We start from the raw sequence: 219055 nt of genomic DNA, 5'->3' as shown, positions 1-219055 counted from the left end.
GTGACTTTTGACATGGCTGCCGCCGCCGATAAGTAGGCAAGTCTTCGTTTCGTCAGCATTCCTGCTCGGAATTCCACCCTGGATGTCGGTGCCGAAGGGAAAACAATTTTGAGAAGATGGTGCTGGCGGTGGAGCTGGAGATCCTTTATGGCAACACATGTGGATGAAACACTTACATAACTTTCGCCCGAGGTAGTCGAGTCGTCACCTGTCGATGGCGTGACATGTGCAAATCTGTGAGCGGTGTTTGACAACTTGTGAAAACAAATACAATTTGTTGAAATGAAGCGGGCGAGGAGTAAACAACTTTTATGAACAGCTCTTTAAGGCTCCGGATGCGCGTTCAAGTCCGCAGGAATGCTCTTTGATAAACGAGTTTGTCCTTTAACGATGGGGATGGATGGGATGCGTTAACAGAGTTGATAAAAAAAAAACATACCATTTGGATGAGATAAATATGTATAATATGTATAGAATATTAAAGTAACTAAATTGCCTAGATTTTAATATTTATGAAATTTATAAACAAACAAAAAGTATTTTTTCAATAAATAAAATATGTTTGAAACACTTGAAGCTTAAAGCTTAAAACTTTATATTGGTGAATTAATAATATATATTTTTTGGGGGTTCTGTTATATTATTAAGATAAATATAAATAGGCCAACCTGATTCAAGATAGCTAGATTTATCTCCAAGGAGCTGAGTGAACAACTCCGACCGACTGATTGCAGATAGAAAGTGGGCAGTGTCTGAAGTCGACGACTTCGTTGACCAAAGAATGCGGCCGACATTAATAAGCATAAATTCTGTCTGCGGCAATCTCTGTGAGTAGATGCCTAACTGGCCGCGAAAAATTACATTAGCAGCACAAAGGAAGGGGACAAAAGAATTCCGGGAAACGGGGAATCGGGGAAGCAGATGCGGCACATTTGAAGCATATTAATTTAATATGGCGCGTCGTCTGCGCCCGGGGCCAAAATAGAACTCACAACTCTATGCTCATTTGCCTCCGATTGTGTGAACATTTGCACAATGTGCCACGTCTAAGGATTCTGGCCAAGAGCCTGTACTCTAGGCCGAGATAAGGTCTCTTACCAATTTCAGACTGGAGTGATTCGGGAGCAGCTTACAGACGGGTTAAGAGCTTCTCAGGGGCCAATGGTGTTAATTAGACAACGGTCTACACCTTTATCTATGGAATTAAATTAAAGAGCCCTGGCATTAAGTACTTTGCAACAAATATAAACACTTTAATAAAATATGAGCGAACGAATATTGCGAAATTTTTACGACACAAATTTTGTGAAAGTAAAAGTCATAAAGGTTAAGTGAATTAGTTTCTTCACTTTCAAAGCGAATAAAAACACAACATTTTTTTGTGTTAACCACATAGCCCATTATCTGGCGAAGAGTATGATAACTTCATCTAAAGTTTGCTTATGTTTTTTCTAGGCTGTCGCCCTTGCCTGTGCGGCAATTATGTTAAATTATTCCGAGTTGAATTACCATATTGTCGGGATTGAGCTCGACTGCCGTGGAAGCCCTGTAGCTCCGGCTTGGTAGGCATCCCCAAGCAGGATCGTTACAAAATGGGAGCATTTCGAGCCGGGGAAAATATGCTCAAGGACTGCCATGCCCTCAGATGGCAGACTTCATCGTTTTTTTCGCCATCTACGCTTCTGTGAGATGTGGCGTAATTTGTTCAATATTATCCCTTTAAATTCCTGGCCTCTCTCCCTTTTTTTTTCCTCCCAGAGAATTTCGCTTGACAGGCAAATTGCTCGGCTCACTTGTTATTAAGGAGGAGGCACATACCCCGATACTTTTTTCCATCCTTTTTTCCGAGGTTATGGCCGGGGCTATATGAAATCCGGTTGGCCCACATTCACGCTCAACTTAATTTGGCCATTCCGGGATGGTTGCTTCATTACGGGACCCAGTAAATAAATACAAACTCTTAATTTTTCTGTACTTCGATGGCGATGCCGAGAAGTTTGTCCACAAGTTGCTGGATATTCTTTCAAGCAAGGATGCGAACAAACAAAGGCAGCAAAATTATGTGGCTTTCCAAGGAGAAAAGCGCCGTCGTCAACAATTTCCATCTGGCTCCGGCGAATTAAACTGTAATAAATCTGTCTGTCCGCACGTTGAAGGCGATGATGTCGCTTTAAAGGACATTTTGTAGGTTTAGGAAAATGTGTCACTAGCGGAAGGAAGTCCTTTTCCCCGGTAGCGTACGCCCCGCCAAGTTTTACTTATTTTTCCTGGCATCTCGAAGCCCTTGGGCATCCTCGTCGGTGGGGCTTCTAAGCCACGGACAAGGACAAAGTTTTTATTGCCGGCCAATTGGATCTTGTCTTTGCTCCAGGACTTCGAACAGGACTCCCAGTCCCAGTCCGACTAGAAACGCTCACATCCCCAGAGTATTGTCACCATTGTGGTTACAAGTTGTATTTTTATTGAAAAGCTGATTTTCATGGGGCACAAATATTTGTCTGAGCATTCCAAAACTACCCTCAGTTTAAACCCGGCCACGAGCGATTTAAAGTCCCAAAATACTTACTCGTTCTTCTGCTGGCACTCCATGGAAATAAAATATAAAATGGGTCAAGTGGTGAGTTAAGTGCGCCCAGCAGTTAAATTAAATTATAGTCTAAACAAGGACTAATAAAAAAGAAAGCCAAAAGGGTACATTTCAGCTTAACTGTTGTGGTAAACAAACTTTAGTTGGTTTTGGGATTACCTTTGAGCACGAATCTCTTTACCAGATTACATGCACCGTAGTGAGGGACTTTCACACAAGTCGGAGGCACAAATGGTTCCTCCTTCTCGGCACACAATCTAAACTCAAATCAAAGTTTTTCGCAACAATAAGTCTATTGCTGGCGCTATTTTGCATGTACAGAGAGCCTTGAGTAACAGCAACTATGCGTGACTAAGGTAAGTAGCAATCTTTACATAGGATATTTATAGTTAACACCTTTTAAAACATACCGAAGATAGCAATGAAAAGATTGCATCATCAACAGAATTGTAAAACATTCCTAAGATAACTTGCACATTTTGGATCTTCCCTTTCACCAATCTGCTGATAAATGTAAAGTGAATATCAATATTTCAGTAAATCTGGCGATTTTAGAAAATCCGCTTATTGAAGCTCAACTGTTGTATTGTTAGCCTTCTGTCTCTCAAATTCCCATTCCAATTGGACTCTTGACGAACTGTTGTTTCGCATTCCGAAACTTTGCACTTCAATTTGTGAACATGCATGCAAATAACGAGCGCCAGTCTGGAGGTGTCCTTCCCCCCGGGATTACACTTGGAAAACTTTGTTTCTGGCGAACATGAAGTTGACATAAACTTTGACTACAGGTGTTGCCTGGCACACAACAAAAAAAGTACTCATGATTTAATCTCATTAAAAGTGTGCCTAACTTTACCAAAGCAATATGACTTCCTGTTCCTGAAATAAAGTTCTTTCAGTTTTGTTTGCAACGTTATATTTGTATTTAAATTAAACTTATTGGATATATGTAATAATATCAAGAAAAACTTTTTGCAGTGCAGTCCCAGTTGCCAACCATTCGGGCTGAAGCCAATTCGCATTGATTCGGCGGGCTCGCACATGGGCCTTGGGATGTTGATTAGATGCTTAGCTGGCGGGGTCCTTGATAAATGGCGGCAGTTTAAAGTCGACTGCGTCTGGCACTTGTATGATTTAAGAGTTCAAAGTTCAATTGCCAAGGACTGGGAGCGAACGTCCAGCGGAGCAACAAGTAAAAGCGCTTTTCCACCGGATGACAGTCCCAACACAGCCAGACGCATAATTAACATTGATTCCAGGAATCGAATTTGCGAAGGAAAATTCATCGGTTCGTGTCCTACACTAGATAAAACTTCTAAGTAACATGTTAAAAATTTAAGTGCTAAAAACATATTTCTATAATTTATTGTACATTTTTACAGGAAATAGATTTTGAATGCCTATACTCACCCACAAATAATATGAAATAACAAAAAAAAAGCTTTAAACAATTTCATCCACTTTTCTTGGCTTCTATTCAATTTTGTTTTTGAGTGTGATTACCAACAAACTTCTGAGTGCCGATTCGAAGGACTCGTTTGTGCAGAGAGATTCTGAAAAATGGACTACCTAGATGGCGATACCTTCATATTTCATCGGATCCCGCGCACACATGCAAGTGAAAAAGTTTGGGCCCAATCTGCTCCGGATTTTCCACGTTTCGTTCTTGATTTGCTGCTCTTTCGTGGGTTTTCCTCCTTTTCGGGCAGCTGTCTAATGTAGCCGAAGAAAAACAAAGAAGGCGGCTCTCTGTGCTTTATGGAGATTTAACTTGCCCTAATGAAGCAGTGTCAGAAAAAAGCCAACGAAAAAGAAAACGGGTCCCTGCGAGTCGCATATTTTAATAAAGTTTTGGCTTTATGAAACTTATGTTTGCATTTTGTTGCCCATAAATTTTGAGCGGGCCCTCATCCTCCCGCCTTGAAACCTGTTCGGTGACTTCGCCAAGTGACACCTGAGCCCAATGAAATTTTATGGCACGACCTTGGTTGGCGAAGGCACTTTTTCAGGTTTCGCAACTGAAAGTATGCAAAGCATTTTGCGAATTCTTTTCCCTTTTCCACGGACTTGTGGCTGGCTTTTTTTCGCAATGGCAAAGGGTAATTGGGAAAATGTGGCAGCCTAAGTGGGAATTAAAACAAACCGAATGTTTCACATAGCCCGGGCGAAATTAAATTTCAAAGCCGCTCTCGTCGTCCGACAGACTCCTGTGTGCTGACCATTTTGATGGTCATTCGCGGCATTCACTAATTGCCGGGAAATACTCATGCATGAATTGGCACCACAGAGGTGGCGGGGCAGCATGGGGCGTGGATATTAGAACGCATATTTCATGGGGCAGTCACCGAACCGATCGAAAATTACACAAACTGTGGGTAGCCTGAAATTGCGAAACGTAATTATGTTCCACGCAGATAGAATAATAACCATGTTAAAAGTCAATCTAAAGGGTTGGATGAGAAAACTTGATAAAAAACTTAGAAAAACTAGTAAAAGATGTTAAACCAGATGATGCGCCAAATTTTTTTTTTCATTTTATTTAGTTTTTGACAAACTAGTTGGTTTTCATAATATTTTTGCACGAGTGCTCTGAAAGCCACTTAAATGCGGTTCTGCTTTTGGTAAGTATCCTTTTTTTTACGGGTTTCTTTTTAATCTTTGATATGGTAAGTTTATGTAAAGCTACGAAAATCATGGTAAAACTTTGCAAAGTTTTTCCTCTTGGTATGCAAACAGATTTTAGTCGCTGGTTTAATGTTACTTTCTACGAAGCGGTCTTCGTATAATGTTCATTTTAGTTTGCCCTGCAAAGTCCGGTGGTTTTCAATTTATCCATCACATTTACAATGACAGCTTCATAGCCAAATGACACGCACTTAAAAACAGCAGGATACGCAACAAGATATCCTGGGGAAAATTAAATTTTCAGCGGCCGTGCAGCCTTGACAGCCGTGGTCATCAATCAAACCACTTGTCACATGCTGTCGGCAGGCTGGTATTTAGCCAAATATACATTTTGCCAGCATAATGTTGACAAACAAATTATCATTTTTTCAGCTGCGATAGGGAGCGGCGAGGTGCAGGTCGAGACGGGCTTAGCGTTGATTAAATAGGGTCATCAGCAGGGCAAAGTACTGGTAACGAGCGAGCCTTGCAGATAGTTAATGATGCCCAGCTGCTCAGGATATTGGGCATTGCAAACTGCGTACACGGTGGCCAGTCTTGCTCCCCCACCCAAAGTAAGTCCATCATAATCATTATGGATGTGTTCAATGGACTGCATGGAGAGAAAAGATAAAGCGAGTTAAATGATGTTTGTGGTCAGTTTAATACTTTTCCGCACAAAATTAAGATCGATTTCTGTCATTTAAATTCAAGCTTAAAGCAGATGAAATCTCTAAAATTTCAACTTAAAGTAAAACGAACAAAACCTGTATCAAAAATATGTTCGTTCGATCACAATGATTGTCAAAATATGTAATGCATAATTTTCAAAGGGATTGCATTACGTGCAACTAATGCAAGTTGGTTGAAGCTAAATGGAGTGATCGATTGGACATTGATGCATTCGAAGCAAATGAAGTTGCTGAAATCCATCTCCGCTAGCAAATCAAGACGTCAAAATGTGTTCCCGGGCAAAGCCACTGAGATTCATTGCTTACTTAAGGCATATTTGGCTGGATCAGCTACCAACACCTGCGGCTGACGGGTGTGAAAGAGCTAAGTCATTTGGCCAAAACCAACAAACAGAAGAAATGCACTGAAAAGTATTAATACTTTTCTAATTCTACTTTTTGGTTTTGAAAATTCCATTATTTATTCTTTTATTATTATTATCTTTGAGAAGAAATACTGATTTTACCAAAAAACACATTATCTTAGTTTTGTTTTATGCTGTAACTTGGCCAAAATTAACCATACAGCTAAAAGGCGCATTGTTTTAGAAAAGTGTAAACCACAGCTAACGATCCATGTCACTTTCGGGCGGATTTCAAAAAAATTATTTTTTCGTAATTTTTCAATTTTTTGTAAGGGGTACCATCATCATTTTTTGAGAAAATTGAGCCAAAAATTTTGTTTTTAGGTGTGTACACCAATCGATAGGAAATTTTCTCACGAATTCAACGATGTATGACATTTTATGTTCTGACGAATATTTTATTAAGAAAAACTAATATTTTTGTGTGCTGTATAATATTTTTCTGAGTGTTTTCGGGAATCCTGGGATGATTATGATCCAAATATATAAAATAAAATTTTGTGTGTGGACTTTTAAAATAACTTCTGTTCTCCACAATTCCGATGCGTGCACGTGCACGGAATCTTTGGAATCCAGATTGTTTACGAATGAACGTATGACAACAGAGAGCGAGTGAAAAGAAAACTAATGAGAAAAAGGCAAGGCGCAGGCGTGGAAACCAAAACTCGGCAACACTGGTGAATTTGGGCGGGTTATAATTTGATTTTCCGTAGATTTCAACGGTTTTTAAATGGAATGTTTCCCTAATTTAAAAGAGGAAACAAAATTGAGGATGAACCCCTTCCTTAGAGTGAAGGGTTATGTGGGCCCAGTCCCGGGGGTGACATAGCAACATATGCAACAAGCGGCTAGAGACCCCAAAAGGTTCAAAAGTCCTACCCCAGACCTCCGAAAAATCCACCCGTTTGGTGGCCCTTATAACCCTGCTGATATGGCGCGCACAGCCTCAGAAAATTCCGGCTGGCATTCAGTTTTCCGTTCAGTTCAACGGCAGACTCGCGCGCGTACGGTTCGAATAAAAAAGCGACGGGTCTCCGGATCGGGAACGACTTCTTCGGCTCGTAGCGCTGTCGGAAAAGTGTTGAAAAAATGCTGGAAAATCAGCTTAGAGCAGGCGAAAATGCCGCCGGCACTCGATCCGTATCGTAATTGAATTCGGGGCAGTGGATTGAAAATAAAATTGAATTTCGTAGCAAACAAACACGGGGCATCGAATAGCAAAGCGATAAACTAGTCGTTAAATTGAATATACAAATTGGTGTTTTGATTAAAACTAATAAACATAAACACTGAAACCGCAGAGCACGAGGAAAAGTGAAAAGAGGAATTTATTTTTAAATACAATTTCTTTGTTTTTCGCTGCTTGCAATTGGCTGACATTGCTCATACGCCTCGTTGCCTCAGCGAAAAAGGGGAATTTAGCATAGTTCCTGGTAAGCGGTCTCCCAACGCCTCAAGAATTTTGTGATTTTTTTTTTCCGTTTTGGTGGTCTTTTCATTGCTTTTCCATATTACACAAACATTGTTTTCGAGGGGGGTTTGATTGTGAACTTTGCTTATTGCCAAAACTGAAATTGTTTTGGGTTACGGCTGTATTAAAAGTTAATGCAAATTTGAGTTGGCAAAGTAATCATAAAACTGCTATTTGTACACCATTTTGAACTTTATCCAAAATGTAATTACTTCAATCGGTTAATCAAGCGATGAAGCCGAATTCGAAAGATCAAACTCAAGGGCGTCCCTCTTCATCCCGATTTTCCACTCAATTTGAGCATCGAGTTCCACGATTCCAGTCAAGCGAGAAATAGTTAACGGATAACCAAAAATCAGCACGCTCAATTGGGTTTGTCGATTAAAAGGACCTCCGATGATCTCAGACTCGGGAAATGCGTCGGGAAAACCAAATTCCTCTGGGTAACAATTAATTTGATTCCGTTCCCAATATGTTAACTGGCAAAGCCCCCAAAGGAAAATCATTTATTTTTTAGTATGTACCTTTGCATTTACATCCTGTGTGATAAAATAAAAACTGCTCGCATCGGATTATCCCTTGGGTGTTCTCAGATGCGCACATTACTGATGTTTATAATGCAAATAAACAAAGTGCTTAAAATGTATTTACTTTAGGACTTAACTTACTTTAACCTTGTGGGGATTTCAAACCATTTTATTAGTAGGAACATCCGTTTGTTGTGAATTAAATATGCTAAGTATCCTCCTTAACAAAAATGAAGTGGTTGAAAATAAAAAGTTGAAGCCGAATCATAATATGAATAAAAACGTTTAACCGAATTGGTAGCTTAACTGAAAGTGTTTTGGGTAATTACAAAGATTTTTTTAATCATTTTCGATCGAAAAAATAAATTAAATAGATATATATTCAATTGGTATTAATCGTGTGTAACAAAAACTATAAGTCGACAAGTCGAACAACAATTCGATTGCTTAAAATAATTCCAATTAAATGAATTAATTAATTAAACTGTTGTGAATTATGTTAGCATACAAATTCAAATGCTACAAATCAATGTAAGACGACAACAAATGTATTCCATTTGTAGAATAATAGCTTGATTGCTCCTTTAATTAGGATCCTAGTAATTGGTCATTGCCAACTGATTCACTTAATGTGTCCATTTCATCATTGGATTTAAATTTAGAAGACAGCCATCGAACTAAAGGCAATCCGTTTGCCAAATAGCCCGTTTAATTGGCCCTGTGAGCCCGGAGCCATCTGACTCAATCACTGGCTGCCAAAAGTTTTGCCGCTCCTAAATATTTAATGTCAACTATGATTAGTGAAGGCCGCAAGATGTTGTGGCCTGCCGGCTGTGGTCGAGGGTCTTTGGCCGAGTGGAGTGGTTGGCCGGATAAATGGCTGCTTGCCGGGCAAATGGACGCATCCGCACTCGGATTCGGATTCGGATTCGCATTCGCATTCCCATCTTCACAAAAGCCCAGTCAACGGTCAGCTGAGCAAACCGAAATCCTTTCAACGCGAATTGCTTTCAGCGGTGCGGAGGATCCCCCTCTCCCCCTTCCGCATTAGTCCTGTAAGCCGGAATGGGCCGATGGCCATTAGTTGGCCTACCAAAAAAAGGCGGTCTTTAAAGATCCAGGCAGGCGTGAACGAGCGGGGATCTTTAAGCGAATTCGAATGTGAATGCGAATGCGAATAAGTAATAAGCGAATGCCGTATCCTTCGTATGCTCAGTATGTCCAGTTCTGGTCGAGCTCCACAGTGCTGTCATGCATCAAAACATTTAATTAAATTGAAACCGATGCGGCATCCGCCCCACTGCTGACGTCTTTTCCCGGACGTTGTAGGATGTGGGGCCCAAAGGACACCGGCGGGGAGATGGAGGGCAGGGCTGCAGGTCCTGTGGCGCCGGAGACGTGTGTAACTTCGGCTTTCAGCTCTCAGCACTCAGCTTTCAGCTGGTCACCAGCTCACTATATCAGCTCTGTGTGAATTTAAATGAGGCAGTCCTAAACAAGTCGGTGAATCATGTACATATTTTAGCGGTACTCAGATGAGTTGGTCCTTCCTTTGTGCAGCTCCATTGAACTATGCACTGTCCTTGTCGGTGGACAAAGGAGAAAAGGACATACTTTCGCAGGGGTTTGCCTTTAAATAAATGGGTTAATTTGTAGGCATTGTTCGGGCACAAGAGCAGAAAATAACATGTGTAGTCGAAACATAAATGCATAAATTATAGGCTTTGCCAACTTTGTATATCTAATCTAAAATATTGTTCCCTAATTTTGGCAAAAGTTATTTGCAACTATTGTCAGATTGTTATTTATGATTTAATACAAACGAAGTAAGCGTACAATTTATGGCATACAATTTCATTTGATCATTTTATTATTCGCAATCATTGTCAGACAATATAATTCTGACTACAAGGACCGAAAATGTAATGCTTTTAAACCTAAAATATTTCACAAATTGAATCACCAACGTGCATTTAGTTAAATGGTCATAAAAAGCATAAATTGCAAAGTATTCAAATCAATTTTGAAATAAGTGAAAAGTGGAAAGCTTCTGTTCAGTAGACATTCAACGGGCGAAAAAAAAGACCAATCAAAAGTGAAATATACTCAAATTCCCCCTTGGCTTCGCCACTGGTCGTCATCTTTCCACACCAAACAGATCTGATGGAAAATCCAGCGAATGGGATGTGGGTGAAGTGGGTGGTGGTGGGGACCACTGGTCTTTGAGAATGGGAGCCAAGTGGGCAATATACATACTATAGCTCGCCTTTCTGCACTTGCTCCACCAAAGAGCCATCGCCTGTCTCCGCTTTGTTCCTCAATTTACACATAATTGCAATAAATTGACTAAGTGGGTGCTGGGGTGCAAAATTTATAGCTCCAGACATTTGGGCGGAACTGCAGTCGGTTATTTGGTTCGTTCTCCGCTCAGCTCTCGGATTGCTATGCAGGGCACTCCGATAGACTCCGGTTGATAAGATAAGACATCGGAATACCCCGGACTCCCCCACTCCGTTCACCTGTTTGCTTTGGTTTATGTCCACTGCTGGTAATTGGTAACTGGCGGCACAGGGGCGATTGGCCGTACAACGGGGCGTATGAGTGGCGTTTTTTGTGGCGTGAGTGGCGTAAGTCGCATGAGGGCTGAATGTATTCCTTGCAATCACTGCCATGGCTTTTGTGGCTTCTTTATGAGCCAGGGAAATGGCCTTAAATGGTACATAATGCTTAGGATGTAAGCACACGCACACACATGCTGGTCACCTTAAATTCCCTTAAACTCTGTACACACATCGAAATCCGTCCGAGCGGGCAGAAAAATTTAATTTCAACATACCTGAGCCGAGCTGATTCATTTGTAAATAATTCTAATGCCTGTTATCTGTTATTGGCCATCCAACTTTAAAGGCAAATAAACCCGAATCGCTTGAACAATTAAATTCGCAGAAACAACTTGTCCTGCCTCAACACCGCCATATATTATATATCTCCAAGTTCGCCCAAGTACGCATTTATCCGATGTTTATATAGTATTTTAGCGCTTTTATCACCCACGTTTATTTATATATATTAAGGGGGATTGTTTAATTTTCGTGGATGTTATTGTTTCGTCTGTTTTTCGGTAAGGTGCGAAAGATAAATCCAGCTCGCAAATGAATTTCTTGCTCCGAGCATTGTGCGGAGCTCATTAAACAATCATTTTGATGAATTTAGCCCGACTGCCGAGATTCGGAAACGTGGAGGAGCTGGTGGCGCATGTGGCCAATTTGCAGCACCATACATTTAATGCTCATTTTGTGCCTAATTGTTTTGCCGGTGCGGGTGTGTTAGTGTGTGCTTGTTTGTGCTTGTGGGTAAATTAAAAACGCTCGTTTAAGCCGGCAAAAGGCGTTGGTAATTACAATTCAAGTTCACTTCCACTACCCCGAAAAAATGTGCTTATTACGTTTCGGTTTGGCTGCCTATGTTGCTTGCTCTGCTCGTATTTTTGTTTTTTAATAAATTGTTTTAGAAATATACAGGCCGGGCGGCAGGAAGTGAAAGTACACTGAATGTGGACCGACATGTCAGGATGGGGGCGTGGCAAGGGAGGGAGGGAGGTAGGGGGAGGTGGCATGGCTGTAGGACAGCGCCCCAACTCGTATTGACATACATATGTAGTGGCACATACAAAAGCGTTTGCAGAGAAATAAAAAACACAATGGCTGTCTCTTTTGTCTACAAATCATAAATAATCCGATTTTGTAATTATAATATGTAATGCTTTTTGCTTCCTTTATAATTCATTTGTAATTTACTGAATGTTGGGTGATACAGTTAATTTCTAATTAACTTTAATGCTGGCTTCAGCTGAAATATATGTAAAGCAATTATTGGCTTCAAATTAAACTGTGTAGGAATAAGCGGGTTAGTTAATAAGAAGCGGTTTTGTGTAGTAATGTCTAGACAAGAGATTTGAAAGAGATTTTTCTCCCAGTATACACCCAAGGGACTGGGCTGTCCGTGTCCATATAGACCCGCACTGTTGCTGCAGCCACACACTCCCACTTGCCCGCCAACACATCAACCCACCGAACGACCAACTTACAAAGACCCACCGACTAAACTCGTCTTTATTTCTCGGCGCTGTGTGCCTGTGACTATGCCACCCTGTACTTGACTTGTCAAATACAAAAAGAGAAACTGCCGAGGGACCGGGAAAAAACTAGACCTTTTATTCTCGGTCGTAATGAACGCTGCATGTGCTTTCCACGCTCCTAAAAAATATGTGGAATGCTGTAAGCAGTTGTGGCGAGTCGAAGGTCCAAAGGGAATTGTTTAACTTTCACAGAAAAACCCTACATTTTCGCATAATCAATATTAAACAGGCAAGAGTTTTTTGCTTGAAATGATTTATTAAATAGAGTTAAATTTTAATATTTTGTAAACTCTTGTGGTTCAGTAACTCCATTGTATGAACAATCTGAAAAATGAAACTTTTTAAACAGTTAAACTCTTTGTTAAAGTTTGCCAAACTATACACTTAATTATTTGCATTTCCTACTCTTTTTCAAGTGTTTACCCTGACGTTTTAAAAACCCGACGGTGTCTGAAACACTTGGCTGAACTACTAAGCATCCAGCTCGCAGTGCTGCTGTTGCAGTGTCTATCTAGATTTGATTTGATAAACAAAGACCTAGGAAAAATAGGAAAAACAACAACAACAACAAAATCCACCGCGAGTCAGCGAGATAAACTCATTTTAAAGTTTACGCTCTGCGTGCTGGCACAACACGGCGTATACGCAACGCCACACGACTTTCCACTGCATCAGCGTTTTACATCGCTTTCGGTGGCTGGCCATGGCACGTGACAGCTTGGCCATTTTTCAAGTTCACCGAAATTCCGAGCACAAAAATGCGAATCTAATTTTTTGCGATTATTGCCGAAAACGCAATTTGAGCGGACATCAGTCAAAAAGGACCTTCCCGCACACAAACTCATTCGCCGAGGGGCGACCAACTTTTAGTTGGTTGAGCACTTTGCTATTCTGGCAAATATTTGCTTTCATCGTGCGTTTTTTTTCGGGGGCGTGAAACGATCTGCCAATTATGGTGAACATTCCGTTTGAAGATTGTTTGCCTTTCATTAAGACTGCATCGCCGACGCGTCATCACCCGGTGCACTTCAGTTGCCAATTTCTGGACCGAACCAGAACCACAACCAACTTATTAATTTGTCTGTGGCATGTGCTTTGTTTTGTCTATTTGTAGTCATTATTTGTAATCATTCCCCAGCAGACGAGCTGCCGGCAATTGATTTCTGTACGCCTCGCTGTTTGTTTAATAGCTTTCGATGGCGTCGCTTTTGGAGAGGGGGTTGCATCTTTGTCGGCCGGAGTATTGGTGCACTCTATTGACTTGGCAGATAAACTGTTATTCCAATACATAAAGTAGAACACGGGGAGAAAAAAAATATGATTTTCTATTAGAGAACAATAGGCAATGTAATACGCAATCTTATTTTTCATAATATTCTTGCATTAAGCAGGTAAAGAAAGAGAAGTTACCTCTATATATATAAAGGCCTACTTACTTGACCTACACCTTATTTTTTGGCTTATACCTTATACTCTAGTCGTTGAATTCTTTCCATTACTGCTGGGCAGTAACAAAGTCCGAAAGCAAACAAAGTAATAAAAGCGCCTTGAAGGAATATAAAGCAGCTACTCGGACTATCGTTTTTGTTGAACTTCAAGAGACGCGACTGGCCGTTGCAATTATCTCGAGCTGCCAAGGACAGATCCCAGTCATAATTGAAGGACAACCAGGTCGCTCCCGTGGAAGGACCTCCATTCACTATGGGCAAAAAGTAGGCAAAGAGAAGCTTTCCTGTCGTTCTGAAACAATTGTTCCCCGGCCATCAGACACTCGAAAGGCAGGTAAATCTAGCTCAAGGGACGCATTAAAGAAAATAGCCCTACTGCGTTCTTTTCAATTGGATTTGAGCTATTTTTATCCAAGTAATGACGCTACAGATAATAATATTTCTATTTAAACGGTGTAGCTTAAGGGCCATTCATCAAAATTTGTGACCATTATATTACAATTTATATTACAATTTATGGAAATAGGAAAATGAAATAATTTCTGTTATATTAAAAGCTGGTCCTTCAAATGCAAAGCAATAAGCCCGGTAGTTAGGTATTGATTATTCAGAAACATTGATAAATTAGTTTATGTCCCTATAATTTACACGCCCACTTATTAGGTTTTTGATTGGGCAGCTAATGTTCCTATTTTGATTGTTGCTCGTTCACGTTTAGAGTCAGAAATTAGGTGAGGCTTTACACGGAAAATCAACTTTTGTGTTCTACAAATTACGGACGTTTTACGCTCAAAAAGTTTCCAAGGCTTCCGAATCACTAATGGCCACCACTTTTCGGTCTCATCAAGAGCTGCCCAAGCACACTTAAGTAACTTTTATTTCGGGAGAACTCCTAAGTCAGATTATTCAAAGAACTAGAAACAAACCACAGAAAACTTGTGCAAAAGAGCAGGAGACAGGGCGACAATGAGTCACGTAGCGAAAAATAAAGAAGGCGAAATCATGGAGAAATCAAAATCGATATGAATACCTTCATAAGCACGTAGAGGGAATGTGAAAAGTTTTTACTGAAAATGAGCATCAAAAGCTTTGTTTCGAACAACAAACACGAGGGCAACAAAGATCACAAAATAAAATAAAACATGCCAGAAATTAAATTAGATGGTCTCGTTACTGTTTCCTCTGCATTTTTCAGGTTGAAAAGTTGGCAAATGGAAAGCAAATAGGAGAAACGAAAAGGGATACGCAACATTAACTCGGGAATCCCTTTTGCCAGGATAAAGACAAAGAGAAAGTACTCGGGGGCGTTGAAAAAGGACATCAGCCATGGAGAACCGCAGTGACTTCGAGGCGGATGATTACTCCGACATCAGCGGGAACAACTGGAGCAACTGGAGCACCCCCGCAGCCGTTCTCTACTTGGCCATGAGCAGTGTCCTGGCGACCACGAACCACACTCCCCTTCCCGACTTTGGCCAGGACCTCGGCCAGTCCACCAGCTCCTTCAATCACAGCCAAACGTGAGTTAAGCTCGGATCCGTCTAATGCCTAATTATGACTAAACTCAATTAATGCCCAAACTCACGAACAAACAGAGCAATCATGGCAGTCGTGGGAAATTAATTTGAGGGGCTTTTCAACTAGTAAATCCATTTTTAATTCCAAGAAGAAACTTTGCTTAGATTGAAATTTATTGATTACAATTCGGTGGCTTTTTTAATTTCTAATCAAGACCTCATTTTGTATTGCCACTTTTTTTCATTTTTATTATAATGTGAGTCTGCAGACTGTGTAGGCCATATTGTAATTAAAATTCATCATATCCAGATGCCCAAGGGGGTCCTAAGCACCCATAGAACCCTGTCTACTCCACTGCACTCGGAAAGTAGAATGGGATCGCAGATTTCGTGGCTTTTTGATGAGTCCTGATGAGTCCGCCTTCGCGTCTGTTTTATGCGCGATATGCCACTGATTGTGCCCACACTAACATGCATCTCTAATGACGCCTCCGTTCAGTCATTCCGGCATTCCGGCATTCAGTCATTCATTCAGGCATTTCCGTGCAGTCCGTTCGACGCTGGTGCTTCGCTTCCGTTTCAAATACATAAAACGTCGGAGGGCCCGCGAAAGGCAAACACATTTAATGCCGGGATACTTAGTATACATATCGTATATAGACAAAAAAAAACTGCGGGTGCTCAAACTGCCGGCATTTATGCTCTTCAATGGCATTCAACTCTATTCTTGCAGACATGTCCCAAATTTACTGCCGCAACAGCGGCAACAAATGGGTTACTACGTCAGTCGAACTCGGATAATTATTGGGATATGGCTGCGACTGACGCATCGAAAATACATTTTGCCCATGACTCTTCGCTTTTTTTGCGGCCCAAAACTGCTATATATCCTTCAGGCAGTGCTCAGCACTCAATCCTGTGACAACAGTCAGTAGTATCGTATCATTGGCTGCTGCTACTGCTTTTTCTACTGCTCTCTTTTTTTCCTGAGTTGTCTATTTGTTTGCGCAGGCACTACGTCCGATTTATGTGCAAATAAAAGGCAACCAAGATGGCTAAAATCGGGAGGACGAAGCACACACACCCTGGCATATTTTTCGACACAAAAGAATCCCAGCATCAAAGCAAAACATATTTGTACACATTTCACAGAAGTGGCACAATAACAATTTTATTTGCTGAAACTGTGCAGATTCCCATAACAACTAATAAAAGGCATAGGTTAAATGCTAGTTTATTTTCGGCTGAGATCATTTTTATTTACAAATAAAGAATATATTTTAAGAGTGGGTTGGAATTAATAGAGCATTAAAGAATGGTAAAGTTGTTAAATATATTTTCAAATCGATTGGATTCAATTCATAGAACAAAACCGAACAAAAGTGAGAAAACTGCCCCTGGCGACTTTTAAAAATTTTAAACAAGTACCTCAACAACAATAAAATGCTTTTAAAACTCGACTTAGAATTTCGGACTGTACTGTTAACTCTCTAAACTGATATCCCCTTTTTCCTGTCGATTGGCACTGTTTAAACCTCAACACCAATATCAACAAGAGTGTGAGTTCTGGGAGCCGAAGACATCAGAGTAGTAGCAACATCTTTTTTTTCGCTTTTTGCCATGACATTTTCTTTGGCCCGAGGCGTCCTGAATTTGTTTCTCTGACTCTTCTATCCTCACTTTTCCCATCCAGCCATTTCCATTTCCATTTCCCATTCCGTTTTTCACAGGCCTATCTGGCTCCCCACAAAACAAATCAATAATCCTCTTTGCATTAGGCCCTCGAACAAAAGAGATTTTATGTAAATCCCCGTAGTTCGTCAACCGAAAAAGAGTGAGTGTGAGTGCATAGTGAGAATTACTTATGTGGGCATCTTTTTAATTGCTGTGAAGAGCGAGTAAACAAAGCATTAATGACTACCTAGCCAATTTAGTGCCATCCCCAGCACACTGCGTGCATATTAAATGACATGGCTGTTGTCCTGCCCTCCAGTTTTCTAGTTTATGCGACCAATAAAGCCCGATCGGAGGACGGGGTCTAACCCTCCTGTCGCGTCACAAATCCGCTGGAGCGAATCCTCGGGTTCCCTCTATTTGAGCACTCTCCTAGATGCGAACCTAAATAAACAAGACGAGGCTCGGAAAATATTAAAAAGATGACGACAACCGCCGATGAGTGAGTGGAGTCCTCTGCCCTCCGGCTGAACCCGATGTTTTATGCGGCAGACGGCGCTGGAGAAGAACACGGATTTGTCAACGCACGCACAATTACACACGCTTAATAGCGACAACATCCTGGATACGCACATATAGATACACAGAGAGAAACGGGTATTTTTATGAGATTTAGGTTGTATTCTTTAGGGGTTTTTAATTAAAAGGAATTACTATTTAGAAATATTTTTTTTATTTATAATAGTGTTTTTTTTTTTAACTGAGAGGTTTTAAAGCTTATAAATAATCTTTTGCTAGGCACTTTCTTCCAGTGCACACAGGCTTGTAAGCTGGAAGCACCCATTCGCATGCTTACATAGACACATCACCCACTTGGCACTCGTTTATGGCGTAGCAGTGGGACGACGTGAAACATAACACACACTTAATCTCGATGTCACTAATTCCCCATTGTACCTCACATCCCCCTTATCCTCCTTATCCACCTTATCCACCTTCTGCCTTTCTCATTCACAGCCTATCCACAGACCTGCCCTCCACCGTCGACGTGGAGGATGCGGCCAAGGATGCGGCGGCCTCCATGGAGACGAGCCCGTTTGCATTTGTGGTCCCGTGGTGGCGACAGGTGTTGTGGAGCCTGCTCTTTGGCGGCATGGTCATTGTGGCGACCGGCGGTAACCTGATTGTTGTCTGGATTGTGATGACGACCAAGCGGATGCGGACGGTGACCAACTATTTCATAGGTGAGTAGGCTGATTTGCTTGTCATGTGTGCACACCTTGCGTATACGTAATAAAAATCACTCATACGGCATGTTGGGCATGCGAGCTTAGCTTGTAAATCAAATATTTGCTGGTTTAGTGAGCCCTAGATACCGTCTCTTCCCATGTCAAGTTAGTAACGTTTAGTGAAATTTAACCAGACTTTAACTTGTTCTTCGCCCAACTACTTTGTCGGTAATGAAAAATTAAAGACTATAGTTTCCGCCAAAAACTATTTTTCATTTTCCCGCGTTCCTCCAATTAGGATCCTGGTGTTTCCCCTTTAGTTTGTCCAGTTCGGGTCGACGAGCTCTGACAAGAGCCCGTGGGGCTTGTTTAAGTCTCTCCCTGGGAAAACTGGGGTGGATTACCTATTTATGGCTGCTGCTGCACCGAGCGGCACTTAAAGAGCAACTGAATTGGTCGCTGGCCTCCCTCTTCCGCATTTTACATGCACCCTGTTGCATGGCTCTGATATTAACTTTACTGCCCCTCAATCCCCCATCGCTGTCAATTTTGACTGAACGGAGGAGAAAGCCAGCCAGGATGGGATTAATTTTAATTTCCTTGGCCTTCGGGCATCAAATCAAGTTATGAAGTTTGCAGTCTAAAGACTGAACTTGACTCTCATTAATTGAATATGCTTTTAAACACGTTTCGGGATGCATCCAAGTCGCATTCCGACTTTCCTACTTATGCACTCTCTAATCTCAATTCTAAAAACTTTAACGCATGCTTAGAGACGCCGAAGTTTAGGCCAAGCTTATTAAAGTTTTAATAAAGTTTTCCCCATAACGACACTATCGACATTTTGCAGAGAAGTTTTCCTTCTCTCCTCCGGAATGTTTACTTAGATACCTGATTGCCAACTTTATGCATGCGCAATTATTTTAATATAATGCCCGAGCAACCTAAGACTGAAGGCAATAAAATGAACCTGGAATTGATTCCGTTTTGCGAGCTTACCACTAATCCAGCTCTTGTGTTCGACGGATCCCATCCAGATATAGCAAATAACATCGGAGCAGGCAGCAATCTTGGCCCGAACCCTCCTGTTCCACTTGCCTTTTGTCAGAGACTTGGTAATGATTATTATTATTACGTAAACTAAATGCCCGTTGAGCTCAGAGGGCTTTGGCGAAGGCATTTCGAATTTGCATTTATAAATACACATTGGCAATCATTATTAGTAACAAGTTCTGACGTTTTAATCATTTTCGGGCACGAAAATTTCAAATTCACATCACAGACAGCTGGAGCAGCTCCTCGTCCGCCCATCGAGGTGGTTGGGTTTTCGGGGGAAACCAGTCACCGGATGATAATCTTCTTTGGGTTCATTATCAATGCGTATTTGCATCTTTTGTTTGAGTTTCTCGGGTAGGGTATCGTTTGTAATGAGATTCTATCAACTTTGTAGCCATAAGAAAAAGGTTTTTCTAAATATATCTTCGTAGAACAAGCTATTCTTTTGAAAATTTTGTTTAAGACTCTTCAAACATTTGACATTTATTTAAAAATTATGTAATTTGAAAAGTTTTTCTTTCCTCATTTAAGTTTGTGATTTTTATTAAGTTCCATCCAGGTCATAAATAATATTCCTGTTATCTCGGGCAGAGTGTGTGCCCCCTGCAAAGGCGGTGGGCCTAAAAAGTTACATTTTGTTATTAATTAAAATGGGCCAGAATCGATATTCGGGTACGTGGCTGACAGGTCCGTGCCCCCGGGGTAATGGTTATGGGGCCATAGTCAACGGCCCCGGGAGCCAGGTCGATTGTTAGAATGCGACACGTCGCCTCGTGTCGTGTCGTAGGCGTCGCAGGACTCGCAGGACACTCAGGAGTCGCAGGAGCTCGCAGCAGCCGAGAATAACATGAGGACACGGGCTAATGTTCGGCAAAAGGACATTTGTTTTATTGTAGCTGCTGTGGGCTTCGAGATGCTTTTTATTCTTCGCCACTTCGTCGCCTTATCTCCAGTAGATAATGAAAAGTAAACAAAGACGGAGACCGAAGACTTCTCTTTCTCAGTGTTGGCATTTTCCTTTCGCGTGGCCCGTGTTATTGTCTATGGCTGCTGATTCATTGGCATGTAAATCGGTCCATGCAAATGAAATACAATAAAAGCATATCAAGTAATGGATTCCAGACGAGATGCTCTCGTTTCCTGTTGATTTTGGTACAAATATGCGGGTGAAAGTGCACTTTACCCGTCGCTAATTATAAATGTACAGAGCGCAAATAAAAGGTAAGTGGAAGTGACGGGAGTTGTGTTTTCTTTTCGGGCCCTCGAAGGTTGCGTAATTACGAAAATTCTTTGTTGTTTGTTCTGCATAATTTGCCGGCTGTTGCCACTCGAACAGATAAGAATGATTTCCCGTCTCTGCCTTTTCCGGTTGGCCAGTGAACCTCTCCATCGCGGATGCCATGGTGTCCAGCCTGAACGTCACCTTCAACTACTACTACATGCTGGACGGCGACTGGCCCTTCGGCGAGTTCTACTGCAAGTTGTCCCAGTTCATCGCCATGCTGAGCGTTTGCGCCTCCGTGTTCACCCTAATGGCCATCTCCATCGACAGGTGAGTGGATCCGGGGATTGTGGGGATTATGAATGCCCGAAGGAGCAGCCACATATGCATATGCATACGCCGATCCCGTCGACCTATCGCGACCCTTATCAATCACGGTCAGGAGCACGGGCCAAGTAACCCATTCGCTTTAATAGGATTTCATAGGGCCGCAGACATGGGAGCACAATTGGATTGCCTGTCACAAAGCTCAAAACGAGAACCCATCAAAATACGAGCTCCCCGAAATACATAAATAAATAATGTTCCACATACTTAGGCTGAAGCGTTTATTGATGATTCACCTATTTGAAATATTAGGAGGCTAAATCGAATTATTCTGTCTAGTAAACAAAATAGCCGATAAACAACTCGAAAGATTATAAATAATTTTTCCAATGCTTAGTGATAGTGAAGAATAATCCCTTTTATATCGAAGGCGTATTCATCAAATTATACTGTCTAGTAAACAAATCAGTGGGCATACAGATACAAATGCCGAACTGTTTATAAATAATTCTCCATTTACTCAGTCCCAAATATTTATTGAAGATTTATCGGTTCGAAATCGTAAGCATGCATATAAATTTAAATATACTGTCAAGTTAGGGCATGTACCAAAAATAAATTTTAAAAGTTCAAGCTGCTGAGCAAAACATTTAGCAACAGTGAATTGAAAACCGACGAATAAATAAAAAGCCTATAAAACATTGCTACAATGTTTGCATTTATTAATTTTCTTCCCCGTCCATAATAATAAAATCCAGAACCATCAGTAGAAATAAATGTATTGGAAATGTCGAGCATATAAATAAAAGACTTGCGTGCGACACATAAATAATGCTTCTTTCGAGCGATAAATTAAGTTAATGCTTAGTCAAAGAAACTCTTAGGTATACATTTAAAGTCTCAAATCACGGTAAATTAATCCAATTAAAGACCTCAGCGAATAGAACAAATAAATCACACAGGCTGCTCATACGCAACATAACATTATCCTCCTATTGGGTTACTGTTTAAACTCCCTTAATGACTCCAACTTTTAATGGCATGTCGTGATCCGATGAAATAGCACCACGCAGGCCAAAATTCAGCAGATTAAATTACTTTTTGGCTGAAGCGCACTTCTGCAAGGGCCGTTCTCTTAATTTCATTTCATGGCCCTTTTTTTCGGGGTGACCTCGTCCATTCCGATAATCAGCTTACTGTGTGGAGGTTCCCTCTCAGCAAAAACTTTGTTAGCGAGGGCCCTCCACTCGACCGAAATTGTTTTAAAATGGCACCTCTCATTGGTTTTACTTTCGCAGGTACGTGGCCATTATGAGGCCACTGCAGCCGCGGATGAGCAAGCGATGCAATTTGGCCATTGCAGCGGTCATCTGGCTGGCCTCCAGCCTCATCTCCTGCCCCATGATGATCGTCCACCAGACGGAGGAGGTGCCCGTGCAGGGGCAGGGCATCCGCACAGTCTGCTTTCCGGATTGGCCCGATGGCCCAACGGGTCATTCGAGGCTGGAATCACTGTGAGTATCCGTAATCCTTTCGCGAAAAAAATCAAGTGCTCAGCTGAACTCAGCCGAATTTACGTCAGTTGAAGCTGTCAGTGCTTGTTTCCACCATCACATTAGTTGGGGGAAAAAAATAGTTGCCGTCAATGCACAGTGAAAATTTTCCAGTTTTTTTAACCAATTTATTTAGGAGATTAAAATTTATTTTTTAAAAGTTGCTAGATTAATGCATATACTTTCTTTAAAAATGTATTTAAAGTTATAGTAAAACAGTTTCGTTTTCAAAATTGCTTTTTGTGAGTGGATACCCAAAAGGTTTTTCTTGTCAGCGAGCTGGAGGTGTAAATCAAAAAATCAGAGCGTCATTCGAGTTGGAAGTTGCACATGCAGGGACAATCGGAATCCGGATCTTTAGTGAGACTGAGGGATGTGGATTATCGGGGATGTGGTCGTAAAAGCGAACATTTGGAGACAAAACTGAACCAAGACATTCACATAAAAAACGAATGGCCAAATGGGTGGGCAGTCGGTAGGGGGTAGGGGGTTGGTTGCCTGTGGGCAAAATCGGGAAGAGGGGCAGATAAAACGTGTTGCTTTTTACAACCATTTTGTATGGCAATTTGGTAGCAGTGGGTGTCCTGCGTTCTGCTTTCTACGTCCCCCGTATTCCCTGTGTTATGCATTGTGTCCCACATGCAAGGCCATTAATTTTAGATTCATTCCAAATTGCTACTTGCTCAATAAAAAAATAAAACAAAAGCCAGCGGCAGCAACAATGTCCGATGGAGCGATAGGGGTTTTAAAAGCATTGCTCGACTAACTGAAAGGCTTGTAAACACGCTGTTTGATCTACTCTATTTGTGCGCCTTTGTCGTTTAGCTACAACATCCTCATCATCGTTTTAACGTACTTCCTGCCCATCGTCTCGATGACGGTCACCTACTCGCGTGTTGGCTTCGAGCTCTGGGGATCCAAAACGATTGGCGAGTGCACGCCGCGCCAAGTGGAGAATGTGCGCAGTAAACGGAGGGTAAGTCCTGCTGCCCGGCTTCCCGGCTTCCATTTCGACACTATAATTAGCACTTGGTTTCGGAAGTCCCCAGATAGAAATCTTAACAACTTTTCGGAAGCTTTTTTGATTTTGCTTTTAGATGTCCTGCCTCGACAAAATTTAATTGCTTTTAAAGAAGGACTTAGGAACATAACTTTTTAAGCATTTAAGTTGTTTTTGCTCTAAATTTTTCCATAGATTTTATTTATGCGGCTTTTAAGGGTTTTCGCATTTCGTTTGGTTCCAACGAAAATGTTATTGCCTTTTCTGGAACTCCTTTTCCATTTGGCCACCTGTGTTGATGCTAAACATTTTTATTAACTTTACCCATAGTTTCTAAAGTTGAGTTTAGTTCATGGAAAACGAGTTTCCGTAAACAACCTTTTATGTTTTCTATGATTTAAGTCCAGAGCTTTCAAGAAATCCATTTAGGAATTACTTATGTTTAAAAATTAATGTTGTCACAGATACATTTATCCACAAAATAGAGCAAGCATTTTAACAAATTCAAAACAATTTGTACGCGTGTTGTAACCATAAACTGTCGCCTTTCTCTTAGGTGGTGAAAATGATGATAGTAGTTGTCCTGATATTCGCCATCTGCTGGCTGCCGTATCACTGCTACTTCATCATCACATCCTGCTATCCCGTCATCACCGAGGCACCCTTCATCCAGGATCTCTACCTGGCCATTTACTGGCTGGCCATGAGCAACTCCATGTACAATCCCATTATATACTGCTGGATGAATTCGCGGTGAGTAGTTGAATCGCTCGCCACTTCGCTTAGTTAGTTAGTGGAAGGTTCACGTTCATGTGGTTGCTTTAACCCGAAACAAATTGGGTAATTTGCGGTTGAGTTAGCACCATTAGGACCATAAGTGCAGTGGCATTCCGGACTTCGACATCTCGGCAAGAGCCGCGTCGACAGATTAGTTGATTGGTTACCCGACTCCCCGGAAATTAATGTGCTCGTCATCATTACTGCAGGAACCACAGGCACAACGTGCTCCTGGTTGCTAGTCGTTGCTGTCTCGCACTTTGAATATAGTTTGCAAATACATGCCAACATGATTCCGGAAAACTGACACACAGCTGCGGTTGAAATAAAGGCACACTAGTTGACATTCATTTGAAGCCGGCATTCCATGTGTTTAAAACAGTACAAAAAATCATTTTATATAAAAATCAGGAGTAATAACTATAAATCGTAAAATGTGAGGTAATAAAAATAGCCTGAATTAGTTTAATCACAACATTAACAAGAAAGGAAGCTAGCTTCGGCAAGCCGAAGCTTATATACCCTTGCAGTTACTAAATATGCCGAACAAAATACATAAAAGCTAAAGAGCATCGAAGCTATGAGGATTTTTCTATTAATTTTCCATATTGTTCATATGACAGCTATATAATATAGTCGTCCGATTTTAATGAAATTTAATTTGTAACTCAAGACTCATTAGAAAACTCTATATTCCAAAAATCATTATTGTCTGATGAAAAACAACGAGGTTATAATTATATTTCCGTTATTTCTATATAGATTTTTCGATCTTTCCTATGGCAGCTCTATGATATAGTACTCCGATTTTTATGAAATTTTTTTCTCAACTTAAGAGTATTTAAAAAACTTTATGTTCCAAAAATCATGCTCGTGGCATTAAAAACAACGACATTATAATTTTTTTTCCATTATTTATATATATATTTTTTGATCTCTCCTATGGCAGCTATATGATAGAGTTATCCGATTTTGATAAAATTTAATCCGAAATTCAATAGCAGTTAGAAAACGCCATCTGGAAGGAGTCAAGTCGATCTGATCAAAAACAACGGTGTAAACATTTTTTATTTCATTCTCTTGTATGGGAGCTATCCGATATAGTCGCCCGATCCGGCTCGTTCCGACATATATACTGCGTGCAACAACTACACAACTTTTGGGAAAGTTTCAGCGAGATAGCTTTAAAACTGAGAGACTAGTTTACATAGAAACCGACAGGAGGACAGACAGACAGACGGACAGACGGACAGACGGACAGACGGACAGACGGACAGACGTACATACATATTTCGATTCAGATGGTGATGCTGATCAAGAATATATATACTTTATGGGGTCTGAGGTGTCTCCTTCACTGCGTTGCAAACTTCTGACTGAAATTATAATACCCTTTGCTCTGCAAGGGTATAAAAATGGAAAAATTCCACATAAAAACTTAATAGTAAAATAAAATTAATTTTTGAAATTATTATTAAAAATATTTGATAAACTAAAACCAAATCCCACTGCTTTAACCGCAACTGTTGGTGTATAAATATTTGTGTTTTCACACTTAGACAAAAGGCGTTGCTCATAAATATATAGTGTATATGGCCGTACAAATTGGCAGTCGGTGTTCGTGCGTCCGTGTCCGGAAAAACGTAGCGGATTGCAATTAATTTCGCTCAGTCAGCGGATATCTGACTGATGGGGGAACGCTAGCCGGGAACAGAAGAGCAGGATAATGGGGCCTCTACGTGGAACAAAGAAAAAACATCCTGGCCAGCACGTGAGGCCCGTTGCCCAGGACCATGGACAACTCCTGTCAATTGATGGCGCCCCATATGCAAATGATGACGACAACGACAACGACGACGAAGGTCTTCATTTATATTTACTACCCATAGGAAACGAGGAGATATTAAGTTCCCGCGTTGGCCCGTAAAAAACACTCCTGTTCGCTATAGATTACATGAGTAACCGGTGCCTAGGTTACTGTACAGAAAGGACTCGGGAAGGCAGTAAAAAAGCTGCTCATAAATAAAACAATTTGATGTGTTTCAGGGATTGTCCGCATGTAGTCCATAAATCCTCAATTAAAAAAGTAGCTTAGGGTTTGATGTATTGAGGTGCCTTTAGAGAGAGTTTGCTAAAATTACATGTTATTTGTTAAAAGTTTTTTGCTTTCAACTAAATAACCTATTGTTGAGAAGCTACAATCCTTGTTTCATTTTTCTCTGTGTACTTTCTTAGCTTTCGCTACGGTTTCAAGATGGTTTTCCGCTGGTGTTTGTTTGTGCGCGTGGGAACGGAGCCATTCAGCCGGAGGGAGAACCTCACATCCCGGTACTCCTGCTCCGGCTCGCCGGATCACAATCGCATCAAGCGCAATGGTAAGTTCGACCACTCGCAATGGACACAAAAAGGATTGCACGCTAATGAGTTACGCATTGATAGATACCCAGAAATCAATACTTTATACCTGCCCGAGCTCACCCAAATCGCATCGAATTTCGCACAGCGGTAAGTTTCGAACCCTAGACCTTCGATAAGTGGATGAGAACAAGGGTCACAATCTAATTATCTTCGATCTGCAAATCCAAATGCAATCCCCAGGAACACCTCGCAATGCGACGCTGAGAAACAGTCTGCCGGGTGAGTCGCAGTCATCCGGCGGAGGGCACAGGAAGAGGATGTCCTACCAGCAGGAGCTGCAGCAGCGGTGGTCGGGTCCGAATAGTGCAGCCTGTGCGTCCAACTCCAGCAGTACGACCAACACCACCCAGCTGCTCTCCTGACAGCCGGCCATCCAGGTGGCTCAGCCGGAGAGCCTGGAGATGCAGACCCAGATTGTCTGCTCGTCGCCGTACAACAACAACTACAGGCGAGCCAATCCTGGATTGTCCGACAGGGACTCGTCCGATGACAAAACCTGGCTCTAAGCTATTTAAAGGTCTCGAATTTATACTTTATACTTTACAAAGGTCCTTGGATACGTGTTCAGTGGAAGCCCGAAAATCACCTAGTCTAAATTTCAATTCGTTCTTAAAGAAACCAAAGCTAAGTTAGGATACCTTCTTTGCCCTCGACCGCCCCTCGAACATATCAGATATAGCTGGACTAAAAAAAGAGCCCACTAATTGGGTATTTCCCTTCAACGATAGCCAACTGTATATCTGCATTGCTTAAAGGAAACTCGATACTTCGTCGCATTTCAGTGGGAAAGGTTGTTCGGACAAGGAAAGACTAAATCTAGATAAAACACTTGTGAGCCAAGCAGTAGGTTTCCCATATATAGGCCTCATCATGCTACTGATCCATTTGAGTCACTGTAAATATTCGGATTGGTTCCTAAAAACTGTTTTTACTCTTCTTAACGCTTACGGCTGCTTGCTTAAGTTGTAACAAATAAACAAATGACTATGAATGTGAATGTACGTGTAAATATAAATGTCTGAATATAAACGTTATTGCGAATAAAGCGACTTGCTCCATCACCGAGTTGTTCTTAGTTGTATTGGGTTTCCGGGTGCACAAATAGGGACTGTCAACATCCTAGAATGAGAATGAGAACGCCAGCCTCGCTGTTTATTCAGCTTTTCCATCCATATTATATTCGGCGTGTGAATGAGACATGGGGAGCCGACAGGAGTGGCAAACACTCTCGAAAATCTAGCAAACCTCCATCCATTCAGCGAGGGTGTAAGACGAATTTAAATATGAATAATCCAACTGCCTAGGGCGTCTGAATAAAGGTCTGAATGCGAACGTACTCGTATTCGAATGCACATGTGCCTGTGTCTATGCGAGTTGTGCCCGCAAGCCATCTTCCCCGGGTGGCGTATCAATTTTTTATCAGTAACCATTTTAAAGAAAATTGCATTTGATTTTTTTGTCGTACTTTATGAGCTTGATGTAAGCACTTCCCCTAACCAGCAGAGCATGAGCACATCTCAAGTACAGGGGGCAAAGCCCTCAACTCACTTAATTCCACGCCGTTTTGTTCCTATAACTTATGAATAATTCGGCGATTTTGCATACCTATCAAGTGAAAGGTAGTCGCAAGAGTTGGAAGATTAAGTATGGAGAAGGTGTGTTCAGATTTAAAATCTGGTTGGATACGAATTTGATTGATGTTGTGTAGAAGCCTAATTTATTTATAAACTGAATATTGCAGAGCACAGGGTACATTCATTTCGAATACAACCAATCTTATTGTAGGGGGTGTTCCCTGCCTCCCTCAAAAGCGTGTGTTTAAATCATCTGAGAATTGTTTTCACAATATTTGCATTAGCGAAAGTCATACGACTTCCCATTTTGACCAGATATACTTAAATGCTCGCTTTCCGTTTTCATACAAGTTCTCGGAAAAGGTTTTAAGCACAGCCTTTTGAGATGGCAACAGGAACTCGCTAAAGGGTTCCTTGCACATGGGCTTAGTCTTGCAAAAGGGGGCAACAAGTGTTTCATTTAAAAATCGAACAGAAACATCTAAATATATAATAAGCCCTTGCTAATTAAAATGCTTATTCTTTTTCCGTGAAATACATATATTTTGGCATAAACAAAATCCATAAACGTTAAAAAGAGCATAACATACGGTACTGGTTTTTATTAGTCGACTAATGGCAGCTTAGAGCGGTTTACAAACATGGCATTGTTTTATAAGCTGTTTTCGTGGTTCCCCTCGAAATGGTACATTAAAGTCCTTAACTGGTCGCAAAATGGCAAGCATAACAGTTGAAGATTAGTTTTAAGCTCGGTAATGGCGTGTTGAAGCTTGCATTTGATGACCCCTAACTATTGACTTATCTTAATGGCACATGCTAACTCTGATCCCCTCCACAGAGCCCCTGCCCCAAGGCCACGCACAAAACAAAGTGAATGGAGACGCCACCATAATGCATCGGTTGATGGCCTTGTTGCCACAACTGCACATGTGCGTATGCGTAATATTTACAAAAGTTCGTGCGAAAGCCTTTTAAATGCAGGTCGTTAGCAGGGCCTCAATCAAATCCAGATGGGTTATATTGGTCAGGGCTCATTAACGAAGATCATCAGCTTCCGCGGGCGTGTTGCCAAATGGCTGAAACAACTTCCCGAAGAAGTCGTAGCCCACTTTTGAGGGCAAATCACAAGAAACGAGCGCACATAATGCTAATGTGCGTCTGCCGCATAAATATGCGAGCTGAGACAAAAGGCGGAAGCGGACACAATGGGCTCAACTTTAGGGCGAGGCACAGTAGAGTCGTTAAATGCCCACCTTTTATAAACATAAAACAATAGACGTACATACATACGTTCCGCCGACGGAAACGGTGTGCAAATCTGGTCTGTGTGTAGGTAGGGCATTCTGCTCGCCCCCCGAGACATGTCAAACACATAAAGAAGGCCAACGGGGATTCGGGGGCCCCAATAAGCGACTTGCACGGGCAAACCTGCGGATGCGGTGAGCCGACCACCAACCACCCATAATTGAATCTTTGGGTCGCGCTCTGGCGCACACACAAGGCCAAATCCGGGGATCCAACCAGGAAGGATAGTACAATCACACATGGAAAAAATGTTACAAATATGTTGGCCTACATTTGCACGTTGATTCTATCTTTGTCAAACGAATATAATATTTGTACTCCATGTTACATCTTAAATTATGATATAATAACATTAAACAATTTCATTTTTATCAGTCTGCAATGAAATCAATTATTTTATGCCTTTAGTAATTTAATTATCCTCCCTCTATTTTCTTCTCTGTACAACTACTGCCAGGCAAATTATTTTTAACTGGAAAAATAAGAAGCACTTTGGTTCGACGGTTTTGCGGCGACAGGTTAATTTTTCAAGTTTCTTGCAATCACAACGGCTTTGCTTTAGCTGGATTTATCTGGCCCTGATTAAAACGCATCCTGTTTTAGGTTGGCTTGTGGGAGGCTTTAGATAAAACCATTCGTATTGAACGTGAGTTTGCGGAATTGGACAACACAATGTATGGCTGATAAAACAAGGAAACCATTGGGTTGAATCCCCAGGAACATCATATCTTTAAAAAAGTTAAAGTTTGTATTTAAATTTTTAGTGCAAAAATGTAACAAAAAATGTCTTTTGATTTTTGGCATACAATACACAGGATTGTGGAATACTATAGACTACTGCGAAGACGTACGCACGAATGCATATTTAGCATCAATGCTGTATCCGGCTTATTACCTTTAGATAGTGGATCAGATGTTCGCCTATATTGGGTTTAATATAGAATATGCACTGCGATTGCCGCTGGATGCGGTCGTCGACATCCTGTTCATGCAGCTGCAGCAGATCATTTAGAGAGTCGTTGGCTATGCTCTGAAGTCGTGAGGCGTTCAGGAACTTCATGATGCGCTCATTTGTGTAGTTCAGTTGCTAGAAACGCGAGAAATAATTAATTTAATATTCCAATCTAATTCATGACTAATGACTTACCCCTTCAAGATCATCCCTCGTCTCAGTCTTCAAGCTCAAGTACAATTTCGAGACATCTTCGCGATCCGCCACAACATCCACCTTAGAAACAGGGGAAGCGAAGGCCAGGTCTTCGCTATCCGTCTGCATAATGGCCAATACTGACGAGGTTAGGAATAGCAATGCTGGACGCAACTGCGTGTTGACCAGCAGCGTGATCTCACAGAAGAACAGCATCTGATCGTGGCTCAACTCCTCGGGCAGATAACTCCAAATGCGATGTGAGCTTCCGTGCAGAGCGACGTTCCGCGTATAGCTGGGCTCCACCTGTTGCGGCATTGCATTAAAGCCCACCGTGTGGAGGACGCCTTGACCCGTCAGAGCCAACATTTCGGCAGCTCCACTGATGGGTTTCGTCAGAGCTCCAACAATACCTTTGGTTAGGCCAGCGATGACACCAACAGAGCTTCGCGCCTCCAGAGTGTGATGGGCCAATCCTCCAACAGCGCCAAGTAAACTAATGCCCAATCCAGTCAGACCTTGGGTCAGTCCATCGGCGAATCCTTGCGGTCGAGCTCTCCTTCGGGCCTCAGTTAATTCGATGTGCTCTGCGTCCAGCGTCAGCCTGTCCAGGTTACGGGCGACCGAACCAGCCAGTTTGGTCACGGAATTCACGGTTCCCGCGGTCACATTGCGCAGCAGAGAGGCAGAACCCTGAGTCACTCCCACTAGGAAGCCCCACGGTCCACTGAAGAGACCCTGAACGGGCATGGAGACAAAATCTCGAAGACCGGTGCTAAAGGAGCGAGCCAGCCCACTGGGACTTCCCAAAATCTCCAGGGAACCAACCACCCAGCCAGCTCCGAAAATGGCACCGCTGAGATAGTGAAGTCCCAGGGATTGTCCGAAGCGGAGCGGAACTGTAAGGATTTGCTGACGCTCATAGCGGGAGAAGGAAAGGGGAGAGTGATCTAATGCTATGTAGAGCCTCGAAGAAGTATGGACGGATAGCAAGAGACTCAGGGGCTCCACCGTAAAATTATCTAGACGTAGGGGTTCCGATATGTACAAGGACTGGGCCACAACCTGATCGGGCAGCAGAGTTGTTCCGGGAGCCAGACTAATTTGATCCTGTTTCACAGGCGGACTATACACACAGTGGGACGGTTCACACTCCACCAGTGCTTCCAGCAGCTGGTTCAGATATGCATCCTCAATGTAGACCCGAAAAGGGGGAATCTGGCATCGCACATTCTGCAGGTGCATTTCATCTTGGTAGAAAATGAACGTGAATAGAGAGACGGGAGTTCGTTCTGCCTGCTGTTCGTACACGCAGTCCAAATCATAAACTTGCGGCATAACACAATTGCGTTTGTACAGTTTTTCCGCACAAAGCAGCACCGGAAAGTCGTACTTTCCACTGGAGTACAGCTGGTTATCCACTTGAAGATTTGGCAGCTGCAAGTGCAGTTCCCGCTGATCGTCGTCGTCGTCGTAGATAAGCATTGAGTCGTCGGCGTATATATTACACACCTCCGTCTTTAAATAGTCATTTTCTCGACTGTCAGTCTGCAGGCTAAACACAAAACTCTTAATGAAGATTTTGATTTTTGTCAATTGTTTGGTCTCGCACTCTTCGCTAAAGTGGGAACAGGCCACCATATCAGGGAGGGGATCCTTAAAAACGGTCTCATCTTGTGACAATTTTTCATTTGATCCCATAAGTGCCTGCTCCTCTGAAGATATTAAAGCATTATCTGGCTTTTTCAATCGAGATCGTAGGTCCTTCACAGAGAATTCAAGCTGCTGAGCTATATAGTAGATGTTCAGACGAATAGCTCGATGCTTATCACACACTACCACTTTTACATCGCCGTGGTGGGGAACTTGCAGAAATTTTTGCCATGACTTGTCAGTTCGAATGGGTTTCGACCACGCGATCTTATTTTTAGCACAAGGCTTATCTAAAAAAATTTTAATTTGTTGAAAATATTTGTAAAAAATAGATTGTTAAAGCTCTCACCTTTATAAACCGCCAAGGATAGATTGCACATTGTGAATTCCACATCCGGAAAGTTGGCGTACATCTGCGGTGGGGTGTAATAGCATTTGCTGTGGGGCAGGACCAATTGGTTCCACTCGAAGTGCCTGCCAACGAACTCTGAATTAGTGCAGGTCACATTGCTATTTTCCGATGCACTTGTTTGAGCCACAATGAACTTGACATTCGTATTGTTGCTAATCACAATAGCAGGCGCTGTGTCCCGGAAAACGTTCAAGTAGTGAACATTTTCCTTCTCTATCAGAGTGATCATTAAAGGAATAGACTCGTGCCCTGCTTGTAAACTGAAGCAGCGTCTGGTGAAGGGTATGGCCAAAGGAATGGGTATGGAAATCTCCCTATTTCCACCTACGCTAAAGCAAACAAAATAAACGAACGCGGTATCACAGTTGTGCTTGGCCTTATGGGTGTTAAGATCGTAGAAAACATCCATTGCGGTACCAATACTAAAAAAATCATTAAATAAATACAATAATTCTTACAATCTTTAGAGAACGTACCAATTTGTTGTCGAATCTACAGTTAAAAGACTACGGGCCGCTTTGGAAATGGAATATGATTCCACTTCTTCCCTTGTCGAGGTCTCTTTGTGATCCATTGTCAGAGGTAAAGCATTTAGAACCACATCGGTAAAATTCGTCAGTACAAATTTTGACCGAAGTTTTAGCACACGATATCCATCGTCTTCCTTTTTATATTCCAGTATCAGACGCAGCACCTCATCCCTTTCTACTATAACTATATCCACAAAGGAATTACAGCGCAGTGTCATAGTTCTCCCGGTATTGGAAACGGATTTTTGTGAAAAATCTTCCAAGCAAATCGGTGTTGAAGCGATCCAGCCATTATCAGAGTGCAAATCAATTGTGAAAGCTCCACGGAGTTTGGGCGACATCTTCAAACTATTCGCTTTGAGCTCGAAACGTGCCTGCTCATGGATCATAAAAATAGTCACATTTAAGCCGGTTCCGTTGATGAACAACCCCCAGGGAATAACCTCCAGACCCAAAGTACAGGAGAATTCCCGCGTCGCTTTTGTGCGGTATTTAACATCAAAGCCAGTTTGAAAATCAAGGTGCCGGCTGACCCGTAATTCTTCTGGATCATATTGCGGCCATTTGCGCTTCGATGACTTTCCCAGCTTGTGCAGCGCATTTTCAATGGTCCAAATGTTGGAATCGTAATAAAAGAATTTGTGCCAATCCATTGTCCTCAGCATGAGCGTATATTTATCTTTCGAAGAACCACGCAAAACTCCCCTAAAACGTTTCACTGATGAGATAGGATCAATAAAAAATAGATTTATAAACTTACGAAAACGTGAATCCAACGGTATGCTCTGTGGCATGGGTGGTTGCAGTATTTAGAGCCCATCTGCCGCCCTTGGCGTCGATAGTAGAGCTCTCTCCGGTGGTATTTTCAGTCGCCTGAATCTCACAGCTAAGCATATTGCTTATCTCGAATATTGGCCAAATGCAGATCAGTATCTTCTGGGGCTGAAAGTCCTCTGCCGTCTTCTCCACCACTATATCCTCTCGTAAAATTCGAACCCAAATGCTGATAAACTGCTGAGCAGATTGCGTGGGCACTTTGACTAGCCAAGGCAAGTTATTATTGGCTTTCAGAGGAATATCGCCGGTGCGACCCCTTCCAAGTCCTGCGGTTAACTTTAGCCTACAGAAAAATGACAATTTTATAAAATGCTTAAACAATAAATTGAGCTGCTTACCGCATATTAATATCTACATTTCGCTTTACGTTTTGGTAGTAAGATGATCTTTCTTTGGACAACAAAAGATGTTCTGGCGGACTGTTTTCTTCGTAGTTTATGTTCTCCTCTCGAAACTCTGTGATTAGATTAAAAGGTACCATGCTAATCAACTCGATTTGTCCCTTGACCAGGATATAGATCTGAGTGGCGGAAAGTTTGCCTAACTTGAGGGTTATACAGTAATCTCCTACGCGCAAGTGATGCACTTTGAGATCATCCTCGAACTTCAGGGTTATATGAACCGAGTCACTCATTTCCACCAGACCAGTTTCGGGATTTGTGATGAAGAATGTTAGTTTTTGGTCATGAAAACAACTTCGAAAGTGGTAGAGCTGCATTTCTCCAGGAGCTACAGAGATTTTCTCTACTGTACCAGTTTGACCAAAGCTGATTGGTGCCTGTATCCGGTTAACTATAACGCATTTAGGCATTAAAGCGTGCCGTATCTCCTTCTGACGCAAAACTTCCTGCCAGTGGAGTTTAGAACTCAGCAATGTATGCACCACATAGGGGCCACAGTTGAGTCGGAGCTTATCCACCAGAAAATTTGCCTGCAACAGAGAGCGTGGACAGTCGGTTAGTCTCACATAGCTTGTGAATTTCGTTGGCTCCACAACATCCAGCATATTTAGAAATCCGTAATCTAAGCACTTTACTCGAGTGCGAAATTCAGTCTGCAGACTAAAATCTTTCCGAGAATATATGGTCGAGTGCATCTGTAGGTTTTCCACATGCACAGTTAGAAAGGTTTGGCTGATATTATTAATCGGCTTCAGGTTATATTTATTTAACTGTTGTGGGAGCTCTCCTGAGCTGTCTGGCTGGTTTAGAAAATTCAGTTCAATGTCCTGACAGCAAAGTAGCAACTGCAGTTTTGGAACTTTTTCAGCTCTGAAGACTGTATCAATCCGCATGCAACCCACTAGAACTTTGGGATGCAAAATGAAATCGTTATTTTCATCTGCCTTAAAGTCCGAGGGAACGTTCTCGATCTGAAATTGAATTATGAGTTTTATTTTCACTGGAACTTTCGTTGATTTACCGATAGATCTTCATCTTCACTCCCCTCAAAGCAAGTACCGTCCACAGAGATCAGCGACTGCAGAATAACCACTCTCCATATGGTGGCACAAATCGGACGATCTGGAGGCGTCAACTGCTTAGTGGAGGTCTCCGATAGCATAAAATCACAGTAATGTAAGAACGTCTCGTGGGTTTCACTAAAGTACTCCATGCGACACTTGATTTGAATCGGGCTGCTTATCTGTTTTTACAAAACCATAAGTTAGTTCAAGTTCAATCTCTTACTTAAGACCACTTACTGGCATTGGCACTGGATAGATGTGAATGCTTGTCATTTGGCGCGGTTGCGGATAACGCCAGCAGATGATGCCATAGTTTTTCTTGATGATCTGCACTTGGTAGGGCATTGGCAATACGGACTCGGAGTTCAGATAAACAAACTGAAAGGCTCCCGCTCTAAAATATGGAATGCATGGAACAATAAAATAGAGGAAATAACTGAATTAGAAAACGTACCTTAGGTCATCCTGGTAAAATTCCGCGGTTGACTTGGGGGGACGCTTTAAGCGCTCTACTGATTCGTTTGAGGGAGTGCACTTGATGAGGTTGCAGTGCGCTTCTGGAGTTCCTAACACAGGACGACGGTAAAGGAACTGCAGCCACTCGTGATCGGCGTGCAATCGGATTCGATTTATTCCATCCCGTGCTTTTTGCAGTTGCAGTATGCTGAGGACACCCGCATCGATGTGGAGATAATTCATCTTTAGAGTGGCACAAATCAGCAGCTCATCACACCATGGTTCACTGACTAAATCGACCGACATACGCATTAGCAAGGGATGGAGCAGCATTTTTCCGCCAGATTGCACATAGACCGATCCGAGAGTGGATCTCACAACGGCCTTCTGGGGACGAGCACTAAACTTGATGCGGGTACTAAGATCCAGGCACACAAAACTGCACTTGTAGGTTCTTTCCTCGTCGTAGAACTTGGCTGTAATGCGATCACAGGATATGTGCAACCGATCGGCATTGAAGCAGTTCATCTTCATCTGGTGGAGCTGAGATCCTTCGGGTATGGGACGTTGGCTGCGTACCGCAAAACATGGAGTCTCGTGAAGAACCGTGTAGATACGGATGACATCACTCGCCAGTTGCTTGATGGTGTCTTCACACATTCGCAGCAGGATGGGTTTCCGAAGCTCCACATCAACTTCTTTCTGATTAAGGCGATCATACTGGGTCTTTATTGTTAGCAGGGGAGGAGGAATCCCCGAGCTTCCAAGTTGTCCGGGCAATGTATCAAACACCGATTCATTAAATTGCTCCATGTCCTTATTGTCTTCAGCCTCGGGAGTAGCCACACGTACGTTAATATTAAATATCGAAGCTTGCGTTATGGCTGCCTTAAGGTTTTGGCTTGACATAAAACTGGGCTGGGATACAGTCAGCAAAAACAGCGGTTGCATCGCAGGTCTCTCCAGCTCCTCAAACTCCGGCACATCGTAAATCTTTAGCAAGAACACACCAGCCACAAAGGATACGCTTCGAGGATAAGTCAAGACACTTGGTTGCCGCCCAGTTCGATGCATATCCTCCGCAGCACTCGATCTTGGATGCCCTTTCACACGACTGCCCAAGAGAATTCCCGAGTCGCTTTGGCAAGACCCCAGAAAGGTGTCACTACTGCCTCTTGCGTCGACAAAGCTCGAGTTGGCTGTCGCGTAATTTTGCTTGCCGGCTAGCTGCTTCTTAGAAGGTTTTCTACTTAAATCCTTCTGACACTTTTTAGGATCAGAGGGAAAGTAAATGGAATTATCGACGCTGTTGAATTTTGATACGTCTCCCAACGTTTTGTGCGACCTTTCTTTTGGCAACTCAGCATTCTTTACACACACTTGGTTAATTATACAACTTAGTCGCTGTACTCGCACTATGATGCAGCTAATCAAGCTGATTTGATGAGTGTTTAAAGAAGCCACAAAATCGGTTACACAATTATACTCCACACTTTGTCCGCACACCAGGAACCGATCGTAGCTTATAGCCGGCGCATAAATCATAATGAAATCAAAGTCCTTAAATATTTCCATGTGGTCAAGTTCAATGGATTGGCTTTGATTGTTCCACTCAAATGCTGGGTTATCATGTTTGCTGGCTAAACTTTTTTCAATGCGGTATTTTTGTGTTTGCTTCCAATTACCGGTTGATAGAGATACCCTTCTAACACTGAGCTCATACTGACGATCCTCTACAAGGGCACCTGGTGTACTCAGCATATTCAGTTCTGCAGCTTTTTGGTATATATCCGAACGCACGAGCTGTCGGACTAGGGGATTTTCAAGACTAGGCGTCAGTTGAATACTCTCGATCTGCAAAATGTTTAAAATTGATTTATATACCTTCAATGAAATTTAAAAACTTACCCTGAGCAGTAAGACACTGCAGCTCTTTCTGCCTGTGGATAGTGGAAGATAGACATAGATTCCCTTGCTGTTTAAATGCACCATTGGCAGATCCTGAACCGTGGTAATCTGGCTTGACGGTGAAGCACAGTGCGAGTTTACTTGCTGTTCAGATTCAGAACTTCCTATAATTTCAAGCAGCTCACATAAGGGCACCATATACTCTGTTATTTGGTCCAAGTCAAGCACCATTTCAATGGGTTGTACCTCGATTAGCACCTCAGTAATAGTGTGCTGCTTATTATGAGGGTTTCTGGCACCGATCTTCGCGTACAGATCCTGAAGACTTACAGTTGTTATTACCACACTAATCAATGGCAAATTTGTACTGTCTCCCAACATTTTGATGTGAAAATCTTCAATCTTTTCCCACTCTTCGTGCTTCTCCTCGTAGTAATTAAGTCCAAAGTTTTCTACTTTGGTAGTTATCTTGGTAAAATCACTATGCTTATCAATATTTAGCAGTAAGTCTTCCAGAGTTATAACGATTTTACTGTGCTTGTAATCGTTCGAGTTTTCCATTTCAAAACTAATGCGTGGAATGGTCCATTGGCAAAATAACACAACCGAGCTCTTGGGAGCTATCGGAAATAAATAAAATGTTATAGATTAAAAAAAGTTTGGATTATTGTTCTTACCGCTTTTAATTTGTGGTGCTTCAAAGTTGGGATCTAGTTCCAAGAACTCTTTTATTACTGGATACGTTTGTGCACTACCGGTATATACTTCCAGTTTGGGCTTTAGTTTAGCTGCCTGCAATTGAGATGGAGGTTCATCTGGGCAAAGTGAGGAGAACATCTTGGAAATAATCAAGACGTGCTCGTGTAATAATTTAACCTGGAAATGAGTTAATTAATTTAAAATAAAAATCCATATAAGCAGGATTTCTTACCCGCTGGGCAAAACAATTAATAGCTGACATATCCACATGAACATTTACAGAGTACGTGTTTTGTTCGTTATTGGTTTTTTCGGATACTTTATAGGACAGGGCTAGGGTTATTGTCGTTCTAACAGGAGCAACGATAATTTCGGTGACATTGGATCGGCGATAGCACACATTGAAATCACTTAGGTCAAAGACCCAGTTGAATAGCTCCGCTTTGCTGTCCATAAAAATTACTGCCCTGATGTTTCCTCGCTGAATAGCGTCGCAGTTTCCAGACTTTATTTTCACGTCAGGCAGCCGGATTGAGGTATATTCCACATCCGTATCCGCAGGCGTTTTTCGCATCATTACTTCACACACATCAATCTTGGCCTGTGCGATCTCCACCAGCACCACCATATTGGTCAGCCGCTTCACCAGCTCCGTCATATCGAAATTCGATGGCGGAGGCTTACTTGGGACGGGTAAACTTAGAGGTTCAGCCTGTGTGTGCCTCTCATCACGTTCAGAGCTTAGATGCACTGTTTCCTCAGGAACGGAAATTTTACGACTATTGTTTCTGCTAATTCGACGCGGCTGAAGATCATTCAAAGTTATCGCAGAGGCAGAAATCGTCGAATAATTCGAAACTGACTGTGCGAGGGGTGGCTCTGATTGGTTAATAGACTTTGAGTCCATTTCAGTTTCTGTAAATAAAAGATGTATAATTCCGGTAATTTTATTATATATGATTAGGATACAAACCCTTTTCTTTTCCTTTTTGTTTTCCACTTTGTTCCGAAAAGTTTAGAAACTGCAGCAGATAAATATCCGTAGTGATGCGGAATGGTTCCAGCCAAAGGCATATCACTGTGCCAGGTATCTTCTCCTGTTTCGTATCGGCGTCCTCAAGAGGAAGCTGTAACTGCACCTCCAGCCACTTTGTGCTCGCATTCTTTGAAGTAGTTAGCACCACATTCCTTACATTCATCTTTGTGTGGACGGCATCAGTGTGGATACTTTGAAGAGAACCCACGGCGGCCAAGTGTGTATGATACTTGTGGTAACTGACGCCTAGCTTGGTACCCAAGCTTTGGAGCTTGATCACATCCGAATGAGCGTTGATTTGGGCCACACTGTGGGCCAGCTCACAGAGCTGTGCGCCATCGAAAGTCGAGACCAGCGGGATAAGGCGTTTGGCGAGTATCAGCTCCCGTTTTGAGAACTCCAAAGTAATGATCTCGGACTTTACTTCCGCTGTCTCCAGGGCAGCTTCATTTTGACGCCAGAGATGAGGCGCTAGCAGCCGGTTCCAGTTCACCTGCATTCGTGGAATGTTTACAAGTTTGGTTTGTCCATGACTCGGAGTAGTGTTGAGAATCATCAGCGTCAAGTTCTTAACATTAAGGTTACAGCAATTATAGCAGGCGTTGACTACCTCCCGAGGTTTATCCTGCAGATGCGTAATCAGCTGGACCAGACGAACCGGGCTTACTGGTCCACACATTGTGCCCTCGACTAGAGAGATCTTCAGCTGAAGGTATGGCAACAGAGATTGCTTAACTGTGGTCGTCAGCTGGTGTTGGTTATTTGCAGAGGCTTCCTCCGGCTGCTGGCGGGGATACAAATGAAGCACAATGTTCCGCAGCTCGATCTTGTAGTTGCAGACAGGCACGAGACCCATTAAATACTCCAGGTCCGGTATGGTCATATCAGCATTCTTGTTCTCCGGCTCGGGGACACTACGATCTTCGTCTTTCATCGATTCTGAATGATATCCCGGATAATCGTAAGGACGAATTAAATCGCTAATAACATTTTTAACCTGCGCAAAGGACTGCGAAAAGTGGAACGTAATTCCGGCGGACAAAAGGCGATACTGGATCCGAAGTCCCAGGTCTCTGAGCTGGCTCTCCGCCACTGGATGATTACTTGTCTTCGGCACACGGTACTCGATAATGTCGAAGGCAAGAACAGGGCTGCGGTAAAGCATGTACTCATCTGTGTTTCTGGCCACATAGTCATCGTAGTTGTAGCTGCACCAGGAACGATCGGCGTACATGTAGTTCTCGTCGAACAAACTCTTGTCGATGAAGGAGCGCTCATCCAGAAACTGCAGAAAAATATGTTAAATATTTATTACAAAGAAGTTCCAATTCAAACTCACCTCCTGAGTATTAACCAGATTGCGATCTACAGGATCTTCGCTCCGGTAAGCACCCAACGGTTCCATACACATGCTGGAAAGACCCGCCTTGACGTTGCCCCATTCACATTCCTTTAATTGAGTTCGCTCGTAGTACAGACCACCCAAGCTGATCCGCAGAATTGGTGTGTAGCGTATCCGCTTAATCCCTCCCATGCTTTGGTCGGTAAAGTACTCAGAGTTCTTGAGCTGGAAGTTCAGCTCCTCCGCATAGATGCCCATATCGAATGCGTGGCCATTAGGAGAGTCGCAAGAGGAGGAAGGCGCCTGTGCCTCAAAACTGGGCAACAGGCTCCAGGCCCACCAAAAAACGTTTTGGCCAGCGGGTTCGGCACTCTGCTCCTCGTTTCCCTCGGCTACTGCATCTTGGTCGTCCAGATTTCCAGAATCCTCCTCGGAGTCGGCGGGTTTTAGTTCAAGTAGCATTTTCACCAGCCTCATGACCATGGGAAATTGCAAGGACGACACATTGATGTCCAGCGACTTGGTGAAAACTGCAATACGCGTGGTGCTCGAAGTGCTTACCGTATTCGCGTTGTATTTGCGGAGTACCCGGCACTCTAGTGTGCAGCGGTAGAGCACCGGTTCCTGGCACACCTCAATCCTGCCAGCCGTGTTTCGCTTGTCCAGGCAGATGGTCAGATCCGACACCTGCAGCACCTTGCGCATGACCACAGACACCGGATGGATGTCGACCATGGTGGGCTTCCAGTCCTCGCCAGCGGAACTGAAGTTCAGGGTCTGCACATTCATGGAGACCACTATGTCGTCCTCCACATATTTTAAGATGATGTTGTGGCACTGCAGGCTTATATTGTTGATGATCTTGTTAACCACACTAGAAGAGCTGGCAGCTCCGGGACTCTTAGGTTGCTGATCGGACTGCTCGACGGACGCCCGCTTGGAACTCCTCCGCTGTTCCCGCTGAAAAGAAGCCCGGCGCTGCTTGCTTTCGCTGTCCGGCAACTTTGCCACGAACTCAATCGTGTTGATGACGATCTTAACTGGCTCTGACATAAGCTTCGTCCAAGGCACCTGGATGCTAAGTTCGTGGATGTGCCCGGAAACCAGCTCCACCGGCAGGTTGAGCTCCTCCTCGAGGACCTCCAAACGCAGGTCCAGGTTTTGAAAGGTGACTTCACCCTCCCAAAGCGACACCTGGGCATCCTCATCGCGGAAGTTCTTCACGTACTTGGCCACGTAGCTTAGCAAAATGGGAGTGATATAGGACTCCAGTTTGAACATGGTGTGGCCACTCCGCAGGCAAGAAGCCTTGATTCCAGCGCTCTCGACTGCTGACTCAAATGGAACTCTTCATTTACTGCGTTGCCGGTGATTTACTTGAATTTACATGCTGGGGATTTGGTTACTATTTTGGCCGAATATTTTTACAAAACAAACAGCCATGAAATTTTTGATTGTTTACGTTTTCAGCCCCGGCTCGCAAGTGTTGAAAGGCACGCAAAACATTCTTAATTTCAGTGTGCACAAGTGCCGGCAGCTGCGAAAGTGTAGATGGCCCACAAGCAGCTGTTTAGTTTGTTGACGTTTAACGTGCTGCAGTTGTTCCTTTTAATTTCATCAAAATGCCACAAATTACCGAAAATGGGCAGGATTTTGGTGCGCTACATATAAAGTTTTTGGATTGGGCAATGCTTAATATCAGTTTTCACCCACAGATGTGGTCAAATATTTCCTGCAGCTTTTGGAAGAGGATAAGGACCTGTCTTCCGGCATTGCTGCCATTAGGACTCTACTTATGATTCTGGAAAAGAAACAGTGTTAGTTTTCTTAAAAATCCTCCTGGAAAGTTATTTTCAAGCCTTTCAACACATCTTCCAGTTGGGACTATTCATATTCTGCACACAACCATGAGAGAAGCGGTGGCCGCCATGCGCAACACGGATTTGTCCATCGCTGCGATTGTTTCCGCCGGAGAGCTCTTTTGTCGCTTCATCACGCTCAGTCTGGACGACAAGCATATGGAGGAGTGCCGCCAGATTATGCTGAACCGCGGAAAGATCTTCCTTACCAAATTGCTCAATTCTCGGCAGGTAAGTTTAAATCCTTAACTTACAAAGAAGATGTACGAACACCCCAATCCAGGTAATTGCTCAACAAGCCCAGCGGTTTATCACCGATGGCTGCCGAATTTTAACACACTCCCGATCACGAGTGGTCCTTAAAGCCTTGATTACGGCCTCGCAGAACAAAAAGTCCTTTCACGTTTATGTGACGCAAGGAGGCACAGGAAACTCTGGGTGGGTGATTATAGCTCTACCCCTAAAATTACAATTATAAATGCTCCATGTCTTTAGCGAAGAGATGGTGAAGGATCTCCATGCCGCTGGAATTGACTGCACCCTCATTCTGGACTCTGCCACTGGCTATGTGATGGAATCGGTGGACTTTGTAATGGTGGGCGCAGAAGCTGTGGTGGAAAGTGGCGGCATAATCAACAGGATCGGCACCTACACCATGGGATTGTGCGCTCGTGAAATGAAAAAGCCATTCTACGTCCTCGCAGAAAGCTTTAAATTTAGCCGTTTGTATCCCCTTAATCAACGCGATCTGCCCAATGAGTACAAGGTAAGGTTCCGCAAAAAAGTTAATCTGAATATGTATTAAATATTTTTTACTGTTAGTACTCCCGCAAGCATTTAAATGATGTTAGTAAAGTGGATCCACTGGTCGATTATACGCCTCCTGTCTATATAACTCTGCTCTTCACCGATCTGGGAAGATTAACTCCCTCGGCCGTCAGCGATGAGTTAATCAAACTTTACATGTAAATGAACAATAAAGGACTTGCACTTAACTATGTTTGTTTTAATATGACTGCATAAAATGGATAAATAGGGTTTCGATATTGCTGAGTACTATATATACATAAAATAAAGCTAGTTACTCCCGTTTACGCCTAAAATTTAAATTGTGCCTTAGAACTGCATCTCCCGCGAATAGGTAATGTCGACTTCGTCCTCTGACCCCCAAGGATCGTACACGTCCTGGCTAAAGAGGGACAATTCGCTGTTATTGCCGTCGTCATTAGTGTACTCGCTGTTATACTCCTCATCCGTGTAGCTATCACTGCCGCTCTCGTCATCCGTTCCGTGATCATGGGCACCGAACTGATCGTCAAGACCATCATCCGCATCATCCAGATCGCTGGCATTCTGTGTAAAGTAAGATCTGATTTAGTATGGGGTGTCATCAGGTGGGAAAAAAAAACTAGTCTTGATAACCAAACTAATAGCTAGAAACACCCTCTATCTTGGCGAAAGGGAACTACTTAAGGAAAAATTAATTTTTAAGATCTTTTTTTTTTAAATCGTTAAAGAAACCTAGCGCTTTTAATATGCATCTAGGGGTTCTGAATGGACTAATTCCATTAAAACAACAATTTTGTTATAACGAAGTACACAAATGGCATAAGCGAACGCAAGTTCCATGGAATACTCTTCACCCAATTGCGGTTACAACACTCACAAATTGCCCGGATTGAATGTTGATCTCGATCTGCAGGCGGATATCCATGACGAGAAATGCAGTGGTGACCAAAACGGGTATGGTGAGACGGCTCTTCCAGGCGAGATCCGTGAGAAACATGAAGACCTTGCCAAACGTGGAGTCCATTGTGATTTGCTGTTAGTGCTCAACCGGGGGCTGGTGTTCCTCTGCTTCTGCTTCCGCTGACTGTTCGAGTGCGTCGTGATTCACTATGTATACGGTTTCCCCAACGTTGACGGCCTGGACAGGAAGCAGATGTCGATGAAGTCGACCGCTTTCTATGGGAGCGTCTAGTTCCAGGAACTGCTCAAATATGGAAATGGGAACTCCCTCGGAGGAGAGTAATCCCCGCATGCAATCCTGCCGCTTGTCGCGCAGGTTGTCCAACAATTTGTTACCCTTTTGCACCCGTGCCAGCTTCCGTTCTGAAATGAACACGATTTATTGGAAGGTTTCGGGTTTAAAGCACTCAATCCCACCTAGTAACTTCAGATAGTCGCTTGAATCTGGCAGAGGTTCATGTCCTTCACCAGTTTTCGCGTCCTTTTTCTCGCTGCTCTCTTTTACAGTGGGTGGGGGCGTGAAGTTGTCCTCAAAACGTTCACTCTTATCCGTGGACCCTGGGCTTCCTTGCTTAACTAATGTGGTATTTAAGTGCCAAGGATCGGCATTGCCAAGTGACATGTTTTAAAAACTGAACAAATCTAAATAAATCCCAACAACTCCTACGACAAATATTGTATTTTTTGCAGTGTGCCCACAGCACTCTAAATTGGAAATACCCAAACGCCTTGCATTTGAAAAAAACATCCGCGCAACATCCGCAAATAATAAAATTTCTGTCAGTTTTATTTGAAACAGTAAAAGTATGAGTGATTGCAATTGCGGATCTCCCATTATTGACATAGGTTTTTAATTTATCAGTAAGTGGTGATATGCAAAAACTACAAGAAGTTCTTCAGCCCTGTTCAGTCGTCTTTACTTCCATCCTAAGGTCACACTGCAACCAACGTCACCATGGATGTGTCGGCTCTTTCGGGACCAAATTTTAGTCCTGCGGAGTGGATAAACGCGAATTACAAGAAGTTTGTGGAAGAGAATGGACGCGATGACAGCGATGCCGCCTCTTCCTTTATCCGGAGCTACGTGGCCAAGCTACAGCTGTACATATTCAACGTAAGAGAAGCTCGTCATCTATCAGTTGTTGTTTTTCATACAAATAGAGTTAATCTCCAGGTAAACAATGCTGTCGAGGAATCCAGTCGACAGGTGGTGGCTAGCATGCCTAGGATCGCAAAGGAGTCAGCAGCACTCCAAGGGGATGTCCGTCGGTTGCAGGAGAAGATGAGTGCCATGCGTTTGGAGGTGGCTGCGGTGCAAAGTGAAACTGGAGAATGCATGGCCACGTTGGAGCGATTGAATACCAAAAGTCAGCGCCTCCAAGTGGCCAAGGAGTCGTTGCAGGAGTCAGATGGCTGGGGAAACCTCCTGGCCGAACTGGAAGATGGTTTCGAGCGCAATGATCTAAAGGTGTGTAATTTGATATAAGCAATTTAAAGTTACTAAACACGAACTTTCAGGGAGTCTGCGACAAGCTTATAGCTCTGCAAAAGTCCCTGAACGCACAGGAGCAATTGCCAGGACACGCTGAGCGTCAGACCCAAGTGGAGGACTTCAAGAACCGGTTGGAGGCATTGGCTTCGCCCAGTGTGGTTCAGTGTTTTGCCGAGGGTAACACTGAGCAGGCACAGCACTATGTGCAGATCTTCACCAACATTCAGCGATTGCCGCAATTGCAGCAATATTACCGTGCGGTCCAGAAGAACTTTTGGCAGCAACAATGGAAGCAAACTTTGGAGCTGCAGGGCACGGAAACCCAACCGCAGCAGCAGCAGTTTTTAACTTTGTATTACGACCAGTTACTGGAGCATTGCCAACGCCAGGTTAAATGGTGCTCCAATCTTTTCGGCGAGGACTCTTCTCAGCCTTTTCTTGTGATTGCCGAGCTATTACCAGCACTACAACCCACTCGAGATGCCCACATTCTACAGCTTTTAAAAACCTCCAATGAAAGGTTGGAGATGTTGGCCTCGTTTGCCCAGGTTAATCACAGTTTTGTGCTGCATTTGAACTCTTTGCTGGAGCAGTCACACATTACTTTGTCCGAGGAGCTGCACCGCCTTCTAGGCGAGGCCATTTTTGAGTATTTCCACAAGTTCATCCAACAATATCCACGCTTGGAAGAGACCCAACTTTCTACGCAGGTAAGGAAATTAGAACATTATTAAGTTTTGAATCTTATTATTTGGTTTTATTCGAATACAGGTGGATCGTCTCTCGTCCAACCAGGCCACTCCCAGCGATGGTGTGCGTCATCTTGAGGAAAGCACCCGTAAACTTTACGAATGGTTAAAGGAAGCCTGCGGACGTTGTTCCTCTATAACAAGTGATCTGGCCCTCTGCAAACTTATAACTCTTCTAAACGGCATCTTCAAGCGGCAGCTTGAGAACTTTGGACGCATTCAAAGACAGATTGGACTCAGTCTGGGATCCAGCAGCTATGCGGCGCAGAGTGAAAACTGGTCCCTGCTGCAGTACACCATGTCGCAGTTGCAGTGTCTGGCCGACTTTCAGGTCCAGCTACATCAATTTGAACAAGATTTGCATACACGCATGGTGACATTATCCAACAAGCTGGCCAAGCCGACTAACCGGGGTCCCATCACAATTTTCCAGACATGCGATCACGCAGCTCGCACCCAGCTGTTGAACAGCATAGCTGACTATCAGCAAAAGAAGTCGGAGGCCACCGACAGCCTTGGTATCTTTCCACAGATATATGCCACTTTGAAGAGTCATTTTACCGATACACATGACATAACACTCAATATATTACTGCAACCTATTGAGACGCACCTGGCACACATTCGCCCGCCTTTGCAAGATCACGCTGCGGCGGGCATCGATATGCCTTCGTTCAGCTTTGCTCCCCAAGAAAGCATCACGCAAATTGGTCAGTACCTACTCACCTTGCCACAGCACTTGGAACCGCTACTGTTATCGCCTTCGTCGTTGCTAAAGCAAGCTCTTGAGGTGTGCAACATTAAGTATACACAAGCCATTCCGTGTGCCGATGTCCTACTTTCCCTGGTCGTGGAACAGTGCTGCGTTTTGTACCAGGCCCAGATACTGCAAATCAAGTCGTTGCCAGCCTCCTCGGCCACTCAGCTCAGTGTGGACATTGAGTACCTCTCCAACGTCCTGGAGGAGCTTGGTCTGTCCATCAACCTGCAGTTGTCGCAAATACTGACACTACTTAAGGCCGCTCCAGATCAGTATCTAACCCTCAGCAGTGGATGCGAACCACGTCTGGTAACGGCCATTCGACAAATGCGCAATATTATATCCACACAGTAGATATTTGAGCACATATTCAAAATATATTTATATAAACTATTTATACTGCTTAAAATTAACTATTAAATATTACTATAATATAATTGCGAATTTCAAATTGTAACCCCTCGTTAGCTGATATATGTGTTCGAACTAGTATGGAAATACCTTGGGAATTCAAATATTTGAACAAGTGTTTTGAGTAGTGCAGTTTTGTACATATGTCGATCTCACTTTACCCAAAACTCAAGCTAACTCAGTTACAAAATGTATTTCCTTCATTTCGCTATCCGACGAGCGCATTACAATTGGTATACGGCAAATACCACATCCCGAATCCGGATTATTGCAACCGGAGTCTTCACTATCGGTGTAGTAGTTTTTACCTTTGTACAGTGCTATGGATTAGTAAGACAATTCCTTAAAGAAGTTCGGGCGACTGAGTCGGTTACAAATGGTTTCCCCAATCAGGAGAATCCTGCCGTGATGCGACGGAAGATTAAGGAGATGATGCTGCACTCCTGGCGAAGTTATGCCCGTGTCGTGTGGGGCACCAATGAGTTTCGCCCTATTTCGCGTCGTGTTCATATTGGAAGTGATTTTGGGTCCTATAAAGTAGGAGCAACGATAATAGAAAGTTTGGACACTTTGTATTTAATGGGTCTGAAGAAAGAGTTGAATCGTTCGCGTGACTGGCTCGAAAAATCATTCAGCTTGGATCGTGTTGACGAGCCGTTGTCTGTTTTTGAACTAACTTCCAGACTGCTCTGTCCTATGCTCACACTCTACTCCCTCACTGGCGATCTTTTGTACAAGGAGAAAGCTGTACATATTGCCAATAAGATTTTGCCTGCATTCGAAACCGCCACAGGAATACCAAGACGGCTTGTGGTTCCGAAGGAGGGCAGTACCCTAACCAAATACCTCGAGAGCATGTCTCGTATTTCGGAGTTTGGTGCTCTGCACTTGGAGTTCTTTTATCTCAGCGAAATCACCGGATTGTCTATTTACAAGGACCGAGCAGAGGGTATTCGGAAGAAATTAGCCACCATGAACAAACCAAATGGACTTTATCCCAACAGTTTTTGTACAAATTATGGTTTGTGGGAAAACTACAACTGCTCAATGAATCGATTCTATGATTGCCTGCTAAAGTCATGGGTGCAATCTGGGAAAACTGATCTAAAAACTCTTGATTTATTCAAAGATGCTCTGCCGGCTGTAGTGCAAAATTTGGTTGTCATAAAACCCGAGGGCCAAGCCTACGTAACGGAGATGAGAAAAGGTACTCTTTCGCATCGGATGAAACAAACAGATTGCTTTGCTGGAGCTCTTTTTGTGCTGGGAGCAGCAGAAACCTTGATGGAGCACTGGGAGAAATATGCGGAGATTGGCGTTGCCATCGTGGATACTTGCCATGATAAGTTTTGGAGCTCTCCTACTCAATTGGGTCCAGATCTTTTCGCTTTCACCGAACAAGCACAAAAGGATATTGTTGCCCTGCAGAGGGACTTCTATATGTTACGGCCAGAAATCGTCGAGAGCTACTTAGTTCTCTGGCGACTTACTCATAATACTAAATATCGCATTTGGGGCCGTGAGATCTTCCTGGCAATAGAGAAATATTGCCGAACACCATATGGATACTCTGGTATTATGGATGTTTATAACATTTCTGCAGGACAGGATGATGTGCAAAGGACATTCTTTTTAGGCGCAACCCTTAAGTATTTGTTTTTGTTGTTTTCCGATGATAATGTCATTCCGCTGGAAGATTGGGTTTTTAACAGTGCAGGACACTTCCTACCAATTAAAGGTGCAAATTCTATGTATCGGCAGTACAACACAAAGAATTGAGTAACTAAAGATATATATTAATTAGTTTAAACGAAATTATCATGTTTAACTCACTAAAAAAATATAAATAAAAACTGTTTGTTTATGTTTTCAACATCTATTTATAACTTGCGTTAAATGCAGACATGTATAAAAAACCTGTGTAAGTTAATACTTGCACTATGATTTACAAAAGTTATTCTCTAGTTAGCTGGGGAACACACATTGAGCACACCTAAAAGCACATACATAAGTTATAAATTCCAACTTTGGCCCGCTAAACCATCCCTAAATCCTTGGATCCAGCTCAGAGCTGGCTGTTGGCCAGGTGATTGTCGATGACCACCTGGATGATCCTCATGCAGTGGCGCTGCCTGGCCACCGTGTTGTCGATCAGTTGCTCGGTGAACTGGCTGGCCGCTATGTTCGTGTTGGGCGGTATGTCCTGTGTGCAGGATATGTACTTGTTGAAGATCTCCGTGTTCAGAGAGGTGGCCAGGTATCGTTCGCTTTCGTCCTGCTGCTGCAGCTTGTCGAGCACTTGGGCGGAGACCAGCAGCTGGGCCTTGGCCTTCTGATACGTTTGCAGCTCCTGCAGGCTGGCATATTCCGCACTGTCCAGTTTCACGGACCTCTCGCGATCCGAATCCTTAACTACTCCCTTTGTCATCTGGCGTATGTGGTACTTGCGCTCGGCCACGAAATTGCCCAGCAAGTATCCTGTACAGTACGAGAAAACAAGTGGCACTCATTAGCGAATGTCTTTAGATGTTCCACATCCTCTATCACCCACCTGTTATGAGCATGAAGAAGGCAATCGTTAGGACCAGGGACGCACAAGTGCGCTTTGAGACATATTCGCGAAATTCGCGAGAGCTGTTGGCCCGCACCGCCGTCTCGTAGCTAAGTACCTGGTGCATCCTGCCGATCCTTTAAGGGATTACTACTCGGGGTCAGATGATTAAGCCTAGTCACCTCTAGACAACCGAATACTGGTGATGGCTTGGAACATTTTGATTTCCTCTGTTGTACTTTTGGTGTGACTGGTGTTAATTACCTTTAAAACAAAACATCAAAATCAAAATAATATTTTTCTTTTCAAACCATAATAAGTGTAAGGAAGATTGATCAATCTTCTTTATTGTAAGTAAAACCCTCTGTAGAGAAGGTAATGTATTTTTAATAATTTGTTTGCTTTAATATTTCCGCGTTACTCCGCGAGTTCATTACTCCCAATGAAGGAACATCGCATGATGATGCCGAGGATATGGCGAAAGAGTGACTTAATCGCCCCACCTTGAAAGGTAATCGCGCAAACTGTTGTTATGGCCATCGGGCACGGAAAACAACGCAATCCTTTAAAACCGTTCCTCGAACATTCACTCACTTGCTGATGAGTTTATCGTGTATCCGCTTTTGTACTGCCAGAGTATCGTACACATGCATTAAATTAATTAATGACTGCACTTTTGGTTTTGCACTGCCTGTAGGAAACGAGTTTTGAGTGGGGATACTTGTACTGCGGTTCCAGGCGAACGGTGCGCGCTAAAGTTTTAATTGTGTTATTAATTGATTGTTTGTGTGGGGAACTAGCGCGTCGTTATCCTTGCGAATGGGGTCTGAATGCCTGGACGCCGAGTCGGGAACTGACTCATGCTTCGTTGGGGGTCGCCTTTAATAGCTCTCCGACGTGTGGTGAGTTTCCTGCCACGAGATGTTGCACATTTCCCCGTACAAGCGAGAGTTCTGCGGTCAAGTAGAAGCACGGAGAATGCAAACATAAACATTCCCAATAGATTTTTAATGAGCGGAAAAGTCCACCCACTCCGCTCGGGGGCTTCCTTAGAACTCATATTGGATTTCACACCGTTGTCTCACTTTAAGAGGAACTGCTGCACCATAGTTTCGAAACTGGACTTCCCTTTTGATTGCCATAATCGTATTTTCTTTGCCGTTTCACTATTTCCTGCTGTACTTCAAGGATATCACATGACCCCCGATTGCAGTTTCTATGTCGGAGGGTTTAACTGGGTTCTATTGCCTTTTTTTCAACACTCTTGCAAAGTTTCTGTTTCAGTTTTAATTCATTTAAGTTGATGTGACACATATTACAGACTAAAACTTTTAGTTGACGTACAAATTAATTAGATTAAAAAGAATTGTTCTTTCTTATTTAAATTTTCTGTACTTTAATCAACAAATATCAATTTAACAGTCAACGTTCTCGGTATTATAAATTAAAATTATTTATTAGTACGTTGCGATTTGCGCTTGATAAGATTTAACACTTTATATTTGCATGATAATGATTCCATTTAGGCTATATAAAACTATGACTACCTTAGGAGCTTTTTAGTATTCAGAAATGAAAGCATTCGTATTGTTGGCCGCACTTTTGGGGGTTTGCAGTGGGTTCACTGTACCCCACTCAATTATCCACCCGCGAGATTTGAAGGTCGAGCATCGCAGCATCGAGGGTCGCATTACCAACGGAAACCATGCGACTGAGGGGCAGGTTCCCTACATTGTGGGAGTGAGTTTAAATAGCAACGGAAACTGGTGGTGGTGCGGTGGCTCCATCATAGGAAACACTTGGGTTCTCACTGCCGCACACTGTGTCGCCGGGTATGTTAAATAATATAAAACATACTTCATTCATTTTAATTAACAAACTTAAATATTCATAGTGCTGATGAGGCTTCTCTGTACTACGGTGCCATTAACTACAACGAACCAGCCTTCCGTCACACTGTCAGCAGTGAGAACTTCATCAGGTATCCTGGTTACGTTGGACTCGACCACGACTTGGCTCTGATCAGGACTCCCCACGTGGACTTCTACAGCCTGGTCAACAAGATCGAGCTGCCCAGTCTGGATGATCGCTACAATTCCTACGAAAACAACTGGGCTCAGGCTTCCGGATGGGGTGCCATCTACGATGGCAGCAATGTGGTGGAGGAACTGCGAGTTGTGGATGTTCGAGTGATTTCTGTGTCGGATTGCCAGGCGTATTACGGAACTGAAACCGCCACTGATAATGTGATCTGCGTGGACACTCCGGATGGCAAGTCCACCTGCCAGGGAGATTCCGGTGGTCCTCTGGTCACCAAGGAAGGTGACAAGCTCATTGGAGTTACCTCCTTTGGATCCATTTATGGCTGCCAGTCAGGAGCTCCAGCTGGTTTCACCCGAGTGACTAACTACCTGGAATGGATCAAGGAGGAGACCGGCATTTACTATTAAATGTTCTCCAAAACTTCCTCTCACTGAATAAAGTTGAGGGTTTTTTAAGCAGATTATTAAAAGTTGTTTCGTTTCTCTTATGGAATGTGTCTTGAATACATTTTGGATGGCTAAAGAATCTAATACTTACTGGGCAAGGGATATTTTTAATTATATATACACATTTTAAACATTTTTTTTTTAATTCGAACTGGTACTTCTATCAAACCCTTGACCGAGATATCTGACATTATAAATTAAACATATTCACTGATAAAGTCTCCTGCAAGATTAGATTTTGCACTCAAAATTCTAACAAAACATTGATAATGAATTGTTAGAAGCTGAATAATATTGAGACCTCTATCAGAGCTTTTTACTCCAGGGAACTAAAAGGAATCTGAAAATATAAATTAAACGTATTCATTGATAAAAACCTCTAGCGTATCGGCACACGCGAGATTAGATTTCGCACTTAAAATTTACATTGATAATGATTTTCTATAGGCTATATAAAATTGGGACCACCATGGGAGCTTTTTAGTCTACGAAAATGAGGGGACTGATAATCTTGTCGCTTGCGCTCCTTGGGGTCTGTAGTGCCCTTACTGTGCCCCACTCTCTCGTGCATCCAAAGGATCTTCAGATCCATCATGGCAGCATCGAGGGTCGGATCACCAACGGAAATCAGGCAACTGAGGGTCAGGTGCCCTATATCGTTGGCGTTAGCCTGAACAGCAATGGAAATTGGTGGTGGTGCGGAGGATCCATTATCGGAAACACTTGGGTGCTCACCGCTGCCCACTGTACCGCTGGGTAGGTTTATAAAAAACTTAAAAGGGATTACCTCTGCTATAATATTTTATTATTTCTAGTGCCGATGAAGCTTCACTGTACTATGGAGCTATCAACTACAACCAGCCCGCTTTCCGTCACACCGTCGGGAAGGAGAACTTCATCAGATATCCCCACTACGTTGGACTCGACCACGACTTGGCTCTGATCAGGACTCCCCACGTGGACTTCTACAGCCTGGTCAACAAGATCGAGCTGCCCAGCCTGGATGATCGCTACAACTCCTACGAAGACAGTTGGGTTCAGGCCGCTGGTTGGGGAGCCATCTACGATGGCAGCAATGTGGTGGAGGACCTGCGAGTTGTGGACCTGAAGGTGATCTCCGTGGCGGAGTGCCTGGCATATTACGGAACTGAAACCGCCTCCGAGAACACCATCTGTGTGGAAACCCCGAACGGAAAGGCCACCTGCCAGGGAGACTCCGGTGGTCCTCTGGTCACAAAGGAGGGTGATAAGCTGATCGGAATCACTTCTTTTGTCTCCGATTACGGCTGCCAGGTTGGAGGTCCTGCTGGATTCACTCGTGTCACCAAGTACTTGGAGTGGATCAAGGAGGAGACTGGAATTTATTATTAAAGCTAAACTTTATTACTTTACAATGTGATTCTGTAAGGAATAAACTATAATACTTTCCACTTTTTGCTTTGAATAAAGTCCTTTACATATTCTCTTAAGCGGATGTTTATTTAAAATCGTACGAAAATGGGATGTTTTTTTAATATTAATAACACAATTTTTTATGGTCTTTTTCTGTGCTAAATGCTTTTCCAAAAGAGGTGTGCATTGATACTTCATATTGTTGCTTCTCATGAATTTAATTTAAGAGTCCACTTAGGGGAAGATTTTTACTTATATGAGACTTCTGTTAACAAGCAATTATTTTATAAGGAATACGAGTCGTATAAGTAATTTTGCAAACTATTTTCTGGTTTTCTCTCACTATTGTTTATTTGTCGAAAATTTTGTTGACAAACTTAACGATTCCTTTTATAATAGTTAAATTATAATATAATAATCAACAATTATATAATTATCATTCTATAAATCTGATAGCGATATTGGCAGGCGTCATTCCACTTTATATACCGGTCATAATTTTAGCAAGGAAGCAACTTGTTGTGGTCTTATCAGCCGGAGACTCTGGTCAAGAAGATAACATAATTAAAATTTACTGCCCTTCAGTTTTAAATAGAAGTAATGGCCTTTGTCGATGTGTGCGAGCCAAGATTAGATCAAGAGCCCTAGTCCATTTTGTATAAAAAGGCCGTCCAATTCTGGAAAAGCAACGAGTTGCAAGACTTGATCAAGATGAAACTGTTCGTATTCCTGGCCTTGGCCGTGGCCGCAGCTTCGGCTGTGCCCACTCCCCTGAAGCAGCTGACCCCGGTGCCCGTGAAGGACATCCAGGGACGCATCACCAACGGCTACCCGGCCTACGAGGGCAAGGTGCCCTACATCGTCGGCCTGCTCTTCAGCGGCAACGGAAACTGGTGGTGCGGAGGCTCCATCATCGGCAACACCTGGGTCCTCACCGCGGCCCACTGCACCAACGGCGCCAGCGGAGTGACCATCAACTACGGAGCCAGCATCCGCACCCAGCCCCAGTACACCCACTGGGTGGGCAGTGGCGACATCATCCAGCACATGCACTACAACAGCGGCAACCTGCACAACGACATCTCCCTCATCCGCACCCCGCACGTCGACTTCTGGAGCCTGGTCAACAAGGTGGAGCTGCCCAGCTACAACGACCGCTACCAGGACTACGCCAGCTGGTGGGCCGTGGCCTCCGGCTGGGGCGGCACCTACGACGGCAGCCCGCTCCCCGACTGGCTCCAGAGCGTGGACGTCCAGATCATGTCCCAGTCCGACTGCAGCCGCTACTGGTCCCTCCACGACAACATGATCTGCATCAACACCGACGGCGGCAAGTCCACCTGCGGAGGCGACTCCGGCGGTCCCCTGGTCACGCACGAGGGCACCCGCCTGGTCGGAGTGACCTCCTTCGGCTCCGCCGCCGGCTGCCAGTCCGGCGCTCCCGCCGTCTTCAGCCGCGTCACCGGATACCTCGACTGGATCCGCGACAACACCGGCATCTCCTACTAAGTAGGTGATGGCGTTTCCTCAATAAACGATTAAAGCATAAACCAAGTACTAGTTTTCTATTCAATCATTCCGGGTTTGGAACCTTCTTGGCAGAGACCCCTTTTATATGACGCCACTTTATGTTCATCAACTTTTATGATCAACTCGATTTTATTCTTGTGACAAAAATAAGATTCGAAATTGGCAATAGATCTGCCTTTAGAGTTTAATTTTGTATTACATATTTACCAAAAGTATTTAGCAACTAAAGCAAACAGATTCTAATTGCTTATAAGAATATCAATATGAAAATGTATGATTTTTTTTATTTGGGTGTTGTACTACATCAAAATATCTAAAAATTGATTAGTAATTACTTAACAGGAATAAATACAAATTTTTTGCATTCAAATTTGAGACTTCAATATAATATCATATTCTCTTACTCTTTTTGAAGTCTGATTTGAACTGGAGTGAGTATTTTAGTTAACAATGTTAAATTATATTTTGCGGAAAATATGCACAAATTGTTATCTATTCGGTAACCTCCAAGAACCTTACGCCAATGGATAGAATGAGTCCAGAATAGAATAGAATAGAATAAGTCTTATGGTTTTAGATCTGATAATTTTGGCACCTCTCCGTTTCCTTACAGAACTTAGAAGATTATAAATACTAAATAGAAGACCCTAAGCCACTGAGGATAAAATAGGAAACTCATACTTTGTTTTATGCTTTAGTCGTTTATTGAAGAAACCCCACCGAAGTGGGCTCGCCATCAACTGCTTAGTAGGAGATGCCGGTGTTGTCGCGGATCCAGTCGAGGTATCCGGTGACGCGGCTGAAGACGGCGGGAGCGCCGGACTGGCAGCCGGCGGCGGAGCCGAAGGAGGTCACTCCGACCAGGCGGGTGCCCTCGTGCGTGACCAGGGGACCGCCGGAGTCGCCTCCGCAGGTGGACTTGCCGCCGTCGGTGTTGATGCAGATCATGTTGTCGTGGAGGGACCAGTAGCGGCTGCAGTCGGACTGGGACATGATCTGGACGTCCACGCTCTGGAGCCAGTCGGGGAGCGGGCTGCCGTCGTAGGTGCCGCCCCAGCCGGAGGCCACGGCCCACCAGCTGGCGTAGTCCTGGTAGCGGTCGTTGTAGCTGGGCAGCTCCACCTTGTTGACCAGGCTCCAGAAGTCGACGTGCGGGGTGCGGATGAGGGAGATGTCGTTGTGCAGGTTGCCGCTGTTGTAGTGCATGTGCTGGATGATGTCGCCACTGCCCACCCAGTGGGTGTACTGGGGCTGGGTGCGGATGCTGGCTCCGTAGTTGATGGTCACTCCGCTGGCGCCGTTGGTGCAGTGGGCCGCGGTGAGGACCCAGGTGTTGCCGATGATGGAGCCTCCGCACCACCAGTTTCCGTTGCCGCTGAAGAGCAGGCCGACGATGTAGGGCACCTTGCCCTCGTAGGCCGGGTAGCCGTTGGTGATGCGTCCCTGGATGTCCTTCACGGGCACCGGGGTCAGCTGCTTCAGGGGAGTGGGCACAGCCGAAGCTGCGGCCACGGCCAAGGCCAGGAATACGAACAGTTTCATCTTGATCAAGTCTTGCAACTCGTTGCTGTTCCAGAATTGGACGGCCTTTTTATACAAAAGAAGCCACCAATCTTATCTCATTGGGCAGTAAACTCTTTCTTATTAAAGTTAATAAAAAAGAGTGCGCAAAAACAAACCACAAAACTTAAAGTAATCAGTTTTCATTGATTTTGAGTAGCAGTTGATAGTGCAGTAATAAATATTGCTTTAAATATTAGCGGCCACATACGATTCATTAGGAAGTACACTTCTAAAAACAATAAAAAGCAAAAATGTTAAGTACTTAATGGTATGAATCGTAGAATCAGTTGACAATACAATAAATTTAAATTTAAATACTGCTGACCACCTTCAATTCATAAAAGCATTATCTAAGTACATTTAACCTGTTGGGTTTAACCCCAAACCCCACTATCTGAAGTCATAAATCTTATCAGGGCTGAACCTCTTGATTTTTATGGGTTCAAATTATCATTATGTTGTTGGAATTTTATTACAGATCCCTGTACAAAATAGATTTTAGCCTACAATCTTGACATTTCCGTTGTGGAGACAGTGAAAGTGCAACCTGCTACAGAAAGCCAGCGAAAATGAGCTCTTTCCCTTTTTCTCGTAACGTTGAAAATTGTGCACATAACTCAGAAGGGCTCTTAAAAAGCTAAATAAGGCAGGAGTTCTGTTAAAGGCCAATGTATCATTGAGTGCAGCAGTACTGTGCACTGCAAAAAAAACCATATTCCCAGCTGAGTATTTATTGCTTTCAATTAGTTGCCAATAATTGCACGTTGATATTATTACTGAACCGGAATCTCACGTACTTTCAGTTATGGCCACTAATTAATTCGCCCTTAATGAGTTCCCATCTGCAGTTGTGACTTTAATTTCGAAATTCCTTGGCTCTCCATTACCTTTCCTTGGGGAAATGTGAGCGGAGTGCATTGGCCCCGCTGAAAAGCCCGTACAACTTGAACACGTACGATGCCATTCCGCCCGGATCCCCATTGAACCCCACCTTTCGAACACACATCTCAAAGGCCGCTCCTTGGAAATGGGTTTGTTCCTTTGCTTTTTGCCTCGCAAAGGAGCTGGCATTTAATTCCAAGTGCATTGACATACAAAAAGCCCTGCAAGCGCCCTGAAGTAGGCAACAGCATTCAGCATTCAGCATTCAAGGTTCAAGATGTTCGCTTGCCAAGGACGAGTTCGCATTTCGGTGGGTCCTTCGATGTCCCCGCTCGTATTAATCAATATTAATCAATCACCAAAGCCAGAATCTCTGACCCACTGGGGAAAAGGTGCTCGAACCCAATTCCTTTCTGTTAAACCCCACTGTAAAACACGAGCGTGGTGTGTTTTGTGGACTCTGTTGGCTTGTCAAGAGCTTAAAAGCTTGCCTTTTCCCTATTTTTAAGGGCTGTTATGACGATAGCGCCGGTTTTAAAATAGCTTTCGAGCAACAAATGATTGTAATATGAGCGAACAATTGTAGACTGCAATTCAAGGGCTCTAAAAAAAACAATCATAAATGTGTCAAGGCTTTTAAATGCCATTATAATTAAAGAACTGAATAAACAAAAAATACATTTCAGATATGAATCATAAATAGCAAAAATTAGCGATAGCTGTTTCCTTCTTTAAACCGTGTTTAATGATCAGATAATAACATAATAAAATAACCTCACAAACTAGTAACTAAACACTTTCTTTGACATTCTTTAATCGTTTTACCTAACTCTCATGTCAAAGTCTTTTTACCTTTCCATGACCGTTTTGCCCATTCATAACCATTCCACTTTCAGATTTTTTAAAGCCTATTGAACAGTATGGATTTTGAGGCATCAAAGCGGTAAAATCTCGTTGGTAGGGCTTCGAAAATCGAAAAAATTGCGCTGGCCGCCCATCACGTGCCCAGCAGACAGAAATGGACAATAAATTCCTGTGCTAAAATCGCTGAAATCGGTTGCTGCCTCCCGAATGCAGCCCCACAACTACCAAGTGTGGTCAAATGGGCCCATTGACTTGCGCTCCGCCAACACATTGACCGAGTTTTAGCCAGCCACTAATGTAATTAGTGGAATATAGCGACTTGTGGCCGACACTTCTTCGCAGTGCAACGCGGCTAATTGGAGACTAAACATCGTCGACGATGGAACACTAAAGGATACAGTGCGCGAAAGGATTACGGCAAGGAGTGCTCCCCGAGGAGCAGGGATATGCACCCAAAGTTTGTTCGCGGCGCGTGTGATGTGTGTTAACCGATTTACCGAATGATCCCGATTTTCGCGTTCGCATAGAATACAAAAACAAATCAACAAAATGAGTGCCAACACGGAATCGGATGCCGAAAAGGCATTGGGCTCTCGCCTGGACTACGATCTCATGATGGCCGAGGAGTATATCCTTAGTGATGTGGAAAAGAATTTCATATTGGCCTGCGAGCGTGGTGACCTTCCGGGTGTCAAAAAGTGAGCGTTAATGGTCTCGTCCTTTCGACTCGTTTCCGAGTAATTGCTTTCGTCCTTAAAGGATTCTCGATGAGTATCTGGGCACCGACAAATTCAACATTAACTGCACGGATCCCATGAATCGCTCGGCGCTAATTTCGGCCATCGAGAACGAGAACTTCGACCTGATGGTTATCCTGCTGGAGAACAACATCGAGGTGGGCGACGCCCTGCTGCATGCGATTTCCGAGGAGTATGTGGAGGCCGTGGAGGAGCTGCTCCAGTGGGAGGAGACCAACCACAAGGAGGGCCAGCCCTATGTAGGTTACATCCTGTCGATGGTCCAAGCCATTCTGCAGTCTCATTTCTGATCCTTTGGCAGAGCTGGGAGGCGGTGGACCGCTCCAAGTCCACCTTCACCGTGGACATCACGCCCCTTATCCTGGCCGCCCACCGCAATAACTACGAGATACTCAAAATTCTCCTGGATCGCGGTGCCACGCTGCCCATGCCGCACGACGTCAAGTGAGTGCTGATGAACTGTGAGCTTCCTCGTCCTTGACAGGACACGTTCCATTGTTTGCCCAACCTGCAGTCCGCATATGTAGCACCTCGCTTTGAACTTCTATTTTAACCTAACCAATGGGGTAATTGGGGAGATGAATTTATACAGGGTGTAAGGATATTTACTCGGAAGGAATGTATGTAATGTATGGGTTATATTTTTTTTCCGTGATGAAATATTTTTTTACAATGAGTATAATTTCCCTGTGACACAAAAGGGTCTGTATCCTTTTATGAACAATGAATGGGTTGTGCATAGCAGAATGTTTTCTGATATTTGTTTTTTTTTTTTTGTGGTTGCATTTTATCCTTGATCCTGTGTCCAGGTGCGGCTGCGACGAGTGCGTGACCTCCCAGACGACGGACTCCCTGCGCCACTCCCAATCGAGGATCAACGCGTACCGGGCGCTCTCGGCCAGCTCGCTGATTGCGCTCAGCTCCCGGGACCCTATACTGACCGCCTTCCAGCTGTCCTGGGAACTCAAGCGCCTGCAGGCGATGGAATCGGAGTTTCGTGCCGAATACACGGTACGGTAGCAAATGTAAGCACGGGGGCTAGTGCCAATGCGAATGCAAGCTTTGTTTGTGTTTGCCCCACAGGAGATGCGACAGGCGGTGCAGGACTTCGGCACCTCGCTTCTGGACCACGCACGCACATCCATGGAGCTCGAGGTGATGCTCAACTTCAACCACGAGCCCTCCCACGACATCTGGTGTCTCGGCCAACGGCAGACCCTGGAGCGATTGAAGCTAGCCATTCGATATAAGCAGAAAACGGTGGGTTCCCAAAACCATTACCTTACCAATTCTAATCTGATTTCAAAGTGACATCCCTCTTTACGTTTGGAATTATTTTTATGAAAAACTTTCATTTAAATTTTTAATATTGGAAAAGGTCAAATCTTTTGAACTGCATTTCCTGAGCTTATATATTTGCCAATTTTTATCAGATTTCATTTTCTGCTGTTAGTTTGTGGCACATCCGAATGTTCAACAGTTGCTGGCAGCCATTTGGTACGATGGACTGCCAGGTTTCCGGCGCAAACAGGCCTCGCAACAATTAATGGACGTCATAAAGCTCGGCTGCAGTTTTCCCATCTACAGTTTGAAGTACATTTTAGCCCCAGATTCCGAGGGAGCTAAATTCATGCGCAAGCCCTTTGTCAAGTTCATCACACACTCCTGCTCCTACATGTTCTTTTTGAGTGGGTAAAGCCGATTTCTTGCACTTCATAGATACAAATATTATCCTTTATCAGTGCTCTTGGGTGCCGCTTCCTTGAGAGTGGTGCAAATCACCTTCGAACTCCTCGCTTTTCCTTGGATGCTGACCATGCTGGAAGATTGGCGCAAACACGAAAGAGGTTCCCTTCCAGGTCCCATCGAACTGGCAATTATTACCTACATTATGGCTCTGATATTCGAAGAACTTAAAACGCTGTATTCGGATGGCTTGTTTGAGTATATCATGGATCTTTGGAACATAGTCGACTACATATCGAACATGTTCTACGTGACGTGGATTCTTTGTAGAGCCACCGCTTGGGTAATCGTTCATGTAAGTCTTTAGAAACTATAAATCATATTTACCTAATATAAGAATTTAATTATTCGTAGCGTGATCTCTGGTTCCGAGGCATAGATCCTTACTTTCCCCGTGAGCACTGGCATCCCTTCGATCCCATGCTTTTATCGGAAGGCGCTTTTGCTGCCGGAATGGTCTTCTCGTATCTGAAACTCGTTCACATCTTCTCAATCAATCCACATCTTGGTCCCTTGCAAGTTTCTCTGGGTCGCATGATTATCGACATTATAAAGTTCTTCTTTATTTACACATTGGTATTGTTCGCCTTTGGTTGTGGTCTAAATCAGTTATTGTGGTACTATGCCGAACTCGAGAAAAATAAATGCTATCATTTACATCCGGATGTGCCCGACTTTGATGACCAGGAAAAAGCTTGTACTATATGGCGAAGATTTTCCAAGTAAGTAGCACCTTTAAGTATCCATAATTAAGTATAGAAATATCTTATTTCGAAATTATTACTTATTCCATGAAAATGTTCCCTATTTCAGCCTATTTGAGACATCGCAATCACTTTTCTGGGCATCTTTTGGCCTCGTGGACTTGGTCTCTTTCGATCTGGCTGGAATCAAGAGCTTTACTCGATTTTGGTCCCTGCTGATGTTCGGCTCTTATTCGATGATCAACATTATTGTGCTCCTCAACATGCTTATTGCCATGATGTCTAACTCGTATCAAATCATCTCTGAGAGGGCCGATACTGAATGGAAGTTCGCTCGTTCGCAACTTTGGATGAGCTACTTCGAGGATGGCGGCACCATTCCACCGCCCTTCAATCTCTGTCCCAACATGAAAATGCTAAGGAAGACCCTGGGAAGGAAGAGACCATCACGAACCAAGAGTTTTATGGTAAGCGAATGTACTTTAACTCCAGACACAAAAGAACAGAAAAGAGGAACCCACTCAAACTTTAAATAAGAAGTTTTTTCTAAGTTTAACCACCTCACAAACTCAGTGAGAGGCGGGACAATCAATACAAATCTCTGGCTAAATCAGTTTCAATCAAGCCCATGCAGAGCTTGCTGTGCGTCAAAGTCCATGCTAATTCAACCTTTTCCGTGTCCTTCCACCCCCTTGTGTTCCTCCTTATCGATCCTTATTCGAACTGGCAGCGAAAGTCCATGGAACGGGCACAGAGCCTGCATGACAAAGTGATGAAGCTGCTGGTCAGGCGGTACATTACGGCGGAGCAGAGGCGGCGGGACGATTACGGCATTACCGAGGATGATATCATCGAGGTGCGCCAGGACATAAGCTCCTTGCGGTTCGAGCTACTGGAGATTTTCACCAACAACAGTTGGGAGGTACCCGACATTGAGAAGAAGTCGCAGGGTAAGGGAAACCTACCCCAATCTGAATGCCTCGCTTTAAGATTGTAGACTAAATATGAGTAAACCATTAAAATGTATAAGCTGTTGTCTATATTTGCCTTATATTACTAATAATTTTAATCCCCTAAATAGTACATATATAGCAATCCTTTATCTCTTTTTCCAAATTGTAGTTTATTAATTGAAATTATTTATATAATTGAAAGAGTTTTAAAATTATGTGGGAAATTAAAAATTATTTCCCAAGAAAATAATAAAAGAAAGGTAGTAAATATTGTTGCTTAAATAAGTAAGTAATTATAAAAATCATGTGCAGGAGTGGCCCGAACCACCAAGGGCAAAGTGATGGAACGTCGTATCCTGAAGGACTTCCAGATTGGCTTTGTGGAGAATCTGAAGCAGGAAATGAGCGAAACGGAGAGCGGAAAGGACATATTTTCATCTCTTGCCAAGGTCATTGGCAGAAAGAAGACCCAAAAGGGGTAATTCTGATTTATTTTCTATAATTCTCGCAAGGTAATGAAAAAACTTTTATAGAGACAAGGATTGGAATGCCATTGCGAGGAAGAATACCTTTGCTTCCGATCCAATTGGCTCGAAGCGATCCTCTATGCAACGTCATAGCCAACGCAGCTTGAGGAGGAAGATCATCGAGCAGGCCAACGAGGGTCTCCAGATGAACCAGAACCAGTTGATTGGTAAGATCACTTCTTAATGATACCATGATTTTATTCTTAAAACATTTATATAATATAATTTATTATGTGTTTAATAATCTACCTATAATCTCCTCCAGAATTCAATCCCAACTTGGGCGATGTGACCAGGGCAACAAGAGTGGCCTATGTCAAATTCATGCGAAAGAAGATGGCTGCCGATGAGGTTTCCTTGGGCGACGGAGAGGGTCCTCAAAATGGCGAAGCGGAAAAGAAACCATTGGATTCCTCTGGGGTAAAAAGCAAAAATATAAATTTTAATTTATTTCTTTCTAATTTATTTCCTTCAATGACAGTCCAAAAAATCCCTAACTGGTGGCGCAAGTGGAGGAGGAGCTTCTATGATGGCTGCAGCTGCTTTGCGAGCTTCCGTCAAGAATGTGGATGAAAAGTTCGGTGATGCAAAGGCTGGCACTGCCGGTAAGCCAGCGGATGACAAGAAACCAGGGGAAGCCAAGAAACCAGGTGATGACAAGCAGCCTCCCAAGGACTCGAAGCCACCTCCACCAGGAGGAGCCAAGCCAGGGGACCAGAAACCAGCTCCAGGAGCTGGTGCTCCGAAGCCCCAAGCCGCTAGCAATGGCACTAAGCCCACTGACCAACAAAAGAAGGATGCTCCTGCTCCTCCAAGTAAGCCGGCGGATACCAAGCCAACAGCTCCAAAGTCCGGAGAACCTGCAAAGCCAGAAGCAGCCGCCAAGAAAGAGGAGTCTTCTAAGAGCGACGCAACCAAACCCGCAGCCACAACTGGAGCTGCCAAGAGCGCAGCTCCCTCGGCTCCAACGGATGCCAAGCCGGATGCCAAATTAAAAACCGGAGCAGCTGGAGCTCCGGAGGGAACCAAGGCCACCAATGGAGCCTCCAAGCCCGATGACAAGAAGAACGCAACTGATGATAAGGATAAGGATAAGAAGCCAGGCGACGATAAGGATAAGAAACCGGGCGATGACAAGGATAAAAAGCCAGGCGATAGCAAGGATAAAAAACCAGGTGACGACAAAGACAAGAAACCTGGCGACGATAAGGACAAGAAACCGGGTGAGGACAAGGATAAGAAGCCGGGTGACGACAAGGACAAGAAACCAGCGGACGACAAGGACAAGAAGGCAGCGGATGACAAGGATAAGAAACCAGGAGCAGCTCCATTGAAACCAGCGATCAAAGTGGGACAAAGTAGTGCGGCAGCTGGAGGAGAACGAGGAAAATCCACGGTCACGGGTCGCATGATCTCCGGCTGGCTTTAAACCCTCGCCAAAATAGTTTTACCCGATTTAATAGCAGCTATCTATATCTAAGGTCCTTTGTTTGTGTGAACAATAAACGAATCTCAAATACAAGTATCCTGCAACATGTTGCCAAAGGCCACCTGTTGCAAGCAACACCTACTTTGCATCCCACAGCGATGGCAACATTCATCAGCCGCCCCGTTGGTCTGGTGTCAATTTATTCACTTGGTATCATTCCTCCCGTTTTTCTGGCCTATAAAAGAACGGAAACTTTGACCAGAAGCATCAGAAAACCAGTGACCGTTCTACGGAAAACATCAGACAGGAAAACTTATTTTGCCAGCCCAGTGTTTCGCTCTAAAAATCCTTTTAAATATGAAATCCATGCTGCTCAACGCAATTTTAGTGTTAGTGCTTCTCGCAGAATTCAGTTCAGCTGGTGAGTGGATTACAATTAAAACCCTTCTTCATGAAATCTCAACTATTACGAAGGATAGAATGCAGTGAAATTTGGATCTTACCAGAAAAATTTCAAGTGATTTTATTTGACTTGTTAAATTGTAAAGAGCTTTATAATCATCTTTAAAAATATTTTGCAGCACAAATAAACAAAAAAGGTAAACCTGTGCTCTTTCAATATTTTTTTCTTCTTGCTAAGATTGTTTTTCCCATATGGTTACTAATCTAAAATAAACTTTCTTTAATGAAGTTTTTTAAATTCTACTAGAAAAACTTTTTATTATGCATGTAATTTTAACCTCCTACATCGATTCTTTTAATTCAAACACACAAATGAAGTAGTCAAAATACGAGTGTATATAAAAGCTAACTGCCAAAATAATAAGAGCGAGATTATAGATCATGATACTTAAGTTATAAAGTAAATTATGTAGAAAGACTTTCTTACTATTTGAAAAAAGGGAAATTTTCCTCCTCTCACTTTTAAAAGATTAGAGGTAACAAGTTAATTAAGATGATAAGCTCGCTGTTGTTTTGTTGGCGGCTGGCTTTTAAAAATAGCCTATTCCTTGGTGACTTAAACACCAGCTCAGAACTAATCGCAAACAATAACCACTCCATTCAGAGCTGGACCACGACAAGAACCGGCGAGGTGCCAATATGGGACTCTATGCCTTTCCGCGCGTCGGTCGCGGAGATCCCAGTTTGGCCAACAGTCTGCGCGACGGATTAGAAGCTGGGGTCCTCGACGGCCTTTACGGCGATGCCTCCCAGGAGGATTATAATGGTAAGTCGTTGCGGCCGGATAACTAATTGGCCTAAACGCCCTGGGACTCGCCATTTCAGAGGCCGATTTCCAGAAGAGGGCCAGCGGTCTGGTGGCCTTCCCACGCGTCGGTCGCGGCGACGCGGAGCTGAGGAAGTGGGCCCACCTCCTGGCCCTCCAACAGGTGCTGGACAAGCGCACAGGACCCAGTGCCTCCTCGGGATTGTGGTTCGGTCCCCGCCTCGGCAAACGCAGCGTGGACGCCAAATCATTTGCGGATGCCAACAAGGGACAAAAAGAATTCAACTAGACGCACCACAAACGGACTTCCTTTGACACTCTAAATGTAGTAAACACTTTTGTATATCAAAGAGAACGCTTCTGATTGAATATTGTAACGGGTACACAGCAAATATGTTTTTCGGTCAAATATATATGGGTAATTAATGGCTGGTGAGAGCTTGTAATTAATGTCTTTGTGTGTTGTTCTTGACATTCTCAATATGTAAATATAATAAAACCACTAACATAACCTGCATAAGTCTTATGGTTTCAAATTAAGAAAGCTATTGGCTTGGAGTATTAAGAAAAGTTTATTCTAAATGAATTGCAAACACGTTTGGTACATTTATGCGGGTGTGAATGATATTTCAACGTCTTGACCAAGTTAAGATCAATCAATTGTGGGTCTAATCCTGTTGCTGCTTGAACTTTCGCAACTCGCTTTGTATGGCCTCGATTAGAGGAGCTGTTCCCGATGAACTAGCAGCTGGTTCTGGTGCCTCTATCCGGCGTGAGGGACCAGCACTCAGAGGTCGGTTCAGGGTCGAATGGGAGCTGTACATGCTGCCCCCTCCCCAGGCACTATAAGTGGGCGAAGGTGGTTGGGTGGAGTGTGCCGACTTGGAGGTTTTCTCCGGCTGCGCTGTGGCAGGACGCTCAGCTACGATTTTAGCACCTCCCGAAGGATGGAAGCTAAAGGATCCCAGGATTAACTCAAGAAGAACAAATATTGAATATAAAATCCCTACCTTGGCAATCCGGCTGATGAACCCCGGTGCTCGCGCTTCGTAGCCCTCCTGTTGTTCGTGAAATTCTGGGTGGGCAAGGGCATGGGTATGTCGTCCTGGCTGGAGTACATTTGCAGGGCTCCCTCCAGGAGTCCCTCGTAGTGGTTGCGTATGGCCGACGGATTGTGCAGCGGACTGGGATCATAGTCCGCATAGTCGAGGGCCTCTGGGGAAGATCGATTGGAGAAGTTGAGTACGATAAAAGTGGAGTGGCTTTACCAGGTTGAAGTGGAGGTGTCTACGTTGTTAGTTAGCTACGGTTTGGTTATCGGGTAATCAGGATTGGTGCAAGCAATAACAATAACAACTAAATCAACGACTACAGGTTGTCCTTAGTAACGCGACTTGGCCCCGAATCGCACGTCCTCGTCGTCATCGTTATTATTATTGTTAGGACTTTCGGGTTTGGGGGTTTCTTTTTCCGGCTCACCCTGAGTCTGCTTCTTCTTGTGCCGCTCCCAGACCACGGGACCCACAACACCCGGATCCGGATTATCGCTATGCGAGGCGGAACGGACATTCCTCACTGACGGCGGGGCCTTGGGACTGGGAAAGCTGGCGATGGTGGCTATGGTGTTGTCCTTGCTTCCCTGCGATTTGTGTGACCTCAGGGATCTTGTTGAATTGTGCGGCGCCACTGCATTCACGTTGTCGTAGTAGGTGACGAAGACGGGATCCAGCACCCGGTTGAGTGGTTCCGGCAGACTGCTCTTCGGAAAGGCTCGCACCGAGGCCATCGACAGGAAGGATCCCACACTGGCCGTATCGGATTTGTCGGATGGCTGCAGGTTCCGTATCATCTCGTTGTTGATTGCCTCCGCGGAAACCCCTCTTCCGGTTTTCTGGGTCAACAGCTTGTTCCGGTGGTAATTGTTGTGTGGATTGAAAGCCTCGTTGCGCTGAAAGTTCTCGTAACTCCGGCGAAGTGTTTCCGGAGAATCCTCTGCGGATGAGTGACCCGCCAGGGAACCCTGAACAGGACTCGTTTCCAAGGAACCCACTCGATTTTCGTTGAGATAACGCCTTCTTGATTTATGCCTCGATTTGTCGCTCTTTTTCTCGGACACCACGGATGTGTAAACTGTTTCCTCGTGACCCTCGGCTCGATCGTACTGATGGCGCCTCTTGTGAGCATCAAATAACCTTGCTGCCTTATCATCCAATATCCTTTGCACATCCGCACTCGGCGGATTTATGGGACAATAAACTGAAGAGTCGGAGGTGTTGTCCGTCGACGAGGATATGGAATCACGACGGGATCGGGTCTCCTGCGGAGGAGCTGGAAAACTAATGCGTGGCTCCCGTTCGTAGGAGAAGTTACGGACACCCACTTCCCGGGATTGGGAGTGCGCCGGACTTGGTTCTCCTTCGGTCCTTTCACTCGTCGTTGGACGTATAGATTGTCCCTCGGAAAGCAGCTCGTTGCGGGAGGAGTTTCTGCAATTTTCAGCGATTTTCATGAAATTTAATTAATTTATTTTTTTATGTACAAATTGCCACATAGAAATCGGACTAAAATTGGAAAAGTTATGGACTTAGAAATAGGGAAATTTGGCCAAGTGCAAGTGCATAAAAATGAACCTTAACTTGACTTGCGAGTTTTTTAAATGGGCTTATGGTGTTATGCGTTGATAATTGATATTATATGGAACATACCTGTTGACAGCACTGAGTTCTCTTTGCCGAGATCTTGTCCTTCCCAGGAGCAGAACAGCCACGAGAAGTAACATTAACAGCAGGATGGCCAAGGAACTAATCACCACTAAAGCCACATTATTTTTCACTGAGTTAAAGAATCCAGCCTGTCCACTTCGAGGAACAGGTGCTAATGCGGTGGCCGTGGGCTCCCTAATGTAGGCTATCGAAGGATTATATAAATGTTAGTAAGCCTTATTGGAGGTCGCGCATAACTTACGTTCTGATTTCATATAGACAGCCTGTCCAAAGGTCTTGACTGCCTCGGATTCACTGACCAATTCCATGTCTTTGGCTGCTGTCGTGGCCAAAACGGGCCGACCATTTACCAAAACAGTGTAGATAAGCTCCGTTTGGTTCGCTATGGGACGATCGTTGCTACTAAAAATATTTAATGTTTAATAATAGTAATCCTGAAGTTTCAAACTTTCTAAGTATTAAACTGTTTTTATTACAATTCTGACGGTGCATGAATAAATTCTTATACTGAAATTGATAGTTTTTGTTAGTGCACTTTGTGGGTTAATCAAACTCATAATACCTATAATAACAAGTTCGGCAGGCACTTACAATTTGAGGTTGACGTAGTTGTCCTCCTCCATGGTACCGAATCCATTGGTGTTCGTGCTCCACTTTTGCACATCCGCCTCGCTAATTTGCGTTAGGTTGTGTATGACAACTCTGACGTGCTCGTCCCTATAAAGTGGTTGAGGTTGTTGTTGTTGTTGTTCCTGTTTTTGTTGTTGCTCCTGCCGCTGTTGTTGTTGTTGTTGTTGCACCAGCGGTTGCTTAGTCAACAAGCCTTCGTGCACTTCCCTCAACTTTTCCGATTTCCCATTCTGCTGTATGAGCTCCCAGGGGATCAGAGTAACGTATGCGCCATAATCTATCGTTTCAGTGGTGGACGAGGGTGTGACCTCCATTGGAGGGGCCACTTCGGAGTGCTCCCCCTCCTCCTCCTCCTGCTCCGAGTTACTAGCCCATTCGGTATCCTCGCCCAGTCTCCTCACATTCTTTATGTAGTGCTGGTCTTCATCCTGCATGTCCAGTATCTCCACATCGTCTTCCGGCGATCCTGTCGTGGTTTCTGGTTTCGTTGGGGGTGTCAAAGATTTCCGCCGTTCTCGAGGTATTGGAACGTTTACCCCTTCGATTTGCTGGGCTCCATTTATGCCCAAGTGACGCGTTTGCTGCCTATTTATAACATAATAATTATACATTGTATACATCCCTTCATCCCTTTATTGTTTAAAATGGAATTACCTGGTGAAAGCTAGCCGATATAAACGTGCCAGTTTATCCTCTAAAGCGGGACTATCCTTTGCCGAGTAAAAACCCGACATGACTGTAAGCAGCCAATAACGACGATCTGTGGCGGAGTAGTTCAAAGGTGGCATTCCTGGACTTCCCATTCCCCAAGAGCCACCGCCATCATCCGGCTTACAGTCCAGGCAAATGGGTATGTCAATTTCCTAGATATCAATCTCTATTAAAAGTTGCTTCCTAGTTTAACCGCCCTCTTCAACTCACATTATTCCCATCCACATAGACAGTGGCCACCACCGTTTCGGTCTTGACAATCACATCCTTGCCCTTGGTTATACCTGTATGCACTTTCTTCAGAAAATCCGGTGGGCCATCGCCCGAACCCGTCCAAAAGAAGTCTTCCAAGTGAATTTCGTCCTTAACTTCTGGATAGTCATCATCGGAAGCGTCTGGAAATGTCATGATTTTATTTTATGCCTTGAACAGTTTCTTGAACTTTCACCCCGTTTCCATAGAAAGTAAACAATGCTTGCTGGAGAAAATAAAAAGTTTCTTATCGGATAATAAAGTTGCAAATTAATATGGTTACTTATCAAATATATACTCTGTTCTTAAGTTACTAAATCATTCTGTCCCTTCCCTTTATTTGTTATCTATGTAACTTATTGGTTTTTGATTTTGTTACCCTTATTTTGGTAACAGGTTCTCAAGTTTGTTTGATCAATTGCGCTAATGGCAACATATTTCCCGCAATGAATGCAGTTGTACCCCGCCAATTATGCTTCAACTCATTTTATGTGCATTGAATGTGGTTAACACAAAGTCCCTCCTCTTCTGAGACAACAATAACATAACCTTATCGATTAGCACTTTCGTTACCGAAAACCCAAAGACAGGAACCAAACAATTTGCTTGCGTGTCGCTTGAGCAATTAACTATACACCTGCCTTGATTTGGCAGGTCGAATCACCTGGGTCAGTCCTCTTTGCCAGTCGGTTTTGCAATTAACTCATATTGATTGTCCCAAATTTTTGCTTGGGTCAGTGATGAATTTTTGATGTTTTGTGGTAATGCTCTCGGCCAGAAACTCGTAATAATGCGTAAAGCAAGGGAAGCGTTAAAGGTCAAAATACTTGCACCGTACGAATTCTAGTATGGGGACCCCAAAACCCCTAGATAATATATAACACATTTTACTGGCTGGATGCTCAACTTACCGTGACTTAATTGTATAAGCGGCTGACCAAGCTGCGACTTTTGCGTAGCTCTACAGATTTGTTGAATGGCCAAAAATAAAGAAACAAGCAGAATCGTACGATTTGCTTTCATTTTCACTGGATTATTTATGAGCGTTTTGGTCACTTTCGGGTGTTTTCACTTCGTTCCGCATTTCCCCTGCCGCGGGTCCAAGAATTGGTTAACTGAGGGAAAATGTTGTCTGCCGCCGAACTACTTTATGGGAAAAGCTGATTCAGAATCGCGTCACTGGCACCGTCGAACGTCAACCGGGAACTAAACGCTCCATTGTAATCCAAACATCGTTCTCGGAGGTTTCACTTGGTGGTGCGGATGGGTGACATTGTTATAACCCGCTCTCTGTTTGGGCCGCTTTGTGCCTGGTCAGTTACCCGGGGCAACGCCAATTTCAGCGGCAACAGGCGCATATCGGAAAAGCGCGCCAACCCAAAACCCGCTTTCCGTAAACAAAGAAAAGCTTTCGCGAAATGCCGATAAGTCCGACTTTGTCCCATAACTTTTGGGACAACATAAGTTACTAAGAGATACAAAGATACACAGATACTATGTAAAAGCTGTTAACCATGGTTTAGGTTTAGATTTACTAAAAGCTCTGATTAAATGAAAGCAAAAGCTGACTGCTAACAAATTCAAAAACTAAAATAATCTTAAAACATTTTTAAAATAAACTCCTTTACTAATTTTTAATTCCTTACATATTAATAAACTAACAATCCCCTACTTATCAATAAGCCAACAAAACTCTAAGGGTAATCAATTATTCATTACATCAATCAAAAGCTTCTACCAATCTTTTTTAAGACAAAGAATTCTGCAAAAAATCATAAAACGACCTTCATGACATTACATGAATACATATTAGCTTTCGGGTTATTAAGAAGGCTAAAGCTTGATTAATTAGTAATAATTAACAATTAGTTTAAACAAGTTTTTTATATGTCTAAGACACAAAAAACTTTACAGCCCAGATGGATAATTAATTATCAAGCTAACGAGGCACAAGATTTGATAGCAATATATAATTAAATAGCCCTAATTTTACAACAAATAGAATTTGTTTTTCTTCGTGCTGCCAAGGTATTATTGCGTAATTAATATTAATTATTAAGTAGTTAAAAGATTTTCATATACATTTGATTTATTAAATAATTTCTGCGAAGAGCATATATTTAACCACTTCACAAATGATTTGTTAGTAATAATTATTGTGAGATTGAGGTATCTTCCCACCCACATTTTTAAAAACTTGTTTGAGGTAGCCGCAAAATAACCCATTCAATGCGAGACAAGGTAAACTTTTCTTTGTAGGCTTACAAAAAACCCCCGAAGATTTCGTAAAGATAGTCTTCTACATCGATAAGTCATTAATCATAGGAAACAAGCTTTTTGGTCTGAATGTTTCCGGGAACCAGTCTAATTTTTGGTGCTTTATTATGATTATCCGAAGTCACTAAAATTAGAGTTTGATTATACCTATGCTAAGTATCAAACCTGTCAAATGTAGCCATGTTTTGAGCTGTAGGCGCTTATTAACTTTTAAGCTTCACCTGACTTGATAATTTTTAAATCTTTGTCTGTATTTGCCGAAGCGTTGCGAAGAACCCACCAAATGTATTTGTCAATGCCTTTAGAATTTGAAAACTTGTTTCGGGCGTCAAGTCCATCATTACTATAGAATGCGCTAATTTTGTCGGACGTAAAGTCTTTTTAAAGGTCAAAACTATTACGCAACAGAAAACTCGTATATCCAGAGTGCGGTCGAATATAATGATATTGAAAAAACTAAACTTGATCTTGACCAAAGGCAAATGGAAAGTCTTAAAACGCGAGCACAACCAGTTTCAGCAATGGAATACTAAACTTTTTTATTTTTTATTTACAATTTTAATCTAGAAAATGTTTATCCTGCAGCGGACTTCAGGGCTCCGGCGCTCAGTTTGCGGTTCTTGATTTGGTAGCGGGCCTTGTAACCATCCTTATCGGCGGTGTACATAGTCACAGTATCGGTATCAGTCTTTTCATCGTATGTGGAGTAGGTACCCATGACCACCACCTGCTCGTCGGCTGTTCCCGGGTTCATGATGACGGCCATTTCCTCACGCTTGCTGCCATTGGGCTCATCGATGCTGTAATTCGAAAGTAGGTTAACTCCAATCCTTGTCAGTAATGAAGATTTCTTACTTGAAGCGGTATCCCTCCTTTGTGGGCGCCCCATTGTAGAACTCCGTCATGACGGCGGGGAAAAAGAAGCTTTCCAGAAGCCCCGCTGAACAGTTGGCGGCCATAACGGCCACCAGGGCAGTGAAGAGCAGCTAAAAAAGTAATTACAACATAATTATTTAAACTTATTAAAATAAAATTGACTGACTATTAATTGGGTCTCTTTTTTATTATGTGCGATGTGCGTGGCAAAAAAATAAAATAAGGACTTTTTTGCAACACAAAATACAATATTTTTGGTAACTTTGTAATTTCTTATTATTATCCAATACTCTTTAATTTTTTTTTCCAAGTCCAAGTTAGGAATTTTTATCAGCTCGTAAAATCCACAAACTATTTGTAATTTACATGCGAATTAAAATTGCTTGTGTCAATAGAGCAATTTTGCCAGCTGCCCGTGCTATTAGCACAGCTGCATCAGTAGCTTATGTGCATTGATAGCCTCTATTTGGATTGGTCACACACTTCACATGCCCGAGTAATTGAAGCCCCTTGGTTGTTACCAAGTCGTAGGTCTCGGCCACCGTTGAGGGTTCGATACCGGGTTCCGCCCGGAGCAACTGCTTACCAATTTCGCTGAGGCCATGTTGATGCGCGCTGAAGTTGCTGAGCGATACTAAGGCATCCGAAGCGCGCCCCCTAATATATAAAAGTTAGGATCTGCATAGATCTTTGGATCTCGACGCGACGTCGAGCACACACACAGCAGTCAAGTCATATTTTTTTACTTAGTCGCTACCACTATTGAGTAGAACCGGTCGCGTCTTGAATCGCCACTTGAATGCTGAAAGAAACGCCAACGCCTTTCGGTCATTATGTTTTATTTTGGAAGATTGATTCGGTAGAACCTACGGCGCAGGAATCGTCACATCTGGTCAGCACACACAAATCGTTCTCCCAGTTTTGCAAAACACCACAAACCTTGCCATTTTTCGATACGTTATCAAAATGCGGTTATCCTTGGACTTGGAGCCAGAAAAAACCAGTGATTTATAAATTTAAATTTGCATATTTCTGAGATGGCAAATTAGACAAAAATTATTTGGAATGCTCTCAAACTAGTTTGTTTTGGTTTATCGTCTCGAAGTGATTTCACTTTCTATAGGATGCCCTCGCAGGTGAAGCCCAAACTCACCAGCTTATTCTCAGCAATTGTTTTTTCTTCGAGTGAATCAGGTTTTCTTTTGTAAAACGCTTTTCATTGTGTTTTACATGATTGTAAAATGAGTAATTACTTGCAATTAACCACCTAGGAATGTTGGGCTTCTTAGTCATTACTCAAATAAATCCTTTCTGGATGCGGCGTTAAGTTAATTTATGTATTTTGGGCGGTAATTAAATGAAACTTAAACTCAGTCATCAGCTTTGTATCCATTAATCTTATTGCCGACATTCAGTTCAACGGTCTAGAACGAGCCAACATCTTCAAAAAAAAATACGTGTTATAATAAATGAAGTTTTCTAAAGCAGACAAATGTTTAACAACAATTAAAGAATAAGTAAGTATTTTATGCAACTATAAACTATAGGACCGTCAAATTACGGGAGTTCCAAAAAACAAAATTATTTTGTACTTTTTAAAGATTTTTATACCCTTGCAAAGGGTATAATGATTTCATTCAGAAGTTTAAAACGCAGAGAAGGAAACTCCTCAGACCCCGAAAAGTATATATTTCTGATCAGCTTTACGATCTGATTTGACCTAGACGTGTACGTCTGTACAACCCCTTTCCAAAAAATGGGTTGGCTGAAAATTAACCAAAAATTCACTAATTCTAAGTCGATAACTTTTCTAATTTTAATCAGATTTTAAAGTGAAATACCTCTGAAAGTTTGTATTTTAATCTTACTAACTGCTTAATTATTATATATATTTTGACATATCATTTTCGATTTTTAAAAAATTTAAAAAACTTATTCACAATTTAAAATAAAATGGGTTAAAGTTTCTTAAATCCTTTGGATCAAACTTGATTTTTCGCTTTTTATTACTTAAATACATAAAGCTGTTGATTCACACGATTAATATTTTTTTCTTTTAAAATGTCTCCTTCCGCAAGCTTATAGTTGGCTTCGTCACTATGTGGACTGCCATCCGCACAGATTTTACTTTACACTTATTCTACACCTTCTACACATGACATCGATAGGAGGCGCCACTGAGCAAGCAGTTCGTTAAACTGGAATTGAAAATTGGTCTATATAACAAATGCCTTTATGAATTAATATTACCGAGAATTATTAATGAAGTCATTATTTTATTAAAAATACCCATACATTTTGTGACTTCAAACCTGCTGTGAAGCCCCCTAAATGGCACGGTATAACAAATTAAATGACCCTTGAGACCAACTAATTGAACTGTGAAAAATATACAATGGACAGTTAATATTTAAGGTAACTCTGCACAAAGACCGTTGTCATAAAAAAGTTTTTGCACAGTCTGACGGACAGTTTGTTGTCTGTTTCCAGAGACATCAACATGGAGGCATCTTATGCCCTCCTGATTGGATTATTAGCCGTTACAACTCCCTTAAGTTATGTAAAGGCAGCAGCAGCTGGAACTGGATTGGATCTAGGACTAATATCCTTGCCGGCAAACGGCCAGGCCTGTCAATGCTCCTTGACGATGTCCTGCAGTTGTTGCCAGAGTGTAACTGTGAATCTGATGAACGAAACTAGTACTCGTATGTGTTGCAGACATTATTTGATACCTCCTACTTAATGATATCATTTTTAGTTTGCCTCACAGTGAAAATCGGCTTAAGCAGTGGATCAATTGATTTGGGAGCCACAATGGATGGAAATTCAGTGGCCGCCATTGCCATTAGCACCTCCAAGCCACCCCAGTTTTGCATTCCGGTGATATCGATGGCTTCCCTGGACATTTGCCTCAAAGTAAACATCAAGATGGCAGGACTCGCAGCCAAGGCCTGTCCCACCTTCTATACCGACTTCTCCAGCAGTCAAGTGGTAACCTACGATTTCCCCTGCATTCAAGTTGGCTTGGATGGCGTTAGCCTGGTTTAAAAATCGAAACACCACTTCCATTCATAAATTAAACAATGCTTATTTTAAAATTTTTTTATTTATTATGCTCTTCGTTAGGTTTATAAAATGTTCAGCAGCTAGCCAGGAAAATTGCTATGTACAAATGTTACTGGTCAAATGCATGGTGTAACATAACCACAGGATCAAGTGCGATCCAGGACATAATTTGACAGCTAAGCTTATCGAGTAAGGCTATTAAACAAAAACAAAAGTTATCGGTAAACCCATCAAGCCCAAACCACAAGGGGAAAAATGTACAATAAACTTACAACTGAAGATCACAAAGGACTCCTAACCATACAGGTTGGTCTTACGAATTCTACCAATTACATTATGTTGGGTCTTCCTATAATTGAGGTAAGCAGCAGATAATTTAGGCTTCGCATCGGGATTTTTTCAGGGCATTTCGAGAACTGCTGCTAGTTCACCCGCAAATTTAGATCAGTTCGCTCGTAAATCGCTCGTACACCTTATTTATCGGTTATATCAACTAAAACTATGCTTGGAGCAGGCCGCTCTGATTGCCCAAACAGCTCTTCTGGTCCGACAAACTGGCCACGCCCATGCCAAAGGTGGGTCCTTCCGCCTTCCCAAAGGACGAGGACGAGGCTGTGGCGGAGGCTTGCACATCGCTCACGATCGCCTTGCACATGACCATCCTGACTCCGGCGAGGAAGTCCGAGAGGTAACATCATGTGGGCCGTGACGGTGCCGGTGGCTTCCGCTCCATGGATTGGGATTGGGATTGGGACTGAAGTACTGCAGGAGGTGGCGGTGGCGGGGCACTGCGCATCCTGGGCACCGGCTTCTGATCTTTAGTGGCCAGCGAGTCCCGCGGCAACTTCGGCTGCGTCGTTATGACCTTTGGTATGGTGCCCAGATGCTTGGCCCGCGGGTCCGCACCTCCCTCGAATCTCACCGATTCGACGGACGAGGACATCCGACTGTTGCCCTCCTCGTCCACTTCGTTGCCGTTGTCCGCCTCCACCTCCTCGTCCTCATCCTCGTTCTCCTGGTCCTCGATCAGGGCGCGGAACTCTTGGATGGATTCGTTAAGCACCCACAGTTGTGACAGCAACGAGAGATCTAATTGACGCAGTCCGTGCTGAAATAAAAAATTAATAAGAATAAGTTATATATATCAATTAACTATTAAAGTAAAAACATAGAACTAGCATAGCTAAATAAAATAAATAGTGCACTCTTTAGGAATTTGAAAGTTACTGCTTTATATTTATTGCGCATTGAGTTATCTTAGTGAAGCAGTTACTTTTTATTTTATAGATTTAGATTGCCTTATCCGTTATATATATCGTCTGACGGCCATGAATAATCCCAAATATTCATGTCCTCTTAAAGCCTTGGCCTGTATTTTCGCTAGCATGACGCTTGTGGTCAAAATGAAAGTTCCCCTGTCGCTGTCGAGTAGGAAGGAAAAATCTCATTTGTCAATTAATATCGCGGCATAATATCGCGCGAAAAGAAAAGCAAAAAAAAAAAATAACTTTCTGCAACCGCCGCAGCATCGTGGTATTAACCAAATCCGCTCAAGTCTGCGTTTCGCTCCGACCAACTCCCACCTGGCTGCTAATGCATTCAGATTGAAGGCAGCGGCGAATTAAAATAAAATAAAACGAAATAGGCAAAGATGAAAGAATTGCATGCCATAAATTAGCTAAGAGATATTTAACTAATATGAAAGTTTGAGTTTTATTCGAAACCTTGTGAATGTTTAATAAATTAACTCACTACCCTTAGCTCGAAGCGTGTTCAATATTTATGCGTTTCTAAGCCATAAATTAGCAGAAAAAGCTTTCCCTTTGCGGTTGTGGACTTTGGTCCGTAAAAACCACAAAACTCAATTTTCTTTACTTCCGACTAGAATACGGTTAGAAATTTTCCATTTAAGGTTTCTTTTTCAATACCCAATAGGTGTGCATCTGCGATTTTTCCGCTTTTCCTCAACTTTCCCAACAATCAGGAAGTATCTACGCGTTCTCAAGCAAAAAACTGCCTATCTGCGTTTTTCCCCCTCTTTGCCATTTTCTGTGGGCCATGTTAAGTGTGTGCCAGTTTTGCCAGATTAATGCCGGTTGAACAAAACCTTTTTCGCATTTCGCATTTGGCGGGGGCGTCGCCTTGGGTCGACTGTGAATTAGTTGCAAATTAACATACTTGCAGGGTTATCCGTGGGAAGTTGATCCACATAGAATTGTGCTAATACCATTAGATGGCTTGACCAGAAGGTACAAATCAAACGGCCCGCAAATGTAGGTCAACTTATAAATTAAAGCCCACTTTGAACAGATGATTGCAGCTTAAGGAAATGGTAAATCTGTAATTACATATTTCCTTATAATTAAATTCCAAATGGGAGGTATATATTTTCATTCATAAAAAAATGATGAATCAGAAGCGCAAATGTAAAATTTTCAGCGCTTGTCATAAATCAAATCGATATGGTTGAAAATTTAATTAGCCCTAAGCTCTTTGCGCTAAAATTGCTTAGGGCTGTTCGAAGTGCTTAAATTACGTGCCCCGTGGTAATAGGACGCTTTGACACAAGCAGAAGCCCTAAAAGTATTTCTTAAATGCAACAGCGCCAAATGGCAATGAACGCTGCAAATGCCAGACAAGGCTGCCACTGCCCTCTTCGCCTGTATGAATATACATCTATATATACATATATATGTATATATTTGGATCTGCTCAAGATGCAAGATAAATAGTGGCGCGTTCTATCTTTAGCGGGGAAGCCATTCAGTTCACATCAAACATTTCTGCACTGATGCGTGAACTCCGCAGCTGAACGGCGGCACCTTTGCTAAAAATGCGGAAGATCAGGAAACGGGAAGGAGCGAAAGCAAGCGGGAATTTCAGCAATTATCTGGGGATAAAGCGGATCCCAGATGTTCTGCCATTCAGCACAATCGATTTGGCTTTATCCAGATATTTGCATTTTAAAATTAGCATAGGGAAATAAAAGTCAATTTTTATAGCCCTACTCCAGTTTATTGAAGACTTGTCGTGTTATGGAAATTGATTTTAAATGGTTTATCTAATGAAGCTGATTTTGTTTTACCTTATATATATATATATTTAAATTATAATAAAAATTGATTGTAATCAATAAAATATATATAATATAAAAAACCAAATCAATTGCATTGCAATACTTGAAGAAAATGCTTTGAATATCAAACAAATTGTGCAAATAAAAACGAGCAAATGAGGTTTTTCTCCGCCTTTTTACATACCCCACGGATTTAATTAACTCGAGAGGCAGGCAAATGAAGCAATAGGCGGATTGCAGAACGTACTCTTTACGTATATATCTTTTTTAGACCCTCGGCAAGAGGTTGGCGTGTCATGTTCGCGGTCTGATAAACTGAAGCTCGGTTCGCATGTGCCAAATAAAGTGGAACAGGTGAGAAGCGATTAGCCGCAAATGGGGGTCTCTCTTGGCCAAGACTGGCTGACTGCTGGCTAATCGGCAGCCGACGATCTTAAAGGCTGGAGAAAGAATGCCGGGCGTCGTTCAAGGCCATTTTATGTAAGCCGTAAAAATCCATTTCATGCATTGATGCATTTCTTCTCACAAACTGTCCGCTGGCTCTTAAGTTACTTTGGCCAACTGATGTTGCCTGCCTCTTTTTTCTCTCGTTCATAAATTTAATTTGCTGCCATAACCAAGGTATCCATCTGGCAACACAACAACAAACAGCGGGCAACATAAATTAGCTGAAGCGGACCCGCTTTGTTGCTTTGTTGGTTACTTGCCAGCTTGCCAACTTACCAACTTACCAACTTACCAACTTGCTGGATTGCTGGATTGCTTGGCTTAATGGCTGCGCATGCGCTGATTAGTCTTACTCCTGTTTTCTCCCATTGTGGCTCGCTGCTTTTTATTTCTCCCCGATGCGTTGCATTGCATTAACCAGGTTTATTACTTCATTTCATCGTTGTACACATTAGAGATGGTGCTGCTGATGGCGATGGGAATGGCGGCCCTAACAATTGCGCCTAATTCGACTTGACAATCATCTATTAATATGGAGGGTATAAGGTTTGTTTCTGCCTTTATGAGTGCTGCACTCAAGATGGGTAGAAAACTAAGTATGTCAAGAAATAATGTAATTCAATATAAGGTGCAACTATAAATTACTTTTATGAACTACATTTTTTTTTGGATTAAAAGTAATTTCTGCATATAATTTGCACACGGACAATCGCTTTTATGGGTGGCACGTAAGAAATCATTGTGCCCAACTGAAAGCTGATCTAATAACCCAATAATAACCAACTACCGCCGCACTGACCTTCAGCAAATATTTACTTTCAATTCGTGTCTCGAACTGAGTGAGTAAAAGCGGCTTTATATCAAACACAGTGCACATAAATAGACGTGAGTGAACAATGCATATCAATATCCCGGGTTCACCAAGAAGGCTAACCACTCAATCTCCGCTCAGTTCGGCATTCGAAAGCAAAAGCGGCCAACTAACATAATTGCAAAACACATTCACACACCGGACCCATACTTACTGGCTTACACACCCACCGAACTGAGCGATCAGAGCTCGAATCGTTAATCAACCGACCGAAACATTTGCGAAAACCAAGGAAAGATAGTTCAGATAGGTCAAAAATCGGATACCCTAACAAATGGAGCCAGTAATTAGTTTGAAAAATAAACGAACAAACGCTTCCCTATTGATACAAATCTATTTTGCCAAGAAATTTGTGTTTTCCTTTGAGCGGTGCGGTATCTAAACAACCGCGTCTTATCTTCCCTTGATGGCATTTCGACCAGTTTTCGGCTCAGCTCGGCCACAAAGTGACTAAGCCCCGGTAGAGTTAGATAAACAAAGGCCCGCGCTTTTGTGGCAACGAATAAATTTAAATGCCTCGCAGAAATAACACAGCATAATAAGCGGTTGAGCAAATACAATGACCAATTAAAGTGTCATTGGGACTGGGCCGGCGATGGAAACTCTAATGCAGCAAAAAGTAAAAGCCAATAGAACCACACACACACACGATGTGCGTATAATTATAATAATATTACTCAGGAAATGTGCTCGCTAATATTTCCATTCATTTGGGCCCAAGATTCGGAGACTGAAGTCAAGCCATATTGCACAACGGCAGACATGCAAATTGCGCAAAATGCTTTAAATGGTGCACAATTTAGTGTTTATTTCCAATTGTTCACCACCGCCAGAGATCGACGTCTAAATCGGAGCAGCACGAAAAAGTCAGCGTTTTTATTCAGAAGACTTTGCTTTTGATCTGATCCGAGACAATACAGAAAATGGCCGCTCCTAACTCAAGGCTTATTGGAGCATTTACACCTACGCCTAACCGAGTATTAAACAGGTTCTTACGGCCATAATACTATAGGCCATAAGTATCGAATAAATGCTGTTGCCAGCCAGCCAGTCAGCCAGCCAGCTAGCAAAATTAAATGTGAAAGGTTTGGCCAACTTAGACTTTGCCCCAGCCGCAGAAGTTTGGTATTAGGCGGCTGAACTATAGTTTACTAACGCGGGTCAATAAAGTTCAGTTCCAAATGCAGCTTATACCCTTAAGAAGTGTGTTACATTTCAGCGCCAGAGTGACAACATTCGAATAAAAATAACTCTGTTCGTCAGAGAACTGGTTTTGGTTGCTAAACGAGGCGATTAAATTGTTTTGGTCCCAATGCAAATTTTTGAAATATTTTATATCGAAAGTGAGCCATTGAAAGAATGGCATATAAACTTCAGGTTGAAATGTCAGTATCATGAAATAAGATATTTGCATATTAATTTTGATTTTTATAGACAACATTATCAAAGTTTGCAATCTTGATGGCATTTGGATAATCTGCTTAATAAGTTTTTAAATAAGAACTCTTAAAGATTGTCTATATCTAGGTTATAAATTGGGTGATAATATTCTAAAAGAAATCATATCTCGAAGCGTAACTCTACTTATCTCAGCTGATATTGGTTCGGTTTTCATCTGGGATTTAAAAAGCAATAATATATGATTGAGATCTCACCATTTCCTTCCGCAGCGTCGCAATTTGTGCATCCAGAGTGCTGCCTGCTTCGACTGCTTGGGGGTTTCCTTTGGCGGATAAACTGGGGGATTTCGCCTCGGATTTCGCTACTATTGCTGGCATTGTTGTATTTCCGTTCGGCGAGGAGGGCACTGACTTATCGATGGCATTCTCATTGCTATCCTGGATCTCTCCGGTAAAAGTGTCATTTGGTTTTTGGCTGATCTCGCTGTTGCTGTTGTTATTTCCCTCCACATCGCTGAGGAGTCCGGAATCGGAGCACAGTAGCTTATTAAAGCCAATCAGCGATTTTGGCAGCGGTGGCAACTCGCAAACCGAACTTCCACTGCAAAGAAAAGATTAAAGTAAAAGCCAAGAATTAGTCATATGAAATAGTTAACTTGAGGCGTAATACATACAATTTATTTCCAACCCAACTATACCTTTGCTTGCCACCCAAATAGCCATAACCTTGCCAATAACCAATCACATGACCATCTAGACCATCATCACTCTCCTTATCACAGTCGTCTGTATCCTCATCGTTTCGATGGACCATTTCGCTTAGGACCAGGGGTAAAACGGTAGCCTCACCGAAGTCACTCTCGTCCTCGTAATCACTGCAGGTCGTGGGTGTTTCACCACGTCCGCTTCTCAGCTCCTCGTCGTCCTTTTCATCCAAAGTGAAGAACCCGTCCTGGAAACGCTGATACCACTTGGCCACATACTGGGCACTGGGACAAAAGGGCCCGAAAGCATTGCGGCACTCCTCGAAAATCTGGGCGGGATGGAGGCGACGCCGGAACCCAAAGAGGATGCACTGCTGCAGCTCCACGGCCGAGGGAGCCGGGATCGGTGAGAGAAACAGCTCGTCCAGGTCCTCGGACATTTTCGGTGACTTTGTGAGGTGCCGCTTGAAACTTCTTATGACATTAGCTGCAATGTTTCCATTCGGGATAAGATAGAAGGATCTTTTAGATATCAAATTGGGGCGATAAGCTGGTGGATTTCTAAGGCAGCATTATCTCGGCTTCAACGAATCGCCAAAGTTTCAACAGAGAACAGAACACAGGAACAGAATACGGCATACAGAACAGTGGATGAGGAGATGGGTTCTTTCGGCATGGGATATTATCAAATGATGGTTAGGCACAGCAAGTGTTATGGCTTATTTGAATAGTTTTCTATAAAATTATTTGTGACATAAGCTGCAAAGATTTGTACAGATAGGGCAGAGTCCAAGAACTTTTCATTCATTAATGGTAGAAAGATAAACAACACATAAGAGCAGAAACAGCAAAAAGAACAGCAACATTTGGGTATAAATGTGAGTAAATCATAGTATTGTTATATGATGGCTAAGCAAATAAGACGTATGACCTTCTCCTCCCAATATCTATATAGCTGGCTAAGAAATATGTATAAAAGGTGTTCAAAAAGAAACAAAGATATTATAGGTTAACGATTAAACACCAAAGATCAGAATTCTCATTGTAAATTCAGAGTTGCACTCCACAGAATGGCATTTCAATCTCAATCTGTAATATTAGCACAGGCATTATTCACATGTATAGAGATACATGAGAACTTGAACAGGTATGCGAAAAGATAAAGTTATGTACATAATGCAAGCACAACTCCGATCGTAAAAGAAACCAGACACGAAGGCCATCAACTTATGGCTTTTAGAATGCTAGCGAACGAGTTCAAAAATTTGTTAAACCGTCTGTTCAGTCAGTTGCATCAAAGGCCATAATAAAGTCACAAAAAACGTGGTCAATGCAAGCGGCAATTTGGTTTGTGACTTCATTTATTCGTAATTGAGATTACCAAATGAAGATTTAACTTTGTAGTAAAGAAGTAATCGTCATGAAAATGGCCCATTTTTCACTGTAAAGTGATATTTGGCATAGGCATAATCTTAAAATACTCTGCACGTAGTCGCTTGAACGTATTGAGATAATCAATGTCTTATTTTTTTGGCTTTTGGTCAGATATTACAAAACGGCTATAAAGATCTTGAGATATTCAGAGATATTGTGTAATCTACTTGTTTGTCATAAAATTTGTACCTGCCTTTTACAAAAGTCGTTCGGCCAAGTAAAACCCAGCTGATTCTATAATAATACCGCCAATATTCATTCTTAGCCATAATCAACACCTTTCATCTATTTCCGACCCACACGTCAAACTATTTTAAAAATTTTAATTAAGTCCGTCAGCACTTGCTTGAAGCTCTGTGTTCCCACCTTAATGGGGCACAATTATAGTGCACATTTAAATAATAATCAGTTCCTTCTACTTGTACTAAGACAAAGAATCCGACAATGATGATAACAATAAATATTATTAGACTTTCTAGTGAACCGATATTACGTCATTAGATTTTCACAAACACATTGGGAAAAGCGATTTTCTGCGCAGGGCAAGGCTGGAGGTCAAAACGAAAATGATTTATACAAACGTAAGTGATGGCTTTATCTGAAATGTCTCACATGTCGGTTAATGAAAACACATGTATATCATTCGAATCCGCAAGTTGTTACTTTTCAAATAGCCGATGTTGTGAAGTAATAACACATTGGAAAAACACTGCGGCAACATTTTTTTAGACAATACACAAATCAACACGAAAACTTTTATATTTTTTTGTTGTATTTATTTTGCGAAGCAGAGGCAGCGGAGAAGATATTATTTATACTATTCGCAGCATGTCTAATTTGGTTTGCTAATCTGTCATTTTTATCTGAAGAATTCACACAGCTGCGTAAACATTGTCATTAAAAGGGTCTGCGGTTCAGCGCGTACTCACAAATTACGATTTGTACAAACAGTATGGGAAAAATGAACATAAAATCAGTATTTCCTAGTTCCGTTTGAGGTGGAATATTGTTTGTTTCGCTGCGAAATTCGCGTGCAACTAAAAATTAAATGCTGCCACTTTCGGCCACGTTGGAGCACCCAAATCCCATGGAGAGCGCCGCAAGGAACCCCAAAACAGCAAAACAGAGATACGAAAGCCACGCGATCGGCGAGCACGGAAAACGCACGAGAGTGAGTGAGAATTGGGAATCGAGACAAAAATAAAAATATATAAGAAATGAGCAAATTGATTTAATAAAAAAATAAAATGACAAACAGGGTGTATCCGGCGGACTCGCGAATAAAGAAAGTTAATCAGGTAAAATCGTCAGTTATAAGTTTTCGTTATGGCTGCGTTCATCGAACCTACGACCTTCATACACAGATTTTTTGAGTCAATAAAACAATATTTATTTTAGGCGAGTTCAACGACTTTTATATCTATTTATCCGGAGATACATTTAAGAGTTTTTTTTATAATTAAATGAACGACTTGAGAAATGAAGATTGATACACACAAATTTGAAAGAGTTTCTGCAAGATATTCTTGCCTAACCTTCAGTTGTTTTGTTTTAACAATCCCTTCTTGTTATTTTTTCTGAAAATAGTTTTCTAGAAGTTGCTCGTAAAATCGTCATGGATGATCCCCAGCTTGGTGCCACCCTGTAGTGCCCCTGTCACCAGCCGATCCGCAGATATTTTTAGATATAACAAAATAACACGCTCGCGCCGCTGTAGTACATCATGTACGATATAATCGAGGAGCTTCCTCATCGAGACCTTAGGCCGATCCGCATAGCCGGCAATAACAGAGAATAGCTGAGATTCTGGCGCAAAAGAATTGTTCCCATTCCCATTCAGAAATATCCGAGCATGATGGCGAGTGATGCAGCCGTCAAATTTGTCTTACTTCGGACCCCAAACAGCGCCATTTCGTTTTAGCCTTGCTCGGGGCGAGCGACCAAAGCGAATTGGGAGCGTGCGGAATGTGGTGGTCTATATATAAACCGGGCAGAATCAGATCCACGCAGTGCCGACGACATCCACGATGACCCACAGAAGAAGAAGTGCATCGAATGGGGAAATCATGCAGACAATTGCGCAGGTGGCAAATCGGAGCACGCACATTGCAGGATGTCTCACCAGAACAATGCAATGTACGAGTATATATCTATAGAGATACCTACATATATTAGCGCCATGGCGATTTCTCAACAGGCTGGCTCTACCTACGTGATCATAATACCAATAGTTGACCCAAAAATTTCACCAAGCCCGGCGTCAGTCAACATTTATGAGCTTTCCTTGGCCAAACGGCTTGGCAAAACAAATGGCACTCAAGTCTCTCAAGAAGGTGATAAAAGGTGGATTTAAATGGCTGCGTTGAAATCTCTGGGTCAGTTCTTTGGGACTCTTTCTCAGGCCATTTAATGAGGGCACGGTAAAGACTAATAACGCCGCCTCGCGTTGGGAATCAACGCCACCGCCACGCACAGACAATCGGTTCCAGTTTCTCACAGCGACTTTCTCACGCATTCTAATAAGTCATCGTTTTCCATTGTCTGCCGAAGAGTCCGGTGCAAATTAAGTGAGAAGTGTTGCGGAGTTGGACGGTCTTGGACGGTCTTGGGGGAGTTATTATCGCCAGTTACTCACGTATTGTCGCCTTCTACGTGAGCCACTCCCAAAAAACGTAAAAAATAAAACAGAAATAAAAATAAAAGCCAGATACAAAATCGCTCATATCGAACTGTTTTCGCTTTCGTTTCAACTACCCAACGCAGAGCCCATAAATTTCTATTTTCTAGCTTTTATTTTGCCTCTGCCCGAAGAGTTTCTAAACAAATAACCAATAGTATGCAAATGAGACGCCGACTAGAGCGGTTTAGTTACCCAAATAAATTGTGTTGTGCGGCATACGATTAGTCGCGCGTTTCTCTTTCGAATCCAACAAAAAGCGAAATTTTGATTTCGGTTTCCTGATTAGTAGAACGAAGCCGGCCAATAGCCACCACCTTACAAATAGCTCTCCGAATGGCTTAATATATGCAGATTGTTTGTGGGTATATTCAGGCCCCATATACCATACTATAGTATAGCATGATATCGGCATATGGCCACTGCTGAGACTTTGTTCGCCGGAGACTCAAAAGCGAAAGCACCGCAACATCAGCGGGACCTTTTTGAGAATACTAAAAATATGCAAGACACGCTATTGATCCCATTAAAAAACGCCACTTACAATGCAAAAGGAGGGCTTTGATGATTAATTGTCTTATAAATCTGTCTGGGTGTACCAATTTAGACCGGTTGATCAGCTATAAGAAATTAAATAAATATTAAAATGTGTAGCAAAATGGCATTAGTCAGTTTGAACCCTCTAATTGTTTGTATAGCTATGATCGGACTTCAAAAATTATGCACCGAAGAGATAAAAAAAGCTAATACAAAACATAAGTGCTATTAAAATTTCCTTATGTGAAAGTAAAATGTTCAGTGTGCAGCTTGGCAACAACAAGCGAATAAATCCGTCCACTTGACCAGCGAACGGAACAGGAAACTTGGGCAATACTCGCGCACCTGAGATACAAATCTACAAATCTGCGCCAGCTTGGCTCAACTGCTATTTTTGGCCAGACATCTGCGTGAAGTTGTTGGCATTAAAAATTAAAATAAAAAAAATGGAAGCACAAGTGCCGAGTGGGAACAAATTAAACGGGAATTGAGGTTTCAGTGGCGAAAACATATGGAGTTAATTCGCTAGAAAAGGGATTTTATACTACTGAAAACAATTCCGTGAAACGAAATAAATCTAGCTTTGTGTAAGCTATACACCCACACTATATACCCAGTGCATTCTGGTTATTAAATCATTACTAAATCTGGTTATTAAACAGAGAAATAAAATTAATAAAGGTCCATCAATCTTAAGCCAACTTTCCTTAAGCCTGGATTATATCATTAAGGCCAAATTTCTTTATAAACTGTAACCGAGCATAAAAACAAATGTGTGTTCAAAGTTTTCGGTTTATGTAAGCCAAGTCAGGCAGCCGGCCCACACTCGTAGGCGAAGTGGAGTAGAGTCCAAAAACTTCATCCACTTTTGGCTTCCAGGTCCAGGCTGCTTTTCCGCATGTTTTGTTTTCCGTTAAAATCAAGTTTATAGTGTCTTCGAGTATTTTGGCCACTTTTTGGCGAAGTTTGTCTTCAACTGGCGAGTGGTTTGGTCTGTATTCCTCCTCACCTTGTAAACTAGTAACACTCATTTGGGCATTCATTTCTGGTACACGTAGAAAACAGTTCACTAATCATGCACTTAATTGACTTGATCTTTCCCAGAAGTTTCTTTTTTGGAAAGGTTTTTGGAGGGAACGCGCCTAAGATCCATTGACCTGATACTTTTCTTTCGAAGAACAGAGGGGTAGTTGAACTCCGAGTATCTGTCGCATCATCTTAGCCGCTAGCCAAGTGAAACAGAAGCATATTACGCAGAAAACTTGTACGCCTGAAAGTCAGTCGGTTTGGGCCAGGCCAAGAGCTTTGCCGAGTCACCTGTCGTACTTTAACGGTTCTCACACTCGTAACAGCTTCAAAAACCTGACTTGTATATCTTTGGCAAACACAGAAATTACAACTCTGCCACCTGAAACTACTGAGTGGCTGTCAGCCATCAAGACCCCGAACCGGCCATGATTTTAATCGTAGTTGAAGGTGTTTCTGCGCCTAGTTTTGGGTGATTCCAAGTCAATGGTGTTGCTGTTGAAGTTGGCCAACAAATGCCTTATATTCAATGTAATTCAGATGCAGAAAACCCATTCGTTTATAGCCCAAATCCCTTTGTTCAGCAAATAAATGTTTACAAGAGTTGTGTAGACTGTTGACTTATTTACCAGTAATTTTATAAATGTTTATGCTTATACTCGTACACTTTTCGGTGAAAGCTTTTATGTTTGACCAGCTAATCACCTAATACCCCTTGTTCAATATAAATGAATTTTTGGCCGGGAAAAATCTCTCCCAAATCGAACGAAGTTACCAGGTAGTAAAAAGTATCTGACAGTGAAAACTACTGTTTCTATTATAAACTTCAAAGGGGGCTTGCATTTACATTAAATTTCTAAGATATGTAAATCGCCATCTGCATTTTGTGATTGCCTTTCGTTCGCTTTGCAATTCCCAGAAAATTATGTTGGAAAATGATTGGTGCCACCGAGCAATGCGAGGCAATAATCAGGTTACATTCGTTGTTATTCAAGCCATTACCACATGCAAACATTCCATTTCGCTTTTAATAATGGCTCACAAGTGACAATTAGCTCAGTTTTCAAAGAAATTCATATTTCTTTGGTAGGTTCTTTAAACTCCGACAAAGACTGAATGAAATTTGTTCGGCCAATAACACAGAAATAAACTCACGGAAATGGCTTTATAAAAGTTTTACGACTTTTATTCATACCTGTAAAGCAAGTGCCAACATGCTATATATAGAAGAACGAGGAAACGGTAAACCATTCTTGATAACGGCAACCATTATGCAAATTGAAATCGAAGGAGCAATAACTGGGGCCTCATGTTGGGATTGGTGCAACAACGTTGCTTTCGCCGTGTGATTGAATTTATTATATATACCCCTTGCGTCGAAATTGCAACAGTTAGCCACAACCAATGGAAATAGATATATATTTATATATATGAATGGAACTACACTTATCTGTGAATCACCTCATATGCATAAGACCCAATCTACACGTTCAGGCATTTGAAAGATGCAATTTGCCAGTTGCATCTCGCTTTAGGAAATGACTTCTCGGCAATATTCGTTTAAGTATGCATGATTGAGTGAGTAATTGATAAAGTGAAATACTTGATTATCGACACAAAACGCTTGCATGAGAAAATGGAGTTGGACTGAGTTATTTTTATTATTGTATCGTATAAGGTTTTCTCCGCATCTTATCCATATTACAATGTACAAAACAATTTCCTTTATATTAATTTTTAGGAAATAACGTTTGTATGTTTTTCGTATGTGTTTGATTACATCCAACTTTCTAACGAGAAACCCACATGATTAGAAAATATTAGCGCGTGATTTATTGGCGATTTGAAGCCAACTTCTTTCGAACATTCTGATGGCCTGCCAATGAAAGCTAGACTTCGTGTGAATAAACAAATATTGGAATATACATATATGCACGATATATGAAGTATCTTGGTCGTGTGTGCGATGGCGCAAATGCCAAGCACTCTGAGTCACGATAATCACTTTTCGCGGCGACAAACACGTACCGCAAACGGAATACATATAAGTATTTATATGTTAATATAAACACAGGCCCATTGTATATTGTATGTACCCGCTAAAATCCGAGTCGTAAAAGAGCGCCTCAAAACGGGTTTTTGGCCACTTCGATTCTCCGCTGTTCGAAATACTAACGAGAAAACCTAAATTGTTAATATCGCAAGCCTTTGCGGCTACTTGCGGCAATCGGGCCCAAAAGCTCGCGCATGCAATGTGCAACGTACTTACTACGTTCGTACGTACGTACGCCGTACAATGTGCAACATGCAACAAACCACATTCGAAATGATGTCAGCATAGATAAATTAATGTAAGCCAAGCCCGCTGCTGTGAGATCTCACTCTGAAAGTGCCCGACGAGAGCTGCGAACAATAGAGACCCCCGGTGCACGTGAAGATGAAGAGGTGCTCGGGATTCCATGATTCCATGATTCCGTGATTCCGTGGGATGTGCATGGTCGATCAAAACCGTGTCAATGGAGCCCAGCGAAACTCGGTGAAATAATTGCGGTAGCCCGATAACGAGATCGAGATCGGGCCAGCCAAGCACTCACTATCAGTTATGGTGTGCCAAAGTCATATTCGGTTCAAAACTGTTACGACCTCAAACGCGATCTCTCACAAGCGAGACCTTTGAATTTTATAGGTTTTCCATTGGGGGGCTACATGTCTTTTCTTCGCTAAATGCTAATACTAATATTCATTAGCGCTTAAAAAGCAGCAGTAACAATAAATATTTAACTGCGTCTTTCATAAATTTTATCTCATCTTCATTAAATTAAGCAAAAATTATCTTCATTTAAATATATGTATACTTTTTGTAAAACCCCATTTCGGAACTCACCGTTTTCCGTTGCGAGATCTCTTCTCGGTCTCCGCTTCCTTGACGCTATCCCAGCTGTCGCCAACTCCAGAGGACATGTCGTCCAGTCGCTCCTCATCCTCCATGCCAGAATCCTCAAGGCTGATGTGGCAACTGGTTAGGGTTACTGCGGTGCCATTATCGCCCACCTCGATCCAATCGGAGGTGCGGATGCGTTGGGATCTCTCGGTTCCGTAGGGCGAGGAATCCGTGGAGCAGCCCGAGGGGCAGCGCTTCCTCGAGGAAGAGCTCTCCTTGCCATTGTTATCCTTCAAGGACTTGTTAACAGCAAAGGTAAGTGTATCCTCCTCATCGACATCGCCATCTGCATCCTCCACATTATCCGCATCCACATCTTCGGTGTCAGCATCATCGATGGAGTTATACCGCCTACGTGATATAACATTTTTGGGTGTGGATGCGGTTGGAGGCGACAGGGATTTGGTGGGCAGTTGCTCCATGGAACAGGACTTGTTCCTCATGGCAGCCAGTTCCGAGATGAGCATCTCGTGGAAGGCCTGCTTCTTCTGCGGGGTATTGCCCACACTAATCGAACTCTTAATGGTGCTGGTCTGGCCTCCATTAATGTTGATCCGCATGCAATTTCCGGTGGACTGAATCAGGACATCCGACTCCTGTTTCAAGGCCTCATGCTTGGTTATAATGGTGGTGTCGGCGGCGGCCTGTTTCTGGCTCTGATTAATGATGATCTCCGAAAATAAACGCTCGGCTGCGTTCTTCAGGTTGTTCTTGATCTCCACAGTTCTTCCACCCAGAAATCCTCCTCCATTATGCGGGGTTGGTCCCGATTCCTTCTGGCAGCCATCTAGAGTGGTCTTTGACCTTCTAAAGAGTCCAGTGGATGGGTTGGTGGTTGCTACTGGTATATCTTCCACATCCAGAGTGGCCACCGGTAGTTGGACTATTTTCCGGGGTCTGGGAAGAGGCTGACTGGCCGGCTGGAGACCTGCCCGCTCGAAGTCCACCTTTCCCAGGCTCAAACGAGTGTCCTTGCGGGGCGTGGTCTGCGGGGATCCCCCGATCACGCTTATCGAGTTGTGACGATTGACCGTCACCACTGAAGTGACGGCCTCCCGGGGCTTGGCCGTTGGCACATCGGGGGCTTTGCGTAGCTTGAGGGGCTTGACCGGCGGAGTTGGCACCGCCGTGGTGGGTGTCTGGGTCTGGGCCTGTTTCTTGGGCGGACTGACCGTGGGCGACTTGTAGACCAGAGTGCGACCCACCGCGCTCAGCTGGCTGACGAAGGTGGGCTTCTTCTGGATGATCGGCGGCGGGCCTCCGTTGGCCACATGGGCCGCTGCCTTTGGCCTGGGCGGAACCGGTGGTCCGGGCCGCTTCACCACCACGGCTGCTGATCCGGCGGTTGTGGCCATTGGTGGTAGCTGTGCTGCACGTTCTCACGTTCAAAGCCGAACCGCACTCGAAACCAGTATTTTTAGGTCACTTCTCGAACGGCAAACAAGAGACTGCGCTTATTTATTATTATTACTTAGCATAAGCGCGCAAATGGGAAACTAGTTTTGCTCTTCTCACATGGCGATCTCCTCAGCGCCGCCGCATCTCCTCCAGCCTTTTGATGCAGCTGCCGTCGATCTCTGATCTATTTTGAATATAGGCCACCACGTCGCTGCAACGGAGCTAGTTGGATTTAGCCAAGTAACACTTTATTGGTCGGTTATTCGATATGGAATATGGCCGCTTGGCACTGCTCTTCGCGAAACTCGTTTTCGTCGCTTTATTTGCACGCTCGATCTTTTGGGTTCTGTGGATTTTAAAGTGAAAGGGTTCCGTTTATTTTGGTTTTGAGTCTCTACTTCGGCCAATGGAAACTTTGGGGCCCACAATACCGAGTCACTTCAGTTGTTCAGTATTTTAAGAAGAATTTAAAGGCCTGCACCTCAATAACGATCTTATAACTTAATCACAATGGAATATAACTCAAATCTAGGAGTTCTTTGGTTTTAAAGCGAAAGGGGTTCCTTCTCTTCGAATAGCCAACAAAATAGTGCATCAAACTAATTTAATTATCTAAAGCAAGGTCCTCAGGTGAGTTTGTCATTAAAATGGGTAAGAATGTCAAAAATCACCATAAAACTGATAAACTGGCATATGAATAAGCTACAGAAAACGATAAACAAAAGGCTTCCGAAGTATTCGTTTTGTAAAATAAAAGTTATTGGCACTTAAACTATACAAAAACACACACACGAACACAATTTAAAAGTGGGCTTTAAAAAGAATGGCGATGGCAATTAACGGTTTTTTGTTTGTACAAAGAAGTTTCACTTTAGCACTGATTTCGGCACTTGCTGGATCTCCAGTTTACGATCTTTTAACAGCCTTTATTTGTTTAAATTTTACGTATGTAATTTATGCACTGCACCCACACCTACACATAAATAAATCACCGATTTTTAAGGCAGGGCTGTATGACTTTACGCTTTATGGTTTTTTGGATCAGTTCCCTTGGAAATACCCAGTAAATGAAGTCTTTTCGGGGGATTCTATTAACTTGTTCTGCCGAGATGTTATGAATCATCTACGTTTGTCAAATAGTAAATAAATATTGCACTTTTGCGCTTCAAATAGCTGAAACCACACACACTCAGGCACACAAACATACACACGCAGACAAAGACAAAGCCGTTCCGATTTTGAACCGATACGATACTATATGCGATATGCCGCTGAACGTTGCGCTTTGTACGAGAGTCAGAAATAAACTGAAACGGAGAAAAACGAATCGAAAGAGCGGCAGCTAAGCGCACCTTGCTCAATATTGTTGTTGCTACACGGCCGTCTGTGTGTGTGCTTTTCAGTGTGTGCGTGAGAGTGCCGCAGTGTGGGTGCTTTGGATAAACGAGTGACGCGGCAAAACTCGAAAAGTCTGCACTCTAAAGATTCACTGGTAATAAATGCAGACTTGGAGTTGCACTCAAGATACTTTAAACTTAAATAAAAAAATATTAATATCTTTTTATCAAATATTCCAAATTAGATACTGTCTTATTTGCATCTTAAGGCTTTTATTTTTGTCGTAAAGATCGAATATTATCAAAGGAAACCAAAATACATCAGCAACCAATAAGAACAACTTTTGCTGAGTTAAATAAAAAACATTAAAAACATTTAGTTTCTTTTTGGAAAAACGTATGCAAACAACTTATCGTAAGTTTTGTTTAAAGAACTTTCCTAAAAAATCGCTAGAGTTTCAAAAAGTTTTAAACAGAACGGGTTTAACATTAAGTTGAATTTAACTTTTAAGCCCAAACCCCAAAACCAACTTTATACACTTCTGGTTTCTCTCTTTCAACTGGCTCTCCATGTTTTCGGAAGAGAAACTTGGCACATGGCCAGAAGTGCATTGATTGCCTTCTTGAAACGGGTGTATTTCATCGGGTGAATGCTGATGATGAGCTCCCCCGTTTGCCGGCGTCTGGCTGCTGTTCGTATATTTTTTTGTTTTTTGGGGGGTCGTCTGGCGTTGCAACAGCTGTTGTTGCCGCATCGCGACAAAACACCCGCCACCCCAACTCCCCAAAATAAAACTTTATTGATTGCATGTGCAAGTACTCGCTTATGTAGTATAGGGTGAATCCATTTTCTAAAATCAGAATTCATCTCGGAATTTCGTTAATTATTTTTTTTTAATATTACTCATTCGCAAAAAATTACGTATACGCCACGTTCACAATGACAAATTTTTTTACCGCAGCATAAATTATATTTCTTTGGGACCTAAGTTTTAAGGTGAAAGTAAAACGCCAACAAAGACATTTACTATGTTGAATAAAAGGCTTATAAGGGATTTAAGATTCACGAAAACACAGTACTTAAAGAGTCTCCAAAAATAATTCTAGCTGAACAAATTTAACACTTTGTTTGAGAGTCGGATTATTCTATTAAAATGCATAAGAGGGAAACTTGGTTTTAGATCGTTAAAAAAAAAAACTCTAATAAATTTGGCAACACTACGTATGAGTAATAAATTTTCAAATATCTGTGAATAACAACTAAAAACTTTTCTTATTTTTTTGCATACTAATGTCCACCCCTTAGAACAGATTTGCACAGATTTTGCAGTATTACTACTACATTTTACGTTAAAGTAAAAGCTCTTTTACCCCTTTAACGTGACTAGTCTCTTAGAATGTCTGTATGTTATTCGTGGAACCGCAGACCAATGCATATATTTGTCGCAGACCTTCATCGTTTTTTGGGGGTGATGCTATTTAGAAATGGCATTCATTATTAAGTGAGTAGACAGTGAGCCCCAAACTATGTACTTTTCGAAAGAAGCCGGATAACAAGTCAACAGGAGTCAAACCATTTTAACCAATACTTGCTGCATTCGTGTATTCCGTTCTTCAGCCCTTCCTGCAATAATAATGCCTCAGATTTACAAATGTCTGCAGAGTTCTTGCCAATATCAGATTACAACCATTTTTCTTTGCTTTCTATTTTGAAGTTACACGCACCTAGGGAAGCCCCAAATATGAAGGTTAAGCTTTTATTTAACAGTAGACCTCTCTGGTGGAAGGAATGCTTAGGCGTACTCTAATCCCGAAGCACTTAAAAACCGTGCCCCTTTCCATAACAATCCATTTAGCTAGCAAAATTAAAGGAACAGTTTATGTCCTGTTTGCACTTTACTTTTTAATTTACACAAAATATATTTTTTAAAGTTAATTATAATAAGTTGGTTAGGTTAAGTTCGTAGACTTTAAAATAACTTAGTTCTGATTCCGCGTACCGACCCGTTCGCACCCTTGCAGGTTGGCCAGTAGTCAATTTTATACATATCAGTGTGGTGACTTTGGCCATACGGACAGATTTAATTACAATCGAGCATATCTAAATCAAAGCTTCTGTACAGTCAAAATTCACCTAACAAGGGCATAACAATAGAAAATTGACTTTCAAAATAATCAACTTGTTAAACAAATATCTATACATATTCACACACTCAGCGTTAAAAATACATAACATATTTTGCGTAAGATTAAGCAGTTCGCGCCAGCAGCAATTGTTAACAACTTTTACAATGGGAATAAAATATGTGTTGTGGGGGGACAGACAGAAATAAGTAAATACGGATTATGAAAATAAATAAGCGATGGCGCCTGTTACTAACAATACAAAATGTCACAATTACAAAAATAAAATAATATTTTACTTTTTTCTTCTATTTCTTTTAAGTTCTACCTAAGGACTAATCCGCGATTGCCGTGTAGGGTAGACTGCTGTGTTTTGGCTTCGTCTTGTTTATAAAGACCTTAATGGCGCCTTTGAAATCGGCGCTTACCAATACATAACCACATCCTTTTTTGTGCTGCTCGACCAGTGGATCCGGCTGATTGAAAGCCAACTGCAACCAGAACGTAATCATTAGAAATAATCTTTTGAAACGCAGAGAACTCGATTCGATCGGATTATCACCCACCTTTTCATTCGAGATTTCATCCGGTTCGGGCTTAATAATAGCCTCTGGGTGTGGCGCGAATATGGCACAAGTGACCGTTGTATTGTGTGCTTTAATGCCTTCCCAAAAATCGCTGCGATCTCGTCGAACCTGCAGGTACAAAAACAAGCAGTATTATTTATTTATTTTACAAAGCGTTTTGTGTCACTCACCGAGCTGAGTTTCGAGTAGTCGTGGTTTGTTTTCCATATATAGATGCATTGATTTTCCGATCCAGCGATTATATACTTTCCATCGTTGCTGAACGATCCCTTAATTTGGGAGGACACATTTAAATAGCCCTTGTACTTGCATGACAAATTCAAGTCTCTCAAGTCGTAAAGGCGTACTCGGCTGTCGTTGGAGGTTACTAAAATCTTGTCCTCTCCAGGCATCGGTTCAATACCACTGATCTTGCGTCCTATACGATTTTTACCTCTAGTGGAGCGCACATGAATTTGCGTGTGGTATTTCAGCTGATCCGTGTTATAAAATATACAACGACCATCGTAGGTTCCCACAACAGCAAACTGACCGTTTTGGCAGAAGTTGGCAGCCGTTATAAGCTTTGCCTGGCCATCTACCTCATTCCACAAAGCCACCTTTTTGTCAGGTATATTCCACAACCTCAGTTTGCCATCGAGGCTGCCACTCAAAAAGTAGCGATCATCACGTGGATGGAACGCAATAGCGGTGACAAAATCGATGTGCTGAAAACAGCAAAGGCACTCCTTTCTGGAAATGTGCCAGAGCCGCACAGTCTTGTCCATGCTACTTGACAGAATGAAGTAATTCTTTGACCAGCTGACGTCCAAAAGATCGGAGGTGTGTCCATTGTAGGTGCAGAAGGGTTTTGGCATGAAGGGACCCGTGCATTTTTCAGCCGCTGTGGCCATGGCCATGGCTTCTTCGGCTGAGTGCTGCGAGACAAGCGACTCTTGCGAGGGCGTTGGCGAGGATTTTTGGTCAGCATTGTATTTGTTGCGCATGTCCTAAAACAAGATGAATGAGCATTAAAAAATTTTATAAGCAATGAGATAATCTTGTTACCTGGAAAAATGGATAGGCATCTTTTAGGACCCAAATCCTTAGCACCTTGTCTTGACCAGCCGTGGCCAAAAGTCGTCCGCAAGAGCTGAACTTCATGCACCACACAGCACTCGTGTCTTCGCCACTCAAGTCCTGGACGTGCTGCAGTTTGGTGAACTCGTAGGGACCCTTGTTGGAAGATGAAGCCTTGATTTTAATGTTTTGCTCGGGATTCATGGCATCGACAATATCAGCCACATCTTCTTTGTGCCGCGCATGCGACACCTCGGATGCAATTGACTTGGCCTTGTCCACCGTTTTCCGCATAGTCGTGCCAAGGAAGCGCTTGATCCGAGCCGTCTTTCTTTTCAGCCGGCTGCCATCCTCCGCTTCGAGCTCCTCTTCGTCGGGCTGCTGACCCTCGCTACTAGGTGGTATACCAATCACACTCTCCTCGTCGGACTCTTTCTGGATCACCTCCAGATGAGAGGTCAGCTTTAGGATGTGTAGCGACAGCGGATTCCATCCCTCAGGCACTGGTGGTGAACGCATTTCAGAGAGCGGCATATTCTCTCCCGTGTCTAAATTCTTAACAGGAACTTGTTCTAGGATCTCAAAGTCGGTCAGCTGCTTGCCAGAGCTGGTGCGCGTGCGAACATAAATGTTCATCTGCTTGAGTACATCCTCATCGCCCGCGGACTTACGGCGCTCCTTGTCGTTAACGCCGCGATAGAAACCGGGATAACTGTAAAAAATGAAATAATATTCAATAAGAAACGTGTTTTTCTGTGATTGCAAAATGCTCACCGTGTGGAGCTCCCCAAGCTGTTGGATCCTGTCCCCGCCAGTTTGGGTCTGTTTGCATTCTCCATGAGCATTTTCTCAATTCGCTCGATTTCATCCTGGGACGGACCCTGGGCCTTGTTGCTGGCCTCATCGCGTGGTTTAACCACATAACCTCCTTGAGTTGCCTTATATATGTTAAGACCCTGATTTGGATCAATGGAACTGCAAAAGACAACTGATTGTGAGCATCTTTTTAGAAAACGAAGTTTGCCCACTTACCTGACTCTTCCTGGTGCCGAGTTGCTTTTTCCCGAGTTCGATGGACTTGGCTTGGAGTGAACCGACGTTGAACTGCTGCCCAGTGATTGGGGGGGTTTTGGACCAGCAATTGTAACTGAAGCGAGCATGGTAAGCTTATGAATAGTACTTGTCGTCGGTATGGACGAAGATGCCGCCGTAGTTGACGCCGAAGCCGAGACTATCGTATTGGTAGAGGAACAGGTCAATGTGTTGCTGGAGGCTGAAGTAGTTGCATCATTTAGGGAGCTCCCAAACTCGCGTAACTTTTGCTGTAAACCCTGTACACTCTTCACAGATCGGGTATCACTATCGGTATCTTCGTTGTCTCCTGGAGGCAAACTATACTGATCCGAGGAACTAATGGAGCAATTCCGGGACTTCTTTTTTCTTCGTGGTGGCGCCACAGGACCAGACGAGGTAATGGAATCAGTAGTTTTGGACTGGGCAAGCTTTGTGCTTGCTATCACATCCGGTTCCTGCAGAATTATGGCGCCAGAAGACGAGCATTGCAACGAAGCTGCGGTACTAGTAAGCCCTTCCGGGTTTGCTGTCGCATCCTGACCGGTGTGCTGATGCTTGGGCGAAACCCTGGGAGTGCTCATTCCAGAAGAGGTGTTTCCTGTGCTTGGCGGAGTGCTGGAGCTAGTGGAAGAAGCAGGCTGCGCCGATGGTTGTGGCTGTGACTGTTGCTTCTGCTGTTGCGCATTCAGCGAGGCTAGTGACTCGCGATCTATGCTGATGGCTGAAAGCCGATCGAATGAGAATGTCAGTGGTTGCTATGCTTGCTTGCAAATACACACTTCTACTCACCAGATGGATCAATGCTGCCCGCCAAGATTCGGCCCACGCGACCCAGTGATGTCATGCTCTGTATGCTCATCGCATCGGTCTCAATGACCTTAAACGGATGCGTCGGACGGTTTGTGAAAATGCCATCCGTAGAGCTGTTCTGTAATTTGAATTATAATCATAAATAAACCTGGAAGAACAGTGGCAACGAAAAGCTGAGCAAACAGGCTAGATTACAAAAACATGTATACCTGAGAGTCAGGTGTGAGTGTATTTCCTGGATTATCATCTTCATCATTTTGCATGTGCTGACGTAGTTCGTGAAAGCGCTGTCTACCATACTATATGCGATATTTATGTCATTTTTAACGTATGCATATTTAAAATTGGTCGAGATTCGAGTTTAAGTTGTTTCCATTTTTTAAGTTGGGTATTGTTTTTAATTCGTTGATTTTACGAAATGAGGCGGAGAAAATATGAAAGTAAAGAACACAAATATGGACACAAAATTAAGGGGGTGATTTGATAATTATTAATTAGATAGTGCGTTTTGGCATGCTAAACTTCGGGGAAAAAAAATCTAATTCTTTTAATTTTTGCTGAATTAAAATATAAATGCAAAATGGGAAATTAGTGATCGATATAGAAAGACATCGCAATCATAATCGCGAAAAAAGTTAAAACTTAGAATTAAAGACTACTTGATTCCATCTATCTTTATACCCTTAAGTAATGCGGTTTCGCCTAATAATGACTGGGTAAACTCTATAAACCATATCATATCGGCTCTTAATCAATTTCTTCGATGGTGATATAATATATTTTTAAAAGTCGCCAATGAAGCAATTAAAAATTTTATGGCCATTATCTGTGATGGTAACAATGGTTAGTTGCCTAAAAATGGCAGGTAATTGACAATATGTATGTAGAAAGGAAATAACTACCATTAAGGACACGTACACGCAAAGGCTAATTAAATTGTACAAGTAAATTGCCCAATAATGGAACCAGTCCTTACTAAAAAAAACTGGTGTTGACATTTGACATTCAACTAACACCTTAAATGGGTATGTATACTCTACAAAACACAACTGAAAGAGGGATTTCACATATGAGAATGCTTTCCCAAGGCCATAGATGATGGATCGTTGCCCTAGTCGATGACATCATAACTGGGGCTAGCAAAACGGAAAGTAAAAGTAGTGAACTCCGGCCCTATCCACTTACTGATCCGGGCACGAGTTTGGGCTCAACGAACACCCCTGCATCCTGCTGCTTCAACCGGGCACTCAGACTGTTGGTCGGACTTCGGGTGGCAGGCGTTCCAGCGCCAATGGGCGTAGCATCGCTGTCGGAGGAGGCGGCCGCATTTACTCGCACGGCGGGATCGGGAAATATGAACTCCTGGGCCACCTCAGCGGGCGGTTTCCGACTATAAAACGTAAACATTTAAATATATGTATTGAGGTAATCCGCACAAACACCCACCTTAGAGTCGAATGTCGATTGGGCGTAGTGTCTTCTGCATCGAAAAACTCCTCTGAACTGTCCGAATCCGTTTCCAGCATACTCATTTCGTGTATTGTGCGTTTTTGATGGCTATCGCTATTACCTAACCACCCAACCGTATGCAAATTGTCCACGAAATTACGCTTTTTCTTTCTTTCTTTTTGTTATTGATTCCCTTTTGTTGCTGCGGCGCCCCTCTGTTGGTTTTGTTGTTTTCTACTTGTATGACGTCACTCGCTGCCACACTAGCGAAGAAGGCACTGCATTTAACATTGTGGTGTCGCCTGGTGCTTGGTAAACATAATTAAACGGTTAATTTAAGTCCAAATCAATTGTTAATTGAGTTTTACGCTTGATACGCGTAAATACTAGAGGTGTCAAATGGGCAATTTTGTTTTCGATTGCATCCAGTATGATTCATGACCAATCGATTAAAGTAGAGAAGAGCAAACGCCGTGATTGTTCGTTACCGCAAGTCGCGAATTATAGATATTCAAAATTTTTTAGCTCTCTTAAAATTAAAAAAAAGGGCCTATAGTTATTTTGGTAATTGTTTACAAGTGCGGTGCACGGTAAATACGGCTTAAAAAAATAAAGTAAAATATGGAAACGATGTGTTTTTTTCTAAAACTTCGAAATCCGTTGGCGGAGAGTGAAAATTTTGCACCGTTTTTTTGTTATTAACAATTAAAGATTCGATTTGTAGTACAAATTCGGATCTGAGTGACCGTATTTGCAATAATCGGCCACCAGACGACTGCAATAATCGGCACATCACATGTAAATACGGTCACATAGATCCGAATTTGTACTACAAATCGAATCTTTAATTGTTAATAACAAAAAAACGGTGCAAAATTTTCACTCTCCGCCAACGGATTTCGAAGTTTTAGAAAAAAACACATCGTTTCCATATTTTACTTTATTTTTTTAAGCCGTATTTACCGTGCACCGCACTTGTAAACAATTACCGTTATTTTAAATATACAAGAAAAACTGTGTTCTATATTTAATTCTTAAAAATATATGAAACAATATAAACCTTGTCGACTTGGTACAAATGCCCTTATCAAGGGTTTGTGACTATGATAAGCTATCATGCGATAGTTTTTGATAAGATATCGATATAACGACATTTTGATTTCGTGTGCCATCGCAAATGCACCGTTTTGTTGTTATTGTCTTTTCCGCACGGCACTCGAACAACGTAAACAAATGTATAAATGCATGTGATTTTGGCGAGCTTGTAACTTTTCGTAAAGAGACGCGCGGGGTGACGACACTCACATTAAGCGTGAATTCCGCGGGGCCAAGTGTATATATTTAACTTTTTGAGGAGCCCAAGCAAAATAAAAGTGAATCCGAGCAATTACGGCGAAGTAAAACGGGTGCCAATGATTGCTACTACGCAATAGAAAAGTAATTTATCAAACGTTTTGTTTCGCCACAAAACAAAAGCCAATATAAACGAAACCGAAAGTTGTGGTTATTCGCCATCATAAAGTTGATAAGAGCACGTTAACCTATTCCGACTGCAAGCAAAAACGGTAAAAATAACTGCATAACAATGCAAACTAATTTCACAAGAACCAAACTATAAAACAAAGATAATGAACAAACAATAATGCTATATATACTCCACTGCGTTGAAAACAATTTAATTTCGAACACAAAATTTCAATTTCTATCATCAATCTCACTCATCAAAAAAAGGTTAAGTCGTCTCAGCTGATGCTTATCAGTTTTATATACATTCAGATGTGCATACATATGTATATATGTACACATGTTAAAAAAGATTATTATTATTTTCGTTGGTATTTCACATTAAAAATAAAATTTTTAAATGTGGTGTTCCATATCTCTGTATACATCCATATATTATAATCAAATTGCTAACTTCCGATTTCCGCATAGAGTTTTAAACATGCGGCATAACTAACCTAGTGTAAGATTATCATTCACACGTCACTTAAGGGGGGAAATACAATTAGAAATTTTTTTTTTTCGAAAATTTTTTTTTGGATTAATGTACTCTAAATATGTCTGGGAATAAGCCTTTAAAAGCATAAAGCCGTCCGGTACTTATTTTCAAAGTTATACGTAATTTAGTGAGGGTGTGTCATATGGCGGACATGCACAAAAGTAAACTTTAAACGCTTCTCCTGAAAAGTAGTGTTTTCAAAGTCGCCGTGCAATGTACAGGTCAGAGATTTTATTTTAATCGAATGCGGTTTTTTGCATAATGTTTGAAATTAAATTCTCCACACCATGAATATAACGGTTTTTCATATTTGTTTGTTATAACATGTTTTTTTTTACAAACAAAGTCGAAAAAAAAAACGGTTTTTTTGAACATTTTTTTTTAACTTCAAATTTTTTAATGGAAAAATAATTTTTTTCAAATATGGAATAATTCATGGTGTGCGCTGTACCTTTAAGTTTAAAGCCCAGTTGCTGTTTTTTGTTTAAATAGTGATCCTGGACCTGGAGACTGCACGGCGCAAAGTCCTTCCCTAAAAACACGACTCCACATTATTGATCATCAATGGGCTTAATTACAATATTTTTCAAAAACCTTGACTGATTTTTATTGCTCAATAATTACCTAATAACATGCAAAAAGAATCGCTAAGATTCATTTAACACCCTACTTGCAATCCACTCCCAAAGATAGCCCTCATTTCAGGCCTTCTAATTGTATTTCCCCCCTTAATAGCGGCCATATTTGATACATTTTCAACAGTACTCAATCTAATCTGAAATCTGTTCGCTGAGAACTATAATAATATGCGTGTATTGCCTTTATCAGCGCTACATATACAAAAACAAACGGACTAGACTTTGTTAAACAAAAAAACAATGATAACTTGTTTTGCAAACTGGTTTTGTGGCTTGAACCTTGTTTATTAATTTTAATGGAGAATCGAAGGGTTTTGACTTTTTATGCTGGTAACTCAGAAGTATGTATGTACACAATAAATATTTTGCAAGTACATATATATCAACTTTTTAATAAAGGAAAACAAAGAATATGATCAGAAAAAGTGGTTTACAATGGTGACAAATATATGTATATAAGGTCATGTATAAAAATTGATAAATTCTCGGGAAAGTACACATGTTTATTTTCTTGATCTTAACATCGCCCCCCGCAACGTTATTAATGCAGCATGATCTCTTTTATATATTGTTTATATCTTTGTCAGACGCCAACCTTATCTCTGGAGGGACTCAGTTTCTCACTTAAATGCAGTGTTTCGCACGTTTTGATTGATAATCAAAGCTTGTTCACTCCGCCATGTCCATGTTTTTAGTGCAGCGTGCAAAATAATCTCGGCCATTTTGGTGATCCATTAAAAAATGCTATGGCGACATCTATGATTCACTTGTAATGTGGAAGGCAGCAACTTATAGATGTAGCTTATTCTAGTAGTGGGTTTACAAACCCACTATTTTAGTTTTCAATATAATTCTCCTATAAGAACGGTTGCAGAAGACGAATCTCTCCCCATAACGAGCTCAGTTACCGGCGCGATAAGACACGACTTGAGGAGCTCGGATCATAGGTTTCCGCATTAGCAACCGTCATGTGTGTTATAGTTACTGTATTGTGTTAACAGTTGAAAGTATACAAGTACCCACACGCCACAAATCAACTTTAAATCGCAGAAGAATCTATTGTCCCCCGACTTGTATAACAACAAAAATTGTGATACCCTATGTATGTACATTAATACTTATGCGTCTTGTTAGACATAAATAAAATGTTATGCGCCAATTTGCGATTTACACATACAGGATTGCCGGAAACAGTGCTTTTTCACAATTGAGTTTTGCTCTTTTCAAAACCTAGGCTCGCTTTTGATTGAAGGCTTGTCTGGAAATACAATAATTAAGCCCAACAGCTAAATACACATTCCTCATTTATTGTGCCGAAATTGGAGTATTTATTCAAGTGATTACCTGATCTACACAAAAAACTTGAGTGGCTTCCTAGTAACGAATTTTAACTTCTATAAATAAAGCCGCAAAAACCGGCTTTAAGCTCAAACAACAGAATTTTCTTTGTGATCAAAGCTTTTACAATTTTGAAAAGATTTTTATAAATAAAGTAATTTACGATTACACAGTTTAACTTGTGTTAACTGTGCATAGATGATTTCATTATTTACACAGCTTCTTAGATTTAGGCTATTTAGATATTCAGACAGAAGGAAGGCGACATCCCGTATTCATCTAATTACACGACGTCTAAATCTAATCTAATAATTTGCTTTGTGATAGTTCAATGACAATGACTGTGAAAGATAAGAGTCGGCCATAGTTATAGTATTTGCTTCGCTCACAGGCTCGCATCGCTACGGGCGTTCTATCTTCAGGTACACTCACAATTTTCACGGGAAATTTTGGAGACGCTGGCACCAACATATTCTGCCGATTCCCCAATACACATGTGTAGTATTGCCGTTTAACAAAGCCGCTGAAATCGTACCATTCCAGCGCCATCGTAATCTTATCGCGACAAAGTGAACAGTTTAAGCTGCATCGTGCACATCAAATCGGAAATCAAATGGAAACAAAGTATCTTGACGTGGGCGTTCTAGACCAGCGTCTTCTGAATTTTCGTTTAGTCAGTTTGTGCACAGTAAAGGAGACGGTTATCGAGTTTGGAAATTCGCTCTGCTTTTGTTTTGTTTGGTAGGACTGATAAAAGTGTAATTTACGATCTGTATAGTAGAAATTGATCTCACCTTTGCTGGTGATTTACTACTATCTGTAAAATAATGGGTTGCTAACAGTGAATTTTAATTGTGATAATAGATGTTCTAATGTGCTCGTCAAAATGGTATCGAATAACTATATAACTGTTTCTTTACGAAGTAAATAATCGTTTATTAATATGGTGGTGTTGATATGTATGTTTTTGCTAGTTTTATTAGCGAAACAACTTCAATATTAATTATAGGATATTGTGTTGATTATGGTGTGACAGGACAAGCGTAGTCATCCTGACGAATAGTCTATCAGCCAATGGTCTTAATTTGATTGACTGCTGCTCCTTCTAAAGACACATAGTCACACTTAAGCCGCTGTGCTTAAATTTTACAGAGTCTTGCTTATCGAACTTGACAACAGGCCAAGTTGGGAGAGTTTCTGCTGCCCTTATATTGATTTTGGCTGACATTGTCCTATCTTAAGGATTTTCCCATCACCGCATGTCTGATATTGAGAATCCATCTGGGTATTCATTGGGTTTGTTGCCAGGTGGTGGATTTAGGAGAACACTTATGCTTAGCTTTATATTTGTGTCAAAATTTACGTGTATATTGCATATCAAAAGAAAGTAAAATTATATTTCGACTTATAGCTGGCTCAACTCGTCGTACACTGCATAATTCCCATTGAAAGTCACAGGACATGACCAGGCTGTTGTGACTGAAGAATCTTAGTTCCAGCACAAAACCTCAAATAAATACCCAAAGCAAGTCGGTTAAAAATGACCACTAACGGTAGCTTCTTCGATGAACACTTCGCCATGATATACTCAAACATTATGGATCAGTACATGCCAGAGTACTTTAAAAGCTTTCAGTATACGCCATGGGTTTTCTCTTTGTTGGGATCGGTGGTCATCGGTCTAAGTGGCATATTTCCGCTAATCATCATTCCCACGGAGGAAAAGATGGCGAAAGAAGGATACAAAGATCGTAAGTTGTCCACTACTTTTTGTTGCATTTGTCAGTTGTTAACGTACCCCATTTTTTTCACCTAAGCTGCGGAATCAAAACTCCTGCGAGTTCTCCTGAGTTTTGCAGTCGGTGGATTGCTGGGTGATGTTTTCCTCCATTTATTACCAGAAGCGTGGGAAGGTGATCAGCAAGGTATGTTGTAGAGCACCATTAATGTTTCTTTTCGCCCAATGAAACCTTTTCTCTATAGATCCATCTAGCCACCCATCACTGCGCTCGGGCCTTTGGGTTCTTTCCGGAATACTCATCTTTACAATCGTGGAGAAAATCTTCTCCGGATATGCCAGTGCGGACGAAGAGAACCCCCAACCCAAGTGCGTTGAGATTGCCAACTGCCTGTTGCGCAGACATGGAGGACAATTGCCCGAAGGAGAGACCGCTGAGAGTTGCGGAGGCGCCTGCGATATTGAAGATGTGGATAAGGTGTGCTTCCTTCGCGAAAGAGAACTTAAGTCAAAGGAGAAGAAGGAACAGCCTAAAAAAGTGGCTGGATATCTCAACCTTTTGGCCAACTCAATTGATAATTTTACACATGGTCTAGCCGTAGCTGGTTCCTTTTTGGTTTCCTTCAGGCATGGAGTGCTGGCTACATTTGCCATTCTGTGTATGTACACAAACTTTAGTGTTCACTGTTCATCTGTAAAAAAATCTTAAAAACCCCTTTTTACAGTACATGAAATTCCTCACGAAGTGGGAGACTTCGCCATCCTGCTTCGATCCGGATTCAGTCGCTGGGACGCCGCGCGTGCGCAGCTTCTGACGGCAGGTGCTGGCCTTCTGGGTGCTTTAGTGGCCATCGGAGGTTCCGGCGTAACGTCGGCCATGGGTATGCTTAAAGGGCTTTTCGAGTGACGAGCAACTAAACTTATCTTTACATTTACAGAGGCACGTACTTCGTGGATCATGCCGTTCACTGCTGGCGGTTTTCTGCACATTGCTCTGGTCACAGTATTACCTGATCTCTTGAAGGAAGAGGAGCGAAAGGAGTCAATTAAGCAGCTGCTCGCGCTGATCTTCGGCATTGCGTTAATGGCCGTGATGACCATGCTATTCGAACATTAGGAACTATAGATGACAGCAGTATAAGATGAAAATTCAATCCCAAACAGTTTTAGATCGCTATTTTAAAATTGTCATTGGCAGTTCCAAAATTACATGAATTTGTTGTACTTTATGGGATTCATTATCCTGCCTGCGTTATGTAATTATAGCCAATATGAATGATATTTAAACTATTGTTAATGATTACGTATTATTGTATCATACTTATGAAACGAAAATTCAATAGACATTTAAGGGAGAGTCTCTGGCTCTCCGATATCAAAAGTACTGTCTTTTTTTTTAACTTTACTTTTTGGATGCCATAACTTTGTCACCAGGCAAATTGAAAGAAGAATTTGGACAAATGCACTTCCTATAAAAAACAAGTTGTTTTATTCTGTTTTTCTTTGCAAATCCATGTCTTGCAAGCTTATCTAGTGCCTTTATTTCTTAGACTTGATCTTCTTAAGGTAGAATTCCAACTCCTTGCCCTCCAAAATGTAGCCGTCCGAGCGACCGCACTGTCCGGGGCGGGAAGAAATGCAAGCTGTAAGAGAAGACGATATAAAATTAGACATGGGAATAAAAAATTCTCATAACAAGCATGTTAAGTATTGAAATCAGAGTAACTATGACAAGCGAAATCACGCCCAACAGGCTTGCATCTCTCTTAAAACAAGATCGATACAATAAAGTTGCTGGATCGCTAGGGGTTTTACATCACTTTAACAAGCTTATGTAGTTGATCATGTTTAAAATACACACCCAAGATGCGGCCGGAGGTGAACTGATCCTCGAGGGCCTGCTCGACCTTGCCGTACTTCTGGCGCTCCAGGTACTTCTTCATGACCTTTTCGCTGCGCTTCTTGGTCAGCACGTCGTTCTCGTCTTCCTTCTGAGCGTGCTTGGGGTTACGCTTGCGTCCGAGGGGCAGAACGTAGTGAGCCTCATACCACTGGCGGAAAGGCGTGGCATCGATCACCACGATGCTGTTCTTCACCAGGGTCTTGGTGCGCACCAGCTCATTGTTGGAGGCGTTGTAGACCACATCGGCGATACGGGTCTTGCGCGCAACACCCTCGGAGGCCCAGGCAAAGTTGCCGTTCTCCAGACGCAGAGCGCGCAGCTTGGTGTTTCCACCACGGGTTCGCACCTTGTGGACACGGCTGGAGCCAAGCTGAAAGAGAAGAGTTATGGGTTAATCTGAGTTTTCTTTAAGCTATATGGTGTAGAAGTGTATACAATCAGTAGTCCGAACATAAAGCTTTTCAATCATCAAAAAGTGTGCTCGAGAGCGCAATTGCAGTTGACACGCGTTAACATCATTTAACTTTTATAAGTAACACTTTGGGAACGGTTTTCTCATACTTTATGTTGGTTAAAAAAAAAAAAAGTAAAACATTTCGCTTTCAAAGTAAAACGATTTCAGTGAGAACCATTATTCCAATCAAAGTATGAGATTCCGGACCCTAGTATCAGGGTCAGGTTTATCCATGGATTATATCCTTACCTTGGTGTTGGCGGCGGGGCGTCCCAACTCGAACTTGCGCTTCTTGCGGAGCGACTTGCGCTTGCCTCCGGTGGCCCGGCGCTTGTGTGCACTATCGCGGCTAATACCTGGTATTAACACAAAACAACAAATTAGTACAGATCACATTATTATGAACCGAAAACACCAAGAACATGGGCACTTCGTAGAGGCACTAAAAACAGCCAATGCCGCACACGCACCAAGTCAATTTCACTCATATTTCGATTTGTGCACATATTTCCAATCGCTGTTTATTCGATGCCGTTGCAAATGCTATTTCTGCGAATTTTTATGGTGTTTGCAGACCAATTTCAGCCCATTTTCTTGATATTTTGTCGCATTTTACGAGAGCTGACTTACCCATGTTCGAGTAAAAAGCGAGAAAGAAAGGAAAAGACACGCACAGCACCTCGTGTCAAAAAAGTAGGGTTATTTTTTTGACGTTTGCCGCGGACTGGCAACTCCCCGCTGTTAACTATGCGCCTAACAGTACAATAAGTGCTGTTACAAGATATTTATTTAAATTTTTTTATTTAAAGCTTATAAGGTACTTACTTTTATGAGCGCAGAAGCTCTTATTTTTTTCATGTTATTAATAGGTATGACGGAATAGTAAAAAATGTTTAGAACTGAAATATTAATAACAATGTGTGACCTTGCTGTTAGTATTAGTATTTTCTAGTATTTCTCCCACGCAAAATTTTAATTTCGGACTATCCGAGTACGGTCATATTCTATACACTGTACTTTTGCACTAAAAATATATGCAATTTGATAAATAAACGCGATATTTGCAAACAAATTGGCCAGGAGCTGCCTAAACCTCAGCCCCCCGGAGTTGCTGATGCAAGTATGGTTGGGAAAAACTTCAAGGCTCTAGCGCACTTTCACCGCCTGACCGAATACATTGTACAGTGCAAGCACTGCGACAAAACACTGTCCTCCAAACACACCTCCTCGAATCTGACGCGCCACTTGATCCGGAACCACAAGCTATTAGCCCGCACCATATTCGCCGGTGAGGAGGGAAAGATGCTAGCTGAGCTTAAGGACGAGCTTGAGGCCTCCGTTTCCGAGGATCTAAGCATGGAACTCGCCGAGGGTGAGGGCGAAACGAAGTCGGCCGTACGCGGAATCATGGGCGTAAAAAGAGAGCAGGAGCAGATCGAGCGCCACCACCAGGAGACGGAAATGCGTAATAAAGTTATTGGGAAAAACAATAAGTTGTGGGCCCACTTCATTCGCATCTCGGAGTTCATGGCCAAATGCATGCATTGCGGCAAAACCTTGTCCTCGAAGCACTCGTCCTCCAATCTAATGCGACACATAGTCAGGCGCCACAATAACCTGGCCAAGACCCTGAATCACTCGCACCAGCACCTGATGACTCTCAAAAAGGAGGTCTACGGCAGTGCGGAGCGACGGCAGGCCGCCGATCCCCTGGAGAAAGTAAACTTTGACGATGTGGACAGCATAATCGAGAAGGTGACGGAACACCTGGACGAAGAGGTTTGTCTCCGGGCTTCTTAGCGACTCACTCTCTACATAGTTTCGATCTCTGGTTTAAGGTTACTTCGATTTCGCTGCAGGAACCCTTCTACGAGTACGTGGTGGAAAACTCAGACTCCGTGGTGGTTGACAGATGCGAGGAACCAGAGCCAGCCGAGATGCAGAACATGATCCCGCCGGACACCGCGTCGCTGGCGGACACCACCACCCAGATGGATGAGAAGCTTAAGGCAGAGACGATATATTACAACGAGATGGCCGAATTGGCCAGGGCCAAACGCCGTTTAATCGATCTGCAGACCAAGAAGCTGCTTTTGGACATGAACGTGGTGGATAACTAGCCAACCGAGGATTCTTAGGGCTTGTATTTGTAGAAGGACTAGGCGGGCAATATGATAATTTAAACTTAGGTACGATTATACTTTTAACGACATTACGGTTTGTGCATTTACTGTGCGGGGGATTTCGGATTCCCTTAGGGGAGTACAAAGTTAAGGTATGGCCCCCAATGGAAAAGGAAGAAGTCTGCCAAAAACGTGGAAAAGTGTATATCATAAATATACGTTTACATATATTTGATTTTTTTAAAATTTTTATCTGACATTAAGGGCATAATTTAAAGATAAAAGCTTTGCGCCCTTAGGAAGACGTCAAATCCAACTGAAGCATTGTGAAAATTGGTCATGAAAAAGAGCCTTCATAATTTTGGCTCTGTTGTCCAAGCACTGCAATCCCTTGTTTTTGACTTCTTATAAAAATAAATAAAAAATATACTGTCATTTAAAAAGAAAAGATTATGATTAATGAGTATGTTTTAATAAATAAATGTATTTCTTATATAAATAAATGTTAAGTACATATATTTAAAAACAGAAGGCATTTTAATTTATATAACACATGTTTCTACAGGAGAGAGACTTGAGGTCTATGTTATTCTTTTTGTTCACTTTAAGAAGGGGGTACTGTAACCATAAAAACAAGAAATATTTAAATTCTAAAGAAATAAAGAGATATCTTGAATTGTACTTATATGTACCAAATACTGCCAATAAACAGATTTTGGAGAAATCCTTAAATTTGTTTTATAAAAATATCTTTGACTTAGTAGTTTAATTTTTAATTCAACCGCCCAATTTTCTGCTTATCTTGTGGTTCGCTTCGGCGCTAAACGAATATCTAGATAACCACCAAAGAATTTCACATTTGTTGTATGTCTTTTTTAGGCAATTTCTGAGATTTGTTTATATTGTGCTCATCAAAACAAAGACGTAAAACGTGAACGAAATGTCTGGTTATAGGCCAAAGGAAGAGCGTGCTTCCTGCTCCTGGAATAAAGTAAAAGAAGAGCGTTACGATGACACGAATGGCAATAATGGTAAGCCAACTTTTTCTGATGAATCTAGCATTAACTCACATATCATTTTGTGTGTTTCTAGAGAATAACAGCTTCCTTTTTCGTATGAAATACGAAGCATGTGTTGATAATTCCCATTTTTCGCCTGAAACCCCAGATAGGTTTGAGCCAAGGACAAAGATGAGCAACATGAGTAGCAGTCAAAATAACGAAGCTAACCTTCCTCGCTTTAAGCAGGAGGGCACATGGGATACCCGGGATGCTGAGGTTAGGGCAAAATGTGTGGTTGACACCAAACAGGAAAACTACAAAGAAATCAATGCCAAGGCATCCCGGCCTAAAAATCTGAAGCGAAAACGATTTCCGAATAAGAACGGCAAAACGGCTAAAAAGGTCAAAAAAGCAGCAAAAATTGCTAAGGCGTCCAAACAGGCAATTAAATCAAAAAAGTCCGATACGGTTGACAAGTCTACGAAGTCAAATCAAGATATTAACGACAACCTGGTTATGGCCTTGGTTGATGATCTCCACTATGACGGTCGTCGACTATTCGAAAAATGGGACGAAATCGAGAGCAGGCTGGCAGATATGGTGACTGATAGAATCCTCGCCGTTCCAGAGGGTCCCATTCCGTCCTTCGACTCGTCCGATGTGATCCGAGGCCACCGGGTAATCAAATGCGACGACGGGTTCTCAAAAATCTTCTTGTCGGAGTGTGTGGCTAGTATTGGCCACAATTGGGATGGCCTACGTATCAGGCTAGTCCACGTCAGTGAGATTCCTTTAAGGCCCCGAGCTCGCATCTATTTGCCGAAAGGGCAAACGGATCACAAAAGGATCTTGTCTTGTCTGAGAGCTCAAAATGTAGAAGTGGATATGGCGGACTGGGTTGTTCTCAGGGCAGAGGAGACATTGTCGACAAGCCAGCCTTTCTTGCTCCTCATTAACCATCACTGTCTTCCGCAACTGGAAGCCGTCGATTACAAGGTGCGTTACGGCATACGAATGGCCAAGGTTAAGATATTTTTGGCTGAGGGTGACGAAGACAGATAGTCCTGATGACAGAAAAGATTTTCCACCGTTCCAGAAATTTCAATCATTGCCAAACCTTAAACTAGACATTTACTTGACATTTAAAAATACTCCCAGAGCTGATATAATTACAAAAACTAATTTAAATCGTCGATGCACTTTCGTTGCAAGATTTAAAGTGCCAGAGGCTCTAAGGCCAGGACGCGGTTAAAAAGACCATTTATTTGTTTAGAATTACCATTCTCTTTGTGTTATTTGCATTACACAACTCATGTTCAAAATTATCTGTTTATTAAAATAAATAAGTTGTTCATACAAAACCAAAATATTCTTATCTATCTGCTGAATTGAATGGTCTGATCAGAATTCAAAAGATTGGTGCAAAGCCAAGCTTATTTGTTATCAATGTTCACAACCAACTAGCCAATACATTTCCGGTGCAATTTTACGTATTTTTCTCGGTGTGCTATGGTCACACTATTTCCTCAGGAGGCTTCGCATTTTTGTTTCGCACGAAATAGAAAAGAAAATTTCTGAATAAAAGCCGCTTACAAAACCTGATGTCCAGCTTTTCGCCAAACCAACTGCGTCAGTGCGCTCGCTTCACGGGCACACCATGCACGCCGGACAAGGAGCAGCAACTGCGGGAGCAGATCCACAGCGAACTGGCCAAGATCAAATACTGCGCGAATCCCACCTACCAGTGCAGTCTGATGAGGATCGAGGGTCACGACTACTGCATCCGGCACATCTTACGCGATCCACGTGCCAATTACCGACAGTGCTCTCATGTGTATTCGAACGGGCGGAAGTGCATCAACGCGGTGCCCAAGTACGACAATAAGAAAGAACAGATCCTGACTACCTTGTGCTTCGAACACAACCGTCAGACACAGCTACAGAAGACCCACCTTAATGTGGGTCGCATCCGCAGTCGCGTGGAGACCAACGAGACCCTGCTTAACAGCCTCTCATCCCATATCAATGTGGAGGACATTAAGCCAGAGCCACCAAAAACAGAACGCGATGATGATGAAATAGATGTGGTGTCGCCGCACGTAACTCCTTTTGGTAGGTCATGCTAGTAAGTTTATCCAGAGCTGTGAATTAATTTTTGTCCATTTAGTCACCCAAGATCACCGTAATACTATTGGACACGTCGTGGACAGCTCTCGCAAGCGACGCCGTATTTTGGATTATGCTTCTGATAGTTCCAGTAACGATGAGGATCCGCCTTGTCTCAGGAATACCGCTGCGGATATAGAGTTCTTTGAGTCAGACTATGAAAGCATTGATTCAGAAGATGATGATCCCCTTAAGTAAGTCTTGTAGAGATCCTTATCAATTTGCTCCCATTTTTTAACCAAACCCTATTTCGAAGATGAATATTAATTCAACATCTTTTCATGTTCTTGTTTTTCTAATCCAATTTTTTTGTAGACATGCTGGCGTCTACACACGTGCAGAGGCTGTTAAAATTGCCGAGAATAAGCTAATCAAACTGCAAGGCCTTTATCGCGAGCAGATCAGTAATCTGCAACATGTTCTGAAGCAGCGACGTCGCAAATATTTGCATGACATTCGCCGAGAGCGAGAGCTGTATTGTAAGCTTCAAAATAGTTTGAAATTATTATTTAAATTTTAACTAGTACCTAACTTTCAGGCAGCATCCACGATCAGTTAAAGGACACGCCCCACGAGCGAAAGCTTTACGAACAGCTAAAGGCACTGAACACTTACCATCGTCGCCAGGGCGTGGAAGCAGTGCTGTACAAGAAACTGAAGGAAAAGCGCGCAAGGGATACATTATACGCATCGAAGTCGTCCAGCAACCCAAAGTGCGTGTTCACCGAGGGCGGAGTCAAGTGCGGAGAGCGTACACTGCCGTGCTGCAAGCACTGCCGCAAGCATATTCTGGAGGATAAGCGCCAGGTGCTGTTCCGGGCCTGTGGCGTGGAACGGAGTGGGGTGGTCTGCCAGGAACCGGTGGCCAGCATTCTTGAAGACTCCAGTTGCGTACTGCATCTGGCCGTAGCGCCGGCTAAGCGCCAGTATATACAAAAGGTGCGTTAATCAAAACACTAAACCTAACCCACTCCATAACCACCACACGTTACTACTTAAATATTCCAACCGCCTTCTCATTCATTGCCATAAGTTGTGTTGCACATAACTGCCGAAACTACAGTAATCGAACTGTCGAACAGTTTGTAACAAACAATACTGCGTAACTAGTATTTAGACTTGATTTGTAGTAAAGCTAAGTATTTCTACCGAGAACAAACACGAAACACATGTACATAAGTGCTAGTATTGTTTATTAAGACTTTTGTGATCGACCCTGAATAAATAGCCGACCTCTCATCCTCCAGTTTTATGAACTTCCAAGCACTCCGGCGCAAGAAAGTATTTTCGCTGCCGGCCGTGGTGTCAGTAATTGTATCGGAGAAGATCCACGAAATGATTTGCGTTCGGAAAGCGATGGTCTTTTGGATTTAACAAATGGTGTATGCGAGTTTGACCTCGATACAGCTGATGATTTGGCAAACTTCCTTGACGATGAGTGCGCCATGTTTCTAGACATCGACAGTGACCTGGGCCTTTCCATTGACGATTGCAGTGTAGACTTAGGCCTCGAGCAAGATGGCGAAGAAGTGTCCAACGATTCCGTGGACGCTCCTGAAACTCAAGCTCCAGACCGTCTCATCTCAGATCTAGACGAATTATCTATGCAAGACAGTAGCGAACTTAACTTTGAAATGAACGATGCCGATGGCAATGTTAGCGAAGTGTTGAAAATGCTCGAGGGCATCGAGGCAATGCCCTGGTTTGATGCCCTGATGAACTAGATCGATATTATAGTAAATGTATTAACTCACAATCCTAACCATTATCCAAACACTAGCTGAATGTGGAACTGTTTCTCATGGCTGATAAACACTTTATTCCACAGAAATGCGAATCGGAAACCGAAGAAGAAGAAACTCAGTCGACAAGCGTGAGTACCATTATAAAAAAGGAAAAAGAGGACCCTTCCGATAATTTGTATAAGAGCCAAGTTCTTAACGTCACCACAGCCCATGGCGAAGACAGCAAAGACGATGTCAAAAAACTGATAGGGTCCACATAAAAGTTAACCTAAACTAATTAAGCCTTTGTAGCGTAAATGTTTACTGTTGCAATTATAAATCAATATACATTAAAGGAAAAACGTAGATATAAATGTCAGAAAATGTCAATTGGTTTTTGTAAGCATCTATTGTAACTTTTGTTTCTTCGGGAAAAAGATCCCTTAATAAATAGTCACTACAGTAGATTATCAAAGAAACGACTGGGTCTACGTATTTATTTATTTACATTTATTGGCTTTTCATAATTTATACAACTTAATATTTTTATTGTTTATGCTTGAATATATATTTAACAATTCACATTTCTTAAAGAAAACGCATAGCTTTTGCACTTTCCTAAAAATAGAAAATATGCACTCTGTTTGCTTAAAAGTAATGACTGTAATTATTTGATCTTAAAGCACAGTTAAATGTATCAGTTATCAGTTTCTCCATTCAGTATCTACTCAAATATGTACAGATTGCATAGGCTATGATCATACATTAATGGCAACCGCTCTCGTTGTTAAAATGCACTATTAAAAATATAAATTGGCAGCTAAATATATTAACAAAGTCTGTTATATGTTGAAACCCGATTGCTTAACTATTTTCCTACAGTTCCGTTGTTGTCTCTACCTCCGATCGATCCAAATCGTTGAGGTATGAGAAGCCTATTTGGCCATAGTCCCTCTTGCCAAAGGAAACGTTTTCGTTTGTGCTGCTCAAGTGGTTGTGATCGGAATTGGATCTGTGAAGTATAGTCTTATAAACGTACAGGCTTTATTTGATAATTTAAGAGATAAATACCTTTGAAACAGAGGGTTCGTGATGGGTACTTCACTACCAAAAAGTCGATTGTTGAGCTGGCCATTTCGACCCAAAGTGGCGTTCATCAGCTCGCCATTGCCATTGAGCAATCCCACGTCGCAGAATGTGTTGCCCCGCCTTCCCATCGTACTGTAGGCATTATTTTTGGCATTGGCCATATTGTTCGGACCAGTCGGGTCTATATTGTAGGCGCCGTTCTGATAATGGTTGGTGTTCTGGTGCTTGATGCGGCCCAAAGTCAGGGTTCCCGAGAGGGCACCATTCGGCGGAGATCCCAGTGGATTGGCATTGTTGCGGGTGTTCATCTCCAGTGTGCGGTTGAAGGTGTTCTGCCGGTTATTTATGGCCAGATTATTGTTCATGTTGGCATTGTTGAGATTCTTGTGGCGGCGAAGAGTGGCAATGGTGGCCGTCGTGGCATCCGAATGGGATGGACTTGACTGACCACCTCCGTTCGTGTTCTCCTTGTGCGTTATGTAGCTAACGTTGTCCAGCGAGAAGGCGTGGTTCTTGGCACTGAAGTCCAGCTGCAGATCGTCGTCCACATCCGGTGGCACTGCCATTGCGAGCATCTGAGTTTCGTACTCCTTCATGTTGGCTATGGTTTCACTGGCACTCGAGGCCTGCTGGTTGACGATCACAGGATCGTATCGCGTTGGATTCGTCGAGGAATACTGGCGCATGCGTTGCTTAAAGTTTTTATATCTATAAAAAAAAGTGTTTATAAATATTATATATCAGTTAATTAAAGTAAGCTAAGAATAACTTTACATACTTTGACCAAGAAATACATATGTAAATGATTCCGATTGTGCCCAGAATAAGAATAACGAGTGATATGGCAATAAGAGTAAAGGGGAAGACTTCATTATCAATAGTAGCAGCGGCTTTGACCTGGAAATTAAAGGAAAAATATATATATTCAATAGATTTCCAAGAAATATTTATAAATATTATCTAACCTTGTGAACCTGTTCTTTTCTTTCAAGTGGAAAAGATATACTTTCGGCAGTGGCTCTTGGTAAGGCGATATTCAACTCAGATCGCGCCGCTGGTTCCAGTAAAGTGGTCTCCACAATGCTATCCTTGCGGCTCACCAACTGTTCCGTCTTCGGATCGATAAGATAAAACCAAATATCTGTGGCGGCTGGGTTCTCGATCACCGATCCGTTTTTGGCCAGATACTTTTGACTGCTCATGCGCTCAATGCCACTGACTAGTCCGGTTTTCTTGTCCAGCAGCTCTTCCAATTCGGTGTAGTAGTTACGGAGATCGCTGGGTGCTGCATTCGGGAAGGATAATGCCATCCGATTTATGTCGGCCAATTTGTTGACAACTATGCGTGCTCTCGTGCGATGGGATCCCTGTTCCTGGGCATCGCTGTCACGAGCCTCCACCAAAAATGTGAGGGGGAAATCGTTCTCGTTTTTGAAATGCTTTGCAGTTCGAAGAACTCCCGTGTCTTCTGACAGCATGAAAAAGCTGGTCGGCTGTAAAAATACCAATATTGTTAGGAAATTAAAAGGTTTTTAAATAATCTACAGATTTACTTACCATATTGACCCGATTTTCGTCGTCGTCGTAGAGTGTGTATCTTACGGTACCGAATTTACCCGAATCACGATCTGTGGCACGCACCTGCAAAATGGTTGTGTCAACATCCATTTCTTCGGTCACCACCGTGTAGAACGTGTCTTGTTGGCCGCGCAGTCTATTAAACTCGAACTCTGGGGCATTATCGTTCTCATCTTGAACTATTATTTCCACGGTGGCTATATCTTTCAGAGGGTTCACAAAATAACGATGGGAAGTTAGACGCAACTGCAGGGTGTACGAGGTCTTGTTCTCAAAATCCAGAGGTCGGATGAGCAATAAATTACAGCCGTGATCGGCGGAACTCAAATTGAATATTCCCTCTTCGTTGCCGTGCACAAATTCACACTTGAAAGCCGGTGGTCCATCTGTTGATATCTTTGAATTAACTATCTGAATGAGTTTCAGGGTGCTATTTGTTTCCATTGATTCTGGCACACTGGTGGTGTAGCTATCATCACTGAAGGCGAGGCCAATACTTTCACTACTCATCACCATTCCGCTTTCCAATTTATTGTCCAATTTTACTTCGTTGTTACCGCTGGACAAAAGATGATGTACATCGACGCGCAGGGGAGCCACCGAACTTAGTTGGGGTTCTCCCAAGTCATATGCCCTTATGTCCACCTGGTACTCGGTATCCTCTTCCTTCCGGAGCTCATCCCTTATGCGAACTGCTCCAGTATCCGGATCCACTTGGAAGTACTTCGGAGCCTTTCCACGTCCCACGATCTCATAGCGAACCACATTGCCCGGCGAAGTACCATCTCCATCAATTGCTGGCAGAGTGGCTATGATAGTTCCAATACTCTGATCATCGTTTACGGTCACGGGATCGGGAACGGTTATAAATCTCGGGGGTAGATCATTGCGGTCCTCCACATCCACCACCAGTTGAACTGTATCTCCCGGCCCATCGCCATCATTCTCTATGGTGCCAATGGTCAGCTGGTGTTGCTTCTGGCTCTCATAATCCAATCCCTTAATCGTTCTTATTTCCCCTGTTTTCTCTGAAACTCTAAAGAGTTCCGCATTGCCCTTGCGAAGAACGTAGGTTATTTCCGGAATGGAATCCGGATCAAAAGCTTGCACGGTGGCCACCAGGAAGTTCTCCTCATTTTCCGGAATGTGCACATCAATGCGTGAATCGGTGAACTTCGGCACCTCATCAGGGAGATCGAGAACCATCACAGTAACACTGGCAGTTCCCAGTCGTGCATCCGGAGCACCATCCTTAGCGGTTACCACAAATTTGTACTCGTTCAACTGCTCGTAGTCCAATTGCTTAGCTGTTAGGATCTCCCCGGAAGTGGCGTTAATTGTGAAGGGAATATCCGTGGGAATGGAGTAGGTGATCTCAGCGTTGATACCCTCATCGGCATCCGTGGCATGAACGACTCCCACGGAAGCCTGGGCCTTGCCCTCATCCACTTGGAAGATGTACGGCAAGGTAGAGGCATCGAATTCCGGATTCTTATCATTGATATCCGTCACCTTGATGTTCACTGTAGCACTGCTCGAAAGACCACCAGTATCCTCTGCTTTCAGGATCAGTTGGTAGCGGGTTAAGCTCTCACGGTCCAGTTTTCGTATGACTATGATCACTCCACTCTCCTGACCAACAGCGAATTGCCGGAGATCGTTACCGGATACTATGGAATAAACCACCGCATCGTTCTCCGGATCCTCGGCATGGACGACCGTAACTGTGGAATTAATTTCCGCACCCTCGCTAACCTGAACCTCGTAGATGGGTTTCTGGAAGCGCGGGGGTTTCGTATTTGGTCCCGGGGTCACACTCACCTCCACGATGGCCTGCGAGGATAACCCTCCGATGTCGGTGGCCTGGACCGTAATGCTATATTGTTCGCCGGCGAGCAGACGACCTTGGGTCCTGATCTCTCCGGTCGTCTCGTTAATGGTGAACTTCTGAATGCCGTTGTTGGACACATGGTAGATGGAGTAGGTCACCACGGCATTGGGACCCTCATCGTTGTCGGTGGCCATGACCTGGGTGACCAGGCGACTTTCGCTCTGATCCCCGGCCGTAATGGAGATCGGTGGCACCATCGCCAGCTTGGGGGCATTGTCGTTGACATCTCGCAAATGGACCGTGAGACTCAGGGGGGCACTCGCCGCATTCGTTCGCGGTTCCCGGGCGACCACTTGAAACTTGAAACGTCCTGGCGACGGAGGATCGCGATCGAGGTTGTCCTCGTTGACAATCAAAATGCCATCGGCAGTCACATTGAACGACGGTGTGGTCAGCTCGTATATGTAATCGGGCTTCGGATCGGTGTCACTCAGGTCGGCATCTGTGGTTTTGAACGATATAGGGTTACCGTTCGAGTCCAGCACTCTGGTTCCGATGGGAGAGTTCTCGTCCACGTAGCCCTCGGTTTGCGAGGAGGATATCACGGGGGATTGGCGTCGACTGGCTTAACGGAAATCGCCAACTTGGCGGTTGTGAATCGCTGGGGTCCAGCGGAAACCTCTTCTGCCTTCACTATGATGTCATACTTCTTCGCCGTCGATGTATCAATGGCTTTCGTTTGCTTTAGCACCCCGGTGTTCTCATCAATCTGGAAGTAATCAGCGTAATTTCCGGGCATTCCACTGGCAAAACTATAGCGAATGGGGGAGTTAATGGTGTCCAGATCCACGGCCTGAATCCTTTCGGGGAGAACAGTGAGCACCCCCAGCAAGGATCCAGCTGGAACGGATGCGGAGTACTCCGGATTTATGCAGGCTCCATCGAGGGAGACACAACCGCTGTAAATAAACGATGGGTCCAAGTCGTTCGAGTCGGCTATGTTGACCGTCAAAGTGGTCGTTGATGAAAGACGATCTGCGGTATTGCGGGCTCGATCCTGAAATTGAAAATAATAATATATTTTTAGCATATGACCGTGGTTGCATTAACGATTTCGCTTTACACCCAAGTGAAAGGTTTGTAACCCTATAAATGCCGTCGGCCGAGAAGCCGGTAAAAGTTAACTTAAGCATATAATTGAGGCCTTTTCAGCTCAAACTTTTATGGTTGTAATTAACCCTTTGTAATAATCTTACCGAAGCCACAATAGTAAGATAATAGGTTTGAATCTTTTCAAAGTCCAGCGTCTTGGCTACAGTAACCTTAAAAAAAAACGAGAAGAGAAGAGAATATTTACCATGTATTTACCTTAATTAGGCTTTCCAAACTTACTTGACCCTGGTGGGGAAACGATATGGCAAAGGTGCCATAACCATCTGCACTGTATTTCTCGATGTCGGTGGAATTGGCACTCCCCTCGGCTATGAAATACTCAACCAGCCCATTGACACCTGCGTCCTTATCGAGGGCCTGAATGTTCCGAAAAATAGTGGTTCCCACCGGTGTGCTCTGTAAAAGTTATTATAAGCCATTGAAATGTCAGTTAATTCGATGTGGGAAGCAGCGGGGGGTTTTTCCGAGTGGCTTTCGTTCCGAAGAACCGAAAGTGTTTCCTGCCCAGTTAATAAATTGTTTCTAGTTCAGCAAGAAGATTCCATAAAATATATTTTCCCCTGCCTCGTTTGTGCTAAATTTCTAAAATTTCCCATGGAACCCAGCTGGGAGGCAACGGAAACCCCGAGATCATTATTTCATTCGCATTGTTTTTAAGCCAAGTCAAGTGGCTGCAGTCGAGATCCGAAGATCCAAAAAGCCTGCTGGGCTGTTATATAACGGTTACAGCCTCTTAAACTCATGTTAAGGAGCAAGTTTGCTACTTGGCGTTTCTGCAGCGAGTTTCTGCAGTTTCTGTACACTCGAGTTGGTAATTTAGCATCCACTTTACCCAGAATTGCAGCTGAGCATTGTACATTGTTCATCTGCTGAACTTTGCGATTTGTTACTTGTTTTTTTTTTGGTTAAATGGCATGCAAGCTTAGGTCATCTTTTTTCGCTTTTCATAATTTTTAGTTTCTACTGCGCGGCCTAACAATTCCCATGGTTTGTGTCTATTGATTGTGGAGATTCCACACTGTTTAGGTAGCCCTATGGAGGTATAATTTATCTGGGCTCTTGTAATTATTTGATAGCGAGCGGATGAAATGCGATTCTGTTGTCTTGGTCTTGTCTTCTCCGCCTGGACATCGCCTCCCTTGGGAGTGTTCGCCTAAGCCGGCAAGTGCATACCAATTATATTCCAGTTTGACTGGCAGAACGCCATATAAAGGGACCTGGATCGCGAATTTACAATGCACTATATACACTTTTCTGCGAAAGAAACGATGACGCAGGTAGCCTGCCCTTTTGTTTATTCTGCACCAGGCTTCCTCCTAAACTTAAAGGCTTCGTCGCATTGTTAAATAAATTTCGTATAGGCAAGCGTCCCGATTGCAAATTCCAATGAACCATTTATATTCAGCTTTATTGTATTGCCCTGCAATTTTATTTACTATCTGAGGAGTGCGCGATCAAGGTCCTAGATGCTCGAAAGATACAAAGAGATACGAACAAAAGGGGAACATTTTAATTGGAAAACTTTTCTTCTTTTAGCGGAGTAATCAGTGGTTGAGGAAAGTGTTCTTGATCAGTCAATTTCCTGAAACTCAATTGGCGAGCAGTTATAATGAGAGAAATTGCTTTCCTTACGACTGTTATGCGTTCTAATGCAAACCATATCATTTCTGAACGTTTTGAGTGATTATTCTACAGGTTTAATGTCTTAATAAGTATGTGGATCATTATGTGAGATTTCTCCCATGATGTAAAAACCCAGGTGCAATTTAAACACGTCTCTCTGCAGTGTTTCACTGACTCTTCGCCAAGTAATGGACTTTGACGGGGTTCTTTATATACGACTTTGTCTGTGGCACGTTTCCGCTTTGTTTTATGCTTTTTGCTGACGCTGCTTTCTAATATGTCAACAGTTCTGTAATTGAACGTTATTAGTCTAAATACGTGATTAAGAACCGGCAGGCAATACTCTTGCTCTTGCTCTTGCACTTGCCGCCGATCTCATGATCCTCGGACTCTGCGAATCCGATCCGCTCGACATGCTATTGTGTTGCTCGAGCGCTGGAAACATGTTCACTACCACTTCATTAGTGTTCAGTATGTAGTTGCTGCTGTCGCTTCGAGAAGACTATACTATGCACATTCACCTGACTTTTGCACAGGAAATAAATTCTAGTTCTTAATCACTCTTCAAGCCTTTAAAACTTAGGCTGCACATGAAATAACATTTATAAAAATTTGAAAAAAAACAAGTTGCTTGTTCTCCCTGCATAATAACGTTTAACTAATCATAGTAGAATATAAAAATTTGGTGATTTTGGTGACCCTCAACCCAATTGTTTTCAGTGCATCTGCGGGTTGCTCCAGCGTGATAGTCCGTTTTGCACCCGGGAGGAACTACAGCGAGAAATGCGGGCAAAACTTCGGGGCGACGAAAAGCTGATCGTGCGGACGCTGAAAAATGTCTATTTACTTACCTCGGGAACGGTAACCTCGTAGGGCGTGTTCATGAAACGCGGCGCATTGTCATTTATGTCCGACACCCGAACAATAATGGGAATGGTGCGCTTCTTGTTCGTCGATCGGATGGTGCAGGAGACCTGAAACGATTCAGCAGGACGACATATTTTCATAAATATTTCGCCCTTGCAAAGCGGCGCAGAAAACACGGCACCTGGAAGACAATGTGACTGAGGTTCTCCTCATCTCGATCCAGAGGCTGCAGCAGTTGGAGCCGCTTGCCGTTCAATTGAAATATCGGCTGGCCTTTCGGGAAGACCAAATTCAGAGCGATCTCCGTCTCCGGATCACCGAAAATTGGAAGCTCTGGCGGCGTGGTTGGCTGTCCGATGACTGCAGAAAACGCATAAATAATATAGTAAAAGTTGAAGTCTAATAAATAAAGCTAGGTTATTGGTACAACAGGCTCCGAGCCGGCAAACATATCGGGAGGGAAACGAAACGAGAAAACTGCAGACAGCAGCCTTTCTCTTTGCATTTGGGGTCAAGTTGCAGCGATCACTTGCGATGTGTGTGTACACACACATACCAGTACATACGGGTATGTGCACACACATCGCAGATGCATCTCGAGTGCACATGAAAGTCTTTAAATTTCGCGTGCTCTTGTTATTTCGCAGTAGGCGCCTCCAAAAGTGAGATCAGATATTACACAACGGTGCATAATGTTTGTTTTTTATGTTTAAATGCATGCCTAATACGCTCTATAACTTTTTATGATCGTTACAATAAATTTTATTTAAATTAAATGAATCGTTTAAGTGATAAATTTAGTTTTCTTGTTGGCCTTTGTCGTTAAAAAACAGGAATTACAATTTTCAGCACGTACTATCTTGTATGTTTTAAGCCCTGACACACATGTCGTATGAGTAATTTGTTGTGGGAAGGTTCGGCACTTGAAATGACCTAAAACCTAATTGAGCTTTAAGACTACTTAATTGCAAATCCGAAATCCACCAATTAGGGTATCGAGAGTGTGCTAGCCTCACCTTTCAGAGGTGCACCCTAGAGAACAAGTAAATTGTACAATGTATCCACAATGTATATTTAATTTCTCTTGTCCGACGTGCTTTTTATTCTTTGATGTGATGGTCTGCCTATGTGAACACGTTTAAAATTATAATTATGGTGTGTTGCACCTTTCGTGCCTAAAGTCTATGATCTTGAAGTCGAGCTTGCTCTTGAAGCGTTTTGTCTAAAAAGCGCACGACCATTAATGATTTTGCATTCACGTAATAGATTTGACGTTGGGGCAGTTTTAGAAGTCATATTTCCTGTTTGAAGCCATTTTGCTACATATATACTACTTTGTTAGTCAGTGGCCTAGGATAAATGGTTTTATGCATTTAATATAATCCGTTTAAAAATGACTTACATGAATCTCGGCTTTCTTCGATGTCCAGAATAATGTTCGTTTGCCCGGTTTCCACTTCGCACATTTGCGACTTGCCCAAAACCGCCGAACAGAGCAGGATTAAAAGGCCAAAAAAGCCCAATCCTTGTTGCGGAGTGAGGTTTCTCGCAGCCATTTTACTAAAAATAAAAGTAAACAAATGTTTCTCGTAAAATATATATTTGCCAGAGCGTCTGATTTAAATAATATTCGAACCTACGCGGTCAGACCCACACAGCGAACATGGAAACCCGAACCTCGAATCTCAAAATGCCTTCTGCATACGCTGCTTTTGCGCTTTTGTATGCAAAGACGGCTTCCCATGCCTTAAATGGTGTGATATCAATATGCAATAAACAATTTAACAAACTTGGCGTTGTCTTAGCCGCAGCGCGTTCTCTTCTCGGCGATGCCAAATATAAACCAACGTATATGGGCATGTGGAAATCTAAGATGCCAAGATCTGCGGAGGATAGCAATACCTATTTGTAAGCTACCTGAAATAAAATACTAACTTGGTGTTGAAAGCGTTGGCTAAATTGATAATTTTCATAGTTCCGTTTTGAGCCCATCAAAACTACTTGGCTCGGTGAAATATTGACAGAGAAAAGTTTATAACGGTGGGATCGTAAATTGGCTAATAAAGTGGGGAGCCCGGCCAGCCAGCCACTCTGCAACGGGCTCCGCGATCAGGTGCACATTTTGCCCACCTCATCTCATCGGGTGCCTAAATGGCCAACTTGACTGCCCGATCAACTTTTGCGGCTGTGGCTGTGGCTTTGGCTTTGGCTGTGGCTAAGATACAGTTAGCAGTGTTCTTTGGAGCCACTTCATGCGGCTTCTATCCCTAGGTTTCTGCTCTCTCTCCGCAGCTCGGCGCACATCCGCTGGCTTTTCGATTCTTTCAAGACTCGTTGGCACCAGGAGTCGATTCTTGCGCATCCGTAATGAAACAGATCGAAACTAATCTTCGGTTTTCTCGCTTTTTCTTTGGTCTCGTTCATTAGATAAGCATTGGAATAATATGGGCTTAGTTGAGTTGGTTAAGGAAAAATCATTGGATAACGAAATAAAGTGCACGCTCTAATTAACTACGATTCTCTTATGGGAAACATGCTAATTTGAAACTAATTTTTATGCTGGCAGTAAACCTCTAAAGAAATCATCATTAAACTAGATAAATAGTTAGATAAAAAAGGAATATAAATGATTTATTTAATTTTTTTTTTTTTTAATTTAGCAATGAAATTTCCAAAGAGTTGCCCCTTACCTAACCTGTGCTCTACTTCATAAATGATTATAAAAAGCAATTTAACAAACTCATAGCGAAGAAAAGTTAATTATTAAGCGAACAACTTTGACATTTAAAAGTATTTTTTAAGTTTTAGTTAACGTTATTATCTTTTGATTTTCCAAAAATAACATTGCCTACTTTAAAGGGCTTGTATTTATAAAAGTATAAAAGCAAAATCTGCATCTACCAAAAATCGATTACATATACTCGTAATATGACTTGTTTGACTTGCCTAACCTAACTTAATTTTTTTTACAACACCATCCAAAACTTAATAAACCAATCAAAGTATCCATAAAGATTTAACGATTTATTTATTTTGCCAAAGTGTGCTGCAATCTGGAATCGAATCAAACTTGTCTCTAAACGCAACTGTTGCTGAAATTATCTCCGAAATCATAAAGGCAGCGATCGTTCATTGCGTAACTGCGAGATATCACATCGTATTGATATGGCTTAAATGTTTTTCCTCGCCGTTCCTGTTTCTATTTGCGAAAATCGCGAAAAGCGCTGCAAGTCCTCCGCTTTCACTAAAGACCCGCCATGCCCCTCGTATAAACAAAAGTCTCGATGAGGTGAAGCCACAGCCACGGAGCGGAGCTCGGTGGCCACAGAAAGTCAGTTGCTGATTATGTTCAACCGGAAACTTATAGAAAAAGCCGAATGTGCCAAACTGGTTTGCTTTGCAAAATAAACGAAAGCCGAGGTATCGCTTTGCTTTGAATGCCTCAATGCCTGAATGCCTGTATGCCGTTGCCTGAAATGCTGAGCAGCCAGTAGTGCTGGGTGCAGATTCGATATACGGGAAACCTGTTGCTTATTGATGCTGTTTTTGCCAACATTTTCTAGTTTTGAATGTGGTACAATACGTACCGAACTTAAATCTGAAATCTGTTGGAATGCGAACGATGGTTGCCACACAAATCTTAAATAAACAAGAAAGGAACGCCAGTTTCGGGGACCGAATCTCGGGATACCCTGGCCCACCAATCCACCAATCAAACTCCATCGTTCTGTCAGCTCCAACTTTGATTGTTATGCTAATTCTGTGAGTGTTTTATTGTATTTTAATTTTATTGGACAGGAGGACGCGCTCGCGACCATACAAAGTGTACGCTTTTATGCATATCGCTTTTCTTAGAGCCGTGAGATGTTTCATAATGCCTGCTGACAATAAAATATTGCCGTATATCAGCATTGAAATCTTTTCAATCTAAAACACCGAAAAGGTAGTTATATCGAAATGACAAATTAATTCCTTTCAGGTATTATTATTTATATGACTGCTATAAAAATGGATTACCTAAGGGGAGAGTATTCCCAGCTTTGATCCCTATTCTTCTTTTAATTTTTGCGAAATGCCTATTGTAGAGTTTAATGACTTTAAGTGATTTTAAAATCTAATCGTTCTAATGAACTCAGCAAGAATCTTATGGCCAATTTACTCGGAATCATTTTTGTTGATGCTTAATTTTCATGATTTGCCTCTTTTTGAGAACGCCTATGCTGTCAAAATTTAAACCAACAACTGCTGAGTAACCGAAAAAATCTAAAATACGCTGGAATTAAGTGGTCTTCAGTTTAAAAGTCAAGGTTCGGACTTTAAGATAAAAGTGTAATATATAATACGTAACATTTATAAATTATATATTAAATACGCAAAATATTTTAATTAGTGTTCTATACTTAGATATCCAGCTTCAAGCTTTTTGGTGACAAAAAAATTAATCGAGCTGACTGGCCGCTTAAAATAACTGTTAGGTGATTATGTTTAAGCAAATGAAGTTTGAATGGAGCTTGAAGCACAGAACATTGTGTTCTTTGCTGTTCTTCTTTCCTGTATACATGTATACTGTATAATTTGAGTATAAATCACAAAAACGGTATTAGCAGTACTTACCGATTATTCTAAAGATTTAATATTGCAATAGCTCAAAATATTGGTGCTAGGTATCCAACGTGAAAAATGTCACGCGCCGTTAACGAATAAATTCTTTATACATTTCGGACATATAACATTCCAAGGTGTATTTTCTTGCCACCCGTACGCTGTATATGAAATAAGGTTAAATTGGATTAAATTCACTCGCGACTTAGATATTTAATCATTTTCTTATGTTTATTTTAAGTGCTGGTATTATAAAACTGATTTTGAGCCAATACATAAAAATTGATGATCACAAGACAGGTTTCGGAGCGACGTTTTATCGTTATTTCCACACTAGATTGATTTTTGATTGTTTATTTTTTCTCTTTTCGAGGTTGTCCTCTTGGATTAATTATTAATCTTAATATTCCGCGAAATGTAACCAACTAAGCGGCGCGTGGGAGCCTGGTATCATGTAGTAAAAGTAGCATGGCAAGTTGATGGCTATCTATGTAACATATGCCCGTACAAGACTGTATAAGTTTTCTTACACAAATCTCGACATACGTGACCTCATTTGCCGATCTGACAGAAAACGTTTTTTGGTTTTGGTTGTGTCTTTGCAAATGCCGCAAAAATCCCGGTCGATAAATTAAATTCGTTGAGTGTGTCTTATACCAGCCCATAAACACATTGCCATTTAATACAGCGATCACGTTCACATTCCACATTAGTGTTCTATCCTTTTTTTTTTGGGGAAATGATGATGGGTAAGTTGATGTGAAATTTTTGTTTGTTTTTACACCATTGTGATTTGGGTAAACAAATAAATTGGCAAGAGAAAGTCTTGCTTTCGGGGTTTCGTACATATAGTTATGTGTAGGTACAATCTTTTTTAACGTTGGATGCTTCGTAGATGAGGGCTTTGTTTGCCGTTCGAGGTTTCTTTGTTGTTTAAACGGGGATTATTTCGTTTTGATTCACAGGTATGTAAGCTACGTATACGGAGTATGCCCTTTTCGGGTCTTATAACATCAAATTGCTTTGGATCTACACATCACACGTCGCCATAAACGGACCATTCTGAACTTTACACATTTTCTCGAGAGATAACTCTTAAAAAATTAGCTCTTAGGCATATTCATACCAGCTTGAAAACCGGTATCGCGGGAGCCACCTAAAATACGAACATGTACATGGTACACTGCGCGAAAGTACGTGATATCGGTTCGATGGTCGGCTCGGAACTGTTTCGGTTTACCTGTTTCGCGTTTCGGCCACAAGCAACAAGTGGGCGCTGCCATGGTAAAAAGTAAATAGGATAGTCTCGTCGCGTCTGCTAGTCCCGTAACGTAGGTTGCAATGAGTGTGAGGGAATGGTTGATCTCCAAAAAGTAACGGACTGGACCCGAACGATTTTGCTCCCGACGAGACTACTTCATACCAATTCTACCATGGTTAAGGGAACGATTTGGCAGCCGTCGACTGTTGCAGCTACAAGCAACAAGTGGGCGCTGCCAGCCAAAGTGGAACGAAGTGGAATCGGACAGCCAACTCTGGTCCCTCGCTGGCATTCGCTTTTGCGGTAAGACTGGTTTCTGGGACTAGTTTACCAGCTGATATCACACACCGCCACATAGCCAGATATACCCATTTTTCGAGTGCGAAAGGCTTCGCCCGTGGAGAGTACAGGTACTGCGATCCGCGATCCGCGATCTGCAGGTGCATGTAGGTATGTTTCTTGAAAACTCGGCTAACAGAGTCTGTTAAGTCAAAGGTAAATAAAAGACCACCATGTTTCATTTCCATAGGAGTAGGCTGTGGAACCAGTTTTTCGGTGCTTTTTTCCCTCTCTTTTGTTTTTAGCTGCAGTTTCTGTGTGTGTTCGTTGGTCTGTTCGTTCGTTCGTTTGTTCGTTCGTTCGGGGGCTGTGTAAAAGTTTTTATTAAAATGTTTTAGGTGATGTTGCTGCGATTTTGTGCAGCAATCTGCGGCCGGACTTTTCCAGCCCGCTCACTTCGCCAAACCAAACCCAAGCCCAAACCCAAAGCCACAGCGAACCAAACCGATCCGGTGCATGAATGAAGTTCACTAAAGGGGCAGACAGCATTTTTGTACCTGTCAGGCAGCCAAAGAGTCGCATATGCATATTCCATTGTGCCTGGACAATGAGACAGTCGCTTTGCTATCCACCAAATTACCATCATTTCGAGGTGTTTGCAGTCGCGCACCAAACAAATATTATCATTTTCAACCGGATGCAGCAAGAACAATAAAAGTATAGTACGTCAAAGTCATTTCTGAAATGAAAATATAGTACTATCGATAATCAAAGCTTCCAATTTACAAAATTGATTACAATATTTTCTGATAGTAGTTTGACGTCCTCCAACTAGCAAAATTGATAACAACATTTTGTGATTGTAGGTTGTCGTCTGGTTTTTCCAAATGTCAAACGATCAGCTTAAATGCCTATTTAAAAGATGTAAACATTATTGCTCATGTTTACAAGCCAAAGTTGGAGCTTTAAACTTTCAAATCAGCTTCACACATATCAAGCCACCAAATCGTGGACCCATTGTTAATTTTATTTTAATCTGTGGCCCATTAAAACAACCTCAAAAAATTAAGACAAGTGCTAACTGGCTATTAACACAGTGTCTTTTAGGTGCTAAAACTCATGGGATGCTAGCTTCATTTTCATAACTAACTTGAAGAGAAAGTGCAAGGGTTTTCAGCAAGATGTACATCATTAGCTTGTTTTATTGTTTCTTAACAACCGAGCTGGGTTTTCAACTTCGTCTTGCTGAATCCCCCAGAGCCCGGAATTAATTAAAGCTAAGCCCACGGTTTCTTTTAACACTGAGCTTTTTGTTCTTTCGTTATTATGAAAGGTAGTTTCTTGCAAAATTTATTGAGGGTTACGATTACCATAATGTGTGTTAGCTGGTTTTGTCTTCCGGCTTTGTCAACAATTTTACAATTCGAATGTCCCATTTCCTCGAAAATTGGAGTCGTCTTGTCGGTCAGTTTACTTATTTCAAGTTCATAAAACTGAATAAAATCGATCTACATATGAATGCTCTCACCAAAAGTTTTTCATTCTGTACATTTTTATATCGTGGGAATTACTTAAAAGTGAAGCGGAAAATTAAATTTATGTATACACGAATGTAATAATAATTAATCATTTAAGCAGACATTTAGTTACTAAGAATAGTAGTTCACTAACCCGTTCGTTAGGTATCCGGTGCTTATTTGTCTAGACACTAGACTATAGCCAAAACAGATTAATTTACGAGTTAATTAAGCACAAAAATAAATATACCTTTTACTCTTAGAACACCGGATGCGAAAAGGTTAAACGAAATGTGTCAGCCAAAATTGTAAGGTTTCGCTTCATCCATCCTCATAAGCCCGAATTGCTGTTTAAGCCATTTTTAAATCAGTTTACCTTCTTAGGAATTCTGGAGTGCATACGCCAGACAAAGAAAAAAAACATACGACAAATCGTGGCAATAAAGTTAGGTTTTGCAAAATAGGCAAAATGTTTGGAGTTTGTTTAGTTACGGCGTGATTTAAGTTTTTAACAAAAAAAAAAGGAGTTTACACTCCATTAAAGTTTAAGAAGCTTAAAAGTCATTGGACGAATAAAAATAAAATGTGCAACCTGCTGGCTTACAAAAATATTACGTTATCAGCACAAAATGCGAATGAACTAATAAAAGCACATAATAAACTGGCTTTGCCTCGGCTTCAAATTACCAGAGCGCAGCTCTACTTTTGCAAGACAAACTATAAACGTTATGATTGCGATTATAAATTTAAATTTCTTCTTTTTTTTTTCGCCATAAGCCAAGTCGCGATGACTGCATTGTTCTGGCCTCTCACATGTTCGTTCTGCTTTCCAGAGGCTGTTAAATCATTCTTCGGCCGCTTTAATTGCTCCACAAAGTACAACTGCATTCCTGGCACAGCAACTAAAAGTAGCAACAATTCGATTTGGGACCATTGCGCACCAAATAACCAAAAGATGCCTTGCTGGCGGACTGAACAATCACTTTGCCCAGATCAGTTTCGGTCCGGCCAAGAAAATATATATATATATATATATATACCATATAGATGGCCGGGGCGAGTGTGTGTGCACAGTTGCGGTCAGAAGAAAAGTACGGAGCGGATGGTAGATTTATAAGGTGGAAATTCAATCCGGTCTCGGCGAGAACAGGGAATGGAATACATCTCCTGGATGCTCACGTTATGTGGCTTCCCACTTATGTGTTTACACAGATAAAAAATCGGTATCATTTGATTATTGATTTATTTCGATTTTGTGGGATCACATAAATCATTAAATGATCGATATATGGTTTGTTTAAAAAAACAATAAATATTTGTTGTTAATTTACAATGTGAAGTGAAAAATCTAAGTATAGCTTTTGAGATCCTATCAGGATGATTAGAAAAACCGCCTTTTTTCTTTCTGTGTACATACCCATGTACTAACTTTCTGACCGCAGCTGTACCCGTCCCGCAGCCAGGCCATTAACATTGCTTAATTGAATTAGATTCCGAATGCAGATTATGAGTAGCATCGCATGCTCACTCCGGGACAAGCCGAGTATGGCAGTTGGTAGGGTATAGAACGAATTACGCCGCCACTTCCCGACTCCTACGATCCCATGCAAATGAGTCAGTCCCTCAGTCAGTCCACTCATATAAAAATCGCGTTTTGAAATCCTCATTTATGGCGCACGGCATAAAACTCGGATTCGAAAATATCAAACCCTTGTAATACGCCAACTTAGTGCGGTTCACTGAACCTCGAGTCTAATTAGCTAAGTTTTCGTACAAAAGCGGTTTCTGTAATCTAATTCGATGGCGTCAGCGGCACTTTGCGGACCACGAAACATTTCTGCAGCCGAAAACGACCAGAGACTTGTACATTGGCCATTCGATTCGATTCGAAACGATTGCAATGCATTGCATTGCACTGCATTGCGCCGGTGCAGTATTGGTATTAAAGGCCAACAATTGTGGCATGTCCTAGTGACAGCCTCGCCACAAAATGCACAAAATGCCGGTGCAATAACAGCCACAAGCGACTGCGAGCGTCGTGCCAAAAACGTTGGAGCTGCTGCTTCATTAGTTATGCATTAAGCATACGATATGTTGTACAACCCGGCCACAATGGCCAAAAGGGTACATGGCCTTTATAATGGGCTTTGGGTTGATCGAGGTGTTGCCATTAAGGTACAAGTCCTCCAGACGTGTCTTTCATATTTCCCAGCTATTAGTGAAGCAACATGTAATATCTGAAGACTCTCCAATAATGAAGCATGAAGTGTTGTCCCAAAAAGTTTCAAATGTTAATGTCTATTTAATAGACCACTTAACTCCTACTCTTTATTAAATCGATGTCATCATTATTATTGACTCAATTAAATGCATTGCATATAAACGATTTTTTTTTTAAGTAAGGAACAAAGTAACTTTCACCCATGCTTATGTTTAGTAAATATCATTTTATTTCAATCAATTTTTTTTTACATTATTTTAAAATCAATGTTTTATTTATGCTACGGTTTCTACAAGCAACTCCAGAAAACTCCCCAAAACACAGATCCAGTAATGGAAGTGAAGCACCACTTAAATTTATAATATTGATTTGTAACTCTTTTAATGGCTCGACTTTTAAGTGTAACTAAGTTTCGGTGGCGCAATCGAAGGCACCTTTCCTGTTTTCCAGCATTGGGCTGCTGCAGTCAATCTTTTTGTGGGATGTCCAGCTCCCTGTTAACTGCGTGCAATTCGTGGGGGTTCGTATGTCGCTTAAAAATTTTAATTGCCTTTGCGTGTTTAGAAAACTTACACGTACGTATGTTCTGCGTAGTTTAGCAGCTGACCAAATGCCAGGCAGCTTTCTAGTCGCTGCAGGGGATATGTCTGCAGCGGTGTATTGAAGTCTATTTTCACACTTCCAGCACACGATCGTCAATGATGATTATCGAGGTGGATTAAAATTGAAAGGAATTAAACAAGAAAGTTAGCATTTATTAATATTAACGATTCGTGCACTTCAAAGGAGGCTTCCTTCACAGATTGAAAAAAATTAAATTTACAAAATTTTGAACTTTTATTGAGCCTTTCAAAATGTACAAAACCATTTTATAAACACTGGTTCCAAAAAATATATCTGAGCCCTACATGCAGCAGAAGTGGTATTTATCCTGTTTTTACTTTCCTAAAAAAAAAGTAAGTTGGTTAAATACATAAAATATATAAATAAATAAGAAGTAATTTACCAAAGTGGCCTCTCGAATTGTTGGCGCTGATTTTGGTCCAGACGGCACCAAATTCTAGTTGCCCTTTTTAGCAGTTCATTGGCTGGTAAATAAGAGTTCTTTCTCCGAAAATTGCGTAGAAAGTGTATATATGCACAAGCGGTGCCCAAAGTATTTGAGTTGCGCTTCCGCTTTTGATTTTGGGAATTCCTCACTTTTGACTGGGTATATTTAAGCGAGGTTCTTAAAGATTTCCTTTCACGACTATATGGGGAGCTCCTTTGACTTTGTTCTTTGCGGCTACATCTATCGGGGGTTTCCCTTTTTGACTGATCTTCGCTTTCTTGTGTCGAGGTACTTAAACATTCCTTCTGACGAATATTTGGGGAGCGCCTTTCACGGTGTTTCGGGAGTTTCCTTTTAAAGAGGGTATCCACACCCGACTGATCTTCACTACATGGCGAAGAGCTGGATGTGCTGGGCGTTTGACATTGACTTTTACTTTTCTCTTCATCGGAGGATTCCCTTTTCGACTTTTTAGTAAATGCTTCAGATGGTCTTTTTATAACGATCACAGGTTCCTTCTAATATATTTAAACAATTATTGAAGAAACTATTATTTTATTATTCTTGGTTTGTTTTACCATGTTTTTAAAGCGTTCCTTTTCTTCGGGAGAAAGCTGGTTCCATTGCTTGGCGGCAAAGCGCACCATGTCCTGAGGGGAAATGCCGTAGAATCGTTTCTTGTACTCAGTCAAAAAGTTGAGGTAGCCATTAGGTGAAATGCGCGCTATTTTTTGATACTTGTAAATTGGTGGGCAATGTGCATCTCCCCGCTTTTTCGCCGACATTGTGTGGATTTGTTAAGACCTACAATTTTACTTCTCTAGTCCCAGAATTTACGTCTTTCTCTACCAGAATTATCCAAACACGCACACTGGCAATTTTGACTAAGAAGACTTTCTCCTAGGTGACTTAGTGATGTTGTAAAAAAGTTTTACCAATTTTATAATAATTTACATCTAAGCAGTCGTACTTTTTTGAATCCTAAATATTCTGCGGAGCTCAAAATTGGTAGAAAAAATTTTAAGTAAAATACAAATTATTTTTAACCATTTATTATGGCTTCCTACTGTGCAGTTTGTACCGCCGGTTTCATCCACCTTATCCTTGGAATTTCCCTGTGCTTTTATCAAGCTGCTGATACCTGTTCACCGGCTCCGAATTTGGGAGGTTGGATTTTCTTGGGAGCTCTGATGCTAATGACCACCGACATTAAAATGTATCCCGAGCGTTATAAGCACTTGCCCTGTGCAATACAGTTTCTTGTGGAGACCATAGGATCCTTGGCAATCTTCGAGATCTGCACTTTCGTGGTTTGGTGCACGCTAGAGCGTCTGATTCACCACTTGGTTAGGTTGCTTTTTTTATCGATCGGAATGAGCGATGAGCTGTACCTTGCTCTAGAGTATTGGCTTCTCTTAATACCTACCACGGCTATTGCTGGCTGTCTGTTATTCATTATCAAGATGGCCATTATACCCCGTTTTGATATAAAGTCGGTCTGTGCAAAACAGCAAGTAAAGGTTCATCTGGACAAGGGTGTTTACAGAGACTTGGTTCGTCAAAACAAACAAAATGTTAAGGTGAAATTTCGTTTTAATACAAAGTAAACCCTTTTATTGTCTTGAAAATTGTAGTAAAATTTTACAATAAAATGTAAATATTTAAATCACGGAATAATTTTCTTATAACGGTTTTTTGCGCTTCATAGCACTGGGTTTTGATAAACACGTTAAAGTGACCAGTTGTCTTCTACAAAAATCGATAATGCTAACATCGATAGCTTCGACTGAACATCGAATTGTCCCATCTCTAGCTGCTCTATTTGTTGATATGAACAGCTGAATAATAATCATATTTGGTTAAAAACAATTATGCGATTTAACGCAGCCGCCTTATAGCGCCCGTGCCACGCCCTCTGCGATGCGAACAGGCGACCAAGCCAAGGTGTCGCCACGAATCCTGCAATCGAGAAACCAAGTCGAAGGTTCGGAATAAGTAGTACAAATAAGTCAGTAAATTCCGGGGAAAATACATTAAAATATGTCTACGGAGGAGCATGTGTGGCGAGCACACATCGTGCGACGATTACGCGAACGCAACCGTAAGGAGTGCGACAACTTTAAGGAGATCATCGAGCAAAGTAAGAATTTGGGTCGTCATCGGGGGCAGCGGAACACCAGTCGCACCCCAATGCGCACCAGTTAACCTCCGAATCATCTCTATATTTCATGGTCAAATACTTTAATTGCCCGCATCTTGCAGACAACCGACTGATTGACCATGTGGCGCAACTCAAGGCGGACAACCTTAAGCTGTCCGTGGAAAACGAGCAGCTCCGCAGCGCGGTGTCAACAGGTGGCACCGGTTCCAACGTGGCCATCGCCACCCTCGAAAAGAAGCTGCTCAGTCAGCAGGAAGAACTCACCGACTTGCACAAACGCAAGGGTGAGAACTCCCAGATGATCGTAGACTTGAACCAGAAGGTGGAGCAGCAAAGGATCACGATTTCTGAGAAGGAGCACAGGTAGCTATCAGGATGTGAATGTTTAGAGGTTCGCATGCGCTAAGAAAGTGGAAGAAGACATTTAATCTTATCTATCCAACATTTCCTGTAATTTTAAATATGAATGCAGAAAAGTTTTATAATCAGGTATTTAATCTTAAGACGCTGTTTTTACTGATAGCAAGATTTCAGCATCTCGGAAAATAATTTGTGTAAATTGTAATACTGCGTACCTAATCTTAGCGACTGTGAATAATGTAACATCCTGTATATCGACCTATTTTCCATGCAGTCATTAATTAATCTGTTTTTTAGCCTCGCCGAACAGCAAACGAATAACAATCGATTGCGGGCTGAAGTGCAGTTACTCCACTCAAGTTTGGAGGAACTTAAAAAACTAAACAATACCATGCTGGATGAGCACACAGCGCTTCAATTAGCATTTAGCTCACTCGAGGACAAACTGAGAGGAGTACAAGTAAGTGGTCAAGGTTGCTCACATATGTGTTTATACGGATTATTTTTAAGATCAGTACGGCATTGAATTAGTTGAATTTTTAAAAACGCTTGATTATATTTGTTTATTGTTCATTAAAATTCTGCGTAACTTACAAATTGGGAAGTGTTTTTGTAAGTTGTAAAAAGACAGTTTAAAATCATAAACCATAACCATACCTAACAGAGTTTGGGAATATTCGACAAAGTGTTGATCCCACCATTGTGTTTTGAATCATTTTATGCAAGTTGTTCTTGCTCATTAAGTAGCACACATAAATTAATCTTAGACTTTGTTTTTTCAATGATGTGTATAATATATTTTTATTGGTACTTAGTTGAGGCTTCCGAATCCAATTGAAAAAGTGTTTTTGTACGGTATTTGGTTCGTGCATGCCGATAAATATACTGCAGATGGCTCGAACCGTTCGTTATGCCTCGTATACGCATGGGAAAAGCTTGCTATCTTTTCGATTTCGATCCAGTAGCATATTAGCGTTCAACGCGGAAAACAGCTTACAACGGCGCTAAATATTTGCTTATATTCAAAATATGAAGAAGCGTCTACTAAAAAGCTTTTCGTTCTCTGTTGATTCACAGGACGAAAATCGGCGTTTACTGGAGCGGCTAATGCAATATAAGTCAAAGGATGCCGACAAGTTGAATGAGGAAAACGAGAGCATAATAAGGTAGGTTTTTTGAAAATAAATTCATTTTAACCCTATTATCATGCAAAACATAACGATTAATATTACTTATCTCTTCGAACATTAATATACATGTATATAAATGCATTCTAGTAACAAGATAGGTATGGAGATACATATAAAATAGTTAATCGCGAAGCTTATCTAATGCTTATAAAAGAGTTTGATAAAAAATCCCATGTAAACTGTTAACATATACATACAGATTAAACGATGTTTTTATGGATAAGGCAGCTTTTTGATAACATTACATATGAAACAAGCCGAAAAGGATTTTTATTAATATTCGGATAAAGTTTTATCTATTTCTTACCATGTTATGGTAAGAGATAGTAACAAAAATGCTCCCATGTAAGTGTTTTTGAAACGTGCAGAATAGGAATTAAATAAGATGTTTACCATGTATCCTCCAAGAGTTATGAGTTTAATTAAATATGAACGCAAGGTTATAAGTTTTGTTTAGTTCCAGGGCATGTATATTTAGTTATTATCTTAATACCCGATTAGAGATTACAGTGCCCATCCACCTGACCGCTGATCACCTAGTTGTGTTAATAAAACCACTTTATTGCCCACCCACCAAACGTCATGCAAGCAAGTTAACTGAAATATGCGGAGCACGGGAACTACCAATACGTAAAGGTTAACGGAAAACTACACAAACTGCATGTAACCAATATTTACATATATTTTTTATACTAACACTTTAACATACGCCAAGGAGTAGAACGGACCATTTAGACGAAATATAATCGATTGTGTCATTCATTCTGATTTGCTCCTTTTATTTTTGGTTTAATATAAATGTATAACCGTTTTTGAACATATCTAGAAAAAGACTGCCGTCAATTTTCAGGAAACGTTCGGCCAAACTGAAACGTGACTTGGAAGACGCGGTCCGTGAGCCCGGCACGTCCACGAATACCGCATCTTCGCCCGGTGCAGCGTCCTTGCAGCGCAACTCCAGTCCCGCCCAGTTCGTTGGGGGTCTCATCGGGGACGAGGACTTCGACGAGGCGACGATAAATGGCGCCATGGAAGCCATAGGTCTCGATGATAATGAATATATTAGCGCTCGTTTTACAGCAGGCGAGGTCTGTGAGAACTCCCGAACGTCTATCGACACTCTAAAGGCCACGGGCTACTTGGGTCAGGCCAATCCGACCAAGATCCTTATGAAATTCGAGGCGCACGAAAACGAGTCGCACGCGGTGCGCTGGAGTCCCGTGGAGCGCATGGTGGCCACCGGTGGCGCCGATCGCAAAGTCAAACTTTGGGATATTGGCAAAAGTAAGTGGACTTTTATTGAGCACACAAAAACATGTACCTTGTACATGTACGTTGTTTATGATGAATTCAATGAATGAATTAATCGCTTTATTTCTGCTAATTTGAATATGTATTTTCAGATTCCACTGAGCCACGAGCTGTTTTGAGTGGGAGCAGTGCAGGGATTAATTCCGTAGACTTTGATTCAACAGGTGCCTATATATTGGGCACCTCAAATGATTACGGTGCCAGAGTATGGACGGTGATAGACAATCGGCTAAGAGTAAGTGAAATTTGCCCTATTATTAAATAAATAAGCTGTTTTGAAAACGAATATTTTCAAAAAGCATCAGTGTACTATGTTTTGTTTTATCTAAACAATACCAAAACATCGTATATTAAATTGATATACGATATACAAAGGTTTTTTTTTTCAATTCGACGAGTCTACACTCTATTTACTTTTGTTAAATGCGTATTAGGTTTTTGCAAGGGTCATCGAACCGGTTGCATTTCTATTTACTTCTTGAACTTAATTCTTTGAAAACATTTTTAGTTAAATAACTATACCTATTTACTAATTCACTTAAAAACAGATGTAAACATAGGAAGGTAATAATTTAGAAGAATTAATAGGTTCTTGCTAAACGATCATACTTGTGGTAATTAGTCTACACCAGAGTGGGCATAACAATACTTTCCTTTTCTATCGTTGCTCCAAGAAGATTAAAATACGGACTTCTTTGATGCCTTGATTTATAAAGAATTTTCAGCCCTCGTGATATTCTCTTTCGCCTTTGTTTACTCATCTTGGTACGTACATATGTGCACACACATTCATACCAATGTCAATGTTTATAAATAAATTTTGCATGTTTGCCGCTTTCTAACTCGGAAAAAAGGCGAAAAGTAAACAAGTAAACATTACAGAGACGCTGATGGCAAACAAAAGTGTTTACTGATATAGTAAATAAAGCACTTTAACTATGATATACGCGTATGCTGGTTCTGTCCACCTAAGAATACTACCTAAGAATAATTCAAGATGTGATTTCATGCCTTGACAAGGCATTCCAGAAAGGGTAATGGTGGAACCAACTGGGGTCAGTCTGTTTTAGGAGATACGTAAATATACATATGTATTTAAATGGAATGGTTATTCGAAATGGGATTACTCTCCTCTTTCTTGTTTCTTGCTTTTATTAGCAATTAGCAACATAAAGCCAATTACAGAGGCTTGTTGTTCTCTAATAATAAAAAATTATTTACTTGGTTAGATTATACTATGCATCCATGTTTCTAAACATTTATAGACCCGTTTATGGTTCTTGAGTGTTATCGAAAATCAATTTCCATTGACGGTCATAAATAAAAGTTGTCTATGAAAGCTAAAAGGGGGAAAACTAGCCAATACACTGGCGGCGGTTGGCCTGAATTGCAGCAGAACAATCTTTCTTACCCCAAGGTTCATCTCTCGCCTGGTCAGGCGAGATCCGCAACTTCATCCATTTATGCTGCACATCGTCAACATGCGAATAAACATACAAGTGCAGTTCTTCCTGCTTTTCTCCGCCAGCTCCATCCGTGTGATACACCGACTCTTTTCTTCTAACTGGTATTTCTGGATTGACATTTAAACGGTTCTTTTGCGCACAACTGGAAACTGTAACTGAAGAATAGCGCCGCTGAGCTGCAGCATTAAAATGAGCACACTGACTTGTACGGCCTCTGGCCACAATGCGATCAAACAGTCAACTGATTGCCAAGTTATCATCATTAATATCTGCGATTCTTCTTACTATTCGTGCTCAAACTTTTCACACACCCCAAACCTGAGAGCTTTTTGTGGGAGCATTTTCATTCGTCGAAAACTCAGCTTCAGGCGAAAAATTCCAGGCAATATGAGAAAAATTTGAAATTTAGTTATGTTTGATCAACAACGTTTTTTTTTCCTTTTAATATGTTCATATAAACTACATAGTATTACCTGTTTGTAATTTCTAATTATAATTGAATCGTTCCTTTTATGATAGTCTTAGGTGTTAGCGTTATTTATGCTCCTGTCATATTAGGCCTCTGCAATATGTCATCCATTAAAAATGTTTCCTTTAATTTATGACTCTCGAAAAGAGGACATTTCCACCTTGGCTACCAGGCAGGCTTCCCGATAAAACGCAGAGTGGCTTGCAGAATTTTAAATCCACCGGTTTGTGGACAACACGTTTTTTAAAGCCAAATAAAAACCGCGCGCTCGGTTCAAATTAGACGGTTTAAGAGAACATTTCAATCCGTGTTATTAGTTAGAAACCGGCCTCTTGAACAGGCCATGAAGCGTAGGCTCTTTCTTCGGCTCAAAGACGCTCTTCTCTCCAATTCTCCGCTCTGAAATTCTCCACTCGGGGGGTGCTCCAGTCAAACATGTTTGAGTTATCGCCGCCGAAAGAAGGAGGCAGTGGTCGGCGTTTCAAGCCACACTGCGCGTACATTGACCGTTCGACTTGACCGGTTGCCGGTTGAAAATCGGAGCCTCTTTAATTAAGAGAAAAAATCTTTTTTCATACCCATAAGCCCAGCCCCACGGAACGGCTTTTGCTTTGAAATTAGTAAAAGACGTTTATTTTTTATTTAATAGGTTAAACGGCAGCCCTCAATTCGCCACTCTTGCATTGCCAATCTGTTCATTCGATTTATAGTCGACTTCGTTACTTCTGCATTTAAAAGGCTTGTGGTGAATTTATGTAACTGCTGACAGCTTTATTCAAATCACATAAATCAACAATTTGCTGGATCCCCAGGAAGCGTTTTTATCTTATCTGGTTTCTTGTTCTCTACAATTAGGCATCTTGGTTGGAAGATAAATAATCTTGAATTTACAGTTCTCTTAGCGAGAATCCGAGTTTTAAATGTCAATGACTTTAATTCATATGGCCCTGCGTTGAGGAATACTGTGAGATGACAGTAGGAACTCCGAAATATGTCCCACCATGCGACCTATGCCAATAAATTCTATGTGGCAGTTATGCGTGGTGCTTTAGATCCTTGTTTATAACGCCGTAATTAAATGTCTCGAGTCTCTTTAATGTCTGCGGACACTTTTTAATTACACGCCGTTCTAGCGAAAGGTACTTAGCCCGAGTAATTAGCCGGTTTCTAATGGAGGGTTCGTATGCAATGCCTGAAAAGGTGTTGGCGGTCGTACTTCTGGCCAAGTGGTCTTTGTTATTATTATTGTTTCTCTTCTCTTTGTTACGCTACCTACTAAGATTCTGTGTCGAGATCTTTGTACAATGATGTTGCCCTGTAACGCAACTCTGTGCTAACTGTTTGTTTGGAATTCTTGACTATTGAAGCACACGCTGACGGGTCACAGTGGCAAAGTGATGGCCGCCAAATATGTCCAAGAGCCCATTAAAGTGGTGACCGGAAGCCATGATCGCACTCTGAAGATCTGGGATTTGCGCAGCATCGCCTGCATAGAGACGAAATTCGCCGGATCGAGTTGCAACGATCTCGTCACCACCGACAGCCTGGGATCAACGATTATCAGCGGGCATTACGATAAGAAGATCCGGTTCTGGGACATTCGTACCGAGAAGCAGGCAGATGATGTCTTGATGCCAGCCAAAATCACCTCCTTGGATTTGTCAAAAGGCGAGTGATTAAGTTTCACACTTTACCGGCTTCTTACTTAATCTCTTCCACAGATTGTAATTACCTCATATGCTCTGTAAGAGACGATACTATTAAATTATTAGATTTACGCAAAAATCAAGTTATATCCACGTTTACGTAAGTAGTTTTTTTCTAGTCTAAAGCCGGATAATACGAATTATGTTGTTTTTACGAACAGAAACGAACACTTTAAAATCAGCTGTGATTTTGCTCGAGCTTCTTTCAACTCGAGCGGCCTAAAGATTGCATGTGGATCGGCGGATGGCGCTATATATATTTGGAATGTGAATGGTTTCCTAGAAGCCACTCTCAAGGGACACAGGTAATAAAACCATAATTGTTTGTTTTATTGCAAGCTCTGCTCAGAGATCATAAAAGATAAATACCTCGAAAACAAATCCCCGAGCAAGTAATTGCTTGCACTTATGTTCATGGTCCAGCCTTTGGATCCCTAAATCTGTAACAACTTTGCTCTTATTTCGCAGCACTGCGGTAAATGCGGTCAGCTGGAGTCCCAACAATAATTCGCTGGCTTCCGTTGGCAAGAACAAACGATGCATCATATATTCGGATTCATAACCCTAATTGTTGCCATAAACGTCAGTCAGTTCCATTTTACTGAAACGCTTGTAGTCAGAGCTGTAATCAATAACGGCCATGCGGAGTCTGCTGTAAATAGTAAATTCGGTTGGCGAATGGTCAAGGTAAATCCAGTGCCGACTGTTTTATTAATTTTATTTGATTATTTTATTTATACCTAAAACAACAACGGATATAGTATACAAATTGTATCAATTCATATATAAATCTAAGTACATGTTTTCCTATTGTAAAAAATAAAACATATATATACGGGGTTGCATATACGACCAATCTTAAAGGAAATTGGTATTTATATAAAAGATCTCTTTATCTCTTTTCATTCACGATTATTTAAGAGTGGCTTCTAAAAATAGGTTTTTAACAAAAAGAATTGCCACAGTCAAAATTCTTTGCTAAGTGACCGCTTGACTTCACGACAAATAACAGACTCGCTGAATAGAAATTAAATTGGGGCAATCTCATAATTCTTCGGAGCGGCCTTCAGTCTTTATATGAAAACCAGTTACCTTATGTGACATCTCAATATATGCTTTTTCTTTCACCAGCACCTGTATTTAGCTAGAAAAGAATGCACGCCGATTTCAGACAATAATGCTCAGCCAACAAAACTTCTTATGCATCCTTCGTCGAACGTGATGCATTTTAATTTCTGCATATGTGATCAATTCTTAGCACGAACGTTGTGCCATTGGCGAACACATCCAATTATTTCGTGTGCTATGCTGACGGAGCACAATCGACACTGGGAATCTCTAATTGAGCGAGGAAAATAACCACGGCACCATCATTACAAATCTAACGTACATTCATTTTTATCGCCTTGCATGCGTGCTTTAATTAAGAATCTTTTCAGATTATGCCTCGAAAACAACTACAACTTAGCGTTAAGTACCGCCATACGATCTAAAATCTTGTGGCGCTCTTAAGTACTCGTATTTGTACTTGAGGTAGTGTCGTTGAAGGCGCATTGCTAAGTAAATTAATTGAGAGGAATCCAGTCATCCAGAGTAGGACCGAGTGACGGGCAGACGATTGGACAGGGACAGGAGTCACTTTCCCGTATGCGAGAGCGTTCCTCCAGCAGATAAAGATACAAATCTGCACGAAGCCTGTTTCCTGTTGTGCTGAGGGTGCATTTATTTGCATGATTCACACAAGCGTCGAGGCTAACGATACTTATACAGCTGCTGGATGGTCGTACAGGTGTACGCCATCACCATCGCCATCGCCATGCTCTATGCTCGAAGTTCCAAACTCCAAGCCCCAAACTCCATACTCCATGCTCCATACTCCATGCGCCATAATGAAGATGGGACGTCGAGGCGCTGGGAAAACTTACGAAAACAAGCACGACATTTGGACCTTTCTGCCGCCTCTCTGCCCACATCGAAAAGTGAATCGGTGCCTTCCCTTCCTCGTTTTTGTGCTTAGGATTTGGATTCTGGCGAGTGTGTCGTGCATTTTGGGCGACTCTAAGTGAGCATGTTCCTGGAAGCCCTCGAGTCGCTTTTACAGTTGGATGCATTTTAAGTTTTATTGAAGTATAAATAATAATTCGCAGGTGTCTGCATTCCGACTCCAATTCGCACAGTTTGTTATGCGTGGGTAAAAGGCTAGGCAGTCAGACTTTTGTTCATCCATTCCCATATAGTATATACGAATATGTTTATATGGTGCTCCAAATGCAAGCAGTAAAAATGTTAATATATTATTGCTTTATTTCCCCCATAGAAAGTTCATTTCCATATATGTTTATTCCACGAGCATTTTGTTCCGTAACAAGAAACTCGTAGCCCAACCGCCAAAAGAGAACACAACGATTGAAATTCATTAAAAATCTTAATCTTTAATAATAATAAGATGAGTTTCGTTCCATAAAATTAAAGGGTCCAATGCAAACATTAAACTGTCATTGATATGTAATAAATTAAAGTGCTTAACTAAACTAAGTCGCATTCGATACAGATGATGAAGTATTAATTCGAGAAGGTAAATGTAATATGTATTAGTTTTTACAAATGTCAACCATTTTACTTCCGAAGTCACAAAAGAAGTTCAAGGCAGGTGTCGAACTTCCTTTACAAGTAGGGAGTCTGTCTGTTACAAGAATACACAAACCTTACACAAGTGTTTTCAAAACGCCATGGCTGCAATGCAAACAATCTGAATTCCACCGAACGAGACACATATAATTTCATTTTCTCTAAAATCGTGCACTGACTAGATAAGGCAAATAGCGGACGTTGTATCAGGACGACGGGTATTCGTAGCAGTTAATTAGCATAACTTTGCGTAAATATTGATTGCACCTTTTGAAGCTTAGACGTTAGTGTTGTAATGTAAAAGAATATGCGATTCTGTTTAGTACGAATGCTGATACGGCTGAAGTTTCTGGCGACGTTGGTAGCAATAGGTCCAAATCGCGATCACCGCCAACTGAGTTAGCAGGAAAATAGTGGCAGCTGTAATAAGTCCTATTTGAGAGGAAAGAGACACAACAAAATTACTTGTTAGTTATGCTCGTATGTTAGGTCATTAATCAAGTCTCTGTGCAACTGGCAAATTGGCTGTTTAAAGGTTTTTTATGGCCATGAAAGCGCACTTACCAATTGCGTTAACGCAGAATCCATGCCCCTCTTCGTTGGCAGTGAATGTGGTTTCATTTCCGTCATAATAATCTCCGCTTTCTTGCTTATCTTGCTTGAATCCGAATTTGTCCGTTATCTGAATGGATTGGACCAGCAGCATGTCGCTAGGAGTGGATTTCTTTGAAGTGTCTATATCGCGACGTGGTCTTGGATGATCATCTGTTTACGAAGAGTTAATATTCACGTGCAAAGAGAAAAGTTTTAATAAAGTAGGGCAAAAATACGAGATAAAATTACTGCTTAAATATAAAGTATGGAGACTCACCTGTGGTGTTGAGTGATCTGCGCTTTCGGCCATAGGATAGCAAGGACCTGAATTCACCGCTGGTGTCTTCCTGTTCGCACTGGACTGGCTCACAACTTGGCATGCAAGGTGTAACCAAGGCACGGAACTGGACCACTTCGCTGGAGGGGAACTTGAAGGCATCGAAGTTGGAGAGCAGAACCTTGCCGGAAACCGATCCCTTGTAAATTGGCCCCATTATAAAGTGGTCAGTCGGGCAGCCATTTGAATCAATTAAGGTAATTTCCGAGTTATCCACGCCATCCATGGCAACCAACTCCCGAATGAATATCTCGTAGGGGCTCTGCTCGTCGACGATTTCGAACTTCAGGGCGAGCGGATCGCCAACCTCGGCCGAACGCATCATATCGGAGCCATCCCGAGAGGTAATCCGCATGATAACATTGGGCGACTCCACAATTACCTCCTCCGAAAGTGCCGGCACGATATCCCCGCGCACATCCAGGTCGACGCCGTTGGTAACCGACTTGTTGGTCAGATCGTACTGACAGGCCAAGGCCAAACCCAAATCGGAGGATGTCACAATCATGTCATGGTGCTGGATAATTATGTCGTTCACATAGCGGCCAGCGGTGCTCTGTCGCACGTTGCACTCCAGATCGTGATAGTTCATCCGCAGCTCGAAGTCCAGGGCACTCTTCACGTCCACCGAGCAGGACTTGGGCGATCCCTTGGCGTAGACCTTTCCGTTGAACAGCTTCGAGGTGCGGATACGTGCCAACATGTCGCCACCGCCGCACTCGATGGTCACATTGTAGCAGGAAGTCAGTTCGTAGGTCGAGGCCTCGGGCACCTCCAGGAATGGTTCCTGCACATCGGCCAGAGTGGCACGACTGTGGTGGGATAATCTGCACACCATATCGCCAGTATCGTTGTAGTCGTACGAGTGGCACCTAAGCAGATGAAAATCATAGAGAAAATAGTAGGGTTAACACAATTTCACTTACATTAACATTTTATTAAGTTTTCAACATTTTCACCATTGCTTTCACTGTGCGAAGTGAGAACTTACACTTTCTAGTTTAGTGATACTAGAAATGAATATTCTACTGCATTCAGTTTTAATGATGTTTTTGATTTGATGTATTTATGTTGATTCCCCTTTTATGATAACATAAACAGGGGCTCTATAAAACCTTCAAACTTAACTATAGAACTACCTTCTCAAGTCTTGCCTGATCTTTATTATAGTTTCTATTCATAGTAGCACATGTTACCAACCTGTAAGGCGAATTAAGGCACAGTTCCCGGCACTCGTCAATACTGCTGACTTCTTGGTAAACAGAGTCCACCGTCTTCAAAATGCGACCAGGTAGACGTTTGAATTCGCAGAGCTTATTGGGTTCGTCGACACAGTGGTTTTCAAGGTAATCGGACCCTTCGTTCGTCTGGAAAGCATTGGAGCCGGCTAACGTTAACCGATCCAGCTCGCTCAGCTCGCAGGCTCCGGAGACACGATCATAGTTCGCAGATCTATATAGATCACATAAAAAGACAATAAAAAGGCACCAGTTAAGCAAGCGATAATTGGGCACATCGGATGGTATCCGTTCAGCACAAAAGGGCTGAACCCCAAGCCAAATAAACAATTTCTTGCTGTTTGGACTGTGGAAAGTAGATAGAGTGGATTTCGCACCGTACCCCTAAATGTTCTTACCTGCATGTGAATTCGGTCTCGCTTAGGCAAAGTTCAAAGCACTCGCGTCTTGACGCCACCGACACGGTACGCTTAACTTCCGTCTTGAGCTTGTAATTTTGAACACGATCGACATACCAGGCTCGCGAACAGGGCTTTACGGAGAGGCATGATTTTTGGGCATAGATTGTGAACACGGGGAACTGCGACTTTGTTAGGGCACCTGCGCAATGGCAATAGCAATAGCGATTGTGATTAAAATAAGAGCTGGTTTGTTTAGAGCGGTAAGTAGCTTACCCGGTAATTGATCAGCATGTGCTGAAAACAGCACGCAAAGCCCGGTCTCATAGTTTACTGACTGGCAAGTTTTGTTCTTCCTACAGGTGTCTAGGCAATCAGTGAGCATTAAAGTGCCCGGCTGGGAATCCATCAGCTTCTCGGGAGCCGAGAACACGTATCTAACGAAGGACTTATTAGATAATTACCCGGCCATCGTAAGCCATCATTACTTACCCGGTCACAATTTCGAAGCCCACCAGCTCGGGATCGCAATCCACTGGGGCATTTTCGTAGTAGATACTGTCCTCCTCGGAACCCAGAGGACTGGATGAATCCGAAGAGGCTGGCAAATCGAAGGCCGAGTTGCGGGTCTCAACCGTTTCAATTGGCCTCTCAGTATTATTGATCTCGGTTGGTTTGGCTTTTGAGCCGGGAAGTTCTGTCTTATCCTCGATTTCTTCGGAGGCAATTATTTTACTGGCATTCGGAGGTGCCGCCGTAACGGACTCCGCAGCTTGTCTTCGGATTCGCAGATGTTCCTTGGCCGTTGCCACGCTATATAGCATTAAAGCTAGGATAAGGTGTCTTAAAAGGTTTATCTTGGCCATCTTGTAAGTATCACTGGGGCCTGCAAATGAATTTTAAATCTGTATGAGATACTCTTCAACCTAATCCATTTCCTATTTCCATAAAATCGTAATCAAAATGTCAAGAAAATAGATTTAAAGCCCTAATTCTTAACGACCAAATAAAAAACTGCACTAACCTATAAAAATCTTTATCTCCTCCTTCCAAATAAATATAAAATTTAATTTAATTGCCAGGCAATCCTCTTTACGATCTTTGCTTATTAATAATAATACAGATAAAGCGCGGTAAATTGACTACGCAGGTACTGTCTCAATCTTTTCAAATTAATTTGTTTGCCATAAGGCGTAACGCGAATTATAAAGTCCCCTAGGGAGAAGCATTATCACGGCCAGTAACTCCGTTGAGGAAGGGAAACGGAGCTCACGTCGATGACCCCGTGCACTATTCACCAGTATTCGCTTGGATTTTTCTGGTTCGCTGAGTTAAACTCTTGCGCAACTGCCAAGTTAATGGGCATCGCTTATGATTGACGGTTGCGCTGGAAAGACCATCAAGGGGTCATGAGCTCTAATTTTTCGCCAAGTACCGAATACCATGTAGAACTGGCCCGGCGTAGGCTGGTCCTATTTTAGCCATGGCGCAAAAGGGAATGCACAATTTGGAAAATTATTAATACAAATACCGGACTCGGGACAATTCAATTATTGAAAAGAATATTATTAGGAGGGCAGTGCATTTGATTTTAAGCAGCGTAATTGCTATTGGCCAAATCCACTTGAAGCATGACTTATTAACATTATAACTGTATTACTGAATTATATATACCATACTATACATCCGCAGGCCGTCGGACTTGATAGCTTTACAGTTATTCCATGTGAGTTCTCATGAATATCCATGTGTGCAGAAAAAGTTTTGAGTAAATAGATACGGATAGTTAGAAGTATAAGAAACGCATGACTGCCGACCCACCAGACACACTAATCCTCTGTGGCGACGACGTCGGTTCCACCCAAAACCGAAGATCTGTTGGCATTGTGAATTCCTATTCTACTAAAAGTTGGTGTATGATATACACACACAAACCGTTAATAATATGAATCATAAACCCTGCACCGGTCAAAACTAGCCGTAACTTAATTAGAGATAAAATGCTTGAAAGACTTTTGAATGTTTTCCTTTCCACATTTGATTCTGGCTTAAAAAGTATGGAAAAACGTCGGGGTCTGGTGCACATGATCATAGCAGCCAGCACCAACAGCAGAACCAGCAACAAAACCAGCAGTGCCATGTAAAGAATGGCCACTCAGGAAGCTGCATTATAACGAGTCCATGACCATGTTATTGTACAAAAATCTTGTAGAAAGCGGCAGAAGAATTGGGTCAATGATTATCGTCAAAAAGTTGTTTTGCCGTGCATAGACATATGTATGGGTTGCTGCGCCCGCAGCGATCAGGTCGAACCCAAACCCAAACTGAAACCCACAAGCCAACCGGTATTATGGACACCCGAAGGAAATAGCACCGCCTAACTGTGTCGCTGATCACAATCGATTAGTGCGAACAGTCATTTATTGCCTAAATTACTGTTAAATGATGGTCGATCTTCGGGCCGAGAATTTCGGGTCCCGCTAAACGTTTTCATGCCGGAGATGTTTTGGTTGTGGGGAATCCAAGCGGATAATAATGCATCTCTCACCTTGTACCACTATCTGATTTCCTCAAATCTAATGAGCGATGATTACATATAGTATGTGTGTTGCCCAAAAAACTTTTAAGTGCTGGTTCCGCTCATGGGGCAAGATCCCAATTAATTGTGGGATATAATCAAACTTAAGAACAAATTGAATTTTAATCTCACCTTTCCGTTTAAATTATTATACTTATTTTTGATATTTAGGTCTTTTGGTACATTTTGGTGTACTTTTGTTAGATATTTCAGTTGTACTTAAAATGGGACAGGTTACTCAGATGGTAACAAAGTAATGTGTTCGTAGATACAAAGAGTAGGTATAATTATGACAATACTTCTCTTGTTCGACTCTTCAATAATAATTGGAGCAGTTTTATTCAATAACGATCCCCGAGCATGTGCACAAAGTCGATTTTTCAATCAAATAAACACATCACAAAACGCTTTTCAGATCACTGTTTGGGCCAATCAGCACTTGTTAACTGTTTAGCACTTTCGAATTTTTCTTTTATTTTACTGATGCGGTAAACTGGGCTTTATCCCTCCTTTAATGGTTCTTTTATTGTTTCCGAAAGAGTCTACACCTATTCTGACCGACTTCGAATCCATTCACATTCAGCCTATTTCCAGATGCATGATGTAATTAAAAGGTCTACCAGTCTGTCGAAAAGTCAATAGAAATCTGAGTTCCAGAGGAACCGCCAAAAAAAAAAACTTTCACCATTCTGAATGTGTTAATGACTTCATTTCTTCGGTCGCAAAAATACTGCCATATTTAACGGTAGATATCACACTGTTAAATTAATTTTCCATTTGGCGAAATTTTGAATATGGCCAATTACAGATTCGTGGGATAATCAAGAGACTAACGAACGTACGAACCACTGAGTTAATGGGTAGCATTTAAATTCCTATGGTTTTGCAATTTCAGCCTATTAGGCGTGCATATTTGCTGAAATATTTACTCCATTATGGCCGAGAAGACCATACCCAGTCACGTCATCCGTCACGTCGGTCTGCAAGCCATTCCAAAACGGACGTCCTAATGTTCGCTAATGTTTTGACGGAAGCTGCAGACATTGGCATCGTGGAGCATGCTATATAACATGGGGCCTTTTGCATTTTACACACAAGACACTGTCTTCTTGTTTCGTGCGTTTTTGCACCAGCAGAAGCCTCTGTTCTTCGGTCTTTCAGTTCACTTATTCAGAATGATTGTCTCCGTTTTTTCAATGCTGGCATAGTCATCCGTCAGCTTGATCACTGCCGTTTAAATAAACCGGTTAACATTTTTTCAGATTTTTCTTAGTTATTCTTTAGTCGGTGCAGGAGATGCATCTCTGTATAGCGGTTCGGCTCGAGGTAAAAACTAATCTAAACTATGAAATAATATCTATTTCAGGCACTTCTTGTAAATATGGCTTTAATCCCCCTGGTATTTCGTGAATATTACTTTTCCAAACAATTACCTAATTAACAAGTTATCTTTATAGTCTATCCCGAAGTCGGAATTTCAGCTTAGTCACACTGAAACAAAACACTTTCGCAGCCCAAAACAATTCGATCGCACTGAGGACAAAGGAAACGCCGAACTTGACCATACGATGGTCGCCGCAGAACTGAAGTCTTCAATGCCGCCGAGTGACTTGTTATAAAAATTAGATAAAGAAGTTCTGTGGGAGCTGGCTGGTTTGTTGTCTTCCGAGAGACGGAGAAGAAAGACCAGGCCGGGCCAACCTGCAAGAGAGCGGGACGCAGCAGTTCGGAATTCTTACAAAAGAAAGTCTCGGGGCCATGGCAATGGAAGTGCTGGATGGTGGATGGTGGACGGTGGATGCTTCGAGCCGAGAGAACAGCCAACAAAAAGAAATTGTTTGCATGGTAAATAGCCAGGCCAGACTCGATACGAAGTCGTATCACCTGTACGAGATCTCTACACGGCGAACTCAAACGTGTTCGGATTGCAACTGGGGAGTAATTGCGGTCAACGATCGAGAACAATGTGCACCTGTTTTCTCTCTTTCGGCTCTCTTTGCATGTTAACAACATACCATATACTCGTATATTCAGTCGAGTTTCCACTAATAATTTTCTTATGGCCCTGTTAACGCCGTGGGCCTGCGAGACCTACGCGTAAAAGCTGGGCGTAATAATGGGTTTTGGCTTATAACTGTCGCTTGCGTTTTTACTATTTTTCACTTTCACTAATAAGGTAGATACACCGCACCACGTGAAATCGTTTGTCACCCATTTTCTCTCATTCTAGCTGCAGACGGCTAATCGGCTTAAATTAAATCTACCGAAACATTTTGTGTGGGTTTAGGTTTCTGTGTTTACTTTTACTCAATTCGGAGATCCCATCCTACGGCGGAGATCAATGGTATCTGCCGATCTCGAATAGCCCACTTTATTGGCAAAGACAGTCGCAGATAGACGCTGAGCTAACATCCAGCGCTTTCAAAGTGGATATGTAAAACTAGAATGGCCCATCAAACGGTGTTTGATTTCCAAATTTATGGGTCAAGCCAATGCAAATCAGTTTTCGAGTCCGTTCTTCAAGAAGCGGGTCGTGCTTTGATAACAAATTGGGCAAACAATGAATGTGGGGAGACCCAATTTGGCCATTAATTCTTTTCAGATGATATAGACGCAAATGTGTCAAAATAAAAAAACCAAGTCGATCGAAGAAAGCCCTAAATAATTTTACCGGTTTTTGAATGAATCATAGCAGATTCCAGACTATCTCCTCGAACCGTTTACCTTTTATTATAAGCATTTTCTCTGGTAATAACCAAAGTGGGTATTGACTATTCGACTATTTGGAGGATAATCCAACTGAATGGTAATGATTAACTGTCTCTAGTTTGATCAAATAAATGAACTAAAGATTTCACTTATATCATTTCTCTCTTGGCATTTGATTCACCTATTACGAACTTTTATAACTCTGGTTCTTAATAACTTACAGCACGAACGTTTAGTTCCATTCTGTCGGCGCAACTTAAATCTTCTCGGGTAGACAGTAATGAGATAAGCGTAACTTCTTCCTAATTACAAAATAATGGGCACTTATTGAAATGCTTTTTCTCATTATTTGTTCACGTTCTTTTGTACTTAAAAGTCTGTTCTAAAAGCCGCACATTCCTACTGTATTACGATCCTTTCACCGTCTAACTGCAAATGATGTACAAGTTCATGTGGATAATAAACGTCTTATTTTTTTCCTTTTGTCTATGTCTGGAGAATCGACCAGATCCACGTATCGTCGGCGGATTTCCAGCTGATATTGCCAACATCCCCTACATAGTATCCATACAATTGTTTGGTATCCACCACTGTGGTGGCTCAATAATTAACAACCATACAATCCTAACGGCTGCCCATTGCCTCGCGGGAGTTTCGCCTCGTCTGCTGAAAGTCAAGGTGGGTGGAATTTCTCGATATCGCAAAGATGGGGAAATATTCTCGGTTGCCGATCTACACACCCATGAAAAGTACAATGCCAAGACCATGGACTATGATATTGGAGTACTACGTCTAACCAAAAACCTGACTTTGTCCAATAAGGTTCGAATTACTTCGGATTTGTAATGGTCATTTTGATCTAAACAGCTTTCTTTTTTAGGTACGAGTTATTCCCATAAACCCTAATAGAGTAGCCGATGGTACTTATGCCACTATTGCCGGATGGGGGTTCAAGTCCATGAATGGTCCCCCATCGGATAGTCTAAGATATGCCCGAGTTCCAATTGTAAATCAGACTGCCTGCAGAAAGTTTTTGGGTAAAGGTGTGACAGATAGGATGCTCTGTGCAGGATATCTTCGTGGAGGTACGGATTCCTGTCAAATGGACTCGGGAGGACCTTTGTCAGTAAGAGAACAACTGGTAGGCATTGTTTCCTGGGGAGTTGGCTGCGCCTTGGCCGATAAACCGGGAGTTTATTCGAGACTTGATGCATTGTACCCATGGTTAAACAAGCTCCTAAACAAACTAAACTAGTAAAAAAAACTTGAGTTTTACACACAACGCACATCCGCAGTCAAAATACCTTCAAGAATATGCTTTCACCTTTATAGTGAGTTAATTTAATAGGGATCGTTAAAACATCAAAATGAATACTATGGGAGTCTTAACATGGCAGCTACAGTCGATTAGAAATCGCGGAAAAACAGGTGACTCTAAGTCCATAACTTTTTTCATTTTGATCCGATTTAGACGGGCATATCCCTAATCGCTTGTAATTAAAATCCACAAACAACTGCATCGTTAGTTAAATTTTTATTTTTTGGCCTACTTTTTTCAGTTTTTATGATGTTATCAAATTTCAGGACTTCTAAGTCCATGACTTTTTTAATGTTGATCCGATTAAGAAGGCATACCTCTAAAATTTTGTAATTTAATTCCACAAACTTAAAAAAATGTAATTCTTTTTGTGCAATAAGTGTTTTTACTTATATTTTTAAAATGCAACTAACTTCTATAATGGAAAACAATAAATTAAAAAAAAAAACAGTAAGACCATGCTTGAAGAACTGTAGTCATACAAGCGATTGGGTATGTTATTTGGCTTTAACAGCAGCCACACTGGTCAAAACAAAATATCAAAATAAAAACAATGGACCTGCAATTCGATAGTGAGACCTATTGGAACCGATCCTCCCGAGCAGCCTTTAGTTTTGATGATGAGGACGAGGTGGATCTCGGTCCAGAGTTGGCCACCAATGGAATACTCGCCGACGACGCCATTTCGGAGGCTAGTTTTAACAACAGTGTAACGCTTAATCTTTCGATAAAGTCTATTTTAAGCGAGGAAGCTCTAAAATTGGTGCTTCAGGAGCAGGCCTTGGATGATAGAGTCCTGCCAAAAGGTGTTTCACCGGAGGAGGAGTTGAAGATACTTCGCCGGCAACTCCAGAGCACTCTATACAGTCCAAATCTGGACGCAACAGCACAGAAGTTGCTGCAGGGCAAGACGGCTCCTTTGGAGATGTTTAAGTCCCTGCAGGAGAAGCAGCAACTGCTGGACACACTTATCTCCCAGGGTGGCGGTCATGCCGTCATCACTGTCCTGCTGTTTCTTAAAAGAACGCTGAACACTATTCAGTTTCATGGGATTTTAAGGGAACGTCCCAAGGCATTGGAAGAGTATCTGAGTTATCTGAAGGACAGTGGCGACCTTGCCGGCCATATAGACTTGCTGCAGCGGTTCGGACGTCACCAGGAAGCGGCTCTTAGGCAGTTTCAAGCGGCCTTGTCGTCAAGAGATGTCGCTACCAGAAAAAAACATCTCCAACTCTTGGTAGATGCATACGCCACTGCGGGAGTGGGCGTAATACCGCTCTACGAACAGGTTTTTCATTCTGCTCTTAAGATGCTGCAGCTATTGGAGAAGGAGAATGGTTTGGGCAAAAATCTCAGGGATATGACTACGCCAATTGAAGTACTTTATGCCTGCTGTCAGGCGAACAACAATTGGAAGGAGCAGGATATGCTTAAGCCCATGTCACCTCAGCGATTTGCCGCCGATCAGCAAATCTCACCGGCCCAATATGAGTGGACTGCTCTTAATGAAAGGGCACATGCTCAAGCTTACGCAGATCTGGAGTGCATCTTCGAGCGAGTTCCCAGCTGGCATCCGCTGAAAACGAAGCAGTTTCACATCAGCTTTGATCTCACTCTGGCCGTCCTCCGACTTTATGAACTGCAGGCGCCATCGACCGTTCTCCAGCTATTCCTGTCCAAGATGGGAAACAGTGTGGAGAAACTAGCTCTGGCTCAACGTGTAAAGTGCATCAAGGCGGTGATCGATGCCATGGCTGGGCTGAAGCAGCAGCAGGAACTGCAACAGCTGAAGGACACCCTGCCCGAGCGTTCCGAGGAGCAGTTCTACTGCGAGAACGCCCTGAAAGCGCTTACAAGCAAGCGCTGGACCACCGACAACATCAAACTCAAGCTTTAGAATCCTCTTTCTTTTATTTGTATAAACGTATTTTATTGTTAATCATATATATGTGTATATAATTTTATTAATTCTACTCTGGTTTTATTAAATAATTGCAAATCACAAGCTGAATATCGAATAAAAAAACAAAAAATTTGTATGTTATATATGTATATCCTTGCAGCCTCCTTTTGATCTGTTCGATGAGCAGTTTTGGATTACTTTCGGTTTCAGATTTTTTTAATTTAGTTTATTGAGTAAACAAATAAAAGCAGGCGTAGCCAATGGCAAACAAAGCGTTACAAAAATTGGATTCTTTAAACAATTTGTTTGTCTTAAATATTTCGTTTAAATAACAGCGCTGTAAAAAGCATTTGATGTATAAATAACCGCAAACAACAATTATGGTATATATATAATTACGCGTAAACATGTAAGGGAAGAAGGGGATAAGGGGTGTGTGTGTGTTTAAAGGGCAGTCCCCGGTTCTTGGACCGAATCTACAACGAAACATTTTAAACAAGACATATAACTAAGACGGACCCTCAACTTATGCGTGTCGAACGAAAGTTGAAAGGATTCAGGACCTGAAACGGAACCGGAAACGGGATGCCAGGGCCCAACCACTGCTAATTGGCAGACTCGCAGTCCGAGTAGCTGCGCAGGCGCTGACACAGGATCGTCTTGAACTTGACCGTAAAGCTATCGAATATGACGTCGGTGTCCTGCAGCTGCTGATGCTGCTGGTGTTCCTGTCCCGCCGACGGAGCCGCCTGATTGCTGTCCGCCGCGGCTATGAGCTGCTTGAACTTCTGATTAAGATTCTGCTCCAACGTCGAGTTATTGTTGTTGAAGTAGAAGACGTAGGCAAGTTCAAGCAAATAGTAGTCTAGATCGGCCATAAAGAAACGTTCGCACTCTAGCATGTCGAACTTGCGCTCCAAGAAGTGCAGACACAGGTGATAGATCAGATGCTTAAGATCGGATCTTCTCAGCGGCACATAGCCTGTGTCCTTGCTAAAATACTCAAACAACTTGAGGGTGCGCTGGGCGGAATCGCAGCTCTGCAGGCACAGCCGAAAGGCTTCCACGAATCGAAAGTTGAGCATGCAGATACGTATGCGGTACTCGTTGCGGTTTGGACGGGCGCACTCGCCAATCTTGTCGGGGTTGTACAAACCGTGAAAGGCGTACAGACAGTAGTGAATATAGTGGCGCAGTTGTTGCAACGATGTGTCGTCGATTCCCTCGCTGCTCTGCGTAAAGGTGCTACCATCGTCATCATCTCTGCCCAGCAATTGCTCCCTATTCACCGCAACTCCAGAAGCAGCAACTTGATCTGGCAAAGGAACATAGCTCTGCTCCTCGGGAGTGTAGTCCATGTCCAGTGAACTGTGAGCGTCACCCAGTACTGGTGCATTGTACGAAAAGCTGGCATCGTTCTGGCTTAGGTTCTCCAGGCTGCTTAGCATATCATCCGAGTCCTGGCCCGTTGCCGCGTGCTCTGTGCTGCTCTTGTAGTTCGGAGTGCCCACGGAGTAGTGCTGATCGAAGCTGATGTTCGCCGGCTGCAGAAAGTGCGGTTGATATGGTGGCATGACCTTCAGATATCGAACTGGATCATGGTCCAGTCGGATGCGTGGCCGTGGCAAATTGATCTCTACAGGAGCTTCCACACACTGGCTCTCGCATCGCATCAGTCGCTTGGTTGTCGGCAGGCACACCACCCTCTGTCGCGTCCTATCGAGGGCGGGTCCCAAGTCCCGGCCGCACTGACCGTTCGAGTTGCCGCCAAAGGCTCGCACAATGTGATCGGTGGTCATGACCAGTGTGAAGTCTGCACCGCAGTCCACGTACATGGGACGCTCGATGCTGTCGATGGGCGAGGGTTTAAGTACCGCGCGTCGGTCCTTGTCCTCCGTGCCCAGTTGGTGTTCCAGGTTTTTGCCCCACGTGTACAATGTGCAGCTGGACGAGATCAGACAGAAGTGGAAAAGACCACTGGAAATCTGCAAAAGCGAATTAAAAGTTTATTTATCAATAACCCACTCGTAATTTGTAAGCACGTTAAATTAAATTACCTGCAGAATTTTGCCGGCCACCTCGCTGGTGTCCACCAGATGAGGCGTTAAGTGCTCCGTGGGATCCGGTTCGGCGGCAGGAACGGGTGCTGCTGCAGGAACCGATGTCGCTGGCGGCGGGGTTGCCTTAAGTAGTTTTGGTTCTCGCGCACACGCGGGGGCAATTATTTCCGTAGCATCTGATGGCGCAGCCTCGTTTTGCGGTTCCTGGCTATCTTTGGTCTCGCTGGAGCCCTTCGGAGTTGCACCCGACACCACCGCTGCGTAGGATGTGGTGGGCTCCACCATGGTGCTCGTTGTCGGGATGGGTGCCGGCAGCAGAGTAGCCTCAAGTTGCTTGCTCAGAAGCTCGCGCTGCTGGTTTTCCTCCATTTTCTGCTTGGCGTTGGCGCGCCGTTTGATTTGATTGGCCAATCGCAAAGCCTGCGGAGAGCTGCCCCAAGTATACAGACGATCCTCCTCGTCTACAGCTAACTGTAAATTAATGAGATATTTAACTTAAGTACAATTTTGATTGCCCAAACTTACATTGGTAAAAAATTTGGTGTGTATCAGTCTTAGGCTGCAGTCGCCCACATTCAGGCGCACTGGCAGGTTCGTCTTGGTTTCGCCTCCTTGTTCGCTATTGCCGATGCCCAGCTGGCCAAAGTGATTCGAGCCGAATACGTAAAGCTCGTTCCTGCAGTGGGTAGCCTCCATGTAGCTGTTGGAAACCCCGCACATCACCAAAGTGTGCGCATGGCCCAGTGATATTTGTAAAATTTTCTGAAACGGATGTTGGTTAGTTAAGAACTACAGGATTGGAAACTGAACCAACACACTTACCTTATACTTGAAAAAACTGACTAGTTGTGGAGTAGCTATATTCTCGCAGCTGCCTTGTCCCAGCTGGCCATAGACGCCCCATCTGAAGTCGGTTAATTTATGAGTTTTTTGGCTCAAAATAAAATTATTATGTTCTCCTGGTTTTCACCTACCCCCACATATAGAGCTTTCCATCCGCCACCGCTGCATTATGATATTGACCCGCCTCGAGCATGGTTATATTCATGCCATCCAACGCCGTTACCAGCATAGGTTGCAAAGCCATCTGCATGTGTCGGCCAATACCCAACTGGCAGAGATTGTTGTTTCCCACTGAGTAGAGCTAGAAATATCAGGAACCATTAATATAATACCAAAAATATTAATTGAGGAACCTACGCCGTTATTAGTTAGAATAAGTGTATGCTGGCGCCCACACTTGATGGCGTGCACTTGCAAATTGAGCTGAGAGAGGAGATCAAGGCTTTTTACAGCATGCGCTGGTTCAGGAGGCTCTGCAATAATGATACAAGTTATTTTCATAATTTATGCAGAGACGCTTAGTACAACCTGTTGACTTTTGAGCACTGTAGTAACTGGGAATTCCACTGGAGCCCCAAAAGTAGGCGGTACCATCCACAACGCAGGCGCAGTAGGCACAACCAGCTGAGATCGGTTTAAAACGTGATGATTCAATGGCAAACTATAAGAAAAACAAAATCATTGTATCCTTAAATTAATTATTCATGTACTTAAAAGCCTAACCTGATTGTCTTCATAGTTGATTCGGAAATTTGATAAAGCATTTACAACAGAATCATGCTTCACTCGCTGCGATTCCATATGTATGAGCACTGCCAAATATGTTTCAATCATACTTTTGCAAAACTCAAACAATTGTGGGTTATTATCGTTAGAGATCGCGCAGTCGCTATTGTGGGATACAATGGGCCTTAGAGCGGGAGAAAAGGGATTCAGTTGTTTGGACAAACGCTGAAAAATGTTTATATTTAAAATACATGTTTTTGGGAGTCTTTTATAAAAGAGACTCACCTGCAATACACAAGGTCTTATATGATCAAGCTTCTCCTGTATAAAAGCAAAGTAATCCATCGACACGTGAGGCAAGTAAGTTATTGTCTCCATAAATATATTCTCGCTCAGATTGTAGAGGCAAACGTTTAGTTCGTTGTACCACCCAAACTCCTGGGCAACCACGCTTATCAAGGCATTAAACGTATCAAGACAGACACCACGTATTTTTGCCAATATAATGGCCGACGAGAAGAGTCCACTTTGGCAGAGAACAATGCTTGTCATGTTGGTGTGGTACTTGCTGTTGGTCACTAGGAAGTTCCTATAAATATATAAAACAAGGTAAAGAAAGTTCTACCATTTTAAAGTCATTTCTATCTCTACTTACCACAGCGGTATGTAATTCTTGTCATTTACTGCCTTCTCAGCCATCGTGATTAGAAGCAAATTGGCCAAATGGAACTGGGATGAAGGCGACATTTGAAGGGCGCTAATTGACTCGTCCACACCGTAGTGGTAATCACTGCAGAATTCTCCGCTTATTACGTCCCCTTGCTCCTGTTTCTCAGGCAAGATCACACGCACATCCTCCGAGTGACGATAGGTAATGTCTCCCAAAATGCCCTTAAGTAGTGGATGGCCCATATACCGTGATCGCAGCAGATATGTTGACTTCAACGCCATAGCACTTAGCTGCATCAACGCGTAGGTGTGTCCATACATGGCCAGTTTTAAAGCTGTGCGGATCGGTTTCACTCGGGCGACGTTGTACGTAAGCAGAGCCTGGGTGATCTTTTTCCGCCTCAGCAAATAGTCTCCAGCGAACTCAATGCACTGTTCGAATGAGAGGTCGAAGGTGTTGCAAAAGTCGCGGCACTGATTAAACTCGTTCTGAAGTGCGGCATCCAGAAACAGTTCAAACGGCTCCTTCCTGCAAGTTACACTTAAGTTATAAGCAATTCGGTATATAATACACGGAAAGCTTACCTTAACTGTATAGTATATACATTTTTATTGGTGATCACATAGCATGGATCGTAGTTTATCTTTGGGAACTCGGATTGCATTATCTCCATTTGCCGCAGTGAAAACTCACTGCTCACATCCGCTGTCTCATAAAATTGTATATAATCCATCGGCGTGTGGATATCCTTCAGCTCAAAGGCCTTGGCCTTCTCTTCTTTGGTGAGGGTCTCTGGTTGGCCGGCGGGATTTCGATACTGTGCCATCTGATATAAATGCAGCACAGTTTCATGCTCAAAGCGGAAGAGACCGATCTGGGCCATATTATTAAAGCGCTGCTGAAAGAGATAAAAGGTTTTAAAAAATGGATGTTATATAAATATCTTTGGAAATTACATCTTCGTCGGAGGTATGTAAGGAGGCCATTGCACTGCTGATCACGCTGACGGCATTGATGGCATTACTGGGCATCTCACTTTGATCCAGGCTTGAGGTTGCAGTAGTTGTCGCACTGGTGGTGTCGCTCTTCTGCGCACTGACATCTGCCTGTTCCAGCTTCTCAACATCGGCGTCTCGATTCTCCTTGTCCGTGTTAGCGACCACCGGATCCTCCAGCGACGAAGCTGCTGTGGAAATAGCCGAGTCACTGCGACAGTGAAGGTCTACGTAGTGTATGCCGTAGAGTATGTTGGAGCTTATGAGTATTTCCTGGGTGTGCTTCGGGATCTTATAGACGAACAGCGGCTTCAAACTGATGTCGATGCTGTGCACAGTCAAACTGTGACTATTGCTGTGCAGGGCACTCAACAGAAAGGTGCTGCGCAGATTCTGAATGGTGTAAAATGATCCGGTGGTGGTGCCCAAAGGCTCTGGCGTCACCGAGGGCGAGTCCATGATTGCAAAGGAGCCCATCGTAGAATCCGGCATAACTGGAACACATATAAAAAACTACAATGAATAAGGCTTCACCAACGTTAGACTTAAGCTGCTTCTACTTGGTCTGTCAAGTGTGAGAGTTGTGCAAACTCACCACGCAAGCGACGCTTCAAAAGATGCAACAGTTCTCTCAAAACTGCACACCAATAAAACAAATATAAAATACACAAAAAAACGGCATATACAAATTAACATAGATAAACACAATGTAGGCAAGAAAATATGTTTAAATAGGGAATTAAAAAAATATTGTCTTTTGTTTTGTCAGCTTACGCACATTCATCGAACTTTTGCCGTTGATCGGAAAGCCGCATCTTGAGGGCCTGCAGCTTCTTGGATCCTAGACTCTTGAGCGAGGCCAGGCGGGCTCTGGTGGCGGGCAGAATGCCATCCATGCTGCCCGCTGGCAGTTGCTGTTGCTGGAAGCGGACGCCTCCTTGCTGCTCGCTCGCTTGCCGGGCCACTGCCTCGCTGTAAGAAGGTGGCGCCGGCGGCGGTGGCTCGTCTCCTGTTATAGCCTCTGTGGACGCTGGGACGATGGACGACTCTACAGCTCCTGACGCCGCTTGGCCGCTGCACACTGTATCCTCGTTGGACGGCGGTGCAAAGACATCCTCTTCCAATTGGCTGCTGTCCGAGGCAGGATCTGAGCTATTGCTTTGCCGTGCACCCATTGCTGCACTCTGCTGTTTTCCCTGCACAGACATTACGATTTGCCAGGCCCCTTCGCGGGTCGTGGGAGAACTGTCGCCAGGATAAACGTACTTGATTGCCTTTTGTTCCAGCAGAAGCTTGAACTGCTGCTTCAGCGAGGACGTTATCTTCAATTTAATAATAAATTAGTCACCGCTTATTATTTACTCCAAATGAAATACTTACCAGCAGCATGACGCCATCGTAGGCCTTGTCTTTGCAAATAACCAGACGCATCACAGATCCGTTTTCGATGGCAGTGCTCGCAATCATCGGGCAGTTGGGACTCAGACCCACAAAGCAGATGGAGCCATCCGAGTAACCAATAATAGCCCTGTTCTGGCCGCTGTTTGTTTTCCACCAGACGACGGACAGCGGATAGGGGCAGGTCTTAGACGCCATAAAGGAGGTGGCCATCACCTGGCTGTTGCCGGTGGTGTCGAGTGGTTGCTGCATCTGTTGTGGCTGCCCCAACTCCTCAGTTCCGCTGTTCCTCACCAGCATGTGCTCTGGTAGATCGTGCCCCAGCGGCTCCTCCTCCTCTCCCTCAAGCATAACCTGCTCTAGATTTTCGGCTAGCTGCTCCACCGGTTCCACAGTTTCCTCGCCCAAGCCCGTAGAGTGATTGGGGCATTTTTTGGAGTTGGGGCACTCGTGGGGACCCACAAAGGGTATAATGTAGGAGGTTACCTGGGTAATGCTATACAGCGAACCGGTGGCCAAGCCATGCGACTTTTCCACCAGTGCCAAAGCGGGCACGATGTGCAGCGTGTTGTCGAAACCTGTTGATGAAACCATCGGTCAGTTGGGTGCACCATTCGATCGTTAAATCAAAGTAGAGGGCGCAACAAAAAATCAATAACCACACACGCACGCATGGGGGCAAAGTAATTTTAGCAGCACCCCCAAACCCCAAACTGGAAAGTGGGTGGTACTCACATAGCACCAGCAGCCACACGCCCGCCGGATCAAAGCAGACGTCGTGAATGACGCGGTTGCGAAACCAAGATATCATCTTGACCACCTCCTGGCCGGAGGAAGCGCTTATGTAGCGCAACAGGATCTCATTATCCTCGCTGACCAGGCAGAGAAACTGCTTTTCATCTAGGCCCGCCGTCACTGCGGACAGCTTGCAGCTGATGTTGGTGACCAGTGGACGCAGCTCAAACATGCCCAGCTCCTTGAGCTCCGCGTGCCCCGACATCTCAAGGAGATTCGCGGTCTTGGGAGCGCACAAAGCTTATTTTTATTCACAAAATCAGTGCAGTCCAAGGAGCTTTTTTCCCAATTTCCGAATGAAAACAAACTAGTGGTGCGCACGTGAGAGCTGCGACTGGTCTGGCAACGCCCTTATCACGCGAAGAGTTTCCAATTGGAACGTGATTTTTTATAGTTTCTTAAGAAAAAATCTAGGATTATGAAAAGCGCGGCCTCCCTCCGCACCGCTAATCTCGAGACAACTTAAAATATCTCTAATTTAAAACCGAAGCAAATTGCCCAATAGTCTGGCAACGTCACGCGTGCTGCGCACAAGTCTTCACTTTTTATGCTTTTAAACTCTTTCTTCCGACTTGTTCCTGCACGGCGCGATTTGTCGGTTAAAGCCACTATTTTTAACACCCTTTTGGGTGGTTTTCACTCGTAGAAATCCTGTGTTAAACACGAGTCAGTACGAAAAATCGTGCCCGATGGCCAAAGCTGCAACACTGAAAACATCTGATTGGCGAACTGGAAAGGGGAAGAGGTGGCAGCTCCGACAGTTTATGTCAAACGGTCACACCGTTCCAGAGCACCTCTGCAATCAAAAATAACGGCGGGAATTGGCGGCGTCGCTTGTCTGAATATCAACAACGCAAAATTAATTGATAAGCAATAGACAGCAGTTGTACAAAAATAATATTTTCTCTTAAATTAATTGTAAATCAGTTAGAAATGGAATCCCGGTTGCCAAAGCCGTCGGGTATTAAAAGACCCCAAGTGCCGGTAAAAACCGTACTGCCCACAGATCGAATTCGCGCAGGAGTCACTGCAGGATTGGGATTAGGAGGAGCTGGTGGAGCCAGCGCCTTCACTGCTAACCAGACCTACTGCGGAAACTTGCTGCCTCCGCTGTCAAGAGATCTTAACAATTTGCCGCAAGTCCTAGAGCGCCGAGTAGGAGGTGAGTTAAAAGAACCTCTTTAAAGGATTCCCATCAAAGCCTTCCTTTTTTTTTTTTTTTGCATAGCACGTGCCGCCTCTCCGGAGCCTATGAAGATGGCCAATCGGGCCAAGCTAAGACGAAGCCGTAGTGCCTGTGACATCAACGAACTGCGTGGAACCAAACGCACTGCTGCGGTGCCGACATTGCCTAGTATTCCCAGCAAAGTATCCCGCGTTGGCAGCACTCTTACTGCTCCTAGTCAGCGATTGGGGCGACCCCTGGCCACCGCTTCGTCAACAGCAACCACAACTGCGAAACGACCAGCAGTAACTCGTCCTCCGCCTCGAGCTGCGGCGCCAGCAGCCACAAAAGCCAAGCCAGCAGGGGGCGGAGGAGCTTCTAACGCAGGAGCAGCATCTGGAGTGCCTGCCAAGCGAATTGCACCATACGACTTCAAGGCCCGCTTCCATGATCTGCTAGAAAAGCACAAGGTGCTTAAAACCAAATATGAAAAGCAGGTAGAGGACATGGGCGAATTGGAGTCCATGCCCATGCAGTTAGAAGAGGCCCAGAACAAACTTATTGAGACGGAGACATCGTTAAAGAACACGCAGACTGACAACGAGTGCCTGCAGAGACAGGTTAAGCAGCATACTAAGAACATAGAGACCATAACCTCGACGCTGGGCAGGACCAAAGAGGAACTCTCCGAGCTGCAGGCAATCCATGAGGTACTAGGTATATTTCTTAAGCCTTAAATTCATATAATAATATTTTAAATATAATTCCGTAGAAAATAAAAACGGAGCACGCTGCTTTGACCACAGAAGTCGTGCATCTGCGCCAGCGCACTGAAGAACTTCTGCGCAGCAATGAGCAACAAGCCGCCGAACTGGAGACTTGCAAGGAGCAGCTTTTCCAGTCAAACATGGAACGCAAGGAGCTGCACAACACGGTGATGGATCTGCGCGGCAACATCCGTGTCTTTTGTCGAATACGACCGCCACTGGAGTCCGAGGAGAACCGCATGTGCTGCACTTGGACTTACCACGACGAGGCCACCGTGGAGCTGCAGAGCATTGACGGGCAGGCCCAGAAAAAGATGGGTCAGCAAATCTTCTCCTTCGACCAGGTTTTCCATCCGCTTTCCTCTCAGTCGGACATTTTTGAGATGGTTTCCCCGCTCATTCAATCGGCATTGGATGGCTATAACATTTGCATCTTTGCCTACGGACAGACCGGCAGTGGCAAGACCTACACGATGGACGGAGTAGCGGACAGTGCCGGCGTTATCCCTCGCACAGTTGATCTACTCTTCGACTCCATTCGGGGCTATCGCAATTTGGGCTGGGAATATGAGATCAAAGCCACCTTTCTAGAAATCTACAACGAAGTGCTGTACGATCTGCTGAGCAATGAGCAGAAGGACATGGAAATTCGAATGGCCAAGAACAACAAGAATGATATCTATGTTTCAAATATCACAGAAGAAACTGTCCTGGACCCCAATCATCTACGCCAGCTAATGCATACCGCTAAAATGAACCGAGCAACCGCCTCCACGGCTGGCAACGAGCGGTCCTCCCGCTCGCATGCTGTTACCAAACTGGAACTCATCGGACGTCATGCCGAAAAGCAAGAAATCTCGGTGGGATCCATAAATCTGGTGGATTTGGCAGGCTCTGAGTCTCCGAAGACAAGCACCCGCATGACCGAGACCAAGAACATCAATCGCTCGCTCTCGGAGCTCACCAACGTTATTCTGGCGCTGCTGCAAAAGCAGGATCACATCCCGTATCGGAATTCCAAATTGACACACCTTTTAATGCCCTCGCTGGGCGGCAACTCGAAGACACTTATGTTCATCAATGTCTCCCCGTTCCAAGATTGTTTCCAGGAGTCTGTCAAGTCACTGCGCTTCGCCGCCTCCGTAAACTCGTGTAAAATGACCAAGGCCAAGCGGAATCGCTATCTAAACAGCTCAGTGGCCAACAGCAGCACTCTGAGCAACAGCAACAGCAACAGCTTCGATAAATAAATAATAAACCTTGTTTCCAGTTTTAACAAATCTCAAATTTCTTAACCTGTTATTACTTAATTTATGTGTTTACTTTTAGTGCAAATAAACTAATAAAGTGCTGGAATTATTTGCTATCTTACTTGGCTCCCACTGCCGCACGCACCTCGGCGGGAATCTTCGCTACCAATTCTGCATGGTTCTGGCCCAGACTGGCCAGCACTCCTTGTCGATTTACGTGCTCTACATCCGCATTATACGCGTAGTGCTCCCCATTTATGTTTGTAAGAGTTCCGCCCTGGGCCTCCAGCACAGCCTCGGGTGCGCAGGTGTCCCATTTCTTGCATCCTGGCGTAGCGAACACGTACGCATGGGCTTTACCTTCGAGCAGCTGCAGTACCTTAAAGCCGGCTCCTCCGACTTTCAGAACCTCTGTAGATGCGTAGGCGTTAAGAGCCTGCTGGTGCAGGGCATTGGAATGCGAACGAGTGGTTGTTATGATGAATTGCCCAGCTGGCGCAGGGACCGCTGTGAATCCTCCTGTGCCCAGACCCTTGAGACCCCAAATGGTGCGACCAAGCTCACCATCGGGCTGTTTGTAGAAGGGTTGGTGGATAATGCCACCCACGGCGGAATCTTTGACTGCTATACCAATGAGTACAGTTACGTGCTCCACATGACCTACAAAAAAAACGGTGAAATTAGTTCTCACTTGTGAAGGAGATCTTTGGATCATACCCTGAGTGTACTCAGCTGTGCCGTCCAGGGGGTCCACCCATATCACAAAGTCCTCTGGCTTGGCATCCTTCCATTCCGCAGGGCAACTTTGCTGCAGGAATCCTTCATCCTGTTCGGTCACCAGCCAATCATCGCAAACATTTAGATCGGAGCCTCCTTCCTCGCCAATGATCTTTACGGTAGGAAACTTTTTAGTCAGGGAGGCAATGATGCAGCGCTGGGCAGAGCGATCCGCTTCCGTTTGGGGATCGTTCTTTCCCTTATCCACGATTCCCAGGTCGCCTTTTTTGAGCACGTCGCGGATGATTCCTCCAGCCCGCTTTGCGGTGCATATTGAGGACGCCATTACACGCATAATCACAGGAGCAGTCGCAGCCATTGCTATCTTGTTTGATTTGAGATAAGGGAGATCTTTCCTAAGATTGGAATGGGATGTTTTCGCCGATTGCAGAAAGATGATTCTGGTAAAAGTAAAGCAGCTGATAGCGGCTAGTGATGAGTGAATCCATGAACTTTATTGTGCCGGTGTATCTTTGCTACATTTTAAATAAAAGGTAACGGTGTTAAAAAAAAATACATACTAATGATATAAGCAAAATTTGTAGCTTTTAAAATTTAAAGTCGCTTAAAATATTAAATTTAATTATATTACGCGGAAATTTCTAGCTCTAAAATAGCTGGTCTAGCAATGGCGCGATCTGGCAACGATGCGGCCAACTAGACCTTTGGACCACCCGCTCCCCCGTCGCTAACAAATCAGTTCATTTCCATCTTGAAGAGGTAAGTTCCTGAATTTTATAAAAAAATTCAACAATTTATTAAATATTTAACAATTACTTGCAGAAAATGGCGCGTGTTTTGGTTGGAGTTAAGCGTGTGATTGACTACGCCGTCAAGGTTAGCCAAAAATCAGCCTGTTGCACATATTATTTCCCACTTTTTTTTATCACTTGTTGCGCTCCGTTTTGCGTAATCGCTTTAATTAATCACTTAATTAAAGTAATTTCAACCTTTCTCCCAATGTCCAGGTTCGCGTCAAGCCCGACAAAACTGGTGTAGTCACTCAGGGCGTGAAGCACTCGATGAACCCCTTCGACGAGATCGCAGTAGAGGAGGCGGTCAAGCTGAAGGAGAAGAAGCTGGCCGAGGAGGTGATCGCCGTGTCAGTGGGTCCTGCCCAGTCCCAGGAGGTCATCCGCACCGCCCTGGCTATGGGTGCCGACCGTGGTGTCCATGTGGAGATCCCAGCCGCCGAGTACGAGCTGCTGCAGCCCATCCACGTGTCCAAAATCCTGGCTAAACTCGCGCTGGACGAGAAGGCCGATTTGGTGATCCTTGGCAAGCAGGCCATCGACGATGACGCGAACCAAACGGCCCAGATGACCGCCGCCGTCCTCGACTGGCCGCAGGGCACTTTCTGCAACAAGATCGAGAAGACTGACGCCGGTCTGACCATCACTCGTGAGATCGATGGCGGTCTGGAGACAATCAAAACCAAAACGCCGGCTGTGCTCAGTGCCGATCTTCGGTTGAACACTCCTCGCTACGCCACGCTGCCCAACATCATGAAGGCCAAGAAGAAGCCGCTGAAGAAGGTCACAGCCAAGGATCTGGGCGTGGACACTTCTCCCCACATCGAGGTCATCTCCGTGGAAGATCCGCCTGTGCGCCAGGCCGGAGCCACCGTCGCTGATGTGGATGCACTGGTTGCCAAGCTGAAGGAGGGCGGCCACATCTAGATGTTCCTCAACTGGCAAATTGTGAGCGCAAATTCTACGTTTTTAATTAGTTGAAGTTATCAGAAACGTGCATTTATCCAGCCTCAGAGTCGGATCTGCTGACAGGCTTTAAAATTCTACCCATCCCCCGTGTGCTTTAAGTGAAATCTAAATTGGAATTTATTTTCGTTGTGTCCAGCTCTAAGAATAAAGTGATTGTAAGCTCTGAAATCGTACAAACAGGGTCAGCCAACGACTCGTCTCGTCTATTTTTTGTCTCTCCCGCTACCTTTTCAGGAAATCTGGCTCAACTTGACGCCCAAAAACAGGCGACGAGGTCAACACCCAATGGTCATTGATTTTCCATTGTTTTCGATCGTTTTTATTAGCGGAAAACTTGAAAGGAAAACATTTGCTAATGTGTATTATATAAGAGTACAAATTGTATAAAGAGATAGTACATGTTGTTCATAAAATTCTCAACTACAAGCTAAAATCGTTTGGATTTGTTTTGGACGATCATGACACACATGCTTAATATATAAAGATATTTATGTGTATAAACATTTAAAAAAAGAGAGTAGTCTGTTTATAGATAAGGGTGGTTCGACATTCCTGAAGAAGAACTAAAGAGGCGAAATTTATTTGCTGGGTAAATGCAAAGAATTTTGTCCTTAATAAGATTCAAATATTAATTTTGAACTTCGAGATCGATATTTTCACAACATTTTTGTCCTAAAATACTAATGGTTTAATTTTTTGATATGGCCATAGTTTAAATGCAAATTTATGCCTCTCAGGTTTTTTTTATTAATAAATCTACACACCCTAATATAAATAAAGACGGGTAAACGCGACAAGAAAAAATGACAATTGAAAAATACATTGCGCTTAAGTGAAATAAATGGACAGTAGAAGCAAGCATTTGGCCAGAGTATAAAAGTGTTTTATAAAAATATGCAGCTAGGGCCGATAGCCAATGTAGTTTTATCTTAATTGCGACTCGATTAAGAGTACCACCCCTTTCCTTCTTTATCACACACCTCGCCGCAGCCAGCGAACAAACCACTCCACTAGCCATCAAACCCGTCCAGCTGGAGCCAACTGCTTATCGCTGAAACGCAAAATGCGCGTTAACATGGTGGTTATGCAGGGGATCTGCTTTTGCTGGTGCATCTCCGGTGTGTCCGGGGTGCAGGACTCAAAGTCGACGGCCACCCGTTGGCAGACGAAGGTGAGCAGGGTCAAAATGTCTAAACGTTTTCCATTAGCTGCCAATTCGGCGCACAGGCTCTGCATGAACCAGCTTCCGCGGGTGGTGTTGCGCCACGAATAGAATCCTGGAACCGTGGAGTAGGCTATCAGGAAGTCGGCATGCACGGGAATCTTGTAACTCATTGAGGAGTCGCCATCGGTTTCCGTCTGGCTTCGCTGCATGGTCACTCCACCGTCCAATCGATCTCCCTGGCAGGCCTGGATGAAGAAGAGCTTGGGTTTTCCGGCCAAAGAAGGGCAGTGGTTGGCGGTGAAAAAGCTCCAGATGTTCTCCAGCTTGTACTGCGTGTCCTTGGCATAAATGTATCCCATCTCTCCGTGCGATAAGATGGCTACCAGAATACAATCACTGTCACCGTGATTCTGCGAAGCTGCATACTCTATTGTCCTTAGAATGTCCTTGTAACGACAGTCCTTGTAAACCGTGACCTCGAAGTCTAGCTGCTTGAGCACTCGAGTGAGATTCTCACAATCTACGTTAGTTCCTGCCCTGGATTTCAAGGTGGGTACCTCAAAGTGCTCATGGTTAAAAATCAGGGCCATTCCACGGTTCTTATGTCGCATGTTATACTCGGCAGCATGTCGATCGGTGACCATTTTTGCCACATTTTTGCGGTAGCTTGCTGAGGGAGAACTGTAACCATTGGCCAACTGCCCAATAGCTCCAGTCCCATAAAGATGTGATGATCCTGTGGCCAGTCCGCTGCTTCCTGATCCTCCAACGGAGCCTAGAGCATCGGTGTGATCATTGGGATTCTCGGTATTTTCCACCCTTATGCCAACCTGATCGCCCGATTCTCCATTGTTTGTGGCGTCCATGACGAAATTATCTCCTTGAGCCTGCGAAAACTGATGAGTCACAAACACTTCGAAACTGGTTTTTAAAGATTCTTAGAAATTACAACTGCACGACTTTGGCTAATTTTTTTAATTCTGGGGAAAGTCCGTGTTTACGTGCAACAAAGACAACTAGTGGTTAACTAATTGCAGCCAGGTAATTCTGTGGCTTTTGCTTTATTCTTAAAATCGGTATGACCGTGGTGAGCAGTTAAAAAATCCGACATAGCGCCTGAATTGGGGATGATACTCTTATGTCGTGTCACGAAACGGAAAAGTAAACAAAGGAATTCATATTGATACGATAACATAAACAAACTTAACATAAACACTTCTTAAACTTGCAAGGCCCGCAATCTATTTTTGACAAGTTCTCATCAAAGTTTATAAGCAGCTCTTGACTTTTAAGCTCAGTGCCACAAAAGCTGAAAAGAATTAGGAAATTTGATTAACTGAGCTTTAAATTAAATAAGGATTATTAAAAAGTTTCTCGCAGTGTACCGTCATTATTTTCAGGAAAATTAAGGTTTTCGTCCTTTGTTCTGTTCAAGTAAAACCGGAGCTAGATTTTCAAAAAATACCTACATTTACTGAAAAATACCGGAAAATACCGTTACCTGCGCGGCCACACTATCATTAAGGTTTGAGAGCAACTGTTAAAATTGTTGAATTGTTCCATTTTTGTTTAAAAATTAAGAAAATTGCCAATGTTCTGGACACCAGAGCATGTGGAGAGCATGCTGGATGTGCTGAAGACCTCCACGGACCGAACAGTCATTTACAAATGCCTGGTGAAGCTGCGCACCGATCTGGTGAAGGACAAAAATGGCATTGTTTTATTTCGCACTGCTGGGGGCGTTCACATCATGGTAGGTTTTGGAGTCACATCAATCATTGCTGTTTGGCAGCCATTGCCTTGCACAACACAGGATCGTGATTCAAATCGATTTTTGAATGATAACTTAATTCATTTTCCAGGTTCGCCTTATCACCAAGCTAAATGAAAAGATAATGGAAGTGGTCTTGAGTATATTGGGAAACTGCTGCACCGACGAACAGGCCTGCATTGAGGTAAAAAATTTAAAATACTAAAAAAAATGGTTTTCTAAATTTTTTATAAGGTTTTAACTTACAAACTTAATTGTTTGTTTTGTTTAATCCATTTTAATAATTAAAAAAAAAAATATTAATCGTTTTTAATGAAAACTAAATTTTTTCAGTTTTTTACATTCCTAAAAAATACTCTAATTGTTTTTGAAACCGTATTTAAACATTATATTGTATTTACAGGCCGTTGAATGCAAAGTGATTCCGCCGCTTGTGACCATTCTGAAGACCATTCCCAATCCTGTGATCCAATGTCGCGCCTGTCGAATGCTGGGTAACCTGGCCAAAAGCAAGAAGGCCTCCCAGTATCTCAACGTTCACTACGCGGCCATTGCCCCGGCCATCTGCCACATCATTGAGTCCACCAGTGCGGTGCAAACACGCATCATGGCGTTCCGGGTGTGCCGCTTCCTGTTGGCCAGCAGCCAGTTCCTCAAGCATTTCCTTATTGCCAATGGATTCCAGCAGCTGATGCGCATTTTCCTGGCCGTTATGAAGAACGATGAGGCTCCCAAAGAGCCGGTTCCGGACATCGAGGTGTCAACGCTGATTGGCTTAAAGCGAAATCAACACCGTGAAAAGTATTTCGAGGAAGTTGCCCGCAATTTGGAGGGAGTAAGGAGCGACATCTTCGACTATCAGATGCTCAAGAACTCCACTCGGAACTGCGACTATGCACTGCCCAAGGAAAATGAGACAGCCGTTGAGTTAGCTCTTGAGATATTAAAGTGTCTGGTTTTGATCTCAGCCCAGCAGATTGGCATGAAAGCTTGGGAGGTAAGTCCTTTTAGTTTCATAAAATTTAAAGATTTTTTTTAATACCTAATCCTTTCTTTAATAGTCTATTTCCCGCAATACTTCGCTGGCCTCGATTGTCTGCTTTGTGAAAGAGGACGGCGAGCAGCGCTCATCAGCTTTAAAAATCCTTTCAAACTTCTGCAAGGATCCCTGCGCCTTCTACATGCTGAGCACGGCGGATGCCATTGTGGCTGCCTGCGAGATGCTTATGGCCGTCAACATGGCAAAACCACTGAACGAAAGCGAGAGTCGGCATTGCATAAACATTATATTAACCCTTTCTACGGATGCCTGCAGTCGCTCGAAGATTAGAAGGTGTGGAGCTCTCCGCAAACTGGTTGCCATGATTAGGGATTCAAACTCACAAAGCGAGCGATCATCGGTGAGATTTATTTATACTTATATATCATAAATGAAGAACAAAACTAATAGCGATTTTATTCAATCAACAGCTATTTCACATTCTCAACAACTTTCAATATGACAACTTAAGCATGGAGCTTTTGCTTTATGAGGGTCTCGTGCCCATGTTGGTTCGGGAATTGAACGATTATCTGACCAGTGACGATGAGCATCATAAACGGCGCCGGGAAGAGAGATTGCAAGGTGGCAAAAAGAGGAAACTCACGGATCCCACAACACCAGAAACGCTAAGCAAGGTACTTATTAAAACCAACACATTTGCAATCCCAGCTAATAACTTTTTTTTCTTTTTTTTATAAAAGTTTTCAAAGACCCACGAAACTTTAGGTTCGGACTTTGACTCGCCGAGCAGTTCGCCAAGATCTTATCGCACCACCAGTCCCTGCAGTTCGCGCAGCATGTCGCCGGTCTGCAAAGAACTGCTGACAAATGATGACGACGACAACTACTCACCGGCGTGCAGTGATGACGACGAAGATGAGGATGATAGCACAAACAATAGCAATGGGGATAGCAGGGATCGCCGCATAGCCGCCAATCGCGCCCAGGCCTCAAGTGTTCTCGATATACTGAAGCTAATTGAAGAGGGCAGCGAACCCATAGATGACCCACTGTCTGACAAAGAAGATCTCGAGGAACTCAGCTCGGATGTGCCACCCAGACTAGCTCAGTTCCGAAATCAAGCAGGCGACACCATCGATATAATAGAAAATCTGATTTACCGCATCACGCTAATGGTGAACAAGCGTGTGGAGCTGGGAAAGCCGGAGACGCTGGATACGCTTATAAGAGCCATCAACTTGTTCGGGGCTAATAATAATTTCGCAAATGCCCTGACCAATATACTACTGTAAGTTTAGTTTGGCTACTAAAGAAATTAATGTATCTCAATGATGACTATTAAACTTTTCAGTGAGAGCCAGTTCTTTGCGCAGATCATCAAGCATGGTGTGGTTCATCAGCTTTATCAACTCACCAAAGTGGAGGAGGTAAAATACTATTAATTTTTATACAGTGCAAATTCTTGAGTAAACCCTTAATTCTTCCAGATGCGCAAAGATGGCTTCGCCTTTTTGGAGACGCTTACCAACGTGGGAGAATCGAATTATGGCAAGGAGGAGCTGGTGCGATTGCTGCGTTGCGACGATATGAAGGCCCAGCAGAGAGCCGCCATTTCGGTGGCCTACATCGTAAAGAGCCATCGTCTGCTCTACCAGTTCCTGTACGATGGCAACGCATTGAACCTGCTGTTTGATCTTATGCTCCGCAAAAAGAGCGACGATCACTATGCGGACGAAGCTGTGGATGCAGTGACTTCGATGGCTCGATATACCTTAGGCATTAGTTTACCAGAAGCTGAGCCTACAGAAAGCACGGCTGGGATTTGCAGCAAGAAGCTCAGTGAATCTGGTCCACTCCACGACAACTGCGACATGAGATTTTTGGTCAGCGGCGAGGAGGATTCCACCCTGACCATTGGCTTCAACAAGGAGCTGCTGTGCGAAACCAGCGAGGTGTTCAACAAGATGCTCAACAGTGATTTCCGCGAGGGTCATCATGGCGAGATTCAGCTGCACGACTACACGGCCAGTGGCCTCCGCTACTTTCTGCATTTAATCGTGTGCCAGGAACGACACCTGACGGAACCGGATTACCCCGCCCTGCTGCAGGCCTTCGAGATGTCGCGGGTGTACATTATACCCGAGATGGAGGCCGCACTGCAGCAGCGACTCATTCAGTTCCTAGACTCCCACAACTGCCTGCGCCTGCTCGAGTGGGCGCTGAAGAACTACCACGCCGAGCTCACGGAGACTGCCATCAGTTATTATCTCTGCTCCTGCCTGCCGGCGCAGGAAAAGCTCGAGCTTTTCCGGGCGGCGGAGGACTCCACCTACGCCAGCGAGTGGTTCCAGCTGCTCAACGATGCGGTATTCGAGCGGTGCCGCAGCACTGGCTACTAAACACCGCCACCCAGTTGCATTCTGTGATCGTTTTTGTTTCGTCGCTTTCCATTCCCAGGATTCAGCTCGATTTATTTGCCACAGCCCTTAGCCAAGTATTGCAATGTGCTACAATTGTATATTTTAATTGTATAGACTACGTATTATCCTACATCTGATTCTGTCTTTTTGTGGACTCGAATGTGGGCATGGCGCAGAAGCGCAGGGTGAGCCAATCCACCAAAGGAGTGGGACAGATCGCAAAGAGCCAACGGTAGAGGCAATATCGACGCGGTTCCTCGATGTACAAGTCCAAAGGTTGTGAGCTGGTCAAGGCATCCTTGAACTTGGCCAGCAGCGAGTCGTTCTTTAGTCGGTTTGGTGGCTTGAATCCACTGAGAACTTTTAGGTAACTATTGAAGGCCTCGAAGTAGGTGTCGTACAGAGCATGTTGCTCCTGGCTGAAGGCTTCCCTCATCTTCTGGGCATGTTGCTGCTGCCTGGCTGCTATGTTGCTATCGAGAACAAAGGAACCTGGTATGAAGTTTACCACCTCCATGCCGTACTGTTGCAGTTCCACCCGCAGGGCATCCGTCCAAAAGCGAAGAGCTGCTTTGGAGGCGGCATAAGGACCCAGAGCTGGAAGAGCCCGCAATCCACAGTGACTGGTCACGTTGATGATCCTGCCCCGCTGCTGGCGGAGTAGAGGCAGCAATTCCCGGGTCAATCTCATGGTGCCCAGCAGATTGCAGTTGATTTGGTTATCGATCTGCTCGGGTATCTGCCACTCGAATTCCCCAAAGCACATTACTCCCGCGTTGTTGATAAGCGCCGTTAACCTATAGCTTGTATCTTTGGCCAATATATCCTTGAGCTGCTGATGCACGCGGCGAATGGAGTCGGGCTCCAAAAGATCCAGTTCCAAGGTGTGCATCCTAGCCTGGCCATCTTTACAGGAGTTTAAGGCCTGCAGCAATTTTGCTCCCTCGGATTTGAGATTATGACAGCAGGAAACCACTGTCATCCGGAGCAAGTCATGGCAATATACGGCCAGTGAATGACTATCGAGAAGCAAAGATCATCCAGTTAGTAGCTTGCACTTGCTCCAAGTTCAGTTACCTTACCCCAATCCCGAGTCGCAGCCCGTGATGATCACCACATGTCGGCTGTCGACCTTCAGCTGTTTTCTACCCAATCCCAAAGTTCGTCCCAGGGCACGAAAAAATTGACTACCGCTCATATCGCCAGTTTTCGAGTTACTGAAACAAAGATCCGATTCGTGGATGCACCGAAAACAACAGATCCGAAAAAATGCAAAGCAAGGCAAACCCGAAAATGAATATATACATTGTGTGTACACATATGTAACCATTATCTGTGGAAAAACGGAAGAACACTGTCGCTTTTACCTGCCTTTTGGGCTGGTTCTTGAATTATTCCACAGTAGGTTTTATGGAAATAAACTAACTCTAATGAAAATAGTAAGGTTTAACTGTGTAAGAGATTTAGAAAGTTAGATTTTAGATTTAGATTTAGAAAAATTCTTGAAAAGAAAGCATAAAAAACGCTATTTCCAATATTTATCTTTAAGCCATCATATATATTTCTATGTTTGGAAGCGATCGTCCTATTTGGTCCACCCTAATTTACCTGCTCGGCTTACCTGACGATAAGCCGGAATATTTGCAAGTCAAGTGATCTGTGCTGGTGCCTCTTTTATATTATATCACCAAAACTAAAAATAAATCCACAATTTTGTTTTAGGTTTTTCGGTATTTTTATTTTATTTTATTTCATTTTTGTCAATTTTGGTGTTTTTCTGCCCTTATAAGTGCATTTAGTTTACTATCGATCGGTTTTGGTTTTGGATAAGTTGATAATTTTGAATATTCAGAGAATTTACTGTGGAGACTGGCGAGAGTTTTTGTTTTACCTGATCAGCTTTCGTTTAGATCGTAATTGGGTATACATAATACATAATTACATATTAAATAATTGCTTTGCTTTGTCATTTCTTATAAATGGTATTTGAAAATAGCGCATTTGTTGCGTTTAGTAAAAATATATTTGGGTTTTCTAATGCAGCTTACAGAGTACAATAAGTATATTTATCTCATTTCACATTTGCTTTTGCTCAATATAAAACTTGCTTTAACGCGATTATTGTTTAGGTTTAAACATACATATACATATACATATATTTATATAAAGTGTTTGCATTTCTTAATTCTCTCTCAAGGCATTGTATTTAGTTTGTATGCTGAATTTATTATATAATATATTTACGCGATTCGTTTAAATGTACAATTTTAAAACCGGCTTAGTTCCTTTCATTACACGCTTTTGTTTACTGCTCCTGTTTTCTCTTTCTACTTTTGTTTCTTTTTTTTTTATCTGGTATCTTTTGTATTCGTTTTATAATAAATATCACAACGCATCCTTCAAATCTACACTCCCTTAAATCCTTATCATTTTCCAGGCAATCAATGCATGCATCGTCGATCGTTCGCATTTGTATATTTTTTGAAAATATATAACACGCAATGAAAAGGTTTGAAAATTGCACAAAATACAAGTACATAACATATGTAGCTCGGCGTATGTAAAAGACATAGCAAAAATCATAAATTAACCATAATAAAGATAATAATACAAAAAACATTAGACTTAACGAAACGAAATAGAATATTCGCTGCGATTACAAAAAATGAAAACGTCTCTCTCCTACAAACTAGCGAAAATGTTTTGTTGGTTTCGTTCTTTCTGTTTTGTTTTTCTTCTTATCAAGTGTAAATATAATCGCTACGTTTCAATTATATAAAACTTAACTTAGTCCTGACTCGACCCCCCAGCTGGTGGGCCCTTCCCCCCTCCTATCCGCCGGCCCTGTCCCACCAAATCCTGTCCGGTTATAAGCTGACCAGCTTCGATGGCTCGGCGGTGGGCGTGGGCAGCTCCAGCGGATGCTTGTTTGTCGAGGAGCTGTTGGGCACCAGGGGACCCGACACTGGGGTCAGCCCGGTGCCGCCGTCCATCAGGGAGTCGAAGTTGAAGGTGCCCGTCGACGGTGTCTGGATGGGCACGCCCTGGATCTGCGTGGGTCCCGACCCACCCGACTTGGCCAGACTGAGCTGCATGTTCTGGCTGAGCGGCCGCTGGAAGGCCAGTGTGTTGGGCCGCTCCTTGGGCACCTTGTTCAGCGCATTAAGCGTGGGGCTGTTCAGGCTGCTCCCGTTGGAGACCACCGGAAAGGCAGAGCCAAAGCCACTGGGCGCCGTGCTCGTGATCGGCGTCTGCAGCGATCCCGACGAGGCACCGGTGGGCGTCATCAGCGTGGACATGTGGACGTGCGGCATCGTGGACATGGGCGGCAAGGCGAAGCGCTTGTTTGGCGTCGGACCGTCCTGGTCCAGGCTCGAACCGGAGTCCAGTCCGCCGTCCAGCGGCTCGTCCTTGATGTTCATCAGCAGGCTGGCGATGTTCGCCTCCGACTTGAGATCCAATGGCGAATGGCTGCGTCCGGTGGAGTTGAGCGTGGCGTCCAGTCCGGTGATCGTGCCGTTGCTGCTGTCGTTGCTGTTGTGGTTGTGGTGGCTGCTCGATCCGCTGCCACAGCTGCCGGCACTCAAGAGTCCGGCCGGAGCAATCAGACCATTGCAGGTGGTCACGCTCAGCAGATCGTTGCGGATCTTCTGGCAGGTGGGATTGTGGGCCTTCAGCAGGTACTCCAGCTGGTTCTTGCTCTTCGTCAGCTCGTCGATCTCCTTGCGCAGGTTCAGGCCCTTCTTCTCCAGCTGCTCCACCTCCTCGGTCAGCTCGTTGGTCTGGTCCACGCGCCGCTTGCGGCAACGAGCCGCTGCCTGCTTGTTTCGCTCCCGGCGCACCGCTCGCTTCTGCTCCTCCTCCGGCGTCATGTTGGTGGATCGATTCGGCCGCCGGCCGCCCTCCACGTCGCGCGGCGGGCGTGGCACTGTTTGAGGTATTCGCGTTGCTGCTGATGCCCGCCGTCGAGGATCCGCGGGCGGAATTGACGGCCGCCAGGACATTGGTGAAGTTGTTCGCACCGCCGCCGTTCGCACTGCCGCCCATTATGTGGCCATTTTGGTAAGAGGTGCTGTCCGTATGGGCACTTGCTACGGGTTCAAAGAAAACAATTCAGTTAGCAAACCCAAAATATAGTTAGTATCAAGAGTATATCCTTACAAGTATCGGTTGTGTCCTGCTCCTCGTTCATCTGCCCTTCGTTGTACTGAAACGTGCCATTGGAGTCGTCGGATTCGCTGGCAGCCACCAAGCTGACATCGAAGGGCTGCTGCTGGTTGGGAATCGTGGGTAGCTCACTGCCATTGGCCTCATTGCCGCCCGCAGCGTTCGGCAGCACCGAGGGCACCACAAATCTCGCAGATCCTCGGGGCGCATCCGTGATCAGCTGGTAGAACGAGTCCTCGATGCTGCGCGTTGTGGTCGGCGTCAACGTGGGCGTCGTCAGCGTAAGAACACTCTGAACGGTCTCAAAGTTGCCGAGCTGCAAGTAAGAATAAATATAAAATAAATTAGTTACAATTGCATTTTCTAACCAAATATAATAAAAATCTATTTCAATTGTCGCAGCATAAATCTACATTATCTAAAAAATGTTAGGCACAACCCAAAAAGAATGGCTGTCTAAATCACACATCAACAAAAAGAATGGCTGTCTAAATCACGCATACGCAGTGTTGGCCTCGCTTAAATGCAACACTTAAGCTAACCCGCTAAGTAACAAATAAATCGGTGATTTCGTTCTCCACTAAACATCAAAAGCAATTGTTAAGACTGTAAGACCTTTTGCTTATCCGTACATTTCTAGGAATTAGGGACGTGATTCTTTCGCAAAAAAAGAGTGAAGCGAAGCGAAGAAGAGAGGACCCAATCCATCACTTTGTTTATATTGCCCACCCCTTTGTTGTTCCGCATTGGTTCTATTTTGGGCGATGAATAAGTACGCACACCGTTTGCCAATTGTTTCGCGCCCAATTTCGATATAACGCCAGGCGAATTTAATCATCGATATTCGGTTGGTACCTGCTGTAGGAAAAGCTCGTTGGCGAGAAAAGTGGCGATTTCACTGGCGTCCATTGCAAAATTATCGCCATTGTCGTTGTTCGTTGAGGTTGCTGTTGTTGTTGTCGCTGACGTTGTTGTCGCTGCTGTGGCATTGCATGTTGCTGCTGTAGTTGTAGCCGTCATTGGCTGTTGTTGTTGTTGCTGCTGCTGCGGTGGCTGTTGTTGCAGTTGCAGTTGCTGCTGCTGCTGCAGTTGTTGTTGCTGATAATAATTAATAGGCAAGCCATTGTTGTACTCCTGCGGTTGCTGCTGACTAAAAAAATTCTGCATTTGGCACACGGCGGCCATGGCAGCCGCATTGTTGCTGTTGCCGGCGTAGGCGCTACTACCAGCAACATGACCATAATTGTTGCTGCTATTGCTGTTGCTGCTGCGCAGTGGAAAACCATTGTGGGCAAACGATTGCCTTAGTTGTTGTTGTTGCTGCTGTTGCTCCTGATGTTGTTGTTGTTGGTGTTGCTGGTAGGCAGTTTGCGTGGGCAGTTGCCGTTGCTGATGACGTAACAATTGCTGCTGGGGCTGCTGCTGATGTTGCTGTTGCTGCTGCAGCTGATGGTGTTGCTGCTGCAGCTGGTGATGTTGCTGTTGCAGCTGTTGATGTTGCTGCTGCTGATGCTGCTGGTGTTGCTGCTGTGCAAAGTGCAGCGATTGGTGGTAATAGGGATGGTAGCACGCATTGTGCGCCCTACCGTTGAGATTTTTCATCATCTGTTCGTTGGTTTTTGGCCTATTCTTAGCTATCTACTCTTAAATATTAAGTATACGCAGCGGTGTTGCGTATACGCACAGTTGGGCGGCTGACTAGTATTCGTTATGGGTTAAGCCTAGCTAAGCTAACACAACAAATTGGGACAACAATGATATATATATGAGTTGTATATATTCAAAATCAACAAAAACAGTTCTAAGTTCTAGCATAAATATTATATATTTGTATGTACAATTTGAGAATTCTCTTCTCTGCAAAAGTTCCCTAACAATGTGATGATCCTTTTTTGTCTTTATGTTTCCGGTTTATCGGATGTTTGTATTGTTGTTGTTGTTGTCGCAGTGTTGTTATTGTTGCTTGAAAATTCGTTCGTTTTTGGTTTTGTATTAATGCTTTTTTATATTTCGTTGTATTTCTGCGTTGGCTTTTTAAATAAGGTTCGTTTTTTTGTTCTTAGCCGCGAGCAGAGTTCGTATATATTCGTTGTTCGGTTGCTCAGTTCTTGAAGTCTTCGCTCTCCGGCGGTCTCAGGCGCTTAACGATAAGCGTTCGCTGATTTCGCAAAGGATTGAAATGTATACTCCGATCGGCGAAAGCGCTCATAATCAACGCAATATATCGTAAGTGTGCGAGGCTTAAAATCTAATGACACGTGTCCCGCGTTCAGTTCAGTTCAGTTCACTGCTCTGCCGAGGGCCGCGAAAAATAAAACACAAATTGGATTATATAATTATACAGATTTGTGGCCAGAGAGCGAGGGGTGCGGGGGGGCGGTGGAAGACTGAGGGGGAGTGGCTGAGGGCTTGAGCCTTGAGCTAGTTCAATTAATTTGCTGCTGCATTAATTTTCATGCGTATCTCTCATTTCTCATTTGGGTTTTCCTTGGCCACGGGCAACGCCTCTCAAAGCTATGCCTCCCCTTGTTCGCTTTTACTTCTAAGTTTAGCTATATACACATATAATTAAATATATATGCTTCGATCCACGCGGCATGCAACTGAGAAATGTGCGTCGTTTTTCGCGTTCCTCCTTTCCCGCGTCTATATATTTTTTACTCCTGGCTAAATTCGTTGTGGTTGCTGTTGTTTGTTGTTTGTGTTTCTTATTCTGTTTGTGATTCGTTTTGGCAATGCACGCGCGCTAAAAACAAAACGACAATTGCAATTTTCCAAATTTATTTTCGTTTCGTTGTTCGAGATTTTCGAGATTCGAGAAAAAGCGCGCGCGCGATCGCTTTTAATTGTTAGATATTTTCTAAACTTCGATGGTTCGTTGTTCGTTTGCGACTGAATCCGAATCCGAGTCCGGCGAGCGAAATTGGCAACGATCTTGAATCGAGAGATCGCTGGGGATATATGTACGTACATATGGTATCTAGAGAACCCGGAGAGCTGTCTTTTGGGTGTGTGCCTTTAGCCGCGAGCTGTTTGCTCAAATTAGAAGACAACCACTGGGAAAATCAAATAATTTTAAACGCTGCCTGCTCTTAATTGAGCGGCTGCCCACACGACGACCACGCTCGCCATACTTTTATAGCAAAAAAAAAAAAAAAAAACCAAAAAGAAACACACATATAGTGCGGCATGGGGTACTATATATATATGCATCTGCTCGCGTGTGGGTTAGTTCCGATTTGCCGATTTACAGCAGCTCTTTCCTTCCATCGAAATGCCTTTCATTCGCCCATAAATTAAAGGCCACAACAACTCAATATTTCGGCGAAATCGTTTGCCAGAAGTTGTGGTTCCGATTATACATATATATATAGTGGGTTTTATATTAATAGTGCACACCCAGTCCCATCTGACAGATGTCCACCAGAGAACAGGTGTGTGCGTTCGGGACATTAACATTAACTAACTTTTCAGACCCCCTGTCTCGCCAAGAGTGTTTATTTCCGTCGCCAGCAAGTTGGCCAATACGCTAATTGCTGGCTTTTGTTGTGGGCTAAAAAGCTACGTCTGTGTATTGCGTGCACAGAAAAAAATAGATGACATTTTTATATTTAATTAAATGTATAATTAAAGCTTAATTAGGATCAGTATTTTAAAAGGAATTTGTAGCCTTAGCTACTAAATAATATTTAACTGATGAACAAAATGCAATGTTTTCTTTATAATAATAATTATTGATTTACTTTTATATCTTTAACCGATAATAAAAAATTACAAAACCCTCATTTATATTTAATGTTTTCTTTTCGTGTGGGAGAGTTGCTGATTGTGTGCTTATTTATTTGACGATCTTATCGCAGCCGCGTTTCCCAATCCCAAAGGCCGTTCCCTTATTGACAGCAAACAATCGATTTTATTCTTTGTCGCTCTTTTATATATTTATTTTTTGGAATTTACTTTCAAGTCGCCCGACCCGAGTCTTTGGTGTTTAAACTTTAAACACCTTGGCAACATTGTTGCCGGGGACTTTCGTTTTAACCCACTTTCCATACAAGTTTGCTTTTTGAACTTGTTTCCTGCCCCTCAGCATATGAACCGCATTTAGCCGATGAATCAGTCAATTGAAGAAAAGTTCGCCTATATGCAAAACAAGTGATAATGCCAGCAACAATAACAAACCACAAATGCGAACTACTGGCAATCAAGAGCCAGTAGCCGCGAATTGAATTGTCTAAATTGGAGCCAGCTCAGTGGCAATGTCGGCTGGCGATCCCTCTTATCAGAAAAACGGGGAGAGGTCTGGGCTCCGAGTTCACATCTGGGGTCAATTATAAACCAAATGAAACCAGCGGCGAACATCGAACAGCCAGCAGTGAAAAAAAACACTGACGTAGTCAGTTGAACAAATCAAATTGCTGACTAATACCCAGACTGCAGCAAATTTGATTATGGGACCGCAAAAACTCAGCTACTAAGTATACTTTTCTGCACCAACAACAATTTCATTTAATTTTTTGAATAAATTTTTTATAAATAAATTAAGAGAATAATATCAAATGTTTCCCCTTTATTTCGAATTATGAATTCCTATACATTTTATTCCACTTAATTTCTAATCAATTCCTCGAAAATCCGTGCAACCATTTTGGTTTGCATATCAACTTTGACCTTGACTCTAATTAGTTCAAAATCGTTATTCGCCGAAAAACACAGTTTTCGAGAGAAGGGAAGTGAAGGTGCAACAAGTTGAGAGCCAAAGAAATTCTCGGGCCCGAGACTTTGCCTTCTGCCTTCTGTTTCAGCTGACGTGTTGGGCTATTTTTAAGCCAATTTTAGCCTGACAATGACGTAATGACGGCACGAAAAAAAAACTTGGCATCATCAAAAGGCAACAACAAAACGAAAACAGGCGGTGACAATTTGTATTGTTTATCTCGAAAGTGGCTAATAATTGTGAGGAGCGAGAAAAACAAAGGCTAACAGACCAAGTTAACATAGGCCTCTGTTAACTTGCAGTTGCCAACAAACTGGAAACTCGGAATTCGGAATTCCGAATTCAAGCTCGATTTTGTGCCTTTGTTTAAACGCTTTAGTTGCTGTTGTTGCGGCAGTGGCATAAATTAGTTGGCAAGCTTGTTAAGAGCTTAATAATACGAAAATTGCATGCTGAAGGTCGCCGTTTGTTTAGTTAGAAATGCGCATAATTATCAGAAAAAAATAATACAATTTTGATTTTTCAATTGGCTAAGACTTGAATAAACTGCAGCTCCAGCATTGTTTGCTCAAAGTTGCCACAATGTCACAGCGAAAAAAAGCGAGAATTGAAAAGTTGACAAGTTCAAGTGCGGCGTCTTCAGTTTGATGAAAAGTGCACAGGAAAAAATTACTAAAATAAAGTAAAGAAACAAAACAGTTCAACGATAACAAACTTGAATGAATAAGCATTTTGTGATCCATTGTGCCGTGGTATTTTATCTAAACGCTTGAGTTTTACTAGATTTAGTGTCATTAGTAAGCGGCATATATAAATTGTAGTACTATCTCCTCAACGTTTACTGCCTTTTTATTATCCTACATAAAACCTTGACTGACTTTAAATAATATTTATTCTTCGTGCACCTACAACTTTGTAATTGCAGTTGGCTATCGCACTTCCCTTGACAATAAGCATAATTCGAGATATGAATTTTTGCAAGTCTCTTGTACGAACTGCATATATAAATGCAAATTCTGCGAATAAAACAATTAACGCAAAGGAGGGGCAAAATCATATTTTCGTAGTGACACTCCGGCGATGTTTTTGCTGTTTTATTGTATTTCATGAACGTTGTTCGTTTTTTCCGCTGTTTCGCTGGCAAAAGGAGAACGTGACCGCAATGCCCAAGCGGAATGGCCGAGCGGCGTGTTGACTGTGCTAAGTGCCGGCTGGCGGTTGATAAAACCCCAATTTCCCCGCCCCTTTCCCTGGCCTTTGCCACCATCTAAAGAATTTTGGAGTGGCCCAGAGTCAACGGCCGGCGAAAAGAGTCGACAGAAGTCGCATCCACACGGCTTGGCTTGCCGGCCTTTTTTAGGCACGCAAAACAAAACAGAGAGAAGCTCCCCTTATATAACCAACATTTATGCAAAGTATATATATGAACATATATCTGCAGAAAGCAGCGCCGTCATTAAAATCACTTGACGTTTGTCCATTTTCGGAACGCCCACACAAACGAAATTGAATTAAAGTTTAACATTTCTCGCTGGCTGGCGGCTGGCAACAGCCATAATTCAAAATTTGCCAAAAAGTGCAAAAACGCAGGAGAAATAAATATTTCAAACCGCTTTCAGGATTCCCTGGCGTCGTTCGGGCTTTAAGTTCAGTGTCAAATTAATCAGACTTTTGTTCCGAGGGCGTGGACAAGGAAAAAACAAATTTGCATGAGATATTAAACAAAAAATACAAAAAATACAACAAAAATAAAAAGGAAAGAGTGAAAATATTTATGTTCTGACTTTAAGCAGGCCATTGAACCCTGGTTTTATATATTTTATTTACCTGGGTTGGGCTTCCCCTGAGAGATGGTTGCCATTAATCGATAGCACATTTGTGAATGCACTTCGGCCATTAAGCCATAATTAAGCTGATTTGGCCAACTAAAGTGGTCATTCGATATACGCGCCAACGTGCAGCTAATAAAATGACGCGACATTGGTCTGGGAATAATTTATTTAAATGCATTTCGTCGCGACAAAAAAAACGAGGAAAAGAGAGGCGAAACCCCTGAAAATGGGGGAGGACGGTTGGGTGAATTTATGGCAAAGTTTGCAGTTCGAGGAAATGGCAAACAAACGACGCGTCTTTCAGGCGCCAGAAAGGACAGCCCAACACAAAAAGGACAAAAAGGACGAATGCAACGTAGACCAGCAGACAAAATGGGAAAGGGGAGCCGCGGAAAAGAACAGACAGGACTTGCCAGCCGGAGACAGTAGTAAAAGTTGTTTTCACTTTTCATTCGATGGGTTTTGGCCAATTCCAAGAAGGACGTGACCGCAGCCATCAAAAGCCAGGACATTTGCCAAGCACGGAATTACCACTGGCAGCAACAAAATATAAAATAAAAAAAAAAACAGAGTGAAATACATGGTAAAACGACTTGGTAAGAGGACCTCAATTACAGGGAAACTCAATCGCTTTGCCTGTCAAATTATCTGCACCGAACTTTGCTGGCAGCTCGACAACCACGATACAGATAAAGTAATGCCAAACTGCATTTGATTCATTAAGAAGTAACTCAATTAAATTGACTGGAAACGCAATTAAGTGCGCTCGCAATTCGTAGACGTATTTAATATTAAATTTGATCTTAATTGAATGCAGTCTTGTGTTGCATGCTCCACGGACATGGTATGATCAGCAGATATATACGTACATATAGTACATGATAAACCCAAAAAGTGAGTAAATAAGCAATGAGATATTTTTTAGGCCAGTTCTAGAGGGTGTAGGCAGAGAAGCAGCTCTAGACAAAGGAAAGTTACTGTCTGTCCTCGAATTCCCCAAATAAACGCTTTCAAGTGATTTCTTTCATGTCAAACTCGAACCAATCGAAGACGCCCACGTTTAAAAGCCGAAAACCATTGCGAAAGTCCACGTTAACCCCCTCGAAATAAAAAACCACAGACAAATACAGCACTTCAAGACCAGACCAAGACCATATTCAGTTATTCAGTTATTCAGTTAATTAAAAGAAAGTTGGACTTTGGCTGGCATAATGTGGGGGCGCTGGTTATATAGTATTTAATGGAACCATTTCAGAGCTTAAGCCCCTCGAATGTGGCAAGTGTTTGACTTGCAGCCTGTCACTTTGAACCGCCCCAATTGCCCAGCTATATGTCATATATAGTATATATAATACGAAAAACACACACATCTGTCCCTCTATAACGTACAAAGAGTATCAAGTGTCACGCAAGTGTGTTTGAGGTTCACAAGTCAAAGGGTCACACAATCGGCGAACCCTCGTTCACTTTCTACCATTAAAAAACATAACGCCCGAATTAAGACCCCCTCTTCGGCGAAAAGCAAAAAAATAATATATGTACGTATATGGAAATAAAGAACGCAGTGCAGAAAACTTGATAAATTGTCACGAAAATCGCACGTGCGCGATATCAGCGAATGGCGCCGGTTCCATGGAGAAATAGACCCAGAAACATAACCATTACCAGACGTAGACGAAAACCCAGACCGGATCACTCGACTGTGAAATGCAATGGGCTAAAATGCTCAACAAAAAAAAAATCAACAAAAAAAAATGGTAAGAAACCGACTTTAAGCCGGAAAATGGTAACTGTTAATGGCAGCATGAAATCGCAACGTGATTCCGAATCGAGGGTGATTTTTTGGCAATAACTTTTGGGAGTTGCAGCAGGGTGCACTTGATTTAATGAAACCTTACACGCAAAAATTAATAAATTACCAGGGGAACCATAAAAAGTCCATTACAAATGAAGACTATTTCCTTTCTGTTTCCACATTAACTATGGTGAAAGATGATCTTTGGCAATAATTAATTTGTTCGAGTGCTTTTGGCGTACATGATTTTATCAACATTTTTTTCTGTAGTTCATGTTTAGGGTGTTTTTTACTTTTTTTTAATAATATTTGCAACATTTCCAGCACTTTACATTTATTGCACAAATTAAATATTCCCCAAATTGAATTTCAGCAACTATTTACATTTATAATCAGTCACGTAGCTCTCGGAAATAGAGAACGCAAAACAATAATTGAAAATTATTACGAAACCAATGATGGATGTGCCCACACGAGCCCCAAAACACTTGCCACAGCCAACAATAATTCCCTTATCGCATCGCGAATAAAATAAAACAATTCGTTTTCGGGTAATGAGCGTAAATCGGGCGATCGGGGGAATGGCTATAGTTGAGCAAATAGGAATAGGTTGGAACCCCTTATCGCTGGCAAACACAATCGCAAAACATATACTGCTGCATATTGAAATGGAATATGGAAAAAATGGGGATCTCCAATTTCCAAGAACTCAATTGGCAAACGATAAGCGCCTATCCACTGAATGTTCATGTATAGGAAAATAAATGTATATCAGTAATTCAAACATTGGAATTCTAGAAATTTCATGGCAAACACCGATAACAAAATGGCAACTAACTATGCCAAAAGAGGGCGGGAATTCAACTGATTTTATTAATATTATAGCCTTTGGTAGAGCTCTTACCACTTTTGGCAACGGCGACAGCGGCATGTTGAACAAATACTCATCATTGAAGATGTTGTAATTGTCCAGCGTCATCTTGTCGGATATCAGTAGGTCTTCCGTTTTGATATCTTTTTAAATACTAGGCTGTTTTAAATTTATTTTATGGCCGCACAAAGGCGCTAGTGACTCAAGCGATTTCTGGCGAATTTCGCCTTTGTTTTTCGCACACCGAAACACTCGCTAAATGTATCTCGCAAATGTATCTGTATCTGTAAACCGAGCGGCGCGCGATCGTGCGAATTATTTGTGTTGTCTGTTTTCAATATTTCCTAGAATTCTCGGTATGTTTTCGTTGAAATTTTCAAGCACCGCACATGCTGAGAGAATCGCAATTTTTCGCACACACTTTTTGCTTTTCGCGTAATTTTCACGATTTGTGTTGAAATGGTGAATGGAGGAATTCACTCGTTTCGGTCGCCGAAACGTTTGGCTCCGCTAACTTGTTTAGACTAAATGCGTCATCGTCGATGGCCCGCTTTTTATACGAAAAACCCAGGCAAGTCGGTTGAGTGTTTTTATCGCACTCGCCGAGCGAAAAAATCTGAATCGAAGAGAGAGCGCAGACCAAATGAGTGAGTCTAAAGCTTTGGGGCTCTGGCATTTCCTGAGCAAATTCAACCATAAAAAAAATATATTTATTTACATATATATGAGTGCTCGAAAAAAAAAGTACATATGTCTCGGGTTAAACCCGCTGCTCTGCTAGCTTTTGGATATTTCTTCAGTTTTCAGTTTTCGGCGGGGGACTCTCACGTGCCCAGTTTTTCTTTGACTACGCTTTTTGTTTACCCGATTCTTGGTCGCGATTGCCGTTTATCTTATCGCCCCGGCCAGACAATTTAGTTATGACATAAGCAACTAAATTTAAAGACCCCGGTAAGTCCCCCACCAAAGTGCAGTGAATGGTTTGCCTTTGTGGCTCGGTGGCTCTTATCGCGGAATAGCTTTTCGAAATGGGTCGCCGGCGACATCGGAGGCTCAGGTGGCTCCGGTCTCCATTCTCCGGCTGCAGGTGTTACTTCTAGGCATTTATCTATCGATATGCCAGCTTTCAATAAATATTGATGGGGCCCCCGGCTCCACTCGGCTCGGATTGGCCATGTAATTGTATGCGGACAGTAGTGGAAAAGGCCGCGATGACCTTGCGTCGCCAACTTACATGTGGTGACCCCCCTCCCTCCCTTTCCCCTTTTTACAAAAACAAAAAATGGTTTGGGGTCCGGAGGGTTGCGGAAAGTGCGGCCAGAAGTGGGTCATGTGACACTGGACATTTGTGGCTCTGCTCTACTTACCTGCAACGAGAGAACAGAATTCACAGTCAATTAGTATTAAGGATCGTACCAACTTGCCGCGAGCTAATAAATTGCCACACTGACTGACCCAAATCAATAAATAAATACGAAAATTCAAACTCAAAACAGATATTTTTGTTTTTGCAAGGGTCTATTTATAATCCCAATTGGAGTTCCTAATCTGGGTGATTCAGAAGCATGCTTAACAAGTTGTTTATTTTAATATGAATACTTACAAAATAATTGCTGATTAATTAAGATTAATGATTTTGGAATATATTCAACCAAAAATAATTCCCTTTAAATATGTTTTACTGCTGTTTGAATGATGTACTTTAGTGGCATTCCATATTCATTCTACATTCTTTATGCAACAAAACTTATTTTTTTTGCAGGAAATACGAAGAGACATTTTTAAGACCCAAGTCTTTGACGTCACTGAGAAATGATAAGAATGCTTCTTGGCACTGACGGTTCCCACTTCCAGTTAGAGATAATCGGCTAGCGGAAGCATACTCTTTTTTGGTTCCGAAATCACGAGCACTGCACTTTTTTTGCGAAAGTGATACGGACAGGAAGTCGGGACCTACGATTTCCTTCTAATTTGGCGGACATAACATCGAATAATTCAAATAGTGAATAATGGGCGATTCTGCCGAATGCGTTGCGTATTTGATAAGCCCGCGTATTTAAAGGCGTTTGCATCACTCCCTTAAGATACAGCTATCTTGGCGTTTTGTTTTCCTTTTCCCCGATAAGGAAGACTAGCCATAAGGTTGGCGATAACATTTGCAGTTCCGTAGCGCGATCCGAACTTCCGGTGATGATGGGGGTCTCGATCCCAGTCGATCCAGTCGACGAGTCCACTGTGTCGTAGGCACCGTCGAGATAAGATTGAACAATGGCCGGACCTACAATCGGGCCAACAAAGAAATCAAATCTACCTATGACAAATACCTGGTACGCAGGCCCATCCATATATAGTATGGCCGCGATTAATCAATGTTTATGGTGTAAACAGAAACCCCAGTTTGCAATTGCGTTGTGATTAAGTTTTTATAACTTTCGCTGGGATCCAATGTGCTCCAATTACGAGGAAAGTAGACAGTTTTATGGGCGAGGATCAGGCGTTATTGGTCCGACATTCTTGATATTGATCATTAGCATTGTTTACTATAGCTTTTTCAAGTATTTTGTTTCTGTTGATTTCTATCTGCTTTTCTAGAAACCCTTATCATTTCACTCACTTTTCTTGGTAAGTAATTCTTAATAACATTTTGTTTTAACTAGACCAAAACTTATATAAGCAAGTAGAAGGCTTTTTACTATATTTCTTTCATATATTTACTAGATATTCTTGGAACTATTGAACTTGGAACCAAATAAATCCAGTATTCTTTTAAATTCCAGTGCTTAGAAGAAGGAAAAGATGATGGACATCATGAGTTGCCGGCTGAAGAGATGGCCATACCTGCTGATTCGCATTGCTCAGCAGTTGAGGACTCCCCTGCAGATTGCCCGCCACTCGTACCACCAACTGAACCACTACTACTCCATCCGCTCGCTTCAATCCGGAGTATCCAGGCGATCAATCAGGGATCCCTACCTCACCAAGGTGGTCCAAGGAAGATCGAAGAAGCCGCGATACCCAGGTGATCAGCGGGCTAATCAGCGTTTCGGGGAGGACAGCTGGTTCCTCAGCTCCACGCCTCTGGCCGAGGTGATGGGCGTGGCAGACGGAGTGGGCGGCTGGCGGGACATGGGCGTGGATGCGGGACGCTTTGCCAAGGAGCTGATGTCGTGCTGTTCCGGACAGACGGAACTCCCGAGCTTCGATGGACGCAGTGCTCGGGATTTGCTCATCGCCGGCTATCGGGATTTGGTTCGGAAGGAGAATCCAGCGGTGGGAAGCAGCACCGCCTGCTTGGTGTCCATGCACCGCAAGGATTGCACCCTCTACACCGCCAATCTGGGCGACAGTGGCTTCATGGTGGTGCGAAATGGAAGGGTACTGCATCGGTCGGAGGAGCAGACCCATGACTTCAACACGCCCTATCAACTGGCAGTGCCACCAAAGGGCAAGGGTGACAACTTCTACTTCGACAAACCGGAAATGGCGGAGTCCACGAGGTACTCCCTGCAGCCAGGGGACCTGGTGCTCCTGGCCACCGACGGTTTGTTCGACAATCTGCCCGAGAGCATGCTACTCAAGATTCTAAATGGCCTCAAGGAGCGGGGGGAACAGGATCTCCAGAAGGGCGCCAATCAGGTGGTGGAAAAGGCCAGGGAATTGTCCCTGAATGCCAACTTTCAATCACCGTTCGCCATCAAGGCCAGGGAACACAATGTTCTCTACTCCGGCGGCGGAAAGCCCGATGACATCACCCTAATCCTGGCCAGCGTCGAGGTGCCGAAAGCCTAACAAACTGGGAGTCAGTCTGTCGCCAGCAGGCGTCGCCGGCAAATATTATTCCACGTCTATCAAAAGTCGGCGATAAAAATCCAAATATATATGTACTTTGTTTATAAAGAACACAGACTTGAATTAATACAGGAAATGGTATAATTATAGAAATCTCTAGGAGATAACAACGTAGAGATTCTTCAGATTCTTTAAAATGGATTTTAAATTCGGTTTAAAATTGCATCACTCATACGCAGTGTTGTCTTTGCCAACCTGAAACCTACATTTTATCCCTCCAAAAAGTTATCATAATATAATATGTAAATATTTAACAAATAATTACAAAATAAGTGCTTAACTGGTTAACTAAAAACAACAATAGATTATATTTTTATTGACTTGTTAGTGCACAACAATTGTGAAATTCCGTAATTTTGTATACTATCTCGAGCGCAGCTGTAGGTACTATATATTTGTTTATAAAGACGCCGATTCGTGAGTGCCTATATAGAGGTTCGTTCATTCAGCAAACGCGATTATGAATGGACGGGCAAAAGCTACAACCGATTCCACACACAACCTCACAACCAACCAACGCCGGGATGACTCATCGCCGTTTTAACCAGAATTCGTGCGTTTTGTTTTTTCTGTTTTCCATTTTGGCCCACTTGGTGTGGGAGAGAGGGACGTGCCACGGCCTAGGGCTCCACACTTGGCACCCACTTGCCAATGTCGTCGCAGTCAACGAAACTCGTTTTGCTCTCGCCTGCCTTTTCACTCGCCTTTCAAGTTTGAGTGAGTTGAAAGCGAGTGAGTTAACTCATGGCTCGCAAATTGGTGCACTCAGCATAAAGAGAGGAAGCCAGGCGAAATCAGGCGATGCGAGGCTATGGCGCTGGAAATCCCAATGCAGCACATTGCGAAATTCCACCCGGAGCAAAAAGGCTTCGATAAAAAGGGAAGCCCAAGCGATTCGACTAATGGTTACCATAGAAAGAAAATAGCTAATATTCCAGAGATCTAAAGAAAATTATACTTAATATGGATATGGAAAACTATAGTTTCAAAATAACAAACAATTAATGTTATGTATTCCTTGTTTACATTGTTGTAATGGAATTTTCTAGAGCCATTTTATGGGTTAAAAGTCTTATCTTGTAATTATGTGAGCAAACAAGGTTGTAGCTTTTGCAGGTACAGCAGTTCGTGGGCAGAATATTTTAGCCAAAAATGATTATACAACTTAAAGTTTTTGATTGTTACAGAATAATCGAGAAGCTTGTTTGTTGTATTTTGATTTGAATTAATTCCTCTTTCAGTTAGTTTCCTTTATTATATTTTATAATATATTTTATTTTATTTTATAATACTACGTTTCCCTGGAACCCAAAATACCCTCTGCTTGCAGTTACAATGAAAAGGAGTTGACACAATCTGGGGAGTGCTGTGTGTGCTGTTGGTCGGGCGTCAGTTCCCGATAATTTCCTTTGGCTTTATCTTTTCCCCATTTCGCACTTTTCAACGCCGTGGCGAATCGAAGTTGGCGGTGGAGTAGCTCTTCGTTTTGCGCCTGTAGAACTCCTCCCTGAACTCTGGAATTCCATCGCCCGATGCTTCGCCTCTTTCTCGGAATTTCGCGTTGGATGACGCGTCACAAAGTGCATTTTGGGATCCCGCAAACACGGGCCAACGGCAACAAGGATGCCTCGCTGCGTAAATCTTTCAGTGGCGAGTGCATTTTTAGCCACACTCCACTCCACTCCAGATGTGCTCCAATTCCGCCGGGAAATCCCATTCGAACCAACTCCACACCCGTTTCCCAATCCCATTTGCCGGCATGTGCCATTTCCGCCGGCTTTTATTCAGAAATTAGCTATATAGTGGACGTATAACTCAATTATAGAAACACTAGGCCTAATGCCAAACATCGCGCAACTAGTATTTAGCAATAAGTAGAGAGGCCACCCGCCACATTTTACTTTTCTAGTTAAGCCTTCTTCTCTAGGGAGTTCAACAAACCCAAGGAAACAAATTAATTGACGTGTTAAAACCAGTGGCGGGGTTATTTTGTGTACTTTATGAGACATTTCACACACCCAAAATACGTAATTAAATTTAATTTTATTAGTAACACAATTTTAAAAACCCTTACTAAATAAATGAACGTTCGGATTTCAGTATGTTTATTTTTTAGCTCACTGGCTTAATCAATTTCTAGATGAAAGCATGACTCTTGGTTTGCCTAGTGTCTATATAGAAAAGATAAGGCTTATCGCCACACTATCTATCCCACATCGAATCAGACTTACCCCTGATCCCCCCATATAAACAACGCCCCTGATAAACGTATTTATTTCTCTGCCTTTTTTCTCCCTTGGCGACCAAGCTTAATTCCAAGAAAATCGAAAGCTAATGCGAAAACACGCAACTTTTGACATTTTCCTTTTCTTCTTTTCATATTTCCATGTTTCTTGTGCTAGTAAATCTTAAATATACGATGACATAATTTTGTGGTTTTGGTGAAAATTTGTTTCGGAACTGAAAAGCGATTGCTTTTCTCTTTCAACTTGTGACGTCATTTGATAGAGCAACCGTGTGACCAAATTTGGCTCTCAAATGAAGCGAGTTCCAAAACCGGCTTCTCAACTTTAAAGTTGATTCGTTTTCAAAGGCCTTAGCTTTAGCCAAGTTTAAGCCATTGACGTCATAAGTTAATTTCATTAGCGTAGCGCCAAAATGCACAAGCTAAACGGTCTTTTAAATCCAGACATCCGAAATGTATTTTTTTCTGGTGATTTCCCCTAATTGCAAAAGCAAATCTCTTGAAAGAACAAAGATTAGAAACTGTGTAGATCTAGATAAGTCAAGTTATCTTAATGAAGAGGTAATATACTTAATTAAATTATCGTATAAATACCAATTTTAAGGTTTCACCAAACTCACTAATAGAAATTACTACTTACTTGAAAATAAACCTGCATCACTAATTTTCGAAGAAAGCTAAGTAAAGAGCTTTATGGTCTAGAATTGATTATTCCACCTATTTTTTCATTGAACCAGGTAAAGTTCTATTTACGTTTTCCTTCCTTATCAGCTTTAATAAAAAGTATTACAAATCATTTCCCAATAAAAAAGCCAAACGTAACTCAAAGAAATCGTTTGTTGGTAACAAGTGCCTTTACCCTCGACTACAAGTGCAAACACTTTTTCTATGCCATCTATATACATATTATAACTTTTATCTATAAACGTGCATATAGCAACGCAATCGAATTTACAAAATCCCCTGAAATTTTCCTGGAACAATCGAAAGCCATAATAATAAAGGCAAATAAAGGAAAAGAGTGCGAGGACAGGCGAACGCGAAGTGTCGTAAAAGTTTCGCCATAAAACGTATGTAGGAGTGAATAATAAGGAGAAGAAGTCAAAGTCGAGGAACTTCAACCGAAATTACAACAACACAAGAACAATAATAATTAATTGTTTGTTGTGCGCATTTATTTATTTATTTGCTGGCTAAGTGAGCGCGTTGATGGCAAAGGCTGCGGCTCTGGCGGCAAAAGCATTGGCAATTTTATATTTATTTATTTTTAGTTGATGCGCACATTAAATTGGCAATTTCTGTCGGATATCTGATCGTGATTATAAAGCTCTAAAACACGAATACACGAACGTGTGGCTGTTAAGTACAGTTGGGGTTATTTTAACGAGGGTATTGGTATTTTATTTATACTTACTTAAAAAAAAATAAATATACATATATACATTCGAAGTTGATAAAGTAGTAATATAAAAGATCATTAAAACGAACAAGAAATTAACAATTATTCAAACTGGTTAAACTAATAAAAGGAGTCTATTGTGTGCAGATGTGTAAACTACATTTAACGATCACTGGATTTCGTGATCACCATAATTTCTTTGCCATTATTCCAACTTTATTTTGTTGACCCAGGCTGTGTATACTTAAAAAAAATCTGTAAAAAGGTTATCTCCGAGGAGAGTTCGCTGCTCGTTAGCCGATTTGCTCGTGACTTTTAATGCGTTTGCTTTTAATGCATGGAATATTTATGTAGCACGCTGCATGTTTTATGCAGCGCAATGCGAAAAAGGCAATTTGAGTTGTTCAAGTGCATAGCACCGTATATGTACAGTGAACATCCCCTCGCACCAACCACCCCATCATCTCGATCGCATCCCCGTCGAATCCCAAACATTGCGACGCGTGAGTCGCTTGACATTCTAAGTGGAATAGCAGCGTGATATCGGTGGAGGGGGGTGATTGGGAGGGGGGTGGCATAAAAACAGGGGTGAGCCGCAGCCTCTGAGTGCCATTTGACCTTGGCATTGGATTTAATTTTATGGTGAAATCAACTGCAGCATAATTTCGAATGTCAGCCGGGAGAAAATCGAGGGAAAAAGGAGGAGGAGTGCACATTTGTCGTTTGTCAAGTCTGGTATTAGTAGAGGGATTTATGTACATATGTGCCGAGTAAAAGTTTATTTTCGGTATTCGAATACTTAATTTAAATTCATATGAGTTTTTGAATGTAAAAAACATTTCAAAATTTAATAGTAAATAACAACTTCATCTAAAAATGTTTTATTGCTTCCAAAAAAAGTTTTAAGGAAAGCAATCTTTATTTTATCAATTAATTTTCTTAAGAACATATTTTTCCACTAAATTTAGAAGTCCAACTTGTACCGAAATCCAGCACATATTTCAGATAAAGATGTTTAAAATACTTCTAAGATTACTGCAGACCCAGCAAAACCCAATTAGAAACGAAAGCCTTGACCTCAGAGCGGTTTCTTGGCTTATTGGCCACATTGCAGCAATATGAAAATGAAATTGGCGATGCACGTGTTGCAAACGGGAACTGAGCAAAAATAAAAACCGCACCTACGCCAAAAAAGATACAGATGCAGAGTGCACAGATAAAAGATACAAAGGGGAGGAAACAATCCAAAAGCAAAACGAAACCCGAAAATATGCCGAAATAGAGATAGAAAAATTGAAAACAAATACAAAGAGGGCAACCTTGGCTGCGACTACGAATAAAGTGCAATAGACGAATGCACAATAAACCACTCACTCTGTCTCTCATGCTGCCTCTCCCACTCAAGTTGGCTCTCTCGCATGCGATAAAAGAATCTGTGAACGCGAACGTGTCCGATTTGTATCTGTGTGAGCTACTCTCGCTCTCCCCTTGCGTCTTTGTGTGCGTGAGAGCGGCACAAAGTGACAGCGCGAAACAACAACAAAAGTGTAAATTGAAATTCCAAAGATGTCGACAAAGTAAATACGAAATAAAAACCCAAAACGAGACAGCGGCAACAATAACAATGGAAAGCTACAACAAAATGCGCACCACACAATTCGGCGAATAATCATAATAAAAAAAGGCAGACAAATATACATAGCAAAAACAGCAACAAAAAATTCAATATATTTTTTAAACAAGTTTTCAGAGCGTTCATATGTGTGCCGTTTTCTATATATTCCGGTGAACGAAGCGAAGTCTGCTTTAGCTTTCAGCTTTTAGCGAGAAATGTTGGGATCCAAAAACAAGGGGGAGTACGGAATTACTGCGTTCTATGCAGTACCAGTTTGTACCGCCCTGACCCCTCCTCCAGCACCTCTATCTATATTGCTCTTACCCTAATCCAAAGTGAATAGCAAAAAACAGATACGAAAGGCAGTAACGAACCGAGAAATACACTAGCATAAAGTGTAGTTTTGTTGATTTTTTATGCTCCTTTTAGGTACAAACCAAATATCACAGATATGGGTAAACTATTATTAGAACTCGAACAAAAAATAACTAGTTTGGGCAATAGATACCATATGAAAGATTAGATGACCTAATAAAGTTAAAAGAGTTCAAGCCCTTATTCGATCTAAGATTACTTCCTTCTACAAAGAGAGTAACATGAACGAAGTATCAAATTGGTTTCAAGTTACCCTTAAAATATGCAATATTTGTACATATGTAACTACAACATAGCAAGTTACTTTTCGTAATGACTTTGCAGAATTCAAATAGATAATGACGACACAGCGGATCATTTTATGGCATGTTTAGAACGGCTTTTCAGCTCTCTCGTTACACTTGTTGATTTGTTTTCCCACGAAAATTCATAACTGTACACACCCTAGAGGGGTTTTGGGAAACTATAGTGCCAGCTGATTGTACCCTTTCTAGGGTATTCAAATAGAGTATCGCACTTACGATAAGATTGCGCATGACAGCCGTTGTCGGCGTAGTTGCTATTTTCGTTGTTGTCGCCGTCGATATCGCTGCGGTTAGATCGGCGGGCAGAAAGTCCAGTTCCTCCTCCTCCTCCTCCTCCTCCTGGTCATCCTCCCCGGTGTCCATGACCTCATCATCCTTCTCCGGCGGATCTTCGGCCTTTGTGATGGCGGGCTTTTTTGCCAAGCGCTCGACTTTAACTTTCATCGTGGATGCACTTAATTGGCGTTTATAAACAAAATTAACATGTGCGGTTGGCACTCACCCACACCACACACACACACGCGCACTCTTTTTTTAACGTTTCAGCAGTTAAAAAGCGTTAAAAACGTAGAACCCTCTAGATTTGAAGTCGGGCGGACCACGCCCCGCACCACGCACCGCCGTTTATCGAACTACGAACGACTTTTGCTTGAATATTTCGTAATTTTTGACGATTTTTTCGTTTTCGAGGGGCTTTCAAGTTTCACCGCTCTCACATACACAAACTTTTGTTGCAGATAACACGACAGTTTTGTAATTTCTTAACGGTTTATTGGGAATGTTCTGGTTTTGCACTTGTGAAAGTGTTAAAAATTTAAGTGTAACAACAACAAGTTGGGTGGATTTTCAGAGGGGGGGTTTTCCCTCTCAGCTGTCTCGCTCCAACCAACGTGGCTCTCGATTCGTTCGAGCGGGAGAGCACTAATATGGGCGTGGGGGGTGGTGGGTGGCCTGGACTGATTAACGAGAGAGAAAGAGAGACAGAGAGAGTGGCGCGAGAGGGAGACGGCCGCGTGGCTTTCCGCTGCCGTTTGCTGCAGTCGCGTTGCCTTAACAAAAAGCGAAAAATAACTGAATAACTGAGCAACTGAGCAACTGGCGACGTCTTGGCCATTGCCTCGCACACACAAACACACACACGCTCAGGACGGCCCACACAGATACACGCACACCAGCGGCAAGCCTGGAAATTCAAGTTGCGTAGATACCAGGGCTGCCGAAAAGATACAGCTAATGGAACTAGTTTCAAAGTTGGAAGTTATAAGGTTTTTTAACTGTCATTTTAAAACATAAAATAAAATCTATTTTTAATTTGTTACTCCTGTAATTGTGATAAATTATACTGCTTCTTGTAAAAAAAAATTTACTACTTTTTAGATATTTTCGAATTCTTAGAGCTTCAACCTTTTTTGATGTAAAAAAAAGCAGTTCGTGTGAATCCAATTCTAAACATAACCCAGTTGACTTAATTTTTTGTCATTGAAAAATTCACACTCTGAATTCTTAAATTATTCCACACTTCCGTTAAGTGTTACGGAATTTCACACATCCCAAAAATATCTCCTTGACCAAGGCAAAAATACAATCAAGCTGCTATAATCAGAAAAATCGATAAAACCACCAAAACCACATGGAAAAACCCGGCTGAACGCCATTCGTATGCTCCACATGATTTTGTTTTTGCGGCCCTGACGAAACTCAGTGCGAAACAGACCACACAATAACTGTCAGAATAATGCAGCAAAAGGGGGAGAGCGAGAGATAGCGCTGCTGAGAGAAGCACTAAACAACTCACAGATACAGATACAATTTGAATGCCCGGCAGTTGTCGCATGCGATATTCAGTGGGAAAAGAGCGTGGCTCAATATCCGAGTGACTGAGAATTGTGCTCGACTCAAAGCGATTTGAACTCAAAGTGGCAATTTGGCGCGCAGCTCGTTTGTTGACATTTTCCACTTGAAAGATACGTTTTTGTTTTGGTCTCACCGTTCTCTGCCGCCGCCTCTCTCTCTTTCCACGGTGGCTCCCACTCAAAGAAGCGGACCAGTTGCCCGGGCACATGTTGGATTTTGTTGGTTTTGAATCCGATTTATGTTATGTATGCCAAAGTGGCGCGGGCACGCATCGGCACTCTGAAATGGACGATGACTCATCGGGGTTTTTACACACGGATACCGAGGCACTCACACCATCAAGTCCAGTGAAACTGGTGTGGGCCTCCCGCAATTCAGAGATATTCAGAGGCTCAGATACGCGGACAGGTTACCTCGCTTTGAGCCCCCTTCCCCCTTTTAATTCCATCGCCAATTGGCGGCCAATGCAAGTGCCACACGCCGAAAAATATCACAAAAATCTCGAATGGATATGTTAAGTTCGATTGGGAGAAATCGAAATTTAAATATTATATTATCATTAAAGATTCGTTACTATCTGCACCGGAATTTCAAAAAATGGTGAAATAAAAATCTGTTTATTATACTTGCTACATTTGTAGTTAAAAAAAATATACTATTAAATAAATTTTTCTTGAGTAAAATTGATAATATTTGTTGAGATTAAAAATCCTAGTTTGGCGAATACTAACTTATAGAAGTATTCTATCACTTTTAATTAGTTTTACCAAATCAATAGGCCTTTTTAACTTTCATATTTTTTCCCTGTGTAGCCATTTGCTGATTGAGGCCAGCTAATGAGGGCGAGTATCTGCGAGATGCACTTGGGCGCGTGCTAAATGCGTCTATTAGCCGCAGATCCTCCCCGAAGTAATGCAACGCATCTGCATTAACTCCATTCCATTTCCACTTCCATTTCCATTGCCAATGCCAATCCCATTCAGATTCCGATGCGCGGCCCATTAGGTGAGGTGTCCAGGTAGCCGAAATGTTTTGTGGCCATTAGCCCGGCCAACTGGGAACTGGGAACTAAAAACTGGGAAGTGGCAACAGCGATTGAGACTTCGAGCGAGACTCCTCGCACAGCACGAGCTCGATAAGCAATGTCTGAGTGCCTGGCGACGCCCTAGCACTTCCCAATTCCCGATTCCCGATGCCTCGGGAATAAATGAGGGATATATCAAGGCTGAGGGTTGAACGCCTTCGAATCCGGCTGGCTTTTTGTTGATGCTAATGTGACTGCAATTTGCCGGGCGACTGCACGGTGGCACCGCTGATTAGGTTACCATTCCGTCCCACATTTTATGGGATAAGCATTCACTGGAATTTTCGCACAAAATCTAAAGCGGAAACTTAAGAAAACGGATGTGTCAATTTAATACCAGCTACTAAGTTTCCGAAAAACCCAAACTCTTCTTATCTCAGTATGCCTTTCATTAGAAAAGGATGTTATTATCACACACTTCAATGGTATTTTTATAAAAAAAAAAAAATTTTTATGGCTTCAATCTCATTTAATGGTTTATAAGCCTGAAAAATACTAACTTTCTGTTTCAAATTTATACAACGAATTTTATAAATAAATTCACACTTTTAAGAACATTTAACATTACCACATTAAATATTCGTTGATACCGTTTTCGTGTTTGTACGTCATTTGTATCTTGAAGTTTCAATTACATTATAATTATATGTATTTTTCACTTTAAGTGCTTACCGACGGTTAATTTATTTAAGTCCCCACAACTTGAATACGTACTTAATTATTTACCTGGCGATACGATCGCTTGAATAATGTTTACATTGATTTAAGTTTTGATCACGTCATGGAACGACGTCATCGATTCGCCAATAAGTCACAGAGTTCGCAGAATTTTGTTTATATTTCTTGGTATCAGGTGAATAAGCCAACGAAGTTGTATTTAAAACAGTAGAAATTTAAGGTCTGAATGGGCTTTATAAGGTATTAATCATATCCCGAACTATTTCCGCTACATTTATAAATCAGAAAAATGCACGTGCAATTTTACATGCTATTTCCTTGCTGTTGAAATCTACGTTTTATATTTTTTAAGCCTCGGGCTTAAATCTATTTCAGGGACAAATGGCTTAAAAGACTTTTCCAGCTATTAAAAGAAAAGCAAATCCCAATAAAACAATCGAAATCGAAAATCTATGAGACCTTCACTTAAAAACAGCTGATTATTGTGTCCGCTAATGGGTTTATATCGGGAGGCGAAGGAGGCGTGGCTGTTGCCAACTAGTTGCACCAAATGATTAAGAAAACTTAATGAGTTTGTTGTAGAACCGTTTTGCACTAAGAAACAAGGCAAAAACAAATCGAGCGATGCTCATTAAAAATTTAACCATATGGAATAATAACAGATATGCCAACAATAAAAGCTAAACGACTGCAAATTAAAGTTGTTAATTTCGAGCGCTTAATTGTTTTTGTAATAATTAATAACAACAAAACAGAGAGGGCCACGAAATGGCTTCCAGAAAAAGTCAACAACAACACCCAAGTTCAAGGACAGCACTAAAAACGACATAAAAGATTCCATTTCCCAAGAGCTAAATGACTGCTTAAGAGTTTCCGTAGCATTAGTGATTTTTATGACATAAGTTTCCCAAGAAATCAACTCTAACTCCAGGAGAAATAAATCAAATTTGTTATTAATTTTAATTTCATTTAATCACATGCAGATATAGATAGAAATGAATAAAAACCTGCTTGGAAATCTCTCTGCCATCTTATTGATTATGCGATTGCCCCAGTTGATTAGAAACCATATGACCCATAGGAAAATAACGAGCCTAACCAATATGAATCCATTTGGCCTAGTCATAACGGCTCTCGACAATGTGGCCCACAGCGAGGGCCGAAGATATCTGGCGAAAATCACCCCTTGGCCCGAAACCGAAGCTCATATCACGTTATGAATGTGCTCTGGAGTGTTCGGCTCTTGGCATTTCCGTTCTACGGGTTTCACTTTTCAGCCGTGTGTGTGTGTGTGGGTGTGTGTGTGCTTTTTTCTTTCTGCGCTGCGGACTTGTGGACTTGGGGCTGTTTACGGCTTTGACACTTCCTGGCCAAGGTGTTCGTGACTATGCAACTGGGCTCTTATCTGGAGGAACGGCGCTCACCTTACGTGTGTTCGCTGTCATCGTTCAGGTTGTCGTATTCGATGGGTGCTCGTTCGGATTTTCAGCGGAGAGTCTGGCGATATTTGTACCGCCAAAAGCAAAACGTAGACTTTCCGTCGCGACACGGACACATGTGGGCATGCATCACCCGTGTATTTTTACCCCATGACGATATCAAGTGCGCGGACACTCGAGTGGCGACGATCACCTAGATTAAACGTAGAACTAAAGGGGTTTTCTGCACAGAAGATAATTCCACAAGTGACGACAATCGCACTCGCTGGGTGGTACAAAAAAATCACCCTCGCCGGCTATCACTTTGCCTCAGGGTTACATTGATTATACCCCTCCTCAAATAAATTATATAAATTTATAAATAAATTCCGATTTTAGCAGCATACATCTGTTTTTAGCTACATGTTTAAAAAACTTGAAATCTAAATGTGAATTAACACAACGAACAGTTGGAGTAATGGGGTGAAAACAGGTCAAGCTTCACTCTCGAAAGGTTAAATAAACCCTTTTGTTAGCGCTGGAATCTGTAACTGTCTGATGCGTTAATTTAAATTTATTTAAACACATCTATATATACTTGCAATCTATATATGTACTTATATGTACTCAAACAGATCCAGTTTTTTTGTTCGCAGTTGAAACAAATTAAATTACTCCAAATGTATTTTTTATTGTTTGTTTTATTTACTTATTTCTCTTTTTTTTGTGTGTTTGGGGAGTGGCATTCCCACGCCACAACCAGCGGGCAGTAAATATTTACTTCAGATAAAGTAAGTATTCGCGTTTATTTTTGGGGGAAACACTTCGCTCCACAAGTCGTATACGTGACGAAAGCTCAAAAGAAAGATCAAGTATACGCCCCTTTGTCGCCATTTTTGTTAGTTTTCCCAGCTGCGAAGATCGCACAGTAATAATCGCACACAACTAAAACGCAATTAAAAAATATGAAAAAAATCGGGGGAAACAAAAGAGAGCAAACGCTGTAAGTTTGGACGAAGCACCGCCCACAAAACCGCAAAACACAAGGCGACAACAAATCATAAGCGGACATGAGGGAGATGGCAAATCATAATGCCTATATACTCCTTACAAACACACTTGAAAAAACTTTCTTGAGTTACAAATACTTTCCAGTTGTCATACTTCGACAAAAATAAAGGTTTTACCTTTAAAATCCAAGATCTACTCTTAGAAAGTTTGCAAATACATATACTCTTTAGATTAAAGTTAAATAAAAGATGGTTTACTTTAGAACCAATTAGAATCAATGCTATTTAGAAGTCACTTTCTTTTAGATTTTTTACTTACTTGTCCTGCCATTTGAAGGGACGCATAGTCCTGCCGTTGGTGTTGCTGCTGTGACTGATGTTGCTGTTGTGTCGAGTGTTGCTGGTGGCTCTGGAGTTGCTGGTGTGATGTTGCTCCTGCCGCCGTTGTCGTCGGAGCCAGGAATTGCTGCTGTTGCTGTTGGCACGGGTAGAAATGATTGCCGGATTGCGTTGTTGTTGCTGGCACTAGATGTTGCTGCTGTTGCGTGTAGGTATTGTAATTTTGTTGCATGTACTGAGGTTGTTGCGTCAAGTGCTGATTGTAATTGTCGTCCATACTGTTATTGTTGTTAATGTGGCGCTGCTTATTGCAATCGGTTATCCAGGAGGCGGCACGTATTTGTTGCTGCTGCTGTAACTGCAACATCGTGTTGTTGTTGTTGTTGTTGTTATTGATATTCCCATTGTGGCTGCCTCCCCAAATATAATTACTATCAGGCGGATTGTGCTGCTGATGCTGCTGTTGCTGCTGCTGCAGCAGTCGCTGCTGCAGTTGTTGCTGCAGTTGCTGCTGCTGCAGTGCGTTGTTGCCGACGCCGTTGTTGTGCTGCATCTCGATGGCCTTTATTGCAATCATTCAACAAGCAACAAATTGTCAGCGTTTATCACAAGATGTTGCAATTTCCTGCTCTCCTTTGTTTATTATTTTTTGCGAGCTTTTTTTGGCTTGATTTATCGCTTTTTGCTTTTTGTTTTCTGCAGTTACTACATGTATTTTTAATTTTACGAAACTTATTTACACGATTTTGTATCTTTTTTGGGTGTCTATTTGTAGTTATATTTAATTTTTGGCAATTTGTTTGGATTGAGGGCTTTGAATAGGTGTTTTGAAGGCTTTATTATTTGTTATTTAATTTTATTTTATATTCTTTGTGTACGTAATTTTGTTTTTTTTTTTTTTTTTAATTTGAATTAGTTCAATTTAATTTTTCTTTGTGAGCGCTTCGGTTTTTATGTTTTTAATTTTGCATCTATTTTTCGTAGTACTCTCAATTTTTTTCGTTATTTAATTATTATTGTGATTGACTTCGTTATCAAAATTATTTGTTGTGATTAAATAAATTTTAATAGCGCTTATACTCGAGTATCGGATGCTTTTTAAAATATTAAAACTTTTTAGCTTTTGTTGACTTAATGATTTTTGGTTTTTCAGTTATTCAGTTATTATAGTTCATTGGGCAGAAATCGTTAAACTTATTTACAAATTGAGCAAAACGGAAGAAAGATTTTTAAGTTTGTAACTGAGTTTCTTGGCGATTTCACATGAAAATGTTTGTGACTCAACTCCCTTGTTTTTACCTTACATTTCTTTTTTTCACTGATCATAAGCGTTTTCTCTCCTCAAATTTTGTTTATTAATTTCGTATTTGCATGGCGCTCACGCCCACTTTCAAGCAGCCGCCCCAAGCGATCGATTTTCGCCCTTTCGATCAATTTACGATTTTCAATCAGCACGTGCGGGCCAAGTGACTGGGTAACGGTAAACGACGCGTAAACAAACACCAAATCGGCCAAACAAACACGGATTAAATTACGTGATTTTAGCTATAAACAGGCAAAGGAATTGAAAACCAGACACTGCATGTTCTTATTAATTGTATTTATTTTTAACGACACATGTTGCTTTTTTATTATTTTTTCGAATTAAATCTTTCACTGCGCGTTCTTATTTATTTGTGCGATTTAAATATTTTTAAGTCCAGGACCGAGACTTCTACACAACAGGGCGGCAGAAAGTGTATTAAAATTGAAAATGAAAATTTGATAAACCTGCGCTCAAAGGCGCACACATACATCGAAAAGAGCCGAAGGCAAAAGCCGAAGTGCGCTCGCGATCACTTTGTTTCTTTTCTTGTGATTTGTTTTTGTTGTGGAGGCTTCCAATATGTTTTTTTTGCTGCGCTCTGGAACCAGGTAAAACTGCGCTGAAAGGCTACTACCAAAAACCCGAAGCGAAAATTGTCAAAAAAAAAAAATATCGCACACAAACCGAAGAAACAAATTATTACGAGGCGCGTTTTATTTCGGTTTCAGTTCTGTTTTTTTTTTTTTCTCGTTTTGTGACTAATCGCATGTTTGGTGGTCCAGTGTCCGATTTTCGCAAAACACCTTTCTGGGTGCTTTTTAGATTTTTTCGTAGACTGTTTGTTTGTTACGATTTGGCGCCAATTGGCTAAATGGGCTAAATGCGATCCGCTCCGTTCGCTGGCTCATAGATCACTGTGAATTGTCGTCGCCGACGTCTTCTTGGCTGTCTGCGTCGACGTCAGCGGCAGAGAGCTATGACTAATCCGTACTGGCACGCGGCGGCAGCTCCAACTACAATAACAATATGTAGAACAGCCGTCGTCGCAGCGGCACCACCAACAACAACAAAAACCAAGACAACAACACCAAGTGTGATCGGAAGGTGGCGGTTTTCAGGAGCAAAGCAAATAAGTGGGTCTAATCGCTAGAACGTTAAGCTAAAAAATATATAACTAATTTAAAAAAATAACAATGGAATAATAATCATTTACCTTTAGTTTTTTGACTTTTTTAAAATCGATTTATTTTTACTTGAGATTTAGACAGCCAACCATTTTAACTTTCTATACATATTTATTAAGATATCATGTATGTATTACTAAGTTACTCATTTTAGGATTTTTTTAAATTTAGCTATGGTTCCCGGAAGAGGGCGGAGCTTTGAATAATAGCAATCTCAAAAGTACATTTCGAATTTGGTCAAAGCTTATCTATTGCTTTGAGTAGTAGTTGTTTTGTAAGACAAATAAACTTCTCGCATTTGCGAAATATAAAAAAAGTCTAAAAAATGTTTAGAATAAAATATAACATTGCATACTTAGGGAAGTTTTCCAAAATGCTTTCGTAAAATATAGTACATATCATTCTTTATAGAACTTGCCACTTTTTTTCCAAAAACTTAACTTGGCGAGAGAAAAAGCTGAAACAGTCAACACTGACTGACGCTCTCCCGCCACCCCACCTATGTTCAAAATTTTGTTTTGCTGATTTTTAATCTATGCAACAATAACAACAACCACAAAGGGGATCACAAAAATATGCGCGACGTGCCCACTTTTTTGCAGCAGTGAAATTTGTTCTTGTTTTTGTGCCGTTTTTGTTGTTGTAAATGCATTTTAATCAGCGAATTTTGTTGTTGGCTTTATGCGACACCTTGCGAAAATGCAAATGATCCTGACACACACACAAACACAAGTCAGCAGAGGCAGTCACCAATACAAATACATTGACAGGCTGTCACGCTCCCTGCTTGCAGAGCTCTCACTCTCTTGCTCTCCCACTCTCTTACTTTTTACCTGTGCGAATGTTAATTGAAGAATTTATTGTTGTCTCATTGTTGTATTGTTGTTTTTTAGCCTGGCGACGGCGGCGGTTCTTTTTTTCTTCAAATTTTATTTGTCGCGTTTAATTATGACAACAACAACACAGCCAGCGCCAACCGATCATTGACTTTTCGGCACTGCTCGCCCTGGCGTCACATAGTTTTTGTTTTTGTTTGCTGTTCACACTGTTCTTGTTGTTGTCCCTTGCTGCTGGAAGCTTTTATTTTGGTTAACAGCAGCGGGTGGTACGAGAGCAAGAGGGTGGCAAGAGAGGGAGTAGGTGGTAAAAGAGAGGGAGAGCAGAATGAACTTTGGGCCGGTTACCGTTTAACTTTTTTGCTTGGCAACAAACTGGAGAAAGGGTACACGGTAAATTTGTTAAGATTATACATATTTATAAAAACTAATCACAAAGACCAAATTATTTTTTATTCTTTATTTTTTATTTTCTTTTTAAATAATAAATATGTAATACATTTTAACCACATTGTTGCCTGTGTAGCACCGAATTAAAGGGTTTTACTTCATTCTTGATTAAAATTAATAAAAACGCGGAATTTACATATGGACACAGCGCATCAAAACAATTGGTGGTCGCAAACTTTTTGAGTCCAGTTTCATGCCTGTTTTATGGCCACCCCCGCTCACCTCACCTCTCAAACAACTTGCCGAACTTTGGCGACCAGTTGACATGTTAATGACACTTTTATAATGCCAACAACAAACAAGGGAGATCGCAAACTCACCCAACAAAAACAAAGGCGGATGCAACATTTCTCATTGTTTATGGAGCGAGGAGCGAACGAGGATACAAATTGTTTTTTTGCCGTTTTTGGCGAGGGAGCGGTCGCCTGTCCGCAAATACTTACGCACAAGTAAATACCAGTGCGAATATATACAAATACACTTTAATTAGAGTTCAACTCAATAAGAACGCTAAAAAGATTATAAAGAAAGTGTGATTAGAAAATTAGAACACTGTCCGCTGAGAAAATAATTATTTTTGCATTCGAAAAGAATGTTCATTTTTTTTTGAAAATACAGTTTGTTTTTTCCAGTGCCACAAATGCATTTATTCCATTGACGTGTGGAGAGATTTTAAGTCATTTTTGATGTACGAGTTGAGCTTGTTGTTTTTGTTATTTTATTTTATGTATATTTGAGTTAATAATACGCGCGTAAGGTAACGGGTACAGTGAACTCGAAACGCGTACAGAACGAACACCTTTAATTGCACTGCGTTCGTGTTTGTGCGCGGCACTGAATGATCTTCCTCTTTTGGCATACATACATACATAGGTATAGGTGCATCTGTATCTCCCGCGACAGAATTGCGAATATCGGGAGTCAAAACAAAAGAAACAACCTAAGAAATCGAAGAAGATTGCGGGGCAGTGAAGAACAGAAGCCGTTTGCAGTTGCCGTGGGCGTTTTAAATCGCACGACTTTAGCCGCTTTTTCGGCAGTAAAAATCGTTGAAAAATCTGTGTCTTTGCTGCACGGAAAAAAATTCTTAAGAATATAATATAACATTTTAAACAATTTGAGAGAGATTACAAAGACGATAATAATAAAAAGTGATTCAGAAACCGACATTATTCATAGGACTTTCCGATCACCCCATAAAAAGTTCCAAAACGATATAATCTTAGCATAATACTGTTTTAAATATGATCGACTTAAACACAGTTACTCATGGGGAAACAATTTTAAGATTTTGGTAAAGTCTTATAGAACAAATAAGAGGCAATTTTTATTAGTCATAATTAAAAACAAATTTTCTTCTAAAGTTTTTAATTTCTCCAGGTGCTTCTTATGTCGTGATCGTGGTTTGCCTTGGCCTTATTTCGGGTTACTCTTCACTAGCCATTGTGTCTGAATCTGCATCTGGTTTGCGAGGGGTATTATCTGCCTGAGCTCACTCACTATCTACTGGAGGAATTCGACGACATTCCAGTGGAGTTCTGGATTCCACCTGGGTTCAAGTGCAACTCCTAGGGATTTTCTGTACGGCTCACAGGGGCGGACGCAGAAAAAAATTTTGGGGGGGTCCGGTCGAAAAATTTTTTCGTTTGGGGGGGGTCCGGTCAAAAAATATTTTAGTTTATATGGTTGAAAGGCCGTGTGCTGTAAGGGAATTTGAAAAAGTCTGCGATTTTGGGGGGGGTCCGGACCCCCCAAACACCCCCCCTGCGTCCGCCCCTGACGGCTCAAAAGAGCGACTCGCGCTTTGTTTTTGTTTTTATTAGCACGTTTCGCCTTTATGATCGTAGCGTGATTTCTGCGTTCTGGTTGCTTTTGTTGCTGCTGCTCTGCTCTTGCTTTATTGCGCCGCAGGTTTTTGTATTTTTATTGTAGTTTCGGCAACAGGTGTGGCCCCAAGCCATCTGTACATTGAACCCGACGTGGGTTATGCCCCATCAGAATCCCCATTACCATCCTTCCCCCTTTTTCGGTGGACAACTATGACGAGTTCCGCTCCAAATCCTTATCAAGAGCTTCCTTACAGCAGTGACGTCTTTGAGTTTTCCACAAAATTCTCTGATATCAACCATTATTGACGTATGGATATATGAGTCATCACAAAAGCAAAGACTGCTACAGAGAGTTGGACTGTAACCCACACTAGAGTAAAAACTATTTAAATAGGGATTGATAACACTGGCTTACAGGGTTGAAATTAATACCAGTCCTCAACTCAAGTTTGATTCATATTTAAAAATAAATATATTTCTTTCTTTATTAAAAATAAATAGAAACAAATATTTATTTGTCATCTTTTTTAGAACATTGAGAAAAACAAGATATAATCTCTAAAAAGAGCTTCAATTTAAAACAAAGTTTTTAGGAACTTTGCAGTTTTTTTCTAGATTAAACAGGCTCAAAAACAATAATACTGTTCACCAATAATTAACAAAAAGGGTATTTTTCCCTGAAGACTAGTGTCAGTTTCCCCTCGCACACTATCTCACCTTCTCTTTTTATAGAGCGCTCTCTCTCTTTGTTCGGCTACCGGACCTAGGTCTATAAATATTGAGTATTCCGCGCGGTGGCCGCCGCTCTAGAATCAAGAGCCCTTAACTCATCCACTTATAACAATTGGCGGTCGCACGAACAAAGCGAAACCCCAAATGTTTTAATGCCTTGCCAAAACAACTATAAAAACCAAAGGCTTGCCCAAAAACAACAGCCGAAAGCCGCTAAACCAAAAAAAAAGAGTAAAAACCGAGAGCTGTTCAGATTGGTTCTGGTATTTTTATGTCCCTCGCTCGAAAGTGTCCGACGCATATTTCAACTTGTCAGGCGAAGAAAAGACGGCGACCAGCGAAAAAAAATTAAAAAGGCTCGTAAAGCTGAAATCAGCAAAGCCGTTTCGAGGGTAATTAATCGCCGACGCCGCCGCCATCGTCGCACATGGAGATCGGGCCAGAGGTACGGACGGAAACACTTGGGGACGGACAGATCATATCATCCAGACCCAAAAAGAGCAGCCCCAACAGAACCGATCCCAAAACCGCAGGCAAACGGCCAAAAGCAGGCAAGGCGCCTCAATCTGAAAGGAGGATCGGTTGGATAGCAAGTTTTGTGTGCCTAAAGGTCTAGTTTAAACAAAAATAGACGATCTGAAATATCCATTGCGTTTACCATTTTGATAGAAAAAAAACTCAACAATTCAACACCTAAAGATATTATAAGCTTTGAAGTTATCTTTTTATAAATTTTTATTTATTCATATCTTTAAACAAACTAAAAGTCAAAATTATTGTGGCGTTTTTATAAAATCGGAAGTGGTTCACTTCCGGATGGTAGATATTTTTTTTGTCATCCGACTTGACTCCCTAAAAATGCTATTAGAATTTCACAATTTCACAATTAAATTAGACGTGCTTTCGATCGCATTCGTACTGCTTTCAACGTGGCTCTTTGGTCTTGGCCGTTTTTGGCTTCGATTTTGTACCCCACTTTGTGAAATTGAATTTATTATTTCGCAAGTTTAAACTTTGCTGGGACACCGAACACATGCGTGCACAGAGAAATTACAAGTTATTAAAACTTGTTTATGGTTAGAGTTTTCATTTAAATATTTAATGTTTCCATAAAGATTAATATTATTTCTGGACTTTAAAATTACATTTTAAAATAAAATTAATATTATATTGTTTATACCTGATCATGGTTTTCGGCTTGTGTATGTGGCAAAAGCGACAATGGCAGCCTGTAATTGACCCACTTACAAAGGTTGCAAGGCACGGGGAGTGAGGGTGGCAGGATGGAGGCTCTGTTTGTTTGGGGTTCGCCAGGTGGTGGGTGGCTTGTGGGCTAGCTGGCATCGCCGTTGAAATCAACACGTGTGCGGCAAGCCTCGAATTGTGCGCCAATTCGCTGCCATTTACATTGTGTCTTGTTCATGTGGCCAAAAACCCGTTTGCAGGGGCTCCAAGTGTCCACAAAGCCCCTTTCACCCGGCTGCCCGCCACCTTTGGCAGCACGTTTTCATTCATCGACAACAAACTGTTGCATGCAGCCGCCAGTTGTAAATTTATTTACTTATTTGTTTACAGCGCGCGATGCTCTGACAGTGCTGTTTTGGTTCCAGCTGTTGGTAAAATTAGTACAGTTTAATGTAAAAAGTTTTTTTTAAATTAAAATAATAGTAATTTGCCTAAGCATTTAAGACATTAGTATTAAGTTCAAAACTTATAGAAGAATTATTTCTTTTATGAATTTTTAATTTGCAAGCTGCTAATCATTACTATATACAGTATATATATATTTTTTAAACCAATTCTTTACGTTTTAGCTAGTTTGCGGCTGAAGCTACAGCACTGATCTCGAGGCGCTCGTGCCAAGCTTGTGGACACTTGGGCTTCTGGTTTCCACGGGTCGCTATACTGCCATGATGATTCACCCCTAGTCGTATCGTCTTGTCTGCGGTTGCAGCTCTGGAGTCTCAGCACATTATCAAGTCGGACACGCACCGAAAACCCCACACATCGGACCACAAAAGACCGGACCAGGGGTATACTATACGCGTGGAGTCAGAGCCCGGCTCTATTAGGCGCCTTTATCGCAGTCGTGCCTGCGGTTTTCCTTCCAACGGAAAAACCCCTTTCGCCCGCTCAGCCATTGCTCTTTGTTTGCCCTGGGGGCTTGGCCATTTACACGGGCCAATATTTGTTTGTCTCAATAATTATTTGCCTGTTTGCTCGTATTTGTACAAAACGGAAACTTGCTCAAAACGCGTAAATATGTACGCTCGAGCGTGGCCTTATTCGGGGTTAATGCCGGGAAAATCCCTATGAATCATGTTGGGATTCTCAAACTTTGGCCAATTTATTTGGATATCAGAAATGAGAACTTTTGCATTTTATTTAAACTGATCCTTTAGTTATTTGATTAAAATTAATTTGAAAAAGACTATTTGACAATCTTGCTAAAAAACATCATATTTTTAGTGGTTTTTCGGTTGTTAAAAATGGCAAATTTTCAACATTTTTAGGCGAATTTGCTATCAGATTCATAATTTTATTACGAATTTATCGGTGTATGACATTCTATATTTAAATCATTACTTGCTGACATAGAGAAAAAAAACTAAGTTTTTTTTATGATTTTATGAAATTTTTCATAATTTAAGTGATTTTTGTGTGTTGTTTGGACAAGAAACGACTTACAGCCGAACAAAGAATAGTTTTGAGAAACAGAGAAGCCCAACAATCTATTCAATTTTCTGAGAAAAAAGAACATACACTCTGCAAGGGTATAAAAACTAAGATTAGACACGAATTCAAAACTGAACCTTGAACCTTTATGATATAGTCTCTTTGTTTAACTTGAAGTAGTATACACACACTCATATTTTAGATTTAGAATTTCACCATGTGTATATTGCGTACTTCTTTATCCCATCATCTAACATTCGCCTTGTGACAAAATTTAGTATTTGGGATAAGAAGTCTTAAAGTATTAAAGTCTTATAATTTTAATAGTAGTGGATAATTAAGGTGCTACCTAAGCCAACGGTAAACTTCCTATATATTCCTATATAGATATCCATATATTGCACCTTGCCACGGTGTAAATGATTTATTGACTAGCAAATATTGTTCTACACACAAGTTTCATCACCCGCAGTGGGAGGCAGTTAGGAAGTCGTTCCAGAATTCAGGGGCCGTGTAAAATGCTAAAGAGACCGCTCCTAAAATTGGCAACAAATGTAGAAACATTAACCAATGCAAGCTGCAGCTAATTTGAAATTTTAAACAATTTTTGCAACGACTGCAGCAGCGCAACAACAAAGATGCCGAAAACAATGCCAAAGGCGAGTCGAGCGGAGCGTTGCGCTTTGATTGAATTGAATGCGCGAAGCTTGTGGAACTTTAAGTCGAAATGAAATAAGAAATAGGTGTCAACGCCAGAATATATATCGAATTTTTAATAACCTAGCCTTTTTTAAATAAAATCTTCTAAGGGTTATATGGCAAAACGTTGCTGGATCCAATACACCCTCAAACTTTACGACTACAGGGTACCAAAAACAAATGAAACGAAAACAAAACAGCATCGACAATTGCCATAGTAAGAGCGTTTAATGCATTTTGCGCCCGCTCCAAGCGAGGAAATTATGTGAATTTTGTATAGAGTTGTTTGAGCCGCCGCACACCTGCGTGCCAAATCGCATAACTTCAATATATCGGTGACAAATCCGAGCATCGCAGGCCTCAAAAACAAAATGGCAAGGCATGCCTCAAGTTTAATGAGCGCAAAACGAATGCCAAAGATGCTGGGTGCTGGATGGTTGCAGGGCACCTGGAATTACCATAATGATCTCAATATTTACTCAACTTTATCACGACAACTATTTAATTACCCACACCGTGCACCGGCGGTAATCGCTTCAATTTCAGCGCAATTAGACACGCGAGGGGCGGCAGGCAGACAGGGCGTATGAGTAATGCAGTTCTATCGCCACAGTCTCCATCTGACATCAGTGCCTTTTATTAGCGATCGGCGTCTTTACTTGCCTCCGGTTTTTCTCTCTTTTTTTAGTTTCTGCTTTTGCTTCACCACCCCTACTTTGTGTTACTTATTTTAGGCACTGCTATCCAGAGCAGGGCATTTGCGGCATTTGTGGCACTGGGCGAGGCAATTACTCACGGCAAGGGCAACTCCGTCAGCAGATTTGGCAGCTGAGGCAACCGGGGGCGGACAACTGGTCGGCAGCATCGGTCCCAAAGAGGGGCTATGATTAATATATTTCAAATATATATTAATATTTCACTTTTAAGAATAAATTTGTTATCAATGTTTATCATACGCACAAGTATTTAAAAATTTGTTTTGGGAAATTCTGAATAATTTGCGCAAAACTTACTGTACTAAATCCATTTTATCTTAAAGTTAGAAGTTAGAAAAATTAAAAATACAAAAAAATATATTAATTTAATTAAAATAAATAAGTTAAGTTTTGGCTTAGTATGGGTCCATGTCAGGAGCACCATAATAACAAATATTTTCACTCCGCATAAGTACAATCAGAAACGCCTGGAGTTTCTTTCTAAAAAACCAATAACCCCCTTTTAGCTGCGCCCCTGTGATGGAAGCCAAGTGCAACTTGCAACAAATTAGCTGCGAAACGGGCGCGTGAGAAAAACAAAGTTGTGCAGTTGCAGGTCTTAAAAATAGTTCGCAAACGTGACGTGACATTGGACTTCAAGGAGCACTAATCTGGGCAGATTGACTCATTTTAATTAGCGCAGTGGGCGGATTGCAAAATAGATCAGTTCAATGTTTGCCTAAATTGCTCAAATAAGTATGCTATGATATTTTATAAGACTATTGAAAACTGCAAGATTTTCGTCAACCTGTAAAAGTATTTAATTTAAAAAAAAAA

General features: G+C 42.3%; 40 protein-coding genes and 1 non-coding gene across 67 annotated transcripts; 22 read left to right on the top strand and 19 right to left on the bottom strand.

Moving 5' to 3' along the window:
- The first annotated feature begins 7350 nt into the window (after positions 1 to 7350).
- Positions 7351 to 27769, top strand: LOC108088440 (tachykinin-like peptides receptor 99D). Its single transcript, XM_017186215.1, has 10 exons — positions 7351 to 7780; positions 15127 to 15451; positions 18140 to 18366; positions 20785 to 20959; positions 22255 to 22470; positions 23335 to 23485; positions 24066 to 24262; positions 26522 to 26661; positions 26726 to 26791; positions 26885 to 27769. The coding sequence occupies exons 2-10, from the start codon at positions 15258 to 15260 to the stop codon at positions 27064 to 27066; spliced, it is 1548 nt and encodes a 515-aa protein (XP_017041704.1). The 5' UTR covers positions 7351 to 7780; positions 15127 to 15257; the 3' UTR covers positions 27067 to 27769.
- A 2210-nt stretch (positions 27770 to 29979) lies between these two features.
- On the bottom strand, positions 29980 to 42563 carry LOC108088437 (vacuolar protein sorting-associated protein 13B). 2 transcript variants are annotated; one of them, XM_017186211.2, is made up of 15 exons: positions 41066 to 42563; positions 39664 to 41011; positions 38923 to 39605; positions 38669 to 38867; positions 37992 to 38611; positions 36082 to 37937; positions 35865 to 36021; positions 35585 to 35806; positions 34501 to 35534; positions 34086 to 34445; positions 33272 to 34030; positions 32733 to 33217; positions 30731 to 32673; positions 30479 to 30670; positions 29980 to 30311 (listed from the first exon to the last, which is right to left on the bottom strand). In XM_017186211.2, exons 1-15 carry the CDS (start codon positions 42347 to 42349, stop codon positions 30306 to 30308), a joined length of 11148 nt encoding a protein of 3715 aa, XP_017041700.1. In that variant the 5' UTR covers positions 42350 to 42563; the 3' UTR covers positions 29980 to 30305. The 2 variants fall into 2 exon arrangements, with proteins under 2 accessions (XP_017041700.1, XP_017041699.1); XM_017186210.2 differs by lacking the exon at positions 29980 to 30311 and having other exon boundaries at positions 30313 to 30670; positions 41066 to 42562.
- Positions 42564 to 42589: 26 nt separating this feature from the next.
- Positions 42590 to 43922, top strand: LOC108088441 (translation initiation factor eIF-2B subunit alpha). The gene is made up of 6 exons (XM_017186216.1): positions 42590 to 42724; positions 42784 to 42885; positions 42947 to 43158; positions 43211 to 43365; positions 43423 to 43693; positions 43750 to 43922. The coding sequence occupies exons 1-6, from the start codon at positions 42691 to 42693 to the stop codon at positions 43894 to 43896; spliced, it is 921 nt and encodes a 306-aa protein (XP_017041705.1). The 5' UTR covers positions 42590 to 42690; the 3' UTR covers positions 43897 to 43922.
- Positions 43913 to 44740, bottom strand: LOC108088445. 2 transcript variants are annotated; one of them, XM_017186221.2, is made up of 3 exons: positions 44594 to 44740; positions 44174 to 44280; positions 43913 to 44116 (listed from the first exon to the last, which is right to left on the bottom strand). In XM_017186221.2, the coding sequence occupies exons 1-3, from the start codon at positions 44738 to 44740 to the stop codon at positions 44044 to 44046; spliced, it is 327 nt and encodes a 108-aa protein (XP_017041710.1). In that variant the 3' UTR covers positions 43913 to 44043. The 2 variants fall into 2 exon arrangements, with proteins under 2 accessions (XP_017041710.1, XP_017041709.1); XM_017186220.2 differs by having other exon boundaries at positions 43913 to 44280.
- A 12-nt stretch (positions 44741 to 44752) lies between these two features.
- On the bottom strand, positions 44753 to 45380 carry LOC108088443. Its single transcript, XM_017186219.2, has 2 exons — positions 45094 to 45380; positions 44753 to 45039 (listed from the first exon to the last, which is right to left on the bottom strand). The coding sequence occupies exons 1-2, from the start codon at positions 45296 to 45298 to the stop codon at positions 44753 to 44755; spliced, it is 492 nt and encodes a 163-aa protein (XP_017041708.1). The 5' UTR covers positions 45299 to 45380.
- Positions 45381 to 45593: 213 nt separating this feature from the next.
- LOC108088438 (conserved oligomeric Golgi complex subunit 7) lies at positions 45594 to 48134 on the top strand. Its single transcript, XM_017186213.2, has 4 exons — positions 45594 to 45790; positions 45851 to 46144; positions 46195 to 46878; positions 46940 to 48134. Exons 1-4 carry the CDS (start codon positions 45632 to 45634, stop codon positions 48029 to 48031), a joined length of 2229 nt encoding a protein of 742 aa, XP_017041702.1. The 5' UTR covers positions 45594 to 45631; the 3' UTR covers positions 48032 to 48134.
- A 108-nt stretch (positions 48135 to 48242) lies between these two features.
- On the top strand, positions 48243 to 49891 carry LOC108088439 (mannosyl-oligosaccharide alpha-1,2-mannosidase IA). The gene has a single exon (XM_017186214.2). The coding sequence runs from the start codon at positions 48278 to 48280 to the stop codon at positions 49865 to 49867; it is 1590 nt and encodes a 529-aa protein (XP_017041703.1). The 5' UTR covers positions 48243 to 48277; the 3' UTR covers positions 49868 to 49891.
- Positions 49892 to 49936: 45 nt separating this feature from the next.
- On the bottom strand, positions 49937 to 51470 carry LOC108088442. 2 transcript variants are annotated; one of them, XM_017186217.2, is made up of 3 exons: positions 51234 to 51470; positions 50640 to 50903; positions 49937 to 50566 (listed from the first exon to the last, which is right to left on the bottom strand). In XM_017186217.2, the coding sequence occupies exons 2-3, from the start codon at positions 50764 to 50766 to the stop codon at positions 50154 to 50156; spliced, it is 540 nt and encodes a 179-aa protein (XP_017041706.1). In that variant the 5' UTR covers positions 50767 to 50903; positions 51234 to 51470; the 3' UTR covers positions 49937 to 50153. The 2 variants fall into 2 exon arrangements, with proteins under 2 accessions (XP_017041706.1, XP_017041707.1); XM_017186218.2 differs by lacking the exon at positions 51234 to 51470 and having other exon boundaries at positions 50640 to 51112.
- Positions 51471 to 52211: 741 nt separating this feature from the next.
- LOC108088377 (serine protease 3-like) lies at positions 52212 to 53139 on the top strand. Its single transcript, XM_017186124.1, has 2 exons — positions 52212 to 52471; positions 52534 to 53139. Exons 1-2 carry the CDS (start codon positions 52212 to 52214, stop codon positions 53087 to 53089), a joined length of 816 nt encoding a protein of 271 aa, XP_017041613.1. The 3' UTR covers positions 53090 to 53139.
- Positions 53140 to 53621: 482 nt separating this feature from the next.
- On the top strand, positions 53622 to 54597 carry LOC108088372 (serine protease 3). Its single transcript, XM_017186117.1, has 2 exons — positions 53622 to 53884; positions 53944 to 54597. Exons 1-2 carry the CDS (start codon positions 53622 to 53624, stop codon positions 54497 to 54499), a joined length of 819 nt encoding a protein of 272 aa, XP_017041606.1. The 3' UTR covers positions 54500 to 54597.
- A 618-nt stretch (positions 54598 to 55215) lies between these two features.
- Positions 55216 to 56070, top strand: LOC108088540 (serine protease 1). Its single transcript, XM_017186385.2, has one exon. It carries the CDS (start codon positions 55232 to 55234, stop codon positions 56027 to 56029), a length of 798 nt encoding a protein of 265 aa, XP_017041874.1. The 5' UTR covers positions 55216 to 55231; the 3' UTR covers positions 56030 to 56070.
- A 661-nt stretch (positions 56071 to 56731) lies between these two features.
- LOC108088368 (serine protease 1) lies at positions 56732 to 57604 on the bottom strand. Its single transcript, XM_043208996.1, has one exon. The coding sequence runs from the start codon at positions 57590 to 57592 to the stop codon at positions 56795 to 56797; it is 798 nt and encodes a 265-aa protein (XP_043064931.1). The 5' UTR covers positions 57593 to 57604; the 3' UTR covers positions 56732 to 56794.
- A 2099-nt stretch (positions 57605 to 59703) lies between these two features.
- On the top strand, positions 59704 to 65569 carry LOC108088506 (transient receptor potential protein). The gene is made up of 14 exons (XM_017186337.2): positions 59704 to 60057; positions 60119 to 60356; positions 60419 to 60561; positions 60927 to 61128; positions 61201 to 61377; positions 61571 to 61805; positions 61860 to 62158; positions 62218 to 62585; positions 62677 to 63034; positions 63298 to 63517; positions 63833 to 63998; positions 64054 to 64214; positions 64313 to 64467; positions 64529 to 65569. Exons 1-14 carry the CDS (start codon positions 59909 to 59911, stop codon positions 65474 to 65476), a joined length of 3819 nt encoding a protein of 1272 aa, XP_017041826.1. The 5' UTR covers positions 59704 to 59908; the 3' UTR covers positions 65477 to 65569.
- Positions 65570 to 65682: 113 nt separating this feature from the next.
- Positions 65683 to 67224, top strand: LOC108088508 (cardio acceleratory peptide 2b). The gene is made up of 3 exons (XM_017186341.2): positions 65683 to 65897; positions 66543 to 66704; positions 66764 to 67224. The coding sequence occupies exons 1-3, from the start codon at positions 65834 to 65836 to the stop codon at positions 66991 to 66993; spliced, it is 456 nt and encodes a 151-aa protein (XP_017041830.1). The 5' UTR covers positions 65683 to 65833; the 3' UTR covers positions 66994 to 67224.
- A 54-nt stretch (positions 67225 to 67278) lies between these two features.
- On the bottom strand, positions 67279 to 72214 carry LOC108088507. Of its 2 annotated transcripts, none has more exons than XM_017186340.1 (9): positions 71932 to 72214; positions 70979 to 71163; positions 70712 to 70920; positions 70019 to 70642; positions 69669 to 69826; positions 69410 to 69611; positions 68184 to 69190; positions 67715 to 67919; positions 67279 to 67658 (listed from the first exon to the last, which is right to left on the bottom strand). In XM_017186340.1, the coding sequence occupies exons 1-9, from the start codon at positions 72041 to 72043 to the stop codon at positions 67373 to 67375; spliced, it is 2988 nt and encodes a 995-aa protein (XP_017041829.1). In that variant the 5' UTR covers positions 72044 to 72214; the 3' UTR covers positions 67279 to 67372. The 2 variants fall into 2 exon arrangements, with proteins under 2 accessions (XP_017041829.1, XP_017041828.1); XM_017186339.1 differs by having other exon boundaries at positions 67280 to 67658; positions 69669 to 69829.
- Positions 72215 to 73810: 1596 nt separating this feature from the next.
- LOC108088388 lies at positions 73811 to 74822 on the bottom strand. Its single transcript, XM_017186136.1, has 3 exons — positions 74760 to 74822; positions 74153 to 74283; positions 73811 to 74097 (listed from the first exon to the last, which is right to left on the bottom strand). Exons 1-3 carry the CDS (start codon positions 74775 to 74777, stop codon positions 73872 to 73874), a joined length of 375 nt encoding a protein of 124 aa, XP_017041625.1. The 5' UTR covers positions 74778 to 74822; the 3' UTR covers positions 73811 to 73871.
- A 1851-nt stretch (positions 74823 to 76673) lies between these two features.
- LOC108088360 lies at positions 76674 to 77221 on the top strand. Its single transcript, XM_017186107.1, has 2 exons — positions 76674 to 76878; positions 76932 to 77221. Exons 1-2 carry the CDS (start codon positions 76674 to 76676, stop codon positions 77219 to 77221), a joined length of 495 nt encoding a protein of 164 aa, XP_017041596.1.
- A 39-nt stretch (positions 77222 to 77260) lies between these two features.
- On the bottom strand, positions 77261 to 95058 carry LOC108088485. 9 transcript variants are annotated; one of them, XM_017186294.1, is made up of 4 exons: positions 95006 to 95058; positions 92296 to 94096; positions 83289 to 83634; positions 77261 to 78347 (listed from the first exon to the last, which is right to left on the bottom strand). In XM_017186294.1, exons 2-4 carry the CDS (start codon positions 93705 to 93707, stop codon positions 77934 to 77936), a joined length of 2172 nt encoding a protein of 723 aa, XP_017041783.1. In that variant the 5' UTR covers positions 93708 to 94096; positions 95006 to 95058; the 3' UTR covers positions 77261 to 77933. The 9 variants fall into 9 exon arrangements, with proteins under 9 accessions (XP_017041783.1, XP_017041784.1, XP_017041785.1 ...); XM_017186295.2 differs by having other exon boundaries at positions 94958 to 95042; XM_017186296.1 differs by having other exon boundaries at positions 94962 to 95013.
- A 1894-nt stretch (positions 95059 to 96952) lies between these two features.
- On the bottom strand, positions 96953 to 102610 carry LOC108088516 (WD repeat-containing protein 44). 2 transcript variants are annotated; one of them, XM_017186354.2, is made up of 10 exons: positions 102188 to 102610; positions 101927 to 102131; positions 100951 to 101040; positions 100721 to 100859; positions 99890 to 100652; positions 99632 to 99832; positions 98846 to 99569; positions 97969 to 98787; positions 97778 to 97906; positions 96953 to 97702 (listed from the first exon to the last, which is right to left on the bottom strand). In XM_017186354.2, the coding sequence occupies exons 1-10, from the start codon at positions 102271 to 102273 to the stop codon at positions 97547 to 97549; spliced, it is 3312 nt and encodes a 1103-aa protein (XP_017041843.1). In that variant the 5' UTR covers positions 102274 to 102610; the 3' UTR covers positions 96953 to 97546. The 2 variants fall into 2 exon arrangements, with proteins under 2 accessions (XP_017041843.1, XP_017041844.1); XM_017186355.2 differs by lacking the exon at positions 100951 to 101040.
- Positions 102611 to 103375: 765 nt separating this feature from the next.
- On the top strand, positions 103376 to 109187 carry LOC108088492 (zinc transporter ZIP13 homolog). 4 transcript variants are annotated; one of them, XM_017186312.2, is made up of 6 exons: positions 103376 to 103755; positions 107580 to 107919; positions 107986 to 108093; positions 108152 to 108565; positions 108632 to 108787; positions 108845 to 109187. In XM_017186312.2, the coding sequence occupies exons 2-6, from the start codon at positions 107709 to 107711 to the stop codon at positions 109021 to 109023; spliced, it is 1068 nt and encodes a 355-aa protein (XP_017041801.1). In that variant the 5' UTR covers positions 103376 to 103755; positions 107580 to 107708; the 3' UTR covers positions 109024 to 109187. The 4 variants fall into 4 exon arrangements, with proteins under 4 accessions (XP_017041801.1, XP_017041805.1, XP_017041804.1 ...); XM_017186316.2 differs by lacking the exon at positions 103376 to 103755 and adding an exon at positions 103814 to 103921; XM_017186315.2 differs by lacking the exon at positions 103376 to 103755 and adding an exon at positions 106437 to 106590.
- A 185-nt stretch (positions 109188 to 109372) lies between these two features.
- On the bottom strand, positions 109373 to 111011 carry LOC108088494 (40S ribosomal protein S8). The gene is made up of 4 exons (XM_017186319.2): positions 110894 to 111011; positions 110513 to 110619; positions 109768 to 110179; positions 109373 to 109549 (listed from the first exon to the last, which is right to left on the bottom strand). The coding sequence occupies exons 1-4, from the start codon at positions 110895 to 110897 to the stop codon at positions 109446 to 109448; spliced, it is 627 nt and encodes a 208-aa protein (XP_017041808.1). The 5' UTR covers positions 110898 to 111011; the 3' UTR covers positions 109373 to 109445.
- On the bottom strand, positions 109621 to 109666 carry LOC122320803. The gene has a single exon (XR_006245846.1). It is a non-coding gene; the product is annotated as a small nucleolar RNA R442 (small nucleolar RNA).
- A 221-nt stretch (positions 111012 to 111232) lies between the features above and the next one.
- Positions 111233 to 112475, top strand: LOC108088493. 2 transcript variants are annotated; one of them, XM_017186318.2, is made up of 2 exons: positions 111233 to 112042; positions 112123 to 112475. In XM_017186318.2, the coding sequence occupies exons 1-2, from the start codon at positions 111386 to 111388 to the stop codon at positions 112381 to 112383; spliced, it is 918 nt and encodes a 305-aa protein (XP_017041807.1). In that variant the 5' UTR covers positions 111233 to 111385; the 3' UTR covers positions 112384 to 112475. The 2 variants fall into 2 exon arrangements, with proteins under 2 accessions (XP_017041807.1, XP_017041806.1); XM_017186317.2 differs by having other exon boundaries at positions 112102 to 112475.
- Positions 112476 to 113288: 813 nt separating this feature from the next.
- On the top strand, positions 113289 to 114754 carry LOC108088369. 2 transcript variants are annotated; one of them, XM_017186114.2, is made up of 2 exons: positions 113289 to 113417; positions 113554 to 114754. In XM_017186114.2, the coding sequence occupies exons 1-2, from the start codon at positions 113327 to 113329 to the stop codon at positions 114447 to 114449; spliced, it is 987 nt and encodes a 328-aa protein (XP_017041603.1). In that variant the 5' UTR covers positions 113289 to 113326; the 3' UTR covers positions 114450 to 114754. The 2 variants fall into 2 exon arrangements, with proteins under 2 accessions (XP_017041603.1, XP_017041602.1); XM_017186113.2 differs by having other exon boundaries at positions 113479 to 114754.
- Positions 114755 to 114904: 150 nt separating this feature from the next.
- On the top strand, positions 114905 to 117661 carry LOC108088491 (KAT8 regulatory NSL complex subunit 2). Of its 2 annotated transcripts, XM_017186310.1 has the most exons (6): positions 114905 to 115499; positions 115555 to 115747; positions 115869 to 116032; positions 116092 to 116492; positions 116801 to 117295; positions 117382 to 117494. In XM_017186310.1, exons 1-5 carry the CDS (start codon positions 114989 to 114991, stop codon positions 117275 to 117277), a joined length of 1746 nt encoding a protein of 581 aa, XP_017041799.1. In that variant the 5' UTR covers positions 114905 to 114988; the 3' UTR covers positions 117278 to 117295; positions 117382 to 117494. The 2 variants fall into 2 exon arrangements, with proteins under 2 accessions (XP_017041799.1, XP_017041800.1); XM_017186311.1 differs by lacking the exon at positions 116801 to 117295 and having other exon boundaries at positions 117382 to 117661.
- Positions 117662 to 117760: 99 nt separating this feature from the next.
- LOC108088490 (cadherin-99C) lies at positions 117761 to 131255 on the bottom strand. Its single transcript, XM_017186309.2, is given in 13 exon segments — positions 117761 to 118289; positions 118349 to 119074; positions 119145 to 119263; positions 119332 to 119859; positions 119924 to 122379; positions 122382 to 122832; positions 123032 to 123097; positions 123168 to 123344; positions 125423 to 125545; positions 125620 to 125798; positions 126841 to 126998; positions 130053 to 130201; positions 131167 to 131255. Coding segments are annotated over 11 exon segments (5115 nt in total). The 5' UTR covers positions 126995 to 126998; positions 130053 to 130201; positions 131167 to 131255; the 3' UTR covers positions 117761 to 118153.
- A 4881-nt stretch (positions 131256 to 136136) lies between these two features.
- Positions 136137 to 137248, bottom strand: LOC108088380 (protamine-like protein 99C). The gene is made up of 3 exons (XM_017186128.2): positions 136948 to 137248; positions 136325 to 136887; positions 136137 to 136263 (listed from the first exon to the last, which is right to left on the bottom strand). Exons 1-3 carry the CDS (start codon positions 137152 to 137154, stop codon positions 136245 to 136247), a joined length of 789 nt encoding a protein of 262 aa, XP_017041617.1. The 5' UTR covers positions 137155 to 137248; the 3' UTR covers positions 136137 to 136244.
- Positions 137249 to 137348: 100 nt separating this feature from the next.
- LOC108088387 lies at positions 137349 to 138038 on the top strand. The gene has a single exon (XM_017186135.2). It carries the CDS (start codon positions 137425 to 137427, stop codon positions 137974 to 137976), a length of 552 nt encoding a protein of 183 aa, XP_017041624.1. The 5' UTR covers positions 137349 to 137424; the 3' UTR covers positions 137977 to 138038.
- Positions 138039 to 138167: 129 nt separating this feature from the next.
- Positions 138168 to 147563, top strand: LOC108088398 (autophagy-related protein 16). 6 transcript variants are annotated; one of them, XR_001771228.1, is made up of 12 exons: positions 138168 to 138509; positions 138632 to 138893; positions 139188 to 139350; positions 139968 to 140056; positions 140907 to 141364; positions 141484 to 141626; positions 144694 to 144994; positions 145048 to 145132; positions 145194 to 145337; positions 145501 to 145719; positions 146164 to 146418; positions 146472 to 147563. XR_001771228.1 is itself a non-coding variant. In XM_017186147.1 (10 exons), the coding sequence occupies exons 1-10, from the start codon at positions 138410 to 138412 to the stop codon at positions 145592 to 145594; spliced, it is 1839 nt and encodes a 612-aa protein (XP_017041636.1). In that variant the 5' UTR covers positions 138168 to 138409; the 3' UTR covers positions 145595 to 145895. The 6 variants fall into 6 exon arrangements, 4 of the variants coding, with proteins under 4 accessions (XP_017041636.1, XP_017041638.1, XP_017041639.1 ...); XR_001771227.1 differs by having other exon boundaries at positions 146164 to 147563; XM_017186147.1 differs by lacking the exons at positions 146164 to 146418; positions 146472 to 147563 and having other exon boundaries at positions 145501 to 145895.
- Positions 147445 to 154402, bottom strand: LOC108088395. Its single transcript, XM_017186145.1, has 8 exons — positions 154239 to 154402; positions 150720 to 151113; positions 150504 to 150664; positions 150228 to 150429; positions 149792 to 150043; positions 148532 to 149463; positions 148225 to 148425; positions 147445 to 148092 (listed from the first exon to the last, which is right to left on the bottom strand). Exons 2-8 carry the CDS (start codon positions 151091 to 151093, stop codon positions 147980 to 147982), a joined length of 2235 nt encoding a protein of 744 aa, XP_017041634.1. The 5' UTR covers positions 151094 to 151113; positions 154239 to 154402; the 3' UTR covers positions 147445 to 147979.
- A 1495-nt stretch (positions 154403 to 155897) lies between these two features.
- Positions 155898 to 157257, top strand: LOC108088404 (trypsin-1). Its single transcript, XM_017186158.2, has 2 exons — positions 155898 to 156336; positions 156395 to 157257. Exons 1-2 carry the CDS (start codon positions 155950 to 155952, stop codon positions 156767 to 156769), a joined length of 762 nt encoding a protein of 253 aa, XP_017041647.2. The 5' UTR covers positions 155898 to 155949; the 3' UTR covers positions 156770 to 157257.
- A 17-nt stretch (positions 157258 to 157274) lies between these two features.
- LOC108088399 (vacuolar protein sorting-associated protein 16B) lies at positions 157275 to 158792 on the top strand. Its single transcript, XM_017186152.2, has one exon. The coding sequence runs from the start codon at positions 157386 to 157388 to the stop codon at positions 158727 to 158729; it is 1344 nt and encodes a 447-aa protein (XP_017041641.1). The 5' UTR covers positions 157275 to 157385; the 3' UTR covers positions 158730 to 158792.
- Positions 158793 to 158824: 32 nt separating this feature from the next.
- Positions 158825 to 166935, bottom strand: LOC108088394. 2 transcript variants are annotated; one of them, XM_017186144.2, is made up of 15 exons: positions 166163 to 166935; positions 165410 to 166005; positions 164808 to 165351; positions 163991 to 164523; positions 163619 to 163929; positions 163020 to 163562; positions 162650 to 162953; positions 162362 to 162589; positions 162167 to 162299; positions 161996 to 162111; positions 161770 to 161939; positions 161618 to 161699; positions 161321 to 161557; positions 160793 to 161266; positions 158825 to 160720 (listed from the first exon to the last, which is right to left on the bottom strand). In XM_017186144.2, the coding sequence occupies exons 1-15, from the start codon at positions 166425 to 166427 to the stop codon at positions 159341 to 159343; spliced, it is 5916 nt and encodes a 1971-aa protein (XP_017041633.1). In that variant the 5' UTR covers positions 166428 to 166935; the 3' UTR covers positions 158825 to 159340. The 2 variants fall into 2 exon arrangements, with proteins under 2 accessions (XP_017041633.1, XP_017041632.1); XM_017186143.2 differs by having other exon boundaries at positions 159325 to 160720; positions 163619 to 163932.
- Positions 166936 to 167034: 99 nt separating this feature from the next.
- On the top strand, positions 167035 to 169525 carry LOC108088397 (protein claret segregational). The gene is made up of 3 exons (XM_017186146.2): positions 167035 to 167384; positions 167451 to 168097; positions 168160 to 169525. The coding sequence occupies exons 1-3, from the start codon at positions 167156 to 167158 to the stop codon at positions 169402 to 169404; spliced, it is 2121 nt and encodes a 706-aa protein (XP_017041635.1). The 5' UTR covers positions 167035 to 167155; the 3' UTR covers positions 169405 to 169525.
- Positions 169418 to 170614, bottom strand: LOC108088401 (3'(2'),5'-bisphosphate nucleotidase 1). The gene is made up of 2 exons (XM_017186155.1): positions 170122 to 170614; positions 169418 to 170064 (listed from the first exon to the last, which is right to left on the bottom strand). Exons 1-2 carry the CDS (start codon positions 170498 to 170500, stop codon positions 169523 to 169525), a joined length of 921 nt encoding a protein of 306 aa, XP_017041644.1. The 5' UTR covers positions 170501 to 170614; the 3' UTR covers positions 169418 to 169522.
- A 215-nt stretch (positions 170615 to 170829) lies between these two features.
- On the top strand, positions 170830 to 172075 carry LOC108088402 (electron transfer flavoprotein subunit beta). Of its 2 annotated transcripts, XM_017186157.1 has the most exons (4): positions 170830 to 170901; positions 170965 to 171018; positions 171150 to 171881; positions 171942 to 172075. In XM_017186157.1, the coding sequence occupies exons 2-3, from the start codon at positions 170968 to 170970 to the stop codon at positions 171858 to 171860; spliced, it is 762 nt and encodes a 253-aa protein (XP_017041646.1). In that variant the 5' UTR covers positions 170830 to 170901; positions 170965 to 170967; the 3' UTR covers positions 171861 to 171881; positions 171942 to 172075. The 2 variants fall into 2 exon arrangements, with proteins under 2 accessions (XP_017041646.1, XP_017041645.1); XM_017186156.1 differs by having other exon boundaries at positions 171150 to 172075.
- A 123-nt stretch (positions 172076 to 172198) lies between these two features.
- On the bottom strand, positions 172199 to 174180 carry LOC108088400 (caspase). Its single transcript, XM_017186154.2, has one exon. It carries the CDS (start codon positions 173931 to 173933, stop codon positions 172920 to 172922), a length of 1014 nt encoding a protein of 337 aa, XP_017041643.1. The 5' UTR covers positions 173934 to 174180; the 3' UTR covers positions 172199 to 172919.
- A 414-nt stretch (positions 174181 to 174594) lies between these two features.
- Positions 174595 to 178391, top strand: LOC108088526. Its single transcript, XM_017186369.2, has 8 exons — positions 174595 to 174820; positions 174930 to 175022; positions 175242 to 175835; positions 175900 to 176238; positions 176309 to 176515; positions 176582 to 177129; positions 177193 to 177268; positions 177329 to 178391. Exons 1-8 carry the CDS (start codon positions 174659 to 174661, stop codon positions 178238 to 178240), a joined length of 2931 nt encoding a protein of 976 aa, XP_017041858.1. The 5' UTR covers positions 174595 to 174658; the 3' UTR covers positions 178241 to 178391.
- On the bottom strand, positions 178271 to 179506 carry LOC108088527 (D-beta-hydroxybutyrate dehydrogenase, mitochondrial). The gene is made up of 2 exons (XM_017186370.1): positions 179344 to 179506; positions 178271 to 179280 (listed from the first exon to the last, which is right to left on the bottom strand). Exons 1-2 carry the CDS (start codon positions 179457 to 179459, stop codon positions 178389 to 178391), a joined length of 1008 nt encoding a protein of 335 aa, XP_017041859.1. The 5' UTR covers positions 179460 to 179506; the 3' UTR covers positions 178271 to 178388.
- Positions 179507 to 179977: 471 nt separating this feature from the next.
- LOC108088434 (transcription factor kayak) lies at positions 179978 to 185383 on the bottom strand. The gene is given in 4 exon segments (XM_017186205.2): positions 179978 to 182163; positions 182165 to 182352; positions 182423 to 182744; positions 183284 to 185383. Coding segments are annotated over 4 exon segments (2295 nt in total). The 5' UTR covers positions 184034 to 185383; the 3' UTR covers positions 179978 to 181128.
- An 8859-nt stretch (positions 185384 to 194242) lies between these two features.
- LOC108088436 (protein phosphatase PTC7 homolog fig) lies at positions 194243 to 195540 on the top strand. The gene is made up of 2 exons (XM_017186209.2): positions 194243 to 194262; positions 194418 to 195540. Exon 2 carries the CDS (start codon positions 194437 to 194439, stop codon positions 195427 to 195429), a length of 993 nt encoding a protein of 330 aa, XP_017041698.1. The 5' UTR covers positions 194243 to 194262; positions 194418 to 194436; the 3' UTR covers positions 195430 to 195540.
- The last annotated feature ends 23515 nt before the right edge of the window (positions 195541 to 219055 follow it).

This window comes from Drosophila ficusphila, unplaced genomic scaffold (assembly GCF_018152265.1).
Source record: "Drosophila ficusphila isolate 14025-0441.05 unplaced genomic scaffold, ASM1815226v1 contig_791, whole genome shotgun sequence".
In the NCBI taxonomy this organism is placed as follows: domain Eukaryota; kingdom Metazoa; phylum Arthropoda; class Insecta; order Diptera; family Drosophilidae; genus Drosophila; species Drosophila ficusphila.
Note: the sequence above shows the minus strand (reverse complement) of the source record. Positions and strands in the feature narration are given on the sequence as shown.

Coding starts and splice junctions, on each gene's coding strand:
- LOC108088394 (XM_017186143.2), bottom strand. CDS start 166,427: ATGTCGGGGCACGCGGAGCTCAAGGAGCTGGGCATGTTTGAGCTGCGT. Junction 165,352..165,409: donor ACGATGGCGTCATGCTGCTG/GTAAGTATTTCA, acceptor ATTAAATTGAAG/ATAACGTCCTCGCTGAAGCA. Junction 161,940..161,995: donor TTATTCTAACTAATAACGGC/GTAGGTTCCTCA, acceptor TGATATTTCTAG/CTCTACTCAGTGGGAAACAA.
- LOC108088527 (XM_017186370.1), bottom strand. CDS start 179,459: ATGAGCGGTAGTCAATTTTTTCGTGCCCTGGGACGAACTTTGGGATTG. Junction 179,281..179,343: donor GGCTGCGACTCGGGATTGGG/GTAAGGTAACTG, acceptor GCTTCTCGATAG/TCATTCACTGGCCGTATATT.
- LOC108088380 (XM_017186128.2), bottom strand. CDS start 137,154: ATGTCGGCGAAAAAGCGGGGAGATGCACATTGCCCACCAATTTACAAG. Junction 136,888..136,947: donor AGGAACGCTTTAAAAACATG/GTAAAACAAACC, acceptor TAAATATATTAG/AAGGAACCTGTGATCGTTAT.
- LOC108088388 (XM_017186136.1), bottom strand. Junction 74,098..74,152: donor AAGGAGGGATACCGCTTCAA/GTAAGAAATCTT, acceptor TTCGAATTACAG/CATCGATGAGCCCAATGGCA.
- LOC108088516 (XM_017186354.2), bottom strand. CDS start 102,273: ATGAGTATGCTGGAAACGGATTCGGACAGTTCAGAGGAGTTTTTCGAT. Junction 99,833..99,889: donor TCGGCACCAGGAAGAGTCAG/GTAAGTGGGCAA, acceptor TGTCTTTTGCAG/TTCCATTGATCCAAATCAGG. Junction 98,788..98,845: donor ATGCCTATCCATTTTTCCAG/GTAACAAGATTA, acceptor ATCTTGTTTTAG/GACATGCGCAACAAATACAA.
- LOC108088395 (XM_017186145.1), bottom strand. CDS start 151,093: ATGGCCAAGATAAACCTTTTAAGACACCTTATCCTAGCTTTAATGCTA. Junction 148,426..148,531: donor CAGATCACTCAACACCACAG/GTGAGTCTCCAT, acceptor CTTCGTAAACAG/ATGATCATCCAAGACCACGT. Junction 148,093..148,224: donor ATTCTGCGTTAACGCAATTG/GTAAGTGCGCTT, acceptor CCTCTCAAATAG/GACTTATTACAGCTGCCACT.
- LOC108088491 (XM_017186310.1), top strand. CDS start 114,989: ATGTCCAGCTTTTCGCCAAACCAACTGCGTCAGTGCGCTCGCTTCACG. Junction 115,748..115,868: donor GAAGATGATGATCCCCTTAA/GTAAGTCTTGTA, acceptor ATTTTTTTGTAG/ACATGCTGGCGTCTACACAC. Junction 116,033..116,091: donor CCGAGAGCGAGAGCTGTATT/GTAAGCTTCAAA, acceptor CCTAACTTTCAG/GCAGCATCCACGATCAGTTA.
- LOC108088377 (XM_017186124.1), top strand. CDS start 52,212: ATGAAAGCATTCGTATTGTTGGCCGCACTTTTGGGGGTTTGCAGTGGG. Junction 52,472..52,533: donor GCCGCACACTGTGTCGCCGG/GTATGTTAAATA, acceptor AAATATTCATAG/TGCTGATGAGGCTTCTCTGT.
- LOC108088441 (XM_017186216.1), top strand. CDS start 42,691: ATGCCACAAATTACCGAAAATGGGCAGGATTTTG. Junction 43,159..43,210: donor AATTGCTCAATTCTCGGCAG/GTAAGTTTAAAT, acceptor ACCCCAATCCAG/GTAATTGCTCAACAAGCCCA. Junction 43,694..43,749: donor ATCTGCCCAATGAGTACAAG/GTAAGGTTCCGC, acceptor TTTTACTGTTAG/TACTCCCGCAAGCATTTAAA.
- LOC108088398 (XM_017186147.1), top strand. CDS start 138,410: ATGTCTACGGAGGAGCATGTGTGGCGAGCACACATCGTGCGACGATTA. Junction 141,365..141,483: donor ACTTTGGGATATTGGCAAAA/GTAAGTGGACTT, acceptor ATGTATTTTCAG/ATTCCACTGAGCCACGAGCT. Junction 141,627..144,693: donor TGATAGACAATCGGCTAAGA/GTAAGTGAAATT, acceptor TGACTATTGAAG/CACACGCTGACGGGTCACAG.
- LOC108088402 (XM_017186157.1), top strand. CDS start 170,968: ATGGCGCGTGTTTTGGTTGGAGTTAAGCGTGTGATTGACTACGCCGTC. Junction 171,019..171,149: donor TGATTGACTACGCCGTCAAG/GTTAGCCAAAAA, acceptor CCCAATGTCCAG/GTTCGCGTCAAGCCCGACAA.
- LOC108088372 (XM_017186117.1), top strand. CDS start 53,622: ATGAGGGGACTGATAATCTTGTCGCTTGCGCTCCTTGGGGTCTGTAGT. Junction 53,885..53,943: donor GCTGCCCACTGTACCGCTGG/GTAGGTTTATAA, acceptor TATTATTTCTAG/TGCCGATGAAGCTTCACTGT.
- LOC108088439 (XM_017186214.2), top strand. CDS start 48,278: ATGTATTTCCTTCATTTCGCTATCCGACGAGCGCATTACAATTGGTAT.
- LOC108088507 (XM_017186339.1), bottom strand. CDS start 72,043: ATGAAAGCAAATCGTACGATTCTGCTTGTTTCTTTATTTTTGGCCATT. Junction 69,830..70,018: donor AACTACGTCAACCTCAAATT/GTAAGTGCCTGC, acceptor AAATATTTTTAG/TAGCAACGATCGTCCCATAG. Junction 69,612..69,668: donor TGTCTATATGAAATCAGAAC/GTAAGTTATGCG, acceptor ATCCTTCGATAG/CCTACATTAGGGAGCCCACG.
- LOC108088399 (XM_017186152.2), top strand. CDS start 157,386: ATGGACCTGCAATTCGATAGTGAGACCTATTGGAACCGATCCTCCCGA.
- LOC108088368 (XM_043208996.1), bottom strand. CDS start 57,592: ATGAAACTGTTCGTATTCCTGGCCTTGGCCGTGGCCGCAGCTTCGGCT.
- LOC108088401 (XM_017186155.1), bottom strand. CDS start 170,500: ATGGCTGCGACTGCTCCTGTGATTATGCGTGTAATGGCGTCCTCAATA. Junction 170,065..170,121: donor CACAGCTGAGTACACTCAGG/GTATGATCCAAA, acceptor TTTTTTTTGTAG/GTCATGTGGAGCACGTAACT.
- LOC108088387 (XM_017186135.2), top strand. CDS start 137,425: ATGGCTTCCTACTGTGCAGTTTGTACCGCCGGTTTCATCCACCTTATC.
- LOC108088369 (XM_017186113.2), top strand. CDS start 113,327: ATGTCTGGTTATAGGCCAAAGGAAGAGCGTGCTTCCTGCTCCTGGAAT. Junction 113,418..113,478: donor TGACACGAATGGCAATAATG/GTAAGCCAACTT, acceptor GTGTGTTTCTAG/AGAATAACAGCTTCCTTTTT.
- LOC108088436 (XM_017186209.2), top strand. CDS start 194,437: ATGATGGACATCATGAGTTGCCGGCTGAAGAGATGGCCATACCTGCTG.
- LOC108088445 (XM_017186220.2), bottom strand. CDS start 44,740: ATGGACTCCACGTTTGGCAAGGTCTTCATGTTTCTCACGGATCTCGCC. Junction 44,281..44,593: donor ACATTCAATCCGGGCAATTT/GTGAGTGTTGTA, acceptor TACTTTACACAG/AATGCCAGCGATCTGGATGA.
- LOC108088443 (XM_017186219.2), bottom strand. CDS start 45,298: ATGTCACTTGGCAATGCCGATCCTTGGCACTTAAATACCACATTAGTT. Junction 45,040..45,093: donor CGACTATCTGAAGTTACTAG/GTGGGATTGAGT, acceptor TGTTCATTTCAG/AACGGAAGCTGGCACGGGTG.
- LOC108088493 (XM_017186317.2), top strand. CDS start 111,386: ATGGTTGGGAAAAACTTCAAGGCTCTAGCGCACTTTCACCGCCTGACC. Junction 112,043..112,101: donor CGGAACACCTGGACGAAGAG/GTTTGTCTCCGG, acceptor CTCTGGTTTAAG/GTTACTTCGATTTCGCTGCA.
- LOC108088438 (XM_017186213.2), top strand. CDS start 45,632: ATGGATGTGTCGGCTCTTTCGGGACCAAATTTTAGTCCTGCGGAGTGG. Junction 45,791..45,850: donor TACAGCTGTACATATTCAAC/GTAAGAGAAGCT, acceptor GTTAATCTCCAG/GTAAACAATGCTGTCGAGGA. Junction 46,879..46,939: donor AGACCCAACTTTCTACGCAG/GTAAGGAAATTA, acceptor ATTCGAATACAG/GTGGATCGTCTCTCGTCCAA.
- LOC108088440 (XM_017186215.1), top strand. CDS start 15,258: ATGGAGAACCGCAGTGACTTCGAGGCGGATGATTACTCCGACATCAGC. Junction 18,367..20,784: donor GGTGACCAACTATTTCATAG/GTGAGTAGGCTG, acceptor CCGGTTGGCCAG/TGAACCTCTCCATCGCGGAT. Junction 24,263..26,521: donor TACTGCTGGATGAATTCGCG/GTGAGTAGTTGA, acceptor GTACTTTCTTAG/CTTTCGCTACGGTTTCAAGA.
- LOC108088404 (XM_017186158.2), top strand. CDS start 155,950: ATGATGTACAAGTTCATGTGGATAATAAACGTCTTATTTTTTTCCTTT. Junction 156,337..156,394: donor ACCTGACTTTGTCCAATAAG/GTTCGAATTACT, acceptor TTTCTTTTTTAG/GTACGAGTTATTCCCATAAA.
- LOC108088397 (XM_017186146.2), top strand. CDS start 167,156: ATGGAATCCCGGTTGCCAAAGCCGTCGGGTATTAAAAGACCCCAAGTG. Junction 167,385..167,450: donor CCTAGAGCGCCGAGTAGGAG/GTGAGTTAAAAG, acceptor TTTTTTGCATAG/CACGTGCCGCCTCTCCGGAG. Junction 168,098..168,159: donor AGCTGCAGGCAATCCATGAG/GTACTAGGTATA, acceptor ATAATTCCGTAG/AAAATAAAAACGGAGCACGC.
- LOC108088526 (XM_017186369.2), top strand. CDS start 174,659: ATGTTCTGGACACCAGAGCATGTGGAGAGCATGCTGGATGTGCTGAAG. Junction 175,023..175,241: donor ACGAACAGGCCTGCATTGAG/GTAAAAAATTTA, acceptor TTGTATTTACAG/GCCGTTGAATGCAAAGTGAT. Junction 175,836..175,899: donor TTGGCATGAAAGCTTGGGAG/GTAAGTCCTTTT, acceptor TTTCTTTAATAG/TCTATTTCCCGCAATACTTC.
- LOC108088437 (XM_017186210.2), bottom strand. CDS start 42,349: ATGTTCAAACTGGAGTCCTATATCACTCCCATTTTGCTAAGCTACGTG. Junction 34,446..34,500: donor AATGTAGATATTAATATGCG/GTAAGCAGCTCA, acceptor ATTTTTCTGTAG/GCTAAAGTTAACCGCAGGAC. Junction 32,674..32,732: donor ATCCTTGGCGGTTTATAAAG/GTGAGAGCTTTA, acceptor AAATTTTTTTAG/ATAAGCCTTGTGCTAAAAAT.
- LOC108088540 (XM_017186385.2), top strand. CDS start 55,232: ATGAAACTGTTCGTATTCCTGGCCTTGGCCGTGGCCGCAGCTTCGGCT.
- LOC108088360 (XM_017186107.1), top strand. CDS start 76,674: ATGGAGGCATCTTATGCCCTCCTGATTGGATTATTAGCCGTTACAACT. Junction 76,879..76,931: donor GATGAACGAAACTAGTACTC/GTATGTGTTGCA, acceptor TATCATTTTTAG/TTTGCCTCACAGTGAAAATC.
- LOC108088506 (XM_017186337.2), top strand. CDS start 59,909: ATGAGTGCCAACACGGAATCGGATGCCGAAAAGGCATTGGGCTCTCGC. Junction 60,058..60,118: donor GACCTTCCGGGTGTCAAAAA/GTGAGCGTTAAT, acceptor TCGTCCTTAAAG/GATTCTCGATGAGTATCTGG. Junction 60,357..60,418: donor ACAAGGAGGGCCAGCCCTAT/GTAGGTTACATC, acceptor ATCCTTTGGCAG/AGCTGGGAGGCGGTGGACCG.
- LOC108088485 (XM_017186294.1), bottom strand. CDS start 93,707: ATGGCCACAACCGCCGGATCAGCAGCCGTGGTGGTGAAGCGGCCCGGA. Junction 83,635..92,295: donor AGATCTCGCAACGGAAAACG/GTGAGTTCCGAA, acceptor TTTTCTTTGCAG/TGGAAGTTCGGTTTGCGAGT. Junction 78,348..83,288: donor CGACGCTGCGGAAGGAAATG/GTGAGATCTCAA, acceptor TTTTTATTTCAG/CACGGACTGCGTCAATTAGA.
- LOC108088492 (XM_017186312.2), top strand. CDS start 107,709: ATGACCACTAACGGTAGCTTCTTCGATGAACACTTCGCCATGATATAC. Junction 107,920..107,985: donor GAAAGAAGGATACAAAGATC/GTAAGTTGTCCA, acceptor TTTTCACCTAAG/CTGCGGAATCAAAACTCCTG. Junction 108,094..108,151: donor GTGGGAAGGTGATCAGCAAG/GTATGTTGTAGA, acceptor TTTTCTCTATAG/ATCCATCTAGCCACCCATCA.
- LOC108088508 (XM_017186341.2), top strand. CDS start 65,834: ATGAAATCCATGCTGCTCAACGCAATTTTAGTGTTAGTGCTTCTCGCA. Junction 65,898..66,542: donor CGCAGAATTCAGTTCAGCTG/GTGAGTGGATTA, acceptor CACTCCATTCAG/AGCTGGACCACGACAAGAAC. Junction 66,705..66,763: donor CTCCCAGGAGGATTATAATG/GTAAGTCGTTGC, acceptor TCGCCATTTCAG/AGGCCGATTTCCAGAAGAGG.
- LOC108088400 (XM_017186154.2), bottom strand. CDS start 173,933: ATGGACGCCACAAACAATGGAGAATCGGGCGATCAGGTTGGCATAAGG.
- LOC108088494 (XM_017186319.2), bottom strand. Junction 110,180..110,512: donor GCCCCGCCGCCAACACCAAG/GTAAGGATATAA, acceptor CTTCTCTTTCAG/CTTGGCTCCAGCCGTGTCCA. Junction 109,550..109,767: donor CACCTCCGGCCGCATCTTGG/GTGTGTATTTTA, acceptor CTTCTCTTACAG/CTTGCATTTCTTCCCGCCCC.
- LOC108088442 (XM_017186217.2), bottom strand. CDS start 50,766: ATGCACCAGGTACTTAGCTACGAGACGGCGGTGCGGGCCAACAGCTCT. Junction 50,567..50,639: donor CTTCTTCATGCTCATAACAG/GTGGGTGATAGA, acceptor CGTACTGTACAG/GATACTTGCTGGGCAATTTC.